Genomic DNA, 233,467 nt, shown 5'->3' with positions numbered 1-233,467 from the left:
CACACAATGCTTCTGTAGGAAAACAAAGGGACATTAGTAAGTAAACACACAATACTTCTGTAGGAAAACAAAGGGACATTAGTAAGTAAACACACAATACTTCTGTAGGAAAACAAAGTGACATTAGTAAATAAACACACAGTAATACTTCTGTAGGAAAACAAAGTGACATTAGTAAGTAAACACACAGATAGTTCTGTAGGAAAACAAAGAGACATTAGTAAGTAAACACACAATACTTCTGTAGGAAAACAAAGTGACATGACTAAGTAAACACACAATACTTCTGTAGGAAAACAAAGTGACATGACTAAGTAAACACACAATACTTCTGTAGGAAAACAAAGGGACATTAGTAAGTAAACACACATTAGTTCTTTATGAAAAAGGGATATGAGTAAGGAAACACCCATTGGTTTATTAAATAAACAAAGGCATATGAGAAACTAAACACACCCTGGTTCTGGAGGAAAACAAAGGTACATGAGTAAGTAAATACACATTGGTTTTGCAGGAAAACAAAAGGACATTAGTAAGTAAATACATATTGGTTCTTTAGGAAAACAAAGGTACATGAGTAAGTAAAACACATTGGTTTTGCAGGAAAACAAAAGGACATTAGTAAGTAAATACATATTGGTTCTTTAGGAAAACAAACGGATATTAGTAAGTAAATATACATTGCTTCTGCAGGAAAACAAAGGGACATTAGTAAGTAAACACACATTGGTTCTACAGGAAAACAAAGTGACATTACTAAGTAAACACACAATACTTCTGTAGGAAAACAAAGTGACGTTAGTAAGTAAACACACAATACTTCTGTAGGAAAACAAAGGACATTAAGTAAGTACAGTAAACAAAACACAGGGACATAAGTAAACCTACGAAATACTCTGTAGGAAAACAAAGGACATTAGTAAGTAAACACACAAATACTTCTGTAGAGAAAACAAAGTGACATTAGTAAGTAAACACACAATACTTCTGTAGGAAAACAAAGTGACATTAGTAAGAGTAAACACACAATACTTCTGTAGGAAAACAAAGGGACATTAGTAAGTAAACACACAATACTTCTAGGAAAACAAAGGGACATTAGTAAGTAAACACACAATACTTCTGTGGGAAAACAAAGGGACATTAGTAAGTAAACACACTGAATACTTCTGTAGGAAAACAAAGTGACATTACAATAAGTAAACACACAATACTTCTGTAAGGAAAAACAAAGTGACATTAGTAAGTAAACACACAATACTTCTGTAGGAAAACAAAGTGACATTAGTAAGTAAACACACAATGAGTACTTTCTGTAGGAAAACAAAGGTGGGACATTAGTAAGTAAACCACAATGCTTCTGTAGGAAAAAAAGTGACATTAGTAAATAAACACACAATACTTAGCTTCTGTAGGAAAACAAAGTGGACATTAGTAAGTAAACACACAATACTTCTGTAGGAAAACAAAGTGACATTAGTAAGTAAACACACAATACTTTTTTAGGAAAACAAAGGGACATTAGTAAGTAAACACACAATACTTCTGTAGGAAAACAAAGTGACATTAGTAAGTAAACACACAATACTTCTGTAGGAAAACAAAAGGACATTAGTAAGTAAACACACACATTGGTTCTGTACAGGGAAACAAAGGGACATTAGTAAGTAAACACACATTGGTTCTGCAGGAAAACAAAAGGACATTAGTAAGTAAATAAACATTGGTTCTGTAGGAAAACAAAAGGATATTAGTAACTAAATACACATTGGTTCTGCAGGAAAACAAAGGACTGTAGTAAGTAAACACACAATATTGTTCTGTAGGGAAAACAAAGGACATTAGTAAGTAAACACACATTGGTTCTGTGGGAAAACAAAAGGACATTAGTAAGTAAATACACATATGGTTTTGCAGGAAAACAAAGGATATGATTAAGTAAAGACACATTGGTTCTGCAGGAAAACAAAAGAACATGAGTAAGTAAACACTCATTGGTTCTGCAGGAAAACAAAAGGACATTAATAAGTAAATACTCATTGGTTCTGCAGGAAAACAAAAGGACATGAGTAAGTAAATACACATTGGTTCTGCAGGAAAACAAAAGGACATGAGTAAGTAAATACACAATTGGTTCTCTAGGAAAACAAAAGGATATTAGTAAGTAAATATACATTGGTTCTGTAGGAAAACAAAGGGACATTGTAAAGTAAACACATTGGTTCTTGCAGGAAAATAAGGACATTATTAGTAAACACACATTGGTTCTACAGGAAAACAAAGGGGTCGTTAGTAAAGTAAACAATACTTCTGCAGGGGAAAACAAAAAAAAAATTAGTTAAGTAAATCAATAAACATTGCTTCTGTAGGAAAACAAAAAGGACATTAGTAGAGTAAATACACATTACTTCTGTAGGAAAATAAAGGGACATTATTAAATAAGCAAGTAAACACACGTTGGTTCTACAGGAAAACAAAGGGACTGTAATAAGTAAAACACACATTAAGTTCTGTGGGAGAAAACAAAGGACATTAGTAAGTAAAATACACATTGGTTCTTGTGGGAGGAAACATAGGGACATTAGTAAAATAAATATATGTCATGGTTCTGCAGGAGAAACAAAAGGGACATTATTAGCTAAACACACGTTGGTTCTACAAAGGAACAAAGGACTGTAGTAAGTAAACACACATTGGTTCTATTTGAGGAAAACAAAGGATATTATTAGTAAAGTAAATACACATTAGTTCTGCAAGAAACAAAGTGACATTAGGAAGTAAATAAACCACATGTGGTTCTGTGGGAAAACAAAGGACATGAGTAAGTAAAGAACACATTGGTTCTTGCAGGAAGAAAACAAGATATGAGTAAGTAAATACACATTGGTTTCTGCAGGGAAAAACAAAAGAACATAGTAAATAAATACACACATTGGTTCTGCAGGAAAACAAAGGGACATTAGTAAATAAACACACATTGTTTTCTGCAGGAAAACAAAGGACATTATAGAAGTAAACACACATTGGTTCTGCACAGGAAAGAAACAAGGGACATTAGTAAGTAAACACACATTGGTTCTGCAGGGAAAAAAAAGGGACATTAGTAAGTAAATAAACATTGGTTCTGTAGGAAAAACAAAAGGATGTAAGTAACTAAATACACATTGGTTCTGCAGGAAAACAAAGGGACATGAGTAAATAATCACATGTTGGTTCTGCAGGGAAGGGAAGGGACTGTAGTAAGTAAATGTACATTGGTTCTGTAGCAGGAAAACAAAAGGACATGAGTAAGTAAATATACATTGGTTCTGTGGGAAAACAAAGGATATTAGTAAAGTAAAATACACATTGGTTTTGCAGGAAAACAAAGGATGCAAATTAAGTAAACACACATTGGTTCTGCAGGGAAACAAAAAAGACATATGTAAGTAAATACTCTCATTGGTTCTGCAGGAAAACAAAAGGACATAATAGAAAGTAAATACACATTGGTTCTGCCAGGAAAACAAAGGACATGGAATAAATGTAAATACATTAGTTCTCTAGGAAAACAAAAGGACATATTAAATAAGTAAATATACATTGGTTCTGCAGGGAAAACAAAGGGACATTAGTAAGTAAACACACATTGGTTCTGGGAAAATAAAAGGACATTATTAAGTAAACACACATTGGTTCTACAGGGAAAAACAAAGGGACGTTAGTAAATAAACATTATTGGTTCTGCTGGAGAAAACAAAAGGACATTAGTAAGTAAATAAAATGTGGTTCTGTAGGAAAACAAAAGGACATAGGTAAGTAAATACACATTGGTTCTGCAGGAAAAACAAAGGGACATTATTAAATAAACACACGTTGGTTCTACAGGAAAACAAAGGGACTGTAGTAAGTAAACACACATAGGTTCTGCAGGAAGAAACAAAGGACATTAGTAAAGTAAATACACATTGGTTCTACAGGAAAACAAAGGGACATGAGTAAGTAATCACATATTGGTTCTGCAGGGAAACAAAGGGACATTATTAACTAAACACACGTTGGACTTACTGGGGAAAAACAAAAGGGACTGTAGTAAGTAAACCACACATTAGTTCTGTAGGAAAACAAAGAAAGGATAGTAGTAAATACAAACACACATTGGTTCTGCAAGAAAACAAATTGACATAAGTAAGTAAACACACATTGGTTCTGCGGGAAAACAAAGGATATGATTAGGTAGAGACACATTGGTTCTGCAGGAAAACAAAGGAGGATATGATTAAGTAGTAAGACACATTGGTTCTGCAAAACAACAAAGGAACATGAGTAAGTAAATAATACATTGGTTCTACTGGGAAAACAAAAGGACATTAATAAATAAATACACATTGGTTCTCTGCAGGAAAACAAAAGGACATGAGTAAAGTAAATACATTGGTTCTGCAGGAAAACAAAAGGACTTGGAGTAAATAAATACACATTGGTTCTGTGAGAAAACAAAAAAGGACATGAGTGAATAAATACACATTGGTTCTGCAGGAAAACAAAGGACATGAGTAAGTAAATACACACATTGGTTCTGGGGAAAGAAAACAAAAAGGACATGAGTAAAATAAATACACATTGGTTCTGCAGGAAAACAAAAGGACATGAGTAAGTAAATACACATTGTTTCTGCAGAGAAACAAAGGGACGTGGATTAGCAAACACACATTGATTCAGTAGGAAAAACAAAAAGAGACATGTTTTAGTAAACGCACATTGAGTTCGATAAGAAAGCAAAGGGACATAAGTAAGTAAGCACACATTGATTCTGTAGGAAAACAAAAGGATATGATAAATAAAAAGCACACATTGGCTTAGTACAGAAACAAAGAGACCTTAAATATAACATGTCTTCTATACATAAAGTTCCATAGTAATTGTGGTACTAATAATGATGACTGTTACATCTATGGATTATAACTTGTATTACTAATACATTGACTGTTACATCTCTGTCTCTAACATGTGTTACAAATAGTGATGACTGTAATATCTTTGGATGATGACTTATATTTACTAATAGCAATGGAGACATCTAATGACATATTCATGTTTGATTCTCTTAACATGAGGAAAACGTATTCAATAATATAGTTCATTTTTTAGTGATTGAGGCCGGCATGACCAAGCGTGTTAAGGCGTTGGACATCCGAGGTCGCGGGTTTGAATCCGGTCACACCAAACATGCTCGCCCTTTCAGCCGTGGGGCTATAATAACGCAGTCAATCCCACATTATTCGTTGGTGAAAAGAGTAGCCTGAGAGATGGCGGTGGGTGGTGATGACTAGCTGCTACCTTCCTGTAGTCTTACATTGCTAAGTTACGGACGACTAACGCAGATAGCCCTCGTGTAGCTTTGCGCAAAATTGAAAACAAAAAAAACACACACACCTAAAGTTAGGATATGTGGTCTCATGTGCAGTCTTCAAGTGTTACACACGACTACTATAAAACATTTCTTTGTTGTTAGTGATAGATGTCGCCAATGTACCCAGTTCAAGAGGTTGTTGATGATATAAATTGCACAATGCATGTATTCACTATAAAGGTAACTGGCACCCTCTACTTAGTTCTGGTAGTCCCCACCAGGAGGCGCTATAAACCAAATTTATCACATTATAAATCTACTTAACTCTACTTCTGAGTATTCATTCCCTGGGATGGAAGTTTTCTAAATTCCCCATAATGAAAGGACGTGAAAAGTTAATTTTATTATATGTATTTATAAAACATAAATAAACTACATAATTTGATGTAGTGGTGTATAAGAAGTGATAACATGGATTACAATTATTACAAACTTGATGACATTGTAACTATTACTGCTTGTTACTACTGGTACATATGCAGTGATATCACACGTATTACAACTGTTATGAACCTGATGATATATGGATGTATTACTACTGGTACATACGTTGTGATGTAGCACTGTCTACAACTATTACAAATATGATGATATGTATTACTACTGGTACATACGGTGTGATGTAGCACTGTCTACAACTATTACAAATATGATGATATGTATTACTACTGGTACATATGTAGTGATGTAGCACTGTCTACAACTATTACAAATATGATATGTATTACTACTGGTACATATGTAGTGATGTAGCACTGTCTACAACTATTACAAATATGATGATATGTATTACTACTGGTACATAAGAAGTGATGTAGCACTGTCTACAACTATTACAAATATGATGATATGTAAATATTACTACTGGTACATATATAGTGATATCTCACGGATTACACCAATCACCAATTTGATGACATGTAAATATTACTACTGGTACATGCGTAGTGATATATCACGGATAACAACTATCATAAACTTGATGATATGCAAGTATTACTAGTGGTACATATGTAGTGATGTGACACAGATTACAAGTATTACAAACATGATGATATGTAAGTATTACTACTTATGACTACTGCTACATACGTAGTGGTATAACACGGATAACAACCGTTACACAATCATGATGATATATAAGCATTACACTTGTTACATATGTAGTGACACAACACGGATGACAACCGTTACACACATGATCATATGCAAGTATTACTACTGGTATATATGTAATGATAGCACTGTCTACAACTATTACAAATATGATGATATGTATTACTACTGGTACATATGTAGTGATGTAGCACTGTCTACAACTATTACAAATATGATGATATGTATTACTACAGGTACATATGTGTAGTGATATAGCACTGTCTACAACTATTACAAATATGATGATATGTATTACTACTGGTACATACGTTGTGATGTAGCACTGTCTACAACTATTACAAATATGATGATATGTATTAATACTGGTACATATGTAGTGATATAGCACTGTCTACAACTATTACAAATATGATGATATGTATTACTACTGGTACATACGTTGTGATGTAGCACTGTCTACAACTATTACAAATATGATGATATGTATTACTACTGGTACATACGTTGTGATGTAGCACTGTCTACAACTATTATAAATATGATGATATGTATTACTACTGGTATGTAATGTATGCACTGTCTACAACTATACAAATATGATGATATGTATTACTACTGGTACATACGTTGTGATGTAGCACTGTCTACAACTATTACAAATATGATGATATGTATTACTACTGGTACATATGTAGTGATGTAGCACAACTATTACAAATATGTCTACTGGTGCACAACTGCTATTACAAATATGATGATATGTATTACTACTGGTACATATGTAGTGATGTAGCACTGTCTACAACTATTACAAATATGATGATATGTATTACTACTGGTACATATGTAGTGATGTAGCACTGTCTACAACTATTACAAATATGATGATATGTATTACTACTGGTACATATGTAGTGATGTAGCACTGTCTACAACTATTACAAATATGATGATATGTATTACTACTGGTACATATGTGGTGATGTAGCACTGTCTACAACTATTACAAATATGATGATATGTATTACTACTGGTACATACGGTGTGATGTAGCACTGTCTACAACTATTACAAATATGATGATATGTATTACTACTGGTACATATGTAGTGATGTAGCACTGTCTACAACTATTACAAATATGATGATATGTATTACTACTGGTACATACATGTAGTGATGTAGCACTGTCTACAACTATTACAAATATGATGATATGTATTACTACTGGTACATATGTAGTGATGTAGCACTGTCTACAACTATTACAAATATGATGATATGTATTACTACTGGTACATATGTAGTGATGTAGCACTGTCTACAACTATTACAAATATGATGATATGTATTACTACTGGTACATATGTTTAGTGATGTAGCACTGTCTACAACTATTACAAATATGATGATATGTATTACTACTGGTACATATGTAGTGATGTAGCACTGTCTACAACTATTACAAATATGATGATATGTATTACTACTGGTACATACGTTGTGATGTAGCACTACAACTATTACAAATATGATGATATGTATTACTACTGGTACATATGTAGTGATGTAGCACTGTCTACAACTATTACAAATATGATGATATGTATTACTACTGGTACATACTGTTGTGATGTAGCACTGTCTACAACTATTACAAATATGATGATATGTATTACTACTGGTACATATGTAGTGATGTAGCACTGTCTACAACTATTACAAATATGATGATATGTATTACTACTGGTACATACGTTGTGATGTAGCACTGTCTACAACTATTACAAATATGATGATATGTATTACTACTGGTACATACGTTGTGATGTTAAGCAAGTGTCTACAACTATTACAAATATGATGATATGTATTACTACTGGTACATACAGTTGTGATGTAGCACTGTCTACAACTATTACAAATATGATGATATGTATTACTACTGGTACATACGTTGTGATGTAGCACTGTCTACAACTATTACAAATATGATGATATGTATTACTACTGGTACATACGGTGTGATGTAGCACTGTCTACAACTATTACAAATATGATGATATGTATTACTACTGGTACATACGTAGTGATGTAGCACTGTCTACAACTATTACAAATATGATGATATGTATTACTACTGGTACATATGTTAGTGATGTAGCACTGTCTACAACTATTACAAATATGATGATATGTATTACTACTGGTACATACGGTGTGATGTAGCACTGTCTACAACTATTACAAATATGATGATATGTATTACTACTGGTACATATGTAGTGATGTAGCACTGTCTACAACTATTACAAATATGATGATATGTATTACTACTGGTACATATACGTTGATGTAGCACTGTCTACAACTATTACAAATATGATGATATGTATTACTACTGGTACATATGTAGTGATGTAGCACTGTCTACAACTATTACAAATATGATGATATGTATTACTACTGGTACATATGTAGTGATGTAGCACTGTCTACAACTATTACAAATATGATGATATGTATTACTACTGGTACATATGTAGTGATGTAGCACTGTCTACAACTATTACAAATATGATGATATGTATTACTACTGGTACATATGTAGTGATGTAGCACTGTCTACAACTATTACAAATATGATGATATGTATTACTACTGGTACATTACGTGTGTGATGTAGCACTGTCTACAACTATTACAAATATGATGATATGTATTACTACTGGTACATATGTAGTGATGTAGCACTGTCTACAACTATTACAAATATGATGATATGTATTACTACTGGTACATATGTAGTGATGTAGCACTGTCTACAACTATTACAAATATGATGATATGTATTACTACTGGTACATACGTTGTGATGTAGCACTGTCTACAACTATTACAAATATGATGATATATGTATTACTACTGGTACATACGTAGTGATGTAGCACTGTCTACAACTATTACAAATATGATGATATGTATTACTACTGGTACATATGTAGTGATGTAGCACTGTCTACAACTATTACAAATATGATGATATGTATTACTACTGGTACATACGTTGTGATGTAGCACTGTCTACAACTATTACAAATATGATGATATGTATTACTACTGGTACATACGTTGTGATGTAGCACTGTCTACAACTATTACAAATATGATGATATGTATTACTACTGGTACATATGTAGTGATGTAGCACTGTCTACAACTATTACAAATATGATGATATGTATTACTACTGGTACATACGTTGTATGTGACTGTCTACAACTATTACCATGATAGCACTGGTACATGTCTACAACTATTACAAATATGATGATATGTATTACTACTGGTACATACGTTGTGATGTAGCACTGTCTACAACTATTACAAATATGATGATATGTATGTACTACTGGTACATACGTTGTGATGTAGCACTGTCTACAACTATTACAAATATGATGATATGTATTACTACTGGTACATACGTTGTGATGTAGCACTGTCTACAACTATTACAAATATGATGATATGTATTACTACTGGTACATACGTTGTGATGTAGCACTGTCTACAACTATTACAAATATGATGATATGTATTACTACTGGTACATATGTAGTGATGTAGCACTGTCTACAACTATTACAAATATGATGATATGTATTACTACTGGTACATACGTTGTGATGTAGCACTGTCTACAACTATTACAAATATGATGATATGTATTACTACTGGTACATACGTTGTGATGTAGCACTGTCTACAACTATTACAAATATGATGATATGTATTACTACTGGTACATACGTAGTGATGTAGCACACTGTCTACAACTATTACAAATATGATGATATGTATTACTACTGGTACATACGTGTGATGTAGCACTGTCTACAACTATTACAAATATGATGATATGTATTACTACTGGTACATATATGTATGATGTAGCACTGTCACAACTATTACAAATATGTGATGTAGCACTGTCTACAACTATTACAAAAATATGATGATATGTATTACTACTGGTACATATGTAGTGATGTAGCACTGTCTACAACTATTACAAATATGATGATATGTATTACTACTGGTACATATGTTGTGATGTAGCACTGTCTACAACTATTACAAATATGATGATATGTATTACTACTGGTACATACGTTGTGATGTAGCACTGTCACACAACTATTACAAATATGATGATATGTATTACTACTGGTACATATGTGATGTGATGTAGCACTGTCTACAACTATTACAAATATGATGATATGTATTACTACTGGTACATATGTAGTGATGTAGCACTGTCTACAACTATTACAAATATGATGATATGTATTACTACTGGTACATACGGTGTGATGTAGCACTGTCTACAACTATTACAAATATGATGATATGTATTACTACTGGTACATACGTTGTGATGTAGCACTGTCTACAACTATTACAAATATGATGATATGTATTACTACTGGTACATATGTAGTGATGTAGCACTGTCTACAACTATTACAAATATGATGATATGTATTACTACTGGTACATATGTAGTGATGTAGCACTGTCTACAACTATTACAAATATGATGATATGTATTACTACTGGTACATACGTTGTGATGTAGCACTGTCTACAACTATTACAAATATGATGATATGTATTACTACTGGTACATATACGTTGTGATGTAGCACTGTCTACAACTATTACAAATATGATGATATGTATTACTACTGGTACATATGTGTGTGATGTAGCACTGTCTACAACTATTACAAATATGATGATATGTATTACTACTGGTACATACGTTGTGATGTAGCACTGTCTACAACTATTACAAATATGATGATATGTATTACTACTGGTACATACAGTTGTGATGTAGCACTGTCTACAACTATTACAAATATGATGATATGTATTACTACTGGTACATACGTTGTGATGTAGCACTGTCTACAACTATTACAAATATGATGATATGTATTACTACTGGTACATATGTAGTGATGTAGCACTGTCTACAACTATTACAAATATGATGATATGTATTACTACTGGTACATACGTATTACAAATGTGATGTAGCACACTGTCTACAACTATTACAAATATGATGATATGTATTACTACTGGTACATACGTTGTGATGTAGCACTGTCTACAACTATTACAAATATGATGATATGTATTACTACTGGTACATACTGTGATGTAGCACTGTCTACAACTATTACAAAATATGATGATATGTATTACTACTGGTACATATGGTGATGTGGCACTGTCTACAACTATTACAAATATGATGATATGTATTACTACTGGTACATACGTTGTGATGTAGCACTGTCTACAACTATTACAAATATGATGATATGTATTACTACTGGTACATACGTTGTGATGTAGCACTGTCTACAACTATTACAAATATGATGATATGTATTACTACTGGTACATACGTTGTGATGTAGCACTGTCTACAACTATTACAAATATGATGATATGTATTACTACTGGTACATACGTGTGTGATGTAGCACTGTCTACAACTATTACAAATATGATGATATGTATTACTACTGGTACATACAGTTGTGATGTAGCACTGTCTACAACTATTACAAATATGATGATATGTATTACTACTGGTACATGTATGTTGTGATGTAGCACTGTCTACAACTATTACAAAATATGATGATATGTATTACTACTGGTACATACGTAGTGTGATGTAGCACTGTCACAACTATTACAAATATGATGATATGTATTACTACTGGTACATACGTGTGTGATGTAGCACTGTCTACAACTATTACAAATATGATGATATGTATTACTACTGGTACATATGTTGTGATGTAGCACTGTCTACAACTATTACAAATATGATGATATGTATTACTACTGGTACATACGTTGTGATGTAGCACTGTCTACAACTATTACAAATATGATGATATGTATTACTACTGGTACATATGTGTGATGTAGCACTGTCTACAACTATTACAAATATGATGATATGTATTACTACTGGTACATACGTTGTGATGTAGCACTGTCTACAACTATTACAAATATGATGATATGTATTACTACTGGTACATACGTTGTGATGCTGTCTGCAATATTACAAATATGATGATGTGGTACATACGGTTGTGAGCACTGTCTACAACTATTACAAATATGATGATATGTATTACTACTGGTACATATGTTGTGATGTAGCACTGTCTACAACTATTACAAATATGATGATATGTATTACTACTGGTACATATGTAGTGATGTAGCACTGTCTACAACTATTACAAATATGATGTGATGTAGCACTGTCTACAACTATTACAAATATGATGATATGTATTACTACTGGTACATATGTAGTGATGTAGCACTGTCTACAACACTGTCTAACTATTACATATGATGATATGTATATTACTACTGGTACATATTACAAATATGATGTGATGTAGCACTGTCTACAACTATTACAAATATGATGATATGTATTACTACTGGTACATACGTTGTGATGTAGCACTGTCTACAACTATTACAAATATGATGATATGTATTACTACTGGTACATACGTTGTGATGTAGCACTGTCTACAACTATTACAAATATGATGATATGTATTACTACTGGTACATACGTTGTGATGTAGCACTGTCTGTCTACAACTATTACAAATATGATGATATGTATTACTACTGGTACATACGTTGTGATGTAGCACTGTCTACAACTATTACAAATATGATGATATGTATTACTACTGGTACATATGTAGTGATGTAGCACTGTCTACAACTATTACAAATATGATGATATGTATTACTACTGGTACATACGTGTAGTGATGTAGCACTGTCTACAACTATTACAAATATGATGATATGTATTACTACTGGTACATACGTTGTGATGTAGCACTGTCTACAACTATTACAAATATGATGATATGTATTACTACTGGTACATACGTTGTGATGTAGCACTGTCTACAACTATTACAAATATGATGATATGTATTACTACTGGTACATACGTTGTGATGTAGCACTGTCTACAACTATTACAAATATGATGATATGTATTACTACTGGTACATATGTGTAGTGATGTAGCACTGTCTACAACTATTACAAATATGATGATATGTATTACTACTGGTACATACGTTGTGATGTAGCACTGTCTACAACTATTACAAATATGATGATATGTATTACTACTGGTACATATGTAGTGATGTAGCACTGTCTACAACTATTACAAATATGATGATATGTATTACTACTGGTACACGTTGTGATGTAGCACTGTCTACAACTATTACAAATATGATGATATGTATTACTACTGGTACATACGGTCGATGTGATGTAGCACTGTCTACAACTATTACAAATATGATGATATGTATTACTACTGGTACATACGTAGTGATGTAGCACTGTCTACAACTATTACAAATATGATGATATGTATTACTACTGGTACATATGTTGTGATGTAGCACTGTCTACAACTATTACAAATATGATGATATGTATTACTACTGGTACATACGTTGTGATGTAGCACTGTCTACAACTATTACAAATATGATGATATGTATTACTACTGGTACATGTATGTACAACCATTACAAATACAAATATGTGATGTAGCACCGATGTCTACAACTATTACAAATATGATGATATGTATTACTACTGGTACATATGTTGTGATGTAGCACTGTCTACAACTATTACAAATATGATGATATGTATTACTACTGGTACATATGTAGTGATGTAGCACTGTCTACAACTATTACAAATATGATGATATGTATTACTACTACAACATACATGTAGTGATGTAACACCTGTCTACAACTATTACAAATATGATGATATGTATTACTACTGGTACATACGTAGTGATGTAGCACTGTCTACAACTATTACAAATATGATGATATGTATTACTACTGGTACATACGTATGTGATGTAGCACCTGTCTACAACTATTACAAATATGATGATATGTATTACTACTGGTACATACGTTGTGATGTAGCACTGTCTACAACTATTACAAATATGATGATATGTATTACTACTGGTACATACGTTGTGATGTAGCACTGTCTACAACTATTACAAATATGATGATATGTATTACTACTGGTACATACGTTGTGATGTAGCACTGTCTACAACTATTACAAATATGATGATATGTATTACTACTGGTACATACGTAGTGATGTAGCACTGTCTACAACTATTACAAATATGATGATATGTATTACTACTGGTACATATGTAGTGATGTAGCACTGTCTACAACTATTACAAATATGATGATATGTATTACTACTGGTACATATGTTGTGATGTAGCACTGTCTACAACTATTACAAATATGATGATATGTATTACTACTGGTACATACGTGATGTGATGTGGCACTGTCTACAACTATTACAAATATGATGATATGTGTACTACTACGGTACATAATTGTGATGTACACTGTCTACAACCATTACAAATATGATGATATGTATTACTACTGGTACATATGTAGTGATGTAGCACTGTCTACAACTATTACAAATATGATGATATGTATTACTACTGGTACATACGTTGTGATGTAGCACTGTCTACAACTATTACAAATATGATGATATGTATTACTACTGGTACATATGTGGTGATGTAGCACTGTCTACAACTATTACAAATATGATGATATGTATTACTACTGGTACATATGTAGTGATGTAGCACTGTCTACAACTATTACAAATATGATGATATGTATTACTACTGGTACATACGTTGTGATGTAGCACTGTCTACAACTATTACAAATATGATGATATGTATTACTACTGGTACATACGTTGTGATGTAGCACTGTCTACAACTATTACAAATATGATGATATGTATTACTACTGGTACATACGTTGTGATGTAGCACTGTCTGTGATGTAGCACAACTATTACAAATATGATGATATGTATTACTACTGGTACATACGTTTGTGATGTATTACTACTGCACTGTCTACAACTATTACAAATATGATGATATGTATTACTACTGGTACATATGTAGTGATGTACTATGTATTGGTGTGCAGCACTGTCTACAACTATTACAAATATGCATGATATGTATTACTACTGGTACATACCAATATGTTGTGATGTAGCACTGTCTACAACTATTACAAAATATGGCATGATATGTATTACTACTGGTACATACGTTGTGATGTAGCACTGTCTACAACTATTACAAATATGATGATATGTATTACTACTGGTACATACGTAGTGATGTAGCACTGTCTACAACTATTACAAATATGATGATATGTATTACTACTGGTACATATGTAGTGATGTGAAGCACTGTCTAACCAACTATTACAAATGATGTGATGAAGGTCGTATTACTACTGGTACATACGTATTGTGATGCGCACTGTCTACAACTATTACAAATATGATGATATGTATTACTACTGGTACATATGTTGTGATGTGAAAGCACTGTCTGCAACTATTACAAATATGATGATGTATATTACTACTGGTACATACGTTGTGATGTAGCACTGTCTGCAACTATTACAAATATGATGATATGTATTACTACTGGTACACGTGTGTGATGTAGCACTGTCTACAACTATTACAAATATGATGATATGTATTACTACTGGTACATACGTTGTGATGTAGCACTGTCTACAACTATTACAAATATGATGATATGTATTACTACTGGTACATACGTTGTGATGTAGCACTGTCTACAACTATTACAAATATGATGATATGTATTACTACTGGTACATACGTTGTGATGTAGCGTCTGTCTACCAACTATTACAAATATGATGATATGTATTACTACTGGTACATACGTGGTGTGATGTAGCACTGTCTACACACTATTACAAATATGATGATATGTATTACTACTGGTACATACGTTGTGATGTAGCACTGTCTACAACTATTACAAATATGATGATATGTATTACTACTGGTACATACGTTGTGATGTAGCACTGTCTACAACTATTACAAATATGATGATATGTATTACTACTGGTACATACGATGTGATGTAGCACTGTCTACAACTATTACAAATATGATGATATGTATTACTACTGGTACGTACGTTGTGATGTAGCACTGTCTTCAACTATTACAAATATTATGATATGTATTACTACTGGTACATACGTTGTGATGTAGCTTTGTCTACAACTATTACAAATATGATGATATGTATTACTACTGGTACATATACGTAGTGATGTAGCACTGTCTACAACTATTACAAATATGATGATATGTATTACTACTGGTACATACGTTGTGATGTAGCACTGTCTACAACTATTACAAATATGATGATATGTATTACTACTGGTACATATGTTGTGATGTAGCACTGTCTACAACTATTACAAATATGATGATATGTATTACTACTGGTACATACGTTGTGATGTAGCACACTGTCTACAACTATTACAAATATGATGATATGTATTACTACTGGTACATACGTTGTGATGTAGCACTGTCTACAACTATTACAAATATGATGATATGTATTACTACTGGTACATACGTTGTGATGTAGCACTGTCTACAACTATTACAAATATGATGATATGTATTACTACTGGTACATACGTTGTGATGTAGCACTGTCTACAACTATTACAAATATGATGATATGTATTACTACTGGTACATACGTTGTGATGTAGCACTGTCTACAACTATTACAAATATGATGATATGTATTACTACTGGTACATATGTAGTGATGTAGCACTGTCTACAACTATTACAAATATGATGATATGTATTACTACTGGTACATACGTTGTGATGTAGCACTGTCTACAACTATTACAAATATGATGATATGTATTACTACTGGTACATACAACTATTACAAATATGATGATTGGTACATACGTGATGTAGCACTGTCTACAACTATTACAAATATGATGATATGTATTTTTTACTACTGGTACATACGTAGTGATGTATTACACTGTCTACAACTATTACAAATATGATGATATGTATTACTACTGGTACATATGTAGTGATGTAGCACTGTCTACAACTATTACAAATATGATGATATGTATTACTACTGGTACATACGTAGTGATGTAGCACTGTCTACAACTATTACAAAATGATGATATGATATGTATTACTACTGGTACATATGATGTGATGTAGCACGGTCTACAACTATTACAAATATGATGATATGTATTACTACTGGTACATACGTTGTGATGTAGCACTGTCTACAACTATTACAAATATGATGATATGTATTACTACTGGTACATACGTTGTGATGTAGCACTGTCTACAACTATTACAAATATGATGATATGTATTACTACTGGTACATACGTAGTGATGTAGCACTGTCTACAACTATTACAAATATGATGATATGTATTACTACTGGTACATACGTTGTGATGTAGCACTGTCTACAACTATTACAAATATGATGATATGTATTACTACTGGTACATATGTAGTGATGTAGCACTGTCTACAACTATTACAAATATGATGATATGTATTACTACTGGTACATACGTAGTGATGTAGTTGTGATGTAGCTACTGTCTACAACTATTACAAATATGATGATATGTATTACTACTGGTACATACGTTGTGATGTAGCACTGTCTACAACTATTACAAATATGATGATATGTATTACTACTGGTACATACGTTGTGATGTAGCACTGTCTACAACTATTACAAATATGATGATATGTATTACTACTGGTACATACGTTGTGATGTAGCACTGTCTACAACTATTACAAATATGATGATATGTATTACTACTGGTACATACGTTGTGATGTAGCACTGTCTACAACTATTACAAATATGATGATATGTATTACTACTGGTACATACGTTGTGATGTAGCACTGTCTACAACTATTACAAATATGATGATATGTATTACTACTGGTACATATGTTGTGATGTAGCACTGTCTACAACTATTACAAATATGATGATATGTATTACTACTGGTACATACGTTGTGATGTAGCACTGTCTACAACTATTACAAATATGATGATATGTATTACTACTGGTACATATGTAGTGATGTAGCACTGTCTACAACTATTACAAATATGATGATATGTATTACTACTGGTACATACGTTGTGATGTAGCACTGTCTACATTACAAATATGATGACAATTACTATGACATGTAGTGATGTATTACTACTGGTACATGGTACATATGTAGTGATGTAGCACTGTCTACAACTATTACAAATATGATGATATGTATTACTACTGGTACATATGTTGTGATGTGTAGCACTGTCTACAACTATTACAAATATGATGATATGTATTACTACTGGTACATACTTGTGATGTACAGCATTACAAATATGATCACAACTATTACAAATATGATGATATGTATTACTACTGGTACATATGTAGTGATGTAGCACTGTCTACAACTATTACAAATATGATGATATGTATTACTACTGGTACATACGTTGTGATGTAGCACTGTCTACAACTATTACAAATATGATGATATGTATTACTACTGGTACATACGTTGTGATGTAGCACTGTCTACAACTATTACAAATATGATGATATGTATTACTACTGGTACATACGTTGTGATGTAGCACTGTCTACAACTATTACAAATATGATGATATGTATTACTACTGGTACATACGTTGTGATGTAGCACTGTCTACAACTATTACAAATATGATGATATGTATTACTACTGGTACATACGTTGTGATGTAGCACTGTCTACAACTATTACAAATATGATGATATGTGGCTTACTACTGGTACATACGTTGTGATGTAGCACTGTCTACAACTATTACAAATATGATGATATGTATTACTACTGGTACATACGTTGTGATGTAGCACTGTCTACAACTATTACAAATATGATGATATGTATTACTACTGGTACATATGTAGTGATGTAGCACTGTCTACAACTATTACAAATATGATGATATGTATTACTACTGGTACATACGTAGTGATGTAGCACTGTCTACAACTATTACAAATATGATGATATGTATTACTACTGGTACATACGTTGTGATGTAGCACTGTCTACAACTATTACAAATATGATGATATGTATTACTACTGGTACATATGTTGTGATGTAGCACTGTCTACAACTATTACAAATATGATGATATGTATTACTACTGGTACATACGTAGTGATGTGTATAGTGATGTAGCACTGTCTACAACTATTACAAATATGATGATATGTATTACTACTGGTACATATGTAGTGATGTAGCACTGTCTACAACTATTACAAATATGATGATATGTATTACTACTGGTACATACGTAGTGATGTAGCACTGTCTACAACTATTACAAATATGATGATATGTATTACTACTGGTACATACGTTGTGATGTAGCACTGTCTACAACTATTACAAATATGATGATATGTATTACTACTGGTACATATGTAGTGATGTAGCACTGTCTACAACTATTACAAATACATGTGATGATATGTATTACTACTGGTACATACGTTGTGATGTAGCACTGTCTACAACTATTACAAATATGATGATATGTATTACTACTGGTACATATGTAGTGATGTAAACACTGTCTACAACTATTACAAATATGATGATATGTATTACTACTGGTACATACGTAGTGATGTAGCACTGTCTACAACTATTACAAATATGATGATATGTATTACTACTGGTACATACGTTGTGATGTAGCACTGTCTACAACTATTACAAATATGATGATATGTATTACTACTGGTACATACGGTAGTGATGTAGCACTGTCTACAACTATTACAAATATGATGATATGTATTACTACTGGTACATATGTATGTGATGTAGCACTGTCTACAACTATTACAAATATGATGATATGTATTACTACTGGTACATACGTTGTGATGTAGCACTGTCTACAACTATTACAAATATGATGATATGTATTACTACTGGTACATACGTTGTGATGTAGCACTGTCTACAACTATTACAAATATGATGATATGTATTACTACTGGTACATACGTTGTGATGTATATTACTACTGCACTGTCTACAACTATTACAAATATCATGATATGTATTACTACTGGTACATACGTTGTGATGTAGCACTGTCTACAACTATTACAAATATGATGATATGTATTACTACTGGTACATATGTAGTGATGTAGCACTGTCTACAACTATTACAAATATGATGATATGTATTACTACTGGTACATATGTAGTGATGTAGCACTGTCTACAACTATTACAAATATGATGATATGTATTACTACTGGTACATACGTTGTGATGTAGCACTGTCTACAACTATTACAAATATGATGATATGTATTACTACTGGTACATACGTAGTGTGATGTAGCACTGTCTACAACTATTACAAATATGATGATATGTATTACTACTGGTACATATGTAGTGATGTAGCACTGTCTACAACTATTACAAATATGATGATATGTATTACTACTGGTACATACGTTGTGATGTAGCACTGTCTACAACTATTACAAATATGATGATATGTATTACTACTGGTACATATGTAGTGATGTAGCACCTGTCTACAACTATTACAAATATGATGATATGTATTACTACTGGTACATATGTAGTGATGTAGCACTGTCTACAACTATTACAAATATGATGATATGTATTACTACTGGTACATACGTTGTGATGTAGCACTGTCTACAACTATTACAAATATGATGATATGTATTACTACTGGTACATACGTTGTGATGTAGCACTGTCTACAACTATTACAAATATGATGATATGTATTACTACTGGTACATATGTAGTGATGTAGCACTGTCTACAACTATTACAAATATGATGATATGTATTACTACTGGTACATACGTTGTGTGATGTAGCACTGTCTACAACTATTACAAATATGATGATATGTATTACTACTGGTACATACGTTGTGATGTAGCACTGTCTACAACTATTACAAATATGATGATATGTATTACTACTGGTACATATGTAGTGATGTAGCACTGTCTACAACTATTACAAATATGATGATATGTATTACTACTGGTACATACGTTGTGATGTAGCACTGTCTACAACTATTACAAATATGATGATATGTATTACTACTGGTACATACGTTGTGATGTAGCACTGTCTACAACTATTACAAATATGATGATATGTATTACTACTGGTACATATGTAGTGATATAGCACTGTAGTGATGTAGCACTGTCTACAACTATTACAAATATGATGATATGTATTACTACTGGTACATACGTTGTGATGTAGCACTGTCTACAACTATTACAAATATGATGATATGTATTACTACTGGTACATACGTAGTGATGTAGCACTGTCTACAACTATTACAAATATGATGATATGTATTACTACTGGTACATACGTTGTGATGTAGCACTGTCTACAACTATTACAAATATGATGATATGTATTACTACTGGTACATATGTAGTGATGTAGCACTGTCTACAACTATTACAAATATGATGATATGTATTACTACTGGTACATACGTTGTGATGTAGCACTGTCTACAACTATTACAAATATGATGATATGTATTACTACTGGTACATACGTTGTGATGTAGCACTGTCTACAACTATTACAAATATGATGATATGTATTACTACTGGTACATACGTTGTGATGTAGCACTGTCTACAACTATTACAAATATGATGATATGTATTACTACTGGTACATACGTAGTGATGTAGCACTGTCTACAACTATTACAAATATGATGATATGTATTACTACTGGTACATATGTAGTGATGTAGCACTGTCTACAACTATTACAAATATGATGATATGTATTACTACTGGTACATACGTGTGATGCACTGTCTATGTAGCACTGTCTACAACTATTACAAATATGATGATATGTATTACTACTGGTACATACGTTGTGATGTAGCACTGTCTACAACTATTACAAATATGATGATATGTATTACTACTGGTACATATGTAGTGATGTAGCACTGTCTACAACTATTACAAATATGATGATATGTATTACTACTGGTACATACGTTGTGATGTAGCACTGTCTACAACTATTACAAATATGATGATATGTATTACTACTGGTACATATGTAGTGATGTAGCACTGTCTACAACTATTACAAATATGATGATATGTATTACTACTGGTACATACGGTGTGATGTAGCACTGTCTACAACTATTACAAATATGATGATATGTATTACTACTGGTACATATGTAGTGATGTAGCACTGTCTACAACTATTACAAATATGATGATATGTATTACTACTGGTACATATGTAGTGATGTAGCACTGTCTACAACTATTACAAATATGATGATATGTATTACTACTGGTACATACGTTGTGATGTAGCACTGTCTACAACTATTACAAATATGATGATATGTATTACTACTGGTACATATGTAGTGATGTAGCACTGTCTACAACTATTACAAATATGATGATATGTATTACTACTGGTACATACGTTGTGATGTAGCACTGTCTACAACTATTACAAATATGATGATATGTATTACTACTGGTACATACGTTGTGATGTAGCACTGTCTACAACTATTACAAATATGATGATATGTATTACTACTGGTACATATGTAGTGATGTAGCACTGTCTACAACTATTACAAATATGATGATATGTATTACTACTGGTACATACGTAGTGATGTAGCACTGTCTACAACTATTACAAATATGATGATATGTATTACTACTGGTACATACGTAGTGATGTAGCACTGTCTACAACTATTACAAATATGATGATATGTATTACTACTGGTACATATGTAGTGATGTAGCACTGTCTACAACTATTACAAATATGATGATATGTATTACTACTGGTACATACTACTATTACAAATATGATGATATGTATTACTACTGGTACATACGTAGTGATGTAGCACTGTCTACAACTATTACAAATATGATGATATGTATTACTACTGGTACATATGTAGTGATGTAGCACTGTCTACAACTATTACAAATATGATGATATGTATTACTACTGGTACATACGTTGTGATGTAGCACTGTCTACAACTATTACAAATATGATGATATGTATTACTACTGGTACATACGTAGTGATGTAGCACTGTCTACAACTATTACAAATATGATGATATGTATTACTACTGGTACATATGTAGTGATGTAGCACTGTCTACAACTATTACAAATATGATGATATGTATTACTACTGGTACATACGTTGTGATGTAGCACTGTCTACAACTATTACAAATATGATGATATGTATTACTACTGGTACATATGTAGTGATGTAGCACTGTCTACAACTATTACAAATATGATGATATGTATTACTACTGGTACATACGTTGTGATGTAGCACTGTCTACAACTATTACAAATATGATGATATGTATTACTACTGGTACATATGTAGTGATGTAGCACTGTCTACAACTATTACAAATATGATGATATGTATTACTACTGGTACATACATACGTTGTGATGTAGCACTGTCTACAACTATTACAAATATGATGATATGTATTACTACTGGTACATAGCACTGTAGTGATGTAGCACTGTCTACAACTATTACAAATATGATGATATGTATTACTACTGGTACATATGTAGTGATGTAGCACTGTCTACAACTATTACAAATATGATGATATGTATTACTACTGGTACATACGTTGTGATGTAGCACTGTCTACAACTATTACAAATATGATGATATGTATTACTACTGGTACATATGTTGTGATGTAGCACTGTCTACAACTATTACAAATATGATGATATGTATTACTACTGGTACATATGTAGTGATGTAGCACTGTCTACAACTATTACAAATATGATGATATGTATTACTACTGGTACATACGTTGTGATGTAGCACTGTCTACAACTATTACAAATATGATGATATGTATTACTACTGGTACATACGTTGTGATGTAGCACTGTCTACAACTATTACAAATATGATGATATGTATTACTACTGGTACATATGTAGTGATGTAGCACTGTCTACAACTATTACAAATATGATGATATGTATTACTACTGGTACATATGTAGTGATGTAGCACTGTCTACAACTATTACAAATATGATGATATGTATTACTACTGGTACATATGTAGTGATGTAGCACTGTCTACAACTATTACAAATATGATGATATGTATTACTACTGGTACATATGTAGTGATGTAGCACTGTCTACAACTATTACAAATATGATGATATGTATTACTACTGGTACATATGTTGTGATGTGATAGCTACTGTCTACAACTATTAACTAAATATGATGATATGTATTACTACTGGTACATATGTTGTGATGTAGCACTGTCTACAACTATTACAAATATGATGATATGTATTACTACTGGTACATACGTAGTGATGTAGCACTGTCTACAACTATTACAAATATGATGATATGTATTACTACTGGTACATACAACTATTACAAATATGATGTGATGTAGCACTGTCTACAACTATTACAAATATGATGATATGTATTACTACTGGTACATACGTTGTGATGTAGCACTGTCTACAACTATTACAAATATGATGATATGTATTACTACTGGTACATACGTTGTGATGTAGCACTGTCTACAACTATTACAAATATGATGATATGTATTACTACTGGTACATACGTTGTGATGTAGCACTGTCTACAACTATTACAAATATGATGATATGTATTACTACTGGTACATACGTTGTGATGTAGCACTGTCTACAACTATTACAAATATGATGATATGTATTACTACTGGTACATACGTGTAGTGATGTAGCACTGTCTACAACTATTACAAATATGATGATATGTATTACTACTGGTACATACGTTGTGATGTAGCACTGTCTACAACTATTACAAATATGATGATATGTATTACTACTGTAGTGATGTAGCACTGTCTACAACTATTACAAATATGATGATATGTATTACTACTGGTACATACGTTGTGATGTAGCACTGTCTACAACTATTACAAATATGATGATATGTATTACTACTGGTACATACGTTGTGATGTAGCACTGTCTACAACTATTACAAATATGATGATATGTATTACTACTGGTACATATGTTGTGATGTAGCACTGTCTACAACTATTACAAATATGATGATATGTATTACTACTGGTACATATGTAGTGATGTAGCACTGTCTACAACTATTACAAATATGATGATATGTATTACTACTGGTACATACGTTGTGATGTAGCACTGTCTACAACTATTACAAATATGATGATATGTATTACTACTGGTACATATGTAGTGATGTAGCACTGTCTACAACTATTACAAATATGATGATATGTATTACTACTGGTACATATGTAGTGATGTAGCACTGTCTACAACTATTACAAATATGATGATATGTATTACTACTGGTACATACGTAGTGATGTAGCACTGTCTACAACTATTACAAATATGATGATATGTATTACTACTGGTACATATGTAGTGATGTAGCACTGTCTACAACTATTACAAATATGATGATATGTATTACTACTGGTACATATGTAGTGATGTAGCACTGTCTACAACTATTACAAATATGATGATATGTATTACTACTGGTACATACGTTGTGATGTAGCACTGTCTACAACTATTACAAATATGATGATATGTATTACTACTGGTACATATGTAGTTGTGATGTAGCACTGTCTACAACTATTACAAATATGATGATATGTATTACTACTGGTACATACTACTGGTACATAGTGATGTAGCACTGTCTACAACTATTACAAATATGATGATATGTATTACTACTGGTACATACGTTGTGATGTAGCACTGTCTACAACTATTACAAATATGATGATATGTATTACTACTGGTACATATGTAGTGATGTAGCACTGTCTACAACTATTACAAATATGATGATATGTATTACTACTGGTACATACGTTGTGATGTAGCACTGTCTACAACTATTACAAATATGATGATATGTATTACTACTGGTACATACGTTGTGATGTAGCACTGTCTACAACTATTACAAATATGATGATATGTATTACTACTGGTACATACGTAGTGATGTAGCACTGTCTACAACTATTACAAATATGATGATATGTATTACTACTGGTACATACGTAGTGATGTAGCACTGTCTACAACTATTACAAATATGATGATATGTATTACTACTGGTACATACGTTGTGATGTAGCACTGTCTACAACTATTACAAATATGATGATATGTATTACTACTGGTACATACGTAGTGATGTAGCACTGTCTACAACTATTACAAATATGATGATATGTATTACTACTGGTACATACACTGTTGTGATGTAGCACTGTCTACAACTATTACAAATATGATGATATGTATTACTACTGGTACATACGTTGTGATGTAGCACTGTCTACAACTATTACAAATATGATGATATGTATTACTACTGGTACATACGTTGTGATGTAGCACTGTCTACAACTATTACAAATATGATGATATGTATTACTACTGGTACATACGTTGTGATGTAGCACTGTCTACAACTATTACAAATATGATGATATGTATTACTACTGGTACATACGTTGTGATGTAGCACTGTCTACAACTATTACAAATATGATGATATGTATTACTACTGGTACATACGTTGTGATGTAGCACTGTCTACAACTATTACAAATATGATGATATGTATTACTACTGGTACATACGTTGTGATGTAGCACTGTCTACAACTATTACAAATATGATGATATGTATTACTACTGGTACATATGTTGTGATGTAGCACTGTCTACAACTATTACAAATATGATGATATGTATTACTACTGGTACATACGTTGTGATGTAGCACTGTCTACAACTATTACAAATATGATGATATGTATTACTACTGGTACATACGTTGTGATGTAGCACTGTCTACAACTATTACAAATATGATGATATGTATTACTACTGGTACATATGTAGTGATGTAGCACTGTCTACAACTATTACAAATATGATGATATGTATTACTACTGGTACATACGTTGTGATGTAGCACTGTCTACAACTATTACAAATATGATGATATGTATTACTACTGGTACATACGTTGTGATGTAGCACTGTCTACAACTATTACAAATATGATGATATGTATTACTACTGGTACATACGTTGTGATGTAGCACTGTCTACAACTATTACAAATATGATGATATGTATTACTACTGGTACATACGTAGTGATGTAGCACTGTCTACAACTATTACAAATATGATGATATGTATTACTACTGGTACATATGTGTGATGTAGCACTGTCTACAACTATTACAAATATGATGATATGTATTACTACTGGTACATACGTTGTGATGTAGCACTGTCTACAACTATTACAAATATGATGATATGTATTACTACTGGTACATACGTTGTGATGTAGCACTGTCTACAACTATTACAAATATGATGATATGTATTACTACTGGTACATACGTTGTGATGTAGCACTGTCTACAACTATTACAAATATGATGATATGTATTACTACTGGTACATACGTTGTGATGTAGCACTGTCTACAACTATTACAAATATGATGATATGTATTACTACTGGTACATACGTTGTGATGTAGCACTGTCTACAACTATTACAAATATGATGATATGTATTACTACTGGTACATACGTAGTGATGTAGCACTGTCTACAACTATTACAAATATGATGATATGTATTACTACTGGTACATACGATGATATGTATTACTGTGATGTAGCACTGTCTACAACTATTACAAATATGATGATATGTATTACTACTGGTACATACGTGTGTGATGTAGCACTGTCTACAACTATTACAAATATGATGATATGTATTACTACTGGTACATACGTTGTGATGTAGCACTGTCTACAACTATTACAAATATGATGATATGTATTACTACTGGTACATATGTAGTGATGTAGCACTGTCTACAACTATTACAAATATGATGATATGTATTACTACTGGTACATACGTTGTGATGTAGCACTGTCTACAACTATTACAAATATGATGATATGTATTACTACTGGTACATACGTTGTGATGTAGCACTGTCTACAACTATTACAAATATGATGATATGTATTACTACTGGTACATACGTTGTGATGTAGCACTGTCTACAACTATTACAAATATGATGATATGTACTTACTACTGTTGTGATGTAGCACTGTCTATATTACAAATATGATGATATGTGGTACATGTGATGTAGCACTGTCTACAACTATTACAAATATGATGATATGTATTACTACTGGTACACTGTGATGTAGCACTGTCTACAACTATTACAAATATGATGATATGTATTACTACTGGTACACTGTGATGTAGCACTGTCTACAACTATTACAAATATGATGATATGTATTACTACTGGTACATACGTTGTGATGTAGCACTGTCTACAACTATTACAAATATGATGATATGTATTACTACTGGTACATACGTTGTGATGTAGCACTGTCTACAACTATTACAAATATGATGATATGTATTACTACTGGTACATACGTTGTGATGTAGCACTGTCTACAACTATTACAAATATGATGATATGTATTACTACTGGTACATACGTTGTGATGTAGCACTGTCTACAACTATTACAAATATGATGATATGTATTACTACTGGTACATACGTTGTGATGTAGCACTGTCTACAACTATTACAAATATGATGATATGTATTACTACTGGTACATATGTAGTGATGTAGCACTGTCTACAACTATTACAAATATGATGATATGTATTACTACTGGTACATACGTTGTGATGTAGCACTGTCTACAACTATTACAAATATGATGATATGTATTACTACTGGTACATACGTTGTGATGTAGCACTGTCTACAACTATTACAAATATGATGATATGTATTACTACTGGTACATACGTTGTGATGTAGCACTGTCTACAACTATTACAAATATGATGATATGTATTACTACTGGTACATACGTTGTGATGTAGCACTGTCTACAACTATTACAAATATGATGATATGTATTACTACTGGTACATACGTTGTGATGTAGCACTGTCTACAACTATTACAAATATGATGATATGTATTACTACTGGTACATACGTTGTGATGTAGCACTGTCTACAACTATTACAAATATGATGATATGTATTACTACTGGTACATACGTTGTGATGTAGCACTGTCTACAACTATTACAAATATGATGATATGTATTACTACTGGTACATATGTTGTGATGTAGCACTGTCTACAACTATTACAAATATGATGATATGTATTACTACTGGTACATACGTTGTGATGTAGCACTGTCTACAACTATTACAAATATGATGATATGTATTACTACTGGTACATACGTTGTGATGTAGCACTGTCTACAACTATTACAAATATGATGATATGTATTACTACTGGTACATACGTTGTGATGTAGCACTGTCTACAACTATTACAAATATGATGATATGTATTACTACTGGTACATACGTTGTGATGTAGCACTGTCTACAACTATTACAAATATGATGATATGTATTACTACTGGTACATACGTTGTGATGTAGCACTGTCTACAACTATTACAAATATGATGATATGTATTACTACTGGTACATATGTTGTGATGTAGCACTGTCTACAACTATTACAAATATGATGATATGTATTACTACTGGTACATACGTTGTGATGTAGCACTGTCTACAACTATTACAAATATGATGATATGTATTACTACTGGTACATACGTTGTGATGTAGCACTGTCTACAACTATTACAAATATGATGATATGTATTACTACTGGTACATACGTTGTGATGTAGCACTGTCTACAACTATTACAAATATGATGATATGTATTACTACTGGTACATACGTTGTGATGTAGCACTGTCTACAACTATTACAAATATGATGATATGTATTACTACTGGTACATACGTTGTGATGTAGCACTGTCTACAACTATTACAAATATGATGATATGTATTACTACTGGTACATACGTTGTGATGTAGCACTGTCTACAACTATTACAAATATGATGATATGTATTACTACTGGTACATACGTTGTGATGTAGCACTGTCTACAACTATTACAAATATGATGATATGTATTACTACTGGTACATACGTTGTGATGTAGCACTGTCTACAACTATTACAAATATGATGATATGTATTACTACTGGTACATACGTTGTGATGTAGCACTGTCTACAACTATTACAAATATGATGATATGTATTACTACTGGTACATACGTTGTGATGTAGCACTGTCTACAACTATTACAAATATGATGATATGTATTACTACTGGTACATACGTTGTGATGTAGCACTGTCTACAACTATTACAAATATGATGATATGTATTACTACTGGTACATACGTTGTGATGTAGCACTGTCTACAACTATTACAAATATGATGATATGTATTACTACTGGTACATACGTTGTGATGTAGCACTGTCTACAACTATTACAAATATGATGATATGTATTACTACTGGTACATACGTTGTGATGTAGCACTGTCTACAACTATTACAAATATGATGATATGTATTACTACTGGTACATACGTTGTGATGTAGCACTGTCTACAACTATTACAAATATGATGATATGTATTACTACTGGTACATACGTTGTGATGTAGCACTGTCTACAACTATTACAAATATGATGATATGTATTACTACTGGTACATACGTTGTGATGTAGCACTGTCTACAACTATTACAAATATGATGATATGTATTACTACTGGTACATACGTTGTGATGTAGCACTGTCTACAACTATTACAAATATGATGATATGTATTACTACTGGTACATACGTTGTGATGTAGCACTGTCTACAACTATTACAAATATGATGATATGTATTACTACTGGTACATACGTTGTGATGTAGCACTGTCTACAACTATTACAAATATGATGATATGTATTACTACTGGTACATACGTTGTGATGTAGCACTGTCTACAACTATTACAAATATGATGATATGTATTACTACTGGTACATACGTTGTGATGTAGCACTGTCTACAACTATTACAAATATGATGATATGTATTACTACTGGTACATATGTTGTGATGTAGCACTGTCTACAACTATTACAAATATGATGATATGTATTACTACTGGTACATACGTTGTGATGTAGCACTGTCTACAACTATTACAAATATGATGATATGTATTACTACTGGTACATACGTTGTGATGTAGCACTGTCTACAACTATTACAAATATGATGATATGTATTACTACTGGTACATACGTTGTGATGTAGCACTGTCTACAACTATTACAAATATGATGATATGTATTACTACTGGTACATACAAATATGATGATATGTATTACTGTCTACAACTATTATTACAAATATGATGATATGTATTACTACTGGTACATACGTTGTGATGTAGCACTGTCTACAACTATTATGTATGATGATATGTATTACTACTGGTACATGTCACTGTCTACAACTATTACAAATATGATGATATGTATTACTACTGGTACATACGTTGTGATGTAGCACTGTCTACAACTATTACAAATATGATGATATGTATTACTACTGGTACATACGTTGTGATGTAGCACTGTCTACAACTATTACAAATATGATGATATGTATTACTACTGGTACATATGTAGTGATGTAGCACTGTCTACAACTATTACAAATATGATGATATGTATTACTACTGGTACATACGTTGTGATGTAGCACTGTCTACAACTATTACAAATATGATGATATGTATTACTACTGGTACATACGTTGTGATGTAGCACTGTCTACAACTATTACAAATATGATGATATGTATTACTACTGGTACATACGTTGTGATGTAGCACTGTCTACAACTATTACAAATATGATGATATGTATTACTACTGGTACATACGTTGTGATGTAGCACTGTCTACAACTATTACAAATATGATGATATGTATTACTACTGGTACATACGTTGTGATGTAGCACTGTCTACAACTATTACAAATATGATGATATGTATTACTACTGGTACATACGTTGTGATGTAGCACTGTCTACAACTATTACAAATATGATGATATGTATTACTACTGGTACATACGTTGTGATGTAGCACTGTCTACAACTATTACAAATATGATGATATGTATTACTACTGGTACATACGTTGTGATGTAGCACTCTACAACTATTACAAATATGTCTACAACTATTACAAATATGATGATATGTATTACTACTGGTACATACGTTGTGATGTAGCACTGTCTACAACTATTACAAATATGATGATATGTATTACTACTGGTACATACGTTGTGATGTAGCACTGTCTACAACTATTACAAATATGATGATATGTATTACTACTGGTACATACGTTGTGATGTAGCACTGTCTACAACTATTACAAATATGATGATATGTATTACTACTGGTACATACAACTATTACAAATATGTGATATGTGATGTAGCACTGTCTACAACTATTACAAATATGATGATATGTATTACTACTGGTACATACGTTGTGATGTAGCACTGTCTACAACTATTACAAATATGATGATATGTATTACTACTGGTACATACGTTGTGATGTAGCACTGTCTACAACTATTACAAATATGATGATATGTATTACTACTGGTACATACGTTGTGATGTAGCACTGTCTACAACTATTACAAATATGATGATATGTATTACTACTGGTACATACGTTGTGATGTAGCACTGTCTACAACTATTACAAATATGATGATATGTATTACTACTGGTATGTATACTACTGTTGTGATGTAGCACTGTCTACAACTATTACAAATATGATGATATGTATTACTACTGGTACATATTACAAATTGTGATGTAGCACTGTCTACAACTATTACAAATATGATGATATGTATTACTACTGGTACATACGTTGTGATGTAGCACTGTCTACAACTATTACAAATATGATGATATGTATTACTACTGGTACATACGTTGTGATGTAGCACTGTCTACAACTATTACAAATATGATGATATGTATTACTACTGGTACATACGTTGTGATGTAGCACTGTCTACAACTATTACAAATATGATGATATGTATTACTACTGGTACATACGTTGTGATGTAGCACTGTCTACAACTATTACAAATATGATGATATGTATTACTACTGGTACATACGTTGTGATGTAGCACTGTCTACAACTATTACAAATATGATGATATGTATTACTACTGGTACATACGTTGTGATGTAGCACTGTCTACAACTATTACAAATATGATGATATGTATTACTACTGGTACATACGTTGTGATGTAGCACTGTCTACAACTATTACAAATATGATGATATGTATTACTACTGGTACATACGTTGTGATGTAGCACTGTCTACAACTATTACAAATATGATGATATGTATTACTACTGGTACATACGTTGTGATGTAGCACTGTCTACAACTATTACAAATATGATGATATGTATTACTACTGGTACATACGTTGTGATGTAGCACTGTCTACAACTATTACAAATATGATGATATGTATTACTACTGGTACATACGTTGTGATGTAGCACTGTCTACAACTATTACAAATATGATGATATGTATTACTACTGGTACATACGTTGTGATGTAGCACTGTCTACAACTATTACAAATATGATGATATGTATTACTACTGGTACATACGTTGTGATGTAGCACTGTCTACAACTATTACAAATATGATGATATGTATTACTACAACTATTACAAATATGATGATATGTATTACTACTGGTACATACGTTGTGATGTAGCACTGTCTACAACTATTACAAATATGATGATATGTATTACTACTGGTACATACGTTGTGATGTAGCACTGTCTACAACTATTACAAATATGATGATATGTATTACTACTGGTACATACGTTGTGATGTAGCACTGTCTACAACTATTACAAATATGATGATATGTATTACTACTGGTACATACGTTGTGATGTAGCACTGTCTACAACTATTACAAATATGATGATATGTATTACTACTGGTACATACGTTGTGATGTAGCACTGTCTACAACTATTACAAATATGATGATATGTATTACTACTGGTACATACGTTGTGATGTAGCACTGTCTACAACTATTACAAATATGATGATATGTATTACTACTGGTACATACGTTGTGATGTAGCACTGTCTACAACTATTACAAATATGATGATATGTATTACTACTGGTACATACGTTGTGATGTAGCACTGTCTACAACTATTACAAATATGATGATATGTATTACTACTGGTACATACACTGTCTGTGATGTAGCACTGTCTGTCTACAACTATTACAAATATGATGATATGTATTACTACTGGTACATACGTTGTGATGTAGCACTGTCTACAACTATTACAAATATGATGATATGTATTACTACTGGTACATACGTTGTGATGTAGCACTGTCTACAACTATTACAAATATGATGATATGTATTACTACTGGTACATACGTTGTGATGTAGCACTGTCTACAACTATTACAAATATGATGATATGTATTACTACTGGTACATACGTTGTGATGTAGCACTGTCTACAACTATTACAAATATGATGATATGTATTACTACTGGTACATACGTTGTGATGTAGCACTGTCTACAACTATTACAAATATGATGATATGTATTACTACTGGTACATACGTTGTGATGTAGCACTGTCTACAACTATTACAAATATGATGATATGTATTACTACTGGTACATACGTTGTGATGTAGCACTGTCTACAACTATTACAAATATGATGATATGTATTACTACTGGTACATACGTTGTGATGTGTCTACAACTATTACAAATATGATGTAGCACTGTCTACAACTATTACAAATATGATGATATGTATTACTACTGGTACATACGTTGTGATGTAGCACTGTCTATGATGATATGCACTGTCTACAATGTAGCACTGTCTACAACTTACAAATATGATGATATGTATTACTACTGGTACATACGTTGTGATGTAGCACTGTCTACAACTATTACAAATATGATGATATGTATTACTACTGGTACATACGTTGTGATGTAGCACTGTCTACAACTATTACAAATATGATGATATGTATTACTACTGGTACATACGTTGTGATGTAGCACTGTCTACAACTATTACAAATATGATGATATGTATTACTACTGGTACATACGTTGTGATGTAGCACTGTCTACAACTATTACAAATATGATGATATGTATTACTACTGGTACATACGTTGTGATGTAGCACTGTCTACAACTATTACAAATATGATGATATGTATTACTACTGGTACATACGTTGTGATGTAGCACTGTCTACAACTATTACAAATATGATGATATGTATTACTACTGGTACATACGTTGTGATGTAGCACTGTCTACAACTATTACAAATATGATGATATGTATTACTACTGGTACATACGTTGTGATGTAGCACTGTCTACAACTATTACAAATATGATGATATGTATTACTACTGGTACATACGTTGTGATGTAGCACTGTCTACAACTATTACAAATATGATGATATGTATTACTACTGGTACATATGTAGCACTGTCTACAACTATTACAAATATGTGATATGTGATGTAGCACTGTCTACAACTATTACAAATATGATGATATGTATTACTACTGGTACATACGTTGTGATGTAGCACTGTCTACAACTATTACAAATATGATGATATGTATTACTACTGGTACATACGTTGTGATGTAGCACTGTCTACAACTATTACAAATATGATGATATGTATTACTACTGGTACATACGTTGTGATGTAGCACTGTCTACAACTATTACAAATATGATGATATGTATTACTACTGGTACATACGTTGTGATGTAGCACTGTCTACAACTATTACAAATATGATGATATGTATTACTACTGGTACATACGTTGTGATGTAGCACTGTCTACAACTATTACAAATATGATGATATGTATTACTACTGGTACATACGTTGTGATGTAGCACTGTCTACAACTATTACAAATATGATGATATGTATTACTACTGGTACATACGTTGTGATGTAGCACTGTCTACAACTATTACAAATATGATGATATGTATTACTACTGGTACATACGTTGTGATGTAGCACTGTCTACAACTATTACAAATATGATGATATGTATTACTACTGGTACATACGTTGTGATGTAGCACTGTCTACAACTATTACAAATATGATGATATGTATTACTACTGGTACATACGTTGTGATGTAGCACTGTCTACAACTATTACAAATATGATGATATGTATTACTACTGGTACATACGTTGTGATGTAGCACTGTCTACAACTATTACAAATATGATGATATGTATTACTACTGGTACATACGTTGTGATGTAGCACTGTCTACAACTATTACAAATATGATGATATGTATTACTACTGGTACATACGTGTGATGTAGCACTGTCTACAACTATTACAAATATGATGATATGTATTACTACTGGTACATACGTTGTGATGTAGCACTGTCTACAACTATTACAAATATGATGATATGTATTACTACTGGTACATACGTTGTGATGTAGCACTGTCTACAACTATTACAAATATGATGATATGTATTACTACTGGTACATACGTTGTGATGTAGCACTGTCTACAACTATTACAAATATGATGATATGTATTACTACTGGTACATACGTTGTGATGTAGCACTGTCTACAACTATTACAAATATGATGATATGTATTACTACTGGTACATACGTTGTGATGTAGCACTGTCTACAACTATTACAAATATGATGATATGTATTACTACTGGTACATACGTTGTGATGTAGCACTGTCTACAACTATTACAAATATGATGATATGTATTACTACTGGTACATACGGTTGTGATGTAGCACTGTCTACAACTATTACAAATATGATGATATGTATTACTACTGGTACATACGTTGTGATGTAGCACTGTCTACAACTATTACAAATATGATGATATGTATTACTACTGGTACATACGTTGTGATGTAGCACTGTCTACAACTATTACAAATATGATGATATGTATTACTACTGGTACATACGTTGTGATGTAGCACTGTCTACAACTATTACAAATATGATGATATGTATTACTACTGGTACATACGGTGTGATGTAGCACTGTCTACAACTATTACAAATATGATGATATGTATTACTACTGGTACATACGTTGTGATGTAGCACTGTCTACAACTATTACAAATATGATGATATGTATTACTACTGGTACATACGGTGTGATGTAGCACTGTCTACAACTATTACAAATATGATGATATGTATTACTACTGGTACATACGTTGTGATGTAGCACTGTCTACAACTATTACAAATATGATGATATGTATTACTACTGGTACATACGGTGTGATGTAGCACTGTCTACAACTATTACAAATATGATGATATGTATTACTACTGGTACATACGTTGTGATGTAGCACTGTCTACAACTATTACAAATATGATGATATGTATTACTACTGGTACATACGTTGTGATGTAGCACTGTCTACAACTATTACAAATATGATTATATGTATTACTACTGGTACATACGTTGTGATGTAGCACTGTCTACAACTATTACAAATATGATATGTATTACTACTGGTACATACGTTGTGATGTAGCACTGTCTACAACTATTACAAATATGATGATATGTATTACTACTGGTACATACGGTGTGATGTAGCACTGTCTACAACTATTACAAATATGATGATATGTATTACTACTGGTACATACGTTGTGATGTAGCACTGTCTACAACTATTACAAATATCATGATATGTATTACTACTGGTACATACGGTGTGATGTAGCACTGTCTACAACTATTACAAATATGATGATATGTATTACTACTGGTACATACGTTGTGATGTAGCACTGTCTACAACTATTACAAATATGATGATATGTATTACTACTGGTACATACGGTGTGATGTAGCACTGTCTACAACTATTACAAATATGATGATATGTATTACTACTGGTACAATCGGTGTGATGTAGCACTGTCTACAACTATTACAAATATGATGATATGTATTACTACTGGTACATACGGTGTGATGTAGCACTGTCTACAACTATTACAAATATGATGATATGTATTACTACTGGTACATACGGTGTGATGTAGCACTGTCTACAACTATTACAAATATGATGATATGTATTACTACTGGTACATATATAGTGATATCTCACGGATTACAACAATCACCAATTTGATGACATGTAAATATTACTACTGGTACATATATAGTGATATCTCACGGATTACAACAATCACCAATTTGATGACATGTAAATATTACTGCTGGTACATGCGTAGTGATATATCACGGATAACAACTATCATAAACTTGATGATATGCAAGTATTACTAGTGGTACATATGTAGTGATGTGACACAGATTACAAGTATTACAAACATGATGATATGTAAGTATTACTACTTATGACTACTGCTACATACGTAGTGGTGTAACACGGATAACAACCGTTACACACATGATGATATGTAAGTATTACTCTTGTTACATATGTAGTGACAGAACACGGATGACAACCGTTACACACATGATCATATGCAAGTATTACTACTGGTATATATGTAATGATACAACACGGATGACAACTGTTACACACATGATGATATGTAACTATTACTACTGGTACATATGTAGTGATACAACACGGATGACAACCGTTACACACATGATGATCTGTAACTATTACTACTGGTACAATAAACTACAAAACTTTACATTGCTGTATACATATTTTCCCGACATCAACAAAGCAATAACCAATATTTGGAAAAAAGAAACTTGTAACAAAACACAACATCCAGTAAACACCAAATTTATTGAAAGGCCAGCTTACAAAACTATGTAAAAACTACGCAGACAAGTACAACACCAAAATTATTTATAAAATACAATGTGATAACTGCCACGACTTCTATATTGGAAAAACAAGCAGCAAAATGGAAAATAGATTCAAAGAACACACACAAACAAAAACACTTTCACACGTTTTTAAACACTGCAAATCAAATAAACACAACTTAATCATAGAAAACACCTGGATACTAATTAGAGAAACAAATATAAATAAACGCAAAATCAAAGAAGCCCTTCTTAAACAACAACTAAAACAAAAATTAAACCAATATAAAGGAACACCTTTATACCTATACAATTTAATAATTTAATATCCACCTGCAACGTCCCCTACAATTCCGTACCTGTTTATATTCTCGTCCCTGAGACATGTGTCCGGCAACGGTCAATTGCCAACTCTCTCTTTCTTAAATTGAAGATGACCTAAGGAGGTCGAAACGTTGTTCTCTGCTTTATTAGTGAAAGTTTTAATCGCCATGTGAGCTGCTCTGAGATACATCACAAAGTATGTTTTTCCTCTGATGTTACTAGAGGGCGACAAATTTTTTCCAATGTTTAAACTTGAACATTGTCTTCAAAAACGCATCGTTAAAAGGTGAAAAATTGTTGTTTACATAAACACTGACAAGCAATGTTATGTTTTTGAGTTATGATAACAGGACAACTAATATATTTAGTATACTAGTTCTAGTTTTTTCTAATGTTATCTGACATGGTTAAAAATATATGTAATCTGACAACCTGGAGAAATTCATAAGATTACTCACAATTTGAGAGTATGCATATGAAGCAACGAACTCACACTACAACCATGTAACCTAATATAAGCCACTGTGTGTCAGTCATATCACCCTTGATTTCTCGAAATAGGAGGAATCATAAAAGCCGAATGTATCTAACCAGATAGACTAGTTAGATTACAGTCTACATATTACGAATTTAGTTACATGGATACAAGTGTAGCGAATGTTGGTATACTAAGTATAAAGACTTAGTACGGGATCAAATTATTTTTGAATTAAGTGATTTTCTGTTATATCACAAACGATTTTAATAAAAATATCTTTAGTGAGAGATACTGTAAATTAAAAAATAAAGAAATATCTTTCTAGTTTTGATGTTACATGTTTTAATTATATACTTTCAATTCAAAAATATTAGCTTATACTTTGTTGCTAAGCAAAATGACATAAAAGCCATTGTTTGAACATAGTGTTACCAAAACACACTGGCTTTTATATACATTTATTAAAAGTTATTAATCTTAACCGGTTTTCACCAATAATTATTTTAGGAACATCGTACTAATTAATTTCATGAATAATCTTAATGTTGATTGGCTCACAAAGGAATATATTAATGTTTGGTTGTCTCGACTACATTTTTCTGTCTCTTTGTTGGTCAATCTTGATTTCGCAAACTTTATTTCAGTTAACTATGAAGTGTGAGTGAGGTTAGGGTATACTGTAGGGTCTGGGTGGTAGAACTTGCCCCGTCAGTATTGACGGGCTATATAAGCTAATGCTGAACAATTCTGTCACTCAGTCAAGAATAGCTTTTATTTGTATAAATATTAATTGTTTGGTAGACAATGTCAGTAAGAATTATTTACATGTTTTACAGTGAAACTACTAATTTAAAATAAACTTGGATTGTTTTTGTTTTAAATTGAGCACAAAACTACAGAATGGGCTATCTGTATTCTGCTCACCACGGGTATCGAAACCTAGTTTAGTAGTGTGAGTCCGCAGACATGCTGCAGTGCCTCTAGGGGCGGTTACTTTGAATCTGATTGATTGCTACACGTGTAATAATGTGAAAACTTTGCTTTTGAATACAATTACTTATATAAAAATTCACTGATGTATCTTTTGTACTGACAAACTTACCAATAAAATAAGTTTCGAATAATACGTTACTCTAAAACTATCAGAAGTAATAAATAATTGTTTTATATTTCTACAAATATGTATTTAGACTAACTTTCTGAGTTACCTGAACATCCTTCATAGCATTTAGCGTAATGCTATTTTATAAGTTATTTTCTTTACCGTGTTTCCCTCGGTGGGCTCAGCAGATAGCCTGATGTGGCTGCTATGCTCTTAGAAAAACACATTTCTTTACCATTGACCACTTCTAACGTCTTTCACACTGTATTATTTAATAATTGTTTTATTTACTATTAGTACTACAAGATATGTCCTTTGTTGTGTTATTTAGTCATTTATGTGTTATTTACCGTTCGTCAGTTCTACAAGATATATCCTTTGTTGTGTTATTTATTTATATTTGTTTTATTTACTGTTCGTTAGTTCTACAAGATATGTCCTTTGTTGTGTTATTTAGTTATTTGTATGTGTTATTTACTGTTCGTCAGTTCTACAAGATACGTCCTTTGTTGTGTTATTTACCGTTCGTCAGTTCTACAAGATATGTCCTTTGTTGTGTTATTTAGTCATTTATGTGTTATTTGCCGTTCGTCAGTTCTACAAGATATATCCTTTGTTGTGTTATTTATTTATATTTGTTTTATTTACTGTTCGTTAGTTCTACAAGATATGTCCTTTGTTGTGTTATTTAGTTATTTGTATGTGTTATTTACTGTTCGTCAGTTCTACAAGATACGTCCTTTGTTGTTATTTAGTCATTTATGTGTTATTTACCGTTCGTCAGTTCTACAAGATATGTCCTTTGTTGTGTTATTTACCGTTCGTCAGTTCTACAAGATATATCCTTTGTTGTGTTATTTATTTATATTTGTTTTATTTACTGTTCGTTAGTTCTACAAGATATGTCCTTTGTTGTGTTATTTAGTTATTTGTATGTGTTATTTACTGTTCGTCAGTTCTACAATATATATCCTTTGTTGTGTTCTTTCTTTATATTTGTTTTATTTACTGTTTGTCAGTTCTACAAGATATATCCTTTGTTGTGTTATTTATTTATATTTGTTTTATTTACCGTTCGTCAGTTCTACAAGATATATCCTTTGTTGTGTTATTTATTTATGTTTTATTTACTGTTCGTTAGTTCTACAAGATATATTTTTGTTGTGTTCTTTCTTTATATTTGTTTTATTTACTGTTTGTCAGTTCTACAAGATATATCCTTTGTTGTGTTATTTAGTTATTTGTATGTGTTATTTACTGTTCGTCGGTTCTACAAGATACGTCCTTTGTTGTGTTATTTAGTCATTTATGTGTTATTTACCGTTCGTCAGTTCTACAAGATATGTCCTTTGTTGTGTTATTTATATTTGTTTTATTTACTCTTAATGGTTACATAATGGTTAATATAATGGTTACATTATTTTGTAAGATACAGTTTTTTGTTCTGTTACTTCATAAAGTTATATATTTTTTTCATTGATATCTGGTTATATATGTTTTTGTCACGTTGTTCTATGCACAATAAGACGGCCCCTTTAGGTAAAACTACCATCCTAGTTATCATGGATGTAATGTACTTCTAACTGGAGCGAATAATGTGTTACTATTTTTCATGTACATAAGACGTGGATAAACGGGCACGAATATGAGTGGTGATAGAGATCCTTATTTCACTTTCGAACGACTTTGATTCACTTTGAATTCTCTGTGGGTAGAAACTGGATATTTCAGGGAATTGTATTTCGATGACTCCAAATAACAGAGAAATTACAGGCAACCGAATATATGGTAAAATAAACAGAGTTAGTGGTTTCATGTAACGTGTTTCAGAGTGAGTTGTTTGGAGTAAGACGGCCTGGCTGGATTGTACCATTGTCCTGTGTAATAAGCAACTTATGTCTGTTTCGAGATCTTCCTAGAAGGTTATTTATATACAATATCTGAATAGAGCGTGTATGTTGAAAATAACATTTATCATGAGTTAGGTTGGGATATTTTCAAACCATCTTAGAGTCCGTTTTATTTAACCTTATTGGTAAAACGGCCCTCTAGCAAGAAATACATTTTTTCGATATCTTAAGATTGTATACCCAATATTTGTTTTAGTTACATATGACACCATCTTTATTTTTGTAAATCACATTGTGAGACTTGGTGGCCATTTTACCCCAGTTTCATCTATTCAATATAACAGACGTCATACGGTACGAGGCTGATGTCCGGAATACTTTCTTAATGGCTGATGGTAAATAGATCTTTGAAACGAAGTATAAAGTTTTTCACTATACAAGTCGATCTGTATTTCACTCAATCAAAATTAAAATATATGTCAGTCGTGGCAACACTTAACAGATGGGTGTCATACGTTTCAGAATATTCTACTTCAATTCGTTTGTTTGTTTGTTTTTTGAATTTCGCGCATAGCTACTCGAGGGCTATCTGCGTTAGACGCCCCTAATTTACCAGTGTAAGACTAGAGGGAAGGCAGCTATTCATCACCACCCACCGCCAACTCTTGGGCTACTCTTTTACCAACGAATAGTAGGATTGACCGTCACATTATAAAGCCCTCACGGCTGAAAAGGCGAGCATGTTTGGTGTGACGGGGATTCGAACCCGCGACCATGAGATAACGAGTCGAACCCACCTGACCACTGTTGGCTTTTTTCTCTTTCAATATTGTCCTTTCGTAGATACGTCTGTTTAGTATAAATAACAATAAATATTCTAACGACATGCCTTCACTGAACGTTCCGAAATACTTTGTGAATTTCATTTATTTCTTCTTGTTTCTCTCTAAATTTAATCGAATATACAGAGAAAGTTCTAGAAACGATATTTTGTGCCAAAACAGTAGGCTTTATTTCTAACTACAGAGGACTTACAAAAACCAGTGTAAACAGAGCAGGACCTATTGAGACAAACTGGAAGCTAGATTATTCAGCGAAGATTCACGTGCTTAATAAAAACAAACGTCACGACTACGAGATGGTCAACATTTACATGTAACTTCTAACACGTTGAATTCTAAAAACAAAACAAATTACTGATAAACTCTTTATGTTACATTCCGTTTTCACTCCAACTAATCCATATTTCAAAGTAAGAAATGAATGAAATGCTCATAATTTGTTATAAATCTGAAATTTTCAAATTCCTCCACAATTGGAATTCACAAAAGAGAAAAAGATGTTCTTAAAGCAGTTCCATTTTGTTCACCACAAGCTATACAAACACCGCCATATTACTAGAACATATACAAGTTCTGTTGGGTAATAAATATATTATTTCCACAAAGATACTACGACACATTGTTTCAAGTCCTTACAACAAGTATGTCGTATTAAGATACTTCATATATCGTTATGAACCACATTATTATAATAATTATAGCGGTTATCTTTTAAACAACTAGTCATGGCTACAAAATACAAACGCCCTGGCGTTAAATGTATAAAACAATTATATAATTCCACACTATACAGGCTACAAGAGGATTAGATGTGCCTTTGAAGTGGACGTCAAAACTCAGCGACATCTATAATTACGACATGTACTTCAGCTTTACATTATCTGCACCAACACCAAAACGCGGTAAATGAAGCGACCCTGGTGTGGGAAAAAAAAAGTTTTACCTTTATCATCAAAACTTTGATATTAAAATTAGTCACTACGGTTGTTTGTTTTACAGATGTTCTATTTTATTGTATTTAGAGCACGGTACCACAAGAAACTGGAAAAACGTTTCTCTCTCTTACCATGTCCGATAATAAAGTCCGACTTAGAAAAATATCTCAAAAATCGGTTTTATTAGCGATAAAAAAGCGAAGTTTAAGACGAGGAAAAAGCTGGAAAAATCCAGTGAGAGAAGAAAGTATGGATTCAGATAAGGCAAATCACTGAGATAATTCTTCACCGTAAAACCATGACAATATCGACTTCTACTATCGTGCAAAACCCTTCACACAGTAATTAAAGTTTATTTACTAGCTACTATCTCAATCTGAACAGTTGCACTAGGAAGGTTTTGTTATTATTTGAACTATAAAAAAGTAAATCTTGAACAGGACTATAATTTTATATTTCATTACAACGAACCACAGAAACTCGTATTTTGTGATAATTACAAAACTTAAATATTAGGTTCCTATTCCTGTACACTTTACTCATTTTTTACTTTGTTAAATTTTATTTTCCATACTTAAGTCAGTTTAACTTTATTTTCTATACTTAAGTTTATTTTATTTTCGTACTTTCAATCAGTTAAATATTATTTTAAGTCAGTCAGATAATTATATTTTCTATACTTCAAACAGTTAAATATTATTTTTTTATACATCAATCAGTTAAATTTTATTTTCTATACTTCAATCAGTTTAATTTTATTTTCTATACTTAAGTTTATTTTATTTTCGTACTTTCAGTCAGTTAAATATTATCCATATGTCAGTCAGGTAATTATATTTTCTATGCTTCAAACAGTTTAATTTCACTTTCTATACTTCAATTAGTTAAATTTTAGTTTGCATACTTCGCTCAGTTTAATTGTATTTTCTATACATCAATTAGTTTTATTTTATTTTATATACTTCAATTAATTTTATTTTCTATATTTCAATCAGTTTAATTTCATCTTCTATACTTTAATCAGTTACAATTTATTTTCTATACTTCAGTCAGTTTAATTTTATTTTGTATACTTCAATCAGTTTAATTTTATTCTCTATACATGAATCAGGTTTATTTTATTTTCTATATTTCAATCTGTTAAATTTTATTTCCAATACTTCAATCAGTTAAATTTTATTTTCAATACTTCAATCAGTTTAATTTTATTCTCTATACATGAATGAGTTTTATTTTATTTTCTATACCTCAATCAGTTAAATATTATTTTCCATATCAGTTAGTTAAATTTTATTTTCTATACCTCAATCAGTTTTAGTTTATATTTATACTTTCAATCAGTTACATATTATTTTCCATACGTCAGTCAAATTTTATTTTCTATACTTCAATCAATTTAATCTTCTATGCTTAAGCTAATTTTATTTTATTTTCATACTTTCAATCAGTTAAATATTAGTTTCCATAAGTGAGTCAGGTAATTTTATTTTCTATACTTCAATCTGTTAAATTTTATTTTGTATACTTCGATCAGTTAAATTTTATTTTCTATACTAAAATCGGTTAAATATTATTATTTTCCATATCAGTTAGTTAAATTTTATTTTCTATACTTCAATCAGTTTAATTTTATCTTCTATACTTAAGTTAGTTTTATTTTATTTTCTTACTTTGAATCAGTTAAATATTATTTTCCATAAGTGAGTCAGGTAATTTTATTTCTACACTATAACCTGTTAAATTTTATTTTCAATACTTTAGTCAGTTTAATTTTATCTTCTATACTTAAGTTAGTTTTATTTTATTTCATACTTTGAATCAGTTAAATATTATTTTCCATAAGTCAGTCTGTTCAATTTTATTTTCTATACTTCAATCAGTTAAATTTTATTTTCTACACTTCAATCAGTTTAATTTTATCTTCTATACTTAAGATTATTTTATTTTATTTTCGTACTTTCAATCAGTTAAATATTATTTTCCGTAAGTCAGTCAGGTAATTTTATTTTCTATACTTCAATCTGTTAAATTTTATTTTCTATACTTCAATCAGTTAAATTTTATTTTCTACACTTCAATCAGTTTAATTTTATCTTCTATACTTAAGATTATTTTATTTTATTTTCGTACTTTCAATCAGTTAAATATTATTTTCCATAAGTCAGTCAGGTAATTTTATTTTCTATACTTCAATCTGTTAAATTTTATTTTCAATACTTCAATCAGTTTCACATTTAATATTGTATACTTTAATCAGTTTCAACTTTAATATTGTAGACTTCACTAACACTTTTGATAAAATGTATTTTGTATATTGTGCTCAGTCACAGATTTTGAAAATTATTTTTCTTTACAATAATTTTTAATATAACTAATAATAGTAGTTTCTTGTAACTAGAACTACTTTTATTTAATTTACTGTATGTTTTCTTTCTTTAGACAGCCCAGAGATCATTTCTAGTTATTGTTTCTCATTAGGATTTAATGACATTTTTCTATATTTTATTGACAATATTAGAAAGTAAATTTTAACGAAATTATTTTAGACAATTGACTAACTTATGAAATTAGTTACATAATAAATCAAAGGTTTCCTTACGGGGTTTAGAGTCTGATGATCGGATATCCCCATCCCGAGAAAAGCATGTTTTACTATTATAATATTACGTTTTTTTAATGTCTCCTGCGCATTTTAATAGGTTCCCTTTTATAATGCATAATTAAATTAATCAAAGACTATTTTAAATTGTTAGCAACACGTGACACCTTTCTCATTCTAATTGACAAAGGCAATTGTTTTTGTGTATCGATTTCTGTTTCTAAGATAACGTAAAGACTAGGGCTATCAAACTGCTTGATCACTGTTTTCGTAAGGCACTGTGCACTTGATTCGATTTGGCACAACAGTTCTGGTGACAAAAAATCCACTTACAGCTATAGCTGTAAGTTTAACATTTCAATATCATTTGTCGTTCCACTGCTGATGTTTGTGCAGTAAATAAAGGATGGTAAACTTACTTCCCTACAAAATCGTACCGTCATTGCTACTAGGTAAGCAAGTTTCACTCAGTAAAGCGATGACTGATTTCGGAGTCATTTTCCCCAATAAACTTATAAGATTTGAAATTTGAACTGTAACTTAGGAACACGGAAACGGATCAGTAATATTTAAAAGTACAAAACCACTAGCTGAAAATTCAACAGCAGTGGTTGTCACCATATGATAGGTCAATATTTGCTGACTTTACAGTTTTATAAGGTAACAAGTGCATAACGCATGCGCGGCTTGTTCGGAAACGATGCAGTCACTTCGTGTTTTAAAATTGTTTTAACAGGACATCAAAGTGGGAAATCAAAAGAGTGGGTTAAACCAGATTTTAACAATACAATATTTCTGACTTGGATACGTTTTAGTTTTAATGTTTTATATCTATCAGGGATTAGGGATAGCCTCCAAATGGTCCTATTTTAAACTGCCATGTTTATAAAGGGGGAGAAAAGAATGAATAGTTGATAATATGAAACACTGACACAAATAATTTAGATATATTTCAGAATTATACTATATTTTACAGTTCCAAAAACCTCTCTAGACATTCTGTAAAATATTCAAGTTAGCTTTAACACTTCTCGCAAAACTTCTTGAAGTTGTTGTTTTTTCACACAACACCTTTCGCAAAGCTCACATGCATTAAAACAAAACAACAAAGACAGCCAGAAGTGTGACTGTGTGTGAACAATTATTTTAAATCTTTTCCATCAGATCTAAATCACCGGAACGGAAATCCAGCAAGTTCTCTCACTTCGAAGAACAAATTCAACATAAATTTTCAGTTCTTATTTTTATTAGATATCTGAACAAGGGGACACTATAGATCTTGTCCCAGTAGCTTGAACTGTCCACTGACCAGATGTCCACTGACCTCGCTTAAGAAGGCATCGTATCACGACGTCTATATTACAGGACACTATCGTACAATTGTAGACGGAAAAGGACTGTAACAGTCTTAGTGACGAAGCTCTTAATTTAATAAGCTCATCTTGTCTGAAGAAGGACAAGTAGTGTCACCATAGTCACGTGACTTCGGCAATAATCTGACGCACTATTGTCCACAAGTTCGTCGTTTTTAGCTCGTGTCTCATTTGGTGATTTATCTCTGTTTTCTGAAGAGAAGAAAACAAACAATAAGAAATAAACTTTAAATTTTGCTCTATACTTACTGTTGTCGTATCTAAGTTTCAACAGTAAAATAACTTACACAGCTATGCCCCTCTTGCAACAATCATTCAGTGTCTTCCCTCAAGACGAATTACTCACCGCTCAGGTCATAAGGTATATTATCCATTTCTATCAAGACTTCTTGAACATACGTGGTTTTAACATTATGATTCTAATAATCATTAGTTGTCATTGTTATTCAAGCAAGATGTGCAGAGTAGAAATATTACTGATGACTATAGATGTTACTAAATCAAATAACTAACAATGTCATCAAACCAAACTAACAATGGTATTAAATCAAATAACAATGGTATTAAACCAAATAACTAACAATGTTATCAAACCAAATAACTACCAGTTATCAAACCAAACTAACAATGTTATTAAACCAAATAACTAACAATGTTATCAAACCAAGTTAACAATGGTATAAATCAAATAACTAACAATGGTATTAAATCAAATAACTATCAACGTTATTAAACCAAATAACTAACAATGTTATCAAACCAAGTTAACAATGGTATTAAATCAAATAACTAACAATGTCATCAAACCAAACTAACAATGGTATTAAATCAAATAACTAACAATGTTATCAAACCAAACTAACAATGGTATTAAATGAAATAACTAACAATGTTATCAAACCAAACTAACAATAGTATAAATCAAATAACTAACAATGGTATTAAATCAAATAACTATCAACGTTATTAAACCAAATAACTAACAATGTTATCTAACCAAGTTAACAATGGTATTAAATCAAATAACTAACAATGTCATCAAACCAAACTAACAATGGTATTAAACCAAATAACTAACAATGTTATCAAACCAAACTAACAATGGTATTAAACCAAATAACTAACAATGTTATCAAACCAAACTAACAATGGTATTAAACGAAATAAATAACAATGTTATCAAACCAAATAACTAACAATGTTATTAAATCAAATAACTAACAATGTTATCAAACCAAACTAACAATGGTATTAAATCAAATAACTAACAACGTTATCAAACCAAACTAACAATGTTATTAAACCAAATAACTAACAATGTTATCAAACCAAACTAACAATGTTATTAAACCAAATAACTAACAATGTTATCAAACCAAGTTAACAATGGTATAAATCAAATAACTAACAATGGTATTAAATCAAATAACTATCAACGTTATTAAATCAAATAACTAACAATGTTATCAAACCAAACTAACAATGGTATTATATCAAATAACTAACAACGTTATCAAACCAAACTAACAATGTTATTAAACCAAATAACTAACAATGTTATCAAACCAAACTAACAATGGTATTAAATCAAATAACTAACAATGTTATCAAACCAAACTAACAATGTTATTAAACCAAATAACTAACAATGTTATTAAATCAAATAACTAACAATGGTATTAAATCAAATAACTAACAATGTTATCAAACCAAATTAACAATGGTATTAAATCAAATATCTAACAATGTTATCAAACCAAACTAATAATGGTATTAAATCAAATAACTAACAATGTTATCAAACCAAACTAACAATGGTATTAAATCAAATATCTAACAATGTTATCAAACCAAATAACTAACAATAGTATCAAACCAAACTAACAATGGTATTAAATCAAATAACTAACAATGTTATTAAACCAAACAAACAATGGTATTAAACCAAATAACTAACAATGTTATCAAACCAAACTAACAATGGTATTAAATCAAATAACTAACAATGTTATCAAACCAAACTAACAATGTTATTAAATCAAATAACTAACAATGGTATTAAACCAAATAACTAACAATGTTATCAAACCAAACTAACAATGGTATTAAATCAAATAACTAACAATGTTATCAAACCAAACTAACAATGGTATTAAATCAAATAACTAACAATGTTATCAAATCAAATAACTAACAAAGTTATTAAACCAAACTAACAATGTTATTAAACCAAATAACTAGCAATGTTATCAAGCCAAACTGACAATGGTATTAAACAAAATAACTCACAATGTTTTTAAACAAAATAACTCACAATGTTTTTAAACAAAATAACACACAATGTTATTAAACCAAATAACTAACAATGTTATTAAACCGAATAACTAATGATGTTAATGATCCAAGTAACTAAGAATGTTATTAAATCAAATAACTAAGAATGTTATTAAATCAAATCACTATCAATGATATTAAACCAAATATCTAATAATGTTAGTAAATCACTCAACCGGTAATGTTATGAAACCATGTGATGAGAAACGTGATTAAACTATACAATGGTAATCCTTACCGTTGTTGTTGTGGTTTCAGAGTGAACAACATTCACCTATGAGTGTATGACAACGTTGACTTGTGAATGTGTGATAAACAGTTACTAGCTAACAGTAAACATGACCCCGATCAAGTTATGACCTGCAGTTATTCAAACGTCTCACTATCAGCGTTAACACTTCCGTTTCAGGCGCACGCGCACACTTTACTGTGGTTTGCCTATAGCCAGCGTCAGAACGGTAATCAGTAATCTTACGTGTGCAGTTAATAGCTGACAATTAAGAATCTGTTTTTTAATAACAGCCATATTGCGTGACGGACAGATATCGCCGTCAGATACACATGTAAGCACATTACGCTTTGCGGCTACCGATTACGTCTTGCTAGCCTAGACCTGTGGTGCTGCTAATAAATGTAAGCGTATTTTTATCACGTAATCACTTTTGAACGTCCTGAGAATTTCAAAGTACAGCGAACATATCAGTTTTCACTTGCATACACTTATTTATTAGTCTATCGCCCAAACCGAACTTGTATGAAACAATAGCACGAAATAGCTAGTTTAATTAATTGGAAAACTAATTTTTTCTTCATTTGAGGATTATTAAGGTGATCTTTGAACACCTAAAAAAACACCTAGGTCAGGTGATAAATGATTAACAATGGTTCATAAGTTGTTTATTCGTTGTTAATATCTAGGTTATTGAAATATTACATCACGTGGTTTCTCCGGGTTAGGAGACTTAGATCAGTCCTACATCCGTATACTGAGAATGAAATATAATTCATATCAATGTAATAAATAAGTTAAAACATATACATGTATTAATGAAAGAAGCTGCGAAAATAATATTCATTTGGTCGGGAATACATTGCTATTCATTCATACATTGTAACATACATGGTTTATAGAATTACCTTATATCCGGAAGAGACGTACTTATTTGTCTTTCTTACTGTACATACTGTTTGTCTTGGAATACATTGCTATTCATTCATACATTGTAACATACATGGTTTATAGAATAACCTTATATCCAGAAGAGACGTACTTATTTGTCTTTCTTACTGTACATACTATTTGTCTTGGAATATATTGCTATTCATTCATACATTGTAACATACATGGTTTATAGAATTACCTTATATCCAGAAGAGACGTACTCATATTTCTTTCTTACTGTACATACTATTTGTCTTGGAATACATTGCTATTCATTCATACATTGTAACATACATGGTTTATAGAATAACCTTATATCCAGAAGAGACGTACTTATTTGTCTTTCTTACTGTACATACTGTTTGTCTTGGAATATATTGCTATTCATTCATACATTGTAACATACATGGTTTATAGAATTACCTTATATCCAGAAGAGACGTACTTATTTGTCTTTCTTACTGTACATACTGTTTGTCTTGGAATACATTGCTATTCATTCATACATTGTAACATACATGGTTTATAGAATAACCTTATATCCAGAAGAGACGTACTTATTTGTCTTTCTTACTGTACATACTGTTTGTCTTGGAATACATTGCTATTCATTCATACATTGTAACATACATGGTTTATAGAATTACCTTATATCCAGAAGAGACGTACTTATTTGTCTTTCTTACTGTACATACTATTTGTCTTGGAATACATTGCTATTCATTCATACATTGTAACATACATGGTTTATAGAATTACCTTATATCCAGAAGAGACGTACTTATTTGTCTTTCTTACTGTACATACTATTTGTCTTGCAAGTCGCTTCTTTGTAAAGCCCTCCTTACAATTTTCTTTTATCTAACTTATTTGAAAGTTTGTACTTACTTGTTTTCTTGGATGTAACTTATTTGTAAGTTTATACTTGTTTTCTTGGATGTAACTTATTTGTAAGTTTGTACTTGTTTTCTTGGATGTAACTTATTTGTAAGTTTGTACTTACCGTTTTTCCTGGATATGAGTTATTTGTAAGTTTGTACTTACTATTTTTCCTGGATATGAGTTATTTGTAAGTTTGTACTTACTGTTTTCTTGGATGTAACTTATTTGTAAGTTTGTACTTACCGTTTTTCCTGGATATGAGTTATTTGTAAGTTTGTACTTACTATTTTTCCTGGATATGAGTTATTTGTAAGTTTGTACTTACTGTTTCTCTTGGATATGAGTTATTTGTAAGTTTGTACTTACTGTTTTTCCTGGATATGAGTTATTTGTAAGTTTGTACTTACTATTTTTCCTGGATATGAGTTATTTGTAAGTTTGTACTTACCATTTTTCCTGGATATGAGTTATTTGTAAGTTTGTACTTACTGCTTCTCTTGGATATGAGTTATTTGTAAGTTTGTACTTACTGTTTTTCCTGGATGCGAGTTATTTGTAAGTTTGTACTTACTGTTTCTCCTGGATGTGAGTTATTTGTAAGTTTGTACTTACTGTTTTTCCTGGATATGAGTTATTTGTAAGTTTGTACTTGTTTTTCCTGGATATGAGTTATTTGTAAGTTTGTACTTACTGTTTTCCTGGATATGAGTTATTTGTAAGTTTGTACTTACTGTTTTTCCTGGATATGAGTTATTTGTAAGTTTGTACTTACTGGATTTTATTTGTAAGTTTGTACCTGTTTTTCCTGGATATGAGTTATTTGTAAGTTTGTACTTACTGTTTTTCCTGGATATGAGTTATTTGTAAGTTTGTACTTACTGTTTTTCCTGGATATGAGTTATTTGTAAGTTTGTACTTACTGTTTTTCCTGGATATGAGTTATTTGTAAGTTTGTACTTACTGTTTCTCCTGGATGTGAGTTATTTGTAAGTTTGTACTTACTGTTTTTCCTGGATATGAGTTATTTGTAAGTTTGTACTTACTGTTTCTCTTGGATGTGAGTTATTTGTAAGTTTGTACTTACTGTTTCTCCTGGATGTGAGTTATTTGTAAGTTTGTACTTACTGTTTTCCTGGATGTGAGTTATTTGTAAGTTTGTACTTACTGTTTTCCTGGATATGAGTTATTTGTAAGTTTGTACTTACTGTTTTTCCTGGATATGAGTTATTTGTAAGTTTGTACTTACTGTTTCTCTTGGATGTGAGTTATTTGTAAGTTTGTACTTACTGTTTTTCCTGGATATGAATTATTTGTAAGTTTGTACTTACTGTTTTTCCTGGATATGAGTTATTTGTAAGTTTGTACTTACTGTTTCTCTTGGATGTGAGTTATTTGTAAGTTTGTACTTACTGTTTTTCCTGGATATGAATTATTTGTAAGTTTGTACTTACTGTTTTTCCTGGATATGAATTATTTGTAAGTTTGTACTTACTGTTTTCCTGGATATGAGTTATTTGTAAGTTTGTACTTACTGTTTCTCTTGGATGTGAGTTATTTGTAAGTTTGTACTTACTGTTTTTCCTGGATATGAGTTATTTGTAAGTTTGTACTTACTGTTTCTCTTGGATGTGAGTTATTTGTAAGTTTGTACTTACTGTTTCTCTTGGATGTGAGTTATTTGTAAGTTTGTACTTACTGTTTTTCCTGGATATGAGATATTTGTAAGTTTGTACTTACTGTTTTTCCTGGATATGAATTATTTGTAAGTTTGTACTTACTGTTTTTCCTGGATATGAATTATTTGTAAGTTTGTACTTACTGTTTTTCCTGGATATGAGTTATTTGTAAGTTTGTACTTACTGTTTCTCTTGGATGTGAGTTATTTGTAAGTTTGTACTTACTGTTTCTCCTGGATGTGAGTTATTTGTAAGTTTGTACTTACTGTTTTTCCTGGATATGAGTTATTTGTAAGTTTGTACTTACTGTTTCTCTTGGATGTGAGTTATTTGTAAGTTTGTACTTACTGTTTTTCCTGGATATGAGATATTTGTAAGTTTGTACTTACTGTTTTTCCTGGATATGAATTATTTGTAAGTTTGTACTTACTGTTTTTCCTGGATATGAGTTATTTGTAAGTTTGTACTTACTGTTTTTCCTGGATATGAGATATTTGTAAGTTTGTACTTACTGTTTTTCCTGGATATGAATTATTTGTAAGTTTGTACTTACTGTTTTTCCTGGATATGAGTTATTTGTAAGTTTGTACTTACTGTTTCTCTTGGATGTGAGTTATTTGTAAGTTTGTACTTACTGTTTCTCTTGGATGTGAGTTATTTGTAAGTTTGTACTTACTGTTTTTCCTGGATATGAGTTATTTGTAAGTTTGTACTTACTGTTTTCCTGGATATGAGTTATTTGTAAGTTTGTACTTACTGTTTTTCGTGGATATGAGTTATTTGTAAGTTTGTACTTACTGTTTTTCTTTGAGTTGACTCGTGTGTTTTCCTCAAAACTTGGCACTTGATACGTTGGTGGTTTTGAAGGGAATCGGGGATTGAACCACTCAGAGAGTATGTCTATATCAGTGGAAGTCGACTGCGTGGTGGTGGTGGTGGTAGTGGTAGAAGATGGAAACACAGGTTTATAGACAGGAAAGGTTACGCTAGCTACAGTTGAGCTCGTGGTAGTTGTGGTACTCTCTATAAAACAATAATCATTGTAAAGTAGCCATTTTTAAAACAGTGAGAAAACAATTGATTCATGAAAAGTAATCCATTTTAAAATAACCTCTAAGTTAACGTCGCTACTACTTTCACAACACTTACTGGTTGAAGACATCCTAAGAATAAAATATCTTTTAATGACTTGGATTATCACATTTTATTGTCAAGGTTTCAGTAATAATTCACTTCTTTACTTCAGAAAACAATTTTCTCTGTTTAGTTGGAGTCATAACGAGTAGAGAAAAATGTAAAGCAACTTATAGTGAAATGGACTTATTAATTACTTACAAATAAAAACAACAAGAATAGTGTTTTGTATATAGAGAGATTCGAACCCCTGATACTATCTCACAGTTATCCACTGTTCTACCTAGTAAAACGACAAATTAACAAATTTCCATAAAACGTTTAAAAGAACGGTAAAGATTATCATATTGATAAAAGTGGGTAATGATAATATAAAGTGTAATATGGGTAATTGTAACAAGAGTGTAGAAGTGGGTAATGATAACAAAAAGTGTAATATGGGTAATTGTAACAAGAGTATTGAAGTGGGTAAAGATAACAAAAAGTTATAATATGGGTAATTGTAACAAGAGTGTAGAAGTGGGTAATGACAACAAAAAGTGTAATATGGGTAATTGTAACAAGAGTGTAGAAGTGGGTAATGACAACAAAAAGTGTAATATGGGTAATTGTAACAAGAATGTAGAAGTGGGTAATGATAGCAAAAAGTGTTATATGAGTAATTGTAACAAGAATGTAGAAGTGGGTAATGATATCAAAAAGTGTAATATGGGTAATTGTAACAAGAGTGTAGAAGTGGGTAATGACAACAAAAAGTGTAATATGGGTAACTGTAACAAGAATGTAGAAGTGAGTAATGATAACAAAAAGTGTAATATGGGTAATTGTAACAAGAATGTAGAAGTGAGTAATGATAACAAAAAGTGTAATATGGGTAATTGTAACAAGAGTATTGAAGTGGGTAAAGATAACAAAAAGTTATAATATGGGTAATTGTAACAAGAGTGTAGAAGTGGGTAATGATAACAAAAAGTGTAATATGGGTAATTGTAACAAGAGTATTGAAGTGGGTAAAGATAACAAAAATTATAATATGGGTAATTGTAACAAGAGTGTAGAAGTGGGTAATGACAACAAAAAGTGTAATATGGGTAATTGTAACAAGAGTGTAGAAGTGGGTAATGACAACAAAAAGTGGAATATGGGTAATTGTAACAAGCATGTAGAAGTGGGTAATGACAACAAAAAGTGTAATATGGGTAATTGTAACAAGAATGTAGAAGTGGGTAATGATAGCAAAAAGTGTTATATGAGTAATTGTAACAAGAATGTAGAAGTGGGTAATGATATCAAAAAGTGTAATATGGGTAATTGTAACAAGAGTGTAGAAGTGGGTAATGACAACAAAAAGTGTAATATGGGTAATTGTAACAAGAATGTAGAAGTGAGTAATGATAACAAAAAGTGTAATATGGGTAATTGTAACAAGAGTATTGAAGTGGGTAAAGATAACAAAAATTATAATATGGGTAATTGTAACAAGAGTGTAGAAGTGGGTAATGATAACAAAAAGTGTAATATGGGTAATTGTAACAAGAGTGTAGAAGTGGGTAATGATAACAAAAAGTGTAATATGGGTAATTGTAACAAGAGTGTAGAAGTGAGTAATGATAACAAAAAGTGTAATATGGGTAATTGTAACAAGAGTGTAGAAGTGGGTAATGATAAAAAAAAGTGTAATATGGGTAATTGTAACAAGAGTGTAGAAGTGGGTAATGATAACAAAAAGTGTAATATGGGTAATTGTAACAAGAGTGTAGAAGTGGGTAATGATAACAAAAGTGTAATATATGGGTAACTGGTAACAAGAGTGTAGAAGTGGGTAATGATAAAAAAAAGTGTAATATGGGTAATTGTAACAAAGAGTGTAGAAGTGAGTAATGATAACAAAAGTGTAATATGGGTAATTGTAACAAGAGTGTAGAAGTGGGTAATGATAACAAAAAGTGTAATATGGGTAATTGTAACAAGAGTGTAGAAGTGGGTAATGATAACAAAAAGTGTAATATGGGTAATTGTAACAAGAGTGTAGAAGTGGGTAATGATAACAAAAAGTGTAATATGGGTAATTGTAACAAGAGTGTAGAAGTGAGTAATGATAACAAAAAGTGTAATATGGGTAATTGTAACAAGAGTGTAGAAGTGGGTAATGACAACAAAAAGTGTAATATGGGTAATTGTAACAAGAGTGTAGAAGTGGGTAAAGATAACAAAAAGTGTAATATGGGTAATTGTAACAAGAGTATTGAAGTGGGTAAAGATAACAAAAAGTGTAATATGGGTAATTGTAACAAGAATGTAGAAGTGGGTAATGATAGCAAAGAGTGTTATATGGGTAATTGTAACAAGAATGTAGAAGTGGGTAATGATAACAAAAAGTGTAATAATGGGTAATTGTAACAAGAGTATTGAAGTGGGTAATGATAACAAAAAGTGTAATAATGGGTAATTGTAACAAGAGTATTGAAGTGGGTAAAGATAACAAACAGTGTAATATGGGTAATTGTAACAAGAGTGTAGAAGTGGGTAATGATAACAAAAAGTGTAATATGGTTAATTGTAACAAGAGTGTAGAAGTGGGTAATGACAACAAAAAGTGTAATATGGGTAATTGTAACAAGAGTGTAGAAGTGGGTAAAGATAACAAAAAGTATAATATGGGTGATGACAACAGAAGTGGTAAAAGTGAGAACTGATAATATAAATGGTAATAGCGTGTGAAACCCAATGCTTAATGCTATAGTGCTCTGACTGAGCCACCAATAGGGATTAAACACTAATAAGTCTCTGATAACTCAAAGAGATTATCAGCATTTTTAGTTGTATGTGTTTGAGCATGCTCAGTATTGTATGTACCTGCCACAAGACACATTAATCATTTGACAACGTTTGTACAACCCACCAACCAGATGTCGCACAAAATCCCACCATAATAGTCCGGCACGTGTCCAACTGAACTGTGCTTTACCCAGCATCTCAAGACGGCTGGTATGGGTATTAAAATAAAGTAGAGAAGAACGTTTCGACCTTCTTAGGTTATCTTCACATTAAAAAGGTCATCACGAATGTGCTTTCAACCAATACCACAACTGAGACGTTGCTGATGGTATTGAAGCGTCATATTCATTGGACACAGTGTGGTTAACACATTTTTATATTCACTGCTATAATGTTATCAAAGTGTGAAACCCCACTTACGTTTCGAAGGATCACAGCACACTTTGAAGATAATTTTCATGTTGTGTGAAGCGCAACGTCCACCCACACGCTGGTTTAGTTGATCAAGTCTCCCGCCAGATGTCGCTAAAAGTTAAAATATTTTAGAGTAATAATTACTTTTCATTTTAGTTCTTACACAAATAAAACTAAATACTATGTTAAAGTGTAATTAATTTAAATGGATATTTCTTTGTTTAAAAGTAAAAGAAAACTACAGTAGTTCTGTTTCAGTCTGTAATTTAAACCGTGGTAACCATGAAAGACACAACTCTGAATAATAGTACAGAAAAGATTTTCCAATCACATCGATAGTTATAAATTATATTTGATCCATTTGTATTCTAAAAGCTTTATTTGATTAGAAGGTGCAGTCAATAGGAATGACATGACTGATTGTCAGGACTTAATGGTTTAGAAGGATTGGCGAATTTTGCGAATTTTTCTTCTAATTTATAACATGTGCTCCAAAGACACGCTTTGACATAGAAGTTTGCGCGATTTCGCCACCGTATTTTTATTAGAAATCATTTCAATATAGGGGGACAATCCTGACTCATCTATTATCATTAAATATATTCTGGAGAAATATGTATAACTGTCATCGGCTTATTTATAGCGGAAATTCTAAAACTACATATATACTCATAACCTTCAAGGGGGAATTATGTTATTACATCAAGTGACTTCTGATGGTTGAAGTCATTGGAGAAATAATTTTACTTCCTTTTCTTTGTTACGTACGATCATATAATGACCTAATATTCCTCGCTTTTTTGTCATAATTCAATAGTTTAAAATGTACATAAACGAATCTCAGGTTCATGACAGTCAGGTTTTTGATTTCTGGCCACATTATTTTGTGTAATAAGATTTTTAACAATACGTTCCAGTCTTTGTCCTTGACTCCATTCAATCACAAACTCAACAATGGAAGATGATTCAGTAACTTGAACACTTACAAACGTCTGTCTCTTCACCGATTTTTCAAGAGACATTTTATGTCAATTCTGTCATCATAACTCATAAACCTGCTTACCATTTATGTCGAAACCCTATCAATTACTTTTTTTTTAACCGGATCTAAAGTTTCACCGAGTAAATTGAACTAAACTTTTGGGAAAGGTAAAATGAATAATTTGTTCTACAAGTATATCATGATTTTAGATATCACACGATGGTTATATTTATGGAAGAGAGAGAGAAATAGATACATATACACAACCCAGAATAGACAGATGTAAAAATTTCATACAGAAAAATAATGGATAAATGACAGATAGACACACAGTAAAAAAAACGCGGAATAGATAAAATAATAGATAGATAGACAAATAAATAAGAATGCACATATATACAGATAAAAAGATATTTAGCTAGGATAGATATATAGACACACAGGTAGGTAAGTATACAGAAAATAGGTAGGTAACAAAACAGATTGGTATCTACAGAGACAGATAAACAGACACATATATACAGATAAAAAGGTATTTAGCTAAGATAGATATATAGACACACAGGTAGGTAAGTACACAGAAAATATGTAGGTAATAAAACAGATTGGTATCTACAAACATAGATAAACAGACACATATATACAGATAGGTGGGTAGTTAAGTAGGCACATATAAATAGGCTTACATATAAAGTAATAATCTTGGCCAGGTTTGAACTCTAGACCCCCGGGCTGTGGAGTGAACGAACGGAAAGTAATGGTAAAGTACATGAGCTGATGAGGTTTATCACAGACAGCTATAACACGGGACTTGGGATTGTTGACCCTACACGAACCGTATTCCTCTTTAGAAACCTGAAACAAATAAAATGCCGGTGCAAACCGTTAGTACGTGTCTTCGAAAGTGTTGATATCTGAAAAACAAAACAACTTTAAAAAGGATATTATACCTAAAATAATCATGTCGCTATATATGAAAAGGATATAATACAACTAATACAATCTTCAAAGAAGAAGTGAACAAACAATATCTATATTTAATTTTTATAAACAACTTCAAAACAACTACAATTTAATTACCTGTATGTCTAGTGTGAGCTTCAAATTATCAAAAATAAGATCCATGTGTGTGCGTGTGTTTAGTGTATCTTCAGGTTATAAACAATAACATCTATGTGTGTGTGTGTGTGTGTGTAGTGTAATCTTCAGGTTATAAACAATAACATCTATGTGTGTGTAGTGTAATCTTCAGGTTATAAACAATAACATCTATGTGTGTCTGTGGGTGTAGTGTATCTTCAGGTTATAAACAATAACATCTATGTGTGTGTAGTGTATCTTCAGGTTATAAACAATAACATCTATGTGTGTCTGTGGGTGTAGTGTAATCTTCAGGTTATAAACAATAACCTCTGTATTTTTGTGTAGTGTATCTTCAGGTTATAAACAATAACATCTATGTGTGTCTGTGGGTGAAGTGTATCTTCAGGTTATAAACAATAACATCTATGTGTGTGCGTGTGTTTAGTGTAATCTTCAGGTTATCAACAATAACATCTATGTGTGTGTGTGTGTAGTGTATCTTCAGGTTATAAACAATAACCTCTATGTGTATATGGGTGTAGTGTATCTTCAGGTTATAAACAATAACATCTATGTGTGTCTGTGGGTGTAGTGTAATCTTCAGGTTATAAACAATAACATCTATGTGTGTCTGTGTGTGTAGTGTAATCTTCAGGTTATAAACAATAACATCTATGTGTGTCTGTGTGTGTAGTGTAAGCTTCAGGTTATCAACAATAAGATCTGTGTGTTTGTGTAGTGTAAGCTTCAGGTTATCAACAATAAGATCTGTGTGTTTGTGTAGTGTAAGCTTCAGGTTATCAACAATAAGATCTGTGTGTATGTGTAGTGTAAGCTTCAAATTACCAACAATAAGATCTGTGTGTTTGTGTAGTGTAAGCTTCAGGTTATCAACAATAAGATCTGTGTGTATGTGTAGTGTAAGCTTCAGGTTACCAACAATAAGATCTGTGTGTATGTGTAGTGTAAGCTTCAAATTACCAACAATAAGATCTGTGTGTTTGTGTAGTGTAAGCTTCAGGTAATCAACAATAAGATCTGTGTGTTTGTGTAGTGTAAGCTTCAGGTTATCAACAATAAGATCTGTGTGTATGTGTAGTGTAAGCTTCAAATTACCAACAATAAGATCTGTGTGTTTGTGTAGTGTAAGCTTCAGGTTATCAACAATAAGATCTGTGTGTATGTGTAGTGTAAGCTTCAGGTTACCAACAATAAGATCTGTGTGTATGTGTAGTGTAAGCTTCAAATTACCAACAATAAGATCTGTGTGTTTGTGTAGTGTAAGCTTCAGGTTATCAACAATAAGATCTGTGTGTATGTGTAGTGTAAGCTTCAAATTACCAACAATAAGATCTGTGTGTTTGTGTAGTGTAAGCTTCAGGTTATCAACAATAAGATCTGTGTGCATGTGTAGTGTAAGCTTCAGGTTACCAACAATAAGATCTGTGTGTATGTGTAGTGTAAGCTTCAAATTACCAACAATAAGATCTGTGTGTTTGTGTAGTGTAAGCTTCAGGTTATCAACAATAAGATCTGTGTGCATGTGTAGTGTAAGCTTCAGGTTATCAACAATAAGATCTGTGTGTATGTGTAGTGTAAGCTTCAAATTACCAACAATAAGATCTGTGTGTTTGTGTAGTGTAAGCTTCAGGTTATCAACAATAAGATCTGTGTGCATGTGTAGTGTAAGCTTCAGGTTATCAACAATAAGATCTGTGTGTTTGTGTAGTGTAAGCTTCAGGTTATCAACAATAAGATCTGTGTGCATGTGTAGTGTAAGCTTCAGGTTATCAACAATAAGATCTGTGTGCATGTGTAGTGTAAGCTTTAGGTTATCAACAATAAGATCTGTGTGTTTGTGTAGTGTAAGCTTCAGGTTACCAACAATAAGATCTGTGTGTTTGTGTAATGTAAGCTTCAGGTTATCAACAATAAGATCTGTGTGCATGTGTAGTGTAAGCTTCAGGTTATCAACAATAAGATCTGTGTGTTTGTGTAGTGTAAGCTTCAGGTTATCAACAATAAGATCTGTGTGCATGTGTAGTGTAAGCTTTAGGTTACCAACAATAAGATCTGCGTGTTTGTGTAGTATAAGCTTCAGGTTATCAACAATAAGATCTGTGTGTTTGTGTAGTGTAGGCTTCAGGTTATCAACAATAAGATCTGTGTGTTTGTGTAGTGTAAGCTTCAGGTTACCAACAATAAGATCTGTGTGTTTGTGTAGTGTAAACTTCAGGTTATCAACAATAAGATCTGTGTGTTTGTGTAGTGTAAGCTTCAGGTTATCAACAATAAGATCTGTGTGTATGTGTAGTGTAAGCTTCAGGTTATCAACAATAAGATCTGTGTGTTTGTGTAGTGTAAGCTTCAGGTTACCAACAATAAGATCTGTGTGTTTGTGTAGTGTAAGCTTCAGGTTACCAACAATGATATCTGTGTGTTTGTGTAGTGTAAGCTTCAGGTTACCAACAATGATATCTGTGTGTGTGTTTAACAGTAAGATACAATATATAGTCTGTAATGTAGCAACACTAATAATCATATCTATAACTATACTAATGGTCATATCAATAACCCTTGATGTAGCTAGACTAATGATCATATCAATAACCCTTGATGTAGCTATACTAATGATCATATCAATAACCCTTGATGTAGCTACACTAATGATCATATCAATAACCCTTGATGTAGCTATACTAATGATCATATCAATAACCCTTGATGTAGCTATACTAATAATCATATCAATAACCCTTGATGTAGCTATACTAATGATCATATCAATAACCATTGATGTAGCTATACTAATGATCATATCAATAGCCCTTGATGTAGCTATACTAATGATCATATCAATAACCCTTGATGTAGCTATACTAATGATCATATCAATAACCCTTGATGTAGCTATACTAATGATCATATCAATAACCATTGATGTAGCTATACTAATGATCATATCAATAACCCTTGATGTAGCTATACTAATGATCATATCAATAACCCTTGATGTTGCTATACTAATGGTCATATCAATAACCCTTGATGTAGCTATACTAATGATCATATCAATCACCCTTGATGTAGCTATACTAATGGTCATATCAATAGCCCTTGATGTAGCTATACTAATGATCATATCAATAACCCTTGATGTAGCTATACTAATGATCATATCAGTAACCCTTGATGTAGCTATACTAATCATCATATCAATAACCCTTGATGTAGCTATACTAATCATCATATCAATAACCCTTGATGTAGCTATACTAATGGTCATATCAATAACCCTTGATGTAGCTATACTAATGGTCATATCAATAACCCTTGATGTAGCTATACTAATGGTCATATCAATAACCCTTGATGTAGCTATACTAATGATCATATCAATAACCCTTGATGTAGCTATACTAATGGTCATATCAATAACCTACAAAATACTTAGAGATGAACGAAACTCAGAAGAGGACATAACACTGGTTAGTTTGCAAATAGTCCGTTAACATTTCATATATCATGAAGAGTTTTACTGTGACATTGGTAATTTCTTATTAGTTTTATTTCAGTAGATATATCACGAACTGTGGGTATGTTAGGAATGGTTTTATTATCAACTTGTAGTTTATATAGTCAGAGCATGGTTTCTTAACAGTTTTATTGTCAAGTGGTAGTTTCAAAGTAGTTTATAGTCAGTGGATGGTTTCTAAACAGTTTTATTGTCAAGTGGTAGTTTCAAAGTAGTTTATATAGTCAGTGGATGGTTTCTAAACACCTTTATTCTCAACTGCTAGTTTTTATCGTCAGTGGATAGTTTCTATACAGTTTTATTGTCAATTGGTAGTTTCTAAGTAGTTTATGTAATCAGTGGATAGTTTCTATACAGTTTTATTGTCAACTGGTAGTTTCTAAGTAGTTTATGTAATCAGTGGATAGTTTCTCTACAGTTTTATTGTCAACTGGTAGTTTCTAAGTAGTTTATGTAATCAGTGGATAGTTTCTATACAGTTTTATTGTCAACTGGTAGTTTCTAAGTAGTTTATGTAATCAGTGGATAGTTTCTATACAGTTTTATTGTCAACTGGTAGTTTCTAAGTAGTTTTATAGTGAATGAATTGTTTCTTAACAGTTTTATTGTCAAGTGGTAGTTTCTAAGTAGTTTATATAGTCAGTGGATGGTTTCTAAACAGTTTTATTGTTAGTGCTTATGGTCTGAACAGTTTTATATTATTTTAGGTATTGTGATTTTGTTAAAGTTAGCTATTGTTAATTTATTTACCTTTAATAAATATGCAATTTGCTAATTGTAGTGTGTGAAAATAAATACAAAGTGTTATCTATTGTGAAAATTAATACAGCAGATATTAGAAGAGGTATATGCAGAAGTATGAACGTCGGAAAGTAGAGGATACGTCGTCTGTCATATCAGATGTAACATCTGTTTGTCAGTTTGTCGTTTAAAAGGATACTAGGACTAAAGATGGTACACAAATATGAGTGTCAAAAGTGAAAGAAAACAACGTTTTACACAGTTTACATCCATTTGCGCTTATTTCTTATTAATAATTAATCTATTTCTTTCTTTGGTTTTAAGCCAAGCCACATTTGATCTTTTTATTGTGTATATTGGCGGGAATCGAATTCTGGATTTTAGCGTTGTGAATTCGCAAGGTTAACGGTATCCCGCCAAAATACCTGATTAATAAATTAAATAGAAAAAATATTGAAACAGTAAGTAGAAAACTGGAAGTAAAACATGTTATTAATACAGACCACTAGGGGTATTTATTAAAAGAAATATTCTGACAATGCAATGCAATTTAAACAGCCTAATGAAACCTTATCAATGTAGATTAATAGACATTAATATCGAAAGTAATATTAACTGTAAATCTCCATTTATGTGGTTCCTGAGGAAAGCTGTCACAAAATGCTCACATTTCTTTACAAAAGTATACATTTAAATCGTTTTTGTAATAAGGCTGTAAACACTTACGTTATATATTATATATCTTTCCATGTCTTCTTCTTGAGTCCCTGGAGTATATACCGGACAAATAATGTTGACTTGGTCATATTCAAATGGTATATTACCCTTGTTAACGTCAATAATATGGTCAGTGTTATCTATCCGGAAGCTGAAAGATAAGAAATTCAGGTACAAAAAAACATACGTAGAAACTTTTGTCTAAATATTTGGTCTTTACCACTACTTTAAAGCCTCTGTACTAGTTGGACTATGTAAATTTACTAATATATATATATCAATCTTGCTTACTTATCCAGGTACAAGTAATAAGAGTTAACCTATCGTATTCTGTGTTTAATCTCTAGCCTTCGACCACGATAAATATTTCAGGGTCTGTCAGAAGGTATACGTCATTACAAAAAAGAAATTTTAATAAGGTAGGCTTAACTAATATTATGGATCTCCGCTTTTGTTGGACCTGACCATCAACTTTCAGGTATAGTACTGATTTCACCTCATCAGTTTACTTGTACCTAACAAACTGCAACAGTTGTGTTTATGTTGAACATGAATCATAACACTGATAACACCAAAACATTCCTTTGTTGAGTTCATTCAACGTTATGACATCGTCTTATGTTTCTGTAATGTTGTGTTCAACTTGTCTGTAGTCTGTGTTATGACAGTTTTATTTATGTCTCTGTAATGTCTTCGTGATTTTGTCTGATGTATCTACCTCAGCTTCATGTTTGTCTGATGCATGTACGCTACTTTCGTGTTTGTGTGATGTATGTACCTTACATTTGTGTTTGTCTGATTATGCACCTAACTTCCATGTTTGTCTGATGTACCTTACCTTCATGTTTGATGTATGTATCTTACTTTCATGTTTGTCTGAGGTACGTGCCTTACCTTCGTGTTTGTCTGATGTATGTACCTTAGCTTCGTGTTTGTCTGATGTATGTACCTTACCTCTATGTTTGCCTGATGTATGAACCTGACGATGACCGAAGAAGGTCGAAACGTTGTTCGCTCTTCTATGTAAAATATTTTCTCAACCCAAACGAGCCGTTTTTGCATATAAAAAAGATGTATGTACCTTACCTCCATGTTTGCCTGATGTATGTACCTTACCTCCATGTTTGCCTGATGTATGTACCTTACCTCCATGTTTACCTGATGTATGTACCTTACCTCCATGTTTACCTGATGTATGTACCTTACCACCATGTTTGCCTGATGCATGTACCTACCTTCTAGTTTTAATTCTGTGGTTCCTATAGGTCATAAAGCAACATCTACAAATTTTAAGAATGTTTAAGATTATTTCTTGGACATTAGTGAGTGAAAATTCGACAGTGCAAATCCAGATTTAACATTTCGTTATATACATAATCTTGAGAAAAATGCACGACGGGCTGAATACATTTCGACGTGTTAGATCTGACAGCATGTGTTAACCCTTGTTCTAAGCCTAATTGGTTATTCATTGGCTTGCTTTATGTACCGACAGAAAGCGCTGCTGTTGTAGCACTATGAGGCGTCATCATCCCCAGTGGCTTGGGAAAAACGGCGCTTCTGGTGATGGCGTTGATGGGCGAGTGATAAATTATTTTTTTACGCCCATCTGCAACACTGCACATTTTACGGTACACAGGTGGCTAATTACGATAATACCTATAGAAGCGATTTTCGTATACGTCTCCAATTGGGAATGTATAACCTGCGATTGACAATCTTGAGAACTGAACGAGGGATATCTGTTCGTTGGTTTATCACACAAGATGTTTATCATAAAAGAATGTCCCCATACAATGAAGTTAGGTTGATACAACCAACAAAAGGTACATAATATAATTATACAGGCGTGATAGAATTATACAGTCATATCCAGCTACGGCTCGATTATTTAAGGAATTGCGTGTTCCTACTATGATTATTGTAGTAATTAATGTTTCTCATAAAGTTTCAAAGCGTTCATTTTTACCTCTGTTGCGACTCTGTTAATTATTAATATAGACTATTATAAGTTGGTCTACCAAGAAATATACCAAGTAATTAAATTAACAAAACAATTCGGTGTAAAATACACTGCTCAGAATCCTTAGTAATGAAATGTGAACGTCGGTTTAATTCTGAGAACATAAACATCTGTTTACTGGAAATGGGGACTTCCTTCTTGCAGTACACTGGAATGAGTAGAGAAATCAAATGAAACTTAACTACATAGATCAGCAAAAAAAATGACTCCGGATTAAACTTACCTAATTTATTGTTTTTACGCTTTCATTTATAATGATTCGATTTTTTCGATACTTTAGGCCTAATGATTCGACTGTTTCGATAGTTTAGGCCTAACGATTTGATTATTCTGATAGTTCAGGCCTAAAAAGTAGTACAACTGAACGAAGGAAGGAAAGTATTTTAAATTTTCTCTTTCAGTTCTCCTATAAGCATCTGACGATACCGGCTGTCGTCTTCGCGATTGATCACCACGGCAAGAAGAATAGTTCTGTTTCAGGGTTGGATGTACTAAAATTATACACACGGATGGTGGATGGCGAGGGTGAGAGAGAAAGAGAAGTGGAAGAAGTTTGCGCTCATAACGCCCTCTTTGAAAGAAATTTTATAAAATAAAAAAAGTAAAAAGAAATCTGACAGCGAAACAAAAGGCTTAAAACGTGCATATGGATCTAAAACAGATGGTAAATAAGAAATACGTCCTTTCCATCTGACACACCTTTACCATCTCCCACATATTCTCACAGTTTTTTTCGAGTATTAAACATATCATGCTAAAGTTGAAAAAAAAGTCCAGTACACAAGAACGTCACTTGAAATATTCAGTGGAATGGTCAGAAGACTATCTTATATCCTTAGTTTTTTTTGACAGTTAAAACGTTGACCTCTTTAACTCTGGTTAAACATATCGAAAAAAAAAAGATAAATCGTTCAAGATACTGGAAGATTAAGTCGTTCCTTCTGCAAGAATCAGCTGAAGAGATGAAGAAAAAAGATATATACTGTGGCATCTAACCGTTTTAAACTAAATGGCTCGTCTTATTAAAACAATAATTGAGTTTCTTAGGAGATTGCTAAAAGGACATTCAACAAATTACCCTAGGAAGGAAAGTAAAACTTTAAGTGGCGGATAAACGATTTAATCAGGCCTACAGCAGATACACGGCTTAATCAGGCTAAGGCAAAATGATAACATGAAAAAGATCTATAATTATTAGATAGTATTAAGCGATCAATTGTGCCCCCTTGATGTTAATTATATTTTCGTCCGTAATCCCAATAATATCTTATGAGATTCAGCCACCTTATGAGTTTTTAGGTTAGTATTAAATACAAATATTGGGCTGACAGTGCAAAATAATCATAATAGTAAATAGTATTTAATTAAAAATCCTAAACATATAAGTAAAAATAACTACATTATATGTTTTAGTCAGTTTAATCAATACTTGCAATTAACCTAACATTAAAAAAATTAGTAAACTGCAACTCACTTTGAAAACAAATAAATTAGATGTTTACTACATTTCGACCTTTGGAAAACATGACACCAGCAGATCTTAATATAACACACATAATCCTCTCTAACAACGTCTAGTAACCAACGAATATCCATTAAACAACTCCGATAGTGTAACTTTAGAGTAGACTGATATCTGAGATAAATTACCAGGACACGTGTTACTGCTTGTCTTTAGAAGCGGGTAATAGATCCATACAGATGGTACAAAATTAATAATGTTTGTGAAGAGAGAAAATAATACTACAGAAATAATACCAGCGTTTGAAACATTACTTTTTACTTCACGTTAAATGGTGACTGCTATTCTTTAAAACTATTTTCTTTTGTCCTTCATCCATCTTTCACCGTCATTTTCATAACCCTGTGATGTTTTAACAAGAAATTTAAACGCCAGATGCATTTCTTGATGACGAGAAACCCACTTGAAATAAAAATGTATCTTAGAACGGCTGGTGTGGGTATTAACACTTTTACTAATAAAGCAGAAAACAATGTTTAGACCTTCCTGGGTCATCTTCAGGTTAACAGAGAGAGAGTTTACAACTGTTATTATGGATATTAACACTTTTATTAATAAGAAGAGAACAACTTTTTTGACCTTCCTAGGTCATCTTCAGGTTAACAGAGAGAGAGTTTACAACTGTTAACCTGAAGATGACCTAGGAAGGTCAAAACGTTGTTCTCTTCTTATCAATAAAAGTGTTAATATCCATACCAGCCGTTCTTAGCTTCAAGCATTTGATGTTCGAGCCTTTACTCTTGCCCACATGTTGACGCACGATAGAATGTTTTCTTAATGTTGTCTTTGTATTCCAGTTTACAATGCTTCTGACTTAGAAACTCATGTACCACACGTGAGAAAACATCTCAGGCTTCTCATGGACTCTTGGGGTCGTCAGAATTGTGAAGTTTTTGTTAGGCAATGAATATCTGGAGATTTTACTAATACTGTTTATTATTTTCTTTGCTCTTACTAGACTTTCTGTGTCTGATGCTTACTGGCCAGTTTGGTCATCACTAAATCATTAAATCGTTCTGGAAAACTCACTTAATAATTTCTCTTTCATTAGTAGAACTCCAGTCAAAGTGAACCAGACAGATACAAATAGATCCCAGTGGTAAGCTAAGAGTACTTCTTTTTAGAAGTTAAAATATATTTAGATAGAGATAAAATTAAACATACTCTAAGTGTAGTGGCACAGTTTGGTTCTTGACTTCTTGATGGATGGTATACAATGTATCTCTGGATAACTGATGACAAAATATGGTTCTTGACTCCTTGGTGGATTGTACACAATGTATCTCTGGATAACTTACAACACAATATGGCTTTTGACTCCTTGGTGGATGGTATACAATGTATCTCTGTATAACTGATGACAAAATATGGTTCTTGACTCCTTGGTGGATTGTATACAATGTATCTCTGGATAACTTACAACACAATATGGCTTTTGACTCCTTGGTGGATGGTATACAATGTATCTCTGTATAACTGATGACAAAATATGGTTCTTGACTCCTTGATGGATTGTATACAATGTATCTCTGGATAACTGATGACAAAATATGGTTCTTGACTCCTTGGTGGATTGTATACAATGTATCTCTGTATAACTGATGACAAAATATGGTTCTTGACTCCTTGGTGGATTGTATACAATGTATCTCTGGATAACTTGCAACACAATATGGCTTTTGACTCCTTGGTGGATGGTATACAATGTATCTCTGGATAACTAATGACACAATGTGATTCTTGGCTTCTGGATGGATTGTACATAGTGTATCTCTGGATAACTGATAACACAATGTGATTCTTGACTCCTTGATGGATTGTATACAATGTATCTCTGGATAACTGATGACAAAATATGGTTCTTGACTCCTTGGTGGATTGTATACAATGTATCTCTGTATAACTGATGACAAAATATGGTTCTTGACTCCTTGGTGGATTGTATACAATGTATCTCTGGATAACTTACAACACAATATGGCTTTTGACTCCTTGTTGGATGGTATACAATGTATCTCTGGATAACTAATGACACAATGTGATTCTTGGCTTCTGGATGGATTGTACATAGTGTATCTCTGGATAACTGATAACACAATGTGATTCTTGACTCCTTGATGGATGGTATACAGTATATTTCTGTATAACTGATGATACAATATGGTTCTTGACTCCTTGATAAAAGTATTATAGTGTATCCTCACACTGAATAATTGACGACCCAATACAGTTCTTGTCAATATATACTAGAACACTTCTGTGGTTTACAATAATCTGCTCTCATAAAGGAAGTGGTTGCACTATCTTCACTTTAACCATCTTTTGAGTGAATAATGTTCAATACATTTACACCAACTTACTAATCCATTCATTGTTTTTCTTAAAGGATTCGTCTCGTGCTTTGTAAGTGATTTTTTTTCAAGGCAGTAATAAGAAAATGCACCACGTGGTCATTATGTTTCCTTTCCCATAATTTGGTCGAAATATTTTAGAAATAAACTAAATAACTATTTTAATCCATGTCGTGATCTTTTCAAGAAACGTTCGTTGATTTCTATGATAATCAGATCACTACCCAAGACTGGACTTCTTTCCTCCAGTTCAAATTACTGAATACATAATTAATTAAGCTATGACGCTCAAACCCTAGGAATATTTTATAGTAAAACGATTTCACTGTCTTTTTATAACGAAACAGCTGCTGAGTACAATTTTCTTTTGTTTTTTATTATTTTATCCAGACAATATAGTAAACCGGCAACTAGATTTATGACATGAGTTTGACCTGTATCACAGTTCATGTGTGTGTCTATTTAGTGACAACTATATACTTATCATGCTACATGAAAGGAGCGAATAATATCTTCTTTGGTTAAATGTGTAATTACCTCTTTTTTTATCAATTAAAGCACAATTTCAACATTTCCATAGAAAGGGGAAAATGACAAGTTTGCTGTAAGAACAACATCGATAATATATTGACGTCACATGCCGACTGTGATGGACTGAGGTTCTGTATAAAGTGGATGGGGTGAACTGTGATGGATTGAGGTTCTGTATAAAGTGGATGGGGTGAACTGTGATGGACTGAGGTTCTGTATAAAGTGGATGGGGTGAACTGTGATGGACTGAGGTTCTGTATAAAGTGGATGGGGTGAACTGTGATGGATTGAGGTTCTGTATAAAGTGAATGGGATGAACTGTGATGGACTGAGGTTCTGTATAAAGTGGATGGGGTGAACTGTGATGGATTGAGGTTCTGTATAAAGTGGATGGGGTGAACTGTGATGGACTGAGGTTCTGTATAAAGTGGATGGGGTGAACTGTGATGGACTGAGGTTCTGTATAAAGTGGATGGGGTGAACTGTGATGGATTGAGGTGAGGTGGGATCTGTATAAGGTTCTGTAGTGGATGGGGTGAACTGTGATGGACTGTATAAAGTGGATGGGGTGAACTGTGATGGACTGAGGTTCTGTATAAAGTGGATGGGGTGAACTGTGATGGACTGAGGTTCTGTATAAAGTGGATGGGGTGAACTGTGATGGACTGAGGTTCTGTATAAAGTTGATGAGGTGAGATATTTAAAGGAATAAAAGATGTGACAAATGAATGTGGGCCACGTCCACGTTGTATCTTAACGTCTTTTAGTCCATTGCTAGGTTGTTGTCTCTTCGTTATTTAATACGAACAAAAGCTGTGCAAAATGTGTTTCTTTATGAAACTGGGCTAACTTGAAGGTGTTATGTCTAAGCGCTCCATTGAGCCGAGCATCTTATGTAACTTGAAGTTCTGAATTATTTTCCAAGTCGAAAATTCTGACCAGACATCAACTGAAACAAGTTAAGAAATATATTTCAAAATGTTCTGCAGCAAAAACTTAGAAGAAAGAAAAGGTATAAGGAAAGCTTGATGGTTTAAAATATATTTTTCACATTCATCACGTAGTAACTAAACACAATTAACACTTCAAACGTTTTCTTGCGTTACATTACAATGTAATCACAGAGAAACTACATCATTTTGTGTAATATTACAGTGGTCAAAGGACTGTAGCTTTGCTTGTTATTAAGTGCAAAACCGAACAATGGGCTATCTGTGCTCAACCCAGTAAATTGTAAATTTGTGTTGCGTAAAGTTATTGTGATAATAGCTTTAGCAGAAATACTATATCGTTCTATTGTACAACATTACTGTGCTAATAACAGAAGTATAGCATTCTATTGTATAACATTACTGTGCTAATAACAGAAGTATACCATTCTATTGTATAACATTACTGTGCTAATTACATAAGTATACCATTCTATTGTATAACATTACTGTGCTAATAACAGAAGTATACCATTCTATTGTATAACATTACTGTGCTAATTACATAAGTATACCATTCCATTGTATAACATTACTGAGCTAATTACAGAAGTATACGATTCTATTGTATAACATCACTGTGCTAATTACATAAGTATACGATTCTATTGTATAACATCACTGTGCTAATTACAGAAGTATACCATTCTATTGTATAACATTACTGTGCTAATAACAGAAGTATACCATTCTATTGTATAACATTACTGTGCTAATTACAGAAGTATACCATTCTATTGTATAACATTACTGTGCTAATAACAGAAGTATACCATTCTATTGTATAACATTACTGTGCTAATAACATAAGTATACCATTCTATTGTATAACATCACTGTGTTATACCATTCTATTGTATAACATTACTGTTAATAACTGTATACCATTCTAATAACACTGTGCTATTACAGAAGTATACCATTCTATTGTATAACATCACTGTGTTAATTACAGAAGTATACCATTCTATTGTATAACATTACTGTGCTAATAACATAAGTATACCATTCTATTGTATAAAATCACTGTGCTAATTACAGAAGTATACCATTCTATTGTATAACATTACTGTGCTAATTACAGAAGTATACCATTCTATTGTATAACATTACTGTGCTAATTACATAAGTATACCATTCTATTGTATAACATCACTGTGCCAATTACAGAAGTATATCATTCTATTGTATAACGTTGCTGTGCTAATAACAGAAGTATACCATTCTATTGTATAACATTACTGTGCTAATAACAGAAGTATACCATTCTATTGTATAACATTACTGTGCTAATTACATAAGTATACCATTCTATTGTATAACATCACTGTGTTAATTACAGAAGTATACCATTCTATTGTATAACATTACTGTGCTAATAACAGAAGTATACCATTCTATTGTATAACATCACTGTGCTAATAACAGAAGTATACCATTCTATTGTATAACATCACTGTACTAATTACATAAGTATACCATTCTATTGTATAACATTACTGTACTAATTACATAAGTATACCATTCTATTGTATAACATTACTGTACTAATTACATAAGTATACCATTCTATTGTATAACATTACTGCGCTAATTACATAAGTATACCATTCTATTGTATAACATTACTGTGCTAATTACATAAGTATACCATTCTATTGTATAACATCACTGTGTTAATTACAGAAGTATACCATTCTATTGTATAACATTACTGTGCTAATAACATAAGTATATCATTCCATTGTATAACATTACTGAGCTAATTACAGAAGTATACGATTCTATTGTATAACATCACTGTGCCAATTACAGAAGTATACCATTCTATTGTATAACATTACTGTGCTAATTACAGAAGTATACCATTCTATTGTATAACATTACTGTGCTAATAACATAAGTATACCATTCTATTGTATAAAATCACTGTGCTAATTACAGAAGTATACCATTCTATTGTATAACATTACTGTGCTAATTACATAAGTATACCATTCTATTGTATAACATCACTGTGCCAATTACAGAAGTATATCATTCTATTGTATAACATTGCTGTGCTAATAACAGAAGTATACCATTCTATTGTATAACACTACTGTGCTAATTACAGAAGTATATCTATTCTAAGAAGCGAAGTCCCACACTGTTACTCTATATTCTTAGAAATATTAAATCCTTGACAACATTTCCCACAGGCACTTAAGGTATGGATTGGTTTGTTTGGATGTAATAACGAGTTAAGTGTAATCTTAAGTGTAGGGACCTAAAACTACGAACTGTTGAGGTCGTGTACTCGAGTAGAAGAGTTCATGGAGGTCCTCTTGTAAGACCTTTGTCATAACATTAATCTTCTCGATGGTACCTTGTAATGCACGTGAGCAGGCTGGTATCGTTAAGAGAGGTTCGCGATTTTAATGTGTTTATGTAAAGGACTTCCTTTAGTTCATCACAGTAACTACAGTGATTGCTGAGAATGTATCCAAGACTTTTGTTTACCATTTGAAAAGAAAAAAACGTCCTCTAACTGAAGAGATTTTTTTTCCTTCACAAAGTGTTTCATTCACTTAGAAAACAAATTTCAATACATGATGTTTCCCATGAAGCTAGTATTTCTACGTTAAAGAAAATAGTGCAGTGATACATATGAAATGTAAATATCCAAAGCCATATTATGACAAGATATACTCTTGTAAAAGATACGTCGGGCACTTGGAGAGTGTTTTTTTATTTCTAGGTTCCTTACCCGTATTTTCAAAATATGGTCGAGTAGAAAAACGTAAAATGACAATAAGTTTAAATTTTCAATTTTATTGTTTTCCGTAGAAAAAATTTCGAAAGTGTGTTCTCTTAAACTTAACTGTATTAATCCGCAAATAAATAAAAAGTCTCAAAGGTCTGAAGATTGAACCATAAGGTTGTAACATTAATCCAATTTGAATGAGCTCCACTTATAACAACCCTCTGCTTTCTTCCGCCAAGCAACTCTTTTATCCAACAAATTAACTCATCTCCCACACGTATATAGACAAGTTTCTTTACAAGCCTTTGATGCGGTACTTTGTTAAATGCTTTCTGAAAATTCAGATATACCAAATCTACACCTTCCCTCATGCACATATGAAGTAACGTTTTCAAGTTTTCAAAACATTTGTAAATCAAGTTTCCCTTAGCGAAACAATGTTGACCATCAAATAAAATTCTGATCTTTCCCCACAACCGATGTAAGATTAATAGACCTGGGACAACTTCTATTACCTCCTTTGAAGATAGGAGTAACATTAGCTCACTTCCAATCTGTTGGTACTTGTCACTATGCAAAGACTTACAAAAAATCGTGATAAGTGGTTCACATACCCAATCCTTAACTTCGTGTAAAACCCTCAGGGAAATACTGTCTGGCCCGGTGTCATATAATTCTTTAAACTACACGGTTTTATTTTAACAAGCTCAGAACTTATGCAGTTCTCTTGTTCATGTTTGTTTTCAACTAACAGTTTGTCAAGATGAGGAATACTGCTTAAGTCTTCATTAGTAAAAACTGAAGAAAAACAGAACTTAACAACAACTCAGCCACTTTATAATAATCAGATACAAGCCTGTTATTCGTCATCACTAAAGGGTCCTATCACTGTCCTATCATTGTGTTTACTCATCACTAAAGGGTCCTATCACTGTCCTATCATTGTGTTTACTCCTAATATAATTGTGAAAACCCACACTGTTAATTTTTATGTTTTCAACCAAATGTTTTTGATGCAATTTGTTTGGATGCCCTAATTTTCTGTTTGACAACGTTCTTAATCATTTATAAAACCAGCCAATTTAAATTTATCAAATTTATGATGCTTTTCTACAAATTTATATCTTACATCTGAGCAAATCTGGTTTTTTACTTGCAACTACCATTTACTTTCTCAATATTGAAAACAAAATCTTCGAATCTTTTCCACATCTGATCCAAGTAACTCATCTGTCCAATTCACTACAGATAATTATTGTTGTACCCTTTCAAAACTTGTTTTCTTGAAATGTGGAACAAAAATAACATTATTCCTTATTTCCGTATGCAGCAAAACATCATACCTAATACAACAATGATCACTTGCACCCAGATGTTCTCTAATGTAAAACCTTTCAACCATTTCTATATTAGAACTTAATAATAAACCTACAATAGCATTGTTACTAGTAGGTTCCTTCACAAAACCATTCTCCCTTTTCATACATACACGGTTGACTCAGACACCATACATGTTTCCAATGTTGACCCAGACACCCTACATGTTTACACGGTTTACCCAGACACCCTACATGTTTCCAATGTTGACCCAGACACCCTACATGTTTACACGGTTGACCCAGACACCATACATGTTTCCAATGTTGACCCAGACACCCTACATGTTTACAATGTTGACCCAGACACCCTACATGTATCCAATGTTGACCCAGACACCCTACATGTTTACAATGGTTGACCCAGACACCCTACATGTATCCAATGTTGACCCAGACACCCTACATGTTTACACGGTTGACCCAGACACCCTACATGTTTCCAATGTTGACCCAGACACCCTACATGTTTACACGGTTGACCCAGACACCCTACATGTTTCCAATGTTGACCCAGACACCCTACATGTTTACACGGTTGACCCAGACACCCTACATGTATCCAATGTTGACCCAGACACCCTACATGTTTCCAATGTTGACCCAGACACCCTACATGTTTATATAAATGTATAGATAATTCTGAGAAGTAAAACAAATAAGTGTAACAATGTCTCAGCAGATGGTAGCGTGTCAGTATAAAAATATCAACCACTCGCTCGGAAACAGCCAGAACAGAGAACCTGTTTCAGCTTCGTTACAAACAATTTTGCAAGTTCTGTGTAAATGCTACAAAACTTTATCACTGCTATTATAACATGTAAACAACACAACACGAGTGAGTTGTCAGCTTCCTTCCCAGTAAAACATGCACATATCCTTAAGGCACCAATGTACTAGTATGGCAGAAACTATTAACAGCACGTGTTTTAGGCGATACGGCCGCGTAGAGACGTCTTCACAAAGCAAGCTGAAAAAAACATGGACATTTGTCAGTTTCTTTGGAAGAACACGTCTATTCAGGAATCCCTATGTATCCCGGCGATATCATATTTCCTTCAGTACCCACCATCCCCAAATATTCCACTGTTTGGGTGATCCTGACCAAAACTTACTTTTATTGGCGCTTAGTAGAGACGGTCAGTGGCGACATCTTCTGGACGATAAGTCCCAGTATGCTAGCGTGGACTGCTTTAATGGTTTGTCGATGACACCATTCAACCGGCGAGAATTTCCTCTTGGTTGCCTCTGACTTCCATTAACGACAACCAAAGAGAACTACCATATCTTAAAATTCGGTTCTATCACTCAGTGAGTGGGAGATGAAAAATGTAGTTCTGCCAACTCGCTGAGAAAAACTGGTTAATAACCAGAATAAAACTGAGAAAAACTGGTTAATAACCAGAATAAAACTGAGAAAAACTGGTTAATAACCAGAATAAAACTGAGAAAAACTGGTTAATAACCAGAATAAAACTGAGAAAAACTGGTTAATAACCAGAATAAAACTGAGAAAAACTGGTTAATAACCAGAATAAAACTGAGAAAACAAAACGTAAAATGATCAGTTTCGTAGGATGATAACCACCACGTGCACTAATAGCTTCACTTAGTTGGTTCATTAGCGGAGTGCCCAGAAAGAATGGTGACATTTAATAACAACGTCTTCTTTATTCGGTAAACCGAAAATATTCAAACACTGCATATATCTCTCTCCTAAAGAACTTTATGTTTTGTTATAAATTTATCACGACTGCAAAATTCTCTTTTATTTTCGCGCGAAAACGTTTAATATTGTTACAATTCTCCCTACTAGTCGTAAAACTTTAACATAACTGAACGTTATGGTTTAGCCTTTAGCTTGGCTTCAGTTTACTTATTTCTAAATAGAACTTTTTAAAGCTTGTTACAACTATATTATAAAGTCTGTGTTCTGACTGTTCCATTAGATTAATGATGCACGAAGTGCTAATAATTTATATAAATTTCAAAAAGAAATTTTATTATTTGTGTACGTTCAATAATAATCAGGGTAAGACTGCAGTGAACTATTTCAATTCGTAAAAGCACCATCTAGTGAGGAATACTTGTATTAAAATATAAAGGAACAAATATTTATATAAACACAAAGACTTAGAACGATTATGATGGTTTATATGACAGAGTTATACCTGTTGCGATGGTTTATATGACAGAGTTATACCTATTACGATGGTTTATATGACACAGTTATACCTATTACGATGGTTTATATGACACAGTTATACCTATTGCGATGGTTTATATGACAGAGTTATACCTATTACGATGGTTTATATGACAGAGTTATACCTATTACGATGGTTTATATGACAGAGTTATACCTATTGCGATGGTTTATATGACAGAGTTATACCTATTACGATGGTTTATATGACAGAGTTATACCTATTACGATGGTTTATATGACAGAGTTATACCTATTACGATGGTTTATATGACAGAGTTATACCTATTGCGATGGTTTATATGACAGAGTTATACCTATTACGATGGTTTATATGACAGAGTTATACCTATTACGATGGTTTATATGACAGAGTTATACCTATTACGATGGTTTATATGACAGAGTTATACCTATTACGATGGTTTATATGACAGAATTATACCTATTACGATGGCTTATATGACAGTTACACCTATTACGATGATTTAACTGTAATCATTCTTGGTGGATTTTTTTTCTTTCTTTTATATCGATTATTTTTATGTACACAATTTCTTCAAACTGGTGAGTATATTACTGAATAATACTATGTTCACATTTTTACCAGGAAATGAAAACAGAATTATTTCTTTAACTTAGAACGAAAGAACCTTTCCTTAATATATCTTTTAAGTTTCAGATATCATATATTATGTTCTAAGTTAGTAACTACAAAACTGTTTTTGGCTAATATAAACAATAAACTCAGATTAAATAAAATTATTTCTTTGTTTTGTTGAATTTCGCGCAAAACTACTCAAGGGCTATCTGCGCTAGCCGTTCATAATTTAGGAGGCCTATACGAAACTCTCTAACAGGCCATTAAAGAGTAGTTTGTGTTGTTTTTTTTGTTAATGCAACGTCCAGTATTTTTTCTGTTAATAGAAGCACAACATATATGTGGAAGGTAATTTCTAGGAACATTTCTTTTTAATCGAATGATTTTTCTTTATCTTTATCTCTGCACATCTTTGACTGTTACGTATGATGCTGCGACCACAGGGAGCAGGAGAGAACCGCCCAAGGTTATCGTGTCTTTTATTAGGCCTTATCTCATCATACGTCACGATGAATCAGAGCCAATCAGAACTTATCGAAAACGCCGACTACCCTTCGATTTACCAAGCGTTGTCAAATAAATTATTTTCACTTTATGAATGCTAAGTAACTCGTTACCGTCATAAGCAGATTGATAACCCACAGTCGTTACCTGGATTAGCGCATGAGTCTTTACTTCCATAAGCACATTGGTAAACTATAATACAAATCCACAACACATTTTTTTTAAACATCAGTTCAAGTAGTAGGTTTGAGGACTTTAATGGACCACAACTACCTGTTGAAAATAAGGGAGACGGAGTTTCAACTTGACGCCTCAGTTTAGAAGCCGAACCGTCATCTCTGTTCAAGAACAAATAAAAACCCATTTAAGTCCACAAAGTTGCTATGTCTACTTCCACTGTAAGAACAACAGTTCAAATACAGGAGCGGTATTTTATTACTTCATCTTAACTAGTTAAACTGACTGCTAACTTTTATTAATTTATCTTAACAAGTTAAACTGACTGCTAACTTTTATTAATTCATCTTAACACGTTAAACTGACTGCTAACTTTTATTAATTCATCTTAAAAAGTTAAACTGACGGCTTTTATTAATTCATCTTAACAAGTTAAACTGACTGCTTTTATTAATTCATCTTAACACGTTAAACTTTCTGCTAACTTTTATTAATTCATCTTAACAAGTTAAACTGACTGCTTTTATTAATTCATCTTAACAAGTTAAACTGACTGCTAACTTTTATTAATTCATCTTAACAAGTTAAACTGACTGCTAACTTTTGTTAATTCATCTTAACAAGTTAAACTGACTGCTAACTTTTATTAATTCATCTTAACAACTTAAACTGACTGCTAACTTTTATTAATTCATCTTAACAAGTTAAACGTTCTGCTAACTTTTATTAATTCATCTTAACAAGTTAAACTGACTGTTTTTATTAATTCATCTTAACAAGTTAAACTGACTGCTAACTTTTATTAATTCATCTTAACAAGTTAAACTGAATGCTAACTTTTGTTAATTCATCTTAACAAGTTAAACTGACTGCTAACTTTTGTTAATTAATCTTAACAAGTTAAACTGACTGATAACTTTTATTAATTCATCTTAACGCGTTAAACTGACTGCTAACTTTTATTAATTCATCTTAACAAGTTAAACTGACTGCTAACTTTTGTTAATTCATCTTAAAAAGTTAAACTGACTGCTAACTTTTATTAATTAATCTCAACAAGTTAAACTGAATGCTAACTTTTAGTAATTCATCTTAACAAGTTAAACTGACTGGTAAGTTTTTTAATTAATCTCAACAAGTTAAACTGAATGCTAACTTTTAGTAATTCATCTTAACAAGTTAAACTGACTGGTAAGTTTTTTAATTAATCTTAACAAGTTAAACTGACTGCTAACTTTTATTAATTAATCTCAACAAGTTAAACTGAATGCTAACTTTTATTAGTTCATCTTAACAAGTTAAACTGACTGCTTTTATTAATTCATCTTAACAAGTTAAACGTTCTGCTAACTTTTATTAGTTCATCTTAACATGTTAAACTGACTGCTTTTATTACTTCATCTTGACAAGTTAAACTTTCTGCTAACTTTTATTAATTCATCTTAACAAGTTAATCTGACTGCTGACTTTTATTAATTAATCTCAACAAGTTAAACTGAATGCTAACTTTTAGTAATTAATCTCAACAAGTTAAACTGACTGCTTTTATTAGTTCATCTTGACAAGTTAAACTTTTTGCTAACTTTTATTAATTCATCTTAACAAGTTAAACTGACTGCTAACTTTTGTTAATTCATCTTAACAAGTTAAACTGACTGCTAACTTTTGTTAATTCATCTTAACACATTAAACTGACTGCTAACTTTTATTAATTCATCTTAACAAGTTAAATTGACTGCTAACTTTTATTAATTCATCTTAACAAGTTAAACTGACTGCTAACTTTTATTAATTCATCTTAACAAGTTAAACTGACTGATAACTTTTATTATACAGTACTTTTACAAAGTTAAGTTTGCTGCTAAGTTTTATTATACAGTAGTTTTACAAAGTTAAGTTTGCTGCTAAGTTTTATTATACAGTACTTCTACAAAGTTAACTTTGCTGCTAAGTTTTATTATACAGTACTTTTACAAAGTTAACTTTGCTGCCAAGTTTATTATCCTACAGTTTAATAAATTTAGGCTTAATTGTAAGTTGTTTCACAAACTTCAGTAATGTGAAGACAATAATTCAGGAGGTTGATAACGGTAACATAAGATCCCTTTATCTCCAGCAGTAAGCTAGCTACTCGATCTGGTGTATTCATGAATTTTAACGTAATATATCAGACAACCTTATCAATAAATCGTACCTTAAAGGTTATATGATTATTATTTTTTCTAAATTAACTGTTAATTTTGAAGCCGGTAAGCCGTGTTAACCTGTTTAATTTTTTTAAAAAGAAAACCTAGAGTTATGTTTCTTGTTATTAGAGTGCAGTTTTATTTTTGGAGATAAGTTTTTCACATATGGCCTTTCTCCTTCATATCCCTTCAAGCGTAATGCTTAGTTAACACGGTTGGATTTTCCCAACATAATAATTTATCTTACTCTGTTCCATCAGACTAAACCGTTTGTTTAGTAAACGCTTTATATACCAAAGAACAAACAACAATGTATGATTAATATAGTAACTAAACATAGTTGACACTAAGAAAGAAGAGAGATTATAATTTTTGTTTAGCTGAATAACAACTAGATGTCAGTGGAAACTAATACTCACTTTGTATTTATTTTATTGTTCAAGATAACTAAATACTATTGACTTTTAGAAAACACCGAACTTTACTGTTTTCAAACAAACAATAAAGAAACGTTGCTGGCGATTAGAAACCATTTGCCCTATTACAACGTGATTAAATAAAATGTACTTCATTATACGAGATATTTTTCTTCAACAGTTGATTTTCATGGTAGGAACAAGAAAAAAAACACGATATTTTTTTCTTTATCTAAACAGGTAAAACTGGTACCATACAAGATAGGCTTAGCATACTACGTGACTGCATACAGAAACCATGTATATACTCTGCACTGAGTAAATCTTTACTAAAGGGAAATGTTTCACGTGAAGTGATGCACGCAAGACACATCAATTTGTTTATTTTAGAATAATATGCACTGGAGAATCTAATGTGATTTTCTCAAATAACCAATATAGTAGTAACCGCCGTATAACGCATTTTAACATCTAATATATGTAACTGTTGAAACAGATCCGTTGGACACGTGGATGAAGAGATTGCAACACGTGAGCTGTGCATTTACTGGAAAAGTTAAATTCCATTTAGGGATAAACTCAGTTGTTTGGTCAGGCCTAAAACATGCACCCTTCTTGTGTGTGTGTGTTCTATGTTTTTTGTTTTGTTTTTCAACATATGTGTTGTCAGTCGCCCGAGAGAGAGAGGTTTTTGTCGTGGTTGTATCGTTTGGTAATCCATTACTGCTCTACAGACACTTTGCGTTGCTATAGTGACTATGATACTTTACGTTGCCATAGCGACTACAATAACTGCACGATTTTCTAAGAGGTTGTTTATAAGTGCGCGAGAAACATAAAGTGAAATCCCAGCAACGAGATATTATTAGTAAGAAACAGTTGGTGATAAGTTTCATGTATTTTTAAACCATTATTTATTGCCCAGGGCTACTTGTCATGTTCTTTCTCCGTTCTTTGGTTGACTTAAAGTAAATCACTTTAAAACACGGCAGTACGAGCAATCTTCAGAAAACAGAACAGAATTTAATCTAGAGGAAAATAAAACGATTTTCTTACAGCGTGAGGTGGTCGTGGAAGTAAACGTTACAAAGGGATTATTTCAAAAAAATTAATTTTCTGTTTTCATTTAATACGTAAACTTTACGGCTCTCCTGCTTGCGTCTTTATTTAGATAGTTTCGAATAGCACAATAGTTTTGACATTTGCACTGCAGTAAGACAAGTATGATGATACTTCTGTCTGTTTGTTTGTTTTGAATTTCGCGCAAAGCTACACGAAAGCTATCTGTGCTTGCCGTCCCTAATTTAGCAGTGTAAGACTAGAGGGAAGGCAGCTAGTCATCACCACCCACCGCCAACTTTTGAAATACTCTTTTACTAACAAATATTGGAATTGATAATCACATTATAATGCCCCCACGACTAAAAGGTCGAGCATGTTTGGCGTGACGGGGTTTCCAACCAGTGACCCTCAGATAACGAGTCGAGCACTCTAACCACCAGGATACTTCTGACGGCTTGTGACGTTAAAAATCGGGTTTCGATATCCGCAGTCGGCACAGCACAGATAGCCCAACGTCTGGCTTTGTACTTAACAATAATCATACACGAGAATTGAAAGCGTTTAACTTAGCAAGCTTTATCTATGTTTCTTTATTGGATCGGGTCGTGATCACTCCCGGCATGGCCAGGCGGTTAAAGCACTCGACTCACAATCCGAGGGTCGCGAGTTCGAATCCCCGTCACACCAAACATGCCCGTCCTTTCAGCCGTGGGGGCGTTATAATGTGACGATTAATCTCACTAATCATTGGTAAAAGAGTAGCCCAAGAGTTGGCGGTGGGTAGTGATGACTAGCTGCCTTCCCTCTATTCTTACACTGATAAATTAGGGACGGCTAGCGCAGATAGTCCTCGTGAAGCTTTACGCCAAGTTCAAAACAAACTAAACCAATCGTGGTTATCCCCATTCCGTTATAACAAGAACAATATTATTAAAATATTCAATCAACATTTTTTTTCATGAAATACTGTCGTATTAATAGCGAATCTATAGTTAACCACTAAACGTTTCGCTGTATAAAATCACCATAACCTCAAGCGATCCCATAAGTACAGGAATATCACGATACACAAGTTTCGTTTCTTGTCGGGCCTTGATGGTTAGGCGTTATAATGTGACGGTAAATCCAACTATATGTTGGTACAGAGTAGCCCACATCTCTTTTCTCTATCATCGCTAAAATATCGCACATATCACTCAATCTGCTTCGCGCGAAATTCGTGGAAACACACTTCCTCTCGTTCGAAATCGTGGAATTTCGCGCAGTTTCCTTCTTGCGTTAGTTTATTTTATTTATTTCAAAATTAATTACACATATACATCATTGAACGAACTTTATTTTAGAGTATTCTGTTAATGAAAATATCTAGTGAAGGAAGAACATATTCCAAGAGATGGTTTTTTGTTTTATTTTACCAAACATGTACAAGGACTACTTGCCGCTTAGCCATCCGTCAATTTTGAGTAGTAACTTGGGCCTGGCATGGCCTAGCGCGTTAAGGCGTGCGCTTCGTAATCTGAGGGTCGCAGGTTCGCGCCCGAGTCGCGCCAAACATGCTCGCCCTCCCAGCCGTGGGGGGGTTATAGTGTTACGGTCAATCCCACTATTCGTTGGTAAAAGAGTAGCCCAAGAGTTGGCAGTGGGTGGTGATGACTAGCTGCCTTCCCTCTAGTCTTACACTGCTAAATTAGGAACGGCTAGCACAGATAGCCCTCGAGTAGCTTTGTGCGAAATTCTAACAAACAAACAAACAATGAGTAGTAACTTACACGATAGAAGTCAGCCATTCAACAGAAATTACCGGTCAACTCTAAAGCTACTTAGACCCGGCATGGCCAGATGATTAGAAAAATATATATGTAAAAACAGCTGGTTTGGGTTGAGAAAATTGTTTATGTAGAGGAGCGAACAACGTTTCGACCTTCTTCGGTCATCGTTATTACTGATTATTAGGTGGTTAGAACCCTCGACTCGCTTGCTGAGGATTACAGGTTCGAATCCCCGTCGCATCAAACTTGCTCGCCCTTTCAACCGTGGAGCGTTTTAATATTACGTTCAATTCCACTATTAGTTAGTAAAAGAGTAGTCTAAGAGTTGGAGTTGGGTGGCGATGACTAGCTGCCTTTCCTCTAGTCTTACACCGATAAATTAGGGACGGCTAGAACAGATAGGCCTCGTGTAGCTTTGCGCGAAATTTAAGACAATTAAACAAACAAATGCGAACACTTACATTACTTAGTAACAATTGTATGAACATGTACTTTTTAATATACTCTTCTCCAGCTAAATGTGCTATAAATATTACATACTTTCATACTGAGAATTATTTCTTCGTTAAGTAATTTTTTTATTGAAGATCAAACCGAAAGTTAGTTTCTACAGATTTCAACGTTTCAAGTAAACGGATGAAGTTTTTGATCATTACTTGTATGTTTTCAAATGACACGTGGTTAAGATACTTCTAGGTCTTGTTTATCTACTACAAAATTCGTGTGACACATGGATTTACGACTCTGGTACCATGTTCATTTATTCGCAGTCTGACGTGTATGTGTAGACATGAACGGGCCCTGCAGGGTCAGATGGTTAGGGTGCTCGACTTGCGATCTGAGGGTCGCAGATTCGATTCCCCGTCACACCAAACATGTTTGCCTTTTCAGCCGTGGGGGCGTTATTATGTTACGGTCAATCCCATTGTCTGTAAACTAGATTCAGAACTTTACGTTTGACGAAATACAAATTATCAATAACTTCTAATCTAATAACTCAACCTACGTAAATATAAATGATTCTAGTAAATATCTAACATACATATCGTATACAATGAAAGGTTATAACAATTAAAACGCACTGATTCACAAGTTCCACAGCTGCTGTCGACGTTTTCGACCGTAATCCTTACAAGGCATATGTCATAATGCTTTTGTCCGTGTCCTACTCACATGATTAGTAATTTTAAAAAAAAGAGAAACAAAAAAGGAAAGTGATTACAAATATTTTAGACAATAATTAAATAATTTAATCTAATCATAATGATCTAATGAATATCTAATTCTTATAGTTCACGCAGTCATATACTTATGACGTCAGCCATAAGGTGAACATGACAACGATTCTGAGCAATAACTTCGACATTTAAATGAAAACAATGTAAAGAATTTCAGTTTATTTTTGGTTATTTTTAAAGTTTATAATTCTAAAATATGTATGCAAGTACGCTTCGGCTTTGGTAACAGCGCGTGCTGGTGAATTTAGTTAAAAAAAAAAAAACACTTGTTGCTATGATTTCTGGAGTGATATAGATCCAACAAATATTAGCCATTTCAACTCCTAGAATGCTTGTTACTTTTACGGAACTTCCTTCCACGCGCTTTAGATTCCTGAAGCAATTTCTACCCTAGCCACCATCATCAATCAAAAAGTTAATACTAGCAGGAAAGCGATGCTGCCCGCTTTGGAAGTCTAAACTTTCTAAATCAATTCTACATAGCTAAACTAAATCTGATTCCTTCAGTAAACAATATATAACAATTGTCATTCTTATAGCAGTCGGTTCGAACCGCATCTATTTCAACACCGAATAAAATAGTACACAGTTGACTCGTAAATTAACTACAAGTGTTTTGTAACTAAATTAATGTGTACAGTGCGCGATACTTGAGTAATAGATGTTAATAGAATGTTATGTCAATAATATGTTGTGTTTTAGGGTTAGGGATATGATACACCCATGGTATCAGTACGCGATTAAACTAACTCAGTTCATGGTAGTTCTCTAAGAAAATATATAACAGTTACTTATTTGTGTTTTGACGGAAACAGAATAACAGCTTTAGAGAAAGTTACCGTAACTGAGATGAGGAATGGAAGATACATTTATCTCCAAAATACCTAAAGATTGCGAAGAACCTTTGATATTGCAATCACACTGAGCAGCACAAGAAATGTTTACTTAAGAAGGGTAATACGTTCTGATGATGAGAACAGCCCTAACTAACACTAATTTGTTTTTACTCAGCAACGATTACATCTTATCAAGTGCGAATGTTTGTCTTTTCTTACATCTTATCAAGTGCGAATGTTTGTCTTTTCTTCATTATTCAGATAAATGGATACCCCCCCCCGAAAAAAAAGCACCATCTTAGCTTCTATTTCGAAGAGATACCATTTAGAATACTTGTAACAATCCTGGCGTAACACAACTCTAGCCACTGTAGACAAGAACACTCGTTACACAACCCTGGCCACTGTGAACAAGGACACTTATAACACAACCCTGGTCACTACAGACAAGAACACTTGTAACACAACCCTGGTCACTACAGACAAGAACACTTGTAACACAACCCTGGTCACTGAAGACAAGAACACTTATAACACAACTCTAGCCACTGTAGACAAGAACACTCGTTACACAACCCTGGCCACTGTGAACAAGGACACTTATAACACAGCCCTGGTCACTATAGACAAGAACACTTGTAACACAACCCTGGTCACTACAGACAAGAACACTTGTAACACAACCCTGGTCACTGAAGACAAGAACACTTGTAACACAACCCTGGTCACTACAGACAAGAACACTTGTAACACAACCCTGGTCACTGAAGACAAGAACACTTATAACACAACTCTAGCCACTGTAGACAAGAACACTCGTTACACAACCCTGGCCACTGTGAACAAGGACACTTATAACACAGCCCTGGTCACTATAGACAAGAACACTTGTAACACAACCCTGGTCACTACAGACAAGAACACTTGTAACACAACCCTGGTCACTGAAGACAAGAACACTTGTAACACAACCCTGGTCACTGAAGACAAGAACACTCGTTACACAACCCTGGCCACTGTGAACAAGGACACTTATAACACAGCCCTGGTCACTATAGACAAGAACACTTGTAACACAACCCTGGTCACTGTGAACAAGGACACTTGTAACACAACCCTGATCACTACAGACAAGAACACTTGTAACACAACCCTGGTCACTGAAGACAAGAACACTTGTAACACAACCCTGGTCACTGTGAACAAGAACACTGTAACACAACCCTGGTCACTGTGAACAAGGACACTTGTAACACAACCCTGGTCACTACAGACAAGAACACTTGTAACACAACCCTGGTCACTGTGAACAAGAACACTTGTAACACAATCATGTTCACTGAAGACAAGAACACTTGTAACACAACCATGGTCACTACAGACAAGAACACTTGTAACACAACCATGGTGATTGTGGTTTATTGAGAAACTCTAATAATGAAACACTCACCGTGTTATTATTTTATGTTTATGTTACTTGGAACTGATTTTACATTTTGAAAATAATATAAGTAAACACATAGGAACAAAATCTTTAGAGAATGAAAAACATCCTTGTTACGATCGATTAAAGTGTAACTTCAAAATAGAAATGCTTTCGATACTTTAGGAATAATAATGTGATAGACAGTCAGTAACCAAATTCATGTTGTAACTACATCGGTTTTGTTTTGTTACTTTCCAAGGAACTCCACAACCCCTATTTTACATAAAAAATTATGTATTAAGAGCTATTTCTAGGCGAGTTATCTTTGTTTGTTAAAGAAAGACGGCGTATAACTCAAACTGATTATTCATAAAATATTTTTGGAGATTAATCACGACAATAGGGTATTTATCTAGCGTGCAGAACGTCAATCGTTCATCTAAATCATAGGTTCTGGTGTGTAACTACATACATTCAAACTAAGTAGCGTCTGCTCCTGCTAACATGGAGCCGTTTTATGTTTCTTTGTTTTTAATTTTTATTTATTTTTCATAAATATCAAGCACTGTAACCCCCCCCCCCCAATATTCCATACAACATTTGTTGTTAGTTCTAACCCTGCTATACTATTTAGATCTGGTTAGTGACCTGGTATTAAGTTCCAATATAGTTAACCCTTACATAATTGAGTTACTTTTGAATTTTACTAATTAGATAGAAGAAACACTAAGACACAACAAGAAGACATTTTAATTGGAAATCTCTGCCATGAAATATTTAACAATTTGGTTTCTTCTAGACAAAAAATTATATATATATATATGTACGTGTTCTTTGGTTGCAGCATGAAATTGACGTTAACATTATAAAGTCGATTTCTTTCATATTAACGATATTTAAAATAAGCCGTGGGTAATGAGGCAGAGTTGTTTCTTTCGTTAAATGTTTCTACGGTGCCACCAAGAAGGAAAACCAGGAATTTCTAGTTGAGGACTGTCTGCTTTTCGTCAGACAAGAAAGGACACACGTCAGTAGAGTTTGTGTGTCTCACGATAATTAAGCACTGTGTACATCTGTGATTTGTTAAACTCGTTCCAAATCAAACAAGTCTAATTCACAATGTTTCCTTGTGATTGTCATTTGTTGGTGTTTTTTTACTTCCTTACTTATAACTTATATTCTACCGCTTGTTGCTCTAACAACGTGTTTAATTAATTATATTTTTAGTGTTCTGACTTCACGAAACGATAAAATAGGTTTATTTCAAACCCTACTTTAACGGCGAATTAAAAAAATGGAAAGTTGATAAATATTGATAAATACAACGGGTAGCTGAGAGATGTTGAAATAAACGACGCACCTGCCTGACGACAATGTGATTATACAAACCAAAGATTTAATGACACATTGGACGTGATAAAATCAGAGACCTATCGAAATCAGCCTTATTGAAAACCTGGTGAAAACAGATAACTAATGAAAAGATAAACTGGATCGAAACAGAAACCTGATGAAGTGGAGATGAATGTAACCTTACTAAAGGTGTGAGAGTTAAAAAAACAGGTTGTTAGGTCAAACATAAGAAAGGTTAACAACACATCAACTAATCTTAATATAAGAAACAGTTAATTTAAAAATTCAACCTCAGCAAGGGTTAAACCTAAATATTTATATCTCCATGATGGATGTAGAAATTAGAAACTTTTAACTAATGAGATGACAGACGAATGATAAACTAACGTGACAACATGGATAACAGATGGATTTAAAGCTAAGAAAACAAAGAGATGGATTTAAAATTAATGAAATAACAGATGGGTTTAAAACTAACGAAATAGCATATATAACAGATGGTTTTAAAACTAACGAAATAACATATATAACAGATGGATTTAAAAATAACAAAATAACATATATAACAGATGGATTTAAAACTAACGAAATAGCATAGACAACAGATGGATTTAAAGCTGAGAAGACAATGAGATGGACTTAAAATTAATGAAACAACGAAAATAAGAGAGATTTAAAACTAACAAGACAATACATATAGACGGATTTTAAACTGATGAGATAACAAAGATGAACCACAGGTTTGTATTTAAACTGATGAGATAACAAAGATGAACCACAGGTTTGTATTTAAACTGATGAGATAACAAAGATGAACCACAGGTTTGTATTTAAACTGATGAGATAACAAAGATAAACCACAGGTTTGTATTTAAACTGATGAGATAACAAAGATGAACCACAGGTTTGTATTTAAACTGATGAGATAACAAAAATGAACCACAGGTTTGTATTTAAACTGATGAGATAACAAAGATGAACCACAGGTTTGTATTTAAACTGATGAGATAACAAAGATGAACCACAGGTTTGTATTTAAACTGATGAGATAACAAAGATGAACAACAGGTTTGTATAGAGGACATGTTGTAGTTTTCAACATTTGCCTTTCTTATCGGACTGTTAGTTATTGTGCTTGAACTCATTTACTCCATAGAAACTATTTAAAACTAATGAAAAACACATAATGAAGTACGTGTTATAATACACTTCGTGAGAACGAACTTTATACCAAAACACTGAACGCATTTCGTGGTAATGAAGTGTTCTGCAGATTATACGTATTTCGTATTGTATTTATATGCGAATAAATATGTATATAAATAGAGATAGTTGGTGAAGAGCTCGCAAAGTAGAACTTTCGACATTTATTAGGTTTGTATTTCTCCAGTTCAAGTGATTCCTTGTTATCGTTTATTTGTTTTTTCAATTTTGCGCAAAGCTACACGAGGACTATCTAGGCGAACCGTCTCTAATTTAACACTGTAAGACTGAAGGAAGACAGCTGGTCATCACCACCCACCACCAACTCTTAGGCTACTCTTTTGCACTAACGAATAGTGGGATTGACCGCACATAATAATGACCCACGGCTGAAAGAGCGAGCATGTTTGGTGCCAGGGGGATTCGAAACCGCGATCTTCAGATTACGAGTCAAGCGCCCTAACCACATAACCATGCTGGGCTCGTGGATATTAAAAATATAATAACGGCTTGGGACAGCCACTTTTGTTTGATTTTTAGAGTTTGAAAACTTATATATTTATATCAATAATATTCTAGAAATAAAAACGAAGACCCAGGTTTTTTAATCAAGCGTAATGGTATACAGTAGGCTACACGTTTTATCCACTGAAACTTGGTTTTCTAGGGTTATCACACGTAATTTTAAGCTCAGACCTAGGAAATAACTCAAATATTTTGCTTTCACTAATTTCTATTTGCTTATTTATAGCAAATTCGTTTGATAGTATAATGAATATAAATAGACACTGTATAGTTTATATTAAATAGTTTTAATTATTACTATGTCAAAAAAACGTCGTTTTGTACTTGTTAGTCTCAATATTTAAGAATGTACATAAAACATGCACGCGCTTTCAAAAAATACAGTGTTGATACCTAATATAGCCTAAATATACCAATAATATAATTCAAGTAATCCAAGTGTTAAACTACATTATTGTCAAATTACGACTAAAAACAAAATAGTACGAAAACTTTAAACATGACCAGTTGGTAAGAGGGCGCTTAACTCGGAATCTGAGGATCGTGGGTTCGAATCCTTATCCCACCAAACATAACTATATATCAAATTATAATTCCTAATTTTTCGAAGGCATTTCTATTTCGAAGTTATACTTTAATTGGCCATTACAAAGGTGTTTTTACACTTTAAACGACCATTACAAGAAAGTTTTTTACACTTTTATCGACCATTACAAAGATGTTTTTACACTTTAATCGATCGTTACAAGCATGTTTTTCATTCTCTAAAGATTTTGTTCCTATGTGTTTACTTATATTATTTTCAAAATGTAAAATCAGTTCCAAGTAACATAAACATAAAATAATAACACGGTGAGTGTTTCATTATTAAAGTTTCTCAATAAACCACAATCACCAGGGTTGTGTTACAAGTGTTCTTGTTCACAGTGACCAGGGTTGTGTTACAAGTGTTCTTGTCTGTAGTGACCATGGTTGTGTTACTAGTGTTCGTTTCTACAGTGACCATGGTTGTGTTGCAAGTGTTCGTTTCTACAGTGACCATGGTTGTGTTGCAAGTGTTTGTTTCTACAGTGACCATGGTTGTGTTGCAAGTGTTTGTTTCTACAGTGACCATGGTTGTGTTGCAAGTGTTCGTTTCTACAGTGACCATGGTTGTGTTGCAAGTGTTCGTTTCTACAGTGACCATGGTTGTGTTGCAAGTGTTCGTTTCTACAGTGACCATGGTTGTGTTGCAAGTGTTTGTTTCTACAGTGACCAGTGTTGTGTTACAAATGTTCATGTCTACAGTAACCAGGGTTGTGTTACAAATGTTCATGTCTACAGTAACCAGGGTTGTGTTACAAATGTTCATGTCTACAGTAACCAGGGTTGTGTTACAAATGTTCATGTCTACAGTGACCAGGGTTGTGTTACAAATGTTCATGTCTACAGTAACCAGGGTTGTGTTACAAATGTTCATGTCTACAGTGACCATGGTTGTGTTACAAATGTCTACAGTGACCAGGGTTTTGTCACAAATGTTCATGTCTACAATGACCAGTGTTGTGTTACAAATGTTCATGTCTACAGTGATCATGGTTGTGTTACAAATGTCTACAGTGACCAGGGTTGTGTTGCACACGTCTACAGTGACCATGGTTGTGTTACGAGTGTTCGTTTCTACAGTGACCATGGTTGTGTTGCAAGTGTTCGTTTCTACAGTGACCATGGTTGTGTTGCAAGTGTTCGTTTCTACAGTGACCATGGTTGTGTTGCAAGTGTTCGTTTCTACAGTGACCATGGTTGTGTTGCGAGTGTTCGTTTCTACAGTGACCATGGTTGTGTTGCGAGTGTCTGTTTCTACAGTGACCATGGTTGTGTTGCGAGTGTTCGTTTCTACAGTGACCATGGTTGTGTTGCGAGTGTTCGTTTCTACAGTGACCATGGTTGTGTTGCAAGTGTTCGTTTCTACAGTGACCATGGTTGTGTTGCAAGTGTTTGTTTCTACAGTGACCATGGTTGTGTTGCAAGTGTTTGTTTCTACAGTGACCATGGTTGTGTTGCAAGTGTTCGTTTCTACAGTGACCATGGTTGTGTTGCAAGTGTTCGTTTCTGCAGTGACCATGGTTGTGTTGCAAGTGTTCGTTTCTACAATGACCATGGTTGTGTTGCAAGTGTTCGTTTCTACAGTGACCATGGTTGTGTTGCAAGTGTTCGTTTCTACAGTGACCATGGTTGTGTTGCAAGTGTTCGTTTCTACAGTGACTATGGTTGTGTTGCAAGTGTTTGTTTCTACAGTGACCAGTGTTGTGTTACAAATGTTCATGTCTACAGTAACCAGGGTTGTGTTACAAATGTTCATGTCTACAGTAACCAGGGTTGTGTTACAAATGTTCATGTCTACAGTGACCATGGTTGTGTTACAAATGTCTACAGTGACCAGGGTTGTGTTACAAGTCTTTGTTTCTACAGTGACCAGGGTTGTGTTGCACACGTCTACAGTGACCATGGTTGTGCCACAAGTTTTGTTTCTACAGTGACCAGTGTTGGGTCACAAGGAACCTACAGTGACCAGTTTTGGGTCACAAGGAACCCACAGCAATAATTACAAGTAGGATTAATTGTAATTTTGTGACGTTTCAGTTTACGTTTTAAAATTTTTTTATTAACACGTTACTTAGAACTCTGTAAGAAATTCCTCACGAACCGCCGAACAGACTTTCAAAAGCCTGTTTAAAAGACTTCATAGTTACCTTTAGAGTTACGCACATTCGCTAGAATTTTCACATATAATAGTTTCATTAGAACGGTTAGGTTGATTACAGGTTTAGAACACGTACATCGCATTGTTTTAAATATTCCGTAAGCCTTGCCTTGAGGGTTACCTCAAGTTTCACACATGACATTATTTCAGTTTCTATCACTAGAACAAAATATAACAGACACAAAGGTATTTTAAGAAAAAAAATATAATAATTAAGAAAAATAAAAAATCGAAAATAACTTTCAAATTGATTCGGATTAACCTGAGTAGTATCTTCTACTCACATGGTCTAAACGACCAGCTCATTCACGTCTAGGGCATGTCCGTATCTAACCAGAAGAAAGGTTATCCAGTCAGCAGAGCCTGCCACCACCAGGGCTTTTACCGGCCATTTGAATTGAATAACAGGGTCGACTGCCATTTTTATAATGCGCTCACAGACAAAAATGCAGAGCGTGTTCAACAGACATCACGTCACTAACCTTACGATCCTCAGCCCGACACGCTAACTATTATGTTAGTCTTGGCACAAAGCAGTTCGAAGACCATGACATCCACTGATCGATCGCTAGAAGCTAGATGAAAACTAGAAAAGAAAATTATCCTGAGGATCCAGATCTCTGTACAGGAAAATGCAGGTTCTAAAAAATGAATATGGGCGTAATGATAACAGTTGATAACACGATCGGATATTGTTTGGTATAAATATCTCAAGCCTTTATAACACAGTTGATAACACGATCGGATATTGTTTGGTATAAATATCTCAAGCCTTTATAACACAGTTGATAACACGATCGGATATTGTTTGGTATAAATATCTCAAGCCTTTATAAGTTGACTGAGAAGATGCAATAGTCTCATAACAAAGAAAGTACCACAGACTGAGAAGATGCAATAGTCTCATAACAAAAAAAAAGTACCACAGGCTGAAAAGGTACAGAAATCTCATAACAAAGAAAGTACCACAGGCTGAGATGGTACAATAGCCTCATAACAAAGAAAGTGCCACAGGCTGTGAAGGTACAACACCGTAACAATAGAACAATTATGACATGCTACAATGACATAACAACATTACTTTAGAAGAAGTACCACAGGTAGCAATTGTACAACGAAGTCACAATAAAACAAGTACCACAAGTAACGAAGGTACAATAATGTCACAACAGAACCACCACCAATGACTACAACGATATAACATCACAATAGAACAAATATCAAACACTAGCGATCTAACTTTACAATAAAATATTTAAATCTGTTAGTTTCAGCATTTTGTACCAGTGTATTCAGTGTAAGATCTTATCTCCAAAGGCTTCAGACTGTGAGCATTCACAAGCCTCCAGAGACATTAGTCTAAGAGACCGTTTTACGTAACGTTTTCCCTTAAACGAGTAGAAAAATATATGTTACAGTGATTTTCCAGAAGTGTTACTCTCAGAGTAAATGAATTACAAGCAAAAACTCTTTGTCTGCTCGAATAATTAAATTAGACTCTTTTGAGCAACATTATTAAATTATATATTTAGTATAAAATCCTTTCAGCTCGTAATTTCATTATCTGGGCGAGATTGAAGGGGGTTAAAAGTACTAAACACACAAAAAGAATATAAATCAATGTTGAACATGTGACGTCTAAACAGCGAAAACTGTAGTTGTCAAAGTTTTTTTCCCCTCACATCAGGAATCAATTCCTTATCACCAACGTGTCCCACATATCAGACAAGCCTCAGCCAGACAAGTACTGCTTACTAAGTAAAACAGTGATGAAGACGTCTTTCAACCTTCCTGACTGACGCGAACCACATAACCCTTGGTTTATCTTCAACGTCATGGTGAAAAAGATGTCATGTGAACCGATTATCACCGTACGGTATGCGTTAATGTATGGAGACACGAAATACAGAAAGTATGGATGAGATAGACATTCCAAGACAGGAAGCTTGGAGAATAATCTGAGGATATGAGAGGTGAAGTAAAATTAATAATAGAAATGGAGGAGCAGGGGTGGCGGGGAGGGAAGAATGCCAAAAGTAGGCTAAGATAACGAACATAAAGTGGACAAGAATAAGAAAGAAACGGACATAAAGTAAAGAAGTGAAGATAGAAGACGGAATTACTTTGTCAGGATAACATGGAAAGGACGAGGAGACAGGGTACCATGGTGATTAAACCAGGAGGCAGAATAATCGTTATAAGTAATATAATGATCCAAGTTTTGGGGGGTGAAAAGAAACGGCAGTTGATCATTAACACCCCTTTGTTACAACTCAAATGTGGCACCCTCGTGGTTCAGCGATAAGTCAGAAGGCCTATAATGCTACAAATCAGGTTTCGATACCCGTGGTGAGTCCAGGATAGGTTATTGTGTAGCTTTGAGGTTAACAACAACTGAAGAAAACAGCGTACGGATTACTTCAGACACGGAACTTGGATCTGGTGTTCGTTTAAAATTGAGATAAAATTAACAAAAATAACAAATTATTTTAAATATAAAACACAATAAAGTGAAATTATATGAAACTCGGGTGAACTGAAATATTAAATCCTAGAAACCATGTGCTAAACTTTACTTTCTCCATTCACAGCGCATGACGTCATGCTCAAGAAAGTCTGTAAAAAGTGATGCGGTTTATACCATATATGGGAAAACTGCAAATAAACCCAGGAACTAAAATTGGGGGTGGAATACAAAAACAATGGCATAGAGTGAGTAACTTGTCTTCCTTATTTAACAAGCTCGAAACAAGATTATTTTAACTGTGTAAAGAATTCGACTGTTCAAAACTGAATTCTGTTTAAACTTCTTTATGTAGATGTACATTACGGAGTTTGGTTTATGTGCTCTGTTCTTTTTTTTTTAAAAAAAAAAGGTAAATGTTTTTATCACCACCAGGAGAAGTGGAGACGACAGGCTATTTTGCTTAAATTCCAGAAAAGATGAACCAACTGGTCCTCTTACGGTCCAATGACAAACATGGCAAGTCTTGGCACGAGCTATGATGGATCACACCACCTATACTAACTTGAATAGTCCCTGTTGGCGAGACTTGTGTGATTGGAAAACCAGCCAACACCGTCTTGAATGACAGCCAGATTGACACGTTTCGTTAAAAGATAGCATCTAAGTTTTATTGGAGTTTAGAAGTTGTTTTTTTCATAGAATAACAACAAAACTTAGTTACGGTCAGCAAACGTTTTACAATAGTTTAACAACGAGAAATCAATTTACACACCGTGAGAGAATATACCACACCAAATGTATGCGTGGTTTCTGTCTATCACTTAACGGTAAAAAATACCTGCCGCAACCAAACGAGGGTATAATACCAATACCAGGACATGTGGTGGATGTGGAAACTAAATAGGGATCTAGGTGGTGGTTTTAATATATATTTTATTACCAAGTTGTTCAGCCTTACGATATAGAATGTTCGTTTTATGTATTTTTGTAATTTTAATAAAATACTTCGCTAATAAACAGTTTCAAATGAAAGAATATTGGACGACACTGATACAGATATTTCTGCTCGTTCATTCATTTCTAGTTAAGCACAAAGATACACAATTCTTGATGATGAAATCCCACTTGAAATAAAAATGTATCTCAGAACGGCTGTTATGGGTAGTAACACTTTTATTGATAAAGAGAGAACAACGTTTCGACCTTCCTAAGTCATCTTAACCTAAAGATGACCTAGGAAGGTCGAAACGTTGTTCTCTCTTTATCAATAGGCCCGACATGGCCATGTTGGTTAAGGCGTTCTACTCGCAGTCTGTGGGTCGCGGGTTCGAATCCCGTCGCACCAAACATGCTGGCCCTTTCAGCCGTGGGGCCGTTATAATGTGACGGGGTCAATCCAACTATTCGTTGGTAAAAGAGTAGCCCAAGAGTTGGCGGTGGGTGGTGATGACTAGCTGCCTTCCCTCCCGTCTTACACTGCTAAATTAGGGACGGCTAGAGCAGATAGCCCTCGTATAGCTTTGCGCGAAATTTAGAAACAAACAAACAAATCCTTATTAATAAAAATGTTAATGCTCTTACCAGCCGTTCTGAGATACAAAGCTACACAATGTACCATTTGTGTTGTGTCCACCAAAACTAAAATAAACCTGATTTTACCGTTGTAAGTCCACAAGGTGGATGGATGTTCGCGTATTACACGCCGAACTAAAAAAGCTCGCTTATTTTACTTTTGTAAAATTTAAAACAACAAACTGGCGGTGTAATTCGCTTATATAACTTCACGGGAAGGTTCCACAATTTGGCAAGAGATCAAGTCCTATCACAGAAACGGACCAATCAGAGGGCGGTGTTTAATGAGACACATCACTCACTGCTGTGAAAACGACATCAATCTTCGGGTTATAACAACCACTTACTCAGGTTTTATGTTGTTGATTTTCAGCGACATTCTAAGAGGCCAATGGTCATTTTTACAATAAAAGACCAACAGAGAATTATTTATTCCCGACATCAACCGTACTGATATCTCGTGATCCTAATTAGTATAAAGGTTTGGATTTGAGAATTTGTAATTTCAGTGGATTTATGCTTGTGTATGGCGTTTACTTCAAAACAGAGAAAGAATACTTAGAAACCCTAGCAAGAGTCCCTTCCATAAAATATTTAGAAACATTTACGACAGTGGTTTCTTTAAACTTTAACTAGAGAAATGAAATTTTAATAAGATTCAAGTAATACTTCTATATATTATGTAAAACTCACTTACAGGATGCAAACTTTTATTTTCCTTCTTTGATTCTTTACCTCACATGTCACCACCTAGTAATGAATCAGCGAAACACTTTACCTCACATGATACCTAGTACCGAATCAGCAAAACATTTTCTTATCCCTTTTAAGGTTTATGGACTAAACGATTAGTCGCCCGCTGGTACAGCGGTAAGTCTACGGACTTCCAACGTTAAAATTAGGGTTTCGATTCCCCTGGATGTACTCAGCAGATAGCCCGATGTGGCTTTGCTATAAGAAACACACACTAAACCACTATACTCCCATAAACAACCCTACTACCACCCCCAACGGTAAGTCGTTTGTTTCAGAGTGATGGATGACACCTTGGGTTATCTGTTGAAATCAACACGGAGAATTAAACACCGGATTTTAGCGTTCTAAGTCCATAAACTTATTAGCGTCCCGCCAGCAATATAATTAGCCTGAATGTTTGTAACACGAGATACAGGTTTCGATACCCGAGGTAAACAGAACACAGAGATTCCACTGTGTGGTTTTACGTTTATCAGTAGACAAATAAACAGTTATTTTCTATTTACTGAATAAGACCGAATACTAAAATTAATGTAAACGAAACTTTCCATTTTTATCAATAAAACTGATTACTACATTCATCAAGTCAGGAACCTACATCACGTGCTTAAGTGTATTTAAGATATATTATCCAATGATATAAGCAAGCTTGCATAAATAGCGTCATCTAGTATGATACAAATATAAATATAATTAAATTCTTCTATTTGATATTCACACTAATTATCATACAAAATCCTAACATCGTAGGATTAAGAGTTGTGTAAACAGTAATAATGAATTAAAACATAAAGCTGACCTCTTGTGACGGGCAAATGCAATTAGAGCATAAAAGTTTATTTGGAGATTTTATTTTTTTTACAAATCTAAGTTTAACCATCAGATGAAATTTGGTTCTTGGAACCTTTTTAGAGAAAATTCACAAAGTTGTTTTGTTTGTTTTCAAATTTCGCATAAAGCTACACAAGGCATATCTGCGCTAACCATTCCTCATTTAGCAGTGTAAGACTAGAAATAAGGCAGCTAGTCATTACCACCCACCGCCAACTTTTAGGTTCCTCCTTTACCAATAGTGGTATTGACTGTTACATTATAACGCCGCCACGGCTGAAAGGGCAACCATGTTTGGTGTGACGGGGATTCGAACCCGCAACCCTCGGATTACGAGCCGAGTGCCTTATCTAGCTGGCCATGCCGGGCCGCCAGTACTGGACAAGGAGCTTTCATAAGTGCACTTTGACCCTGAAGAAGAAAGGTTTTTTCAAGACCTTTATCGTTTTATTGATAAAAGATCAGAAGATGGGCTAGCGCTGGGCATTAGCCCGAATTCTCGTCACACCAAACAAGCACTTTCAACCGTGGGGGCGTTATAATGTGAGGGTTAGTCCCATTATTCTTTGCTGAAAAAGTAACTCAAGAGTTGGCGGTTGGTGGTGATGACTAGCTGCCTTTCACCTAGTCTTAAACTGCTAAATTAGAAATGGTTAGCGTAGATAACCATCGTATAGCTTTGCTCGAAATTCAAAACAAACAAACGAATAAGCGCTGGATTTATCGTTAAAAAATATACATAAAAAAGGGCAAATGAAGACAATACATGGACATTGTCTGAAAAGGGCCGGAGTACTGTGGGATACTCTAGCCTATATGAAAGTTAGGGATAGAGGAAGAGGTCTTGTGCACTTGACCGTTCTGGGTATTTAAAATTCAACATACCCAAATACCCACAAAGATAAGCGAAGTGGACATCAGGTTTGACGTCGTGAGGATCAGAGTTGAGCCACAACAGCGTTTCCCCTTTAACCTTTAATCCCTTCAGTTAACCGGACGTCGGCTTTAATGTCACAGCTTCTACCGTTTGCATCAAAATTGGATTATTTGTTTTTGCTGCCAGCAGGGTGGACAAGTCCTGATGACGTGGGCTTTAAGATAGAGACCACTTACCATTGGATTATTTGTTTTTGCCGCCAGCAGGGTGGACAAGTCCTGATGACGTGGGCTTGAAGATAGAGACCACTTATCATTTCTCCTCCTCTCATCTTTCTCACCTATCAAATCCGCGAGACTACGTCAGAACAGCAGCTGTGAAATACGAGATCGCTGAATAGATTGTCATTTATCTTTCTTTCTTTAAATTAAACACGAGTGCTTGAATAGCGGATTCAGGCCTCGCGGTTTTTAGTTTGTTTTCTGACACCATTTGAGGCCCTTATGGTGATTACTTACACGGTGGTTTTAGTCTGATGACAGGAGCATGAAATAACACGTACGGTGGAAGAAAAAACGCATTGCGACAAGACAAGACAGCAAGTTAGGAAGCTATACAAAAATATTAGTTACGCAGATTCAGTTGTTGTTGTTTTTTCAGTAGTTGTATTTCTTGATAGCGGAGTCGTAGTTGAATAGTAAGAAAACTTTTATTAAAACACCGGGCGTTAAGGACTGGATTTTTCTTGAATAGAGCGGCCCTATTAGAAAGCAGCTGGTGTATTATCCAGGTGAAAGTATGATAAATGAACTTAAAAAAAAAAAGCATTATGACGTCACGATGCTTACTGTGCGACAGACTCCAAAGTGTGAAATTTATAACCAAATCAATAGCCTCGGCTGCAAACCACGAAACACTACGTCAGGCCTGCCACAAAAGAAGTGAGAGACGCGTAGCTTTCAGCTAGTGACAAATCGACTGTCGATTACAGAGTGAGAAAGTCTCTAGTGTTTAATAGTGGCGATTCGATTCGAATTTCTCTTCCTTCTTGTCGTTGATAAAGAGTCCATGAGACTTAGAGGGTATTCCACTACATGTTCAGTCCGAGGTGGTTCTTTTATTGTTTTTTTCGTTTGTCTTTATAGATACACGATAAAAGACAACAACTAATTTCCAAGATCATTCGTTCCAGAAAAGAGAAATTTTGACTGTAAATTATCTAATTTTATTTCATAAAACATAAATCATGTGACTGATTCGTAATGAACCTGATGGTACCTTTACTGGTGAAACAATGGTTGTAGTGAACCTGTTTTACTCGATGGTACCATTAAGTTAAACCACAATTGTAATAAATCTATTTCACTTGATGGTACCTTCACTGATTAAACCATGGTTGTAATAAATCTGTTTCACTTGATGGTACTCTACTGATTAAACCATGGTTGTGATAAATCTGTTTCACTTGATGGTACTCTAATGATTACACCATGGTTGTAATAAATATGTTTCACTTGATGGTACTCTACTGATTAAACCATGGTTGTGATAAATCTGTTTCACTTGATGGTACCTTCACTGATTAAACCATGGTTGTAATGAATGAAATATTAGTGCAAGATCCAAGTTTTAGTGTTAGCTTCATCAGGTACCGACGGTTTCAAGTATTAATTATACAAAGTTTATGTTTATATCTAAGGTTTCTTGACCAAAATAAGACATGTAGTCGCACAGCGGTATGTGTGCGGACTTAAAACGCTATAACTGGGTTTCGATACATTCTGTGGACAAGCAGAACAACGCATTGTGGAGCTCCAGTGTCCCGTTAGTGTTTTAGTTATCCCTGGAGCTCCAGTGTTTCAGTTATCCCTGAAGCTCCAGTGTTTCAGTTATCCCTGAAGCTCCAGTGTTCCATTAGTGTTTTAGTTTTCCCTGAAGCTCCAGTGTCCCGTTAGTGTTTTAGTTATCCCTGGAGCTCCAGTGTTCCGTCAGTGTTTTAGTTTTCCCTGGAGCTCCAGTGTCCCGTTAGTGTTTTAGTTATCCCTGTAGCTCCAGTGTCCCGTTAGTGTTTTAGTTTTCCCTGGAGCTCCAGTGTCCCATTTCGGAGGAGATTTATTCAAATTCTATTTTAACGTTTTCAGTGAATATTAATCATTTTTTAAACATAGGAAAACAGCCTGCAATAAGAATATGTGTGGGACACGATGTGGGACGGCTTTATAACTCTTCAGATTGTTACAAATATCCGTTTGTTGACATTTTCACTCGCGCACAGTTTATGAGTCTTGATACTGAATATCGAAATGTCTGAACGCCGACTCTGAATATTTTATGTAAAGACGAGAAAGCTTTAAAAAAGTTTCAAATGTCCAGAAAGCACCCGTGGCTTTCAATTCATCAGAAATTGTAGTGTACCAAACCGCGAGAATTATCTGTCTAAACAGTCTGATGTTGAAAATAATTAAGTCCAGCAAGCTTCCTTTTAAAATAAGCATCTTATAAATCATTGAAACTGTGGGTAAAATAACAGATATTGTCGTCTTAAGGTAATTAATTATAACCGAAATTCAGAGATAAATATTAATAACAGTGTCTAGGTTCTATGAGTTTATCAGCTGTGGTTCTATAAAGGTAGATAGTGCTGTCCAGGTGGTTAAGGCACTCGACTCGTAATCCGAGAGTCGCGGGTTCGACTCCCCGTCACACCAAACATGCTCGCCATTTCAGTCGTGGGGGCTTTATAATGTGACAGTCTCTCCCACTATTCATTGATAAAAGAGTAGCTCAACAGTTGGCGGTGGGTGGTGATGACTAGCTGCCTTCCCTCTAATCTTGCACTGCTACATTATGAGCGGCTAGAGCAGATAGCCCTCGTGTAGCTTTGCGCGAAATTCAAAACAAACCACACCAATCTATAAAGGTGTTTAACTTGTAAGGTTTATTAGGCGTGGTCCCATAAAGTTAGACAACTTGTAAGGTTTATGAGGCGTGGTTCTATAAAGGTTTCTTGTTTCTATAATTTTACCACCTGTGGATCTATAATGGTAATAACGTTCTACAATTGTTACAGCTGTTATCAGCTGTTGTTCTATAAAGGTGACAAAATTCTTTTTTTCCGTTGTGGTTCTATAAAGGTTCAACAATTGTATTAGCTGTGGATCTATGAATGTGTCTAGGTTTTACGAGTTTATCAGCTACGTAGTACGGTCTTTGAAATTAAACAGTATACCATAAATAAATGACGTGAGAAAGGTCAAACAAATATGGTGATGTGCTAATACAGATGGTTTGTTTATTTGTTGTTGAGCGCAAAGGTACACAATGGGCTATTTGTCGCGGATATCGAAACCCGATTTTTAGCATTACCGTTCAGCCGCCGAGGGGCTGGTACAAAGGATTATTCAACTTATACAGTGGTGCAAGTGAGCTATGGTGCTACACGTACAGCAGACTTCTGTATTTGGTTCAGGATCTACAGTGAGACATGTTGAAAAGATGTATGAACAATGATTGGACTTTCATTTGAACGAACCATAGAATTAAGATTGTGATAACGAAAAAGAATCATTTGACCCAAAATACATTAAGCCGAAGGTGAAATTGTTCTTCTAGTAACATTAATAAAGTAATAAATAAGGATTTGAAATTTGAGAAGTCTTACAAGCCTTACACATAATGGATGTTAGATTTCATGAGAAATATGGTTATATTGGATATCGACGCCTTCGAGTTGCTTATCAAAATGATATCTAGGTACAATGTAGGATCTGGTTATCAAGGCCTATGATTGGCCTCTTTATTTTCACACTTGCTGTCGAGGAAAATAGTGCATAGTTGTGGTCATCAGATTCTGAACAATGGCGGCACGAGACCCGGGACAACGTTCATTTAATTGCGATTATCAAATAATTTATTAACGAGATGCATTGTTGTTCTACAATTAGGGTCCTGGCATGGCCAGGTGGTTAAAACACTCGACTCGTAATCCGGGGATCGCGGGTTCAAATCCCATTAGCACCAAACATGCTTGCCCTTTCAGCCGTGGGGGCGTTATAATATCATGACCAATCCCTCTATTCGTTGGTAAAGGAGTAGCCCAAAAGTTGGCGGCGGGTGGCGATAACTAGTTGCCTTCCCTCTAGTCTTACATTGCTAAATTAGGGACGGCTAGCGCAGACAAACACTAAAAATTGTCCCCCACTGGTACAACGGAAAGCCTACGGATTTAGAACGCTAATATCAGGGGTTCCATTCCAGATAACCAGATGTAGCTTTGCTATAGGAAAACACACACACACTAAAAATTCCAAAATGTCGATAGGATATAACGAAATTGTTAAGAGAATTTGAAAAATGTTTTCTTGTTTAATAATTTGAACTGAAGTTAGTGAGTAATGAATGTCTTATTGCAGCACTCATTACAATCTACATAACGCTTTACTTTATCGACTTCTTTCTTAACGCCGAGCATAAATAAACACCATTAAAATACAGGTCTGATTCGTACTTGTCAAAACAATATACGCGTACATCATGGCCAATAGCAGTACTGGAAAAATATAGTAATGCTAATTATTGGAGGTTTGAATCTTCCATAGAACAAAACAAAACTCCAGCAACAACCGAAAAAAAAATCAATTACATGTACGATGTTGGGAATATTCCAACTAGAAAGATTGAGAGACACGAGCCACCAGCACAACAAAGCGACGACTGCTGACCCTACTAATAGAATGTAATGAAAACTATTTGATGAATGTTCTTGCATCCAATTATAAATGGGCTTTCGAGTGAAGCCCGAGAAATTTAATGAAACGTGAAACGTTCCGGGTTTACTATTACGTGCATCAGGAGAATTGTCTTCTTACCTCACAGCTTTCAAGAAGAGCTCGCTTCCAATTTAATAAATAATTTTTATTAGGTCACGTCCAGGGTCTCATTAAATCCTAGCACGATGCTGGACAAATTAAAGTCGGAACTTCAAGCCCTACAAGAAACCTATATCTACCTTGTCCGGACAGCTCGAAGTCGACACAAGGTGTCGTGTTACCAACTTAATTTAAATGTGAAATGTAACCTCTTCTAAATACGATATTGAAGAGAAAACTGAGTTTTGTTTACCACACCTCGGATGTGGTATTACAATATGTGTAATGTAAGTAGAGATTTACAGAAATACCGCTTGTAAAAAGAATTTAATATAGAAATTCCGATTTAGGGAAACTTCTGTTTTTTAATAGTAATTGTTTTTGTTCCTCAGAAAAAAAAAGTTTAATACAGTTCTAAAATAAACATTTTAAAAGTTATAAAAAAGATGAATAGATTCAGAATCTTTCTCAGTGGTGACAACTTATGACGCTAACATTCGGGTTTTGATACCCGCCGTGGACAGATCAAGATTTTTATAAATTGTTTAAACATATATTCAAGAAACACAAGTACAGACGCATCGGTTACCTCACACTATGTTTACGTTTTATCTAAGAAATATTAAAATATCTGTATTTAGTGTTTATAGCAAAGTTATTAAAGTTATCTACGTCCATCTGAAGTTTTGAACTACTGACCAGAGACAAAGCTGTCAGTAAACCATCAACACCCTACCATCTACACAAAGGAACTGACTGTCATTCTTATAACGTACCCACAGTCCAGAGGGGAAAATGGGGAATATTTTATGGTAAGGCTCAGATTCAGACAGTGCTTACCAAGATCATGAACTCCACCTAACGGTCCGAAAGAAAGGGAAGTAGTTTTATTATAACGGGACCCTAACAGGGAACCTTTTGATTAACACACCGTAGCGTTGACCAATTGGCTGGCCTCACGTGAACTAAAACGATAGCAAATTGCGATGCTCACTGTTATCTTGTTCAAGCGACATGACTGAGGTAAGGAAAATACGAAAATCATTAGTGATAGGCTAACATGGTAGGCTTTAAGTCAGGTTGCATGTGAAAGAAGAGAGGCATAATGTCTTGTATCAGGCCTAATATGCTGCAGGCTAGGTGGTGAAATTAAAATATGCTGCAGGCTAGGTGGTGAAATTAAAATATGCTGCATGCTAGGTGGTGAAATTAAAATATGCTGCAGGCTAGGTGGTCAAATTAAAATATGCTGCAGGCTAGGTGGTCAAATTAAAATATGCTGCAGGCTAGGTGGTCAAATTAAAATATGCTGCAGGCTAGGTGGTGAAATTAAAATATGCTGCAGGCTAGGTGGTCAAATTAAAATATGCTGCAGGCTAGGTGGTGAAATTAAAATATGCTGCAGGCTAGGTGGTCAAATTAAAATATGCTGCAGGCTAGGTGGTCAAATTAAAATATGCTGCAGGCTAGGTGGTCAAATTAAAATATGCTGCAGGCTAGGTGGTCAAATTAAAATATGCTGCAGGCTAGGTGGTCAAATTAAAATATGCTACAGGCTAGGTGGTCAAATTAAAATATGCTGCAGGCTAGGTGGTGAAATTAAAATATGCTGCAGGCTAGGTGATCAAATTAAAATACGCTGCAGGCTAGGTGGTGAAATTAAAATATGCTGTAGGCTAGGTGGTGAACTTAAAATATGCTGCAGGCTAGGTGGTGAAATTAAAATAAACAATAGGCAATTTTCAAAAGAAAACAAAGAGATAAAATTGGGCGATTCTGATTTCATTTCTTGGTTTATATTCTTGTGTTCACTTCTCTCTATTAGATCATTTGTACGGCAACAAAGTGTAACATTTAGAAGATATTTGAGACGTTTAACTTCCCCGCAAAATGAACTAGTGGTCAATTACTGGATATCAGACGGACCCGAGCAATCATAAGATTGTAAGCAGTATTACAGTAGTAATTTCTGGTTAAACTAGTCCTCATTCAAACAAATAATAAAACTAGAAATATAAACCTAACTATAAAAATATATTATCTTCTGTTTGTTGGGTGGTCCTGAATTTTGTTCAAAGCTACAAGAGAGCTATCGGCGGTAGGAATCCTAAATTTAGCAATGTAAGGCTAGAGGGAAAACAGCTAGTCATCACCACATATCACCACCTCTTGGGCTGCTCTTTAACTAATAAATGGTGGGATTGACACGTATAACGGTAGTCTACAAGTATACCAATCAAATATGGAATTATTTACACGTGGAGTGTGAAACATGTATAATGGTAGTCTACAAGTATACCAATCAAATATGGAATTATTTACACGTGGAGTGTGAAACATGTATAATGGTAGTCTACAAGTATACCAATCAAATATGGAATTATTTACACGTGGAGTGTGAAACATGTATAACGGTAGTCTACAAGTATACCAATCAAATATGGAATTATTTACACGTGGAGTGTGAAACATGTATAATGGAAGTCTACAAGTATACCAATCAAATATGGAATTATTTACACGTGGAGTGTGAAACATGTATAACGGTAGTCTACAAGTATACCAATCAAATATGGAATTATTTACACGTGGAGTGTGAAACATGTATAATGGAAGTCTACAAGTATACCAATCAAATATGGAATTATTTACACGTGGAGTGTGAAACATGTATAACGGTAGTCTACCAGTTTACCAATCAAATATGGAATTATTTACACGTGGAGTGTGAAACATGTATAACGGTAGTCTACAAGTATACCAATCAAATATGGAATTATTTACACGTGAAGTGTGAAACATGTATAACGGTAGTCTACAAGTATACCAATCAAATATGGAATTATTTACACGTGGAGTGTGAAACATGTATAATGGTAGTCTACAAGTATACCAATCAAATATGGAATTATTTACACGTGGAGTGTGAAACATGTATAACGGTAGTCTACCAGTATATCAATCAAATATGGAATTATTTACACGTGGAGTGTGAAACATGTATAACGGTAGTCTACAAGTATACCAATCAAATATGGAATTATTTACACGTGGAGTGTGAAACATGTATAATGGTAGTCTACAAGTATACCAATCAAATATGGAATTATTTACACGTGGAGTGTGAAACATGTATAACGGTAGTCTACCAGTATATCAATCAAATATGGAATTATTTACACGTGGAGTGTGAAACATGTATAACGGTAGTCTACAAGTATACCAATCAAATATGGAATTATTTACACGTGGAGTGTGAAACATGTATAACGGTAGTCTACAAGTATACCAATCAAATATGGAATTAATTACACGTGGAGTGTGAAACACGTATAACGGTAGTCTACAAGTATACCAATCAAATATGGAATTATTTACACGTGAAGTGTGAAACATGTATAACGGTAGTCTACAAGTATACCAATCAAATATGGAATTATTTACACGTGAAGTGTGAAACATGTATAACGGTAGTCTACAAGTATACCAATCAAATATGGAATTATTTACACGTGGAGTGTGAAACATGTATAATGGTAGTCTACAAGTATACCAATCAAATATGGAATTATTTACACGTGGAGTGTGAAACATGTCTAACGGTAGTCAACCAGTATATCAATCAAATATGGAATTATTTACACGTGGAGTGTGAAACATGTATAACGGTAGTCTACAAGTATACCAATCAAATATGGAATTATTTACACGTGGAGTGTGAAACATGTATAACGGTAGTCTACAAGTATACCAATCAAATATGGAATTATTTACACGTGAAGTGTGAAACATGTATAACGGTAGTCTACAAGTATACCAATCAAATATGGAATTAATTACACGTGGAGTGTGAAACACGTATAACGGTAGTCTACAAGTATACCAATCAAATATGGAATTATTTACACGTGGAGTGTGAAACATGTATAACGGTAGTCTACAAGTATACCAATCAAATATGGAATTATTTACACGTGAAGTGTGAAACATGTATAACGGTAGTCTACAAGTATACCAATCAAATATGGAATTATTTACACGTGAAGTGTGAAACATGTATAACGGTAGTCTACAAGTATACCAATCAAATATGGAATTATTTACACGTGGAGTATGGACTAATTCCTTTGTAAGGTTCCAAAACAGGATACAAACTAATATATATTAATTCACTATCAAAATGTTTTGTTTATTTCATGATATTCATTCCCCTTTTGTTACAGATTTAGTTTTATAATAAAAGTATTGTTGGAGAAACTCACTCCTTAAGGTTTGATTACTTCTTTAAAAATATGTATATTTAAGAACACCTGACATGTACGTTAATATAACACGAAATTATGAAAATATTCACCGCGACTGGCTTTCTTCAGAATTAAAATAATTAGTACTTGAACGTCCTAACCACTAAGCCACGTTAGGCTTAAGGTTTTCGTAAAATCCAATTTCTCACCCACTCTGTTATTAATCAAGGCCTGACTGAATGAAGTTCCCTTATTCACGTCCTTTCAGAATTAGGCATAGCTAGAGTAAATATACAGCTCTTGTGTGCGTTTGCGCAAAAACCGAACAAACAAAGAAAATGCGATATATTTTGGAAGATTTAATATTTATTCAGGATTGTAGGGAGAAGTATATACGCTTATGCAATTCCGCTAAAATTCATAATTATTTCAAAAGAGCGTCTGCAATCTTTGCATGAGTGAATTAGCACAACAGAGAGTGAAAGTTAGGACAGCTTTGTGGAAGAGTGAAAAACACCTCTTTCTTAGTCTCTACTACGTCAGCTTTATCCGTTACGAGAGACTACATCAATACAATTCATCCATATAGGAGAGCATCTGTGTGGAACGATACCGGATAACGACATCTTGACAAATGTAAACGGATTACACAAAGAATCAGTTCCTCCGTTTACGATGACTGACCTCATAGGCTCGCGTAACTTTCTCCAATAACTGTCTATGTAGACGATAACAAAATCAGCTACAGTCAATTAATTTTCTTAAGTTAAATTACAAAAGTTTAGTCCCAGAAGAACGCCGAGTTAACGAAGTTCTCGAGCCTCGGACTGCACTGAGAGACACCAAATCATTAGGCGATTTTCATTAACAGAAAGTTTACCTTTCTTAAACATCGAAGCTATACGTGATTATTGGAGAACTTTGGAGTCTTTAAATATTTAATTAGCTTGAAGTACCTTCGTAACTTTATTTGATTATTAAACTAAGAATATGGCGATTAAAGTGTCATAAAGTTTCTCAACTTTCTGACTTGTTGTAGTTGAAATTACATCAAACTGGTATTGAAATCTCAGAGTTATGTGAAGTTGGGTTGCCAATGGAAAACCGACGCCAAAATTACAGTTTTTAGCTCGTTTGTTTTACAGTTTGCATATAAAGCTACACGAAGTTTTAAAACGAGTCGACACACGAGAAAGAAAGCGACTAGTCAAAGCGCTGACCACAATCACGTGGACTGTGGAATTTGATGAACAGAAGATGGCGCTAAGAGACTGGTTATCTTAATACTAACCGAAAATAGAACGGAAATTAACCATTAATGAAAGCGACGTGTAAACTGGTTGTCTGATTCTTCAGGTACATTTAAAAAAGATTTATTTGAACTCATACGGGAAACTCGATACTATTTTACATGTCGTTCTTACCAAAACAAAACTAAATGGCTGTAAACAACTATCATTAAAACTAATTATGCTCAAGGATATTTTGTAATTATTTGACGAAGTCGTATACAAGTATTAATTAAAGGTCACTTATTTCACTGGCGTTCTGAACTTACAAAAAACGTTTACAAAGTTTACGACGTTGGATTCAATCAACGATTTATCCTTTCATTCCTATTTTTAATAAGCAAATAGTTCAAATCAGTATCTGTGTATGTATGTGTGTTTTCTTATAGCAAAGCCGGACCCGGCATGGCCAGGTGGATAAGGCACTCGACTCGTAATCTGAGGGTCGCGAGTTCGAATGCCTGTCACACCAAACATGCTCGCCCTTTCAACGTGGGGGCGTTATAATGTTACAGGGTCAATTCAACTATTCGTTGGTAAAAGAGTAGCCCAAGAGTTGGCGGTGGGTGCTGATGACAAGCTGCCTTCCCTCTAGTCTTACACTGCTAAATTAGGGACGGCTAGCACAGATAGCCCTCGTGTAGCTTTGCGCGAAATTCAAAACAAACCAAACCTGAAAGCAAAGCCACATCAGGCTATCTGCTGAGTCACCCAGGGAAATCGAGCCCCTGATTTTAGCGTTGTAAATCCGTAGACTTATAAATCAGTATCAAGAATGTTAAAGTAGCAGTTGATTCGAGAATAGTCGCTGAGTTTCCGCTGGTCAGAAACTCCTTTCACAACAAAGGTCGAAAGGAAAAAGCTTGATCGCTTCTCATGTCTCTGCGTCTTTTCACGCAGTCAGCCAGCCTTCAGGCGGATTAAGGAACACAATGTTAAGTCTTATTCGCTGAAAGATAAAGTAGCAGTAAGTGAGGGGCTTAGTCGGGAAGTGATTCTGCCCATCCCGTATGTCTGGCGTCTCGTGAAGGGCACGTTTGTGTAGCAGGTTGGGATATCTTAGTCTATCCGAGTTATTCCTCAATCGCAAAGTACAGGGAGGCCAACCATAGACCTTAATACTTGGTGTAACTTTGAGTAAGCACCAAAGATGTTAATTCAAGAGTAAAATATACTCATTCATTTGTTGGGAGGTGAAAGTTCAAAGTTGAAAGGCTTACTCCATATTCATAATTTATTCACTTAGTGAGCTGACTAATAGATAATTAAGCCTAAAAAAGAATGCTTTCTTTCTGTGTGCGCAAGTGTGCGTGCGCGAGACTTGTTTTAAAGCGAAGCAAGTTTACACGATTTACGTTTGCGACCCAAACAGAAATGCAGCGTGATATTCCATTTGTATCGATGTTTTCTTCTGTTACTTATTCTATCGTCAAATATGAATTTTTTGAAACTGGGAAACATATGTGAGAGATTAATAAGAACGGTAAAACATTTATTGGTTGACTGATGGAAGCTCATACGGAAAAACAAAAATTAAATAATGTAATTTCGATGCGACTGTAAATTAAAGGATTTGAGTCCATATTTTAACGTGTGAGACGAGCGTGGCTCGCGTGCTCTATGTAAACATACGGATCTAATCCAAACAAATACGTGCTCTTCCTACTTTCCACCATGGGTACACCAAATTATTAGTAGACCAAGAGTTGGCGGTGGGTGCTGTGACTAGACTCTTCATGACTAGTTTGTAATATTTCCCGTACTTTATATACATGTAACTATTGACGCTGAAGCGATGAAGTGCTTTAGGCGAAAAATATTGAAACGAAAACCCATTCTCGTGTGCCAAAGTAATTTGTTACCGTGAGTAACAACCGTTTTATTAATTTACTTTAGCAACGCGGGTCCCTCTATCACGTAATTGCTTGTGCCACAAGAGGTTTATTGAACACTGTAGACTTGACTAAACTTATTTAATTAAAGATCAAATATTTTCCTTCTCGCGCTTAGAAGAAAAGTTGGTAAACTTTAATCTCCAACAACCGTAATCTCTACGACAATCACATTTATGAACTCCAATAAAACAGCATGCTGGTGTAAATCAGACACTGCAGTCAAAATCTGTCGAAAACACAGAGATTTTTTTTTTAAATATTGTGGTCGAGCCCCAGTCACATCAAGGGGTGGGAGCTGATACCCTTTGTTTTCTCAACAGGAGCAGGAGTTGTTCTATAACCCCTTGTTGGATCCATCAATATCAAAACACATTTTCGACCACCCGCTAAGAGAAGTGGTGACAACGGTAAAGATGTCTGCTTTCTAAGCGCACATTTTCCGTCTCCATAGTAACGGGATGACGTGTCAGTTTCCCTTGTGTGTCAGTCCTTAGTGAACTGTGACAAAACCGATTATTGACCTACCTTCTGATTGGTGTCCCTCTTATAGACATACTTCTGATTCCCTTTCGTAGAACTACCTTCTGATTGGTGTCCCTCTTATAGACATACTTCTGATAGATATCCCTTTTGTAGAACTACCTTCTGATTGGTGCCCCTCTTATAGACATACTTCTGATAGATGTCCCTTTCGTAGAACCACCTTCTGATTGGTGTCCCTCTTATAGACATACTTCTGATAGATGTTCCTTTTGTAGAACTACCTTCTGATTGGTGTCCCTCTTATAGACATACTTCTGATAGATGTCCCTTCGTAGAACCACCTTCTGATTGGTGTCCCTCTTATAGACATACTTCTGATAGATGTTCCTTTTGTAGAACTACCTTCTGATTGGTGTCCCTCTTATAGACATACTTCTGATGTCCCTTTCGTAGAACTACCTTCTGATTGGTGTCCCTCTCATACACATACTTCTGATAGATGTCCCTTTCGTAGAACTACCTTCTGATTGGTGTCCCTCTTATAGACATACTTCTGATAGATGTCCCTTTCGTAGAACTAGCTTCTGATCTGTGTTTCTCTTATAGACATACTTCTGATAGATGTCCCTTTTGTAGAACTACCTTCTGATTGGTGTCCCTCTCATACACATACTTCTGATAGATGTCCCTTTCGTAGAACTACCTTCTGATTGGTGTCCCTCTTATAGACATACTTCTGATAGATGTCCCTTTTGTAGAACTACCTTCTGATTGGTGTCCCTCTCATACACATACTTCTGATAGATGTCCCTTTCGTAGAACTACCTTCTGATTGGTGTCCCTCTTATAGACATACTTCTGATAGATGTCCCTTTCGTAGAACCACCTTCTGATTGGTGTCCCTCTTATAGACATACTTCTGATGTCCCTTTCGTAGAACTACCTTCTGATCTGTGTTTCTCTTATAGACATACTTCTGATAGATGTCCCTTTCGTAGAACCACCTTCTGATTGGTGTCCCTCTTACAGACATACTTCTGATGTCCCTTTCGTAGAACTACCTTCTGATCTGTGTTTCTCTTATAGAGATACTCCTGATAGATGTCCCTTTCGTAGAACCACCTTCTGATTGGTGTCCCTCTTATAGACATACTTCTGATGTCCCTTTCGTAGAACTACCTTCTGATCTGTGTTTCTCTTATAGACATACTTCTGATAGATGTCCCTTTCGTAGAACCACCTTCTGATTGGTGTCCCTCTTACAGACATACTTCTGATGTCCCTTTCGTAGAACTACCTTCTGATCTGTGTTTCTCTTATAGAGATACTCCTGATAGATGTCCCTTTCGTAGAACCACCTTCTGATTGGTGTCCCTCTTATAGACATACTTCTGATGTCCCTTTCGTAGAACTACCTTCTGATCTGTGTTTCTCTTATAGACATACTTCTGATAGATGTCCCTTTCGTAGAACCACCTTCTGATTGGTGTCCTCTTATAGACATACTTCTGATGTCCCTTTCGTAGAACTACCTTCTGATTAGTGTCCCTCTTACAGACAAACTTCTGATAGGTATCTCTCTCGTAGAACTACCTTCTGATCTGTGTTTGTCTTGCAGACGAACTTCTGATAGGTATCTCTCTCGTAGAACCACCATCTGATCTGTGTTTCTCTTGTAGAACTTCCTCCTGATCGTTGTCCCTCTTGTAGAAAGACTTTTGAAAGGTGTTTCTCTTGTAGAACTTCCTCCTGATCGTTGTCCCTCTTGTAGACAGACCTTTAATATGTGTTTCTCTTATAGAACTTCCTCCTGATCGTTGTCCCTCTTGTAGAAAGACTTTTGAAAGGTGTTTCTCTCATAGAACTTCCTCCTGATCGTTGTCCCTCTTGTAGAAAGACTTTTGAAAGATGTTTCTCTTATAGAACTTCCTCCTGATCGTTGTCCCTCTCGTAGAAAGACTTTTGGAAGGTGTTTCTCTTATAGAACTTTCTCCTGATCGTTGTCCTTCTTGTAGACAGATTTCTGGAGAGAAACTAGTTCCTTGTTTGTTCCTTTCGTTGTTTGAAGACCTTTACTATCTGTTGGATTGAATGGTCTACAAGTTCACCACTTGTGCTGGGACTCCTCGTGAACAAAACAACAACAACAAATGCTGGTCATGGCCATTTATTGGCAGCGGATCGAAAGGGAGACAGCAATGACGAAACTCCTGGTGTAGGACACAGTTATATTAAGTAATGACGAAACTCCTGGTGTAGAACACAGTTATATTAAGTTATAACGAAACTCCTGGTGTAGGACACAGTTATATTAAGTTATGACGAAACTCCTGGTGTAGGACACAGTTATATTTAGTAATGGCGAAACGAAACTCCTAGTGTACTTTTCCTTCAAATTCCCTGACTCGTTTGAAAATTCTCTCTTCAACACACGCATAAAATCGTAAGCCTAATTGACTAAGAAACACATAAATGTATTTATCTAGAGACACGCTAAACGCTTAAGACTCTACTCAACAGGATTGGGAATATGGACGAAAACGTGCCCACAAGTACAACCAACTAATTAATCAACTATTTTAATTATCATAAGTCTTGTTTTATGACAATGTATACTCCTCGTTAAGCTGGTGTGTAAAGTTAGCGACATTATATACACGTGGTTAGTTATTAGTTCTGATGTATGAAAGTAGTTCTGGCCGTCACTGAGAAATTGTAAAAATGTCTCATTACGCCAACAGAATCAGTTCGTTTTGACAAACCTATACAAATCTCGTATATACATCAGAGGTAACGACAATGTTCTTTAACAAAAATATTTGTCTTCTTTATTCAGAAAAGCCTATTTTTCTCCGACCTATTCGTTCTTATAATTCACCGATAGAGGGACAGGCATTTGTATATTGATTTTGCTTGGTGAATCCATCAAACATCCAATAACGACAAATAAGGAAACCGTATTCTATTATCTTGTGGCTTTCAGCAGACACTATACATGTTGGAGGATATCAGCAGACACTATACATGTTGGAGGATATCAACACACACTATACATGTTGGAGGATATCAGCAGACACTATACATGTTGGAGGATATCAGCAGACACTATACATGTTGGAGGATATCAGCACACACTATACATGTTGGAGGATATCAGCACACACTATACATGTTGGAGGATAAGTCTGATCCACTAAATCTTCTGGGTTTTGATAAATAATTATGTGGAAGGTGAAGTTAGGTAACTGTTTTGGATCACCGTCTAGTGAATTCTGTGCACGTAATTACGGTTCCAAAAACAAGACGAGGCTTCCATGGGTAAGGAATAAAAGAAATAAGTTCCAAAGTATTGATCACGTTAATAATAGAAATAGTTCCAAAGTATTGATCACGTTAATAAAAGAAATAGTTCCAAAGTATTGATCACGTTAATAAAAGAAATAGTTCCAAAGTATTAATCACGTTAATAAAAGAAATAAGTTCGAAAGTATTAATCACGTTAATAAAAGAAATAGTTCCAAAGTATTAATCACGTAAATAATAGAAATAGTTCCAAAGTATTAATCACGTTAATAAAAGAAATAAGTTCCAAAGTATTGATCACGTTAATAAAAGAAATAAGTTCGAAAGTATTAATCACGTTAATAAAAGAAATAAGTTCCAAAGTATTGATCACGTTAATAAAAGAAATAAGTTCGAAAGTATTAATCACGTTAATAAAAGAAATAAGTTCCAAAGTATTGATCACGTTAATAAAAGAAATAAGTTCCAAAGTATTGATCACGTTAATAAAAGGAATAAGTTCCAAAGTATTGATCACGTTAATAAAAGAAATAGTTCCAAAGTATTGATCACGTTAATAATAGATATAGTTCCAAAGTATTGATCACGTTAATAAAAGAAATAAGTTCGAAAGTATTGATCATGTTAGTGAGAGTCACTGTGTTTCGACACCATTCGGGACCGCCGATAAGGGGAAGCAAATAACATGTGATTATCCCCCAGGCCCGGAATTATCAGAGAATCCGAACAAAAGCTCAGAAAGTTGCATTTTATAGTTAACTGATATCAAGGGGGCCCATATATCCCCAGAGTTTTGAATACCTCTCGGCGGTCCTGACACCACTATTATCATACTGTCTCAAGGTTAGCGACCACCTTCTGTTCGTAAGCTTCTAGAAATACTGAAATAAACCAACATTCAAATCAAACGCGACTGTTGAACCAGAACTAACTTTAAAAACGAAGAAGGCTTACGATAAATTTAAGTCCACCATGAAAATAGTTAAAATAGTCGAATATGATAAACATAATGGTTTCAGTAGAGATTTATTATAAAATTAAAACAGAAGAAAAACCTGAAAATTAATCAAACTACCAGTGTGCAGAGTAAAACGTCCCAGTGTGTACAGTAAAACGTCCTAGTGTGTACAGTAAAACGTCCCAGACTAAAGGTTTCACGAAACGAGTAATTATGAGCGCAATGTATTATAGTTTTTATAGTCCCCGCTGATACAGCGGTAAGTCTAGGGATTTACAACGCTAAAATGTGGGGTTCGATTCCTCTCAGTGGACTTAGCAAATAGCCCGCTGTGGCTTTGCTGTAAGAAAATCACACACACAAACACACTATAATAACGACACTAAATATTTATGTGGAGTACGGGTTCCAATGAGCTGTTAACAGTGAACTAAATATAAGAAAATCATCACACTTAATAACAAGTATTACAGTTGTTATAATGACGAAACAGTGAACTAAATATAAGAAAATCAGCACACTTAATAACAAGTATTACAGTTGTTATAATGACGAAACAGTGAACTAAATATAAGAAAATCAGCAGACTTAATAACAAGTATTACAGTTGTTATAATGACGAAACAGTGAACTAAATATAAGAAAATCAGCAGACTTAATAACAAGTATTACAGTTGTTATAATGACGAAACAGTGAACTAAATATAAGAAAATCAGCAGACTTAATAACAAGTATTACAGTTGTTATAATGACGAAACAGTGAACTAAATATAAGAAAATCAGCAGACTTAATAACAAGTATTACAGTTGTTATAATGACGAAACAGTGAACTAAATATAAGAAAATCAGCAGACTTAATAACAAGTATTACAGTTGTTATAATGACGAAACAGTGAACTAAATATAAGAAAATCAGCAGACTTAATAACAAGTATTACAGTTGTTATAATGACGAAACAGTGAACTAAATATAAGAAAATCAGCAGACTTAATAACAAGTATTACAGTTGTTATAATGACGAAACAGTGAACTAAATATAAGAAAATCAGCAGACTTAATAACAAGTATTACAGTTGTTATAATGACGAAACAGTGAACTAAATATAAGAAAATCAGCAGACTTAATAACAAGTATTACAGTTGTTATAATGACGAAACAGTGAACTAAATATAAGAAAATCAGCAGACTTAATAACAAGTATTACAGTTGTTATAATGACGAAACAGTGAACTAAATATAAGAAAATCAGCAGACTTAATAACAAGTATTACAGTTGTTATAATGACGAAACAGTGAACTAAATATAAGAAAATCAGCACACTTAATAACAAGTATTACAGTTGTTATAATGACGAAACAGTGAACTAAATATAAGAAAATCAGCAGACTTAATAACAAGTATTACAGTTGTTATAATGACGAAACAGTGAACTAAATATAAGAAAATCAGCAGACTTAATAACAAGTATTACAGTTGTTATAATGACGAAACAGTGAACTAAATATAAGAAAATCAGCAGACTTAATAACAAGTATTACAGTTGTTATAATGACGAAACAGTGAACTAAATATAAGAAAATCAGCAGACTTAATAACAAGATTAAGTTGTTATAATGACGAAACAGTGAACTAAATATAAGAAAATCAGCAGACTTAATAACAAGTATTACAGTTGTTATAATGACGAAACAGTGAACTAAATATAAGAAAATCAGCAGACTTAATAACAAGTATTACAGTTGTTATAATGACGAAACAGTGAACTAAATATAAGAAAATCAGCAGACTTAATAACAAGTATTACAGTTGTTATAATGACGAAACAGTGAACTAAATATAAGAAAATCAGCAGACTTAATAACAAGTATTACAGTTGTTATAATGACGAAACAGTGAACTAAATATAAGAAAATCAGCAGACTTAATAACAAGTATTACAGTTGTTATAATGACGAAACAGTGAACTAAATATAAGAAAATCAGCAGACTTAATAACAAGTATTACAGTTGTTATAATGACGAAACAGTGAACTAAATATAAGAAAATCAGCACACTTAATAACAAGTATTACAGTTGTTATAATGACGAAACAGTGAACTAAATATAAGAAAATCAGCAGACTTAATAACAAGTATTACAGTTGTTATAATGACGAAACAGTGAACTAAATATAAGAAAATCAGCAGACTTAATAACAAGTATTACAGTTGTTATAATGACGAAACAGTGAACTAAATATAAGAAAATCAGCAGACTTAATAACAAGTATTACAGTTGTTATAATGACGAAACAGTGAACTAAATATAAGAAAATCAGCAGACTTAATAACAAGTATTACAGTTGTTATAATGACGAAACAGTGAACTAAATATAAGAAAATCAGCAGACTTAATAACAAGTATTACAGTTGTTATAATGACGAAACAGTGAACTAAATATAAGAAAATCAGCAGACTTAATAACAAGTATTACAGTTGTTATAATGACGAAACAGTGAACTAAATATAAGAAAATCAGCAGACTTAATAACAAGTATTACAGTTGTTATAATGACGAAACAGTGAACTAAATATAAGAAAATCAGCAGACTTAATAACAAGTATTACAGTTGTTATAATGACGAAACAGTGAACTAAATATAAGAAAATCAGCACACTTAATAACAAGTATTACAGTTGTTATAATGACGAAACAGTGAACTAAATATAAGAAAATCAGCAGACTTAATAACAAGTATTACAGTTGTTATAATGACGAAACAGTGAACTAAATATAAGAAAATCAGCAGACTTAATAACAAGTATTACAGTTGTTATAATGACGAAACAGTGAACTAAATATAAGAAAATCAGCAGACTTAATAACAAGTATTACAGTTGTTATAATGACGAAACAGTGAACTAAATATAAGAAAATCAGCAGACTTAATAACAAGTATTACAGTTGTTATAATGACGAAACAGTGAACTAAATATAAGAAAATCAGCAGACTTAATAACAAGTATTACAGTTGTTATAATGACGAAACAGTGAACTAAATATAAGAAAATCAGCAGACTTAATAACAAGTATTACAGTTGTTATAATGACGAAACAGTGAACTAAATATAAGAAAATCAGCAGACTTAATAACAAGTATTACAGTTGTTATAATGACGAAACAGTGAACTAAATATAAGAAAATCAGCAGACTTAATAACAAGTATTACAGTTGTTATAATGACGAAACAGTGAACTAAATATAAGAAAATCAGCAGACTTAATAACAAGTATTACAGTTGTTATAATGACGAAACAGTGAACTAAATATAAGAAAATCAGCAGACTTAATAACAAGTATTACAGTTGTTATAATGACGAAACAGTGAACTAAATATAAGAAAATCAGCAGACTTAATAACAAGTATTACAGTTGTTATAATGACGAAACAGTGAACTAAATATAAGAAAATCAGCAGACTTAATAACAAGTATTACAGTTGTTATAATGACGAAACAGTGAACTAAATATAAGAAAATCAGCAGACTTAATAACAAGTATTACAGTTGTTATAATGACGAAACAGTGAACTAAATATAAGAAAATCAGCAGACTTAATAACAAGTATTACAGTTGTTATAATGACGAAACAGTGAACTAAATATAAGAAAATCAGCAGACTTAATAACAAGTATTACAGTTGTTATAATGACGAAACAGTGAACTAAATATAAGAAATTCAGCAGACTTAATAACAAGTATTACAGTTGTTATAATGACGAAACAGTGAACTAAATATAAGAAAATCAGCAGACTTAATAACAAGTATTACAGTTGTTATAATGACGAAACAGTAAGTTTCTGTAAAGGTTTATTACAGGATCAGAAACGACAAAATCAAAACGTTCTTCGCCATCAAAAACAATTTTATTATATAATATAATATAATGATACAGTAAGTAAACGAGATGAAACTGAAACAGACTTGTTTTGAGATTAATTATAATCGAAAACCCAAAGAACGTACACACAGAATAAAGAACAGATGTGGAAACTTCTGCTCTAGTTTAGTTTATCTTATTCTACGTTATCAGTACTAAGTACGTTTCTATCTTATATTCTACGTTACCAGTCATAACTATCTTTCTATTTTATTATATTCTACGTTACCAGTCACAACTATTTTTCTATTTTATTATATTCTACGTTACCAGTCACAACTATCTTTCTATTTTATTATATTATACGTTACCAGTCACAAGTACGTCTCTATCTTATTATATTCTACGTTACCAGTCACAACTATCTTTCTATTTTATTATATTCTACGTTACCAGTCACAAGTACGTCTCTATCTTATTATATTCTACGTTACCAGTCACAACTATCTTTCTATTTTATTATATTCTACGTTACCAGTCACAAGTACGTCTCTATCTTATTATATTCTACGTTACCAGTCACAACTATCTTTCTATTTTATTATATTCTACGTTACCAGTCACAAGTACGTCTCTATCTTATTATATTCTACGTTACCAGTCACAACTATCTTTCTATTTTATTATATTCTACGTTACCAGTCACAAGTACGTCTCTATTTTATTATATTCTACGTTACCAGTCACAAGAACAGTTATAAACTGGATTATTTGTTTGCTAGCTAAAGCATAATTCGTGATATTTTCGGATCTCCAGCTATTAATAGTTCCCTCTACATAGCAAAGCTGCCACGACAAGCTTAACCATTTTTATTACACTACATAATGACATGCATTGTCAGTAGGAAAACATTTTGTTAAACCTAAAAACTGAATTTTTTTTTTTTTTTTGCCAGACTTTGTGAGAGATGCAACGATTTGAAAACTTGTAAATCCGAAAGAAAGAAAAACGGCTGAACGAGTTAGTTCTCAGGAACGACAGAAAGGCAGGAAACATTAATCACAGAGGGAAAAAAGTGTTACGCGTAACGAACTATGTACCTAGAACGGAGTGTTAACTAAACACTTCGAGGTCTCGTAACGATCCGCAGTCTAAAATGTTGATTCAGAAAAGTTCACGATGACAAACGAGATTCTACGGTGGCGCTCGTAAGACCAAAGACTCTGCTGGCCTCCAGAATCGTCTGCACGCGAATATGGGCTGCCGGATTAGTTATTTTTACACGTTATCGCTTCTAGAGTAATTTTCGCTCCTTCACGATTTGTTAATTTAATACCTCCTAACGAAGAGACAAATTATTCGAGTGTTTAAAATTTATCATGGGGTTTCTTATACGTTCCTTCGCATTAACCTAAGCCTACCGAAATTAAATATTCTTCAACCAGATGCTTACAAATCCATTTTTAAACAACCAAATAAAATATTCAGAGATTTTCACTTCTGTTCACATTGATAAGACAGCTCTTCTAGTGTCACGCAACATTTCATGTCGTCCAGTTTCGCTAAACTTAGAATCGGAAACTATTTTCATGCTCGGTTCTCAGATTTACGATAATCCTCCCGGGTCATATGACCCACGATGACGTAGAGATCAACTAGTGACGTCAATCAGACAATAAGCCTGGAATTCGATGTATCACTGACACTTCTATGTTTGTGTGTGTGTATAGTTTATTTAATTGCTGTATTACGTATTTAAATTAAACCTTGTGTCAGATCTTATAAAAATATATTACAAATTGTAGTTAATATGAAGCGATACCTGTTTCTAATCTCGTACACGATATCACCTGACGACATCAGTTTCCTTTAATAAAACGTATACATACGAAACATAAATAACGTAAAATAATATTGAAATACAAATAACTTCAATCATTACACCGACACACCTAGTAACTGGGTGGCATGCCAGAAGGCTCACAACTCATGACCTGTTATCGGAATTTAAAAAAAATTAAACGCGATCCGCACTTTCGGGCAGTGACTAAGCTGTAAGAGTGATGGTAAAATCCGCTATGAATCGAACAGACAAAAGTGGATCAAAAGTAGGCGGTGGGTGTTGTTGACTAGCTGCCTTCTCCCTAGTCAAACACTTGAAAACTCAAGACGGTTATATGCAGACATCTTTTACTTATCTTTGGTGAAGTCCTGAAACAAAAATTATAGCGACGAATATCAACTATATTGGGCACAAACTGACTTAGGGCAACAGATTAGCGAAACGTTTTGAGCTAATACAAACATGTAACCTAGTTCCGGGCCCGGCATGGCCAAGCGTGTTAAGGCGTGCGACTCGTAATCTGAGGGTCACGGGTTCGCATCCCCATCGCGCCAAACATGCTCGCCCTCCTAGCCGTGGGGGCGTTATAATGTGACAGTCAATCCCACTATGCGTTGGTAAAAGAGTAGCCCAAGAGTTGGCGGTGGTTGGTGATGACTAGCTGCCTTCCCTCTAGTCCTACACTGCTAAATTAGGGACGGCTAGCACAGATAGCCTTCGACTAGCTTTGTGCGAAATTAAAAAACACACAAACAAACAAAAACAAACGAACCTAGCTCCGAGGCTACACAAGTATTATTATAATAATATATTATAATATTATTATTATTATAATTATAATAATATTATAATAATTATAATATATTATAATAATAATACGTACAACTTCTAACGAAGTCTATACGATCTAGGTGGACTTTAAGATTAACGGCTGATAATAATACCATAGTTGTGGATTTGTATATTGCCAGAGTTATATTACATGCACGTGGTTATCTGGACTATAGATTAACCTAAACATGTCGTGCAGAAATAATTGATTATAGTCCCGAGGTTGATTAAAGACAAGCAGCGTTCGCCAAGTTATTGTGTGTTAACGCATTACTTGATAAATATTTAATATTAATCTAAATGAAAGTGGGAACCTTGTATGTGTTCTGTAATACATTGAACGCAAAACCTTGCAGTTGCAACAATATAAGAAACGATTTAAAATAACAAGAAACCGAAATTGTGAATTTGTGACAATACGAAACGCTTTCAAACAATAGAAAAACCAACATCCGTGTAATTAGAACAGTAAAAGTTACTTGAAAACAATAAAATTTCGTTCATTTACTCAACGTAAACACATAATAAAACAATAAAAACTATTGGTTTTGCAGTTAAAGTGAAAAACTATTTAAATTATTGTTGGAATACTACAACAACCGCAACCCAACAATAACAAACAACGTTAAAACAAATGTTAAGCATGATTGTTATTTGAATTAAAACAGAGAGCGTTACTACGGCAATACACGCGATCTCGCACCTGAAGGGATCAATGGATCGGTGAGGTAACCTGGACAAAGTAATCGATTGTTGATATACAACAATACGCCATTGTAGACACACCAGTTGTGTTGCTTATTGGCATATTTATTTCATTTTGAACTTTGTCTGCTACTTACATTTTTGGATTCAAGTGTATGGCGGAAAAAGTTACTTTACCCTCGACTTAGCAATTACATGTTGAAAGAGTTGGGAAGTTACGTAATATCTCTCCACGTATGAGAAGATTTGTTAATGTTTGGCGCACGCGAAAAATCTCACGCGTGTAGAGCCTGGATTTATATCGTAACGGAAACCTGGATTTATGTTCTAATGAAATAAAACCTTAGATATATGTTATGACGAAACACAAGATTTGATCTATGCTATTACGACACAAACAATGATTTATGTTATGACGAAACAGGAGCTTCGATTTATGTTATGACAAAACAAGCACTTGAAGTTATGTTACAACGAAACAAAAACTTAAATTTATGCTATGACGAAACAGAAGCTTAGATTTATGCTGTGACGAAACAAAAACTTAAATTCAGGTTGTCACGAAACAGAAACTAAGATTTATGTTCAGCTGAGACCATCCGTACGCAGAATGTTTGAAAACAGGGGTTGTTCTAATTTGTGAGATCAAAATCCAACGTTTACTGAGTGAAGCGCAATCCGTATATGAAGCATGCTGACTATTTCAAGCCACAAACTGTTCATATTTTATCAGAATAACGTAGCAGCTACACTATATCTATATAAACATAACAGTTTTACATCACAAAAATAGGGGATTCGGCCGAACACCGTACGTGCGTGTTGTTACGAAGAAACAAATATTTCGATTCGTGTTATAAGGAAATACAATTTGAACATTTTAGCACAGGACTTTAACCAATTCAAGGCTTGAGTCCTTGGCCAGTCCCTCAACCTGTTGGTCTTACTGGACATCCATGTTTGTGAACTTAAAATAGTTCATATAAAAACCAAACTGTAAGCCCGTTGGTCCGATTTTTGTTTTGTATATATATCTTCCGTTATGACGTCATATATACTTTAGAATGTTTCTCGAAATTTGACTTCCACAGTTTCTGTAAGATTCTAATTCGTGATGTTGAATAGCTTCCAGGTTATTGTAATCCACTTTAATTAATATCTTAACCTCAATACCTTTATCCGGTTTACTGATCACAATGTCTTAGAATTTTGTTAAGGTTTTGGATTTCTGTCCTTGTTCAAATTACTGTGTGTGTGTCGTTTTTTCTAAGTCAAAATGTTTTATTAACATCCCGAGAACGCAACCAATGACTCCAATTTTTACCTGATCATTCTGTTTTTAAAAATTTGACGCTAAGAAAATTGTAACCTTCTGGCTAAGCCTCGTTTCTTGTCATTAAATAGTTGCTGATCAATTATGGATAGTATTGTCTGGGTGTTGCATCTTCGTCTGTAATTTCTTAAGGTCATTAAGTATTCACGGTTAAAGATGTGTTATGTCAGTAGATAATTCTAATTTTCAGTTACTAGCTCTAAAGAACTAACTCCGTTTCTCAGCTGCTATAGAATTTATTCAAATGGTTTCTTTTAAATTTTAATCTAACAAGTTTTTTATCTTTATAAAACAAAATTACCCATCCCTAACGATAGGTAAAATTAAAGTTAATCTAAAAATTTAAATTATTTCTTGGACCTTAAAAAGGTTAATATGTTGCACATTTGGTTTCAGTTAGATCCAAAGTTCTGAGTGACTTTTACCGCTCACCGTAAAAACTAATTGTTTCAGTCCTGCCAAGAACCGATCAACAATAAAATACGGTAACTCTACAACTGTAAGTCACGTGACAATTTAATGGAAAATATCCTGCGGTTTAAATAAAGCCTAGATTGAATTATATTCATGCCTGTTCTAGCGTCACTTTAAAAGTGAATGTTGAAATTCGCCTGCGTGCACAGTTTTTCAAAGAGGAGACAGACGAATGTTCGGACAGACACCACAAATTGAAACATAGGTATAGAAATAACATTCCTCAAACTAAAGAAATGTGGATATAAGATGTCAGTTAAGATTGAATCTTCATGCAACAATACTTGCAGAGTTTGAAATTAAATATTTGTTTCACTCAAACTTTATGAGGTATTATTTTATATCTGTTCAATACCGGCCAAAATTTGATACTTAGGAAATTTTAAAACCCACAGAAATTAAAAACTAATTACTACGACTTGAAGTATTAAAGTGATACGGGTGAAACGGCTACATAGAGGTGAATTTGTTTGTCATGGAGAAACTAGAGAGGTGAAGCTGATTAGGGACGTACGTTTGTCATGGAGAAACTAGAGAGGTAAAGCTGATTAAGGAAATACGTTTGTCATGGATAAACTAGAGAGGAGAAGCTGGCCAGGGAAGTACGTTTGTCATGGAGAAACTAGAGAGGTAAAGCTGATTAAGGAAATACGTTTGTCATGGATAAACTAGAAAGGAGAAGCTGGCCAGGGAAGTACGTTTGTCATGGATAAACTAGAGAGGAGAAGCTGGCCAGGGAAGTATGTTTGTCATGGAGAAACTAGAGAGGTGAAGCTGATTAGGGACGTACGTTTGTCATGGAGAAACTAGAGAGGTAAAGCTGATTAAAGAAATACGTTTGTCATGGATAAACTAGAGAGGAGAAGCTGATTAGGAAAATACGTTTGTCATGGAGAAACTAGAGAGGTGAAGCTGATTAGGAAAATACGTTTGTCATGGAGAAACTAGAGAGGTGAAGCTGATTAAAGAAATACGTTTGTCATGGATAAACTAGAGAGGAGAAGCTGATTAGGGACGTACGTTTGTCATGGAGAAACTAGAGAGGAGAAGCTGGTCAGGGAAGTACGTTTGTCATGGAGAAACTAGAGAGGTGAAGCTGATTAGGGACGTACGTTTGTCATAGAAAAACTAGAGAGGTGAAGCTGATTAAAGAAATACGTTTGTCATGGAGAAACTAGAGAGGTGAAGCTGATTAGGGAAATACGTTTGTCATGGAGAAACTAGAGAGGTGAAGCTGGTCAGGGAAGTACGTTCGTCTTAGAGAAACTAGAGAGGTGAAGCTGGTCAGAGAAGTACATTCGTCTTAGAGAAACTAGAGAGGTGAAGCTGATTAAAGAAATACGTTTGTCATGGAGAAACTAGAGAGGTGAAGCTGATTAGGGAAATACGTTTGTCATGGAGAAACTAGAGAGGTGAAGCTGATTAGGAAAATACGTTTGTCACAGAGAAACTAGAGAGGTGAAGCTGGTCAGGGAAGTACGTTCGTCTTAGAGAAACTAAAGAGGTGAAGCTGGTCAGAGAAGTACATTCGTCTTAGAGAAACTAGAGAGGTGAAGCTGGTCAGGGAAGTACGTTCGTCTTAGAGAAACTAGCAAGTGTTAAGTCTCCTAATTTCAAACATTTGTCATTTTGGAGCAATATACATAAGAGAGTTTATAAAAACGGTTGAGAACTTAGCCTAAATACAAAATATATAAAAATCCCATATAAAAAATGAACTCACAGCTTTAAACACCACAGAAACAAAGCAAAAATGTTCAACAACAATAAACTTATACAACTAAACACTATACAAAATCATAAGCGAAAAGAGAAAAACATAATTAGAAATAACATACAGTAACTGCTAGTATACAATGAAATGTAACAACATCAAAACAGGTAAGAATAGATTTCCACTGTCAGAAATTTAAAATAATTCGTTTTTACTGGTTCTGTCCTTAAACATGAAGAGATGATGCGAGGTGCGTTTTATTATCAGAGGGATTAGTAAAAAATGTGGATTGTCTACATGATAGGTAAGTGAAATGTGGATTTTTTAATAATTACTATGTGTGTGTGTTTTCTTATAGCAAAGCTACATTGGGCTATCTGCTGAGTCCACCGAGGGGAATCGAAACTCTGATTTCAACGTTGTAAATCTGTACCAGCAGGGGAACTAACTGGTAAGTAAAATGTGGATAATATAAGGAATTAATAAGAAAAATACAGAAAGAAATGTTTAATAACAGTGATTGGTGCAAAATGTCACGTGACTTGAGGCATCACACCATGACGTGAACTCGTGGGGCTTTCCTTGCCTCTTCAGTAAAATAAGTTGGTATTGATGGTTCGAGCTTATTACAGACTTTCTTTTCTGATCCCGCAGAAAATCCCATAATCCTTAACCATGTCTCTTCATACATGTTACTTCTGGTTGTTTTCCAAATAATAAACGTAAAAACGTGAGGTAACTTTTATTTAGACGAGTAACAACCGACAATATCAGTGTTAGTAATGAGAATTATAGAGTGACTGAGATATTTGTCGTATTGTATGATAACAGAATTTGCCATTAAATATTGAAAAATCATAGCTCATTATTAATCTGTCTGAAGTCCATCATTATTTTGTATTAATTTTCAGAAACCATTCTAATTAAAAGACACAAATTAACCATAGATTGAGCTGAGGGTACGTAAAACATATCAATGAAATTCACCCATTTTAAAATAGGTGGTTAGGTCAGTCGGCTCGCAGGTTGTGGGTCGCAAGTTCGAATCCAGTTACCGAACAATCTGGCCATTTCATCCGTGCAGTGAGTGGTATTGTCAGTTCCACTATTTGTTGGTAAAGAATAGCTCAAGAGTTAGCGGCGGTTGTGGGGACTATTTGATTAATCACTTCAAAATTAGGGACTATTAACAGGGACAGCCCTCGAGTGGATTATTTTCTGAATTTCCACAAATGAACCAATTTGTGCTGTGTTATGTGCTTGCGGAAAAAGTGATTTGTTATCATAAGCGGACACACTTTATTATAGGTTTATCCTGAAATTACTGTTTGACTTTGTTTACAGTTCGCTTTCCTCGGCAAATGATTGTTATTTCTACGGTTCTATTCATTACCAACTCTTATCCTCTGGCGACACTTGCCAAAATATCGCAGATATCAAACAGTTTCAGCGGTAACAACTAATTATATCCATAATTCTGTTTGTTTGTTTCTTTTGGAATTTCCCACAAAGCTACTCGAGGGCTATCTGTGCTAGCCGTTCCTAATTTAGCAGTGTAAGACTAGAGGGAAGGCAGCTAGTCATCACCACCCACCGCCAACTCTTGGGCTACTCTTTTACCAACGAACAGTGGGATTGACCGTACATTATAACGCCCCACGGCTGGGAGGGCGAGCATGTTTATGTGACTCGGGCGCGAACCCGCGACCCTCAGATTACGAAGTGCACGCCTTAACGCGCTTGGCCATGCCAGGCCCCATAATTCTAAACACTGAAAATGGAAGCTTATGTAAAATCATAGCCTAATGACTACCTCCATGTGTTAGAAATTATCGTATTTTTAAAACCACATATATAATAAACTTCTTATTGATTTACAGTGATTTCTACGTAAACGCACACAAACACTCGAATCGGGTAAAATGTAGTAGGCTTATTTCGACACCTACTGCCGGTAAATGTTTACACATCTAGCGTTATTGTACGTGAGACCTACGATTCACTCGACGTGCGACGTAAAACTACTTTACTACAACAATGATCCCAGTTGGGCTGTGTTTTTATCCGTTTCGTCTCTTTATTTAAAATGTTTTCAGTTTCTTTTCTAGGTATTTGACAGAGGAATCCTTTAGCTGTGTTATTTCCTTACTCACAGCCTGTGAAGACAGTGCTTCAAGCCCGTAAATAACAGAGAAGTAAAGAGAAAATGAGTACATTTTAAAACACAGGAGAACATTTACAAACGTGTTAGGTTTTTGTTAGATCACGTGAGTAGACAGCCACTAGCAACAGAGATATTGTGATCGTGATTACTTTTGTGGTGCAAAAAATATATGTTTAATTTTTACGACACTTCCCGTTACACAAACCGGTGACTTCACACGAGACAGAAAACACGTAGTTTAAGTTACTTGTATGTCTGCAGTTTTAATAAACTCAAGTGTTCTTTTAAGTGTTTGTTTCCAATCTTGAAGAGAAAATAATATCAGGGTAACGAAACCTATCGATACAAAAACAATATAGATCATCTATTGATAGTATAAACAATATAGATCGTTTATTGAGAGTATAAACAATATAGATCGTCTATTGATGGTATAAACAATATAGATCATCTATTAAGAGTATAAACAATACGCCGATGTATGTTGACAGTATAAACAATACGCCGATGTATGTTGACAGTATAAACTATACGCCGATGTTTGTTGACAACATAAACTATACACCGATGTATGTTGACAGTATAAACAATACACCGATGTATGTTGACAGTATAAACAATACACCGATGTATGTTGACAGTATAAACAATACGCCGATGTATGTTGACAGTATAAACAATACGCCGATGTATGTTGACAGTATAAACAATACACCGATGTATGTTGACAGTATAAACAATACACCGATGTAGGTTGATAGTCTAAACAATACACCGATGTATGTTGATAGTCTAAACAATACACCGATGTATGTTGATAGTCTAAACAATACACCGATGTATGTTGACACTGATATCTACTGACAGTACAAATTGACTCCTGGTGTTTTTTTGGGATATGGTTTTGACTTCTCTTGGTGGTGGATGATAGGAGATGGGTGGTAATGTCATGAATATATGCACGTAAGGAATAAGTAAACTGTAAAAATACAAGTTTAGATCAGGGATGACCGTATATACACAGATGGTAATTCACGTCAAACATACATACAAGTATCAGGGAAATTTGTCGAAGGGGAAAATTCTGCCAGTAGCAGCAATGTTAAAGTATTGTGTGTCTGCTATCCCCAGGCCTGTAATTATAAGCAGTTCCTATCTAAAAGTGCACACACACAAAAACTAATCTCTGCTAAAGCCTGACTCATCACGGTACCGGAGGGTTTTATAAAAACATGTTATGATTTGTTGTTTCTTGATCCCCCTTGAAAGTTAAGCTGTTGGGGGTTTGTTCATCTTTGAAACTAAGGCAGACCCCCGACGGCAACAGTTCCTTTCGTTCTATGTTGTGTTACCTAGTGTAGTAGTTAGTTCCAATAAATAAATTTAATATTCCGAAAATTAATCTTGAAGCCTATATTCTAGGGATAACCACACTTTCATCAACATGTGTTAATGGGGTATACTAACTTTGAAGAATTCCACTTCTCCATTCGATAGTTTTGTGGGGAATAAACACGTGTTTTATAACGACAATAGTTACTGAACAAGTAAGTAATTATTTGCTGTACTGCTGCTGAGCATAAAGTTACATAATGGGCTGTCTGTATTTTGCTGACTGCAGGTATCGATATTTAGCGTTATAAGCCCACTGTTTTATACATGAGCCACCAGTATTGGGGTGAGGGCTAAATAAGTAATAGAAGATTGGTTGTTTGATTTTGTATTTTTACACTGCGTAACACTCCCTGTGTATGAACCGACTAAAGTCGAGTAAGCTACCACCGTCACCTACCGCCGACTTTTGAGTTAAACTTGTCGAAGAGCAGGATTAGACTATCGTTTGTATATAACGCAAAAAAGGATAAAAAACGCCATATTACTTTAGGGCGATGGATACGTTATAAGTGTTACCATCGATCACGCTATTCGTTTAGAATATTCCAAGAGTTGGCGTAAGGTGGTGTTGAGCAGCTGCCTTGAGCCTGTCAATCGAGAATTAGAGGCGACAATGCGCAGATAACCCTTGTGTAGCTGTGGGTAAGAGTTTTAAATACAGAAACTGTAAATAAACAAAGTACTATAGTCATAAGGTAACAATGCAATATTAATAACTTTTGTAAGCTAACGCCCCCTGTTGGATCAACGATAAGTTTGCATGCTTAAGACGTTAAAATTCGGGTTTTGATACTCGTAGTGGACAGAACACAAATACCTCATTGCGTAGCATTGTGTTTAATATCCCCCAAGTGTAAGATCGGTATTTTCCGGACTTACAACACTATAAAATGGGTGTCGATACCTATGGTCGGCAGGGTACAGATAGCCAGCCCATTGTGTAGCTTTGTGCTTAACTTGAAACACACAGTTGTGTTTAAAAAGAACCAAATCAAAACAGCGCCCCCTATATCTCATCCTTCTGTAAGCTAGTTAATTAGGCCCTCGTTGGGATAAATAAAGTGTGGCAGAAATTACAAGTAATAAATATACCTGCCAATCAGCAGTTATGTTATCTTAACCGCCAATGACAGATCTGTCAACAGAAATAACAAGTAGTTTACAAACGATATTTTAACAAGTGGCAGAGAAGCCACTGTTGCTATTACCGCATTGAATTACTCCTGACGTCTTCAAATCAGGAACATCATCGTCCTGATGTCGGATGATAAATCCTTTAACTGAGAGGAATCACTTAGTTGTCCAAATGTCGACGTTTGGTTGATGTTATTTCTGTTTACAGTAGCTTTTCGTTCCTTCCCTAACACAGGTCGTTCCTTAGATTAAAACTAAAACATACACTGTTGGTAATATAAAGAACGCGGGACCTTCATTAGAGAACTGAATGTATCACCCCTCCCCCAAAAAAATTGTGACGAAAAACTGTTTCAGTTGACTTTCTCTCTCTCTCTCTTTTTGTTGTTGGTGCAAAAACGTACCTTAAACTTTGGTAGAATAGGGTCTGTGTTTAAATGTATGAATGGAAACCTTTAGGCGGTGGTTTAACTGATAAACAAGAAAGGTCAAAAGTAGAAGGAAAAACAACAGTAGAGGAGATGAGATTGTGGCCAATGATGTCTACCCTTTAATTAGGAAAGGTCAAATAGCAGGACGTTTTAGCACGAGATTACCTGTACTTTAACTAGAAAAGGTCAAATAACAGGACGTTTTAGCACGAGATTACCTCTACTTTAAATAGAAAAGGTCAAATAACAGAACGTTTTAGCACGAGATTACCTCTACTTTAACTAGGGAAGGTCAAATAGCAGGACGTTTTAGCACGAGATTACCTCTAATTTAACTAGAAAAAGGTCAAATATCAAGTAATTTAAACACGAGATTACCTGTAATTTTTCTGTTAATTTATATTGTTGTTTTCGACACCATAAATAGAAATAGATTAATCCGTTAAACACGTTCTGACTTGTAATGAATTCATGAAGAGGTAACCGAAGCTGAGTACTAGAGATGAAGACGGATGCCAAGACACAAAACATTTTTGTCTAAAACAGCTTCGAACGTTTCGACATTAAAATTACGTCATCTTGAGCTAAATTTATAAAACATAATATGACCACACTTATTAACAGACGCTGTAGCAGTAATTTCAATAAAATAATTTACATAAAATATTCAGTAACAATTCTGCAGAATTTATGATGAAAGTGACGAAATTACATGTCGTAAGGGTCATCGAGTAATATACTTAAATACATCAGGGTCCTCGCTACAATTGGAAGTTCGATTCCCCGTAATGGACAGAGTGCAGATAGCTAGTTATGTAGCTCTCCATTAAACAACAACAATGTAACTAAAAATGAAGAGCAACTAAGAAGAGCACATAGAACAGAGAACTGGTCTACTGTTCTCAAACAACCAAGTGAGACAGTAAGACGTCACTCAGTTTTGACGTTAGAAGAGCACATATAACAGAGAACTGGTCTACTGTTCTCAAACAACCAAGTGAGACAGTAAGACGTCACTCAGTTTTGACGTTAGAAGAACACATAGAACAGAGAACTGGTCTACTGTTCTCAAACAACCAAGTGAGACAGTAAGACGTCACTCAGTTTTGACGTTAGAAGAGCACATAGAACAGAGAACTGGTCTACTGTTCTCAAACAACCAAGTGAGACAGTAAGACGTCACTCAGTTTTGACGTTAGAAGAGCACATATAACAGAGAACTGGTCTACTGTTCTCAAACAACCAAGTGAGACAGTAAGACGTCACTCAGTTTTGACGTTAGAAGAGCACATAGAACAGATAACTGGTCTACTGTTCTCAAACAACCAAGTGAGACGGTAAGACGTCACTCAGTTTTGACGTTAGAAGAACACATAGAACAGAGAACTGGTCTACTGTTCTCAAACAACCAAGTGAGACAGTAAGACGTCACTCAGTTTTGACGTTAGAAGAGCACATAGAACAGAGAACTGGTCTACTGTTCTCAAACAACCAAGTGAGACAGTAAGACGTCACTCAGTTTTGACGTTAGAAGAGCACATAGAACAGAGAACTGGTCTACTGTTCTCAAACAACCAAGTGAGACAGTAAGACGTCACTCAGTTTTGACGTTAGAAGAACACATAGAACAGAGAACTGGTCTACTGTTCTCAAACAACCAAGTGAGACAGTAAGACGTCACTCAGTTTTGACGTTAGAAGAGCACATAGAACAGAGAACTGGTCTACTGTTCTCAAACAACCAAGTGAGACAGTAAGACGTCACTCAGTTTTGACGTTAGAAGAGCACATAGAACAGAGAACTGGTCTACTGTTCTCAAACAACCAAGTGAGACAGTAAGACGTCACTCAGTTTTGACGTTAGAAGAGCACATAGAACAGAGAACTGGTCTACTGTTCTCAAACAACCAAGTGAGACAGTAAGACGTCACTCAGTTTTGACGTTAGAAGAACACATAGAACAGAGAACTGGTCTACTGTTCTCAAACAACCAAGTGAGACAGTAAGACGTCACTCAGTTTTGACGTTAGAAGAGCACATAGAACAGAGAACTGGTCTACTGTTCTCAAACAACCAAGTGAGACAGTAAGACGTCACTCAGTTTTGACGTTAGAAGAACACATAGAACAGAGAACTGGTCTACTGTTCTCAAACAACCAAGTGAGACAGTAAGACGTCACTCAGTTTTGACGTTAGAAGAGCACATAGAACAGAGAACTGGTCTACTGTTCTCAAACAACCAAGTGAGACAGTAAGACGTCACTCAGTTTTGACGTTAGAAGAGCACATAGAACAGAGAACTGGTCTACTGTTCTCAAACAACCAAGTGAGACAGTAAGACGTCACTCAGTTTTGACGTTAGAAGAGCACATAGAACAGAGAACTGGTCTACTGTTCTCAAACAACCAAGTGAGACAGTAAGACGTCACTCAGTTTTGACGTTAGAAGAGCACATATAACAGAGAACTGGTCTACTGTTCTCAAACAACCAAATGAGACAGTAAGACGTCACTCAGTCAAACAACCAAGTGAGACAGTAAGACGTCAGTTTTGACGTTAGAAATCAAATCCTTCTCATGAGACAGGTTTTAAATTAACATCTATAAACATGGCATGTTTGGTAATGGTTTAACTCAACATTTTTCGTTACGTAAATAATTATTTGTTCAATTGGTAAACTGTATAAGAAAACCTTTTTCTCTCATTAACTCCACGAACGTTTTTCAGCTGTTGTACTCACGACTGTCGCCGACCTGGCCAGGTGGGTCAAGGCGTTCGACTCGTAATCCGAGGGTGGCGGGTTCGAATCCCTGTCGCAACAAACATGCTCGCTGTTTCAATTCCACTATTCGTTGGTAAAGGAGTAGCCCAAGAGTTGGCGGTGGGTGGTGATGACTAGCCGCCTTCCCTCTAGCCTTACACTGCAAAATGTAGGGATGGTTAGCGCAGATAGCCCTCGTTTAGCTTTGCGCGAAATTCAAAAAACAAACAAACTCATGACTGTTACGTATACGTTTGCTTTGACTCGTACCGTCAGGTGGCGTCACCTTGCATCAAAATGCACGTGAATGTAAAAATGATAGTGGGTTCTGTATTCGATCTAACCGTGATTTGGAAACCTTACTTTAGTGTAATACTGTAAACGTTCTAAGAACTCTTCTCTGGGTGATTGATGGATACGCCATGAAAATCTTCCGGTAATGGAATCTTCACGACTTCCTTCTGATGTAGAGCGAACTACAGGCGCGTGTACGTTATGTAATTACGTTATAATTGTGCGTCTGTGTAGAGTGCTCCCTTAAATCGGGATGGAACTGTAACGTCAAAGTGTTAAAGAATGACATAAACTTAATTAATAAATATATTTTTGTTTTCGACATTACAAGTTCTGATTAACTTTATAATGCTGTTTCTACACGTAGTGATGGTAAGTAGGCTTAAACAGAAATCTATTACAAATACATTATTGACATCTTAAAGGAACAATACAGATTTCTCTTACAATATAGCAGTTAATTAGAAACAATTTAGAGAATAATGAATATAGAAAGGTTTGAGTAACGATAGTGCACTTGTTTCATATTTAATTAAATAATAATTTCCAGTGAGTAAGGCTTAGTCACTGTCTGCTTAAATATCTGTCTGCTGCTACTAAGGAGAAATTAAAAGTGTCTGAAGTGGGAGATTTTAGCAAGAACGTGGCGTTTTCACTTTAATAATTAAACCTAATTTCGAGAAAACTTACGACGGAAAGATTTGGTTTGTAATAATAAAGTAACGTCTTTATATTGAAGACGTAATAAGTTTGATGCTGACCGACAGGAAATGTTACCAACTGTATCAACGGTATTCCTAGGTTGGAAAAAATTAGGAACTTAAGTTGCGATGTTTAGATTTCTGACAACCAGTAATTCAGAGGGAAATTAAACCAATTGTAATATTAATCAAAACAAGATAAAAATAGATAAATTATTTTAAAATACGGACTCGCTACACTGTGACCTTGATCGAACTCGTGGGAGAATAACGCTTGCGCATAAAGTCAAATCCAGGTAATGCCGACGCAAGAAAATATCCTGGCGCCATGGGCGGTACAACAATAGTGTTACTGACGGTTCAGTCACAGTGAAGGGAGAGTTAGGCCTAAACTGTTCATCTCTCTCTCTCTTTTTTTTTTCTTCTTCACAACTTTGCAGCTAATGGTAAGCACAACTACGTTTAGTTCCATCGCGTGGCCCGAGCAGAAATTTGAATTAGCTGCTTGACTCACTATTTCGATGTTATGTTTTCTATCTGCGCCTTCGTTATTGGCCTGTAAACGTAGCTATAAAAACCAAACATTTTCGTGCAAAGACTTTTACTTACTTGGTCGTTGATGAAAGGTGCGTAGAAAATCGTGCTAGGAAGAACATTAGTTCACCATTCATTACGTTTTGTTTGTTTTAGTTATATCGATAAAGGAAACCTATATATGTTCCTTTCCCATGCAAAACACTGAAAAACGTCTTTCTATTATATTATGAATTCAGAAACTTTTCCATTGATACATAAACATCGTCAGCGGTTTTTCTATCCAGACAGCAGCTGTATTTCTTTCCACACTCAGCTATCATGATACGCTGAACAATGATCGTTTAGTTAATTTTCAATATTAAAGAGAAACTTTAGTTTATTCAACAATTATCACGATACACAAAACACTCAAGCTACAAGTACTGAACCCGTATTTGGATGAGACGAGTAGAGCTGTTTTATATCGTAAGGTTTCAGATACTGGCTCTCAGAAGGTGAACTTAACGGAAACTCAATGAAGAGATTAAACGTTTTGATGGTTAACTTAACAGAAACTCAATGAAGAGATTAAACTTTTGGGGATTAACTTAACAGAAATTTAGTGGAGATTAAACGTTTTGAGGGTTAACTTAACAGAAACTTAGTAAAGATTAAACGTTTTGAGGGTTAATTTAACAGAAACTCAGTGGAGATTAAACGTTTTCTGGGTTAACTTAACAGAAACTCAGTGAAGATTAAACATTTTGTGGGTTAACTTAACAGAAACTCAGTGGAGATTAAACTTTTGGGGATTAACTTAACAGAAACTTAGTAGAAATTAAACGTTTTGAGAGTTGACTTAACGGAGATTAAACGTTTTGTGGGTTAACTTAACAGAAACTTAGTGGAGATTAAACGTTTTGAGGGTTAACTTAACAGAAACTTAGTGGAGATTAAACGTTTTGAGGGTTAACTTAACAGAAACTCAGTGGAGATTAATTGTTTTGAGGGTTAACTTAACAGAAACTCAGTGGAGATTAAACGTTTTGATGGTTAACTTAACAGAAACTCAGTGGAGATTAAACGTTTTGAGGGTTAACTTAACAGAAACTTAGTAGAAATTAAACGTTTTGAGAGTTGACTTAACGGAGATTAAACGTTTTGTGGGTTAACTTAACGGAAACTTAGTGGAGATTAAACGTTTTGAGGGTTAACTTAACAGAAACTTAGTGGAGATTAATTGTTTTGAGGGTTAACTTAACAGAAACTCAGTGGAGATTAAACGTTTTGAGGGTTAACTTAACAGAAACTCAGTGGAGATTAAACTTTTGGGGATTAACTTAACAGAAACTTAGTGGAAATAAACGTTTTGAGGGTTAACTTTAAAGAAACGTTTCCTAGTCGAAACGTTCTGCGGGTAAAGTTAACATAAACTTATCCTAGATTTAACGTTTTGGTGGTTAAGTTGGCAGGAAATATTCTTTGAACACTTAGCTTAAAGATAACTTTCTTCTAGTTAAAATCAAGGTCGTTGTAATATCTTGTAGCTCCCAAACCAGTTTTTAACCTTGATAAAAGAATAACAAACAATAACAAAAAGGCTTGTACAAGGAACGACAAACAAACCATAACGATAAGTAATGTACAAGGAACGACAAACAAACCATAACGATAAGTAATGTACAGGGAACGACAAACAAAGCATAACATAAAGTAATGTACAAGGAACGACAAACAAACCACAACGATAAGTAATGTACAAGGAACGACAAACAAACCACAACAATAAGTAATGTACAAGGAACGACAAACAAAGCATAACATAAAGTAATGTACAAGGAACGACAAACAAACCATAACGATAAGTAATGTACAAGAAACGACAAACAAACCATAACGATAAGTAATGTACAAGAAACGACAAACAAACCATAACATAAAGTAATGTACAAGGAACGACAAACAAACCATAACGATAAGTAATGTACAAGGAACGACAAACAAACTACAACAATAAGTAATGTACAAGGAACGACAAACAAAGCATAACATAAAGTAATATACAAGGAACGAACCACAACGATAAGTAATGTACAAGGAACGACAAACAAACCATAACGATAAGTAATGTACAAGGAACGACAAACAAACCATAACGGTAAGTAATGTACAAGGAACGACAAACAAACCACAACAATAAGTAATGTACAAGGAACGACAAACAAACCATAACGATAAGTTATGTACAAGGAACGACAAACAAAGCATAACAATAAGTAATGTACAAGGAACGACAAACAAAGCATAACATAAAGTAATGTACAAGGAACGATAAACAAACCACAACGATAAGTAATGTACAAGGAACGACAAACAAACCATAACGATAAGTAATGTACAAGGAACGACAAACAAACCATAACGGTAAGTAATGTACAAGGAACGACAAACAAACCACAAGAATAAGTAATGTACAAGGAACGACAAACAAACCACAACAATAAGTTATGTACAAGGAACGACAAACAAACCACAACAATAAGTAATGTACAAGGAACGACAAACAAACCACAACAATAAGTAATGTACAAGGAACGACAAACAAAGCATAACATAAAGTAATGTACAAGGAACGACAAACAAACCACAACGATAAGTAATGTACAAGGAACGACAAACAAAGCATAACATAAAGTAATGTACAAGGAACGACAAACAAACCACAACGATAAGTAATGTACGAGGAAGGACAAACAAACCACAACGATAAGTAATGTACAAGGAACGACAAACGAACCATAACGATAAGTCATGTACAAGGAACGACAAACACATCATAACGATAAGTAATGTACATGGAACGAGAAACAAACCACAACGATAAGTAATGTACAAGGAACGACAAACAAACCATAACGATAAGTAATGTACAAGGAACGACAAACAAACCATAACGATAAGTTATGTACAAGGAACGACAAACAAACCACAACAATAAGTAATGTACAAGTAACGACAAACAAATCACAACGATAATTTATGTACAAGGAACGACAAACAAACCATAACGATAAGTAATGTACAAGGAACGACAAACAAAGCATAACATAAAGTCGTGTACAAGGAACGACAAACAAACCATAACGATAAGTTATGTACAAGGAACGACAAACAAACCATAACGATAAGTTATGTACAAGGAACGACAAACAAACCATAACGATAAGTAATGTACAAGGAACGACAAACAAACGCATAACATAAAGTCGTGTACAAGGAACGACAAACAAATCACAACGATAAGTTATGTACAAGGAACGACAAACAAACCATAACGATAAGTTATGTACAAGGAACGACAAACAAACCATAACGATAAGTTATGTACAAGGAACGACAAACAAACCATAACGATAAGTAATGTACAAGGAACGACAAACAAAGCATAACATAAAGTCGTGTACAAGGAACGACAAACAAATCACAACGATAAGTTATGTACAAGGAACGACAAACAAATCACAACGATAAGTTATGTACAAGGAACGACAAACAAACCATAACGATAAGTAATGTACAAGGAACGACAAACAAACCATAACGATAAGTAATGTACAAGGAACGACAAACAAAGCATAACATAAAGTCGTGTACAAGAAATGAGAAACAATTTAAAAAAAGAGAAGTTTATTTGATAGAAACCAGGGGAATATTTTTTTCAGTATCGGTCAATAAAAATACGTAATATCGACTTATGATTCATACTTGACCCTTTCTCGCCCCCTGGCGGTAAAGAATGTCCGTTGATTCTCTGGGAAACAAGTGAATGTTTTGATAACTACGTTAGAAAAGTATGACCTTTGTACTTTGTACTCCAGATAAGAGAACTATCATTGTAACCGGCGTATAGATTTTATGGCATTTTCAGGGTAATTATCATTGTAACCGACGTATAGATTTTGTGGCATTTTCAGGGTAACTATTATTGTAACCGACGTATAGATTTTGTGGCATTTTCAGGGTAACTATTATTGTAACCGACGTATAGATTTTGTGGCATTTTCAGGGTAACTATCATTGTAATCGACGTATAGATTTTGTGGCATTTTCAGGGTAACTATCATTGTAACCGACGTATAGATTTTGTGGCATTTTCAGGGTAACTATCATTGTAACCGACGTATAGATTTTGTGGCATTTTCAGGGTTATTATATTAAAATGTTTGATATTTCAATATTTACAAAGGCGAAACGTCGGTTGAGAGAAACGTTTCATAATCTGAAGTGTAAAGGTATCTTTTTCTCTAAATTTATTACCAAAATGTGTACATTCCTCCAGTATTCACTAGAACGTTTCACATACAACATAAAATGGACTGGTGCACTGTAGATGGACACGTGTATTTAAAACGTTTCACATACAACATAAAATGGACTGATGCACTGTTGATGGACACGTGTATTTAAAACGTTTCACATACAACATAAAATGGACTGGTGCACTGTAGATGGACACGTGTATTTAAAACGTTTCACGTACAACATAAAATGGACTGGTGCACTGTAGATGGACACGTGTATTTAAAACGTTTCACATACAACATAAAATGGACTGATGCACTGTAGATGGACACGTGTATTTAAAACGTTTCACATACAACATAAAATGGACTGATGCACTGTAGATGGACACGTGTATTTAAAACGTTTCACATACAACATAAAATGGACTGATGCACTGTTGATGGGCACGTGTATTTAAAACGTTTCACATACAACATAAAATGGACTGATGCACTGTTGATGAGCACGTGTATTTAAAACGTTTCACATACAACATAAAATGGACTGGTGCTCTGTAGATGGACACGTGTATTTAAAACGTTTCACATACAACATAAAATGGACTGATGAACTGTTGATGGGCACGTGTACAGAAGACAAAAGAAAACAGTATTTTAACAAATACATCTCCTAGCAGGTAAAGAACAAATCGACTTTTTAATAATACATTCTTACATTAGAAACACTGTATTCGAGTGTGCATGTCCACCAAACAAGAGACAAAATGAGACTAAATGACTACCCGTTTATTTAGTGTTTTTTATATTTATTTTCATTTAGTGGACTACGAGTCGAGAGCTTTAACCACCTGGCCGTAGCCGGGCCTAACTGTTCATGTTAATAAAATAAATCCTAAACGAATTTTAAACACCTTTTTAGTACTATAAGCTAATATCGACTTGTCTTTTACTATTGCATATTTTATTAATAAAGTCTCTGTTCACAAGAGATTCTTAGCTGTAATTGGTCAATTTATATTTGGTTTTGAATATCAAACCTTCATATAGAAGCAGTTATAATTAGTGATGATTTGTGTTACGTTTGTTACATGACTTCGATTTAGGAACGAGTATCGAATGTTATTAATGAGTTAGTTTTGTTTACTGACAAATAGTTTAAGCCTTTTTAACAAAATGGACACAAAGCTAAGAATATACTTTTTCTAATGACCGTATTTAGTCTTCGCCTCAGGAGATAATAGAGGACTGAGTGACTTACCTATGAAATAACAACGAATCGCATTGGTACTTACCTAAAAGAAACAAAAAATAAAACAAACATTAATTGTGGCTTTTTTGGATGAATTACTTTTATGAGCTAAAAGACAGTAAAATAGATGAACATATAACAAGTTATTTGTCCTACCACATTAAGTGACCATACGTGTTTTATCGAGGCTAGTATATTACGACTAATTGTGTCAAAGTTAAGGGCTCAGTGGTTGAGGAGTTCAACTCGCAACCTTTGGGTCGCAGGTTCGATTCCTCTTCCTCCCACCAAACATGTTCGTCCTTTTCAGCCCTGGGGGTATTATAATGTGACGATCAGTCTCACTATTCGTTAGTAAAAGAGAAGCCCAAGATGTTGCGGTGGGTGGTGATGACTAGCTGCCTTCCCTCTAATATTACACTGCTAAATTAGGGTTAGCTAGTGCAGACAGCCCTCGAGTAGCTTTGTGTGAAATTCAAACAAACTTCTGTCTGGTCGAACATGCGTCGTATCTTTGAAAGCTGTGGAAGTGAATTCGATAAACGAATATTCAGTAATTATTTTGAATAATTCGCCAGTTTCCACTGTTTTGCCAAAGTTGTCAAGGGAATGGTGACTTCGAAGTCTATAGGACCTTATTATAAGAAGAACCCAACCAGTTACTTGTCCGTCCACGCCATTCGTGTTGGGCTTGGTTAAGTTGTCAGCGTGCCGAGAGCGGGTCGAAGAGTCTCGCAGTGATATACGACTGGACTCTCCCTTGTGAATGAGTTAGCTGTTATAATTTGGTTAGAGACGTGTCAGTCAGATCTACTGACTGAACGTATTGAGAATTACGGAAAGTTAATTGATTTTTCCTACGTGTATCATAAGTTGGGAATTGTAAGGAAACAATATAACATGCCACAGAGATCTAAAATATAACATGCCACAGAGATATAAAATATGACATGCCACAGAGATCTAAAACATAACATGCCACAGAGATCTAAATCATAACATGCCACAGAGATCTAAAATATAACATGCCACAGAGATCTAAAATATAACATGCCACAGAGATCTAAAATATAACATCCCACAGAGATATAAAATATGACATGCCACAGAGATCTAAAACATAACATGCCACAGAGATCTAAATCATAACATGCCACAGAGATCTAAAATATAACATGCCACAGAGATCTAATATATAACATGCCACAGAGATCTAAAATATAACATGCCACAGAGATCTAAAATATAACATGCCACAGATATCTAAAATATAACATGCCACAGAGATCTAAAATATAACATGCCACAGAGATCTAAAACATGACATGCCACAGAGATCTAAAATATAACATGCCACAGAGATCTAAAATATAACATGCCACAGAGATCTAAAATATAACATGCTACTGAGATCTAAAACATAACATGCCACAGAGATCTAAAACATAATATGCCATAGAGATCTAAAACATAACATGCCACACAGATCTAAAGAATCTAAATTCTGAAGTACTAACATATATTTTTCTTATTTTGCAAATCTGTTACTTCAAAAGATCTATTTGTATTCCCATAAACGGCACTGATTAATTCTAGTTTATATAATAAGACAAATCTTTTAACTACGTTAATTCGATATATTTGTTGTTGTTTTTTTAATTTCGCGCAAAGTTACACGAGGGCTGTCTGCGCTAGCTGTCCCTAATTTAGCAGTGTAAGACTAGAGGGAAGGCGACTAGTCATCACCACCCACCGCCACATACCCGTGGTGGGCAGAGTACAATTATGTTTTGCGCTTAACGACAACCGAGGCGAAACGAAAAAATAAAAAAGTATATTCCTGATGTAATTAAGATGTACAATTGCTTCCGGGTTCATGCACAGATAGTGACTGTATTGCTATATGAAACGACTGTTGGGGTTCCTGTCAAGAAATAGAAATAATAATATTTACTGATATCTTAAGCCTTTTGCTTTGAAACGGAAAATTCAATATATACATCTAATAAAAAGTAGCCTATAAACGGGTTGATAATATATTAACCCTTTCTTTACCACAGACTGGCACTTGCCGCGCCCTCTATTTCTATTCTCAGGAATGAATCCTGTGGACACTCTATTTAATATAGCGTAAAATTAATGGATTAAGCACAAAAATCGTTCACGTATTTTTCACATTACTCAGTTTGCCCTGGTTTCTGGGAAAACAAAATGTACGTTTGTCATTATAAAAACTGCACAATGGGCTACCTTTGCTGCGCTTACCACGGGCATCGAACCCCGATTTTTAGCATTATAAATATCTAGATTTACTCCTAGTGAAGGTCGCGTGACACCCGTACCAAGTTAGAAACATGGTTATCCGATGGTACAGCGTGAGGTTTGGGAGTGAAATACCGCCTGGTTTCAATACAAGTGACAGAAAGCCAGCTTAGTACTTAACACTCCTACGAAAAGTGGGGCCTAATAGGCCCCAGAGCAACTTAAAAGGTTATTAATATTAGGCTAATAATTTTGTATTTAAATGAAATTGCCATTTAAATTCATTAATGAATGGATTAACAAGATTCCCACTGTCCCTATCTACTATCTAGCGAAACCACAGCCAGGGGAACGGGCTTGGAGAAATCAGGACTAGAAACGTCTTTTCGTAGGAGTGTTAACCAAACTTAAACAGATTCAAGAGGACTTTCAGTTGGTGCCCAAAGTTGTTGTTTTCAATCTAATTACTTGAACTGCTATTTTAATAAACAGATCTTTGTGGAATACGAAACGTTAGGCGTTCTGTTTTAATATAGCAAGGTCAAGTTGACTGTTGCTGCTTCGGGAACATTTCAATAGCATCGTTTACATATCTGTTGTTTATGTTTAATTGTTTCATTATTAACATGTGAAACACACAACAATAATTTATTTCTAATTAAAGATGGCTGAGACGAAAGGTAAAACATTCATGACGAAGAATGCACGAAGTTACGTGAGGCAAGAAAAAATATTGAATAACAAGTGACTCACTTCTAAATTAGGGACGGCTAGCGGTTTGCGAGAAAACCAACAAAACGAACGAGATTACACAAGCTGTAAGAACCACACCTATACGTTAAAAGCAACTACGTTTTGAAATATCATTCTTCGAAGTTCTAAAAAAAATGATCATTCTAGCTGTTTCATTTCTGAATTTTACCTTCTTAAGAAAAACACGCTGTTAACAAACTTATTCTTGCTAATTAACCATACACCCCGCTTTGTACCTCTAACACAAACCACACTAGGCACCTATATATAATACACACCCCGCTTTGTACCTCTAACACAAACCACACTAGGCATCTATATATAATACACACCCCGCTTTGTACCTCTAACACACACCACACTAGGCACCTATATATAATACACACCCCGCTTTGTACCTCTAACACAAACCACACTAGGCACCTATATATAATACACACCCCGCTTTGTACCTCTAACACAAACACACTAGGCACCTATATATAATACACACCCCGCTTTGTATCTCTAACACAAACCACACTAGGCACTTATATATAATACACATCCGGCTTTGTACCTCTAGCACAAACCACACTAGGCACCTATATATAATACACACCCCGCTTTGTACCTCTAACACAAACACACTAGGCACCTATATATAATACACACCCCGCTTTGTACCTCTAACACAAACCACACTAGGCACTTATATATAATACACATCCGGCTTTGTACCTCTAACACAAACCACACTAGGCATCTATATATAATACACACCCCGCTTTGTACCTCTAACACACACCACACTAGGCACCTATATATAATACACACCCCGCTTTGTACCTCTAACACAAACCACACTAGGCATCTATATATAATACACACCCGGCTTTGTATCTCTAACACAAACCACACTAGGCACCTATATATAATACACACCCGGCTTTGTACCTCTAACACAAACCACACTAGGCACCTATATATAATACACACCCGGCTTTGTACCTCTAACACAAACCACACTAGGCACCTATATATAACACACACCCCGCTTTGTACCTCTAACACAAACCACACTAGGCACCTATATATAATACACACCCGGCTTTGTACCTCTAACACAAACCACACTAGGCACCTATATATAATACACACCCGGCTTTGTACCTCTAACACAAACCACACTAGGCACCTATATATAACACACACCCCGCTTTGTACCTCTAACACAAACCACACTAGGCACCTATATATAATACACACCCCGCTTTGTACCTCTAACACAAACCACACTAGGCATCTCTAATCGACGTGATCCGCTTTTCTTAAAGATAGTGACCCGACCTGACCACGTGCTCAGACTTTAGTTTTATTAGGCTGTTAAATTGGTCAGTTACTACTTCCACGACATTTCAAGAGAATCGAGATGTCTTCACAGACTCACCTACGTATTGAGTATATTTATGATTAACTAATTCCACGATGATTTCCCTGTGTAATTAGTCAGATAGCCTATGATACAAGTATTCCTGAAATTAATGTATAAAAATATTATGATTTATGTATGCCTGTGGTACAAACATTCTCAGGTAGGCCTTTGTCTCAGATATTCCAGTTGTTCACGTAGGCTATATACACATATTCCTGTTACTCTAGTAAATCCGGGTAGATTAAAATCACTTTAGTTTAGGGATAAAAGAAAATGACTATATTTAAAAATTGATATTAAACGACCGCACTAGAAGTACCGGTTAAAACATTTTACAGTTATTTTATAAATTGGAAACACTCCAGATAAAACAGTAATGTGAGTGTGAAGATATTGAAATAATGTCTGATGTTTGTCTCGTGCGTGGATCAATAACATGACCCAGTTTATTCCACAGGGTGTTCTACTGTGCACTTATATATTTATTAACAGACATGTTTCAATATAGAACACAGGACGTAAATATGAATGACAATTATAAACAATGTTGAAAGTGACCCCTGTTGGCATCAATACATGTCTGGAACCTTCTTATTTTGTTTCTAAACACCGCTATCAGTTGCTGGCTTGAAATAGACTGAATAAAATATGATTACAAAACTGCACAGTCACTTTCCGAACACCCTGTATAATCCGAATAAGCTATGTAGATAGAAATGTGGATAAAATAGCTAATCCAATCGTGTTTAACACAGTTAGTCCTATTGTATTTAAGATAATTAATCCAATCGTGTTTAACACAGTTAGTCCTATTGTATTTAAGATAATTAATCCAATCGTGTTTAACATAATTAGTCCTATTGTTTTTAAAATAATTAATCCAATCGTGTTTAACATAGGTAGTCCAATTGTGTTTAACACAGTTAGTCCTATTGTATTTAAGATAATTAATCCAATCGTGTTTAACACAGTTAGTCCTATTGTATTTAAGATAATTAATCCAATCGTGTTTAACATAATTAGTCCTATTGTTTTTAAAATAATTAATCCAATCGTGTTTAACATAGGTAGTCCAATTGTGTTTAAAATAATTAACCTCAGCCACAGCCATCACGAAAACAATCTGCCTAATCATTTTACATTAAAATGCTGTCAATTAATATCAAAACAGGAAGCCATTTTGAAACCTCCATCACGGCAGTCCGAGCTTTCACTCTGTGTAGTCTATCTAATTAGGCCTAAGCCTCACATTAGACTTTCTGTTATAATGTGCCACCTGTTTCTCTTTGCTATCAAGGTTTATTTGCTACTAATGCGTGTTCCAGAAATGTGTTCTCACCACAGTAATGTAATATATAAAGAACCGTAGGATGTAACAGAGAATTTACCACCAATCGCAAAAACAGGAGCAGTTTAGAAACGAAACTGTGTGATAAACGAGGGTTGTTGTTTTTTTGGATTAGTTGGGGGGATTACAGGAACGTTGAAGTTGAGCTCTGGGCGGCTGCAGATTGACATACGTATAATAAAACACCGTATGTGCTTTCAATTCCCCTGTCCCTCGGGACTCATCAAAGTTGGTCACTATACACCAACTATTATTGCGGGAAAACCATATAAAGTAATTCTCTTCTCTACACATCAATCTGGTTTTACGCTGTCCATTACATCACGAAAAGAATCGATTTTTAAAGAGAGTTCAGCATGTTATTACAGACACATCCGTGTGTGTTGTACACCGTGTTTAATAGTGGTAGTATATACCATACTTACTGGTGGTAGTACATACCATACTTACTAGTGGTAGTACATACCATATTTTATAGTGACACTGTACACGATATTTTACTTTTGCTAGAGTATACTGTATTTAATATTAGCGATATACACCGTATTTATCAGTAGTAGTATACACTGAATTGAACAGTAGTGGTGTACACCGTATTTATCAGTAGTAGTATACACTGAATTGAACAGTAGTGGTGTACACCGTATTTATCAGTAGTAGTATACACTGAATTGAACAGTAGTGGTGTACACCGTATTTATCAGTATTAGTATACACTGAATTGAACAGTAGTGGTGTACACCATATTTATCAGTAGTAGTATACACTGAATTGAACAGTAGTGGTGTACACCGTATTTATCAGTAGTAGTATACACTGAATTGAACAGTAGTGGTGTACACCGTATTTATCAGTATTAGTATACACTGAATTGAACAGTAGTGGTGTACACCGTATTTATCAGTAGTAGTATACACTGAATTGAACAGTAGTGGTGTACACCGTATTTATCAGTATTAGTATACACTGAATTGAACAGTAGTGGTGTACACCATATTTATCAGTAGTAGTATACACTGAATTGAACAGTAGTGGTGTACACCGTATTTATCAGTATTAGTATACACTGAATTGAACAGTAGTGGTGTACACCGTATTTATCAGTAGTAGTATACACTGAATTGAACAGTAGTGGTGTACACCGTATTTACTAGTGATTCACGTCTGTTTCGTGTTCACTCAAGTACACCATCCGAAAAACTCAAGGTAAACATTAAGTAGATAATGTTTTCATATTGTTTAATAAAACAACCAAACCAGTTTTTACAAGTAAATAACATTCTTATCTGTAAGATCTATAATCATTGTATACTACACAATGGGTGCCATTTTAATGTAAAGACTTTCTTTAACTATAATTAACAGTTGTAAATACTTATATTAAAACAGCCGAGCTATTGTATTGAGTTTCAATCACATCATCAGCTATTATTTATTTAATAGAGTATATTACGCCCCCCAGTGGCACCACGATATGTTTACAAACTTACATTGATAGATACAGGGTTTCGATATTCGTCGCGGGCACAGATAGATAGCCCATCGTATTGCTTAACTTCAAACACAGAATAATTATTACAGGACAAATATTTATGTATTACAGAAAAAAGGGAAAAACAATATATTATTCAACAAACATTTCACAATATTATAAACTATCGACATTTTGTTTGTTTACGTAATTCTATTCACCGTTTTGTTCGACTCATTTTTTTCTAACGTAATCCGTGATTTCAATCCATTAATAAAATTACGTAATGTGTGTGTGTTTGTATGTTTTTCTCATAGCAAAGCCACATCGGGCTATCTGCCGTGAAGTACGTACCAATTTGGACCGGCATGGCCAGATGGGTTAAAGCGTTCGAATCGTAATGTGAGGGTCCCGGGTTCGAATCCTCGTTGCACCAAATATGCTCGCTTTTTCAGCCGTGAGGGTGTTATAATTTGACAGTTAAACCCACTATTCGTTGGTAAAAGAGTAGCCCAAGAGTTGGCGGTGGGTGGTGATGACTAGCTGCCGTCCCTCCAGTCTTACACTGCTAAATTAGGGACGGCTAACGCAGATAGCCCTAGTGTAGCTTTGCGCGAAATTTAAAAACAAACAAACAAACTTACTAATTTCCCTTTAACTGCTTTAAGATACGGGATATATATATATATATATCGTACCAATAACTGTGTATAATCGTCTTTCCCAAAATGATGACGAATTACACACTTAAATTAATTTAAAATTATTGCAAATCTTAAAAGAGCAAAGATATTCATAACCGCACGACTCGTGTACTTCCACAAACTGTTGAACATAACTGATAAATCACGGTTAATTTGTAATACAAATAAAATACACATACCAGTTGTTACCTGTCATGTTACATAACGGACATAGTTCGTTTTCAGTGACATCTATTCATTTCAACCTCAGTGGGTTGGTTAGTGAATCGTACGTAAACCTCTACTGTATCTATGCGTCACGTTTTATGGCCCGACTTCGATATATATATTATTTTCCATATATTGTTTGGTAATTTAGAATGATGGTCATTTAGAAAGCTCTTTTCCTTTGGTTTTTACTAAATTGTTGTACAAGGTTTTAGTGTCCTGTTCTACTATTGGTGATTGTAAACTACATGTATTACCTTGTTCGTTATTAGGTAAATTTTCACTATTGCTAGTTAATAATATGGAATTAAACCAATAATGTTCGAAATTATTGTAATAACAATCGCTGAATGTTTCATCATTATATAACTGTAACGACAAGGTTGACCATATGTATCCCATCATGCACCATGACTTGTAACGACAAGGTTGACCATATGTATCCCACCATCATACACCATGACTTGTAACGACAAGGTTGACCATATGTATCCCACCATCATACACCATGACTTGTAACGACAAGGTTGACCATATGTATCCCATCATGCACCATGACTTGAAACGACAAGGTTGACCATATGTATCCCACCATCATACACCATGACTTGTAACGACAAGGTTGACCATATGTATTCCATCATCATACACCATGACTTGTAACGACAAGGTTGACCATATGTATTCCATCATTATACACGATGGCTTGTAACGACAAGGTTGACCATATGTATCCCACCATCATACACCATGACTTGTAACGACAAGGTTGACCATATGTATCCCACCATCATACACCATGACTTGTAACGACAAGGTTGACCATATGTATCCCACCATCATACACCATGACTTGTAACGACAAGGTTGACCATATGTATTCCATCATCATACACCATGACTTGTAACGACAAGGTTGACCATATGTATCCCACCATCATACACCATGACTTGTAACGACAAGGTTGACCATATGTATCCCACCATCATACACCATGACTTATAACGACAAGGTTGACCATATGTATCCCACCATCATACACCATGACTTGTAACGACAAGGTTGACCATATGTATCCCACCATCATACACCATGACTTGTAACGACGAGGTTGACCATATGTATTCCACCATCATACACCATGACTTGTAACGACAAGGTTGACCATATGTATTCCATCATCATACACGATGACTTGTAACGACAAGGTTGACCATATGTATCCCATCATCATACACGATGACTTGTAACGACAAGGTTGACCATATGTATTCCATCATCATACACGATGACTTGTAACGACAAGGTTGACCATATGTATCCCACCATCATACACCATGACTTGTAACGACAAGGTTGACCATATGTATCCCATCATCATACACGATGACTTGTAACGACAAGGTTGACCATATGTATCCCACCATCATACACCATGACTTGTAACGACAAGGTTGACCATATGTATCCCACCATCATACACCATGACTTGTAACGACAAGGTTGACCATATGTATCCCACCATCATACACCATGACTTGTAACGACAAGGTTGACCATATGTATTCCATCATTATACACGATGACTTGTAACGACAAGGTTGACCATATGTATTCCATCATCATACACGATGACTTGTAACGACAAGGTTGACCATATGTATCCCACCATCATACACCATGACTTATAACGACAAGGTTGACCATATGTATCCCACCATCATACACCATGACTTGTAACGACAAGGTTGACCATATGTATCCCACCATCATACACCATGACTTGTAACGACAAGGTTGACCATATGTATCCCACCATCATACACGATGACTTGTAACGACAAGGTTGACCATATGTATCCCATCATCATACACGATGACTTGTAACGACAAGGTTGACCATATGTATTCCATCATCATACACGATGACTTGTAACGACAAGGTTGACCATATGTATCCCACCATCATACACCATGACTTATAACGACAAGGTTGACCATATGTATCCCATCATCATACACGATGACTTGTAACGACAAGGTTGACCATATGTATCCCATCATCATACACGATGACTTGTAACGACAAGGTTGACCATATGTATCCCATCATCATACACGATGACTTGTACGACAAGGTTGACCATATGTATCCTATCATCATACACGATGACTTGTAACGACAAGGTTGACCATATGCTCGCTTTTTCAGCCGTGGGGGCGTTATAATGTTACGGTTAAACCCACTATTCGTTGGTAAAAGAGTAGCCCAAGAGTTGGCGGTGAATGGTGATGACTAGCTGTCTTCTCTCTAATCTTATACTGCTAAATTAGGGACGGCTAGCGCAGATAACCCTCGTGTAGCTTTGCGCGAAATTCAAACCAAACCAAACCTACTTTACTTTCTGTTCGTGTTTACCAAGCGCCGAACCAATAATCCAAGAAATTTTTCTTTGTTAAACTTTGACTTAAAATATTTCAAATTCCTTTATTGTATTTTGAATACTATTCAATTCTGACTCCTGTCTGATATAAATATTTATATCATCAGCATAAGATGATCTAATGAATGTCTGATGATAACTCTAACTTCATACTTATCTTAAGCAACTAATCGTTTTCCTTAAATTATAAACAAAACGTTCTATGGCGAGCGTAAATAAAAACCACTTATTGGATCTCTCCTTCTGTTAGATTAAATAAAAACCACTTATTGAATCTCTCCTTCTGTTAGATTAAATAAAAACCACTTATTGGATCTCTCCTTCTGTTAGATTAAATAAAAACCACTTATTGGATCTCTCCTTCTGTTAGATTAAATAAAAACCACTTATTGGATCTCTCCTTCTGTTAGATTCCTCTAAAAAGGAATGGTTGAAGTTTGTTTATTTTGAATTTCGCGCAAAGCTACACGAGAGCTATCTCCGCTAGCTGTTCATAATTTAGCAGCGTAAGACTAGAGGGAAGGCAGCTAGTTATCACCACCCACCACCAAGTTTTGGGATACTTTGTTACCAATGGATAGTGGGACTGATCGTCACATTATAACGTCCCCACGACTGAAAGTGCGAGCATGTTTGGTGTGATAGGGATTTGAACATGTGACTCTGAAATTACGAGTCGAACGCCCTGACCGAGTGGCTCGCTGTAGTTGAGACTGTCCCTAGAACTACATACATAAAATATGGTATTTTCATACATTGCGTCAACCGCTTTTATAATATTCCGGCCAGAACTAAGTGTTCTATATAAGGTAAACATTAAATAGATAGATAAATAATTATAAATTAATAAAAGTGTAAAAGAAGAAAGCTAGCTAATACGACAGATGTCTCATTTATGTCCTGTAACAAAACAAAGTAGTTATCGTTTCGAATGTGTTACACTTACACACCCCAGACAATGGAGCTTTTGTATTTCAATACGGAATGTTAAGCCTATTAACCAGCTGTCACAGTCAGCCAGTTAAACTTCTACAAAGAAAGAAGATTACAGGTCTTCTAGCGCGATTATTCGAGATATTTTAGTTCGTCTACATATAGTGAAAACCAGAAGAGGTGATGTACTTAAACAAATGATGCCCTCTGGATAATGTAATGGAAAGTCAGCCTTGTGTCCCAAACTTCATCACCCCTCAATCTTTGCAATATTTAAATCGTAAAACTTAGACGGATATCTAACAGGGAGTATATCACTGAGAAACTTAGACGGATATCTAACAGGGAGTATATCACTGACAACAGACCAACTTTCCATTATATTCAGAAGAAGGCCTGCAACCCAGGAGTCGCGCGACAGTCGCGAACCAATGAACAACGAAGTTGTTGTTAAGGATAATGAAACGCCATTTGTCGGCTGATGAGTTTTATTATTTATTTTCTGCTTTAGATAGTTTGGTTTGGTTTCAAGTTGGACAAAACTTTGTTATAGAAAACAGGAAACTACTTGATACATTGTAAACAATTAACAGTTCCATAAATCCTCCAGTACGACATTTTTTTCACTTCTTGCATTGATTTGTTCCCATGGGTTAAAACCATATTTTTATCAAGATGCCATCTTGTAGGGGTTTAGGACAATCAATTTCTCTCTTACAAATTCAAATCTAAATGTAATTGCACCGGATGAAAAACTTCGACAGATTTCCTAAACGTTTGTTTTTTTGGAATTAACCACAAAGGTACACAATAGGTTACCCTGCACAATTTGCTTCTTGAACACTGTTGGGTGTTAATTATAGAGTTTTGGCTGCTGATCATGAAAATCACATCCATATTTGCCCATCACGTACCGTTGCATCGAAATCTTCAGTTCTGCTACAATGGAAAAACGATATCAGGGCAACTGGAATCCGTCAATGCTTGCTGACTACTGTTGGACATTACAACGTGATGCACCGGACATTGAATACAAACGAAAATCAGGAGCAAAACAGTTTTAATTATGTTGAACTTAATTGCGTATTAGAAACATAAACGCAATTAAATACGTTATTGCCGGTAAACAGTTATCTGTCTATTTCTCAGAGTTCCTACGTGATGAAGTAAAACCAAAACTATACCCACCAGGTATCTGTCACAATCAGCAAAAACTTTTCAGGAAGCAAAACCTAAAAAAAAAAAATGTTGTGCAGTGTTATCTGTGTTCTGCCTAGCACGGGTATCGAAATCCGGTTTCTGGCGTTGTAAGTCCGCAGACTTACCGCTGTGGGGGGCCTCAGTGTTACTAAAGTTATAAGATGACTGTCCCTAGACAGTCACACAGACTCTTTCACATCTGGGCCTGGCATGGCCAAGCGCGTAAGGCGTGCGACTCGTAATCCGAGGGTCGCGGGTTCGCGCCCGCGTCTCCCTAAACATGCTCGCCCTCCCAGCCGTGGGGGTGTATACTGTTACGGTCAATCCCACTTTTCGTTGGTAAAAGAGTAACCCAAGAGTTGGCGGTGGGTGGTGATGACTAGCTGCCTTCCCTCTAGTCTTACACTGCTAAATTAGGGACGGCTAGCACAGATAGCCCTCGAGTAGCTTTGCACGAAATTCCAAAACAAACAAACAAATTTTCACATCTCCCTGAGGTTTGTTCATCAGTGGTGACGTTTGTTTACATCTTACGAAAACCTACTCGAGGACTATCTGCGCTAATTTTGAACTAATAATCTGGATGTGAGGCAGTTAGTTAACAGCAAACACCACCAACCCCTAGGCTACTCTTAATCAATGAATAGAATGATATCCGTTACATTATGGAGTCCACACCGCTGATGGGGGGATTTCGAACCTGGAACCGTCAGCTTGCCAGTCGACATTTTCCTTTCTAGTGTGTGTTGTCTCATAACACAGTATAATTTATAATTTAACGACTAGGTTTGTGGTAATCCAGTTTTAATATGTTTTAGAGTTATCTCCATACACTTCAAAGGTGTTCTTCTCTAACAACCCTGAACAGTCAGTTTATTTCAAGTACAACATTTCTTCAAGGTATGAAGAATAAATTAATGTAACTTGACAGCTGTAAACAGTTTCAGTAAAAATATACGTCTGATTGGACGGTAAGGCTTCATCTGACTTGAATTTCAACAATCTTTGACCTGAAGTTCGAAAGTCATAGAAAAAAGCAGGAATAGGTTTCATGTTGTGTTTACATGTCAGAAATAGGTTTCATGTTGTGTTTACGTGTCAGAAATAGGTTTCATGTTGTGTTTACATGTCAGAAATAGGTTTCATGTTGTGTTTACGTGTCAGAAATAGGTTTCATGTTGTGTTTACATGTCAGAAATAGGTTTCATGTTGTGTTTACATGTCAGAAATAGGTTTCATGTTGTGTTTACGTGTCAGAAATAGGGTTCCTGTTGTGTTTACATGTTAGGAACGAGTTTCCTGTTGTGTTCATATACTAGGAATGGGTTTCCTGTTGTTTTTGTATGTTACAAAGTTTTTTTTTTTCTTTTATGTTTATACGTTAGAAACGGGTTGAAGTTGAAAGTAGAAATTGACCGAACAGATGAACTTGGTTAATTACCCAAATCTGTCTTTATATTTCATTATCACAGGTGTTATGACGTAGGCTGGTGGTCACTACACAGACTTGGGGACGTTAGAATGTGATAGTCAAATCTACATTTCGTTGGTAAAAGGAGCAATGTAAGAATTGAGTATCCAGCTCCCCTCTCGTCTATCACTGCTACGTTAGAGTCGGCTAATGTAAATAATTGTAGAATAATAAAGAGAGATAATTATTTTATTTTGTCTGGTTCTACTTTATTCTATCGTATTAATATTCTGAGCGTCGCGGGTTCAAATCCCCGTCGCACCAAACATGCTCGCCCTTTCACCCGTGGGGGCATTATAATGTTTCACTCAATCACACTATTCGTTGGTAAAAGAGTTGGCGGTGGGTGGTGATGACTAGCTGCCTTCCCTCTTCTCCCTCTTGTAAATTAGGGACGGATAGCGCAGATAGCAATCGTGTAGGAATACAACAAACAAACTTATTAATATTTTCAAGTAATATAAACGTACACCAACTTTGGGTGTAAATCGTGTGATAAAACTACACCAACTTTTTGTTTGTAAATCATATAAATAGTTTTGTCGAGTGAGTTCTAGAGTATGAAACCCAATCTCTACAGCGAACCCACCCAGAATCTAACGTTTGAGGGAATAGACTCAGCAACAACTCTTCTAGAAAGTTCCAAAAGTTTGTAATGAAGTCCAAAAGGTTGCGACATGAGATGCTGAGATTCGACCTCAAAATCGATCAACACTGAATCCATTCGATGCAAATTTCTCACGGTTATCAGAGTTTGGTACAGACAATCTACAGACTATTGGTAGCGACGACAAAATCAATTTCATCGCTGCTGGCGAACGTTTCGGACACCCTGTACATCGCAACACTGCACATGTAGATCTTTAGTAGCGTAGAAAAGATTCTTGCGTCAGTTTCTTTAATATCTTCAAGTAGTTTTATGCAGAAAGCTGAACAAAATGTCCAGACGTCAGAGCTTTTCCTGCTGATCTATTCGATTTACGTACATTGAAGTTGAAGATTAAATTTAAATTCCAAATTTTTCTGGAAGGAAAGCCATCATATTCCAGATTAAATGTCAAGTTTCTAAAGTTCGAAAGTAACCTTTATGAGGACAAGAAATGGCGGTCAGTTAGGCTTAGAAATAAGCTGCATTTTACAGAAAAAGAAAAACAACCAATAAAAAGTGCTAGAACATTCTCTCAGCGCTGTACAGAACACAATAAACATAATCTGAAAATATATGTTTAAAAAGGTGCCCAATGAAAATTCCTTATTTCAAAGATCAGCACCTGGACAGAATTATTGTTCATCAAATGAAGTAATTTAAGAAACTCACGATTCATTAGGTTTAGGTTTATCTCACACTCGTCGCAAAATTTGATTGTTTGACAACTACTGAGCGACAACTACTAGTTCGATAAAAAAACAAAACAACCACCTTGGTGTAGCCAGTTGAAAAAGGAAGTTATATCTTTGTAAATTTGATTTAGATCGTCGAGAAACAGTTATGAATTAGAAGGAAAACAAAAACACGCTGATTATTGTCTCGTCATTATTATCAAGTGTAAGTAAGAAGTACACGTTGCTCTAATAATTCTGTTCTGATTATTATCAAGTATGAAGTACACGCTGCTCTAATAATTCTGTTCTGATTATTATCAAGTGTAAGTAAGAAGTACACGTTGCTCTAATAATTCTGTTCTGATTATTATCAAGTATGAAGTACACGCTGCTCTAATAATTCTGTTCTGATTATTATCAAGTGTAAGTAAGAAGTACACGTTGCTCTAATAATTCTGTTCTGATTATTATCATGTGTAAGTAAGAAGTACACGTTGCTCTAATAATTCTGTTCTGATTATTATCAAGTGTAAGTATGAAGTACACGTTGCTCTAATAATTCTGTTCTGATTATTATTAAGTGTAAGTATGAAGTATACGTTGCTCTAATAATTCTGTTCTGATTATTATCAAGTGTAAGTATGAAGTACACGTTGCTCTAATAATTCTGTTCTGATTATTATCAAGTGTAAATATGAAGTACACGTTGCTCTAATAATTCTGTTCTGATTATTATCAAGTGTAAGTATGAAGTACACGTTGCTCTAATAATTCTGTTCTGATTATTATCAAGTGTAAGTAAGAAGTACACGTTGCTCTAATAATTCTGTTCTGATTGTTATCAAGTGTAAGTATGAAGTACACGTTGCTGTGCTAATTCTCTTCTGATTATTATCAAGTGTAAGTATGAAGTACACGTTGCTGTGCTAATTCTCTTCTGATTATTATCAAGTGTAAGTAAGAAGTACATGTTGCTCTAATAATTCTCTTCTGATTATTATCAAGTGTAAGTATGAAGTACACGTTGCTCTAATAATTCTGTTCTATGATTATTATCATGTGTAAGTATGAAGTACACGTTGCTCTAATAATTCTGTTCTATGATTATTATCATGTGTAAGTATGAAGTACACGTTGCTCTAATAATTCTGTTCTGATTATTATCAAGTGTAAGTAAGAAGTACACGTTGCTCTAATAATTCTGTTCTGATTATTATTAAGTGTAAGTATGAAGTACACGTTGCTGTGCTAATTCTGTTCTGATTATTATCAAGTGTAAGTATGAAGTACACGTTGCTGTGCTAATTCTGTTCTGATTATTATCAAGTGTAAGTAAGAAGTACACGTTGCTCTAATAATTCTGTTCTGATTATTATCAAGTGTAAGTATGAAGTACACGTTGCTCTAATAATTCTGTTCTATGATTATTATCATGTGTAAGTATGAAGTACATGTTGCTGTGCTAATTCTGTTCTGATTATTATCAAGTGTAAGTATGAAGTACACGTTGCTCTAATAATTCTGTTCTGATTATTATCAAGTGTAAGTAAGAAGTACACGTTGCTCTAATAATTCTGTTCTGATTATTATCAAGTGTAAGTATGAAGTACACGTTGCTCTAATAATTCTGTTCTATGATTATTATCATGTGTAAGTATGAAGTACACGTTGCTCTAATAATTCTGTTCTATGATTATTATCATGTGTAAGTATGAAGTACACGTTGCTCTAATAATTCTGTTCTGATTATTATCAAGTGTAAGTATGAAGTACACGTTGCTGTGCTAATTCTGTTCTGATTATTATCAAGTGTAAGTATAAAGTACACGTTGCTGTGCTAATTCTGTTCTGATTATTATCAAGTGTAAGTATGAAGTACACGTTGCTGTGCTAATTCTGTTCTGATTATTATCAAGTGTAAGTAAGAAGTACACGTTGCTCTAATAATTCTGTTCTGATTATTATCAAGTGTAAGTATGAAGTACACGTTGCTCTAATAATTCTGTTCTGATTATTATCAAGTGTAAGTATGAAGTACACGTTGCTCTAATAATTCTGTTCTGATTATTATCAAGTGTAAGTATGAAGTACACGTTGCTGTGCTAATTCTGTTCTGATTATTATCAAGTGTAAGTATGAAGTACACGTTGCTGTGCTAATTCTGTTCTGATTATTATCAAGTGTAAGTATGAAGTACACGTTGCTGTGCTAATTCTGTTCTGATTATTATCAAGTGTAAGTATGAAGTACACGTTGCTCTAATAATTCTGTTCTGATTATTATCAAGTGTAAGTATGAAGTACACGTTGCTCTAATAATTCTGTTCTGATTATTATCAAGTGTAAGTAAGAAGTACACGTTGCTCTAATAATTCTGTTCTGATTGTTATCAAGTGTAAGTATGAAGTACACGTTGCTGTGCTAATTCTCTTCTGATTATTATCAAGTGTAAGTATGAAGTACACGTTGCTGTGCTAATTCTCTTCTGATTATTATCAAGTGTAAGTAAGAAGTACATGTTGCTCTAATAATTCTCTTCTGATTATTATCAAGTGTAAGTATGAAGTACACGTTGCTCTAATAATTCTGTTCTATGATTATTATCATGTGTAAGTATGAAGTACACGTTGCTCTAATAATTCTGTTCTGATTATTATCAAGTGTAAGTAAGAAGTAAACGTTGCTCTAATAATTCTGTTCTGATTATTATCAAGTGTAAGTATGAAGTACACGTTGCTGTGCTAATTCTGTTCTGATTATTATCAAGTGTAAGTATGAAGTACACGTTGCTGTGCTAATTCTGTTCTGATTATTATCAAGTGTAAGTAAGAAGTACACGTTGCTCTAATAATTCTGTTCTGATTATTATCAAGTGTAAGTATGAAGTACACGTTGCTCTAATAATTCTGTTCTGATTATTATCAAGTGTAAGTATGAAGTACACGTTGCTCTAATAATTCTGTTCTGATTATTATCAAGTGTAAGTATGAAGTACACGTTGCTCTAATAATTCTGTTCTGATTATTATCAAGTGTAAGTAAGAAGTACACGTTGCTCTAATAATTCTGTTCTATGATTATTATCATGTGTAAGTATGAAGTACATGTTGCTCTAATAATTCTGTTCTATGATTATTATCATGTGTAAGTATGAAGTACACGTTGCTGTACTAATTCTGTTCTGATTATTATCAACTATTAAGATCGGCAAATAATGTATCTTTTAATTCTAAAATAAGATTGCCTGCTTTGAAATTATTCATAATACCGAACTGTCACCTGGTTTAAGCCTAACTTTTGCATATATATAAACAAAATGATGTTAACTATAGGTGAAAGGTCAACCGCATCTGCTTTTATAGAAGCAAGGGAGTCACAAGTTAAAACACAAGAGAAACATTTATGTCCAGCTTTAGTGTGAATAAGAAATACAATATTCCCGTTAGTATGTGTGTGTTTTATGAAGATACTATTCTTTGTACTGTTAGTAATAGAAACTTGTCAGTATCACATGACACGTGCACAAACATACACAGAGAGATGTAATAATGGCGGATTCTACCTATCTGATCTTTATTAAAATTGAAAGCCAGTGTATGGAAGAAGGTACCCTCCACTTTTAATCATAATTGTTTTTCATGTGTTTACACACATATCTATGTTTTGGTTTTGTTCTTGGTTGGTTGTTTTCCAACGTGAACTTATGCTTGTTAGCAGATGGAATAGAAGGGACGTGTGGTTGGTTAGGTGGGGTTACGAAACGGTCGTTTAAAGTATTCACGAAACTACTACATATAACCAAAGTATTCACGAAACTACTACATGTAACCAAAGTATTCACGAAACTACTACATATAAGCAAAAAGCGAATAGTTTCTGTACTGAAATATAATGGTCACCTGAAATTAACTTACTGCTAAAAGCTAGTTACTTCCTGAAGATATATGTACTTGTAGAAGCTTGTTCCTTCCTGAAGATATATGTACTTGTAGAAGCTAGTTCCTTCCTGAAGATATATGTACTTGTAGAAGCTAGTTACTTCCTGAAGATATCTGTACTTGTAGAAGCTTGTTCCTTCCTAAAGATATCTGTCCTTGTAAAAGCTAGTTACTTCCTGAAGATATATGTACTTGTAGAAGCTTGTTCTTTCCTAAAGATATCTGTCCTTGTAGAAGCTAGTTCCTTCCTAAAGATATCTGTACTTGTAGAAGCTAGTTCCTTCCTGAAGATATCTGTCCTTGTAGAAGCTAGTTACTTCCTGAAGATATCTGTACTTGTAGAAGCTTGTTCCTTCCTGAAGATATCTGTACTTGTAGAAGCTTGTTACTTCCTGAAGATATATGTACTTGTAGAAGCTTGTTCCTTCCTGAAGATATATGTACTTGTAGAAGCTTGTTACTTCCTGAAGATATATGTACTTGTAGAAGCTTGTTACTTCCTGAAGATATATGTACTTGTAGAAGCTTGTTCCTTCCTGAAGATATCTGTACTTGTAGAAGCTTGTTCCTTCCTGAAGATATATGTACTTGTAGAAGCTTGTTCCTTCCTGAAGATATCTGTACTTGTAGAAGCTAGTTACTTCCTGAAGATATCTGTACTTGACGAAGCTAGTTACTTCCTAAAGATATCTGCACTTGACGAAGCTAGTTACTTCCTAAATATATCTGTACTTGACGAAGCTAGTTACTTCCTAAAGATATCTGTACTTGACGAAACTAGTTACTTCCTAAAGATATCTGTACTTGACGAAGCTATTTACTTCCTAAAGATATCTGTACTTGACGAAGCTATTTACTTCCTAAAGATATCTGTACTTGACGAAGCCAGTTACTTCCTAAATATATCTGTATTTAGAACAATAAAACGACACAGTACGTAAAACAGTTTTAAGCTAGAACATCTCCATGTTTACTGGAAAATCTAGGAAATTTCGAAAAGAGCAACAGGAGTGAATTATGGACAAACCTTGTCTGTAGCTTCTTGTGGTATAATATAGCTTTTGTAAACACAGTTGTGACACAAATTATAATGTTGTAATTATGTGTAGAAAACATCGTATCGTTTTATAAATGTTTAATATTTATCGTGCCTTCAGGAACCAATGTTCTGTCAGTAGAGGCTCTTTTGTGTATGACTGACATTTCTTTTTGATACAAACTTTACAACATTACAGAGATAATAGTATGGACGAGAAATTCACGTTAAAATATTTCTTAAATATATCTTTCACACAAATCAGTGTTGAACTATAACACAACTTGCATAATTCTGATTTGTGTGAACTATAACACAACTTGCCCACCACTGATTTGTGTGAACAATAACACAACTTGCCCACCACTGATTTGTGCGAACTATAACACAACCTGCCCACCACTGATTTGTGCGAACTATAACACAATTAATTGTTGCAGTGATAACAACGTAATTAATGAGGTGATTCAATATACAGTTGTGTTGTTATGTGTTGAATAATTCAACACACATATGAATCACTTTTCTTCTGTCTTGTTAGCCCACAACGATTGTGTTATAACCTAACAAACAGTAGACTTGTGTATATGTTCCAGAGAACCGAAGGTGTTTAGATGTTTCTAACTTGAAGTAAGTACAGTACTTCATCTATCTATTAATTTGTTATGTAAATATGCTCTTATACTGATTCCCATTTTCTATTGTTCCATTCGCCATAATTAACTCCGTGAAAATGTATAACTCTGTTACTACGTTGATACACAGAAAGTCTAGATTCATACCTAGCATTTTCGTTACCAGATAGAGTTTCCCCGTCTTTAGTTTAACCTAATTAAACCTAAAAGATAAGAAATCCCCATGTAATTATGCTACAATCTTCCGTCTGGAGTAGTTTTATATAATCTTTATCTAATCAACCCTAACAGAACGGCGCATGCGCATGTAGTCCCTCACTCGAGGAATTAGAAAACAGACAATTAAGTTACGTGATGTTGTTGTTCAATGTGCGTAACCTAATATCAAGGATCTGGTAATTGTATACAAGATTACAGTTCTTGTTACAGAGACTGCTGATCCTTTATGTCCTAAATATTAACCTTGCTGATCATTTATATCCTAAACATTAACCTCTATACCCTAAATATTGATCAACAAGGTTAATATTTATACCCTAATAATACCCTAAATATTAACCTTGCTTATCATTTATATCCTAAACATTAACCTCTATACCCTAAATATTAACCTTGTTGATCATGTATGCCCTAAATATTAACCTTGCTGATCATTTATATCCTAAACATTAACCTCTACACCCTAAATATTAACCTTGCTGATCATGTATACCTCAAATTTTAACCTTATTGATCATGTATACCTTGTCTCGCTGACGTTTTAAAAGAAAGTTAAAAAATGACAGTTGTTTTTGAATTACGCACAAAGCTACTCGAGGGCTATCTATGCTAGCCGTCCCTAATTTAGCAGTGTAAGACTAGAAGGAAGGCAGCTAGTCATCACCACCCACCGCCAACTCTTGGGCTACTCTATTACCAACGAATAGTGGAATTGACCGTCATAATATAATGACGACACTACAGCTGAAAGGACGAGCATGTTTGATGTGATGGGGACTCGAACACGAGACCCTTAGATTGCGAGTCGGGCACCTTAACCACTTGGCCAACCCAAGCCGTTTCTTTCACTTATTACTTCTATAAGTGTAAACATAACGAACAACTGTTTTAAGTTCAATCAAATCAACAGTGAGTAATTAGAGAAAACAGACTGATAATGAAGTTCCTAAACTATTTAAATATAAGTAGAAAATAATTATATTTTATAATTATATTTTTCGTTTGTTTTTCCCACGTGTTCTTCTATTGCAGGTGTTTACACGCGTTCTCAACTTATCTGTCGATATGCGTCCTTTTATAGTAACTAGCACAAAGTCGAAAAACTACTAGGTGCATGTGATACGGTTCGTGTTGCATAGATCTGAACTCATCTGAACAGAAAATCAACCCGAACAGATCGACCCTTGTCACGAACCATACGAATACTTTCTTGCGCCACGCAATCGTAACGCGTATAAACCGGCCATTATACACAACTCACATCCAGCCGCGCAATTGAGCATCTTTGACTTTCTGACTTGAACTGACTATTCTAATGAGGTTAAACCCTAAGACATACTTCAAAACCACTTACGAAGTGGATATTGTGACGTGTGCAGAGCGGTAAACACCACGAGTTTGTACTTCAGCTACGATGTTTACCAGCTACCTTAGCCTTAAGAACAATTAATATTTTTCACGCCTTTCAGCATGTTGATATTAATACATTGTCACGCTGTAGGACACGTTGATGTTAATACATTTGTCACGCTGTAGGACACCTTGATGTTAATACATTGTCACGCTGTAGGACACCTTGATGTTAATACATTGTCACGCTGTAGGACACGTTGATGTTAATACATTTGTCACGCTGTAGGACACGTTGATGTTAATACATTGTCACGCTGTAGGACACGTTGATGTTAATACATTGTCACGCTGTAGGACACGTTGATGTTAATACATTTGTCACGCTGTAGGACACGTTGATGTTAATACATTGTCACGCTGTAGGACACGTTGATGTTAATACATTTGTCTACCTTCAGCCTATGTTAGATGGTAAATAAACAATGTTTTGTCGTTCATACAATCTAAAACTAACGAAGTTCCATTATTTTCTACGATGGTTCATTCTCAAGGCTTCCATAGTGAAATCTGGCATCAGGTGGCTTGCTGTCATTGTGAAATGACTATTTAATCGTTAGATAAATACCTCATTTACGAACCAAATCATCGAACCTATTCGTGCTATTTATAAAGGTTAAAGTATAGTATATTCTTGTATCGTACACGATGTGCTAGTTTGTAATGTAAAATATATCCACTAGAAGACATCATCACAACCCTATATCTAGTTAAAACAAGCACAGATAACTACGGACTCAGTGTTATTTTATGTTTCTCTGTGGGTTATTTTGTGAAATAACTTGCAAATCTTTAATTATCCAAGACGTTAAAGTTTTCTGCGAGGAAAAACAACAAAGATGTATAGATTTATTCATTCAAGAAGTTCCATATTAATTTTCCAATCCATCTATATTCAAGAATTAACTCTGAGTATCTCAGTGGTAAGATTGAGGACTTATAACGCTAAAAGTCTGGTTTTGATAACTCCGTTTACAGAGCACAGATAGAAGCCCGCTGTGTAACTTTCTGTTGAACAACAAATGAACAAAAATCAAGGGTTGATGGAAGGTTTAAAAGATAAAATTTAGTTAAAAAAATTAATTTACGAACGGGTCAAGTGGGTTCACAAGTTAATATTGAATACAGAAACGAGTCAAGCTCCTGTGCATATTAGTATTAAATATAGGAACGGGTCCAGTGTGTGTGTATTGAGAGATAGCATCAAGCAGGCTGATAGAAATCAATCTTCCTAGAATGAGCAGTTGTCAGTTTCACATACATACAAATAGAGAAGAAGACGGTTTTATGGGTAGAATTACACGATATTTGACTGTAGCTCAAATTCTGTAAGTTAATGGCTTTTTCCACTTCCACAACCACGACTTGTATACGTGTAGAAGGCCTGGTCTCACCCGACTGAAGAAACTTCCACATTAAAACCCATTCCACTCCTGGACTTTCTTTCAACGATCCATCGTTTAGCAGTCGATGTTAATGGAATGTAAACAATTCTGGTGGACGAGCAGTATTTGATAAAAACAGGTAAAAAAATTGACAAAAGATTAAAAGACACCGCAGAGTGAGTGCTCAAGGTTTGTGGAACAGGCACGACCGAAAAAAATCTGTATTAAGTAAGTTAAACAGTGTCTTTATGGACGAGCATTCGGAGGAACATTCAGATGTGTTTACTTGAAGAACCTTTTAAATCCTTGGTTTTACTTTGAACATTCTGAACAAACCTAACTAATTGATTCTATATTCGAGGTAAAAATAATGAAACATCAAACGTAACAACGTAAATATATCTTCAGAGATGTTTGTCGGTACTCTTTATGTTGTTGGTATAGGGGGGGAGTTAGATTTTGTTATCCAAATGCAAGTATGAAGGACATGACTGACAGAGTAAGTGATGGAGTAAAGGGTATTAGTAGAGTTTCACTCTTTGTAGTGCACATTGGGGCTAAGGGTAGGTTAGAGGAGCTAAGTGTAAGGCGTAAAAAATGGGGCCATAATAATTTGATACTCAACTATGTAGATGGAATTACTGGGGATGAATGTTAGGCTTAGGTTAATGTGTAAGGAAGAACAGGTTGGCTGGCTGGTTTTGTGGGACGAGCTCAACGGGAGAGAATGGTTTACATTAAGTAGGGCTATGGTTGATTTCTTTGCTGCTAACTCAGCTGTGAAGACAAGTGTAAAGTGAAGCCACACAGTGGTAAGAGAAAGAACAATGAAGAGGTAGAGAAGGTTATGGTATGAGGACAAAGTTCAAAGGTGGGTTTAATGGTAAGCTAAACTTTTACTATTGTAATACCAGAAGTATAAGAAATTAAACGAATGACGTAAGAGCGCTAGTCGGAACAAAAGATTTAGTAGGAAAACTAAAGCCTGAATAAGAAAAAATATTTGTGATGAAAAAGTTTCTGAAATACAGGGTTGTTTGTTTAATACAAAACTAAAAAGGGGTAGTTTTATAAGTAAAACTTGAGTTACTGCCTGTTAATTATTAAATTTTGCTTTTTCTTCGGTTTTTTACTAAGGAATCTTTAAGCAACATTCCTGAAACTGAACAGTTGATAGATGAAAACAGGATTACACAAGATGATGACATGAATTCTTAGTTTGTTGAAATAATAAACTAGGAAGTTCAAGAAATCATCTGGTCCGGAGAGTATTTCCCCAATAGCTTTGAAGGATGTTATATGAACCACTTGCTACTATTTCTTCTATGTCTTTGAATAGTAGGCAGGTACCAGAAGATTGGAAGTTAGAAAATGCTATTTCTCTATTCAAGCGAGATAATAACAAATTGTCACACTAATATGGACCCATTAGTCTCACATCACATGTGGGACTAATATGGACCCATTAGTCTCACATCACATGTGGGAAAAGTTCTGCAAAACCAGTTAATTATGTTTAGAATTTTATCGGATAGCCAACATGGTTTCAGCAAGGGAAAATTTAGTCTTACAAATATTTTGACATTCTTTGAAAAGCTTATTGTTTATGCATGTGTGCTAAGGGTATATATTTACTGTATTTTCAGAAAGTATATGACAATGTTCCATGTAAAAGGGTTGTAAAACAAGTTATTTATGTAGGTTTGGTTTGGAATATCGCGCAACGCTACACGAGGACTATCTGGGCTAGTCGTCTCTAATTTAGCAGTGTAACGCCTGAGGAATGGTAGCTGGTCATCACCACCCACCGCCAAATTTTGGGCTACTCTTTTACCAACGAATTGTGGGATTGACCGTCATATTATAACGCTCTCACAACTGAAAGGGCGAGCGTGTTTGGTGTGATGGGGATTCGAACCTGTGACCCTAACCACTTGGTCCTGCCACTCTCATATTTGTAGGTATCAAGGATAAGTTGACTCATTAGATAGAAACACTGGCTAGATGAAAGAAAGGGTTTTTATAAATGGAGATCAGTGAAACATGATTAACGTCACGAGTGTCGTTACGTTACAGTGAAACATGATTAACGTCACGAGTGTCGTTACGTTACAGTGAAACATGATTAACGTCACGAGTGTCGTTACGTTACTGACATTTCAGCTGTTTCTACTCTCGATGAAAACTGTTTTTAGAATCGTTTATGCTTTTTCCTTGATGCTTAATCAGCGAGTATAATCGTATGTTCCAAAAACACAAGTATGTATATATATATATATATAGACACTTACCAACAAAAGCCCTCTTAGTATCTGTAGCTATTCAAACCTCCAATATGTTCAATCATTTCTTTAGGGTCACTCATATAATGTTAAAAACCATGAAAAAATAAAACATTCATTATATATATATATATATTTTTAAATGACTGTTCCATAACTATTGACTCCTAGGGGGCGCGGTGACAGCTAAATGAAAGAATATGGAAGTTTGTTTGTTTTGCCCTCAAAACCACACAATGACCACCTTTGCGTTAGCTGTTCCCTATTTTAAATTGGTAGACTAGAAGGAGAGAAGAACCTATCGTTTCCCTCTGTGCACTCTTGGTCGAACAGGATCCTTCAAAATCTAACAAATTAGCGCCACCTACTGACTAGAAGAATAATCTTTAAATAGTAAAGTAACAACCATTCGCTGGAATTCAGGTGTAACAAACTGTACCATATTTTACGGACTTCCTTATAACCCCACATCACACGCATCTTTACAAATATTTAAAAAAGACAGCCATAGACGATGTCCAAGTGAAACTGCTATGTTCTTTTCCATCTGATGTACACTATAGTCATTTGAAAAACACCTTAGTTGGAGACAAGGCCGAATTAATGGTTTTATTGGACCTAGGCTTTTCAACATCTAGAGGCCCCTTCCCCCCCCAAGACAGAACCTCTATGTTCAATACATTTATGGTCATAGCTTGAGGCCCCCTAATTAGAGTGAGATCCTAGGCTTCAGTCCGGTATGTCCATGCCTTAATCCGGGGTTGGTTCCAGAAATCAGTTTAACACAAACATACGATATCTTATGATCTGAGTGTGTTTTTTAAGGGGGCAGATGGGGGCTACACTCTATAATATGGAATGGGTAGGATTTCAAATGAAGCATTTTGAAATGTTTATAAAACAAATATTACCATTTGTGTATGTGTTAAAACAGATACGGGATATTCGTGACATATCTTGTTGGAATGAAAGTTGTCCAGGTACAACCTTTACACTACAAGAGACTATCTCTATCTAAGAACCATCACGTATTACCACAATACTGGAGAAACTGGAACCACGTTATACATAGTTTTTTCCCTTCCTCAGTACCACTTTCTCCCCAATTGGTATAACGGTTTGTCTGTGAACTTACGATGGTAGAAACAATGTTTCGATACTCATGGTGTACGGTAGTCCATTGTGTCGCTTTGTGGTTATCTACAAACAAACGTCGTTCAGTATTTTTAACACCCTCAGAGTTAAAGTTTAACACTTAATGATACCTTGTTTTGCACGCAGATTCCCTGTTTCCAAAGGTGCAACTGCTTGCCTTACATGTTTGTAAAGAAGAGTTAACGTATCTAATAGCTAGGTGTCACTTTTAGTAAGATAAGGAAAGAAAAGGTTTGCAAAACTGGCGCTTGAAGCGACATCTACGTGAGGTTTAATGACTATTTTCTGTTGATGTGGCTTCTTGGATAATGATGATGATCAATGGAACCAGGATCAGCAAAGCACGTGGGTCTGTTCCGGTACACAACCAGAAAGACTCATCTAAATGGAGATCTTTACTGTGTCACAAACACAACTGGAAACCTAAAACGCGTCAATTCACCGGCCAAATAGAAACCTGTATATATTAGAGGAACAGGCAATCTATGCACGATACACAGACCTCGAGAAAGATGTCCAATTTGGGATCATTTAACCAACTGTGATTTACTGTCACTTTAGGACAATCTCAGTCGCACTATAGATTGTCGTGAATACAAAACGTTTATGATTCACGAAAAAAAAAGATCGATTTGAAAAATAAAAGAACAGAAAAATATTCCCACCACCAGGATGGAATTTGTTATTCCTCATGCAGCACGTGCTGGGTGTTGTTAACATATCATACTGTAGATCAGATGGTCCAAGGTTCAGGTCAATTGTGTGTGTCACATAATATGCTATTCAGGCTGGAAACAGAAATTCTCGTGTAATAATAAAAGTCATATATATTTAAATTTGCCCAGAGTTCCTAGAAGGACCATAAAGGTTTTATTTCTAAGGAGACATAAAAGAAATTGTTACATGACTCATGTAACTTTGTTCACACACCCTCATGTCAATGGAGGCCAACATTTGAACAAACCGTATAGCAATTAACAGTTATTATGTTACGGGGTTTATACAACGTAACAAAACGTAATACGTTAACTGCAATCGATCGTTCTACAATGAAGCACGAATATCGGATCATAAAATGAATTGTGTTTTTATCTTCCAAGAGCAGTAAGAACAGTTTCGGATATTGTCGACACACGAAACACCAACTGGCACCAGTAAGTAAGCAACGAGAATGTGGAAATCGTAAAAGATACGTGTGGGAAAGTTGGGCAGTAAAAGTCTCAAAATATTCCTAATGTTGGAAGTGATAAGAGGTGAGCTTCTCCAAGAATCCATTGTGACTTATACAGAATATCTGTGTGACGTTTTAAGTAACACGATTGGGCAATATATATTATTTCATAAGTTACAACTTATAAGAGTAAGTACTATTTGTTTTTATAACATGTACGACGTCCAACAACAAAACTAAACACTGAAACGTTCCGTTAACCCTTGTGTGCTTCATAATAATCAGACCAGTGATCAAAACTCTTGTAACAAAACTGATCTTACTTACTGTAAAAAACTGTAACTTATAAATATACTCCGAATCAAACCAGGACAAAAGAGGGATGGAAGAGATATGGTTTCAACGAATATCTAGAACGAACAAGACAAAAATAAAAATCACAAGATATAGTTTCGTATATTTCATTTTACTCCTTTTGCGATAACTCACAGCTGTAAGGCTTATACGATTGGAATTTGTGGTTCGATCGCCGCGGAGAACATTGCAGATACCCCTTTTCCCAACTTTGCACTAGAACAAAGCACCAAACAGCACATTCTGACTGTGTATGGCCCAGCATGACCAAGTGGTTAAGGTACTCGACTCGTAATCCGAAGGTCGCGGGTTCGAATCCTCGTTGCACAAAACGTGCTCGCCCTTTCATCCGTGGGGGCGTTAGAATGTAACGTACAATCCCACTATTCGTTGGTAAAAGAGTAGCCCAAGAGTTGACGGTGGGTGGTGATGAATAGCTGCCTTCCCTCTAGTCTTACACTGCTAAATTAGGAACGGCTAGTGCAAATAACCCTCTTGTAGTTTTGCGCAAAATTCAAAAACAGACATACAATGTACATTAGGTCCAATTGAACCTCACCCTCCCTGATCTGTAAAATCAAAATACCAACAAGCACAAGAAGGACTCGTGTGACGAACGTGAAACCCGTTCCAAGGACTTATGTAGGCACGAAAAACTGTACGTTACACACACGCGTATAACGAAGGCTAGAAGTTCCTGTCAACATGGAGTGACGTAATAGAAATAAAATCCTCTCCAAACACTTCGTCACACTGCGCTCAGTCGACATTGGTAGATCTCGTTATTCGGCCCGTTGGATATATACCGAAACACGGAATGAGAAATAGATTACAGATGAAAAACACGATGTTTCTCTCAAACAAATGATTCTGTAACTACTTTTACCTGTAGAGTTTCTGAAATCCTGCAGTAATATTTGAAACTAAAATGAAATAGTCTTAATTACAAGTAACAACTAAAATGTAGAAAGCTTCTTCGATCTCTCTGCCGTGTAGGTTATCAGTTGGGTATCCTCATTGCTGGTGGCGTTTTCGGTCCTAAACCCAAGAACACCTAATTGGGCCTAATTAGTGAAATATCAGGTACCGCAGAAAAATTGTATTGTCTGACAGAAACATTCATGGACCATGCCTATCGCTTTTGTCCGTTGTAAAAAATGTTATGTATATGAAATGTAGATAATATTATATATAAACAAAATAATACTGAAATATTCAGCCTGTTTCTAACCTATATAAAAGCCGATGCGTAACGCCATACTTAATTTCTCAAAATAGGAGTTATTAAAACCAAAATACATTTATCCAGATAGAATAGTTCGATTACTGTCTGCCTAATAAGATTTTAGTGACGAGAGGTGGAAGTGGGCCGTGAAACCTTATAAGTGTAGCGAGTGTTGGTATAGTAAGACTAAAATAAAGACGTAGTGTGGGATCACTAAGCCTGGAGATAAGTGCATAAAATTTATCATGAACGTAAAAATATCTATTGAATTTAAAATTAAATCGTTTCTGAATTAAAATATTTTTTGTTATACCACCAACGTTTTTAATATTAAACAAACCTCTTTAACCAAGGTACACTCTAAACTAAGAAATCAACAAATATTTTTCCAGTTGTTTATACACTTTATACTCTTAGTATATACAACAATATTAGGTTATAGTTTTGTTATTACGTGATAGGACATAAAAGCCATTGTTGGAATGTAGTTACAAAAACGTACTTGCTTTTCTATACATTAGAAGTTCTTGATCTAACTACTTTATACAAGTAATTATTTCACGAATATGCTATAATTTATTCAATGAATAGTATTGATTTTATTTAGTTCACAATTGAATTTACCAACGTTTGACTGTCTTGACTATAGTTTTCAGTTTCATTATTGGTCATTTTGATTTGTATAATTTATTTATTTCAGTTAACTATGAATCGTGAGGTTAGCGTATACTGTGGGGTAGTACTTGCTCCGAACGTATTGACGGTTTTTTTTTTTAATTTCGCGCTAAGCTACACTAGGGCTATCTGCGCTAGCCGTCCCGAATTTAGCAGTGTAAGACTAGAGGGAAGGCAGCTAGTCATCACCACCCACCGCCAACTCTTGGGATACTCTTTTACCAACGAATAGTGGGATTGACCGTAGCATTATAACGCCCCCACGGCTGGGAGGGCAAGCATGTTTGGTGCGACCGGGATTCGAACACGCGACCCTCGGATAACGAGTCGAACGCCTTAACACGCTTGGCCATGCCGGGCCGGAAAATAACACCCTCGTATTGACGGGCTGTACATTAGTATTAAAGAAACACATGTATATGTACCCCTTCTGTGTAAAGTGTTTGTGACAAGTTCAAGCTAAATATCCACAGAACAACAACACAGAACCTGTGTTGACCCAGTGTATCAATCCGCCACAGTGGTACTGAATAAAATATGTTCAAACAATCAGATCTTGAAACGAATGGGTGTGTGAGTACAAAGCTTATCTGAAGGGGCACAGTTCCTAAACGTGGAAGAATAATCTAAGGAACGTTAGCATGGTAGTTATGGAAAGTTAAGAAAGTTCAGGAAGTTAGGAGACGATAGCTTGGAAGCTATGGAAATTAAGGACATTACCAAAGACAGTTACAAACCGATACAACTGAAATGTCTTTAAATACTTGGACTTGTGTTAACTGAAGAACATTCTGTATATTCCATTATGATCACGCTAATTATATACTGAACACACCATGGAAAACAACTGTCTTAGCATAACTTACGAAAGCTATATAATCATCGTGGGGAGGGGCGCTACCCACCTGATGGAATAATGCATTTTAATATTTATAAGAGGAAGAAAGGTATATTTGATTAAATGTGTTCATAGTGAAGTTCGCTTTTCGTTTCGCCCTGAGCACATAGATAACTCTGATCGGAACTTGATATCATTATGTTACAGTCGCATGAAATAACTTTGAAAGTTCAAATTTGTTTAAGATATAGATAAGCTTTTCCATAATCCGTAGTTATTGTGTTAATTTATCAAATTAATTTTCATAACAGCGTTAATGTCCATAGTTCAGTCGACGAACAGGTCAACAGCCTTAAGGCTAAACTTCAAAACCTAAGAAACAGAATGAGATATTGATCGTTGTATAGTAAAACCACGTGGAACAACCTACTACCGCGTGGAACTGAATTCCGGACTGTAGCGTTGTATGTCCGGAAACTTGTTGGTATTTCTCCGGGAACAAAAACAAGTCAAGAGGACACCAGTAACACAAAACTCGGAAAGGAATTTCACAACAAGAAACAAGAGAACGTTTCTATTTGCTGGGCTCTCACAATGAATATTGTTGTGATCATTGTAACATACTGTTATGATTGGTTATTGTAACATTGTTTTCTTTAGGTCATTGTAATGTCTTGCTATGTATGACATTAATTTGGTTATCACTATGACACATGAAGTAACGTATACGAAACAAAATACATTCACAACTTTCAATTACACAAAAAGTTTGTTGCAATAGTTATAAATATATGTAGGTGTTCATTACGTTTGTTGTAAGAGATATAAATATATGTAGGTGTCTATTACGTTTGTTGTAAAAGATATAAATATATGTAGGTGTCTATTACATTTGTTGTAAGAGATATAAACATTTGTAGGTGTCCATTACGTTTGTTGTAAAAGATATAAACATTTGTAGGTGTCCATTACGTTTGTTGTAAGAGATATACATTGATATAGATGTCCATTACGTTTCTTGTAAGATATATAAACATATGTAGGTGTCCATTACGTTTGTTGTAAGAGATATAAACATTTGTAGGTGTCCATTACGTTTGTTGTAAGAGTTGTAAAAATATGGAGCTATCCATAATTTTTTCATAGTTGAAAAACACAACAAGAAACTCTTAACCATACTTTTAAGTGTACAGGAAAAATCACCTAGAACATCACCAAGTGTACAGGAAACATCACCTAGAACATCACCAAGTGTACAGGAAACATCACCTAGAACATCACCAAGTGTACATGAAACATCACCTAGAACATCATCAAGTGTACAGGAAACACCACTTAGAACAACACCAAGTGTACAGGAAATATCACCTAGAACATCATCAAGTGTACAGGAAACATCACCTAGAACATCATCAAGTGTACAGGAAAAATCACCTAGAACATCACCAAGTGTACAGGAAACATCACCTAGAACATCACCAAGTGTACATGAAACATCACCTAGAACATCACCAAGTGTACAGGAAACACCACCTAGAACATCATCAAGTGTACAGGAAACATCACCTAGAACATCACCAAGTGTACAGGAAACATCACCTAGAACATCACCAAGTGTACAGGAAACACCACCTAGAACATCATCAAGTGTACAGGAAACACCACCTAGAACATCATCAAGTGTACAGGAAACATCACCTAGAACATCATCAAGTGTACAGGAAACATCACCTAGAACATCATCAAGTGTACAGGAAACATCACCTAGAACATCACCAAGTGTACAGGAAACATCACCTAGAACATCACCAAGTGTACAGGAAACATCACCTAGAACATCACCAAGTGTACAGGAAACATCACCTAGAACATCATCAAGTGTACAGGAAACATCACCTAGAACATCACCAAGTGTACAGGAAACATCACCTAGAACATCACCAAGTGTACAGGAAACATCACCTAGAACATCATCAAGTGTACAGGAAACACCACTTAGAACAACACCAAGTGTACAGAAAACACCACCTAGAACATCATCAAGTGTACAGGAAACACCACCTAGAACATCATCAAGTGTACAGGAAACACCACCTAGAACATCATCAAGTGTACAGGAAACATCATCTAGAACATCATTAAGTGTACAGGAAACATCACCTAGAACATCATCCAAATATCGTTCAGGCTGTAAAGCGACACTATAACTCAACATCACCCAAATATCGTTCAGGCTGTGAAGCGACACCTGTAACTCAACAGTTCATTACTTCAATCTAGATATCATAACGAAACATAAGCTGTTACAACAATGAAACAAAGCGTGCAGGATAATGTTTTGTGTTGTATTGTTTGAAAACACATAATTGGTTTATTGCCAGAACAATGTTAGGTTTTATAATTCTGTTTACAAACTGATGGTTTATTGCCAGAACAATGTTAGGTTTTGTAATTCTGTTTACAAACTGATGGTTTATTGCCAGAACAATGTTAGGTTTTGTAATTCTGTTTACAAACTGATGGTTTATTGCCAGAACAATGTTAGGTTTTGTAATTCTGTTTACAAACTGATGGTTTATTGCCAGAACAATGTTAGGTTTTATAATTCTGTTTACAAACTGATGGTTTATTGCCAGAACAATGTTAGGTTTTATAATTCTGTTTACAAACTGATGGTTTATTGCCAGAACAATGTTAGGTTTTGTAATTCTGTTTACAAACTGATGGTTTATTGCCAGAACAATGTTAGGTTTTGTAATTCTGTTTACAAACTGATGGTTTATTGCCAGAACAATGTTAGGTTTTGTAATTCTGTTTACAAACTGATGGTTTATTGCCAGAACAATGTTAGGTTTTATAATTCTGTTTACAAACTGATGGTTTATTGCCAGAACAATGTTAGGTTTTGTAATTCTGTTTACAAACTGATGGTTTATTGCCAGAACAATGTTAGGTTTTATAATTCTGTTTACAAACTGATGGTTTATTGCCAGAACAATGTTAGGTTTTATAATTCTGTTTACAAACTGATGGTTTATTGCCAGAACAATGTTAGGTTTTATAATTCTGTTTACAAACTGATGGTTTATTGCCAGAACAATGTTAGGTTTTATAATTCTGTTTACAAACTGATGGTTTATTGCCAGAACAATGTTAGGTTTTGTAATTCTGTTTACAAACTGATGGTTTATTGCCAGAACAATGTTAGGTTTTGTAATTCTGTTTACAAACTGATATATTAGGAAAGAAATAACATTTTTTTTTTAAACTCGCGATGACTGAAAACAAATATTAAATAAACAAAGTTATAATTTTCTAGCTGTGACTCGCAGGATCTGACGAGCCTTTCCTAGTCACGCGTAGATAAAAATAAACACCAACTTATCATTATTGAACCAATTAGAAAACACTTGCACAATGCCCTATAAACGTCCTTGGCAAGAGTTGACTCCCCCCCAAGAAAAAACCAACAATAAATCCCCACGATTCTGGTGTGAGAAAGCGTACATCACACGTATCAGAACCCGCAACGCTGGTGCTCCATTTTGAAAGCGTACATCACACGTATCAGAACCCGCAACGCTGGAGCTCCATTTTGAAAACGTACATCACACGTATCATAAACCGCAACGCTGGAGCTCCATTTTGAAAGCGTACATCACACGTATCATAAACCGCAACGCTGGAGCTCCATTTTGAAAACGTACATCACACGTATCATAAACCGCAACGCTGGAGCTCCATTTTGAAAACGTACATCACACGTATCATAAACCGCAACGCTGGAGCACCATTTTGAAAGCGTACATCAAACGTATCATAAACCGCAACGCTGGAGCTCCATTTTGAAAACGTACATCACACGTATCATAAACCGCAACGCTGGAGCTCCATTTTCAGAGAACTGTATTTCCAGATAGAATAAATAACCTTGCACTTTTTATTTATAAAAATGCGTCATCGCATATAACCTATAATTACGTGCTGTGTTCTTTTTCAGTACGTTTTCATACATATATTTGTACACCAGCATGTGTATTTGAAAGAAGTAATATGAGGACCTGTGTGGAAGAAGAAGGTTTAATTTGGATTTATGTCTCCTCCTCCTGGAGGATCCACACATTGTTTCGTATTTAGTCACATTGTCTAGTGCAATACTCAGCGTAAAGAACCCACCAATCACATGAGGTGGAAACACGCTCTTTTATCTGAAATTCTTGTTTCTCTTTTCTTAAACACAAAACTACACAATGGGATATCTGTTTCATGTCAACACCACGGGTATCGAACCATGTTTTTTGTTTTATAATCCTTCAGCGATGAGAAACTAGAGGGCCTTTAAAATACAGAGGTTCACAGCATTAAACGCTCAAGTTAATTACAATATTGATTGTTGCTTTGTTCTCTTTAGTGCAAAGCTATACATCTGGTTGTCTGCACACTGCCCAATGCGGAGTCTCGAACCCTGACATTAAGTGTTGAAATTCCGTAAACTTATCATAAACCATGGGATGGGACCACAATCAAAGTGGTGCACAAATAATAGAAACCTATGTTTACAAGGTCCCACTAGCGTCCAGAGATATAATGCCTACGCTATAAGCTCCATATTAATCATAGTTTACCAAGTACCTTATAACTTTCCAGCCTGATACAAAAAAAATACATCTCGCTGTAGATAAACATCAGTTCTGCTTCCCTAACAAACAAATTCACTAACATCATATCATCAGTTTCACAGGACGATATACATCCTTATAAACATCATGACATCGGTTTCACAGGACGATATACATCCTTATAAACATCATGACATCGGTTTCACAGGACGATATACATCCTTATAAACATCATGACATCGGTTTCACAGGACGATATACATCCTTATAAACATCATGACATCGGTTTCACAGGACGATATACATCCTCATAAACATCATGACATCATCTTCAAGGAAACGTAGACTTCAAACTCTTACGAAACGATAGACATTCTATTGATAACAAAATCAAAATTTTAATAATGACTGACTGAGGAACGGAGAATATTTTACTTATTTCGGAAATCCATAAAAACTACACTATGGGTAACTGCACTAGCCCACAGTAAGTTCTAACTGCACTAGCCCACAGTAAGTTCTAACTGCACTAGCCCACAGTAAGTTCTAACTGCACTAGCCCACAGTAAGTTCTAACTGTACTAGCCCACAGTAAGTTCTAACTGCACTAGCCCACAGTAAGTTCTAACTGTACTAGACCACAGTAAGTTCTAACTGCATTAGCCCACAGTAAGTTCTAACTGCACTAGCCCACAGTAAGTTCTAACTGCACTAGCCCACAGTAAGTTCTAACTGTACTAGCCCACAGTAAGTTCTAACTGCACTAGCCCACAGTAAGTTCTAACTGCTCTAGCCCACAGTAAGTTCTAACTGCACTAGCCCACAGTAAGTTCTAACTGTACTAGCCCACAGTAAGTTCTAACTGCATTAGCCCACAGTAAGTTCTAACTGCACTAGCCCACAGTAAGTTCTAACTGCACTAGCCCACAGTAAGTTCTAACTGCACTAGCCCACAGTAAGTTCTAATTGCACTAGCCCACAGTAAGTTCTAACTGTACTAGCCCACAGTAAGTTCTAACTGCACTAGCCCACAGTAAGTTCTAACTGCACCAGCCTACAGTAAGTTCTAACTGCACTAGCCCACAGTAAGTTCTAACTGCACTAGCCCACAGTAAGTTTGAGATGATATACAAGAGATCTTCTACTCCAATCGAACAAAGGAGTTCGAATTTCCTCTTATAAAGCACCCAGAAGTCCAGAGAGGGGACCGTTATTTCTTTCTTTGTTTAGATGCAAACGTGGCCTCACAGTTAACACTGTACAGTAGAAACGAAATTGGATTTATTACTAAATTATTACAGTAGTAACAAAAATGTGAATGACATGCACCGCTGGATGCATTAAAAAAACTTTTGAACTTCGATATACAGCGAGTGATAGATTTAACTTTTTATCCTCGTGCCATCAGCACTCCAGTTGGCATATGAATGAACAACAACTACAGTTTACCCAGAACGGCCGCCATCTTAGTTATGTTGAAGGAAACTCAAGATATGAAATGTAAATGTGTGTTACTAACCAACTTCGAAGTTATGTTAAATCAGCATACAAAGCTGACCAGTACCAAAATTTGGTTAAATTAGCATGGAAACCTAATTAGCTCCCAAGTTTTGTTAAATGACAACGGAAAGTTAATTAGCATCAAATATTTTACAAATGAATACGGAAAGTTATCCAGTTCTAGAATTTGGTTACATTTGTAAAATGTGCCAAAACAGCACGTGCGCTCAATCAAACACAACCTCTGCTATTACTATGATTGGGAAAGTCGAATGTTGAAAGAAACACAGATTTTCATCTAAGCAGTTTTGTTTCCCATAGAGACATTGAGTTCTGTAACTGGGATAAAAAGGAAACAGAAGAACGTGAAATGTCATAACTTTACCTCATCAACATCCACGCAGAAAAAAATTGAAGGTTCATATTTAACAAACAAAAACATTGTATTAAAACCGTATTCTGGCAATAAAATCAGTCAGGTTGTAACGAACCAGTAGGATATTACTGTTGGCTTTCACGTTTAAATCTTCTTGTAAAGCTACAGAAAGAACTGGCTATCTGCGCATATTCGTCTTTAGTTGTAAACGGACAGATTAAAGAAAGGGCAACTGGTTGACAAAACCTGCCGTCATCTGTTGGGTTACTCTTGTTTGACCGAATAGGACAATTTAACCATCAGCGTTATAACGTAAAGTGTGTAACACGTTTTATTGCACGAACCCCGAAACTTTGGGTTCATATTTCACTCACTCGGAAAACTAGAACACGCTCGTTAATTTTTCTTTTTTGCTGGATTCAACAATGATGTCCAGTTAATATACCATTTCTATGGCCATTATTGAACTGTATAACACTGATATTAAAATGATGTCTGGTTCATATACCATTTATATGGACGTTATTTCATATTTTTTGAAAAACAAAACAAATAATGAGTAACACTAACATATATTATTAAATTAAAGTTTGATTACAGATATATATATATAAACTAATAAGAAGTTGAAATTAACTGATTTGTTGTTTTTTAATTCACGATGCATTTTAGTTCACATGTTGTTTTCAAAAGGTTTATCAATAACTTTTATCGTGTTTCATTCGGTTGTTTATAATTCTGTGTAAACAAATTCTCTTCCAGATGACTACTGTGTGTATTATGGGTTTGCTTACAAACCTTCTGAGTACCAAGAGTAGCTCTCAGCCACACAGCTAACGGCTTCTTCAGCCCTGTTTAACGACAACAAGAGAAATGCATGAAGAGAGACAGATCGAATTCCATTATTTCGTTCTCTATCGAACGCGACTGAACTTCAGGTAACAACTGAACCTGCCAGACAAACAACTTAGATCTGGAACAAACACTGTTGTCAACAGCACACAAGGACGGTCCCTAATCATTCAACCCTCTGCCTTCCCCCGTTTTATTCCCCAGTGAAATATTCAGTTGAATAATTCACCAGACACGAGAAAATCACGTCTAGTTTATGCTAATACAAAACAAAAGTTCTTTAACTCCTTCCGTTAAATCGGTTCAGTTTTTCCATTCTGTTTCACTCTGTTACAACAAGTAATATTCTATCCGGTTCTCAGTTACGAACAAAAGTTTTTTTTTTCATTTTTTTAGGTTTGAACGAACTTTATATAATCTTATCTCTAAGCTTAAAGATTTTTAAAATTAGTATTGTTTGGGTTTTTGTAATAAAACAAAGGTTGTATCAAAATCAACGGTTAAGTTTCAAATAATAATTAAAGTAAGTTAACTTTTTTTTTTTTGTCAGTTTTCGTGATTTTCTGAAAAGTACAGTTGGGTAGGCAGAATGATAAGGGTGGTGTGTGAGAAACCATGTATTCAAACTATAAAAGGGTTTATTTATCAAATATTGTTTATCCATCTACTGTAAAAGCCATCTGAAACACTCAGTAAATATGTTATTAATTTAACACTTTTTATGGGACAAGGGGGACGGCTCCCCTCCCCCCGAGAAAAAAGTGAATTTATACCGTTATTTACTAAATATATTTTACTCACACGATTTATGTTAGGACTATTGAATGTTTTAGAAAGTTCGTTTTATACTATCTGCACTATCCGGGTGTTAGCTTTCTGAGTTCATCAAGTTATTGTTGGTTCAGTGGGGATTTTTCAAAAATCATAAAATATGTACGTTTAGAAGACTCTAAACAAACACTAATTGTGGTCATAATATTGTATAACCATCATGAATTATCGTATTTTTTTACGTTTTCTCTTTTTGTTTCCTAATTTTCACACAGCACTAACATAACTTCCATTCTATATAACACTAACTATGAAACATGAGGGAGGTGGTGTGATGGTTTGGGGTGTTTTTCTGCTACCATCAGGCAGTGATCCATCACGATGAACCGAGTGGTTTGTTTACTATTGGTAAAGGATTCTACTACAAAGAAGATAATGACCCCAAACACCCATCCAAGCTATGCAAAAATTACTCAGTTAAGAAAGAAGCTGTTGGAGTTATTCAAATGATGTAATGGTCTCAAAAGTGCTCCAACCTCACCCCAACTGAGCAGATATGGGACTTTATAGATCAAAAACTTGACAAATCAAAAGTTATTTCTAAATACACTTTATGGGAGTGTATTAGAAACATTTGGAGCGAAATTTCAAAATACACTTGGGTTAAATGTTATAGCAGTGCTTGAAAGACTGTTTACAGCTATTAAAGCAAAAGGGTGACACAAAATATTAACTGTTTGTTCAACTCAGACACTTCCACTGAGTTTCTGTTGTACTAAATATGAAGATTAATAACATGTTGATGTTTCACCATTGTTCTTTGAAAGTAGCCTGAAATAAAATTTTTGACTTTGCTCTAACACTTTCACAGCACTTAACTATTGAAGCTGAAGTGATGTTAGTTTATATTTCCTGCACAGAGAAAGACGTGTTTACCTTTAATCAAAGACGTTTCTACTAACGTGTTGTTTAAGTGTTTTGAGCTACAAGTGAATTAAAACTTTCTATATTATTATTCTAGCTAGCTAGTATATATAGAAACCTACGTGTGTTAAGGTTCTTCATTATACTTCTCTGGATCCTATTTATTCCTCATAGTTTTATGGACCAATAACACCAAGCATGGAGTAAGCGTTTCGTTTCCATTACTCAACAGGACCTCTACCAACCTACCTTCAAATCTCATTATACGTCCAAAGTAGCGTACAAAAAGATAAAACAATACTTTACGATAATTCATGATAATATTGTATGATCATCACTGATTATCTTAAATTATTTTTCAAGTTTGTTTCCTAATTTTCACACAGCGATTACAAGACTTCCATTCTATATAAGTTGACATTTTTAAACACATACCAAGAATTCGAACTTGTATTTGTTTTAAATTTACACCTTAAAGCTCGTGAATTCTCGCTTACCAATAAAAATGGTTGTCACTTGGAATCACACATTTTTCTTTCTTTCAAGTAACATATCTCTTTTTATTCATCTGGCATATCTTAACGGTGGTTTAATGATCTCCGAACCCAACGACATATTTGTCTCTTTTAAAATCTGTCGACATATTTTGTTGGAAAACAGTTTTTGGAAATATATTTTAGTTTTATTCATCAATTCTTTTGCTATCTCCTCAAACCTCTCTCGATTAGAGCACGCCAACCAATCTTTAGAAAACTGGAAAAAACAAACGAGAAACTGTCACTACAATAACGCCCTCTTGCAGCAGAGGACAAACACGTAACTCTATAGCTCTATTTTCTATCAGGGTAACCACAGGAACTCGAAGTATAGATTAATCAGCTCTCGTGAGATTGTAACCATGGCGTGACTCTACCGGATTCTCTGGTGATTTGGGAACCAGGGCCAACTAATTGAAAAAAAAAACAAAACACACACACAAAAAAAAAACGAAGACGCTTCAGTGTAGACGATGACATGCTTATTAAAGGATATTTCCTTCAAACAAGGCAGTTCTTCTTTAATAAAAATGTTTCCTGTCGGTCTGATCAGAAATTTGCTGGACTTTACTGCATGGGGGTGGTGGGAATATATAAAGATTTCAGTTTTATTTTCAATGAGGAGGGAACGAAATTCTTGTTGTTTTTTAAATGTATTTGTGTGTTTGTTCAGTTTTATTATACACTCTAACGGGTTTGTTTGTTCAGTTTTATTATACACTCTAACCGGCTTGTTTGTTAAGTTTTATTATACTATCTAACGGGCTTGTTTGTTCAGTTTTATTATACACTCTAACCGGGTTGTTTGTTAAGTTTTATTATACTATCTAACGGGCTTGTTTGTTCAGTTTTATTATACTATTTAACGGGCTTGTTTGTTCAGTTTTATTATACTATCTGACGGGCTTGTTTGTTCAGTTTTATTATACACTCTAACGGGTTTGTTTGTTCAGTTTTATTATACTATCTAACGGGCTTGTTTGTTCAGTTTTATTATACTATCTGACGGGCTTGTTTGTTCAGTTTTATTATACACTCTAACGGGCTTGTTTGTTCAGTTTTATTATACACTCTAACGGGTTTGTTTGTTCAGTTTTATTATACTATCTAACGGGCTTGTTTGTTCAGTTTTATTATACTATCTGACGGGCTTGTTTGTTCAGTTTTATTATACTATCTAACGGGTTTGTTTGTTCAGTTTTATTATACTATCTAACGGGCTTGTTTGTTAAGTTTTATTATACTATCTAACGGGCTTGTTTGTTAAGTTTGTTAAATTTCGCTCAAAGTTACTCGAAGGCTATCTGCGCTAGCCACCCATAATTTTGAAGAGATAAACTAGAAGTAAACGGCTAATAAACACCACCCACTGCCAACTCTAAGGCTACTCTTTACTCACCAATAGTGAGATTGACCGTCACGTTATAACAACCCCGTGGATGAAAGGGCATATTCGCTAACGAAATTCGAACGTGTGATACACAGATTGCAAATCTAGTGAGCTACTAGTTTGATATTCGTATGGTTAATCTACAATAGTTGGATATAGTTCACTACAACTAATCAAAACAAACACAATTGGGAAGGGTAAAGAGGAACATGATTAGCTTCATCAGGAGAACCAAACAAACACAATTGGAAAGGGTCAGGAGGAACAGGTGATTAGCTTCATCAGGAGAACCAAACAAACACAATTGGTAAGGGCCAAGAGGATCAGGTGATTAGCTTCATCAGGAAAACCAAACAAACACAATTGGAAAGGGTCAGGAGGATCAGGTGATTAGCTTCATCAGGAGAACCAAACAAACACAATTGGAAAGGGTCAGGAGGAACAGGTGATTAGCTTCATCAGGAGAACCAAACAAATTTTAAATGTGAAACTGCAGATAAAGTTAGTTAATTCTTTCGCATCTGAATATTTGTAAACTTAATCATACAACGGTCTAATTACATGTTAACCAAATATCTTGCTTGTTATATTTTTACTAAAACGTTACACAGTATTTCTTTGCTATTGAAGGACATTGGTCAGCCAGTCTCTGGTCACAGTATTTCCTGGCACTGAAGAATATTGGTCAGTCAGAGAATTCTTAATACAGTATTTTATCTTTTCTATTAAAGAACCTTGTTAAGGTCCGGCATGGCCAGGTGGTTATGGCACTCGACTCGTAATCCATAATTCGCGGGCTCGAATCCCCGTCACACCAAACATGCTCGCCCTTTCAGCTGTGGTGGCGTTATAATGTAACGGTCAATCCCACTATTCGTTGGTAAATGAGTAGCCCAAGAGTTGGCGGTGGATGGTGAAGACTAGCTGGCTTCCCTCTAGTCTTACAATGCAAAATTAGGGAAGGCTAGCACAGATAGCTCTCGTGTAGCTATGCGCGAAATTCAAAAACAAGCAAACAGAACCCTGTTTTGAATGTCTTTTGGAAACGAAAGATACCAATACAGTTTCATTTCTCAACGGAAAAATTGATTTTGGACGTTACTAATCCTCGGGGGACTCAGCAGATGTGGCTTTACTCTACACACGTTAATAATTTGTTTTTAATTTTGCTTTTCCACATTCCTATTAGTTTTGTAAGTAGAACTGTGTTGTTTTTTATCCAATGACAGAACCACACTTGAAGTCGCTCCAAAATACATTAATTTACGACTGTTTTTGGTTTGGTTTGTTTTGAATTTCGCGCAAAGCTACACGAAGGCTATCTGTGCTAGCTGTCCCTAATTTAGCAGTGCAAGACTAGAGGTAAGGCAGCTAGTGATCACCATCCACCGCCAACTCTTGGGCTACTCTTTTACCAGCGAACAGTGGGATTTACCGTCACATTATAATGCCCCCACGGCTGAAAAAGCGAGCATGTTTGGTGTGACTATTTTTGTCGCTGTTGAATCTTATATCTAATCTGCCTCTTTGTAGACAATTAAAATTTAACAACCAATGAGCCGTAACCCTATGGACAAAGTGTAGGGTTAAGAGATTAGACCGATAAATCCAGGATTAGATCCTGGTGGACGTAGCATAGTTTTCCCAATGTAAATAAACGTAACAACAAAACTTCCGATTTTGTAAAATGACAGGATAACATTATTAAAAAGGCGCGAAGCTACACGAGGACTATATTCGTTAACCGTTCCTAATTTAGCACATTCTAAACAAACGTGATGACAAAACTCTAACACGGAGTCTAAAAAGTAACTTGTGTAACAAACTTGTCCCTAGTTTCTACTTTGAAGTTTCAACATTGAAAAGTGTTAACCGGATTATGTAAATTCAAAACTAACTCTGTGTGCGACATATTGAAAGAGTAATTGGTCTGTTTCTAGAGTTTCGGAACCAAATAAATGGAAGAACTTCTGAGAGGCTAAAATGTAGGGAAGATTGATTTGTTTAGAACATCGCGAAAAACGAGGACTATCTGCGTTAGCTGTCCCTAATTTAGCAGTGAAAGGCTAGAAGGAAGGCAGCTAGTCACCACCACCTATTATTAACTCTTGGGATATTCTTTCACCAACGAATAGTGGGACTGACCGTGACTTATAACGCCCCCACGGCTGAAAGGATTAACATGTATGGTGGGATGGGTATTTGAACACGTGACCCTTAGATTGCGAGTCAAGCGCCTACCCCACCTACCTAGCCATGCGTAGTCTGTGTAGGAAAAAAACAGTAACTGTCGAGATTTTCAGCCGTTAGGGGAAAGGGAGTTAAAAAGAACAAAACTGAAACCTATTTTGTTTTTTTCTAACAGTACACACGGTAATTGTGGTTCTCACTGTCTGTAAAAGTTTCTTTTAGAATCTCATAAGAAGCTGCCCAGAGGGTTACATAAGAACAGCTGTCCTTACGTTTTAAATAGACGATAGAGAAGGCGACACCTACTGCTAACTCTTTTCTGATATAATAGCGGGGTTTTACTGTCACTCTTATGTTGCACACCGGCCCCACAGTGAAAAAGAGCCTTTGTAAACGAAACGCGAGTCATGAATCCTTGTAACCATATTCCTGCACGCTAACCATAAGATTACACAGCAGGACAGAGATGCAGAAATACATTCATATAAATAGTCATGGGATGTTGAATACTGAGGTTACTTTGCATAAAACACAAACACGTAGGAAGCAAGCAGATTATGGTTTCTGGGGTCAATGTCCACAGCTAGTTCCGGGTCAATTTCCACATTAAACACAGGTAGTAGTCAAGTTGTGGCATTTAGGGTTAACTTCCACAACTTTCTCACACACAAAATTAGAAACTGGCGGTTAATTTCAACAACATAAACACATGTAATCGTGAAATCATGGCTTCCGGGGTCAGTTTATACACTTACAACTAAGGTCAAATTCCCAGGTTAGATTACAATAAAGTACCTTGAATTTCGACCCACTGACGTCCAATTGTATGTGTATATACCATAACTAAATAGGTGTATTTATAGCTTATAACATCATATATTTTTATAACATATCTTTATAATTAGAATTAAGACAGCTAGAACTATACTGGTTAGTTTTTATACTATGTAATTTTAATAAGCTTAAAAAGTACACGGAAGAAATATATAATTCTTAATCTGATGTCAGTAGATAATTGTACAGAAATATCGAGTATGATATTATAGTTGTAACAGTCATTGAGGATGGCTGATAAGTGTTATCAGATATCTACTTTATTTCACGACTTTAGGACCATTTATCATGCCCAAAACCGTCTACAAATAGTGAGTGGTGACGTGGTCTGAGACATTTTGGGTTTTAGCACCCAGATCTTCACCCCTTACTGAATGGAGAGCTTCACATTTTGGGTTCTAGCACCCAGATCTTAACCCCTTACTGAATGGGTAGCTTAGTTTCTTGTTTATTATTAGTTCTTTCGATTGTGTCTGATAGACGGAATATCTCTTAAGATCGCCAATATACCTTTGTATAAACGATATTATTTTATATCTCCTCATTACAGCTGGCAGGAGCCATGGATTTGTTCGAACCTATATCTATTTTAAAATTGTATTATTTTACACACATGTATACATATTTATATGCATGTAACTCCATACATACATATATTTACATACATGTTTAGTAATGTGTTTCAATATCCACAAGGACTATTCTTTCTTATGCATTCACAGAAGCCATATCACACGATTATGTCATGCGCAGTAAACACAATCTTATTACAAGTTTGAATATAACGATTTCGTTCGCAGTAAACACCACGTCCTGTAGCTAGTTTAAAAATTGTGACGTAATGCGCAGTAAACACCAAATTCTTAATCTATAACATAAACTAGATCTAGTTATTAACAATCTATAACATAAACTAGGTCTAGTTATTAACAATCTATAACATAAACTAGGTCTAGTTATTAACAATCTGTAACATAAACTAGGTCTAGTTATTAACAATCTGTAACATAAACTAGATCTAGTTATTAACAATCTATAACATAAACTAGGTCTAGTTATTAACAATCTGTAACATAAACTAGATCTAGTTATTAACAACCTATAACATAAACTATATTTAGTTATTAACAATCTATAACGTAAACTAGGTCTAGTTATTAACAATCTATAACATAAACTAGGTCTAGTTATTAACAATCTATAACATAAACTAGATTTAGTTATTAACAATCTATAACATAAACTAGATCTAGTTATTAACAACCTATAACATAAACTAGATCTAGTTATTAACAATCTATAACATAAACTAGATCTAGTTATTAACAATCTATAACATAAACTAGGTCTAGTTATTAACAATCTATAACATAAACTAGATTTAGTTATTAACAATCTATAACATAAACTAGATCTAGTTATTAACAACCTATAACATAAACTAGATCTAGTTATTAACAATCTGTAACATAAACTAGATCTAGTTATTAACAACCTATAACATAAACTAGGTCTAGTTATTAACAATCTATAACATAAATTAGATTTAGTTATTAACAATCTATAACATAAACTAGATCTAGTTATTAACAACCTATAACATAAACTAGATCTAGTTATTAACAATCTATAACATAAACTAGATCTAGTTATTAACAATCTATAACATAAACTAGGTCTAGTTATTAACAATCTATAACATAAACTAGATCTAGTTATTAACAACCTATAACATAAACTAGGTCTAGTTATTAACAATCTATAACATAAACTATATTTAGTTATTAACAATCTATAACGTAAACTAGGTCTAGTTATTAACAATCTATAACATAAACTAGGTCTGGTTATTAACAATCTATAACATAAACTAGGTCTAGTTATTAACAATCTATAATATAAACTAGATTTAGTTATTAACAATCTATAACATAAACTAGGTCTAGTTATTAACAATCTATAACATAAACTAGATCTAGTTATTAACAACCTATAACATAAACTAGGTCTAGTTATTAACAATCTATAACATAAACTATATTTGGTTATTAACAATCTATAACGTAAACTAGGTCTAGTTATTAACAATCTTTAACATAAACTAGATCTAGTTATTAACAACCTATAACATAAACTATATTTAGTTATTAACAATCTATAACGTAAACTAGGTCTAGTTATTAACAATCTATAACATAAACTAGGTCTAGTTATTAACAATCTATAACATAAACTAGATCTAGTTATTAACAACCTATAACATAAACTATATTTAGTTATTAACAATCTATAACGTAAACTAGGTCTAGTTATTAACAATCTATAACATAAACTAGGTCTAGTTATTAACAATCTATAACATAAACTAGATTTAGTTATTAACAATCTATAACATAAACTAGGTCTAGTTATTAACAATCTATAACATAAATTAGATCTAGTTATTAACAACCTATAACATAAACTAGGTCTAGTTATTAACAATCTATAACATAAACTATATTTAGTTATTAACAATCTATAACATAAACTAGGTCTAGTTATTAACAATCTATAACATAAACTAGATTTAGTTATTAACAACCTGTAACATAAACTAGGTCTGTTAGATTGATAGACAGCAAAGAAATACAGGTTCATAGTTTTTAAAGCCTCTAACTCGTGCAGACGGAATTCAGTACAAAACGTTAAGAAATAAAGGAAATTTACGCTTTGAAGTCGTTTTCAATAATTTATCATAGTGTGAGGAAGTTGTAAAAATACGAACATTACTATATTTATAAGGTTTGAAGTTGTAAAAATACCAAAACTCACTACACTTATAAGGTTCCAAGTTGTAAAAATACCAACACCCAATACACTTACAGGGTTTCAAGTTGTAAAAATACCAACATTCATTATTCTTACAAGGTTTCAAGTTGTATAAATATACACAAAACCTTCAACTTTGCCTCTTTAATCAAAGAAACTTGGGATTTTTTGGGATTAAGCGCAAAGCTACACAATAGGCTATCTGTGCTCTGCCCACCACGGGTATCGAAACCTGATTTATAGCGATGTGTGGCCACAAACGTACCAATATTGAAGTTCGGTTTGCTGAATTATCAGTTCATTTGAACGCTGTGTCTTCTATTTTCGTAGCTGCAATGATACATCATAATTGTTCTTAGTGCAATCATTCTGAAAAATACCCACGACTTCTTCTAATTCCTAGCCAATGAAAACAGAGTGCAACGTTAGTATTAGATGAATTTTTGATTCAAGACTGGATATCTCATTTTCTTTACTCAGATATAGCTTCTGTGTTTAAATTCACATTGACGTAAAACAAGTGAAAGTAAAGAAAAACATAGCTCAGTGTTTGTTTGCCAGTATAGGGGTTTGTTCTTGGCTAAAACAGTTTTCAATAGATATGGCGAAGAGAAACTTAGAAAAATGAAAACAAAAAATAAATTAAAACGTCAGATAACAAATATAAGTACGATATAGACGTAAAACAGAAATTCTGGCGGAAAATATCGTTCAGAGGGAGAGTTCTCAATTGTGTGTGTGTGTGTTTTTTTCTCATGGCAAAGCCACATTGAGCTATCTGCTGAGTCCACACAGGGGGAACTGAACCCCTGGGTTTAGCGTTGTAAATCTGTAAACTTACCGCTGTACCAGCGGGGTATGACTTCTCAATTAATGAAACAGTGTATTCTAATCTTTATAAGTAAGGTCGTAATAAAACCATATTTAATTAGCTATACTCATTACTAGGTTTGTTTTGAATTTCGTTCTAAGTGGGCAGCTTGCTCTGATCGGAAGTTAAAATTAAGAAGAGTAATTTATTTTCGGACGAGGGTGACATACTCTGGAAGACAAAGCAAACTATAGTTAACGGAACCCATTTCAAGTTGGGTCTTGCAGCAAACGTTACCGGTGTCGAGAGTACGGAAAAGAGTCATCTATTTCAACCAGAATATGGCTCGAGAATCAGGGGTTTCATGGTTGAGATATGTTGCACATGAAGCGTGGGTTTACGACTTATCCTGAGTGTAGCACTGTCGCTTCTCCGGTCTAGCTTCGAGTTACTTACCATACGGTGAAACAAACTTACCAAACCTTAAGGAACATATAAAACTCATAGCGGAAGTAAAAATAAGTTATTTTTATAAAAATTATAAAGGCATTTAAATTTCGAATGTATGATCACTGGAAGTGTCTTTAAATGTGAAAATAATACAAACAAGTGACAATGGTGATGATCACTAGAAGTGTCTTTAAATGTGAAAATAATACAAACAAGTGACAATGGTGATGATCACTAGAAGTGTCTTTAAGTGTGAAAATAATACAAACAAGTGACAATGGTGATGATCACTGGAAGTGTCTTTAAATGTGAATATAATACAAACAAGTGACAATGGTGATGATCACTAGAAGTGTCTTTAAATGTGAAAATAATACAAACAAGTGACAATGGTGATGATCACTGGAAGTGTCTTTAAATGTGAAAATAATACAAACAAGTGACAATGGTGATGATCACTGGAAGTGTCTTTAAATGTGAAAATAATACAAACAAGTGACAATGGTGATGATCACTAGAAGTGTCTTTAAGTGTGAATATAATACAAATAAGTGACAATGGTGATGATCACTGGAAGTGTCTTTAAGTGTGAATATAATACAAACAAGTGACAATGGTGATGATCACTAGAAGTGTCTTTAAGTGTGAAAATAATACAAACAAGTGACAATGGTGATGATCACTAGAAGTGTCTTTAAGTGTGAATATAATACAAACAAGTGACAATGGTGATGATCACTAGAAGTGTCTTTAAGTGTGAAAATAATACAAACAAGTGACAATGGTGATGATCACTAGAAGTGTCTTTAAGGGTAAAAATAATACAAATAAGTGACAATGGTGATGATCACTGGAAGTGTCTTTAAGTGTGAATATAATACAAACAAGTGACAATGGCGATGATCACTAGAAGTGTCTTTAAGTGTGAATATAATACAAACAAGTGACAATGGTGATGATCACTAAAAGTGTCTTTAAGTGTGAATATAATACAAACAAGTGACAATGGTGATGATCACTAGAAGTGTCTTTAAGTGTGAAAATAATACAAACAAGTGACAATGGTGATGATCACTAGAAGTGTCTTTAAGTGTGAAAATAATACAAACAAGTGACAATGGCGATGATCACTAGAAGTGTCTTTAAGTGTGAAAATAATACAAACAAGTGACAATGGCGATGATCACTAGAAGTGTCTTTAAGTGTGAATATAATACAAACAAGTGACAATGGTGATGATCACTAAAAGTGTCTTTAAGTGTGAAAATAATACAAACAAGTGACAGTGGTGATGATCACTAGAAGTGTCTTTAAGTGTGAAAATAATACAAACAAGTGACAATGGTGATGATCACTAGAAGTGTCTTTAAGTGTGAAAATAATACAAACAAGTGACAATGGTGATGATCACTAGAAGTGTCTTTAAGTGTGAAAATAATACAAACAAGTGACAATGGCGATGATCACTAGAAGTGTCTTTAAGTGTGAAAATAATACAAACAAGTGACAATGGTGATGATCACTAGAAGTGTCTTTAAGTGTGAAAATAATACAAACAAGTGACAATGGTGATGATCACTAAAGTGTCTTTAAGTGTGAATATAATACAAATAAGTGACAATGGTGATGATCACTAGAAGTGTCTTTAAGTGTGAATATAATACAAACAAGTGACAATGGTGATGATCACTAGAAGTGTCTTTAAGTGTGAATATAATACAAACAAGTGACAATGGTGATGATCACTAGAAGTGTCTTTAAGTGTGAATATAATACAAACAAGTGACAATGGCGATGATCACTAGAAGTGTCTTTAAGTGTGAAAATAATACAAACAAGTGACAATGGTGATGATCACTAGAAGTGTCTTTAAGTGTGAAAATAATACAAACAAGTGACAATGGTGATGATCACTAAAAGTGTCTTTAAGTGTGAATATAATACAAATAAGTGACAATGGTGATGATCACTAGAAGTGTCTTTAAGTGTGAATATAATACAAACAAGTGACAATGGTGATGATCACTAGAAGTGTCTTTAAGTGTGAATATAATACAAACAAGTGACAATGGTGATGATCACTAGAAGTGTCTTTAAGTGTGAATATAATACAAACAAGTGACAATGGTGATGATCACTAGAAGTGTCTTTAAGTATAACGTGTGAAAATAATACAAACAAGTGACAATGGTGATGATCACTAGAAGTGTCTTTAAGTATAACGTGTGAAAATAATACAAACAAGTGACAATGGTGATGATCACTAGAAGTGTCTTTAAGTATAACGTGTGAATATAATACAAACAAGTGACAATGGTGATGATCACTAGAAGTGTCTTTAAGTATAACGTGTGAAAATAATACAAACAAGTGACAATGGTGATGATCACTGGAAGTGTCTTTAAGGGTGAAAATAATACAAATAAGTGACAATGGTGATGATCACTAGAAGTGTCTTTAAATGTGAATATAATACAAACAAGTGACAATGGTGATGATCACTAGAAGTGTCTTTAAATGTGAAAATAATACAAATAAGTGACAATGGTGATGATCACTGGAAGTGTCTTTAAGGGTGAAAATAATACAAACAAGTGACAATGGTGATGATCACTAGAAGTGTCTTTAAATGTGAAAATAATACAAACAAGTGACAATGGTGATGATCACTAGAAGTGTCTTTAAATGTGAAAATAATACAAATAAGTGACAATGGTGATGATCACTGGAAGTGTCTTTAAGTGTGAATATAATACAAACAAGTGACAATGGTGATGATCACTAGAAGTGTCTTTAAGTGTGAATATAATACAAATAAGTGACAATGGTGATGATCACTAGAAGTGTCTTTAAGTGTGAATATAATACAAATAAGTGACAATGGTGATGATCACTAGAAATGTCTTTAAGTATGACGTGTGAAAATAATACAAACAAGTGACAATGGTGATGATCACTAGAAATGTCTTTAAGTATGACGTGTGAAAATAATACAAACAAGTGACAATGGTAGTCCGAAGATTAAACTATAAAATGTTATCGATATAATTTAGCAATATCGAAAAAAGGTAAACCTTTAGTGCAACAGTGTGAAAAAGTTATAGCCTCTTCATATAGTTTGTATCCTGTTGGGACATCCTCAGCACGAGGTACTGATACACCTTACTTCTAAACCACACTTCGTATGGTTTGTATTCTCACATTTCTTACTTAACAACGTATATGCTACGCACACGCGAGGTTTTGTTATTACTGTGTAAAATTATCTGGCAACATACCAGAAACAGTGACGTCACGTCAGTGGTATCTCATACCAGCTCTTTCGAAATGACTCTGCTGCACGAGTTTGAAAGTGTTCTGCTGAGAACGTTCGCTCGACCATACTTACATGTGTAGCGACATTGAAAGTGATTTACTTTTGACAAACCGCGAGGAAGAAGAGGTTATAGGTGGAGAAAATGTACGGAGACTCGACGTTTTACGAGTTTCTTCCGACACGCTTGTCAAGAAAGTTGGCGACCATCCTGCACCAGGGTTAATAACAACTAGACGTTTCATGCATAAGTTCCGTATTGTTCAAACAATTACTTTTAGCTTCCTAGTAAAAGGAAAACTTCGTTTCATATTTTACGTAAACCTAGCACTGAATGTCATACTTTACGTAAGACCAGCGCTCTGTATAAAGCACATAAATAACACATGTTCCCACGTACGAGTTCATCACATAGTTTATAAATCACGAACACTGTTACTTAAACGAGGGTCCCTGAGCACCCTGATATTTTTCCTATCAGAAACATCAGACCGAATGACGAAGGGTCGACTGTATGAGTGGACTACATGGAATCGGTGGACTCAGCAGATAGCCCAATGTAGCTTTGCTATAAAAAACAAACACACACAGAGACTGTTTTATCCTTGCTCAAATATGGAACATGAAAATGAGAGAAACATGTTATGGACTATTTGGATTCACTGAATGGCTAATGTTATGTTCCTGTTTAGTTCTTCCACAATACTTAACATTTGTAAACTCTGGTAGAGTCCATGATGCAGAAGCTACCGGCTTCACAACTCCCTCTGGTGGAATGACCTTGTTCGTTATCTTTTTATCTAAGAATGTGATAAAACTAGTAGAAGTTGTTTCTTCGCTGCTGTTAACATTTCTTGTCCTAAAGAAACAGTGTTGTATCCTTTACAAGAACAATAATTAACTTTCATCTGTCTTGTCCTAAAGAAACAGTGTTGTGTCCTTTATAAGAACAATAATTAACTTTCATCTGTCTTGTCCTAAAGAAACAGTGTTGTGTACTTTATAAGAACAATAATTAACTTTCATCTGCCTTGTCCTAAAGAAACAGTGTTGTGTCCTTTATAAGAACAATAATTAACTTTCATCTGTCTTGTCCTAAAGAAACAGTGTTGTGTACTTTATAAGAACAATAATTAACTTTCATCTGCCTTGTCCTAAAGAAACAGTGTTGTGTCCTTTATAAGAACAATAATTAACTTTCACCTGTCTTGTCCTAAAAAAACAGTGTTGTGTACTTTATAAGAACAATAATTAACTTTCATCTGTCTTGTCCTAAAAAAACAGTGTTGTGTACTTTATAAGAACAATAATTAACTTTCATCTGTCTTGTCCTAAAGAAACAGTGTTGTGTCCTTTATAAGAACAATATTTAACTTTCATCTGCCTTGTCCTAAAGAAACAGTGTTGTGTACTTTACAAGAACAATAATTAACTTTCATCTGCCTTGTCCTAAAGAAACAGTGTTGTATCCTTTACAAGAACAATAATTAACTTTCATCTGTCTTGTCCTAAAGAAACAGTGTTGTGTCCTATATAAGAACAATAATTAACTTTCATCTGTCTTGTCCTAAAGAAACAGTGTTGTGTACTTTATAAGAACAATAATTAACTTTCATCTGCCTTGTCCTAAAGAAACAGTGTTGTGTCCTTTATAAGAACAATAATTAACTTTCATCTGCCTTGTCCTAAAGAAACGGTGTTGTGTCCTTTATAAGAACAATAATTAACTTTCATCTGTCTTGTCCTAAAGAAACAGTGTTGTGTACTTTATAAGAACAATAATTAACTTTCATCTGTCTTGTCCTAAAAAAACAGTGTTGTGTACTTTATAAGAACAATAATTAACTTTCATCTGTCTTGTCCTAAAAAAACAGTGTTGTGTACTTTATAAGAACAATAATTAACTTTCATCTGTCTTGTCCTAAAGAAACAGTGTTGTGTCCTTTATAAGAACAATAATTAACTTTCATCTGCCTTGTCCTAAAGAAACAGTGTTGTGTACTTTATAAGAACAATAATTAACTTTCATCTGTCTTGTCCTAAAGAAACAGTGTTGTGTCCTTTGTAAGAACAATAATTAACTTTCATCTGTCTTGTCCTAAAGAAACAGTGTTGTGTCCTTTATAAGAACAATAATTAACTTTCATCTGCCTTGTCCTAAAGAAACAGTGTTGTGTCCTTTATAAGAACAATAATTAAATTTCATCTGTCTTGTCCTAAAGAAACAGTGTTGTGTCCTTTATAAGAACAATAATTAACTTTCATCTGTCTTGTCCTAAAGAAACAGTGTTGTGTCCTTTATAAGAACAATTATTTTCCATTTATCCTCCCCTGTCCTTTCCAACAGATCCCAAGTAGCATAGCGGCATGTCTGCGGACTTACGATACTAAAAACCGGGTTTGATACCCGTGGTGTGTAACTGTGTGCTTAATTCAAAACAACAACCTTTCCAATAATGTATTTACTTTAAATTTATCTTCCCACGTCCTTAACAATAATGTACTTACTTTAAATTTATCTTCCCTCGTTCTTTCCAATAATGTATTTACTTTAAATTTATCTTCCCACGTCCTTAACAATAATGCATTTACTTTAAATTTATCTTCCCACGTCCTTAACAATAATGTATTTACTTTAAATTTATCGTCCCTCGTTCTTTCCAATAATGTATTTACTTTAAATTTATCTTCCCACGTCCTTAACAATAATGTATTTACTTTAAATTTATCTTTCCACGTCCTTAACAATAATGTATTTACTTTAAATTTATCTTTCCACGTCCTTAACAATAATGTATTTACTTTAAATTTATCTTCCCATGTCCTTAACAATAATGTATTTACTTTAAATTTATCGTCCCTCGTTCTTTCCAATAATGTATTTACTTTAAATTTATCTTCCCACGTCCTTAACAATAATGTATTTACTTTAAATTTATCTTCCCACGTCCTTAACAATAATGTATTTACTTTAAATTTATCTTCCCACGTCCTTAACAATAATGTATTTACTTTAAATTTATCTTCCCTCGTTCTTTCCAATAATGTATTTACTTTGAATTTATCTTCCCTCGTCCTTTTCAACATATAAAGTATTTACTTTTCATCTCCTTACGGTATCTTTAGTTTTCAGTTTAGTTTGTTTTAGTATTTCTCCATCCGTATTGTGCTATATGTTTCTTGCAGTTTTATCTCATATCATTACTAGCAGAGGAACATCCTGCAGAGGGTATGGAACACGTAAAACTTTCATCCAGTGTTTACAAGTGTTCCACATTCGTCTCATATTCCAATCACAGTAAGCCACATACTGAAGAGTCAACCCCAAAACTATGTCCATCAGTAACGTTAATTAAACACACTCGTATCACGTAAGATTACAATGCATTGTTTCATCACTCCCGTTGAAAGCCAAATCGTAATTCAAACCTTGTAAGTGAATATGAGTTTTATTTGAAACTTTAGCCAACAAAAAGTCCGTATGGGGATGTGTTGGAAAATAAGGGAACCTTTGAAGTCACATCAACAACCTGATTCTCAACATAAGCTCGGAACTTCATCACAAACATTTCAACTCAAGTTTCTTTTATATGAAACCAGAGGCTCATGAAGGTGATACTGTGTATTTGTAAGTCATGTGAATTGTCTCCGATATCTGTACATACGACTTAAATATTTTCATGGCGTTTCGTGTAGCGAAGCACAAACGTAAAGTGTAAAATGTCTATAGAAAAAGAAAGACAGCACTTTTTATATGATCTTTGCACAATCAGTATGAAGAACAATCGTGACTAAACTTTAATGGGAAAACAAGTGTAAATGTTTATATTTCCATGTTGTTGTTTTTTCGTTTATCTTTCGGACACAGCTGTACGATGGCTACATTTACGCATTGCCAACCTTAACTCTAACCCTAATTTTGGGGTAGTAGACTACAGACAGTTATTCAACTTTTGATTTACTCTTACTGGACCGAATAAAGGAATTTGACTACCACTCTTATATCGCACCCACCGTCTCAAAGCACGTAACGCGTTTTTTATTCGATTTGCAGCATTGCAACACGAACCATGAAACACCGGATTCACAGTCTGACCAGGATAAGTACTAGGCCTCAACATGAACCACGAAACACCGGATTCACAGTCTGACCAGGATACGTACTAGGCCTCAACATGAACCACGAAACATTGGATTCACAGTCTGACCAGAATACATACCAGGCCTCAACATGAACCACGAAACATTGAATTCACAGTCTGACAAGGGTAAGTACTAGGCCTCAACACGAACCACGAAACATTGGATTCACAGTCTGACCAGGATACGTACTAGGCCTCAACATGAACCACGAAACATTGAATTCACAGTCTGACAAGGGTAAGTACTAGGCCTCAGCACGAACCACGAAAGGGATTCACAGTCTGACCAAGGCGAGTACTAGGCCTCAACACGAACCATGAAACACCGGATTCAGTCTGACCAGGGTAAGTACTGGGCCTCACCTAACTAAATGCTCATCTTATCAAGAAACGAACACACCTATAAGCGCGAAACTTTAATAGTTTTGTCAGAAAGAACCACGTGGTGTGGTCTGCGGCTGCTCTCCACCTATACAGTTTCAGTGTCGTGTCATAGGAATAAGGAACTGAATAACAAAGTTGTTGTTTTTGATTTCGCACAAAGCTACTCGAGGGCTATCTGTGCTAGCCGTCCTTAGTTTAGCAGTGTAAGACTAGATGGAAGGAAGCTAGTCATCACCACCCATCGCCAACTTTTGGGCTACTCTTTTACCAACGAACAGTAGGACTGACCATCACATTATAACGACCCCACGGCTGAAAGGGGGGAGCATGTTTTTTGCGACGGAAATTCGAACCCGCGACCCTCAGATTGCGAGTCGAACGCCATAACCTACCTGGCCATGCTGGGCCTAACGAAGTTGTTGGTTTCCTCAGCTGAAAAGTAAGTATCTAAGATAACAAATATATGTTGAGTATCTAAGATAATAAATATATGTTGAGTATCTAAGATAACAAATATATGTTGAGTATCTAAGATAATAGATATATGTTGAGTATCTAAGATAACAAATATATGTTGAGTATCTAAGATAATAAATATATGTTGAGTATCTAAGATAACAAATATATGTTGAGTATCTAAGATAATAAATATATGTTGACTATCTTAGATAATAAATATATGTTGAGTATCTAAGATAATAAATATATGTTGAGTATCTAAGATAATAAATATATGTTGAGTACCTAAGATAATAAATATATGTTGAGTATCTAAGATAATAAATATATGTTGAGTATCTAAGATAATAAATATATGTTGAGTATCTTAGATAATAAATATATGTTGAGTATCTTAGATAATAAATATATGTTGAGTATCTAAGATAATAAATATATGTTGAGTATCTTAGATAATAAATATATGTTGAGTATCTTAGATAATAAATATATGTTGAGTATCTTAGATAATAAATATATGTTGAGTATCTAAGATAATAAATATATGTTAAGTATCTAAGATAACAAATATATGTTGAGTATCTTAGATAATAAATATATGTTGAGTATCTAAGATAATAAATATATGTTGAGTATCTTAGATAATAAATATATGTTGAGTACCTAAGATAATAAATATATGTTGAGTATCTAAGATAATAAATATATGTTGAGTATCTTAGATAATAAATATATGTTGAGTATCTAAGATAATAAATATATGTTGACTATCTTAGATAATAAATATATGTTGAGTATCTAAGATAATAAATATATGTTGAGTATCTAAGATAATAAATATATGTTGAGTATCTTAGATAATAAATATATGTTGAGTATCTTAGATAATAAATATATGTTGAGTATCTAAGATAATAAATATATGTTGAGTATCTTAGATAATAAATATATGTTGAGTATCTAAGATAATAAATATATGTTGAGTATCTAAGATAACAAATATATGTTGAGTATCTAAGATAACAAATATATGTTGAGTATCTAAGATAACAAATATATGTTGAGTATCTAAGATAACAAATATATGTTGAGTATCTAAGATAATAAATATATGTTGAGTATCTAAGATAATAAATATATGTTGAGTACCTAAGATAATAAATATATGTTGAGTATCTAAGATAACAAATATATGTTGAGTATCTAAGATAACAAATATATGTTGAGTATCTAAGATAATAAGTATATGTTGAGTATCTAAGATAATAAATATATGTTGAGTATCTAAGATAATAAATATATGTTGAGTATCTAAGATAATAAATATATGTTGAGTATCTAAGATAATAAATATATGTTAAGTATCTAAGATAATAAATATATGTTAAGTATCTAAGAAAATAAATATATGTTGAGTACCTAAGATAATAAATATATGTTGAGTATCTAAGATAACAAATATATGTTGAGTATCTAAGATAACAAATATATGTTGAGTATCTAAGATAATAAATATATGTTGAGTATCTTAGATAATAAATATATGTTGAGTATCTTAGATAACAAATATATGTTGAGTATCTAAGATAACAAATATATGTTGAGTATCTAAGATAACAAATATATGTTGAGTATCTAAGATAACAAATATATGTTGAGTATCTAAGATAATAAATATATGTTGAGTATCTAAGATAATAAATATATGTTAAGTATCTAAGATAATAAATATATGTTGAGTATCTAAGATAAGAAATATATGTTGAGTATCTAAGATAACAAATATATGTTGAGTATCTAAGATAATAAATATATGTTGAGTATCTAAGATAATAAATATATGTTGAGTATCTTAGATAATAAATATATGTTGAGTATCTTAGATAACAAATATATGTTGAGTATCTAAGATAACAAATATATGTTGAGTATCTAAGATAATAAATATATGTTAAGTATCTAAGATAATAAATATATGTTAAGTATCTAAGATAACAAATATATGTTGAGTATCTAAGATAACAAATATATGTTGAGTATCTAAGATAACAAATATATGTTGAGTATCTAAGATAATAAATATATGTTGAGTATCTAAGATAATAAATATATGTTAAGTATCTAAGATAATAAATATATGTTAAGTATCTAAGATAACAAATATATGTTGAGTATCTAAGATAACAAATATATGTTGAGTATCTAAGATAACAAATATATGTTGAGTATCTAAGATAATAAATATATGTTGAGTATCTAAGATAATAAATATATGTTGAGTATCTAAGATAATAAATATATGTTAAGTATCTAAGATAATAAATATATGTTAAGTATCTAAGATAATAAATATATGTTGAGTACCTAAGATAATAAATATATGTTGAGTATCTAAGATAATAAATATATGTTGAGTATCTAAGATAATAAATATATGTTAAGTATCTAAGATAATAAATATATGTGGAGTACCTAAGATAATAAATATATGTTGAGTACCTAAGATAATAAATATATGTTGAGTATCTAAGATAATAAATATATGTTGAGTATCTAAGATAATAAATATATGTTAAGTATCTAAGATAATAAATATATGTTAAGTATCTAAGATAATAAATATATGTTGAGTACCTAAGATAATAAATATATGTTGAGTATCTAAGATAATAAATATATGTTAAGTATCTAAGATAATAAATATATGTTGAGTACCTAAGATAACAAATATATGTTAAGTATCTAAGATAACAAATATATGTTGAGTATCTAAGATAATAAATATATGTTGAGTATCTAAGATAACAAATATATGTTAAGTACCTAAGATAACAAATATATGTTGAGTATCTAAGATAACAAATATATGTTGAATACCTAAGATAACAAATATATGTTGAGTATCTAAGATAATAAATATATGTTAAGTATCTAAGATAACAAATATATGTTGAGTATGTAAGATAACAAATATATGTTAAGTATCTAAGATAATAAATATATGTTGAGTACCTAAGATAATAAATATATGTTAAGTATCTAAGATAACAAATATATGTTAAGTATCTAAGATAATAAATATATGTTGAGTATCTAAGATAACAAATATATGTTGAGTATCTAAGATAATAAATATATGTTGAGTATCTAAGATAATAAATATATGTTGAGTATCTAAGATAATAAATATATGTTGAGTATCTAAGATAATAAATATATATTAAGTATCTAAGATAATAAATATATGTTAAGTATCTAAGAAAATAAATATATGTTGAGTACCTAAGATAGTAAATATATGTTGAGTATCTAAGATAACAAATATATGTTGAGTATCTAAGATAACAAATATATGTTGAGTATCTAAGATAATAAATATATGTTGAGTATCTTAGATAATAAATATATGTTGAGTATCTTAGATAATAAATATATGTTGAGTATCTAAGATAACAAATATATGTTGAGTATCTAAGATAACAAATATATGTTGAGTATCTAAGATAATAAATATATGTTGAGTATCTAAGATAATAAATATATGTTAAGTATCTAAGATAATAAATATATGTTGAGTATCTAAGATAAGAAATATATGTTGAGTATCTAAGATAACAAATATATGTTGAGTATCTAAGATAATAAATATATGTTGAGTATCTAAGATAATAAATATATGTTGAGTATCTTAGATAATAAATATATGTTGAGTATCTTAGATAATAAATATATGTTGAGTATCTAAGATAACAAATATATGTTGAGTATCTAAGATAATAAATATATGTTAAGTATCTAAGATAATAAATATATGTTAAGTATCTAAGATAACAAATATATGTTGAGTATCTAAGATAATAAATATATGTTGAGTACCTAAGATAATAAATATATGTTGAGTATCTAAGATAATAAATATATGTTGAGTATCTAAGATAATAAATATATGTTAAGTATCTAAGATAATAAATATATGTTAAGTATCTAAGATAATAAATATATGTTGAGTACCTAAGATAATAAATATATGTTGAGTATCTAAGATAATAAATATATGTTAAGTATCTAAGATAATAAATATATGTTGAGTACCTAAGATAACAAATATATGTTAAGTATCTAAGATAACAAATATATGTTGAGTATCTAAGATAACAAATATATGTTGAGTATCTAAGATAATAAATATATGTTGAGTATCTAAGATAACAAATATATGTTAAGTACCTAAGATAACAAATATATGTTGAGTATCTAAGATAACAAATATATGTTGAATACCTAAGATAACAAATATATGTTGAGTATCTAAGATAATAAATATATGTTAAGTATCTAAGATAACAAATATATGTTGAGTATGTAAGATAACAAATATATGTTAAGTATCTAAGATAATAAATATATGTTGAGTACCTAAGATAATAAATATATGTTGAGTATCTAAGATAACAAATATATGTTAAGTATCTAAGATAATAAATATATGTTGAGTATCTAAGATAACAAATATATGTTGAGTACCTAAGATAATAAATATATGTTAAGTACCTAAGATAATAAATATATGTTAAGATTCTCACATTATTCCGGTCAAGATCTAGTTCACAGACTCTTTAACGTGTTACCCATTATTAATTAAATACGTACTCAGAATATGAACTTCGATCATTCTCTAGTAATCCATTGAACATCTCATGTACTTCACGTGTTTCCGTATCAGAGAAATAGTCTTAAGATACCCAGTAATAAAAGAAACGCTAGGCTTAACGTGCTGATATATCCATACAAAGTCGATAAGAAATATGACGTCATTATAGACCCTGCCCATTCTTACGAATGTCTTCCTAATTCTCTTATCGAGCTCGTGTTCTCTTATTGTTTACAGAGAGACAAAACAACAACAATAAAACTTTCCAATGCAAGTGTGGCGCTGTTCTCACTTATGGATGTTTGATTTACTGACTGAATAAAGTAAACAGAATGATATGTGAGAATGAAGATGTTTGACTTTCGTGTTACCTGCTTTATTCTGCAGCCACAGTTCACTCACGCACGTTCACTGGTCAACGAACGGCTCACGTTTTGAAGTTAGTTGTTCACTTTCTACCCCCATCTTATTAAACGTTCCAAGTAGCTTCAACTACAAATCAAGGACGATTCCTCCTCACCTCCCCCCCTTGAAGTCTTCTTTTTATAACTAATTCCCTTTTAACATTGTACCAGAAACTTTAGTGTTATTTACTCATAGAGCTTTGACACGTTAACAACGACTTCTAAGTTTTTACAACTGTTTAAAAAAAAATACAATATCGTTATTATTGTTAATATCACAACTCATATGGTTTCACAGTACCACATAATGATATTACCAGCTTCACAGTACCACATAATGGTATTACCAGCTTCACAGTACCACATAATGGTGTTACCATGTTCACTACACCCCATAATGGTCATACCATGTTCACTGTACCACATAATGGTATTACCAAGTTCACTGCACCCCATAATGGTCATACCATGTTCACTGTACCACAAAAATGGTATTATCAGGTTCACAGTACCATGTAATGGTATTACCAGGTTTACAGTACCACATAATGGTATTACCAGGTTTACAGTACCACGTAATGGTGTTACCAGGTTTACAGTACCACGTAATCGTGTTACCAGGTTTACAGTACCACGTAATGGTGTTACCAGGTTTACAGTACCACGTAATGGTATCACCAGGTTTACAGTACCACATAATGGTATTACCAGGTTTACAGTACCACATAATGGTATTACCAGGTTTACAGTACCACATAATGGTATTACCAGGTTTACAGTACCACGTAATGGTGTTACCAGGTTTACAGTACCACGTAATGGTGTTACCAGGTTTACAGTACCACGTAATCGTGTTACCAGGTTTACAGTACCACGTAATTGTATTACCAGGTTTACAGTACCACGTAATGGTGTTACCAGGTTTACAGTACCACGTAATGGTGTTACCAGGTTTACAGTACCACGTAATCGTGTTACCAGGTTTACAGTACCACGTAATGGTGTTACCAGGTTTACAGTACCACGTAATCGTGTTACCAGGTTTACAGTACCACGTAATTGTATTACCAGGTTTACAGTACGATGTAATGGTATTACCAGGTTTACAGTACCACATAATGGTATTACCAGGTTTACAGTACCACGTAATCGTGTTACCAGGTTTACAGTACCACGTAATCGTGTTACCAGGTTTACAGTACCACGTAATGGTGTTACCAGGTTTACAGTACCACGTAATCGTGTTACCAGGTTTACAGTACCACGTAATGGTGTTACCAGGTTTACAGTACCACGTAATCGTGTTACCAGGTTTACAGTACCACGTAATTGTATTACCAGGTTTACAGTACGATGTAATGGTATTACCAGGTTTACAGTACCACATAATGGTATTACCAGGTTTACAGTAGCACGTAATGGTGTTACCAGGTTTACAGTACCACGTAATGGTATCACCAGGTTTACAGTACCACGTAATGGTGTTACCAGGTTTACAGTACCACGTAATCGTGTTACCAGGTTTACAGTACCACGTAATGGTGTTACCAGGTTTACAGTACCACGTAATGGTATTACCAAGTATCATAACAATACGTTTCGTGCCGTTTCAGGTGAAAGAAGGGGTCTGGTTTATTTCAAACATTCACACAAAGTTACACAAGGTTTGTCTGAGTTAGGTTGAACTGAGAGATTGAAAACAACTACTTACTAACACTCACCGCCAATCCTTAGACTACTCAAATCGAATAAAGTGACTTGACTGTCATTCTTATAACGCATATACAGTCCGAAAACGCGGATCCACAGTCCAGCAGGGTAAGTAGTAGGTCATGCGCAGACCAGAAGTGATGGTTATCTTTGCTTTCATTCTACGCTTACAAGGGTATTGAAACCTGAATTGTCAGGCTCTCTTGAGGCCCTCAAACTTACCGCTCTCAAAATATTAGTGTTGTTGGTATTGCCAGTGTGCGCATTCCAGGTAAGTGTTATGTTAACCACTTTCAACATTAGTTGGGAAAAAAAAAATAACGAAACGTTTTGTTTGAATAAACAGAGCAATAGTAATGATGAAATTTACAGTTAATAGCGAAACATTCTTCGCAACGCCTGTTAACGCAAAGATAGAAGGCAGGTGTCGCCTCCAGCAAGAAACACTCAGACTTTAGCCACATAAAATAAATCTCGGACTTTAAGGATCTACCAGGAATTTCCAAACCATATGGTGAAGTAACACAGATACATTCTTCAGATGAGGACGTTATACACACGTTGAGAGTAAGTTCAGAGAAAGAGAGACTTTATTGGCACAGCTGACAAGAAAATGGCTGAAAGTTGTGAAACAGGAAGGTTGTTTTAAACATTACAGGAAATGGTCATCCTACGAGCTAAGAATGAATTCCTTTAGAGTTTGAACAGTCCCTTTATGGGTCTGAAATCGGAAAAAAATTCTGTTCTCAGGAGTGAACAGAAAAAGGAGTTACTGCGATTCAGGAGAAACGGAACACCTTGTAAAACTTGCCACCGTATGTGAATTCGTTTATCCACAATTAACAAAGTGCTTCCATACCTTACAAAGCCACAGTCTTCAACCGTTAGCTTCGCCTTTATAGCTCCAGCCATTACATATTGTTTCTACGAGGAATTTTCTAGAGGAGGACGCAGATTAGAAGCTAAGATATAAAGAAATGGATATGTAACGCTAATTAATATTAAGTTCTAATTAGAGCAAACTATGTGCTTAGAGTGAGGCTAAAACTAAATCTGGCAGTCATTATTGCTAATTAAACACACGTTTTTACTTATGAAGATTAGAATGCTTTGTTTATACCGTTCGGTACCCTCGTTGTTAACAATGTTTTTGGCCGTAATCCTAACAGTATCCATCTAAGGCTGCGATATAGTTTACTAACAATTACAACGGCGGAATTAAGTGTATTAAAATATAAACATTCTAGCTTAGGACTCTCGCTAAATAACGTGGAAATAGGTAAGGGGCAAAGAGGCAAGGGATAATTTATAGATGTTTCACTTTGGCAAATGTTTCGAAGTCTCTTGTTAAGTGTATGTTTACATACACTATTTAGGTGAAGATAGCCATATTTTGTTATTAAATCTCTAATGACATCATTAGATGATGATAAAAGTCAATAACTGACTAATTAACTGATTAAGTGTTTGTGTCTTTATATTCAAAGCCCGAAAGTCTACAAAGATGCAAATGTGGCCCTATTTTAGGGTCTTTTTAACTATTTTATAGGGGAAAAATCCTAAAGCAAAATAGGCTGTGTACACCATCAAACAGTTTCCAGTTGCCATATAAGAAATGGTGGTAAACGAGCCATACAGTTCTGAGTGATGAATGTTAACACACACACGTGAAGAATCATGTTTATAATAATATAATATATAACATAACAAAAATATAAATATAATATATCAAAGATGTATTCATATACCTAAGAACAATAAACAATAATCATGAAAAACATAATGTCACGAAGTTAGAAACAGATATGTAAATAGGCTGATTGATAAATATAGATTGTTCGTTTGTTTTCTTTAATTTGGCGAGAAGCTACGCGAGGGTTATCTGCGCTAGCCGTCCCTAATTTAGCAGAATAAGACTAGAGAGAAGGCAGCTAGTCATCACCATCCACCGCCAACTCTTGGGCTACTTTTTTACTAACGAATAGTGGGATTGACCGCACATTACATTCCCCCACGGCTGAAAGGACGAGCATGTTTGGTGCGACGGAGGTTCGAAACCGCGACCCTCAAATTATGAGTCGAGCGCTCTAACCACCTCACCATGCTGGCCGTTAAATATAGAAACAAATATGTAGATAGGGCTGGTTGTTAGATTTTGAAACATGTGCAGATTGGTTGGTTTTCAGATGTAGTAATAGATACGTATATGGGGTTGGTTGTTATATAAACAAAAGACACAGACAGATAGATCAGCTGGTAGTTAGATAAACAACTAGACACATATAGATAGCTAAGAAAGAAAATAAACAATGTTTATTACATTTCGTTTTGTCAAAACGTTTCACTCAGTATTTATCTGGTATCCTTTGTCTGATATTATTTATCTGGTATCCTTTGTCTGATATCCTTTAGAGATTTAGTCTTAGTTCCCATGGGTGTATTTACCAATACTTTGTTAGAAGAGGAACGTATGTCTACTTATGTAGATGGTGTTTTATCTTCAGATTGACGGATCAGTAAATAAGAATGGACAGACAGACAGTTGTGTAGGTATTACACCGTACTTATTGCAGTTTTAAACGCCTTCTTCAAGAGTCGTCATCGCTGGACTTAACGTTCATCTTGCTATCGCAAAAGTTCGTCACGCTGAAAGAGATTAGTAATTGTATTTGATAAAGACCGTCCGGATATTAACTTCACCTAACCCTAACTTGCCACATGGTAAAGCCATTTCTTGGAGACTTTCTCCCTCGGGCGTCGTATCTGTTATGTGGCGAGACGGAGGAACAGGAGTCAGTGAAACGGCGAACTTAACGTTTCAGCTCAGGTGCGACTACAAGCAATGAGACCGAGGATTCCCTCGTGCAGACAACCGGTTCGTACACATTCCTCCCCCCCTCTTCCCCCTAATCACGCTATAACCGAGAGGTAGACAAAGGCGCAGAAGTTTCTTTTTGTTTGAGGTTTGGGAACTGGTGTGTTTTATCATTGGTGTCTGTTTTAGAGCTAATTCCTTCGTGTAGAAGGTAAAATGGTTACCACACGTTGATGTGTTCTATCAGTTTGCCAGTTCTAAGACTCTCGTTCAATATCACCATTGTTAGATCATTCCTCAACCACTTTTAGTAGAGAAGGTAAGACTGTACAGGTTCTGGTAGGATGGTGTCAAATAAAAGTCTCTCATAAAGGAGATAAATAGAAGTAAACAGCAGTCACAAAACCTAAATGAATACCCACGTTAACAAAATTGTTGTTGTTGTTTCTACTCGAGGGCTACATGCTAGTGCTTCCTAATTTGGAAGTAACAGCTAGAGGAAAACATACAATCAACAACATTCAACCACAACTCTTGGGCTGCTCTTGCATGGCGGAATAATAGGATTTGACTGTCACTTTTATAACGTAGGGTGCGATGTGTGATTTTAAAAACTAATAACTGGACACGAACGTTGAACCATCAGTTTCATTTTCGCAATATTAGAACACGCTCGAAATGGAAACTTCTTTCTTTGCTAAATTATATACTGAAAATTTTATCTCAAATATTTGTAATAACAGCATAAAATTAGAATACATAGAGCAAACTCTACTCAATAATCTACGGCCACAAACTGCAACAGTGACAGGTATACACGATCTATTAGATCTAATTACTGAATTATAGAACACAATGAATATATCTGCAAGTACTATCAGCTTCTAGCTAAGTCGATACGAACGCACTTACTGAACTTATAGAGTAGACATTAGGTATATAAAGAAACTGTCCATTAATTTGTATATTAAGTAAGTTACTTTAATTAGCACTTCTTAATTGAATATTTTAATTACATGCACAGGGTCAGTAGTTTTATTTCCACACAAACATATACTTTTATGAATTATAGAGAAATATTGAAAGTCATATTAAATTATGAATGAACTTGAGGTTTAAAGGAGACTCAACTATTTTATTGTTAATTCACTTTTCCAGATAAACCGAGAACTCTTTCAATTTAAGGAACAACTCGACAATTAAAAAACTGTCACGTTTTATAAACACTGTATTCGTGTTGTTTTGTATTCCGTTCAGTATCGGTGGGGTCCACACATTCATCATAGTAAAAAACAGTGTTTTTTTCCTGCAGTAACATTCAGGATAAATTCAACTAAAATTATTGTTAAAAACAAGTAAAAACGTTAAAGATACTCAAGTAGTAGACCAAGTTGTTAAAACCGTTAAATTAACAGTTTCCAAATTATTAGCCGTGTGAAGCCATCTTGTGGCTGTCTGTATACAAACATATCTATGCCTTTTTATATTTTTACACATTACAGACTGCTTTGTAAGTAAAATTAACTTCTTTTAGAGTTCATGGAGAGGATGATCCCTATACAACTACAACACCATGTAAAACAAATTTTGTTCCTGGATAGTATGTGCTATTTCTTAATTGCTTATGTTGTAAAAGTACAGAAAATGGCCATTATTCTCTTCAAATTTTGCTTTTGTGGCCTGGATAATGAAATTTAGAAATTAACCTATTTTCTATGTAAAAACAGGCAAATTTGCACATTTTCATTTACATAAGGTCTGAATAAAACAACATATGAATCGAGATTTACATGTATTTATACTAAAGTTATACAAAAATGTTTAGAGTAGTTTTTCGAGCTTTGCGACTGTAATGTAAATCACTTTCACGTATCAGCCCCAAATATAGTCTCTCATCATGTTTTCGTTATCAGCTTCCAGATCACAAAAGCAAAGTTTGAAGAGAAAAATAGGTCTTTTCCATTTACTTTAGGCAATTGAGAAATAACACTTTCTGTCCAGGAACAAGAAAAAGTAAACATTTTGTTATATAGTGTAATCGATACCCGTGGTGGACAGAGCACAGATAGCAAACATTTTGTTATATAGTGTTATCGATACCCGTGGTGGACAGAGCACAGATAGTAAACATTTTGTTACATAGTGTAATCGTTTAGTATAAGTCGCTCGTCTCGTAACAAATATTTGAAACAAAGTAAACTACGTAGTTTAATATACATTTGTTGTTCTTGCCGGCTAACATGAAGCACAAAAATAATCGAACTAAACCAAGAAAACTCAGGTTGTGTAATTCAGGAGTTCGTAAAGGGTAATGATATAGTAGCTGTTATAGTACGATACTTTCAAAGACAGACTTCCGCAATCTAATTGGGCAGTTCTAACTGTGGTCAGCCAATGAAACATGAGCATCCGAAACTAAAATCAAGTATCCATCCATGTCATGAAATTCACGATGATCATTTAGACTTCTGAAGTGAACCAATGTTACGGCGTGCCACATTTAAACCTCTGTAGTGTACCAATGTTACGGTGTGTCACATTTAAGCCTCTGGAGTGAACCAGTGTTACGGTGTGTCACATTTAAACCTCTGTAGTGAACCAGTACTCGCATGTGTTTTACTTCTAATTAAATAACATGTTTTGCTGTGTAGCGTCATGTGACACACACACACACACACATGTATACATGGATTACAAACAGGTAACAACACTTACATTGGATTAGAGGCGTTCCAGTAGATATCATCCAATCTGAGACACATTACATCCAGAACGACAACGTCCAGTAGGGTGAGAAGAAGTAAAACTACAATCCATGGCATTGTAACACGGGGTCTTCCTTTAGTTTAGATGATAAAGCTGTATCATTCCTTCTTCAATAGACTGGAATATGCATTTTACGTTTAGCTATTTTAGTTTGCCCCTAGCGGCGTGCTTTCGACGAGCTCAGTCGTACGTGTGGCCGAAGTGTTCTTGAGGGTTCTAGCGCGCAGACAATGTACTTAGCCTCGACGCCAGATTCGAGTTGAATGCCACGTCAGCCGCCAATCAAAGAGAAGCTTACAAACATCGAGTGGCAGGCTAGTTCCAAACACGAGCGGCTGGTGCACGCTGTAAAATAGAACTTCATTCCCCCTCCCTTCAGCTCAGTCTCAAACCACGTGGCATGGCCTGCCACTAAAGGAAGTCACAGAAAGAACGTGGAAAGAACCGCGGTATCTCTTGATGTGGTAAACGTACGCAGGTTATTCATCACAAACAGTCTTAATTTAATTTCAATACAAACGGCTACACTAAATTAAAAACCTTATTTGAGATTTATGCTTTTTTCCCAGACTGAAACTTAAAGTTAATTTCAACTTCTTTAAAAACTTGTAGTTACATTCTGGTTAGTCCTACACCCACCAACAGGGATCCTTGGTTTTATTTAAGTAATAATTACGTTGTAGTTAGTCCTACACCCACCAACAGCGATCCTTGGTTTTATTTAAGTAATAATTACATTCTAGTTAGTCCTACACCCATCAACAACGATCTTTGGTTTTATTTAAGTATTAATTACATTCCAGTTAGTCATACACCCACCAACAACGATCCTTGGTTTTATTTAAGTAATAATTACGTTCTAGTTAGTCCTGCACCCATCAATAACGATCTTTGGTTTTATTTAAGTAATAATTACATTCTAGTTAGTCCTACACCCACCAACAACGATCCTTGGTTTTATTTAAGTAATAATTACATTCTAGTTAGTCCTACACCCATCAACAACGATCTTTGGTTTTATTTAAGCAATAATTATGTTGTAGTTAGTCCTACACCCATCAACAACGATCCTTGGTTTTATTTAAGCAATAATTACGTTCTAGTTAGTCCTACATCCATCAACAACGATTCTTGGTTTAAGCAATAATTACGTTCTAGTTAGTCCTACACCCATCAACAACGATTCTTGGTTTAAGCAATAATTACGTTCTAGTTAGTCCTACACCCATCAACAACGATTCTTGGTTTAAGTAATAATTACATTCTAGTTAGTCCTACACCCACCAACAACGATCCTTGGTTGTATGTAATCACGGTTAACGATACTGTTCTTTTCAAAATAACCGGTTGCCATACGTGTGGTAACCTTCTCTGCTCTCTTGTCGTACAAATTATCTACTTTAGAGGACCATCTTATCTTCAGTCTCACTTCCAGAATATTCTCCAAGACCGGGTTCAGAACAGACAAAGTGAATCAACATCCACCGGATCTCTGAACGGAAATGTCTTTGTTGGCGATGGTATTTACCATATGAAACATTTACTGGTTCTCACAGAGATACTGGGAGTAGTCATAGATTATACTTTTACGTAATTTGAATTATGTTAAATAGAAAACGTTGAAGATGTTTACTTGGCATCATACGCATTAAGTTCCAGTTTTCTTCACTTGTGGCGTGCTTTATTACGTCCTTACACTAGTCCTAACTTCCATCAACGAATATTGAAGCTTACGAGTTCTTTATATTAAACAGCTGTTTAAAATTTATAAATTGTGTATAACAGAAAATAATTTTTTTCGAACACCTGAAGTATTAAGATCGACATGTTCGCATTTTTACAACAATCTATAAATGTTAAAAGCCCTCAGATGTTTTAATTGGTTGAAAATCTGAAACGGGTATTTCAATTGGTTGATAATCTGAAAGAGCTGTTTTAATTGGTTGCTTAATCACAGTATTGCTCTTCTATCAGGTATAGCAAGCGAAACGTCCGGTTGGGTTTAATTAAAAGTGAGAAATAAAGTATATGCACAACAGGAAGAACTAAGCAAATCTTCTGTTTCACAGCACTAGAACCATGTAGCAAAATATCCCATTGTGAGAACACTGCTATAGAACCATATAGCAAAATATCCCATTGTAAGAACACTGCTATAGAACCATGTAGCAAAATATCCCATTGTAAGAACAATGCTATAGAACCATGTAGCAAAATATCCCATTGTAAGAACAATGCTATAGAACCATGTAGCAAAATATCCCATTGTAAGAACAATGCTATAGAACCATGTAGCAAAATATCTCATTGTAAGAACACTGCTATAGAACCATGTAGCAAAATATCCCATTGTAAGAACAATGCTATAGAACCATGTAGCAAAATATCCCATTGTAAGAACAATGCTATAGAACCATGTAGCAAAATATCCCATTGTAAGAACAATGCTATAGAACCATGTAGCAAAATATCCCATTGTAAGAACACTGCTATAGAACCATGTAGCAAAATATCCCATTGTAAGAACACTGCTATAGAACCATGTAGCAAAATATCCCATTGTAAGAACAATGCTATAGAACCATGTAGCAAAATATCCCATTGTAAGAACAATGCTATAGAACCATGTAGCAAAATATCCCATTGTAAGAACACTGCTATAGAACCATGTAGCAAAATATCCCATTGTAAGAACACTGCTATAGAACCATGTAGCAAAATATCCCATTGTAAGAACAATGCTATAGAACCATGTAGCAAAATATCCCATTGTAAGAACCATGTAGCAAAATATCCCATTGTAAGAACACTGCTATAATACATACACAACCGTGACTGACATTGGCGTAGTGAACATTACAGACATGCCATGCAAGAAAGACTGTTCAATAGGGAAAGACTGTCCTTTAACTATGAAGTTTATGAGGTACAAAAGACATATAATTTTTTTTTAACTCACAGACAATAACTTCTTTCACCATAGCAATATAGTACCTCCTTCTCAACTTAATGAATTCGTTATTCACGTGTGATGGCAAAGTGCCATAGCAACTTGGTAACTCCCTTTCAACGGTGAACATAATAATTCATTGTTGAATGTTCATTAAATAAATAGCTATTTTAAACTCGCTATGTAAACATTGACAAAGTAATTGTTTTTCGTCTTTCCACGAGAAACGAACTCTTAAAACACTGCATTGTTTTTCGTCAAAGCCCTTAATTTGAAAGGTGCGAGAATATATTTACGAAGAAATGCAATAGAGTACCTTATGTACAATATTTCATTCCTCTACAAATATACACATAAGATTAAGTTTTGTGTTAATTTAATAAGAAAAAGTGTTTCCATGGTGACCAATGATTTGAAGTATTAGTCACATACCAAAGAACAAAAAAAGAGAATCGATGAACGACAGCGACACATTGTCTATTGTATTTTTATTGTCATAATGTAATTATATTCGTGTAGTTATCGTGAAATTTGCTAAATTATTTACCAAATTTTAGGTATTAGCAGCTAAAATAAATGGGGTAAGGGCGCGTTTCTTTAGATTGCGCGGACGTCAAGGAAAACTCTAACGCTGTAAGGTGTATAATTACGAAGAAATAACGAAACCATAATTAGTGGAACCTACAAACGTGTACATTTTTAAGTCATTACAGTACAATAATATACACGTTAAGAAAAGAAAGGCATATGCCACAAGTAGGTGGCGCTTTTCCCATAAATCACTGCTCTCCCGTCTTCGGGAATTCCTATAATCTCAGTCTCACAAAAATAAGCAGCGATGTGTCGATAAACCCAGGTGTCATTTTACAAGATTAACATTCACTTGAATAGTAATATGGGTGAATTGTTAGTTTCACAATAGAAAGATATGGGATGACACTTTCTACAGTATTTGTTTTTCTAACAAATAAGCCCGACATGGCCAGATAGTTAAAGCACTCGACTCGTAATCCGAGGGTCGCGGGTTCGAATCCCCGTCACACCAAATATGTTCGCCCCTACAGCCGTAGAGGCGTTATAATGTGACGGTCAAAGTCCCAGTATTAGCTGGTAAAAGAGTAGCCCAAGAGTTGGCAATGGGTGGTGATGACTAGCTGCCTTCCCTCTAGTGTTACACTGCTAAATTAGGGACCGCCAGCGCAGACAGCCCTCATGTAGCTTTCCGTGAAATTCAAAAACACTTCTAACAAAATATGAATAACGTATTTAAATAGCTATGTTTGGTTGTATGACTTGTCTGTTTTACAGTGAAGTCACGTTTTGGGGTTATAAATCCGTAACTTTACCATTGTCCCACTGTAGATACAGATAAATACTAACAGAATATCAGTACACCTTGGTATTATTTATAAAAGTATTGACTGAAGGAAACGTGTTTACACGTAGCACTTTTCGTCTTCAAACAAAATACGAATTAATTATTGAAAAACCTTTTACTTATTTTTGTTGCTCAAAGTTAATTTTTATTTGCAAATTTTGGTGTTCTTAAATGTTACTATTTGTATGTTGCGAGAGAAAACGTGGAGTTTATTTGTTTCCTTGTTTTTCTGTTAAATTCCAAGCTGCACAATGGGCTACAGTTTTTTACGACAGGGAATTGAACCCTACGTTTTTGCGTTATGAGTCCTGATGAATCACTAGGAGCAGTAACGAACCTCATTTGGTTATTTCAATACACATTCTGTTATTTAATATATGATAAAAATGACAATGAATTATATTTGTCTGAATGATCTAGAGAATACGTTTTGATATTATTTATAAATATCGTTTCACTTCTGTGAGATAAACTAACATATGATACCTTTAACCACTATAATATCTGTTTCCTTGTTACTGATGAAGAGCTAATTTGTTCTTCTCTAGAGTTATTAGTGAAGGGTTAATTTTTCCTTGTTCTTAGTTATTAATAAGGTTTAACTTGTCCAGGGTTTCTGATGGAGGGTAAAATTGTTTTGTGTAGATTTAATGATAAAGGTAAAATTGTCTTAGTCTAGAATTGTTCGTGAGGGGTGGAAAATATATTGTACATGGTTATCGGTGATGGTTGGAATATCTCTAAACTGATATAATTTAAAGGAAGTGGTGAGAAAAACCAGATTAAACTCTTGGGTTAATTCGTAACGAAATTTACTCTCTTACCTTTACGGTATTTGCAGTTCTATTAGTGACGTAATAAATTATATATATATATATGTTTGTGTTGGTTATAACACACGTACTATGACTAAATTATTCTATGCCAACTTTTGTCACTGAACGGTAGCCATTGAATAAAAATCAAATTGATTAGCTATTATTAACCCTATTTTAGACTTAACTCTTTGTTAACCTGAAGATGACGTAAGAAGTCGAACGTTGTTCTCTACTTTATTGTAATAAAAGTTTTAATACCCATACCAGAGCCGTATTCAGACACATTTTAAATAGAGATGGTTAACGAGCAAAAAGAAAACCAGTGTTTTGGACACTGCTAAGAAACAACCAACATTTATAAACGCATAACCACAGTTAACACGAGGTTCGTCTGCGTTATGTACATGGTGCTAACTAAGCCTTTTCATAATTAACGAAGGTTCTCTAAACTCAAACGAAGAAACACTCTAATTTTGAGTTTCCAACGAACTTACATGCTTTGTTTTTAAGATATTTTTTGACATAATACTTATCGGTCGATATATTTGCAAATTTAATCAGTACACAACATAATCACACATGAAATGGTTTACAGTTGTTATTTTAGTGTTCAAATCACTCGGAGAGCCTACTGCTAGCTCATGGAATTTTATAGTGAATAAATTTTCCAGAGTTATTATAATAGGAATTAGCAGTAACGAAGTGGGTTGTAATGCTGTAAAAACGTTGATGCAACAAAAACTGTGTTATTCTTTTAACAACATAAATTATGTTCTTAAATCAAGAGGTGATGGAAATTGTAGCGATATGACTATTTAAGTTCATCTTTGTTGTCTTATTAATAATATTGTTGTGTTTGTTTAAGTTCATCTTTGTTATTTTATTAATAATATTGTTGCGTTTGTTTGAGTTCATCTTTGTTATTTTATTAATAATATTGTTGTGTCTATTTAAGTTCATCTTTGTTGTTTTATTAATAATATTGTTGTGTTTGTTTAAGTTCATCTTTCTTGTTTTATTAATAATATTGTTGTGTCTATTTAAGTTCATCTTTGTTGTTTTATTAATAATATTGTTGTGTTTGTTTAAGTTCATCTTTGTTGTCTTATTAATAATATTGTTGTGTCTATTTAAGTTCATCTTTGTTGTTTTATTAATAATATTGTTGTGTTTGTTTAAGTTCATCTTTGTTGTCTTATTAATAATATTGTTGTGTCTTTTAAGTTCATCTTTGTTGTCTTATTAATAATATTGTTGTGTCTTTTTAATTTCATCTTTGTTGTTTTATTAATAATATTGTTGTGTCTATTTAGGTTCATCTTTGTTGTTTCATTAATAATATTGTTGTGTTTGTTTAAGTTCATCTTTCTTGTTTTATTAATAATATTGTTGTGTTTGTTTGAGATCATTGTTGTTGTTTATTTAGATATATTGTTGTGTTTCTTTAAGTTCATCGTTAATTTTTATTTAGGTATATTGTTGTGCTTGCTTAAGTTCACCATTGCTGTTTATTTAGGTATATTGTTGTGCTTGCTTAAGTTCACCATTGCTGTTTATTTAGATATATTGTTGTACTTGCTTAAGTTCATCATTGCTGTTTATTTAGGTATATTGTTGTGCTTGCTTAAGTTCATCATTGCTGTTTATTTAGGTATATTGTTGTGCTTGCTTAAGTTCATTATTGCTGTTTATTTAGGTATATTGTTGTGTTTAAATTCATTGTTACTATTGTTTAATTCAGCACATTGTCTGTTCATAAATACACAGTTTTACAAGATGTTCCGGTTTCAAACGTCTGTAGTGGAAATTAATCATTCGTCATCTGAAGTGATTTTGGAATAATGCTGTTATTTAGCGTCTGAGTTTTATTTTATGTTATGAAACGATTTAGTTTGCTAATATTACAATATGTACTTGGACTATATGAACTTCTAACAGATGTCATTCATGAACCAACATTCTGTCTAAGCAACCCACAATAAATAAGTTGTTTCAAACTCGAGCTGGTGTTATAACCGTTAAAACATAACCTTAGGTTCCACAATTGTTGCTTTTAACACCCCTAGTTTTACAAGATAAACACAATCGCGTACTTTCTAAACGTATACAGAAATCGTAAATACAAACATATAAATATCAAGTGTAAGTTATGAACATATAAATATCAAGTGTAAGTTATGAACATATAAATAGCTCGTGTTAGTTATGAACATATAAATAGCTCGTATTAGTTATGAACATATAAATATCTCGTGTTAGTTATGAACATATAAATATCTCGTGTTAGTTATGAACATATAAATATCTAGTGTGAGTTACGCACCCATTTCTTTAGTTGACTAACGCTTCATCAAAGATGGAACATTCAGATTACAAACAAACTTAAGCCTACAAATCAGTATTGGAGAATTGTTATGTAAATAGTTTAAAGTTGAGTAACAAATTAAACAAAGCTACTGTCTGAAATGATTCGGTCAGAAAACATATCAGTATCCCACAACTCAATTTGCAATGCGAAGGGAGCTATTTTTATTGGCCAGCTGATGAACGTGCGATAGGTGGTTTAAAGTACACTTTATTTCCTGCACGCGCAAATTCAGTTGTTGCAGTTGCTAGTAGAGCTATTTTCTATCTGTTGAAAGCTCTTTTATTACACAACTTCGTGTTAAGATTCCGAGAGAAGGATCCAGAAAAAGATTCCTAAATAAAACAAACTCAGCTGTTTCTTACGTTGTGGAAGTGATTGACGACCGAGAAGCGTTAGAGTAACCACAAGAGGAAGGAAGAGAAGTTATAACTTCCTTGTCGGTGAACCTGCTCCGAGTCCTTGTCCAGTGTGACTTTCGAGCTATTGCTAATTGACCATGCGAAGTTCTAACTTTATGAATATTTCATCCAAGCAACCAGGGCAACACACGACAACAATATAAACTTGCTTTTAACAAAGAGAGGTAAAGATGAAGTACTCGGTTTGAGAGTATGAAGAAAGGAGAGGGCCGACGTTATCCATTGACCTCACTTTCAGAGCCACACAAGATTCGGAGCCGTGTTGGTTAACTGTGAACTCACGTTTCTGGAAAAGCTGGTTGGCCCTGGACGAGTTTGTGGTCAACTCATGTACAGCGTATATAAGTTTTTTTTAACAATTATTTTACATTTAATTTGTCGAAAATAAAAACTTTCAAAAGAGTTTGAGAAACCTTTATAAGATAACTAGAGCCTAAAGAAACGGTAATTGAAGATAGTTAAAAATTACTGAATGTGAACATTTTCATTCTAACCGTTGTCTGATTACTAAGACAATCCTGGTCAAGTTCCAACACTTATAGATAATGTACAATCTTACAACACAATTTGTATAATATTCTGTAGAAAATGCAGAGCTGTATTTATTAATACAGTAAAACCTGAGAAAATTCACACAAAAGCTGAATTTTAGAAAAGGCACATAACTTATTTCAACAAATAATCTGTGGTATTGTTTGAGACTGAATTTCTCTCCGGTTTTGTGCGTTTACAAGTATTGATTTATTCACAATGCATTGCCTTGTTCTGACGTCACATAAACCTTGTGGCGATGCTGACATTAGCGTTTAAAGTCGTTTCTTTCTTTTAAAACGTGCTCTAAGATAACAGTGACTTAATTAGTGGCCACCTTGTTTAAAAAATCAAATGAAATGTAAACGGAAGACCATATTATAGTCATCCTGGCTGTTTTCACCGAGCGAAAGACTCGAAAAACAGTTCTATGAGAGAGGAATTTCTTGTAAACTTAAAAAGAAAAGTTCATTTCCACGTTAGAAGTGACTTACAAGCTCTCGAACAGAAAAAAACACATTAACAAGCTGACGATTGGTTCTGTAGAGTTTAATATATTACCCCAGCAATGTGTCCCCTTCTCCCCTTTATCCGGGTTTCCTCACTTCTTAAAACTCCAGTAAGCTCTTCTTGAAGCTAATGAGGCGATGGAATCATTTACAAAGCCAGGCCTCGTTCTTTAAGAACATTCACAAGTTATGTCTTAACTCACCTTTCTTTAGATAAGTGAATATTCTATCAAATTATGTTTTCACAGAGTCGTAGATTTTGTTTTCCAATGTCACTGTTCAGAAATATTTTTTTAACTATCGGAAGAAGATACGTCATAGAAATAAAGAAATATGCATTTACTGTCACGTGCAAAGCTATACAATGTGCTATCTGTGACGTGTCGATTACGTGTATCGAAACCCGGTTTTTAGCGTTATAAGCCTTCAGACTTGAGCCACCTTTTAACAAAAAGTTAAAATTATATTCCAAGCAATGTTAGGCAAACGTTTTCTCCACATATATTACTATTCTAGTTAAGTCTGTTCTAATAATATTATACAGTGCATATATAATTTATCATTGATGTAATCGGTGTCGTGGACCTGCTATAATTTCTCTATTTGTTTGTTCCCATGGTAACATTTTTATATCTAGTAATTTTCTCTTTAAGAGTCACACAATTTCGCTTTCTTAATATATGATCCATACATAATGTTCCCCGGTTAAAATACGAGGTTTGAATCCCACTTGACTCAGCTCCACAAGCGCTCGTGACTTCACAGGACAGGCGTGCAGTCTGTTCGTGTGTTACATAATTATACTTTATACTCTCGAGATCACGAAGCTTTAAATCATTTGTTGTGATTACGTCACTACAGGGAAGGGAATCGGAAGTCCAAATGATTATATTTAATCGTATTCCTGGCAATTACAGTTTAGTAGTTTTTATGTGCGGTCCCCTAACGGAAACACTTGTATATTTAGATACTTGAAAACGTATTAATTCATTATTTGTTGTAACTCATGTAGAAACATGCCTTGAATAGCACAGAGATGTAATTGTGGCAGATGTTGCTAATTACAGACAATTTGTACGCCACAGAAAATAGTGCATGTCAGTCGTCTACGAATAAAACAAATATTAGTAACGGTTTGATGGACCTCTGAGTCTTATTACAGAACGAAATAAGCAGCAAAATGAAATGTAAATATAAATTACTGTATGACTATAACTATAAAAATTACTGTATGACTATAACTATAAAATGACTGTATGACTATAACAGAAGTCTATAAATCGAAACTGTATCATTACAAACTTTCACAAGCTTAGCCTTATGATACGGAGGGCTAAGTTATATTAAAATGGGAGTGAATCTTATTACTTAGCGACAGTCAAGCCATATTCAACCTTACTGTCGTGAGGTTGTCATATCATAATCACACCTCTGTGCTTGCTTTCCATAAACTATCGAGTGCACGAGGACGACAGTTTTCCAGTGTCTGTTTCAATAGCCCGATCGTACAGAAATCGATAATCGTCGCGTCAAGCGACTTGACTGGTTTGTATTCGCACGAACACACGTTTCACTCTCCATTTGTTTGTGTTATGCGACAGTTGAACAGGTATTGCGTGCAAACAACTTGTCTATGTTATTTGGTAGAAGACATGTCTTTTGTTTCCTAGTAGGAACATAACGAACTAGGTTAGACTGACACAATGGTCAGGTTCATGATTATATAAACATTTGAAACGATAACATAATACCAAATATTCTAATCTGAAAAATAACTGAACTGTTTTTTATATTCATTCACCTGAGAATTCATGAGCAACAAGATCAAGGGTTAAAGCTGTCTAACGTGCACGAAGCAACAGTTTAAAATATCACCAAGTGGGAACTTTGTCTGGAAACGAGGTCAGTTTGGGTGTATATTCACCCACATAACCAGCTGGAGACCGAAAAACATGTATTCGTGTTATTCTCTTTGTTTTTCTGTGATTGTATTAATGGAACGAACGCTGGAATTATGGAAAGCCTACGTGGAGGATTGGTGACAGCCTGAGGATAGTTTGTTTTTTTTTAATTGAAACTACGCTGCAGAACTATCGTTGAAGTGCACGGCCATCAGACAGAGTATGACCAGACAGACGTGTTGACATGGACTGTAGTGATGTGGTGAGGCTCCAAAATTAGTTTAATACAACATGCTCAGTTGTTTATGTATTTGTAAAACCAGAAGAAATGAAGTTTCATTTGAGGGTCATTCATTTAGAATAGTTGATATATATTTTTGTATGTCGTATAAGTCATTTATATTTAATTATTTAAAAAAAAAAAAAGATTCGACTCCATTTTGTGTCACATTTAATGCTGTACATGTTAACTAGGAATTTGCCCCAGTACTTCCAAAGGATTGTTTTTTTGTTTGCAAATGTGACGAAAGCTACACGAGGGCTATCTGCGCTTGCAGGCGCTAATTTAGCAATGTAACACTAGAGAGAAGGCAGGCAGTCATCACCATCCACTACAAACTCTCGCTTTAACCAATAAATAGTGCGATTGATTATAACTTTATGCCGTCACATCAAGTAAAAAGGCGAGCATGTTTAGTGTCATGGGGACCCTCAGATTGGGGGCCGACCTTAGAAAAAAGTAATATAAAATGCCACAGTTCTGCATCTCATATTTTCAGGTGATTTTCGGACAGCATTTTACTAGAGCGACACACGACAATAGTATATTCCCCAACTTCTATCCTTGGAAAACGGAGGTTCATTAAAGTCCTTTTGTTCTCGCATCCCACCATCGCTTCGCCACATCCGTTATGATGGTGTTGGTGGCGATGAGTGAAAAGCAAGTCATTTTCTCTGAGTGCTCCATGCGGACAAATTAACTCAAAAATATCCCAAAAGGCTTAGCTGCGTGGGGCCCAGTTCACTGTCAGAATGATCGACTTTTGAACGACTCCATCTGTGCATTCCGTCACGCCGACTTCCTCTTTTGCAGCTGATGGTGGGAATGATTTTTATTTTATCCTTCGCAACAGCTCATCTAACACTAACTTGAAGTTTTTCTTTCAATACGAGAACTTGAACTATTTTTTTTATTGGTACTCACCTAAAGGTCTACAAGGAATAGCATACTTGTTTTGTGAAACAAGAAGAATTGAATGATTGTCTTTATAGGGGGAGCCACATTAGGGTATCTGTTGTGTCTATTGGGGGTAATCGAGCACCGAATCTTAGCATTAGAAGTCAGCAAACTTTCTACACTCCAAAAAAATTAAAAGAAAAAACAGAAAATAATATAATTCCATCAATCTTTCTACTTACTTATCTACCTATCTAGGACTAACAGGAAACACTGTCCGTCTACTTCGTTATCTATCTAGGACTAACAGGAAACTCCATCCGTCTACTTAGTTATCTATCTAGGACTAACAGGAAACTCCATCCGTCTACTTAGTTATCTATCTAGGACTAACAGGAAACACTGTCCGTCTACTTAGTTATCTATCTAGGATTAACAGGAAACTCCATTCGTCCACTTAGTTATCTATCTAGGACTAACAGGAAACACTGCCCGTCTACTTAGTTATCTATCTAGGACTAACAGGAAACTCCATCCGTCTACTTAGTTATCTATCTAGGACTAACAGGAAACTCCATTCGTCTACTTAATTATCTATCTAGGACTAACAGGAAACTCCATTCGTCTACTTAGTTATCTATCTAGGACTAACAGGAAACTCCATCCGTCTACTTAGTTATCTATCTAGGACTAACAGGAAACTCCATCCGTCTACTTAGTTATCTATCTAGGACTAACAGGAAACACTGTCCGTCTACTTAGCTATCTATCTAGGACTAACAGGAAACTCCATTCGTTTACTTAGTTATCTATCTAGGCCTAACAGGAAACTCCATCCGTCTACCTAGTTATCTATCTAGGACTAACAGGAAACTCCATCCGTCTACTTAGTTATCTATCTAGGACTAACAGGAAACTCCATCCGTCTACTTAGTTATCTATCTAGGATTAACAGGAAAATCCATCCGTCTACTTAGTTATCTATCTAGGACTAACAGCTCCATCCGTCTACTTAGTTATCTATCTAGGACTAACAGGAAACACTGTCCGTCTACTTAGTTATCTATCTAGGATTAACAGGAAACTCCATTCGTCCACTTAGTTATCTATCTAGGACTAACAGGAAACACTGCCCGTCTACTTAGTTATCTATCTAGGACTAACAGGAAACTCCATCCGTCTACTTAGTTATCTATCTAGGACTAACAGGAAACTCCATTCGTCTACTTAGTTATCTATCTAGGACTAACAGGAAACTCCATTCGTCTACTTAGTTATCTATCTAGGACTAACAGGAAACTCCATTCGTTTACTTAGTTATCTATTTAGGCCTAACAGGAAACTCCATCCGTCTACTTAGTTATCTATCTAGGACTAACAGGAAACTCCAGTCGTCTACTTAGTTATCTATCTAGGACTAACATGAAACTCCATCCGTCTACTTAGTTATCTATCTCGGACTGAGAGGAAACTCCATTCGTCTACTTAGTTATCTCTCTAGGACTAACAGGAAACTCCATCCGTCTACTTAGTTATCTATCTAGGACTAACAGGAAACACTGTCCGTCTACTTAGTTATCTATCTAGGACTAACAGGAAACTCCATTCGTCTACTTAGTTATCTATCTAGGACTAACAGGAAACTCCATCCGTCTACTTAGTTATCTATCTAGGACTAACGGGAAACTTCATCCGTCTACTTAGTTATCTATCTAGGACTAACAGGAAACTCCATCCGTCTACTTAGTTATCTATCTAGGACTAACAGGAAACTCCATCCGTCTACTTAGTTATCTATCTAGGACTAACAGGAAACTCCATTCGTCGACTTAGTTATCTATCTAAGACTAACAGGAAAATCGATCCGTCTACTTAGTTATCTATCTAGGACTAACAAAAAAATCCATTCGTCTACTTAGTTATCTATCTAGGACTAACAGAAAACACTGTCCGTCTACTTAGTTATCTATCTAGAACTAACAGGAAACACTGTCCGTCTACTTAGTTATCTATCTAGGACTAACAGGAAACTCCATTCGTCTACTTAGTTATCTCTCTAGGACTAACGGGAAACTCCATTCGTCTACGTCCTTACTTATCTGTCTGTCTAATACTAACGGGAAACGTCACCCATCTTTCTACATACTTACCTATTTACCTAGGACTAACTTCACCTACCTGTCTACTTACTTACATATCTACCTAGGACTAACTTCACCTATCTGTCTACTTACATATCTACCTGGGACTAACTTCACCTATCTGTCTACTTACTTACATATCTACCTAGGACTAACTTCACCTATCTGTCTACTTACTTACATATCTACCTAGGACTAACTTCACCTATCTGTCTACTTACTTACCTATCTACCTAGGACTAACTTCACCTATCTGTCTACTTATTTACATATCTACCTAGGACTAACTTCACCTATCTGTCTACTTACTTACATATCTACCTAGGACTAACTTCACTTAGCTGTCTACTTGCTTACCTACCTACCTAGGGACTAACTTCACCTATCTGTCTACTTACTTGCATATATCTACCTAGGGACTAACTTCGTCTATCTGTCTACTTGCTTGCCTATCTACCTAGGGACTAACTTCACTTATCTGTCTACTTACTTACCTATCTACCTAGGGACTAACTTCACCTATCTGTCTACTTACTTACTATATCTACCTGGGACTAACTTCACTTATCTGTCTACTTACTTACCTATCTACCTAGGACTAACTTCACCTATCTGTCTACTTACTTACATATCTACCTAGGGACTAACTTCACTTATCTGTCTGTCTACTTACTTACCTATCTACCTGGGACTAACTTCACCTATCTGTCTACTTACTTACATATCTACCTAGGGACTAACTTCACTTATCTGTCTACTTACTTACCTATCTACCTAGGACTAACTTCACCTATCTGTCTACTTACTTACATATCTACCTAGGACTAACTTCACTTATCTGTCTACTTACTTACCTATCTACCTAGGACTAACTTCACCTATCTGTCTACTTACTTACATATCTACCTAGGACTAACTTCACCTATCTGTCTACTTACTTACATATCTACCTAGGACTAACGAGAAACTTCATCCATCTTTCTACTTACTTAGAAACATAAATATCGAGGACTAACGAGATACGTTTTTATTTAAAGAAATAAAATTTAACTTTACGCTATTCAGGTGTTACTGATTTCGGTCTCACACTCTACGGGTCGCGAGTTCAAATCTCGTCACTGAACATGCTGGCTCTTTCAGCCGAGAGGGCATTATAATGAAGCTGTAAATCCCCCCTTTTGTATAGTAAAAGTACAGTCCAAAAGTTAGCGGTAAGTTGCGTTAACTAATTTCCTTCTCTCTAGTCTATCACTTCTTAATTAGGGACGACTAGCACAGTACATTTGACTAACGACGTTTACCACTCCTTGAAATCGAAAATGGAACGCTCGTGGCACGTTAAATATTATAATTTATGACATCTTATTACTTATCTATCTTTCTAGGACTAACAGGAAACTTCATCCCCTACGTGGAACGCTCATGACATATCAAAGATTATAATATATGACAATTATATTCATATATTATTAGTATATGCATGTACATATATACATATATGTTATGGACATATTCATATATATATATAAATAACGAGACCATAGATACATATTATTTCTATACATTTACCTAAAGTGCCCAGAAGTAAAATTGTAGTGTTCAGTCATACTGAAACTCTAATAATATTTTAAATTAAAGTGTAACACTTGTTACTGGACATCTGAGTTTTAATTCAAAGGGTAACAGGAAGATTTCTAGTCTATACCATTAAGCAGGGTTGAATGCTTAAATACAAATATAAGAAATGTAACATGTAAATCATGTTAGTGTCAATACTCGGAAATTATATTATAAGATTCTTAATGCCATATTAGATTTGGTCGACTCATGTTTTTTGAGGGGTGGGGTGGGCGACTTTCTTATTTTCCTGATTTATCTGAAATTGTTGTTCTTTCATTTCGCGTCTTTCTCTACCTTCTTGCAGAGAAACGCATTTTTCAACTTTCAGTTTCTGTAACATATAATTGTCTGTCATCATTCGAATGCACTTTAATAATATCTTCGCATAACGCTCAGTTTTTTTATGTACGTCTACATCAACATTCCTGTCATACATTTCACTTTAAAACGTTTCTTGATTTTTTTTAAATATTGTGAATCAAACGGAACTAGGTTTAAGATAAAGAGACGGGTGGTGGCTAGATGGCAGCACAATTGATATTTGAATTGTTCTAAAATTTACCGACAAACACACAAATATTGTGAGTTCTCACTGAGACTCCATTTATAGCTCATATTCAGTATTTACGTCTTTTTGAACAAACAATTTGTGACTAGGTGTGAAAGTTATCAATATCTCTTTATTGTATAACACAACTATCACTTAGCCTAAAATGCATTCGAAGTTATACGAGTATTATATGTGTTTGTTTTGAATTTTTGCGCAAAGCTATACAAGGACTATAAACGCTGGTCGTCCCTAGTTTAGCAGTATAAGACTAGAGGGAAAGAAGCTTTTCTTAAGCTATTCTTTTAATAACAAATATTGGGAATGACCGTACATTATAACGCCCCCATGGCTGAAAAGGCGAGAATGTTGGGTGTGATGGGTATTCGAACCCGCGACCCTCGAATTACGAATTACTTTAAACATGGTGTTGTCTTGTAACTTAAACCAGGCCAGCTAGGTGAGGCACTCGACTCGTAATCTGAGGGCCACGGTTTCGTATCCCCGTCACACCAAACATGCTTGTCCTTTCAGCCGTAGGAGCGTTAATG

The 233,467-nt window shown here is 34.2% G+C and overlaps 1 protein-coding gene across 1 annotated transcript; it reads right to left on the bottom strand.

Moving 5' to 3' along the window:
* Positions 1 to 48,008: 48,008 nt before the first annotated feature.
* LOC143232118 (uncharacterized) lies at positions 48,009 to 216,741 on the bottom strand. Its single transcript, XM_076467208.1, has 6 exons — positions 216,507 to 216,741; positions 66,964 to 67,105; positions 61,565 to 61,733; positions 59,903 to 60,007; positions 56,369 to 56,593; positions 48,009 to 49,708 (listed from the first exon to the last, which is right to left on the bottom strand). Exons 1-6 carry the CDS (start codon positions 216,611 to 216,613, stop codon positions 49,581 to 49,583), a joined length of 876 nt encoding a protein of 291 aa, XP_076323323.1. The 5' UTR covers positions 216,614 to 216,741; the 3' UTR covers positions 48,009 to 49,580.
* Between the last annotated feature and the right edge of the window lie 16,726 nt (positions 216,742 to 233,467).

Source organism: Tachypleus tridentatus, chromosome 1 (assembly GCF_004210375.1).
Source record: "Tachypleus tridentatus isolate NWPU-2018 chromosome 1, ASM421037v1, whole genome shotgun sequence".
Lineage (NCBI taxonomy): Eukaryota > Metazoa > Arthropoda > Merostomata > Xiphosura > Limulidae > Tachypleus > Tachypleus tridentatus.
Note: the sequence above shows the minus strand (reverse complement) of the source record. Positions and strands in the feature narration are given on the sequence as shown.

What these genes read in the sequence shown, in the direction of transcription:
- LOC143232118 (XM_076467208.1), bottom strand. Translation starts at nt 216,613, where the DNA reads ATGCCATGGATTGTAGTTTTACTTCTTCTCACCCTACTGGACGTTGTC. An exon ending in TGGAACGCCTCTAATCCAAT is followed by an intron (nt 67,106 to 216,506) that starts GTAAGTGTTGTT and finishes CTTATCTTTCAG; the next exon opens with CTTCCGGATAGATAACACTG. An exon ending in AAAGATATATAATATATAAC is followed by an intron (nt 61,734 to 66,963) that starts GTAAGTGTTTAC and finishes TATTTGTTTCAG; the next exon opens with GTTTCTAAAGAGGAATACGG.